Genomic DNA, 288,358 nt, shown 5'->3' with positions numbered 1-288,358 from the left:
TTTTGAGTCCTTCTTCACGCCGAAATGTTATTTCGAGAAGTTGGCGGACCAGGTTCGGCGGAAACAGCAACAAGGGAACTTTTCAAAGAGTATATGGTAAACCTTCATTCCCTAATAAAGCCACTAAGGAAATCCACAAAGAAGGTCACATGTATATAAGGCCATGGTGCAACGGCTAGCTTCATTTCTGAAAAGCTAGCGGAGAACCCGGGAATCGCCGGAGACCGAACACCAACGATTGGTAAAGATGGCCAATGGGAGCCACACGGAAACTCAAATGGTACTCTAGACGACTATAAGCTTTGGCAACAAGGAAAAAAATTTGAACATGTTGGTGTTGCCCGGCATGGGAGATAGCGCGGTGCTAGGATGGAATTTCCTCTCAGGATTTGGCACAACAATAACATGCGCAGGTCACCAAGTCACAATCCCGAGAAGGGAAAGATGAATCAGATGCCTGGAGGATAGGCTGTCGATTGTTATAACTGGATTCTCGGAGGAATGGGAGAGCGAGCGGGACAAAAGGTTCATCGAGGAGAAGCTAGTGGTGTTCACAAACCAGAAGGGTTGTTCAAATCTAACGCAGCACAGGATCACTATGAAGGACGACATCCCCATAAAACAAAAGTATTATCCGAAAAACCCCAAAATACAGGGGGAGATTGATCTCTTACATTGAACAAAGGTAGAAAAGCTCAGCAGCCTCGACCATAAAGGCGGCTAATGGCAAATCCCACTGGAGGAAGGAGCAAAAAGTTCACGGTCTTTACGGTACCAGGAAAAGGTCTGTACCAGTGGAAGGCGATGCCGTTTATATCCGGCCAGGATATGGCTCCGCACGCATTTGCATATCAGGATGACATCAACGTGTTCGGACGCACAAGGGAAGAGCGGCGAACTTGAAGGAAGTAGGTAAACTTAAGGATAAAAACGGACAAGTTCCATTTCTTCAGGGAAGAGCTATTGTACCTGGGCCACCGGATAACGAGTCAGGGAATTGGCATCCCGGAAAGGTTGCGGCGATTACTGAATTGAAGACTCCAACAAACGTGAAGAGAGTACGTCAGTTCATTGGGAAGGCGTCGTGTTTTCGGCGATTCGTCCCAGACCGTTAAACGATCTCCTACGATAAGGGACAAAGTGGAAATGGATGGCCAGACACGAAGAGCCGTTTGATAATCTAAAGTCGCGGTTAGCAGAGAATCCAGTGCTGGCATGCCCCGATTTCTCAAAGAAATTTGTGCTGCAAACAGACGCCAGCGACTACGGTGTGGGTGCAATTCTGACGAAGGACACTGATGAGGGCGAGAGAGTGGTCGCTTACGCCGAACGCTGAAAGGAGCACAGAAAAATTACTCGGCGACTGAGAAAGAGTGCCTAGCCCTTATATGGGCAATTCGGCAGATAAGGCCATACCTGGAGGGGTAACAGTTCGACGTGATCACGAACCATATGGCACTGAAATAGCTGAATAATATAGAGATGGATTGCGAGATGGATCTATGAGCTGCAACAATATGACTATGTTATCAGCTACAGGAAAGGTAAGCTTATAACGAACAGTTTTTGCTGATTGGTGCTCGCAAAAAATGCCGCGGCTAGCTCACAGAGTTTTGTGGATCGTTCCACCGAATTTATAGATTCGACATGATTGCCCGAGCCCAGAAATAACACAGGGAGTTTCGTTTCACAAATATCCCCTTTATTTTTATAATGGTTACAAAGGGTGAATCTCACCGGCTGCTCGGCTCAGCCGATCGACCGCTCGTCCTCCCGTCGTTCCCCGGTCACCGTTCCGGATTGGTACCAATACACACGCCCCCTCAAAACTTGCGGCCTTTAACTTCAGGTGATACGATGTGCGTAAGCCCCGGCGCCTCGATCAGGAGTCTCTTGACTTGACCGGGGTGTCCCTGTTTGGTTTCACTGTTGGGCTTGAGTTCCCGAGCTGGTCACCCCTCGCTTTAGAGGATCACACATAGCCGTAATGGTCAGGAATCGACACGGCGTGCGCCAGGCCGATCCGTCGCTATTGTTATGACACCAGGAATAAACCAACCCGACTCAATTTACCCTTGGGCTTCAGTTCCGCCGCGGATCCTTAATCCTTTTCCCACTTGCTCTTTGACTTCTCCTTGTGCGATGACTCGCGTACAGCTGCCGGACTTACTCACAGGGGATCCTTGAGCCACGGATCACAGATCCTTGTGCACTCGCTTTAAGTCCCGCACTTGAAACTATCGGACTTACCCACGGGGGTCCTTCAGCCTATACTCCTGAAGGGAGGGGGAAACTTTCTCGCTTGAATGTTAGACTTACCTACGGGGGTCTTTCACTCAACTCTTCCAGTATCCCTAGAAGACTCGGCTTTGATTCGCTCCAGTGGCTCTCCTTATTTAACGCCTGAGGCGCCCTTTAATCCTTTCCAATCTCGATTCCTGCCTTTAATCGTTCATTCCTCCGTTTTCGCCGTTAGTCCTTTCTCCGCTTCCCGTCGCATTTCCATTTGTCTTGACTGCCTTGTTTGCCCTCTCTGTAGGGTTTTCCTGCGGCGTGTATGATGAGGTAAATTGATGAAAAACTCTGAGGTCCTCGAGAAATTTTTTGAAACTCCTACTGGTGAACTGGACATCATTGTTTGTTACCATCACCGTTGGTACCCCGTATCTAGCGATAATCTTTTCACGAATTGCCTTCTGCAGCGTCTCAGTTGTGGCTTTCCGCATTGGAACCATCTCCGGCCATTTTGAAAACCGATCGATCATTACCAATAGCATGGTTTTCCCATGCTTGGACCTCGGCAAAGGTCGCACGAAATCCGCACATGCAGTCGCCCATGGCTCCTCTGGGATCTGTGTCAGCATTTTCCCTGCGGCCTGCATCTGACTTGGTTTGTATCGCTTCCTTCGCTTCCGGCTTTATGTGGAACATGTCGGTAAGCCAGGCCTGCCTCTTCTACGTACTCTGGACATTTTTGTGGGTTTTCCCGTTTTTTTCTTTTTTTGCCGAATTGCCCATATTAGGGATAGGCACTCTGTTGGGCCAAGCAGACACCAAAAAATTCATGTAAAACAATTATAGTATGCTTAGCTGCAGCTGTTGTTATCAGCATGTATTCGTCTCTGTTTTGTCTCCCAGTTTCGCATGCGCTTTATTGTTGTTTGTAGCGTATGCGCTTTGGGGAGCTTTGGTTGAGCTTCTGCGCATGCTCTTGGTTTTGCGGCACTTAATTTCAGCAATGTTTTGGATCGGCCGCGGAATTTGTTTTTGGGTTAAATTGAACCTCGTCTTGTTAATTCCGCCGCTATCAAAACGCTGATAGCTCAAACTTTGGTGACCCCGACGTGATCGCGACTGGTTTGATTTGTGATCATTAAAGTGCTTAAAGGAAACCTTGTAAAGGAAAATTTGTTGCTGTTGTTTCCATTACATTGCACCTTGCACGAAAACTTACATAATGGAGTTTGGAGACGTAGTTAGTGCCTCGGTTCCTGCAAACCGGGAAAGGACGCTGCGGAAAAGAGCAGAGGAGTCAGTGGAGAAGCGTTTGCGTGAGCGGTTCACTGCGCTTCAAGAAGAGTTGGAGGACCTTAATTTTAGCGAGATCGGGAGTGATCTGTATTGGAAATAGTGTTTATCCTTAAGTTTGCCGCCTTCAGTCTACGGAATATTTCCTTCAAATTCGTCAAATGCTCCTCCCTTGTGCGTCCGATCACGTTAATGTCATCCTGATATGTAAATGCGTGCGGAGTCATATCCGGGCATGTTGCCGAACGGCATCACCTTCCACTGGTACAGACCTTTCCCTGGTACCGTAAAGGCTGTGTACTTCCTGCTCCCCTCCTCCAGTGGAATTTGCCAATAGCCGTCTTTAAGGTCGAGGCTGCTGAAAAATTTTGCCTCCCTCAATTGTTTCAGGATGAAGTTTATCCGTGTCTACGCACGGATAAACTCCACATTCTCCATTGACCCGTCTCTTTCTTTACAATAACAATGGGTGAGCTGTAAGCGCTATTTAAAGGTGCGATACATCCCATTTCCAGCATTGATCTCCCTCTGTATTTTGGGGCATTTTGGATAATATCTTTGCTTTATTGGGATATCGTCCTTCATCGTGATCCTATGCTGCGTTACGTTCGAAAAACACTTCTGGTTTGTGAACGCCACTAGCTCCTCCTAGATGAACCTTTTGTCCCACTCGCTCTCCTCCGAGGATCCAGTTATAGCTATCGACAGCCTATCCTCCAGGCATCCGCTCCATCTTTCTCTTCTCTGGATCGTGACTTGGTGGCCTGCGCAGTTTATTGTTGTGCGAGGAAATCCAATCCTAGCACAGCGCTGTTTCCCATGCCTGGCAACACCAACATGTTCAAATTGTTTTTGTTGGGCTAAGCAGCCACCAGATAGGCTAATTAGAATATTGATAATTTGTTTATCTGCAGCGGCATTTAATCTTCTCTTTTGTCTCCCAGATTCGCATGCACTTTGTTGTCATTTTGTAGCGCATGCGCTTTTGGGAGCTTTGGAAGAGCTTCTGCGCCAAAGCGGTTCTTCTTCTGGTTGTAAACTATCGAATCTCGTCTTTAATTCGGTCGCTATCAAAACTCTAATCGCTCAACATTGGTGACCCCGACGTGATCACGCCCGAAGTTCAATCAGTTTAATTTCCCGAGAAACTGAAAAAACTGCGGTACGAAAAACTCATAAACAAAAAAAAATAACAAACATCTCTTGGTTTTCGATTTGATTCACACGCGCTGGAGATTTGCGGGATGGAGTCTGGATGTGGAACTATTGGATCTGCTGCCGCAAGCCGGGAAAGGATGCTGCGGAGAAGAGCAGAGGTGACCTGCCAGGAGATGGAGGCGCTGCATCATAAGGTGAAGGCTGCAGCGCGGAATGAGGATGGCACCATTGTGGCGCTGGAGTCAGTGGAGAAGCGTTTGCGTGAGCGGTTCACCGCGCTTCAAGAAGAGTTGGAGGAGCTTAACTTCAGCGAGATCGGGAGTGACCTTTATTGGAGATTCTCGCAGCTGGCGACTGATGTGCAGGTGGACATTCAGGTGGAGGTTGCCAAGCACTCCATGAGAATTGCTGCCCACTCCACACTTCTCGACGGTGCCGGTGTCTCACCCATGCCATACAAGCCAGCCCCATCCTTACCACCGTTGCCGATGCCAACATTTAGCGGCGGCTATGTTGACTGGCCGGATTTCTTTGCCCTTTTTAAGACGACGATTGACAGCCATCCTCACCTAACAAAAATGGAAAAGCTCCGGTGGCTCATTTCATGCCTGCGCGAGTCAGCCTTGGAGACAGTGAGAGCGCTGGAAATTACTGACGCGAACTACGATGTGGCTCTTGACCTTTTGCGCAATCGGTTTAGTAATCGGCGATTAATTTTCCAGTCTCACATCAACGAGATCCTGCAGCTTCGTGTGGTCGAGCCCACTGATCTGTTGCTACGTTGCGGGAGCTGTCGGATCGGTTCAATGGGCATATGCGTGCTCACATGAGTTCCGGATCAGCTGCCGAGATCCAAGGATGCTTGCTCATCCAGATTGTCCTACAGAAGTTGGATCCGGTCACAAAAGCCAAGTTTGGCCGGAAACAACGACAGCCTTCCGTCTTGGGAGTCCATGGCACGATTCTTGGAGCAAAGGTGCCGGACTCTTGAATGCGTCGACTTTTCTTTGGCTGCGTATCCACCAGCTAACCAAGTGGGCCGAGGGAGATCTACGAATAACCGATCGTCGTGCATGATTATCAACGCTCGTCCAGCTCTATGCGCCCTGTGTGGTGTTTTGGCGCACGCGCTTCCTACATGTCCCAGCTTCCTTGCCTTGCCACTTAGTCAACGGTACGACGAAGTGCGACGGCTGACCCGCTGCTTTGTATGTTTGGAGGATGGTCATTTTGCACGCGGATGTTCAGCTGCCCGATGTCCAAGTGCAATCGCCGACATCATGCTTTGTTGCACCATTGCGGGCAGCTGCCCAGCTCTAACAATTCCCCACCACTACGAGGTTTGGTTTCCGCCGCTGGTGTTGCCGTTGCTGCCCCACCTTCCCAGTCAATCAACACGATCTTGACGCAGGATCGCCCTACTGAAGTGCTTCTGCCAACCGCCAATATCCTCATCCGTGGTCGATCAGGTGCCTTTCTGCCTTGCAGAGTGTTATTGGACTCTGGTTCACAAGTTCACCTTATTTCATCGCGGCTGGCAAGTCAACTTCAGCTTCCTCGCACCAAAAGCTGTGTAGCGGTCGCCGGTCTCGGCGGCACTGAGTTAGCTACGGATGGATCTTCCGTTAATGTGTGTGTGAAGTCTCGACTAACCACATATTGTGCGAACCTAGAGGCGGTTATAGTGTCTCATATTGCGGACTGTCAGCCCAGCCTTAAAATTGATATTTCGAAATGGAAGATTCCTCACGGCGTAGCGCTGGCTGATCCCAACTTCCACAGACCGCAAGGTGTGGACCTGCTAATTGGAGCCAGCCTGTTCTTCAACCTATTGTCAGTTGGCCAAATCCAATTAGGTCACTGCCTCCCAGTTGTCCAAAATACACTATTTGGATGGGTGGTTTCTGGACGCAATGGACTATCGCGGGATGCTGGATTGCCCTATGCAGAAGGAGAAGAGGAGAAGAATAAACGTTCCGGACCCCCTGCACTCGTTAGGAGAACTCGACTCCCGCATTGGTCTATTGGGGGGAGCAATGCATGGTCAAGGGTTTGGAAGAAATTGGTGTGCCTTTTTCGCCCTGTGAGTTCTTAATCTTCTTAATGAAACTACGCAACCTGTGGAATATCCCTTAAAAGATGTGTCTGCTGCCCTTCCAAAATTGTTATTGAAGGCACGCCCTTCAATAGGGGGGAGGATGTTGGGCTAAGCAGCCACCAGATAGGCTAATTAGAATATTGATAATTTGTTTATCTGCAGCGGCATTTAATCTTCTCTTTTGTCTCCCAGATTCGCATGCACTTTGTTGTCATTTTGTAGCGCATGCGCTTTTGGGAGCTTTGGAAGAGCTTCTGCGCCAAAGCGGTTCTTCTTCTGGTTGTATTTTGGGAGTTGTTATTGACGGGCCGCTATTTGTTTTATTGTGCGGAATTAGCTTAATAAATTGAATATAAACTAACGAATCTCGTCTTTAATTCGGTCGCTATCAAAACTCTGATCGCTCAACAGTTTTCCTTGTCGCCAAAGCTTACCGTTGTCTGGAATACCATTTGCGTTTCTGTATGGCTTTTATTGGCCAACTTTACCAGTCTCCTTGTTGATGTTCGATCTCCGGCAATTTCCAGTTTCTCCGCTAGCTTTTTCGAAATTAAGCTAGCCGTTGCCCCGGTGTCTATCATGGCCTTAATTTCTGCTTCTCTGACCTTGACGACCGCCGACAACTGCTGAACGTCTCCTGATAATCCTCCAACCAGTTTTGAGAGACAGCACCTCGAGATCTTTGCCTTCCTCTTTACGGCTGAGATAGCTGCGATTTCCCGCTCTTTGGCAGCATTCTGTGCTCCTTACTCCTGTTGCGCCGCACATCCTGCTGAAAAAAATTCTGGAGTTCCTGCACCCCTTCCTTATGTGCATCCCTGGCCAGAAGTACCTTGCTACTATTTTTGCAATTGTTTTCCTTCCGCCTAGATGTCCCGCTGTCGGTCCGTTGTGGTTCTCCTTCAGCACCTGCTACCTTATATCCATCGGCACACACAGCATCCATGGCGGTACTTTTTCGCTTCCGGCTCTATGTGGAACATGTCGGTAAACCAGGTCTGCCTCTTCTGTGTACTTTGGACTCTTCTGCGGGTTTTCCCGTATTTTCCTTTTCAGTGCTATTATCCATATGCATTCAACATCTTCGCTTGCTGTGGCACTTCTTAACTCATCTGAACAAAGTCCGATGACCTGCATAATAACAATATAAACCGGAGGCCATGCGGGGCAAAGGGGGGGCAACCACTAAATCCCGTCAAGGGATATGCGTCGAGAAGTGGAGAAAGAACTAACGGCGAGAACGGAGGAACGAAGGATTAACGGCAGGAAGCGAGATTTGCAAGGATTAACGGGTGCCTCAGAGCTATATAAATAGGGCCACTGAAGCGAATCGAGGCGGAGCCTTCTAGGGAAGCTGGAAGTGTTGAGTTAAAAACTCCCTGTGGGTAATTCTAACATTCAAGCGGGAAAGTTTCCTTGGATAAATTAAAGGATAAATTAAAGGAGTATAGGCTCCTGTGGGTATGTTCTACAGTCTTAAGTACGAGATTTAGAGCGAGTGCGTAGGGATCTGCGATCCGTGGCTGAAGAACCCCCTGTGGGCAAGTCCGGCAGCTGTACGCGAGTCATCAAGCAAGGATAAGTCAAGGAGCAAGTGGGCAAAGGATCAAGCTAACACGGATTAGGTGTATATTAGCACCAACCCGGAACGGTGACCGGGTAACGACGGGAGGACGAGCGAACGGCGGGGCCGAGCAGCAGCACTCGGAGAGTCAGCGAGGATCCAGCGGAGGAGTCAACTCCGGTGAAATTCACCCTTACACCCATTGTAAACAAGATAGAAATAAAATGGGATATTGTTAAACGAAGCACCTGTGTTATTTCTGGGCGCGGGCAGTCACGGGAGCTTAGCAACGGTGACACCAACAACGAGAGTGGCAACGGGAGCAGCGACAGCGGCATGAGAGTTGCAGCACAGGCTGGAATTGGATGGATGTATACAAGATATTTGTTTACACTAGTTTTATTTCATTTATTGCACTCCGGCTCAAACCAAGCGCAAATTAATAGAGTCCGGAAAATATCTGTGATTGCCACTGGAAGCGTTGTTGTGCCGATTGTAAAACCTCATGGCGGTACAAGCTATTTTTTTCTATACTATGTAGTTATGGAAAGTGACGACAAAATTTGTCATGTATTCCAAATGCTATCGGTCAAGCATGATACGGCCAGCATCCAATTCTGAGTCGATTTATATCAAAGTCGGACATATATCCACCTGAATTGTGTGCAACTTTTCCTTAGCTTTGCTGAACGCTTAAGCTTCTTAAAGAAAGCTTCAACAATTGTCGCCCCTATACATATATGTCGTCCTGCTTTGAAGCTTTTTTCTGCTAGTCAAGTCGAATTTTAAGATCATATATTCCTGATAGTGAATATAATGATAAATGCGAAAAAGCTATTACCTGTTCACCGGAGGAATTGAAGCCGGAAGGAGAAGATGAAGAAGTTAATGAATTTATAAAAACATTTTAAAATCTGCAAAAAAAGCCTTTATTGGCACCTAGTGCCAAGACATACTACCCTATATTCACACTTAGTAATTTGATCCAATCAATATGCATTAGCATGTTGCAATATACAAACCCACTAACCTATTAGCAATAAGTATAAAACAATATCCAACCTAATAACCCAGCACTAGTTGACGGCGCCAGAAGCAGAAATTAGCATTATCAGCGGGAAGAATGACCGATTGACCGAAGCAAGCAAACCCAGCTAGCTAAGTCGAAATGCATGCACAAGCAATACATGTACATGTAAATCGAAAGCGTTACGGCTTGTGTTCAGGTTGTGATCCTATAGAAAAGGATCACATCGGGGCCACCAAATGTTCGTCCGTAGAGCGTTATGCGGCAACCACGTCAAACTTGAACTCGGGGGAGTAACGGTAGGTCCCGGAGTCATAGTCAAAGAACGTATAAAAGTTCTGACTAAATGTACCTGGAGTCTGCAAGGAACTGATCGGGTTGACTAGGCGCTTGCTGTGATCAGGCTGGAATTGATGTTATCATGAGGATACTTGTTTTGGGCTGATTCTCCTCAATTACAGATGGTACGCGGTTTCTACTTGTGGTCCGTTTCACGGGAGCAACACTCGAAGTAAGTTGGGGAATGCGGGCCCTACTTGTGGTCCGTTTCACGGGATATTGAATATTGTTATATAGAATAGAATATAAATATGATGACAAACAATGGCTGACGAAACAATCGCCCAACGGGCATACATAAAAGATATTTCAAACGCCATCCCAGAGTTCAATGGCCAAAATCTAAATCTTCAAAGATTTATCACAGCCTTGAATTTGGCAAATTTAACAAAAGGAACATTTTAACATATAGCGGTTGAAGTAATAAAAAAAAAATAGTAAGATCGACCCTAAATAAAGTACAAAATTAAACCACAATAAATAGAACTACTAGCGAAACGACTAGAAGCATCATATATCGATGAGGGATTTCTGCCTAACACGTTAAAAAATTCAGCAAATTTCTCAAAGTTTCTCTTCTCTTCAAAGTACATACAGTTTAGTACGGAGATGACAGACAATCCAAGTTCAATTCAATAAATCCGAAAAGGACAACCCTATCAGAATAATAACTTTAAAAGAAATTATTGCGGTAGAGGTTATGTAAGAGGTTCTTACAATAACAAATTCCACCAAAACAACGGGTACTACCAAAATAATGGTTATAACCAGAACTATAATAACCACACAAATAACTATAGAGTTCGCGGAAATTTTAGAGGTAATAACAGCGGTGGAAAAAAATGGCTCAACAACAACAGTAACACTAGTGGAAACAAAAATTTTCACGTTAGAACTGTTAAAGCTGACTCGGAAAACTAAAAGTTTCCCTTAAGAAAATGCCAAAAAAGACCAAATTTTATAACATAAATCTCAGTCTAAACAAGTTGGCACCTAGTTCCAAGACATACTACCCTATATTCACACTTAGTAATCGGATCTAATCAATATTCATCAGCATGTTGCAATAAGATATGATCAGACCCACAAACCTATTGGCACACCGATAATTAATTGGCGATAAGCATGAAACAATATTCAACCTAATAACCCAGAAATAGTAGATGACGCCAGAAGCGGAAATCAGTAGTATCAGCGGGAAGAATTACCAACTGACCGAAGCAAGCAAAACCTGCTAGCTAAGCCAAAATGCATGAACACGCAATGTGAGTCAGCAGACTCAGAGGTGGGTGACCCTGGCATTAACATTAGTTTTAGCACGTCCATAACATTGACCTTCCTTAGACTTAATTATGTATAATTTAGCATCTTATATAAGAGTCGTTCTTCTGAAATAAAGACAGTTGCGAGATCAGAGTCAATAGTCTCGTTACTCAGTGCTGAAACTACGGCACTTAAAATTGACCTACTTCATGCGATCCTGTGTAAAACGATTCACAAAGTAGGACTTTCCAAAAACTCCAGTGTAAACGGACCACAAGTAGAATCCACGGCATACCAGTCTACTTCAAGTGTTGCTCCCGTGAAACGGACCACAAGTAGACCCCGCATTACCCAACCTACGTCAAATGTTGCTCCCGTGAAACGGACCACAAGTAGACCCCGCATTACCCAACCTACGTCAAATGTTGCTCCCGTGAAACGGTCCACAAGTAGAACCCCCGTTACCCAACCTACTTCGAGTGTTGCTCCCGTGAACGGACCACAAGTAGGACCGGCCGATAAGGAATCAATCGAACCACCATACCATCTGTACTTGAGAAGAACCAGCCCAGGACTTTAAGTGTTCCACATCAACTCCAGCCTGATCACAGCAAGCACCTGGTCAACCCGATCAGTCCCTTGCAGAATCCAGGTACCTTTATTCAGAACCTTTATACGTTCTTTTGACTACGACTCCGACGTAGTGGCCGCATATCGGTGTACGGACGAACAGCCTTTATATGTCTATATACATATGTAAATAAATATGTTTTTATCCCCTTTTTCCAGCTACGAGAAGAAAAAAGGTTGCAATCGATTGCCCATCAATATTTTTTAATGCCAATGCCACAAATTTTTTTTTTTTTATTTTCTGAATATATTGTATAAATAAAATCGTTTGCCACCAATGGGCGTGTTTTAGAATTAAAAAAAAAATGTCCATCAGTATTTTTATATGCTCTCTTTCCGTTTTGAAATTATTTAAAGTTAAAACTTGAAATAAAAATTTTAGATATTGAAATTTTTGATCCTGAAATTAAAACAAGCCCATTTTTCACCATTGCCAATTTTTGGTTCAAGCAGCCGCCGGAAAGTCTGTCTGACAATAATTTATTGAAATATACATCTGTGACGTCACTTGGTTCTACTGTCATTATTATGCCTCTCCGCCCACTCTCGTTCTCTCTTTATATCTCTTTTCGCGTCGCCCGCTGTCGTGCATTCGATCGGCCACATGCGTTTGCCGCCAGGCGCTACCTTTGTCTCGCTCCCTCGCGGTATCTTGGTCGCTCCACAGCATCAAGCGTTGAGTCGCAGCGCTTGTTTAATTAAAACGGTTATTTCTTAGCGACGAACACCTGAGAGCAGACCTGGATTTTTGCCTTCCAGAGTCCATTGGAAGTACATCCGTGTCCAGTCTCCTCACTTTCCTCACTTTGGCGGCTCGTGGAAAGCTGCTGTTAAGACAGAAAAGTTTTATTTTTTGTTGGCTGTACTAAGAGCCGACGAGTTGCAGACGCTTGTCGCTCTGTTGCAGCAACGATCTAAATGGTGCGTAATAACTAAAGGCATATCTACATGAAATTGTGCATATCTACATGACTTGCTTTCTCGCGCTATCTTTCGGTCGGTTTTTCACTTCGTCGCTCGGTCTTCCACCCCTCAGACTATTATTTATAAACATCGCCCAAATCAGTGTATCAAATCTAATAAATCAACGCCCATATTTAAATCGAACTGAATTGGTATTTTACGTAAATGGGGCCTTTAATTACCACACCAGAAAGGGAAAACTGGCTCCAACTGTTTTGAGTCTATAGATGATCCCTCTTTTTCCAACGCACGTACGCCATCGCTTAGCTTTGGCTGGTTTAGCAGGCATATGTATGGCTGAGACCTTGTGTTTAGTCCGAAGACATAAATACTCTGACATAAATACTCTGAAAGAAATATCTGAAGCTGTACTATCTTTCCAATAGCAAGTCTTGTGATCTGGTTGAGTGCCTTTTGAGACTTTTCATACCTTGGTCAATAATATATCCGTCGAATCTCCAACGTCATATGGAATCCTCTATGCCACGCCATAGTACTATCATATAATTCTCTTAACCTCCGGAATCAACTCTTGGAGTAATCAAAGCATTCAAGTAAAATGATCCGACGACGCTTTCGTCACTTTAATACCGGATTCTTGCCAGTTTCAGTTTCACAAACTGACTGTACAAGACTGTACTAAAAATCCTTTACTTCTCTTTTAAAAAGAAAATTCATATTTGTAGCTTCCGAAAAAAGATGTGTTACTTAATAAGGATGACTGGAAAAAGTTACTGGAAGTACTGAAAGTATTAAATATTTAAAGATACCTTTGATTGAAAGATTTAATCCAATATACATATTTCCAATAGTGCACATAATCCTGTTTTAAATAATTTTGACAGTTTTTGTAAAAATTACATTCTCCCATTTATGTACGCAAATAAGTCAACGCAATAACATCTTAAAAACGAAAAAATTTATTCAATTTTATGACAACTTTAAGAAATATTGCCAATAAGTACGACAATTTACGACATTTTCTAGATATATAAATAATCCATTATTTATTTTATAACGGCTCTTAGTTGTGTTAAATATTTATAATTTTATATTTATATTTTACTTAAATCGTGGTGTCAGTACATTTGATAGTTCATTAAAAGCAGCTTGCCCTACAACTTGATTAACTTGCCCACGCATATTTTCCGGAATGTAGCGATTCGCACCCGTTTGTTGTGTAATTGTTCCTCCGATGACTCCTGAAATACGTCTTGTATGCAACGTTTTATTGATTTATTATTATCTTTTGTTTAAGAGCTTTATTAAAAAATCAACAAACATGAAAGGAAAGCTAACTTCAGGCGGTGCCGAAGTTGATATACCCTTGCAGTTAAGTAGCATCTTATATTGTTGTATATACCTATATCGGATCATATATAGTTGGCGGATCCTTGTGATAATTTCACCATCGAATCAATTTTCTAATAAAAATGTTAAAAACCACGCAAAGCATCTTTAAAAATAGTAATGTTGTGTCACTTCCGATCGTTGAGTTATATGGCAGCTATAGAATATAGTCGGCCGAAGAAATTTGTACATAAGAAGATTTGGCAAAATATAACATGTCTGGAAAGTCCCAACCCTCTAGCTTAAAAACATTAAAGTTATGGCATTTCCCATCAATCAGTTAGGATATAGTCGACTGATCTCGGCCGTTCCGACTTATATACTGCCTGCAAACAAAAGAAGGATGTGGGCAAAGTTTCAACTCGATAGCTTTAAAACTGAGAGACTAGTTTGCGTAGAAACAGACAGACAGACACACAGACAGACAGAAGGACATGCTCATATCGACTCAGGAGTTGATCCTGATTAAGAATATATATACTTTATAGGGTGGGAAATGTCTCCATTACTGCGTTACACACTTTTGACCAAAATTATAATACACTCTGAAAGGGTATAAAAATGAAAATAATATAATTGTAACTTTATTTATTTTATTTACAGCAAATATTAGATTAGATAGTTGCGATAGATAGTAAAACTGCACTCGTGGCGTCTGGCAACGCCAAAGTTACAGAATTAATCAATAGTTTAAGCCCGGGTTTTATGTCTCTGTTAAGTCAACCTGTAAACACGTGCCTAAGCTTTCTTTTATGCCTTGACACTCGTGGAAAGCGGAAGAAAATTGAGATTATGGATTTAAGAATGAATTTTAATTATGAATTGTACGATTATTTAATTCCTAGGAATTTTTAATGCTTGTCAACGGTTAGACCTTTCCGCTCAAAAACGCAAGCTTATAACCTTTCATCGCTACAAGCTCCATATGGTCCCTCTTGGAAATCACGTCTTACCTAATCACGTGTGTCTTACGGGATTCAGGCCTAATCACGTGTGTCCTTGATGAAAGATCTTGGGGTCCTATTTTATCATTAGTTGTCATTATCGACCACATTTCTATGACCGAATTGAATTTTAATTTCATTAAACAATGGCCTATTAAATTCAATGATTTAACTGATTTACAACTAATGATTTACAACTAAAACGCTTTAAATATCTTTGGGTTGACCTATACTCGAATACTGTTCGGAAAAAACGGTTTGTTTTATTTAAACAAAAAAAATAAAACTGGAACCCTAGCCACAGGCTTCAACTGTTAAATATACAAAAATTGCAGGATCGTAGAACCTATAATGGTGTAATTCTTCTTTATGTGTATGTTAGTACACGGTCTGGTTGACTTAAAATCCCATTTGGATCAATCACATTTTATAGTCATAAATGGTTCATCCCCTGTGGATACCGATTGTCAAATCTAATTACGTTACATAATCCATTTCGTAATCTATATAACATAATAAGTATAATAATAAAATCTTCAATTTTCAAATTTCTATTAGTGCGGATACCTAAATGTAATGAAGTCAGATTTACTTTGTTAATAAATAAAATAATAACAAAACAAGAAATTCAAGCTAACTTCGGGCGGAGCCGGTGTTGATATACCCTATCAGTAGTAAATGGGCATCTTATATTATTATATGTATATTGGATCGTATGTAGTAGACCAATCCCAATGAAAATTTCACTATCAAATCAATTTTCTAATAAAAATGTTGGAAACAGCCCCAAGCATCTTTAAAAACAACAAAGTTATGCCAATTCCGATCATTCAGTTATAGGACAGCTATAGAATATAGTCGGCCGATCCTTACGAAATTTGGATTATTTTTTTCAAAATGGAACCATGTCCCATCTTTTTAACTTGGAAAATCCCAAATTTATGCCAATTCCGATCGTTCTATGACAGCTATAAGTCTCTTTTCCGACGTGCGCGCAACAACACCTTCGTAAAGCCAAAGGCAAAGAAGCAGAGGAGCCCGCTTCCCGTGCTGTTCTGCCGACTTCTGCCGTCCTCTAATCTAAATAATTAATTTGCAAATTTATTTAAAATGATTCACGAATCCTAATAACAATTATAATGTCAGAGCCTTTTCGCGGCTGGATTGCTCTTCCATAAAATCCACAAGTCACAAGCCCCAAGCGCTATAGCCCCCAAGGAGATGCAAGTGTGTAATATGTTTCTGTTTCTGTTGCGACGCCAAATTGCATTTGCGGCCAGCACGCCGCCTCTCGATCCCTAGATCGTATCATACTATATATGTTCTATATCATCGTTTTCCAATTAATATATAACTTTCCTGCTTTGGTGGACAAATTTTGGTGGTCCACCCACTCTTCGACGCTAGCCAGCGTTCCTCCAATGATGCCAATCCCAATTATCCAAATATTCAAAGTAATTTTCGTGCTCTCAACAATTGTCGCCGTCACAGATTGTTGTTCGAGCCGGATCTTACTACTACGAGAGCATACGCTTAACATTGTGCAGCATCAGCACAATCACCTCCACGAGCACGCCCACGAGCTGCAGCAGCAGGAGATGGCCTACGCCAGCCAGTGGGAGCTGCAACAGCTCCAGGAGCAACAGCAGCTGGAGGCAGCAGCCCAGGAGGCTGCGTTAGAAGCCAACACAGATCTTGAGCTGTGCATAGATCCCATCAGTGCCCAGTCGGTGGAGACGTCCACCGAATCCAGTTTGGCTTCCGGGATACTTAGCTCCAGCACTGACTCCTGGTCCACCATTGACAGCAGCACACCCGTCACACCCCTGCAGTTGCACCTGCGCAAGCAGCGCTTTTTTGTTAGGTGTTAGATGCCTATAGAGATGAAGGATCTCTCTCTCCAATCCTGTACTTTGTTGTGGTAGTTCGTTTGTTGTAACATTTAGTTACGTTTAAAAATTAACCATTATGAAATATTAAGAACTTAGAACATAATCTTAGCGCTTACTCCAATTAACCAAGAAGAGTGGTTATTTTTTTAACACTTAGTTACTTGTACAATGTATAAACTTTTTTTTTCTAGTGCATTAAAAAAAAAATCTAGGAAAAAAAAAACGGGACTCGAAACAAAATAAGATGGAGTCGGCCGATCCCTAAGAAATTTTGTAGGTAAGATATTTCGGCCAAATATAACATGTGTGGAATGTGTGGCATTTCCGATCAATAAGTTATATGATAGCTACAAGATATAATCGACCGATCCCGGCCGTTTCGACTTATATACTGCAAATACTATATTTGCATTTTTGAACATTTTGCTTTTTTGTTTCTATGGTTGCATATTTTGTTGAAATAAACATTATATAAACCTATAAACAAAACACCTGAGGGTTTCAAATATTGAAATCAAAGAATCTTGGAAAATATTTTATTAAACAACGTACGGATTCCCTCCTGAGCGGGAGTATTTGAAAACAGTAAAATATTAAAAAAAGCTTGTGGATCTCTAAGGATCACAACTCGGGACCTAAGTGAGTGATTCTAACCTAAAAGAAAAGCCTCATGTGAGCTTCATAACAGGTTTGGGAATAACCTCCAATTCATAGTACCACGTGCTATGACGGAGTCATCGGCACTGAGAAAACAGTACCCGTAAATATCTCACCCGTAAGGATTAAAATACTAAGTTTGAGTTTGAGAATTCAATCGGCTTGGAGGCTTTCTGAATTCCACCATATATAAAAGGAGGTTGGCCGCCAGCCAACGGGTACTACAGGGGGACCAAAATGCGAGCCTTCACGTGCCGTAACTGTATACACCGCTGGTAGTGCGACTATACTATCCACGTGAGGGCGGATGGTAACAGATCCCGGTAAGGTCATGACTCTGTCGAAGATTCTGACGAATTTAATTCGGGCGGGGAGAAGAATACTCCCATCCTCAAATCACCCCAATTCAAGGTGGAACAGCATATGCCGAAGGTTAATATGCAAACTCTGGGAAACCAGCCGACCCCCCAGTTTTAACCAGGCTTATCATGATAAGCGAGCTATGTGCCGCCTACTCGTGGGTGCAAATGTGAATTCAACTAACAAACAAAACAAAAAGAGTGGATAACGGAACTCCTAAATAAAGTCCGGAAATGGGTATCCCATCCGTCAATCTCCAAAACAGAAAGAGGCCAAGTATATGCTAGGATGTTGAATTTTCCCACAGAGGGACAACATCCAGAGGCTGGTTACTCCGGTTTAGAGAGGGATGCCAAGGCTACGACCTTCAAAACGGGTCCCACTACGGGAAAGATAGGAGGAGAGCAGTCTTTATTTTAATTCGAGCGGACTCATCCAAGCCGGAATCGAACCCGGACCAGGACGCGATTATAAAATGGGTGAGAGAAAGTTTGCATGATTTTCAGCCGGCGAAAGCTGATGTCAGTTTGGATCCCAAGAAGCCGATCGGAGTCGACCTCTTGGCGCCTCTTCCAAGGAGGTCGACAGAAGGTGGAGCGCTTCAGCGAAGAAGAAAAAGGTGCAGACACAGACGGCCAATAGATAATTCGCCGAAGTAACGAAGGGCAGAACCATCATTGGGGTCATTGAGAACGGCTCCTAGGATGGCCTGATCCCCAAGGAGCTTTGGCGGAAGGTGGTGAATGAGCTGCATGCGAAGACGCAGGGTGGTACCAGGGTAGCATCAAGCTGATAGCGTGCCAAGATGCGAGGTCAATATGCCTCTATAAGCGCATGATGACGTCGCTGGGAGATGTATACCCAGGAGCCAGATTGGAGGCGGTAGACTGGAACAAGATCCCCAGCAAACCGAGGGCCCGCGTATGGCTAACAGAGAAGCCGGCGGACCCAAACAACAATTCTGGGCATGATGAGAATGTGCAAACCCACACTCCCTACCTCGGAGGAGAGTGACTTGGCAAGGGCTCTTGTCGGAATGGAGGCGAAATCATTGCTAAGCCGAAGCGGAGGTTACTGTGGTGGAAAATGTAAAGGATGCCTCTGACACTCCTGCAGATCAATCTCCACTCCAGTAGGGAGGCATCTGCTGCGGTCCTGCTCCACGTCGCTGAGAGTTGAGCTGATGTAGCCCTCATCCAGGAACCCTGAATCCATGGAGACAGGATTCTTGGTCTCTAACGAGGGCCCTGACAACCCACTTAGAATATGCTCGGCGTACATGGGCCACGACCAGTGTGGTCCATACCGCACATGATACTCATTCGGCGTGTGGAAGACAGCGAGAGGAGGAAAAGGCCTAATTATAGGGTGCGACGCCATCGCTCATCACCATAAGTGGATGTTAAGCTATTAATATTTTTTCATAGCGGCCAAATAAATAAACGATTTCCCTGTTCAGCTTTAATCAAATTTCAATGTTTTTATACGAGGATTCAATCTAACCAAACTCGCATCTGCTCAAATCAGTGCCAACAATACAAGTTCATCAAAGCTTAGCATTAGAAACTCAGAACAATGCATTTGTTTATCATTTCGTTGGCAAGAGGCGAGGCGGGAGAACGCACACAAATACAAGATGAGCTAGTGTACAGCAGCTCTATAAAAAAGCTCCCCAAAGCGCATGCGCTACAAATACCAGTAAAGCGCATTCGAACGGGGGAGAAATAAAAAAAAACATAACTGCTGATAAAACCGTCGCTGGTCTTTAGTTTTAGAATATATGAATTATTTTAAATAGCTTCGCCTTTGGCTGCTTGGCTCAACATCCTCCCCCTGTTGAAGGCTGGGTCTTCAACAGAATCCTTGAGAGGCAGCAGACACAACCTTGACACCGCACACTTAGGCGTTTCAACCGCTGTCTTAAGTATGGCTACACGGTTCACTCCGTCACGCCCAGGAACCAGCTGCAGTATCCTGACCACCTGGTATCGAGGACACCTCATTGAGGGTAGATTCTCATCCTTCACCAGGACTATGTCACCAACAGAAATTACAGAGCCAGGGGTGCGTCATTTGGAACGCTGCTGCAACCGCGTAAGATACTCCTCCTTCCAACGCGCCCAGAAAACTTGCTGCAAGAAGGAGACTCTCTGCCACCCATCCAGACGATTGAAGCTTAGGGCAGTAAGGTCCGGTTCGATGAACGTTGAGGGCGGCCCGTCATTTACAAAATGAGCCGGAGTTAGCACATCTAGGTCCGCAGGATTTTCTGAAATCGACACAAGGGGTCTAGAATTAATGATTCAGGCTATGCGGCACATCAAACTCCTCAATTCCTCGAAGCTAAGAAATGCGGGACCAACTGCCCGATATAGGTGGTGTTTCGCCGTTATTACTGCTGCTTCCCAAAGAGCGCCAAAATGGGGAGAGGAATAAGTCGCCACCCGAAAGACCCGACAGGCAAAAATCGTACAGAGAAGCCTTGTGATCCTGGCTGAGGAATCTTCACTTCAACTCCATCAGCTCATTCTTGGCACCCACAAAATTGGTGGCAATATCCATTGTATGCATTTGTTCAAAACCCTTGAAACGGTCTTCCTCCCCCCAATGAGCCCGTATTGAGAACCGATTTTCGCAATTAGTGCCCGGGGGCCAGAGTGCAAGTTCTTCTCATGAAAGTAAGTCACTATAGCCGACGTGACGGGATGGCCTCTGGAGAGAATGATCGGATGACGTCCAGCAAAATCCAGCGTAGAGTTCCGCAATCGCCCGTCAACACGAAGCAAACCAGCATCATCCACAAAAGGAGCAAGCGAGGCAAGTGGGCTTGAGGGCGGAAGCAATCAGCGCGATTTTAGTAAGCTTATCTCTTCCTTAAACTCGGTAAGCTGGACGACGCGCAACAGCAGATGGGTTCCTCCTTTGAGATCCTGGACAGAAATCCCTTCGTGACGGATGCGGCGACAAAATTTGTAAATGTAGGCGAACTCTCTCTGTAGGGCGGAAAACGTGTTGGCAAACTTTGAAAATACTGCTATATCCCTGGGAGGAGCCGTAGCCAACAAGGTCCTGGGGCGAAGTTTGATGCTTGCCTTTTGGGCTACAATAGCGATGGGCCAATCATCTTTGGAACCACGAAGAAATGGGGGGCCTTGGGACCAAAGCTGGGAGTTCAATAGCTTAGTGGGAAGTGAACCTCTTGACAGTAGATCGGCTGGGTTAAAAGCAGTAGGAACTACCCCATTTCATTGCCTTGGTGAGCTCCTGTATGGAAGAGACGCGACTAGAAAAAAATATGTTAAATCGGGCAGGTTCATCTTGAATCCTGGATAGGGAAATAAGGAGTCACACCAACAATAACAATCTCCTTTATATGTTCCAAGATCAGCAACTTCAGCCATCAGTCTTGCTAGTAACTCAGCACAAGATAGTTCTAGCTTCAGTATTTTCTGAGTTATAATGGGTGCCACTCGACTGTTTGAGCATAACAGCCGACAATCAGACCCTGACAACACATATACGCAAGCTCCATACGCATCCAAGCTAGCGTCGCAGAATCCTTGGACCTCCAACCTTTCTTGGCAGGGAATTACTAAACGAGAAAACTTAATTCGCTGAGTTTGGTCAAAAATGGAACAGAGTTGCAAGCACTCAGAGATAAGGGATTGAGCTATGCTTTCATCCCATAATTTCTCGGCACAGCTTCTGCAATAGGATCTTTGCCCTGGTGACGACAGGACCTACCAAGCCCATCGGGTCATAAAACCGAGCGACGGATGATAGTATAGATCACCTTGTTAGTTTGGCGATGGGCTGAAGAGCTTCAAAGGAAAATAGCAGTAGGTCAGCAGCAGGATCTCATGCTAATCCAAGCGTCTTTGTGAACGGACTGCCATCGTCCGTTCACGCCAAATTTTAAGTATGACTCTCTATCACCTTCAGGTACGCCTTCAAAAACCTCTGGGATGTTGGAGCACCATTTCCTTAATTGAAACTGACCCTTGTTCAACAGGCTCGATGTCTGAGCTATTATCTCAATCGCTTCAGTCTTCGTTGGGGCACCAGATATAAGGTCGTCCACATAAAAATAAAAATACTGGAGGACAACACGAGAGCCAACGGGAAAACCGGCACCTTCGCCCTTAGCCAGCTGGTGCATTGAGCGAACAGATAGAAAAGACGCTGGCATTGTGCCGTGTCATCCAACCGAAGCATTTTCACATCCTTATGAGGTTTCGTTCGCATCCGGTAGCGGTGACTGGCGACTTTTGTAAAATATACTAATGTGAGATGATGGCTTTGTCCGACGGCCACTTGCAATACACCGTGTTGTTGAAACGGTTATTTCTTAGCGACGAACACCTGAGGGCAGACCTGGATTTTTACCTTCCAGAGTCCATTGGAAGTACATCCGTGACCAGTCTCCTCACTTTCCTCACTTTGGCGGCTCGTGGAAAGCTGCTCTTAAGATAGAAAAGTTTTATTTTTTGTTGGCTGTACTAAGAGACGACGAGTTGCAGACGCTTGACGCTCTGTTGCAGCAACGATCTAAATGGTGCGTAATAACTAAAGGCATATCTACATGAAATTGTGCATATCTACATGACTTGCTTTCTCGCGCTATCTTTCGGTCGGTTTTTCACTTCGTCGCTCGGTCTTCCACCCCTCAGACTATTATTTATAAACATCGCCCAAATCAGTGTATCAAATCTAATAAATCAACGCCCATATTTAAATCGAACTGAATTGGTATTTTACGTAAATGGGGCCTTTAATTACCACACCAGAAAGGGAAAACTGGCTCCAACTGTTTTGAGTCTATAGATGATCCCTCTTTTTCCAACGCACGTACGCCATCGCTTAGCTTTGGCTGGTTTAGCAGGCATATGTATGGCTGAGACCTTGTGTTTAGTCCGAAGACATAAATACTCTGACATAAATACTCTGAAAGAAATATCTGAAGCTGTACTATCTTTCCAATAGCAAGTCTTGTGATCTGGTTGAGTGCCTTTTGAGACTTTTCATACCTTGGTCAATAATATATCCGTCGAATCTCCAACGTCATATGGAATCCTCTATGCCACGCCATAGTACTATCATATAATTCTCTTAACCTCCGGAATCAACTCTTGGAGTAATCAAAGCATTCAAGTAAAATGATCCGACGACGCTTTCGTCACTTTAATACCGGATTCTTGCCAGTTTCAGTTTCACAAACTGACTGTACAAGACTGTACTAAAAATCCTTTACTTCTCTTTTAATAAAAAAAAATTGTGTGCGTGGAGTCCCTACGCGCGAAAGAAGTGAAACTTCTTAGCGATATTCCAAAAAATGCAAATTATTTCGTATAAAAGAAAAATAGCGGGAGGGAAAGGATAAAAATAAGGTGGAGTGACCAACACTTTCTTCAATTCACATTTTATAAATTTATTATAAAGCAAAGTCCAAGTTCTGCTTTCTTTCGTGCTCGGTATTCACGATAATATTGTGCTCTGTTCCCTCCTCTTAAAACACCGGCTGCACTGTCTTTTTCCGCTGTAAAATCAATTCAAAATCAAACCATTAAAATTTTTGCCAATCCAATTGATATTAATTTCAAGATGATATGATCCACAAGGTGCATCTGTTATGGACAATTGAAATATTCAAGAGAAACGTACCACCACATAACCTGGAATCCGCTGTGTTATGCGTATTTTCACTGTCACTCATTTTATTGTTTGTTTGAATCACTATTCACTGTACTAATACTACAAGTAGTGCGTCAATATTATATAGAACACGAATTAATTATGGGAAACACTTTAATAACAAAATACGAGATAAGAATAAGAAAAAGAATTTTCGACACATAGGACGCGTGGCCGTGTTCGTGTTGAAAATTAAAATTTAACACGCGTGCGTGCGTTTTCGTGCCGACCTTCCAAAACACGACAAAACACGAAGCATTAAAAATTTTGTATTTTCTAGAAATTTCGAGAAAAAAAAAATTTTTTGTAATGTAAATATTATTTTTCGTGTTGGGCCGTGTTGGAAAAATTTTTGGCCGTGCGTGTGCGTGCGTGCTAAAAAAACTAAGCAGTCGTGTCGTGTTGGGCCGTGTCGAAAAATTCAGCCCATGCCCACCTCTACTCTCATTCACTCTCTCTCTCCCTCGCACTCTATCTTTCTCTTTTCCTCTTCTCCTTCCGAGTTGCGTTAAACGTTTAACGCAACATTTTCCGGCGTCGTATAAGAAGTTTCACTTCAAAAAGAAAATTCATATTTGTAGCTTCCGAAAAAAGATGTGTTACTTAATAAGGATGACTGGAAAAAGTTACTGGAAGTACTGAAAGTATTAAATATTTAAAGATACCTTTGATTGAAAGATTTAATCCAATATACATATTTCCAATAGTGCACATAATCCTGTTTTAAATAATTTTGACAGTTTTTGTAAAAATTACATTCTCCCATTTATGTACGCAAATAAGTCAACGCAATAACATCTTAAAAACGAAAAAATTTATTCAATTTTATGACAACTTTAAGAAATATTGCCAATAAGTACGACAATTTACGACATTTTCTAGATATATAAATAATCCATTATTTATTTTATAACGGCTCTTAGTTGTGTTAAATATTTATAATTTTATATTTATATTTTACTTAAATCGTGGTGTCAATACATTTGATAGTTCATTAAAAGCAGCTTGCCCTACAACTTGATTAACTTGCCCACGCATATTTTCCGGAATGTAGCGATTCGCACCCGTTTGTTGTGTAATTGTTCCTCCGATGACTCCTGAAATACGTCTTGTATGCAAAGTTTTATTGATTTATTATTATCTTTTGTTTAAGAGCTTTATTAAAAAATCAACAAACATGAAAGGAAAGCTTACTTCAGGCGGTGCCGAAGTTGATATACCCTTGCAGTTAAGTAGCATCTTATATTATTGTATATACCTATATCGGATCATATATAGTTGGCGGATCCTTATGATAATTTCACCATCGAATCAATTTTCTAATAAAAATGTTAAAAACCACGCAAAGCATCTTTAAAAATAGTAATGTTGTGTCACTTCCGATCGTTGAGTTATATGGCAGCTATAGAATATAGTCGGCCGAAGAAATTTGTACATAAGAAGATTTGGCCAAATATAACACGTCTGGAAAGTCCCAACCCTCTAGCTTAAAAAACATTAAAGTTATGGCATTTCCGATCAATCAGTTAGGATATAGTCGACTTATCTCGGCCGATAAGTCGGAACTTATATACTGCCTGCAAACAAAAGAAGGATGTGGGCAAAGTTTCAACTCGATAGCTTTAAAGATATGTTCATATCGACTCAGGAGTTGATCCTGATTAAGAATATATATACTTTATAGGGTGGGAAATGTCTCCATTACTGCGTTACACACTTTTGACCAAAATTATAATACACTCTGCAAGGGTATAAAAATGAAAATAATATAACTGTAACTTTATTTATTTTATTTACAGCAAATATTAGATATATAGTTGCGATAGATAGTAAAACTGCACCCGTGGTGTCTGGCAACGCCAAAGTTACAGAATTAATCAATAGTTTAAGCCCGGGTTTTATGTCTCTGTTAAGTCAACCTGTAAACACGTGCCTAAGCTTTCTTTTATGCCTTGACACTCGTGGGAAGCGGAAGAAATTTGAGATTATGGATTTAAGAATGAATTTTAATTATGAATTGTACGATTATTTAATTCCTAGGAATTTTTAATGCTTGTCAACGGTTAGACCTTTCCGCTCAAAAACGCAAGCTTATAACCTTTCATCGCTACAAGCTCCATATGGTCCCTCTTGGAAATCACGTCTTACCTAATCACGTGTGTCTTACGGGATTCAGGCCTAATCACGTGTGTCCTTGATGAAAGATCTTGGGGTCCTATTTTATCATTAGTTGTCATTATCGACCACATTTCTATGACCGAATTGAATTTTAATTTCATTAAACAATGGCCTATTAAATTCAATGATTTAACTGATTTACAACTAATGATTTACAACTAAAACGCTTTAAATATCTTTGGGTTGACCTATACTCGAATACTGTTCGGAAAAAACGGTTTGTTTTATTTAAAAAAAATAAAACTGGAACCCTAGCCACAGGCTTCAACTGTTAAATATACAAAAATTGCAGGATCGTAGAACCTATAATGGTGTAATTCTTCTTTATGTGTATGTTAGTACACGGTGTGGTTGACTTAAAATCCCATTTGGATCAATCACATTTTATAGTCATAAATGGTTCATCCCCTGTGGATACCGATTGTCAAATCTAATTACGTTACATAATCCATTTCGTAATCTATATAACATAATAAGTATAATAATAAAATCTTCAATTTTCAAATTTCTATTAGTGCGGATACCTAAATGTAATGAAGTCAGATTTACTTTGTTAATAAATAAAATAATAACAAAACAAGAAATTCAAGCTAACTTCGGGCGGAGCCGGTGTTGATATACCCTATCAGTAGTAAATGGGCATCTTATATTATTTACATATAATCGTCGTTGGATCGTATGTAGTAGACCAATCCCAATGAAAATTTCACTATCAAATCAATTTTCTAATAAAAATGTTGGAAACAGCCCCAAGCATCTTTAAAAACAACAAAGTTATGCCAATTCCGATCATTCAGTTATAGGACAGCTATAGAATATAGTCGGCCGATCCTTACGAAATTTGGATTATTTTTTTTCAAAATGGAACCATGTCCCATCTTTTTAACTTGGAAAATCCCAAATTTATGCCAATTCCGATCGTTCTATGACAGCTATAAGTCTCTTTTCCGACGTGCGCGCAACAACACCTTCGTAAAGCCAAAGGCAAAGAAGCAGAGGAGCCCGCTTCCCGTGCTGTTCTGCCGACTTCTGCCGTCCTCTAATCTAAATAATTAATTTGCAAATTTATTTAAAATGATTCACGAATCCTAATAACAATTATAATGTCAGAGCCTTTTCGCGGCTGGATTGCTCTTCCATAAAATCCACAAGTCACAAGCCCCAAGCGCTATAGCCCCCAAGGAGATGCAAGTGTGTAATATGTTTCTGTTTCTGTTGCGACGCCAAATTGCATTTGCGGCCAGCACGCCGCCTCTCGATCCCTAGATCGTATCATACTATATATGTTCTATATCATCGTTTTCCAATTAATATATAACTTTCCTGCTTTGGTGGACAAATTTTGGTGGTCCACCCACTCTTCGACGCTAGCCAGCGTTCCTCCAGCAGGAGATGGCCTACGCCAGCCAGTGGGAGCTGCAACAGCTCCAGGAGCAACAGCAGCTGGAGGCAGCAGCCCAGGAGGCTGCGTTAGAAGCCAACACAGATCTTGAGCTGTGCATAGATCCCATCAGTGCCCAGTCGGTGGAGAAGTCCACCGAATCCAGTTTGACTTCCGGGATACTTAGCTCCAGCACTGACTCCTGGTCCACCATTGACAGCAGCACACCCGTCACCTCGGAGATCACGACTACGCCATCCACCACAGTAACGCACACTGGAGAGCCGCCACCCGACCAGAGCTCACCCAGCACGTTCGCCGCAAGCCCAACCACTGTGCCCGCCGTAGACGAGGGCAAGAGGAAGAACGTCACCGAGGTCCAGCTACTGCCCTGTAGCGAGGAGTACAAGGCGAACTTCTGCCTGAACGGAGGACGTTGCTTCCACCATCCGATGGTCAACAGCAAGGTCCTGCACTCCTGCCTCTGCAAGGACGACTACGTGGGGGAGAGATGCGAGTACAAGAACTGGAATGATGGCTTCGACTACGTACCGCCGATTGAGAAGCGCAAGGTCCGGATGGCGCACATCGTCTTCTCCTTCCCCGTGCTCATCATGCTCTCGTCCCTCTATGCTCCGGAATGTGCCGGACTATCGCCAGAAACAGCAGCAGTTGCACCTGCGCAAGCAGCGCTTTTTTGTTAGGTGTTAGATGCCTATAAAGATGAAGGATCTCTCTCTCCAATCCTGTACTTTGTTTTGAAAACAATTTTTGGTTTCACTTTCGTATTTGGGGATTCATTATTTCTGTTTTTTTTTGTTGAAATTCTATGTTGACGAGGATGTTGTCAGGATGCCATGTTGTTGGCGCTTTAATTTATTGAATACATTTAGTTTCTCTTAGTAGGATTCTCTATTTAGTTGCAAAAGACGCACACGATTACTATTTTCGATTCTATTTTCTCTGTTTTTTGTTCGTTTCGCTTTGGAAGCTTTCGTTGGAGCTTTTTTTTGTTGTGGTAGTTCGTTTGTTGTAACATTTAGTTACGTTTAAAAATTAACCATTATGAAATATTAAGAACTTAGAACATAATCTTAGCGCTTACTCCAATTAACCAAGAAGAGTGGTTATTTTTTTAACACTTAGTTACTTGTGCAATGTATAAACTTTTTTTTTCTAGTGCATTAAAGAAAAAATCTAGAAAAAAAAAAAACGGGACTCGAAACAAAATAAGATGGAGTCGGCCGATCCCTAAGAAATTTTGTAGGTAAGATATTTCGGCCAAATATAGCATGTGTGGAATGTGTGGCATTTCCGATCAATAAGTTATATGATAGCTACAAGATATAATCGACCGATCCCGGCCGTTTCGACTTATATACTGCAAATACTATATTTGCATTTTTGAACATTTTGCTTTTTTGTTTCTATGGTTGCATATTTTGTTGAAATAAACATTATATAAACCTATAAACAAAACACCTGAGGGTTTCAAATATTAAAATCAAAGAATCTTGGAAAATATTTTATTAAACAACGTACGGATTCCCTCCTGAGCGGGAGTATTTGAAAACAGTAAAATATTAAAAAAAGCTTGTGGATCTCTAAGGATCACAACTCGGGACCTAAGTGAGTGATTCTAACCTAAAAGAAAAGCCTCATGTGAGCTTCATAACAGGTTTGGGAATAACCTCCAATTCATAGTACCACGTGCTATGACGGAGTCATCGGCACTGAGAAAACAGTACCCGTAAATATCTCACCCGTAAGGATTAAAAAACTAAGCTTGAGTTTGAGAATTCAATCGGCTTGGAGGCTTTCTGAATTCCACCATATATAAAAGGAGGTTGGCCGCCAGCCAACGGGTACTACAGGGGGACCAAAATGCGAGCCTTCACGTGCCGTAACTGTATACACCGCTGGTAGTGCGACTATACTATCCACGTGAGGGCGGATGGTAACAGATCCCGGTAAGGTCATGACTCTGTCGAAGATTCTGACGAATTTAATTCGGGCGGGGAGAAGAATACTCCCATCCTCAAATCACCCCAATTCAAGGTGGAACAGCATATGCCGAAGGTTAATATGCGAACTCTGGGAAACCAGCCGACCCCCCAGTTTTAACCAGGCTTATCATGATAAGCGAGCTATGTGCCGCCTACTCGTGGGTGCAAATGTGAATTCAACTAACAAACAAAACAAAAAGAGTGGATAACGGAACTCCTAAATAAAGTCCGGAAATGGGTATCCCATCCGTCAATCTCCAAAACAGAAAGAGGCCAAGTATATGCTAGGATGTTGAATTTTCCCACAGAGGGACAACATCCAGAGGCTGGTTACTCCGGTTTAGAGAGGGATGCCAAGGCTACGACCTTCAAAACGGGTCCCACTACGGGAAAGATAGGAGGAGAGCAGTCTTTATTTTAATTCGAGCGGACTCATCTAAGCCGGAATCGAACCCGGACCAGGACGCGATTATAAAATGGGTGAGAGAAAGTTTGCATGATTTTCAGCCGGCGAAAGCTGATGTCAGTTTGGATCCCAAGAAGCCGATCGGAGTCGACCTCTTGGCGCCTCTTCCAAGGAGGTCGACAGAAGGTGGAGCGCTTCAGCGAAGAAGAAAAAGGTGCAGACACAGACGGCCAATAGATAATTCGCCGAAGTAACGAAGGGCAGAACCATCATTGGGGTCATTGAGAACGGCTCCTAGGATGGCCTGATCCCCAAGGAGCTTTGGCGGAAGGTGGTGAATGAGCTGCATGCGAAGACGCAGGGTGGTACCAGGGTAGCATCAAGCTGATAGCGTGCCAAGATGCGAGGTCAATATGCCTCTATAAGCGCATGATGACGTCGCTGGGAGATGTATACCCAGGAGCCAGATTGGAGGCGGTAGACTGGAACAAGATCCCCAGCAAACCGAGGGCCCGCGTATGGCTAACAGAGAAGCCGGCGGACCCAAACAACAATTCTGGGCATGATGAGAATGTGCAAACCCACACTCCCTACCTCGGAGGAGAGTGACTTGGCAAGGGCTCTTGTCGGAATGGAGGCGAAATCATTGCTAAGCCGAAGCGGAGGTTACTGTGGTGGAAAATGTAAAGGATGCCTCTGACACTCCTGCAGATCAATCTCCACTCCAGTAGGGAGGCATCTGCTGCGGTCCTGCTCCACGTCGCTGAGAGTTGAGCTGATGTAGCCCTCATCCAGGAACCCTGAATCCATGGAGACAGGATTCTTGGTCTCTAACGAGGGCCCTGACAACCCACTTAGAATATGCTCGGCGTACATGGGCCACGACCAGTGTGGTCCATACCGCACATGATACTCATTCGGCGTGTGGAAGACAGCGAGAGGAGGAAAAGGCCTAATTATAGGGTGCGACGCCATCGCTCATCACCATAAGTGGATGTTAAGCTATTAATATTTTTTCATAGCGGCCAAATAAATAAACGATTTCCCTGTTCAGCTTTAATCAAATTTCAATGTTTTTATACGAGGATTCAATCTAACCAAACTCGCATCTGCTCAAATCAGTGCCAACAATACAAGTTCATCAAAGCTTAGCATTAGAAACTCAGAACAATGCATTTGTTTATCATTTCGTTGGCAAGAGGCGAGGCGGGAGAACGCACACAAATACAAGATGAGCTAGTGTACAGCAGCTCTATAAAAAAGCTCCCCAAAGCGCATGCGCTACAAATACCAGTAAAGCGCATTCGAACGGGGGATAAATAAAAAAAAACATAACTGCTGATAAAACCGTCGCTGGTCTTTAGTTTTAGAATATATGAATTATTTTAAATAGCTTCGCCTTTGGCTGCTTGGCTCAACATCCTCCCCCTGTTGAAGGCTGGGTCTTCAACAGAATCCTTGAGAGGCAGCAGACACAACCTTGACACCGCACACTTAGGCGTTTCAACCGCTGTCTTAAGTATGGCTACACGGTTCACTCCGTCAGGCCCAGGAACCAGCTGCAGTATCCTGACCACCTGGTATCGAGGACACCTCATTGGGGGTAGATTCTCATCCTTCACCAGGACTATGTCACCAACAGAAATTACAGAGCCAGGGGTGCGTCATTTGGAAAGCTGCTGCAACCGCGTAAGATACTCCTCCTTCCAACGCGCCCAGAAAACTTGCTGCAAGAAGGAGACTCTCTGCCACCCATCCAGACGATTGAAGCTTAGGGCAGTAAGGTCCGGTTCGATGAACGTTGAGGGCGGCCCGTCATTTACAAAATGAGCCGGAGTTAGCACATCTAGGTCCGCAGGATTTTCTGAAATCGACACAAGGGGTCTAGAATTAATGATTCAGGCTATGCGGCACATCAAACTCCTCAATTCCTCGAAGCTAAGAAATGCGGGACCAACTGCCCGATATAGGTGGTGTTTCGCCGTTATTACTGCTGCTTCCCAAAGAGCGCCAAAATGGGGAGAGGAATAAGTCGCCACCCGAAAGACCCGACAGGCAAAAATCGTACAGAGAAGCCTTGTGATCCTGGCTGAGGAATCTTCACTTCAACTCCATCAGCTCATTCTTGGCACCCACAAAATTGGTGGCAATATCCATTGTATGCATTTGTTCAAAACCCTTGAAACGGTCTTCCTCCCCCCAATGAGCCAGTATTGAGAACAGATTTTCGCAATTAGTGCCCGGGGGCCAGAGTGCAAGTTCTTCTCATGAAAGTAAGTCACTATAGCCGACGTGACGGGATGGCCTCTGGAGAGAATGATCGGATGACGTCCAGCAAAATCCAGAGTAGAGTTCCGCAATCGCCCGTCAACACGAAGCAAACCAGCATCATCCACAAAAGGAGCAAGCGAGGCAAGCGGGCTTGAGGGCGGAAGCAATCAGCGCGATTTTAGTAAGCTTATCTCTTCTTTAAACTCGGTAAGCTGGACGACGCGCAACAGCAGATGGGTTCCTCCTTTGAGATCCTGGACAGAAATCCCTTCGTGACGGATGCGGCGACAAAATTTGTTAATGTAGGCGAACTCTCTCTGTAGGGCGGAAAACGTGTTGGCAAACTTTGAAAATACGGCTATATCCCTGGGAGGAGCCGTAGCCAACAAGGTCCTGGGGCGAAGTTTGATGCTTGCCTTTTGGGCTACAATAGCGATGGGCCAATCATCTTTGGAACCACGAAGAAATGGGGGGCCTTGGGACCAAAGCTGGGAGTTCAATAGCTTAGTGGGAAGTGAACCTCTTGACAGTAGATCGGCTGGGTTAAAAGCAGTAGGTACTACCCCATTTCATTGCCTTGGTGAGCTCCTGTATGGAAGAGACGCGACTAGAAAAAAATACGTTAAATCGAGCAGGTTCATCTTGAATCCAGGATAGGGAAACGAGGAGTCACACCAACAATAACAATCTCCTTTATATGTTCCAAGATCAGCAACTTCAGCCATCAGTCTTGCTAGTAACTCAGCTCAAGATAGTTCTAGCTTCAGTATTTTCTGAGTTGTAATGGGTGCCACTCGACTGTTTGAGCATAACAGCTGACAATCAGACCCTGACAACACATATACGCAAGCTCCATACGCATCCAAGCTAGCGTCGCAGAATCCTTGGACCTCCAACCTTTCTTGGCAGGGAATGACTAAACGAGAAAACTTAATTCGCTGAGTTTGGTCAAAAATGGAACAGAATTGCAAGCACTCAGAAAGAAGGGATTGAGCTATGCTTTCATCCCATCATTTCTCGGCACAGCTTCTGCAATAGGATCTTTGCCCTGGTGACGACAGGACCTATCAAGCCCATCGGGTCATAAAACCGAGCGACGGATGATAGTATAGATCACCTTGTCAGTTTGGCGGTGGGCTGAAGAGCTTCAAAGGAAAATAGCAGTAGGTCAGCAGCAGGATTCCATGCTAATCCAAGCGTCTTTGTGAACGGACTGCCATCGTCCGTTCACGCCAAATTTTAAGTATGACTCTCTATCACCTTCAGGTACGCCTTCAAAAACCTCTGGGATGTTGGAGCACCATTTCCTTAATTGAAACTGACCCTTGTTCAACAGGCTCGATGTCTGAGCTTTATCTCAATCGCTTCAGTCTTCGTTGGGGCACCAGATATAAGGTCGTCTACATAAAAATAAAAATACTGGAGGACAACACGAGAGCCAACGGGAAAACCGGCACCTTCACCCTTAGCCAGCTGGTGCATTGAGCGGACAGATAGAAAAGACGCTGGCTTTGTGCCATAAGTCACGGTGTCGCACTTTAAAACCTTCACGTCTTCATGGATAGAATCTCTCCAGGGGATGCACTACAGCAAACTATCATCCGTAAAGACTCTTACGCAGCGGTACATCTTACAAATGTCTCCAGTCTCCGAAGCAAGGTATGAAAAAGCATAGGTTGAATCACAAAGCCGGTCATCAGGACATCATTGAGGGAATAACCAGAGGATGTAGCAGCTGAACCATCGAATACAACTCTCAGCTTAGTAGTGGAACTGTCTTCCTTCAGTGACGCAGTGATGGGGGAGGAAATACCTCGCAATTCCTGCGGCACCAGAGACATGTGACCCAGATCCAAGTATTCCTTGATGAAAGACGTATATTGGGTCCTTAAATTCGGATGACGATCCAGCTTGCGCTCAAGTGAATGGAACCGTCAAAGCCTGCGCGTAGTATTCCCCTAACAGCTCCACACTGTGCTTGATTGGAAGGTGAACTGAATAAGCACCTGATTCCAGACGGACGTGATGCATGACGAAGTGGTCCTCGCAATCCAGCTCCTCCTTAGTAGCCTGAACGATAGGTGCAGTGCAGGCATCCAATTCCAAGAATTGATGGAGAAGATAATCGAGGCGATCGTCAAAAGGAATTTGCGGAGTCAACAGGAATCATCTTACATGAGGCGGCTAAACGAGGTTTTCCTGGGGTGCCACCTCCACCTTTAAATTCTCCTGCAGCATAGTGAAGCGATCGCGCAGACGCTTCTCCATAGACTCGAGGGTCAGAATAGAATCGTCGGTCTGCATCGCTAGATTGACCTTCCGATGCAGGACCTCCTTTTCCTGGCATCTCACCTCTATGCGTCTCCGCAGCATCCTCTCACGGCTTGATTTGATGGTCACGCCAGAAATTCCCTAAATGGGCGATAAATAGTTTCAAACCCTTCAATTCTCTGGGTCCAAAAGGCATTTTACCGGCTAAACTATCAATGGCCGGAACTACCCTAAAGCAATGGATCAAGAAAATCTTGGATCAAGCACAGTACTGGCATTGTGGCAGAGGCGTGGCTGCGTACGAAGTTTGTTTTTATACCCAAAATATGGAAAGTTCCACTGCACTCCCAAGGACTATAGACTATAGGCTATAAGTCTCTCGTCCATCCTTCTAAAGACAATGGACAGGCTTCTAAGTCTCCATCTTCACCTGAACTTAAAACCCTATGGGAAGGGTCGAACTACAGAGAAAGCCCTACACGAAATTGTCATGATCGCCGAAAGAGCGCCCAGTAACAAGGAATATGCCCTAACTACTATTTTATACCTTTGCAGAGGGTATTATAATTTTGGTCAAAAGTTTGCAACGCAGTGAAGGAGACATCTCCGACCCTATAAAGAATATAAATTCTTGACAAGGATCACCTCCTGAGTCGCTATAAGTATGTCCGACTGTGTGTCGATTTCTACGCAACCTAGTCTCCCATTTTTTCGAGATCCGAGATATTTTAAGCGAGGAGTAGGAGAAAGATATCACGAGGAAGAGTGTTGCACAGATAAGGCGTTTAATATAAGCGATTTAAGATTGTTAGTAGAGCAAAGTGACAAGATGTGGTAGAGACCATTGTAGTCCAAACATAATACCCTGAACGGATCGTGTTGGGCATATGTCGAACTACAATGGCTGAGGAGTAGCGCACGAAAGTTTCTAGTCCTTCTTCTAGGAACGTTAAAATTAACGCGTGATAGTAAATGCTGGCTCTCTATATTTCCATAAATAAGATTATATAGAAACATGACACCCAGCATCGTTCTACGGTTTGTTAATGATGGTAAGTTGATTAGTAAAAGTCTACTACTATAATAGGGAAGGTAAAGATTTGCATCCCAATTAAGTCCCCTAAGAACGAAAGTCAGAAAGTTTTTTTGTACAGATTCTATGTGATCTTGGTGTACTCCGTATTGAGGATTCCTGACACACCAATGATGTATATTACGTTTTAGTTATGGACGGGTCATTAAATTCTAGTTAAGTAGCTCGAAATCCAGATAAGAAGATTAGTTGGGAATCCCAAAAGACTGAATTTACTTATAAGAAGCGAATGGTTAACACAGTCAAATGCTTTACTGAAATCAGTGTAAATGACGTCTGTTTGTAAGCCATTCGGGAACCCATCCGTGATAAAAGATGTTAGTTCCAATAAGTTGGTAGTGGTGGAGCGGCACTTCATGAAATCATGCTGGCACGAAGTTATTATTGAACTACATAGGTGTCGCAAATGTGGAGTGATAAGTGTTTCAAAAAGCTTAGGAATTGCTGACAATTTAGAGATGCCTCTATAATTTGCGGCGTCGGGTTTTTTCCCTTTTTAATGCAGCGGAATAATAAAAGATTCCTTCCACATAAGGGGAAAGATCGAAGTTTCCAGCGATAGATTAAAAAGTTTAACGAGCGAATACAAGGGCTTAACCTTCAGAAGATCCGACAACACATCACTTTGATCGATAGATGGGCGAAATATAAGATTGGCTGATTGAATATTATAAGTGTAAGGCTGAGCTAAGCTGCTGCTAGGTGAATACGTAGTTTAAAAAAACTGTGCAAAGAGATCGGCCATTGCCTGATCAGTGTGCGCATAAGAGTTCTCAAATGTAAGCAGTGGGGAAAAAGATGCATGTTTACGCTTAGTGTTTACAAAGTTATAAAACTGCTTCGGATCCTGAGTAAACTGAATCCTGCAGCGGCAAATATAACTCCTATAACATTCTGCGTTATGCACGGAGAAATTGGACCGAGCTACTAAGTATCTTGAATACCTTACTGTACAGCCAGATACTCTATTTTTATTTAAAACTCTACTCATACTGTTCCTTAAATTTATAAGGTGTCTTGTATACCAAGGCGGATTCGTTCAAAGTGTAATAAAATTTTTGTAATACGATGTTTATATCTTCGCATGCCAGTAAATCAGACCAATCAAATTCCGAAATTAACTTATTTAATTTCATAAAGTCAGCCTTACGAAAGAAACGAAGTTTCTGAGATTTAAGTGTAGACTTAAGGTCAAATAAGCTATTGATTTCGATTGAAACCTCAAGAGTGGGATGATATGGATCCTCAGGGATAGAAAGGGGCAAAGTTCTGGATAGAGTAAATCCATCAGGATCAGAAACAATAAGTCCGACAGCCGACCTAAAGAATTTCTAACGTGGTTAATTTGCCCGAGTGATATGTCGAACGCTATAACGAGTTAAGCTATAAAGATGGTGAATTCTCAACATTTGACCACATAAGTTCTGGTATATTAAAGTCACCCAGAGCTATCAGCTGGTCACCATCAGACAGACGATTGAAAACCAAACGTTTCCAACAGAAAATTGAATAATTGAAAAATAGAAAATTGTTTTGGTGGTGAAATTCTCATAAGGATAGGCCAACTACAAACAATAAACAACAAACAACAATAATAATATAAGCTGCTACCTAACTTCAAGGGTATATTAACTTCAGCTCCGCCCGAAGTCGCCAGGACAGTCGAGGCGACTCTTCTATTTGAGGATCGTCTATTTGAAGATACGTTAAGAGGGGCACCCTGAGGTGTACTCTCCCCCTACTCTGGAACGCAAACTTTTTGCGCCCTAATAACAGAGAAACTGGAAATACTCTCAGATTTGGCACATATGAACGGGCTTGGAGTTAAGCCGCCCAAGGCAGAGCTTGTTTTGTTTACTAGGAAGTATTCCTCTCTTTATTTCCTCTCTTTATCTCAAAGCGGACGAACGTGTTTTTTTGTGCGCACTGCGTTTTCATAAAATTTACATTTAGCTTTCCATAAACAACACAGGCCAACAGCAAAAAATCTCCACGCATAATTTTACCTGCTCCATAACCTTTAGGCGCCCCTCAACCAAAGTCCAGAACAAATATAGATTCTATCCCCCACAGTTTCCGCAGTACACCTAAGAGAAGAAATTTATAAAATTTTACCATATATTGAATTATGTAGGCCGTGTAATGGCGATGACCATCATTGTTTCCAGTACATATCATTTTTAAAATATATGCGTACCAACTAAAATTAAAAAATGCTATCTGGTGGTTACCATATCTTTGGAATACTCATCCAAAGTAGAAATCTCTGATTTTCTACATTAATTTTTGGTCTTCTATGATTTTTTCCCAAACATTTTTCTATGGAAGATTTTTATTTTCCTGTTGAAATCAGTAGATCATGCCATGTTTTAATTTTGGATTTAAGGAAAAACTCGAATTTTATTGAATTTAATATAGGTGGTTAAACAATATTTTCTTCAATTAAATTGGAGTTTTTAATCTCATATTTTCAAAAAGTCATGGCTATCTAAAACTGTTTCTTTGTTTAAAACGTATCTTTTGCAGATTCAGCTTGTTTAGTAAAGCTTCACAGAAGTTGTCTCTTAGGTGTACCGCGGAAACTGTGGGTGATAGAACCTATGTTTGTTCTGGACTTTGGTTCAGGGGCGCCTAAAGATTATGAAGCAGGTGGAATTATGCGTAGAGATTTTTTGCTGTTGGCCTGTGTTATCAACATTTTTCGACAACTGTGCAAAACACGGTACCAAATATTAAACACGGAATAATTTTTCGGGCTTTCAATTAAAACCCGACAGCCGTCTTAACCTAATTAAATCAACAGCTAATTTAATTATACCCTTGCAGAGGGTATTATAATTTTGGTCAAAAGTGTGCAACGCAGTGAAGGAGACATCTCCGACCCTATAAAGTATATATATTCTTGATCAGGATCACCTCCTGAGTCGATATGAGCATGTCCGTCTGTCCGTCTGTCCGTCGGTCCGTCTGTCCGTCTGTCCGTCTGTCTGTTTCTACGCAAACTAGTCTCTCAGTTTTAAAGCTATCGAGTTGAAACTTTGCACACACCCTTCTTTCCTTTGCAGGCAGTATATAAGTCGGAACGGCCGGGATCGGTCGACTATATCCTATAGCTGCCATATAACTGATTGATCGGAAATGCCATAACTTTGGTGTTTTTTAAGTTAGAAAGATGGGATTTGGTACAGATTCTATTTTGGGGAAGTTTCTACACATGTTATATTTGACCAAAATATCTTATGTACAAAATTTTGTAAGGATCGGCCGACTATATCCTATAGCTGTCATAGAACGATCGAAATTGGCATAACTTTGGTGTTTTTTAAGTTAGAAAGATGGGATTTGGTACAGATTCTATTTTGGGGAAAACAATCTGATATGCCAATTTTCATAAGGATCGGCCGACTATAAACGATCCGCTATATATCTAATAAAATAAGATGGGTGGCGCCACCTAGCGGACTGCGACTGAACTGCAAGGGTATATCAACTTCGGCTCCGCCCGAAGTTAGCTTTCCTTTCTTGTTTTTTTTTTAAAGAAACCTTTGTGGAGGGTTTTTTGAAGCGCTCGTCAGGCTGCGGAGCCCCAAAAAATTAAAACCAGCTAAATCATCCAGAAAATTTTGGATATACAATAAATTCTGTTTTTGTATATTATACTTATTTAAAATAGAATATTATTGAATTAGGTGAATGCAACACAAAAGCGAAATGAAGTTATACGTATGCGTGAATTCACTCGTATTTACAGTATGTTCGGGCGGAGCCGAAGTTAGCTCGTCGTTATAATTATTAATTAATTTCTTCGATATAATTATACCCTTGCAGAGGGAATTATAAGTTTGGTCAAAAGTGTGCAACGCAGTGAAGGAGACATCTCCGACCCTATAAAGTATATATATTCTTGATCAGGATCACCCCCTGAGTCGATATGAGCATGTCCGTCTGTCTGTCGGTTTCTACGCAAACTAGTCTCTCAGTTTTGGAGCTATTGAGTTGAAACTTTGCACACATCCTTTTTTTCTTGCAGATAGTGTATAAGTCGGAACGGCCGGGATCGGTCAACTATATCCTATAGCTGCCATATAACTGATTGATCGGAAATGTCATAACTTCGTTGTTTTTCAAGTTAGAAGAATGGGACTTTCTATGCATTCTAATTAACCAAACTTATACAATCTGCCAAATTTCGTAAGGATCGGCTGTCTATATCCTATAGCTACCATATAACTGATTGATCGGAAATGCCATAACTTGGTTGTTTTTCAAGTTAGAAGGATGGGAGTTTCAATGGGTTCCTCTTTGGGTAAAATAATTCGATATGCCAAATTTCATAAGGATCGGCCGACTATATGCGATCCGCTATGTATCTAATAATATAAAATGCGTGACGCCACCTAGCGGACTGCGACTCAACTGCAAGGGTATAAAAACTTCGGCTCCGCCCGAAGTTAGCTTTCCTTTCTTGTTTTTATTTTATTTTATTAGGTTTCAAAATCAAAATAAGAACATAATAGAAATCAAGAGTCGCATAACCAGATTAGGATAAGGAAAGCAATATTGGTCAAATTATTGCCGAATATTGCCACTTGACTACCCTTGGCTTCATTTCCCATTTCCGAAAGATTCTCTTACGATAGGTACAGAGTGCATTGGTGGGTTTTAAATTTGAAGCAGCAACACTCGCAGTTCCATTCGAATTTGAGGTTAGTAAGGAGCCTGTTGGTTTACTTTGTGACTGATGAAGATTTCAATTCAATTTGAAATCAAGTTGGAGGCAGGAAAAATGAATTTGTGGCATGATTTAGCTGGTTTTAATTTTTTGGGGCTCCGCAGCCTGACGAGCGCTTCAAAAAACCCTCCACAAAGGTTTCTTTAAAAAAAAAATTAAATTAGCTGTTGATTTAATTAGGTTAAGACGGCTGTCGGGTTTTAATTAAAAGCCCGAAAAATTATTCCGTGTTTAATATTTAGTACCGTGTTTTGCACAGTTGTCGAAGAATGTTGATAACACAGGCCAACAGCAACAAATCTCTACGCTTAATTTCACCTGCTCCATAACCTTTAAGCTCCCCTGAACCAAAGTCCAGAACAAACATAGGTTCTATCACTCACAGTTTCCGCGGTACACCTAAGAGAAGAAATTGATCAAATTTTACCATATATTGAATTATGTATGCCGTGTAATGGCGATGACCATCATTGTTTCCAGTACATATCATTTTTGAAATGTATGTGTACCAACAAAAATTAAAAAAAGGTATCTAGCAGTTACCATATCTTTGGAATACTCATCCAAAGTTGAAATCTCAGATTTTCTACATAAATTTTTGGTCTTCTATGATTTTTCCCCAAACATTTTTCTATGGAAGATTTTTATTTTCCTATTGAAATCAGTAGATCATACCATGTTTTAATTTTGGATTTAAGGAAAAACTCGAAATAATTTTATTGAATTTAATATAGGTGGTTAACCTATATATATATATACATACCTACCATACATATATATACATACCTATATACCTATAACAATATTTTTGTCAATTAAATTGGAGCTTTTAGTCTCATATTTTCAAAAAATCATGGCTATCTAAAACTGTTTCTTTGTTCAAAACGTATCTATTCCAAGTTTAGCTTGTTTAGTAAAGCTTTACAGAAGTTGTTGATTTCAATAAGAAAATAAAAATCTTCAATAGAAAAATGTTTGGAGAAAAATCATAGAAGACCAAAAATTCATGTAGAAAATCAGAGATTTCACCTTTGGATGAGTATTCCAAAGATATGGTAACTACCAGATACAATTTTTTTATTTTAGTTGGTACACATACATTTTAAAAATGATATGTTCTAGAAACAATGATGGTCATCGCCATTACACGGCCTACATAATTCAATATATGGTAAAATCTTATCAATTTCTTTTCTTAGGTGTACCGCGGAAACTGTGGGTGATAGAACCTATGTTTGTTCTGGACTTTGGTTCAGGGGCGTCTAAATGTTATGGAGCAGGTAAAATTATGCGTGGAGGAAAAAAAAGTTGGAAATTGTCGGCCAGTGCAATCGGTGTTTATTTCTATTCACATAAAAAAAATAAACAAATTGCAATTTAAAGATCCATATCGCTTCGCGTGTGCAGTGATATATTTGGAGGTAAAATAATAATTTTGTAAATTTTTCTTCCAAACATAGCCCTGCTCTGCTTCTTCATCTCTTACGGTGTTGCTTCTATTCTATTGCTCCTATTCTCGCTCAATAGAGATTCTTATCTCTATTCTTTGCATTTTACTAACTCGCACTAACTGCTCTCTTCAATCTCCCCCTTTCGTTTCCCTGGTACAGTGGTACAAGGATCATCAATATTACTAATAAATTAATTATTGAATTTAAATAATTTTTAACAAATTAATTATTATAAATTTTTTATAATTATGCAATTTAAATTGGTCTGTGCGTTAAGGTCTTGTAATAAGACAATCTCGTCTTACCAGCCTACCATCCACTGCTGGCTTTGTGAAAACGTTTTACACACTAAGTGTGCCGGGTTCACGGCCTCAGTTTCGGATGCAATCTCACGTAGGTCTGGTCTCCACTTTTGCTGTGGCGGTTGTCGTGCTGTTCAGGACGAAATGAGATTGTTCATGAGGCAGACTAAAAGCGGATTCAAGGAGTTGATTAGTGGTTTTCGTAAAATCAATGACCACCTCTATGCGCTCTATACACAGTTTAGTAGTCTTCAATTACTAAATGAGTCTCCAAAGCGTAAGAAATCCTCTTTTAGTGATGTGCTTGTGGTGAATAATCTTCAGCCTGCTCAGCCGACAATTATGCATCCGCTTATATCTCTGGCCACCCCAAGGGCCGGACCTGAGAAAAATTCGGCTTCCGAATATCTCAGAATTAATGAGCAATTGTCCGATATGTCCGCTGTGGCATCGCTTCAAGCGATCCCAGACCCAATAATTCAAACCCCCGTAACAGTCACCAAACAGGGTAATCAACCGTCCAGACCCCGGTGCGTACTGATGCCGCAGTATTAGTTACGGCAGCACCAAAACCCTTGCAGGTGATCCCACCATCGAAACACATTTTTGTTTCCCGGCTTGCCCCTGATACTTCTGAGATTGATAACTCGGCTTACATCAAAGCCAAAACAAAAGTCGACATAAAGGTGGTGGACATTACAAAATTTAAATATTCATACTCCAGGCACACGTCATCTTTCAAAATAAGTGTGCCTTGCAGATGTTCAAGACGATTTGTTCCGCCAGCTTTTGGCCAGAGAATATTTTCGTCCAAGAAGATCAGCCAAGTACGGTGAACAAAAATATAACCAAACCTGTGGGTGTAAAACTCCCACATGTTACGGCCACTGACCAACCGTCCACCTCATCTTCCTCAGTTTTAAAAAACTAATGTCTTCTCTAACACTTACCTATCAGAATACTAGAGGGTTACGTAGTAAACTTCCCAAACTGTATTCTTATAGTGCTTTCTTTGCATCTCAAAATACCAAGTGTTAAGCTTCCGATGCTTTTAGGGAACTGCAAACTCTAACTCAAAATGGTAGTGCAAAGTACACAGGCATCACGCTAGACAGGAAACTGGACTTCAATCTCAATAGAGCGAAGATAGGGCAAATAAAGCGGCAATTGCGCTCTATACCTGCCACAAGACAGTAGGCCTAAAATAGGAAATGTCCCCAAAGATAGTAAGATGGTTATACACGGCGATCATTAGACCAATTCAATTTTATGGAGTTTAAGTGTTGTCGCCTGTCCTGGATTACTCCTTATGCAGGGGAAGGTTTAGGAGGATGCAGCGTATGGCAGAGGTCTGCATCACAGGCAGTACTACGCCTATCGAAATTTTCATCAAGTGCACTTGAGCCTGCAAGGGAGTCTTTCGACCAGGCAGCCTTTAGGAAGTGGAGACTTCACCAGACCTGCAGAACTTCGCCGCAAATGATGCCGTTTGACCTGAAGATGGAGCGGGGAAAAATGAACTCAAAAGCGCCAGGAAGAAATATCGCCGTTTTCGATAATTGGTTATTTTAAATACCATCACATGCAAGCACAGTGACAAAAAAAATGTTTTTTACTCATTGTCTGTCGAATACATGTAAGTTTTTCCTACTGGCAACTTAACCCAGAATAAAAAAGACACACGTTTAAAAAATAATACAAAAGAAAAACCAAAAGCACATCAACAAAAATGTATATATTATAAATAAATATATTTTATGTAAAGGTCATGATAATAATCTTGATTTCCTAGTTCTCTCTTTTTTTGTGTGCCAATGTTTCTTTTAATAATATCTTCTTCTTTCTTTTTCGAACACTTTCACCCAGGCAGCGATGGCAACAGGGTTCGATAATGAAAACGAAATATCAGCTCTAATGATGAACAATCTCCTTATGGATGTCCCGAAAATGCAACGAGACGACTTCGATGCCATCCTGCAATGCAATCAAAAGTTCATGGGACAAAAGTTCACCTTTGGGTATTACCCCGAATACTTTCTCTTCCTCATTAAAGACATCTCATACCAAAGCAAATGACTGGCAGGAGCTGTCGTCGTCTCTCCGGATTACATAACTAAATAAATAAAAAAACCGCGCCATATATTAAAAACCAATTATTAAACTATATAAAATTATTCGATAGGCAATAATTCCATATTCAATTTTCTGTTAAATGTTAAAAAAAGGATGAGAAACAAAATGGCTTTCAAGGGTAATATCTTGAGCACCCCTTAAAGATCCCCATATTATAAAAGATACCCAGTACGGGCAAACTCACGTCGATGCGGAGGTTTTGAGTCCATCAACTCATTTATTTCAGGTGACAAAGATTGGACCCCCCCTTAAATGCCAAACGCGATGCGTTGTAGGTAAAGAAGACTCCGCAGCATCTCTTATCTTGGATGTGAGAAAGCTTACTCCGTCCTCAGCTCATACTGGTATTCAGCTCATACAGCTCTCCGAGGCACTTAAAATTATCCTCCCATTATTAAATGGGGTCACAAAAATGTAGCTACTAGTTTTTTGATAGCGGCCGAATTAAAGAATTCCAAGTACAATTTCAATTAAACATATTATGAATATTTGCATATTCCTTATTGCGTGTCGTATTTCAGAATACGTCAGAACTTCCTTCCTTTTTGTAGAAAGTTAGCCCAGTCCTTTTTTTTTAAGTGAATACACTCGTCATCGTAACTATAGCTGGGAAAATATGCACCACTATATTGAAGAATTGATCCACTGATGTCTTTAATGCCAGAAGTGAATCTAAAATGTAAGCAAAATCCAATTGAGACTCCATCGCTGCATTTTTTTAATGTTGTAAAGAGTGTGTACTTCCTATGCTAGTAGCTACGCATAAAATAACTTTAAAAAACATATTTGCTTCCGTGTTGTTGTTGTACAGTCACCAATGTTTCCTGTTTCCAATGGGGCTGTTTCCATCATTTTTATTGGGAAATTAATTTGATGGTCAAATTCTGAAAAGAATCGGCCAACTATATACGATCTGATATATATATAATTATATAAGCTACCTAACTGCAAGGATATATCAACTTCGGCTCCGCCTGAAGTTAGCTTTCCTATCTTGCTTTAATTAAAAGAGTTCCACTCGAAACAGCTAAATGAGCGACGAACAAATAAATAAGCGTATAGACTCACACGTCATGGAGTTGCCAAGATAAAACTCCTCCCCTAACTTGAAGAATTACTCACCAAAAATAGGCAGTGCTACAAGTTTCTGTCACTTCTGGCTATGACAAAAGACAACATGAAACAAAATTTCTCTAAAATCAGAAAGAAAAGTTTCTACATTTTTGCTCTGGTCGAGAATGGAAACTTCCAGTCGTTCCGCTTATTAAAAGGTATATTTCTTAGCAAGGAAGGTTGCACAAAAAATCTTAAGAATACTTAAAATATCCCGAACCTTGTCCATAGCTAAACAATGTTTACAAATGTTTACAATGAACAAATGTTTATACGTACAAACTTAAAAACCAGCAAGCAGCTGAAAAAACAAACAAAGTGGACTAGACAATCTGAAATATCTCCAGCACCGTAGAATAACAATAAAGAAAAGTTGTGCAATGTTATGATTTCCAGGAGTATGAACACACTAGGACTTTGTGGACATATCGAGCTATCTGCTTACTCTGTAGGCTCTAAACAAAGACACCAATATGAAAAAATGAGGGAGCAGGACGCACTTTACAAGTTGCATGTTTCTTTCATATAAGTGATTATACATTTTATCACACAGATTATCCAGAAGGCAAAGCCCAAGGCGGTTCAGAGAATGTATTAAACAATATTTTTCATTAAAGGAGTACATCAAACCATTTGCAGACTATAAAAATAAATCATCAATCTCAGTCTTGCAAACTGGCCTCGTAGATAAAAGCCTCGAACATCTCAAAGACATCAAAAAGACACTACCGATTCGTCTGTGCAATTCAGATAGACGACGAGGAGATCGAAGTCATAGCGAAAGGTAGAATTATTTAAGGATCCGAGCGGATTCTACAAATGAACTTCCATCATTGTAATACAGTCTGTATTAAAGTAATGCAGTAGCTGCACTGCTGCTCCATTAGGCTGAAACGGAACCGATATAGTCCTAGTCTAAAAAAAATGGTTAGCAAGAGGTATCGGTTCTTAGTCTAGGAGCAATAATTGGCAAGAGCGTTTCTGGGCTGGCGACCAAGGAATATAAACTGCTGGCAGTTAATTTAGAAGGTCAATCTAAAGTCTGCATTTCAGCTAAGAATCACCAAAGCATATTTCGGCTCCATACTTACAGTGACTCAGACAATGGGCAGCTACCTTAGTTTCTGCCGACTCCGGCCCAAGCACCAACATGACCTAATAAAAGCTTAAACCTCTAGATAACTAGATGGTTTAGATGGTAAAAAAAGGCACGCGAAAAATATAGCGCTCCTCATGAAACTCTTTCTGTTCGGACATAGAAAAAACAGCTCAAGCGGCAAGGCTTAAAATAATCCAATCACCCACGACCTTATCTTAGAATAGATGACACCCAATTCCCTGGATGCAACTCAGACACTAACGTCCCGCTAAACACAAGCGTCCTATCCACACATTTTCATATAAGAATTGACCAAAAAACCATGTACTGGGCTATATCCAGTTTAAAACCTTACTAAAAGATGGTCTAAACGCCTACCCAAAATTTTGTTCATATTGATGATATTCTTCAAAATAGACATACCACCAATACTTACTTCGATTTTTAAATATTTTTACTGTAGATAGTCAAGCATTCGTGAGCGTGCAAATCTTTCAATACCTTCCTGCCCATCCCTGAATACATATTTACATCATTTTAATGGAATTTTGTTTACGCAGTTAAAGTAATAGTTTTGCAAGTTTTTCTGAAATAACACAGGTCAACAGCAAAAAATCTTCACTCATAATATCATCTGCTCCATATCCTTTAGGGCCCCCTGAAACAAAATCCAAAACAGTTCCATCACCCACAGTTTCCGCGGAAAAGAAGTTGATAAAATTTTACCATATATTAAATTATGTAAGCTGTGTAATTACGTTGATCATCAAAAGCTGATAAAGCCATTGTTGTACAAACGAAGACTGAAATACAAAATCAGTTTCGGAAACAAATAGGTTTTGTGGTCGATATTCCTACGGTGGGTTCGGGAAACACCAATTATGTTTCACACCATACAAAATTAAATTTTTTAAACAACTAAACTTGGCGTCCCTGACCTCATAAGACGATTTAACGTTATTTTACGCACAATGGCATGTGATTACAGAGTTAACGTAAAAGCGTTTCGTCAATATGCTTGGGTAACCGCAGAATTATTTTTATGCCCTCACTCAAAAACCACACGTATGAATACTATTGAAGATTGATGCACGCATTATTATTGACATCAGACCCGTCAATATTATTATGAAAATCGACTTTACTCCAGTCAAAAAGCACATTGAACTCGATGAAGAGGTCAATATACTTTTAGAAAATATCATTGATAAAATTAACTCATAAGCTGAATAATATATATTTTATTTCGCAATATATATGTATATTATATATATATAGAAATATTTTGAAATGTCTTTTATAACTTTTTTTCGCTTACATTAAAACATTATTATTAAACAACTATTTTAAAATAATAGGTTGAGTTAAAATTTCCTGGTTTCATATATAAAATTACACAGGCCGACAATTTCCAACTTTTTTTCCTCCACGCATAATTTTACCTGCTTCATAACCTTTAGGCTCCCCTGAACCAAAGTCCAGAGCAAACATAGGTTCTATCACCCACAGTTTCCGCGGTACACCTAAGAGAAGAAATTGATCAAATTTTACCATATATTGAATTATGTATGCCGTGTAATGGCGATGACCATCATTGTTTCCAGAACATATCATTTTTGAAATGTATGTGTACCAACTAAAATTAAACAAGAAAGGAAAGCTAACTTCGGGCGGAGCCGAAGTTGATATACCCTTGCAGTTCAGTCGCAGTCCGCTAGGTGGCGCCACGCATCTTATATTATTAGACATATAGCGGATCGTATATAGTCGGCCGATCCTTATGAAAATTGGCAGATCAGATTGTTTTTCACAAAATAGAATCTGTACCAAATCTGTACCATCTTTCTAACTTAAAAAACACCAAAGTTATGCCAATTTCGATCGTTCTATGACACCTATAGGATATAGTCGGCCGATCCTTATGATCCTTTGTACATAAGATATTTTGGTCAAATATAACATGTGTGGAAAGTCCCAACTCTCTAACTTAAAAAACACCAAAGTTATGGCCTTTCCGATCAATCAGTTATATGGCAGCTATAGGATATAGTTGACCGATCCCGGCCGTTTCGACTTATACACTATCTGCAAGAAAAAAAAGGATGTGTGCAAAGTTTCAACTCGATAGCTCCAAAACTGAGAGACTAGTTTGCGTAGAAACCGACAGACAGACAGACAGACAGACAGACAGACGGACAGACGGACATGCTCATATCAACTCAGGAGGTGATCCTGATCAAGAATATATATACTTTATAGGGTCGGAGATGTCTCCTTCACTGCGTTGCACACTTTTGACCAAACTTATAATACCCTCTGCAAGGGTATAATTATATCGAAGAAATTAATTAATAATTATAACGACGAGCTAACTTCGGCTCCGCCCGAAGTTAGCTTTCCTTTCTTGTTATATATAATCTTCTGGATCCGCTCGACTTCAATTACTTGCCGCTACTTTTCATCTTTCCAAAATAGTTTGCGATTTTTAGAAACCCACCACACCAAGGTTTTAATGTATTAATTTGTTTTCAAAAAATGTAAACTAAGTTAAAATGTTATGAAACATTTTACAAATATTATAAATAAACTCCATTGTACTAATTTTACTTTCTGGGATTCCGAACCTCAGTGCTTTTGTTTAATAGGCCAACATGCAAGCCTTTCAGTGTGTCCCTCTCTAACGCTGGGGAATATCATGATTCGTTCATGATTTCTGGTACTGCAGGGAAGCCTTTCGGGCACACCCGTAAAGGTTACTAATACTTTCCCAGTTTCTTCTTTTTGACGTTTTCCGCAATGTGGTCAAGTCAACAACAATTTCATATATTTTTTTTCGACAAGCAAATGCAAATCCTGGTGACCCGTTCTTATGCATCAAAAGGCAATTTTTCTAAGGGTGCAAGAGAAAAAGAATATCTTTGCTTTGAATATATATTCGAGAGAACTCATTACTCGTAAAATTACTGATACTTTTAAAAAATAAAAATCTTTGGTTGTCAGTGAACGTTATTTAATAATCAGAAGTTTTTGTTACATGTCTACGTGTGACTTAATTTATTTTTGTTGTGTTGGTACCTGTACCAAAATACTATATCCATTATATAATATACTAAATCAATAGAGGAACATTATAATCAATTATAATAAAAACAAGAAAGGAAAGCTAACTTCGGGCGGAGCCGATCGTTCAGTTATATGGCGGCTATTGGATATAGTTGGCCGATCCCTATGAAATTTGGCAAATCAGATTCTTTTGCCCAATCTGGAATCTGTACCAAGTCCCATCTTTCTAACTTAAAAAACATTAAAGTTATGGCAATTCCAATGTTATGGCATTTCCGATCAATCAGTTATATGACAGTTATAGGATATAGTCGACCGATCCCGGCCGTTCCGACTTATATACTACCTGCAAGGAAAAAAGGATATGTGCAAAGTTTCAACTCGATAGCTCCAAAACTGAGAGACTAGTTTGCGTAGAAACCGACAGACAGACAGACGGACAGACGGACATGCTCATATCGACCCAGGAGGTGATCCTGATCAAGAATATATATACTTTATAGGGTCGAAGATGTCTCCTTCACTGCGTTGCACACTTTTGACCAAAATTATAATACCCTCTGCAGGGGTATAAAAAATTATATGTTTCGAGCTCGATTTGAACTCGTTTCACTCTAAACACCAGTGTCGAGAGCTCTACCACTCGGCTATCTCTTAAAGGGGTTTCCAGAGCTGGAACCCGCCTTTGGAACCCTTTTTTATCTATCAGATATCCTATCTATGTACTGTATAATCTTTGCTTATAGTTATTTTTTAAATTTTTTGAAAATAAAAAACCAAAATTACAATGGTCTTAGTTTTAGACTACTAAAACATGAGAAGCCGAATATTCTGACCCAAAAATGATAAGTAATGTGAACATTAAACTAATAAAACAAAAATAGCATCTCACTAAATCACACTAAGAATAGGTCATCGTCTCCATTTTTCAGTTGCCTACCTTTGGGCAAAATTTTATTTATCCTAGAATTAAATTTTCTGAAAAGAACTTTAAGAACTATTTAAAATTTACCAATAATAATTAATTATCAATAATTAATTAATGAGTAATTAATATTAAAATGAAATAAATCATACTATTTCTATACCAGAATACCCAATAAACTTTGATAAAAAAAGTGATTTTGGGAGAATAGGTGGCGAATTCCGACATGCGGAGCGCATCGGAATTCAAGCATCTCTTTTATTTGTTTCCAAACTTAAATAAGACATTTGTTCAGCCATAAAACATAATGTTTATGAATCATAGCTTTATTATTACAACGAATTAAATTTATATTGTGTTAAGTTCAGTTTTCGGAATTTGTTGTAAACCCATTTTAATGTTCATAATTTTGAAAATTTATTTTAAATATACATAATTTAAACGTAACAATTTTTAACTAGCTTCACCGATTGACAACTATAAATAAAAGAGTAAAGCTCACTTCGGGTAGAACCGAAGCCTACATACCCTTGCAATTGAATTTTTAAATTACATTTCCAAAACTGGCTAGAAATTCCGAAGAACTATAGGATGTAAGTGGCCAATAATAATGACAGTATTTAATAGGTTTTGCAGAAACATCTTATCTTCTATTTAAAAAAGTGAAACTTATAGACATATTGAATGGTGTTAAATATTAGTTGACCAATTTTAAAGAATTTCTATCTAAGCTGTTCATTGAATAACTCCCACATACAAACACTACCATTCGCCAAGAACAAAAAAAAATCGTGTTTGAAACCACGATGCGGAAAGCATTAAAACTGAATGATTAGTTTCAATAGAAATATACTGGAAATCGGCCACTTGGAAGGTCAACCTAATCAAGAATACTTTCAAGGATCGAAAATTTTACCTTCACTGCATCGCACAATTTTATACAAGGACTAAAATACACTATGCAAGGGTATGGAAATATTTTCCTCAGGTTTTCCCCTACGCACAGCTTTTAAATCTCTTTTAAAAATGTTTTCAAAACAAAAATGTTGCATCAAAGATTCATAAAATCCTCAATATAAATAAATAGCAATATTTTAAAATAAAATATATACTTACAATAACTATAATTCTGTTTAAGTACAATGGAATGTTCTGTGAATTACATATTTTCAAGCTGGCATATTTATATTTATATTTTATATGATAGAATAATCTTAATATAATATTCAACAACAACTCAAAAAGTAGTTTATAAACAAAATTTAATTTTCTTTTTAATTTAATTAGGTTTTAGTGAATCCACAAACCAACAAGCATTTGTCACGTATAATTATATATATGTGTAGATATATTCTTTTTGAGCATATTTTTCTTTTAGACAATATTATCTTTACATATAATTAACTCGTATGGGTTTTTATGGGTTACAATTAATGACGTGAATTTTCACAGGGTTATTTTCGTTTATTAATGAACATTAACGTGGCAGAATAATAGTATACTACAATTACACACAAACAATTTGTAACTTCTTGATTTGACATCGTGGTTATCTTTGTTGATTATGCCGGAATAATATCATTGTCGCCTTTATCGAAGAGAGATTTGTTGTTTAAATTGACAGCAAGTCATATTTAAAGGTGAATCGGCTATCGACGCATCTCGGTGGCTCACAAAAATTAACGACGTCTGGCAATGATGATATAGTTAGATATTTTTAAATATTGTTACGGGATTTTTTAATTATTTTACAGATGCATGGTGTATACATGAAAAAGATAGAAAAAGAAAATAATCGGCAAAATCAAATGAATTAATTTAGCTTACGCAATAATAACTTAAGGTAAGCAAATAAAAAAATGAAAATTAAAAAAATTCCTTATTTAATTTTGAAAATTTATCTATTCATTTTTGCATATAGGTTGTGCCAACGGTGGCTAAATTACCACCAGCTTGCGAGCCAGCCAGGTAGATATAACAGGGTATATTCATTTTTCCAAATGGTTTTAATGCTTTGAAAGAATCATCGCCGACCTTATACAGTAGGGGTAGGGTTTTGGGCATCGCTGCTATATATTATAAAAATTTATAAAAATAAACCATGTTCATCTGTCCGGCTGTCTGTCAGTTTCTATGAATTTTACTTTATACAGTTTATAAAAGCCACAACTATACAACTATATCAAAGAGCTGCCATAGAAACGATTGGGCCAACTTTCCTATTTTTCAAGATGTCATATGTCATAAATATAGATGTCATTTCATAAAATATGACATATATCATTATCATTATCATTATCATTATCATTATCATTATCATTATCATTATCATTATCATTATCATTATCATTATCATTATCATTATCATTATCATTATCATTATCATTATCATTATCATTATCATTATCATTATCATTATCATTATCATTATCATTATCATTATCATTATCATTATCATTATCATTATCATTATCATTATCATTATCATTATCATTATCATTATCATTATCATTATCATTATCATTATCATTATCATTATCATTATCATTATCATTATCATTATCATTATCATTATCATTATCATTATCATTATCATTATCATTATCATTATCATTATCATTATCATTATCATTATCATTATCATTATCATTATCATTATCATTATCATTATCATTATCATTATCATTATCATTATCATTATCATTATCATTATCATTATCATTATCATTATCATTATCATTATCATTATCATTATCATTATCATTATCATTATCATTATCATTATCATTATCATTATCATTATCATTATCATTATCATTATCATTATCATTATCATTATCATTATCATTATCATTATCATTATCATTATCATTATCATTATCATTATCATTATCATTATCATTATCATTATCATTATCATTATCATTATCAATATCATTATCATTAAACAAGAATGGAAAGCTAACTTCGGGCGGCGACGAATTTTATATGCCCTTGCAGTCAGGAAGCAGCTTATGTAATTATATATATATCAGATCGTATATAGTTGGCGTATCCATATGAAAATTGCACCATCAAATCAATTTTCTAATATCAATGTTGGAAACAGCCCCAAGCATCTTTAAAAATAGCAAGGTTATGCCATTTCCGATTGTTCATTTATATGGCAGCTATAGGATTTAGTCGGCCGATCCTTATGAAATTTGGCAGATGGATAAGATTGCCCGAAATGGATTCTGCACCAATTTTTTTAACATAGAAAACACCAAAGTTACGCCAATTCCGATCGTTCTATGACAGTTATAGGATATAGTCGGCCGATCCTCACATGTTATATTTGGCCAAAATATCTTATGTTCAAAAAGTCCCAAACAGTCTAACTTAAAAAACACCAAATTTATGGCATTTCCGATCAATCAGTTATATGGCAGCTATAGGATATAGTTGACCGATCCCGGCCGTTCCGACTTATATACTGCCTGCAAAGAAAAGAAGGGTGTGTGCAAAGTTTCAACTCGATAGCTTTAAAACTGAGAGACTAGTTTGCGTAGAAACAGACAGACGGACAGACGGACATGCTCATATCGACTCAGGAGGTGATCTTGATTAAGAATATATATACTTTACAGGGTCGGAGATGTCTTCTTCTCTGCGTTGCACACTTTTGACCAAAATTATAATACCCTCTGTAAGGAAATACAAAATTAAAACATCAAAAAAGAAGTCAATTTTGAGTTTTATGTAATAAAGTTAAAAAAATCTGCGAATTGGGACGGAATATTCGATTTAAAGAGGAAAATATCTTCATTGGTTTTGTTGGTACTTGTGCCAGCATCAAATATCAAACTGACAGAACTACTACATATTTAAAAAAAATTCAATAGTTTACGAGAAAAAAATTCGGGAAAAATTTATATTTTTTGGCGCTCCAACTGCGCATGCCCCCTTAAGATAAAAACTTATGACTTTCTTAAAAAATGCTTTGATAATGATATTCCCAAGGCGATCGAAAAACTATATCCGATATTTGCATATATATCCAATCAGAAATATATTTAATATAAACTACTACATATATGTTAGGATTTATCAACCTTAGCGCCGTAGTTAAATTTATTTTTGCAACGCAGTGAAGGAGACATCTCCGACCCTATAAAGTATATATATTCTTGATCAGGATCACCTCCTGAGTCGATATGAGCATGTCCGTCTGAACGTCTGTCCGTCTGTCTGTTTCTACGCAAACTAGTCTCTCAGTTATAAAGCTATCGAGTTGAAACTTTGCACACACCCTTCTTTCCTTTGCAGGCAGTATATAAGTCGGAACGGCCGGGATCGGTCGACTATATCCAATAACTGCCATAGAACTGATTGATCGGAAATGACATAACTTCGTTGTTTTTTAAGTTAGAAGGATGGGAGTTTTAATGGATTCCTATTCGGGCAAAATAATTTAATATGCAAAATTTCATAAGGATCGGCCGACTATATACGATCCGCTATATATCTAATAATATAAGATGCGTGGCGCCACCTAGCGGACTGCGACTCAACTGCAAGGGTATATAAACTTCGGCTCCGCCCGAAGTTAGCTTTCCTTTCTTGTTTTGCATTTTAAAACAGGGACTGCTCGAAAAAAATGTATATCTCACAGTTTCCATCAAAAAGCGAGAAATATACGATTCCTAAGAGACATTCTCTTTATGAATAAGCATAATTTTTTGGGGAGAACTAAAAATAGCTCATAAGAACGAAACCCAGGCAAGCCAAGAACACCCTTACTTTTATGAACCATTGTGGAGATATGGTCGGCAAATTTAAGTTTTAAGTCTAATAGAAGGCCAAGGTCCAGATGTACCACGGACTAAGCGGAAATATACATTAAAAAAAGAACTATGTGTTCTTCTACCTAAATATCTAGAAATCTAGTAAGGAGGTTTAAAGAATATCCCAAGATTCAGTTTACTGACCTGGATGTATTAAGTGATGATTCACTGTGTCAAATTATTTACCAAAGTCGGTGTAAATATCATTTGTTTGAAAGTGAGGCATAGTTAAATGATCGAACTACAAGGTATTGCAAATTAAGAGTAATTAGTTTTTTAAATACATAATTTTGAAATTTAGGGATACCCTATAGTTGCAGCATCGGATTTTTATGCTAAGGAATTACAAGAGATTTCTTTCACGTAAGAAAAGTTCTAAGTTTCCAGAGATAATTAAAGAGTTTAAGTATAAGTTTGCACAGAGCTTTGGCTTAATTAGCACACAGCGTGGTGAAAAAACGAGTTTGAACTTTTTAAAATCCGATAACAAACTAACTAAGTTCAGAAAATGATGAACTGAAAATACGAATAGCTGTTTGAATTATATACATACGTATGGCTGATTTTACATTTTTGAAAGTGAATAAGTTTGACAAAATTTTGCGAATTGATATCCAGATCAGAGATCGCAGATATGTTTTTAATCGTAAGCAAAGGAGGAAAAGAAACATGTTTATACTTATTTTTTAAAAGGGTTTAAAACTGCTTCGGATCTTGAGTAAACTGTGTCCAGCAGCGACGCATCTAACTCCTATAACATCCTGCGTTATGGACGGTGAAGTTTGACTACAGGTAGTTTTTTTTTGTGTTTATTTTTATGTTGATGAGGGGCCTTGTAAACCAGTATTTTAAGCGGACTTAAATTTCCACGGCACACGAGTTTAATGCATCGTCAAATTTATCTAAGGCTACATTATATTAGTGCATGACTGAAAATCGGACCAAAGTTAAATATTTGCATCAGACCTGTGATCGGCAGACAATACATTGAAATGTTTTCAATGCATTTGTAGTTGTAAAGAATAGCCGAAATTTGGCAGCGAGAATGACGTTTCGTTCGTTTATACTATGTGTGTGCGGTAGAGCGTGGGCAGAGAAACCCCTAGAATGGGACTTTGCCGACCGCAGTGGTCCAAGTAGATCCAACTGAGTCGATAGAAATTTAGTTGTTTCCACATAAGTTTTCCCAAAACCAAATAAGTCTTGACATATTTTTTGGTAAAAATTATTATTACATATTATTATTATTATTATAACAATCTTTACGATTGATGTCGGACGCAAAAAAAAATTGTTAATTCATTGGCTATATATTAGACATCTGCATGATTACATTCATAACATACGTCTAATAATTCGAATCGAATAGAATGGAGTGAGTGGAATGATGGAAATGAAATGACATTGTATGAATGTAAGCTTGGGTTCCTCTCGAAATTTGAGACGTCAAACGAAATGACAGAGAATGAACGAAACGAAAAGTGAAATTAGAACTATGTCAATGTCATGTATACCCGAATCCTTCGAGTTGTTTCTTATCATTCGGGCACATTTCTTTCTGAGAGCTGCAACAAATTTATCTACAAATTTTTAACTTAATCTAAAAAAAAAAAGAGCTGCAACAAAAAGACGGAAATATGGACAACCAATTTATAAAAGAAGCCGACGAGCCTATATGTATATATTTGTAGACCTAGTTTTTTAAAGTTTGGTTTTTAGGTTGTGTGTATTACATTAATCTGTGTAAATTAGTGTGTTATTAAATGCAAGATGGCTTTTGCTTTTCCGCCTCTGTAAGTTGTTTAGGAACTGTCGAAGAGGCCAGGTGTTTGAAAGACAGTTTCCCGCATTTTTTTTTGTTCTTGTTTTTGTTAGGTATTAACCTGTGTATTTGTGACCTGTCCATAAGAAATAACAAATGTCGATGTAAATAAGCTGTTACCACGTCCAACAACCGTATTCCGAAACATAAAATCAATATATTTCACCCACTTTGGCCCAATAAAAACGGAAATAGAAAAGTACAAAGCATTTGGATATGCTATTACCAGTGACATATGGACTGATAACTTCTTAAAAACAGCATATTTGTCGTGCACTGTCCATTACATAAAGGAGGGAGTTTTGGTCGATCGCCTTATGGCCAAGAAGTCAATGAAGGGCTCGCCCAGCACAGGTTTGTTAACCCTATCTTTATGTTACAAGTATAATTACAATTTTTTCTTATCAAAGTGCCAATATAAAAACAAACAAGAAAGGAAAGCTAACTTCGAGCGGAGCCGAAGTTTATATACCCTTGCAGTTCAGTCGCAGTCCGCTAGGTGGCGCCACGCATCTTATATTATTAGATATGTAGCGGATCGTATATAGTCGGCCGATCCTTATGAAATTTGGCATATTGAATTATTTTTCCCAAAATAGAATCTGTACCAAATCCCATCTTTCTAACTTAAAAAACACCAAAGTTATGCCAATTTCGATCGTTCTATGACAGCTATAGGATATAGTCAGCCGATCCTTATGAAATTTTGCACACAAGATATTTTGGTTAAATATAACATGTGTGGAAAGTCCCAACCCTCTAACTTAAAAAACACCGAAGTTATGGCATTTCCGATCAATCAGTTATATGGCAGCTATAGGATATAGTCGACCGATCCCGGCCGTTCCGACTTATATACTGCCTGCAAAGGAAAGAAGGGTGTGTGCAAAGTTTCAACCCGATAGCTTTAAAACTGAGAGACTAGTTTGCGTAGAAACGGACAGACGGACAGACGGACATGCTCATATCGACTCAGGAGGTGATCCTGATCAAAAATATATATACTTTATAGGGTCGGAGATGTCTCCTTCACTGCGTTGCACACTTTTGACCAAAATTATAATACCCTCTGCAAGGGTATAAAAATAGAGGCGATTTTGAAAGACTTTGGATGTGACCTTGAAGTAGACAAACCCGTAATTGTAACTGATCGTGGGTTGAACATGATTAAAGCCTTTTCGATAAAATTCACTGCATAAACCACTTGCTTAACAACGATGTTGAAAAAGCTATTAACGCTTGTCGGGTCAGGCAGCAGCCACGGCATAAATTAAATCAATATAAATGTAACATATATATATAAATGTAATAATTATAGTTTAGCATATAATCATTTTCTCATCGCTGTTGTTAGTCGCAAGCTGACTCTTCTCGGCCGCTCGGCTTTATTTTATCTTTGTCATTAAGTTAACGAGCATTCGCCCGTCCTATGCTAAAAGGCGGGCCCACTTGTACTCTCTATCTCAGTACATACGCATTCTAAATCGGAGCTTACTGGCACTCCATTTCATATGAGAATAAATAAACATTTTATAAAGTTTTAAAACAGATAATTCCCTTTTTTGTTATTTTGGAAAAAAGGGAAAAAGGTCATTGAAAAGGCTCAATGACCAAACATTGGTGACCGTGACGTGATCTAATTAATTATGAATTATAATTAATAAAATAATTCCACGAGCATAAAACAGTGCGAACATACCCGTTTCAGTTTTGGCGCGGTGTATTAACATACGTATGTGCATTTTTGAACTTAAACGGCACACAGTGCATCAGTAAAACAATTATTTTGTATTTATACATAAATCATTTAATAATATAAATAAATACAATACATACAATTGTTATCCGGTCCGCCAACATACATACATACATACGTTCCACTTGCAAGTGCATTCGACTCACACAAGCGTTCATATATACATACATTCCACAACTCAGTGTACGGTTCTGAGCGCACAGTGGGATAAATCGTGTTCGCTGCGCTCAAATACAATTAAATATAATAAAATAAACAAGAAGTATAATTTTGGCGATGAACTCCAGCGGCGCCATTACAGGAGAACCCACTCCATCTCGGAGTGCGATTTTAAAATGCAAGGCAAAGGGTATCCTCCAGGATTTGAAGAGGATCCAAGGCGCCCTGCAGCCAATATCAAAGGTGGAGGATGCTATGCTCCATGTGCGTCACGGCCAGTTGGTCGCCATGTACGAGGATTTTAAGGCCATCCACGGGGAGCTTGAAGAGTTAGACATTGCTGAAATAAGCAGCGACTTGCGATGGACAGTGTCTGAGCTTGTAGCTACGATGCATGCTGAAATCGAGCACGAACCGTCGTTGCGCTCTGCTCGAATTGCTGCCCATTCCACCCTTGCCAGCGGAGTTTTCAAGCCTTGCCTCCTCTTCCTCTTCCTACTTTCAGCGGAGGATATTCAAAGTGGGCTGAGTTTCATTCGGTCGTTTCGACGATCGTAGGCTGCAATCCTTATATAAGTAAGGTGGAAAAGTTTCAGAGGTTGCGATCTTGTCTTCGGGACTCCGCTTTAGAGGCAGTCCGTTCCTTGGAAATCCGAGAAGAATTATGATGTCGCAGTGCAGCTTTTGGAGAATCGATTTAATAATCGTCGGTTGATATTTCAGGCTCATATGAACGAGATTCTGGGCCTCAATCTATTGGAAGGTGACTCAGTGGCAGCGCTTCGAGGGCTATCCGATAAGTTCAATGCCCATATGCAAGCCTTAAAAAATTTGGGGACGACAGTTCAGATCGCCGGCTGCATCATTGTCCAGGTACTTCTTCAAAGGTTGGATCAAGCTTCTCAGGCCAAGTGGCAGGAAGGTCAAAATGCCTCGAACTCGGATCTCATCCCTACTTGGGAGTCGATGGCAGAGTTTTTGGAACAGCGTTGCAGGACTTTGGAGGCTATGGATGTGGCCTTGGCCGCTTACGCGCCGGGCACTTAGGTGGGAAGACGTAGAGTCGCAAATAACAGTAGAGCATCCTTTATTATTACTAATTCACCTGCCTCTGAGTCGCAAATAACAGTAGAGCATCCTTTATTATTACTAATTCACCTGCCTCTGATTGTATATTATGCGGTGGGTGGTCCCATGTAGGTTCTTCATGCCCTAGATTTTTGTCATTGCCCCCTGAGAGCCGCCTTGGCGAGGCTAGGCGACTAGGTCTATGTCAGAAATGTCTCCAAACTGGCCATCACCTGCGTGAGTGCCTCGCTGATAATTGTCGCAGTTGTGGGAGGAGGCATCACAGTCTGTTGCATTTTTTGGAGTTACAGTCTTCCAGCAGCCAGCCTTCTGCTGTGGCGTCTACATCAGTCGCAGCCGAGTGCGCCGAGCCAATAGGCGCTTTACCATCCACGGCTAATGCACTTTGCTCAAAGTTGCTCAGGGTCGCAGCGGTGAGATAGCCTTACGGCCACAGCGAACATTCTCATTCGGTATCGTAATGGGGTTTTTGTTCCACGCCGGGCTTTTTTGGATTCTGGATCGCAGGTGCACGTGATTACGCCCCGACTGGCTAGTCAGCTGCAGCTTCGTAGACGCAAATCGTTCGTGGCAGTGTCGGGCATTGGCGACACTGACTTCGCGACAGACGGATTCTCTGTTGATGTGCTCCTACGATCCTATTGCTCTGAATATTCGGCCTTTATCAACGCTGTAATCGCCACCAACTTCACGGACCTCCAGCCTAGTTTGAGCTTGGATGTCTCCAGCTGGAATATTCCGTCAAACCTCACATTGGCTGATCCCCAGTACTTTCGACCGCAGCGGATCGATCGGAGCCAGTCTATTCTATGATCTGCTGTGTGTTGGTCAAATCCAGCTCTCAGCTGGCCTACCGGTGCTGCAGAAAACCCGGCTTGGATGGGTTGTGTGTGGCGGTGGTTCACATCTGGAGAGAAAGTCGTTCGTAGCCACAACCCGCAAGGACGTTGTGAAAAGCCTTCTTCAGCAGCGCTGCAAATGGCGTGCGTCCGGCCCTGCCTTGGCGATTAACAATGTGGTGCTAGTCAAGGACGAGAACCTACCCCCCCATGAAGTGGCCGTTGGCTAGAATTCTGTATCTAGTCTCTGGTCGGGATGGAGTGCCTCGAGTGGCGGTGGTTAGAACCGCTTCTGGAACTACCAAGCGCGCAGTGACCAAGCTTTGCCTATTGCCCATTAAGGATGAAGTTGAAGGACAGGCCTCAACTGGGGGGAGTATGTCGGGTCAGGCAGCAGCCACGCCATAAATTAAATCAATATAAATGTAACATATATATATAAATGTAATAATTATAGTTTAGCATATAATCATTTTTTCATCGCTGTTGTTAGTCGCAAGCTGACTCTTCTCGGCCGCTCGGCTTTATTTTATCTTTGTCATTAAGTTAACGAGCTTTCGCCCGTCCAATGCTAAAAGGCGGGCCCACTTGTACTCTCTATCTCAGTGCATACGCATTCTAAATCGGAGCTTTCTGGCACTCCATTTCATATGCGAATAAATAAACATTTTATAAAGTTTTTAAACAGATAACACAGGCCAACAGCAAAAAATCTCCACGCATAATTTCACCTGCTCCATAACCTTTAAGCTCCCCTGAACCAAAGTCCAGAACAAACAGAGGCTCTATCACCCACAGTTTCCGCGGTATACCTAAGAGAAGAAATTGATCAAATTTTACCATATATTGAATTATGTAGGCCGTGTAATGGCGATGACCATCATAGTTTCCAGAACATATCATTTTTGGAATGTATGTGTACCAACTAAAATTTAAAAATGATCTCTAGCAGTTACCATATCTTTGGAATACTCATCCAAAGTTGAAATCTCAGATTTTCTACATCAATTTTTGGTCGTCTATGATTTTTCCCCAAACATTTTTCTATGGAAGATTTTTATTTTCTTATTGAAATCAGTAGATCATACCATGTTTAAATTTTGGATTTAAGGGAAAACTTGAAATAATTTTATTGAATTTATTATAGGTGGTTAAACAATATTTTCTTCAATTAAATTGGAGTTTTTAATCTCATATTTTCAAAAAGTCATGGCTATCTAAAACTTTTTCTTTGTTCAAAAAGTATCTATTGCAGGTTTAGCTTGTTTAGGAAAGCTTTACAGAAGTTGTAGATAGCCATGACTTTTTGAAAATATGAGATTAAAAACTCCAATTTAATTGAAGAAAATATTGTTTAACCACCTATAATAAATTCAATAAAATTACTTCGAATTTTCCCTTAAATCCAAAATTAAAACATGGTATGATCTACTGATTTCAATAAGAAAATAAAAATCTTTCATAGGAAAATGTTAGGGGAAAAATCATAGAAGACCAAAAAATAATGTAGAAAATCTGAGATTTGAACTTTGGATGAGTATTCCAAAGATATGGTAACTGCTAGATACCATTTTTATACCCTTGCAGAGGATATTATAATTTTGGTCAAAAGTGTGCAACGCAGTGAAGGAGACCTCTACGACCCTATAAAGTATATATATTCTTGATCAGGATCACCTCCTGAGTCGATATGAGCATGTACGTCTGTCCGTCTGTCCGTCTGTCCGTCGGTCCGTCTGTCCGTCTGTCTGTTTCTACGCAAACTAGTCTCTCAGTTTTAAAGCTATCGAGTTGAAACTTTGCACAAATCCTTCTTTCCTTTGCAGGCAGTATATAAGTCGAGTTGAAACTTTGCACACATCCTTCTTTCCTTTGCAGGCAGTATATAAGTCGGAACGGCCGGGATCGGTCGACTATATCCTATAGCTGCCATATAACTGATTGATCGGAAATGCCATAACTTTGGTGTTTTTTGGGGTTGGGACTTTCCACACATGTTATATTTGACCAAAATATCTTATGTACAAAATTTCATAAGGATCGGCCGACTATATCCTATAGCTGTCATACAACGATCGGAATTGGCATAACTTTGGTGTTTTTTAAGTTAGAAAGCTGGGACTTGGTACAGATTACTGTTTGGGCAGCATAATTCAATATGCCAAATTTCATAAGGATCGGCCGACTATATACGATCCGCTATATATCTAATAATTTAAAATGCGTGGCGCCACCTAGCGGACTGCGAACGAACTGCAAGGGTATATCAACTTCGGCTCCGCCCGAAGTTAGCTTTCCTTTCTTGTTTTTATTTCCTTTTATTTACATTTACAACTCGAATCATTCGAATGAAACGTCTCTGTTTTTAACGTTCTCAATTCACTCAATTCGTTTCCTTCTATCAAATGATTGTGCAAATGAGTAAGCGTAAGAAACCCAACCCTCTCACATCATGTTGGCTTTGCTCTCAAATTCATTCAAATCATTTTTAGCATTGTGCATTTGAATGTGTGTTTTTGCCACTCATGCAGATCTCTACTATATATAGATCTTTCTCGTGCATACTATGATGCTATGATGCTGGAACTCAATACATTGAAAACTTTTATGCATTTATACTGTGTGTCCGCCGGCCCCATGTATCCTATGAATGCTTGTACTTGTGAATGCATCCCATGCATCCCTTGAATGCTTGTACCTATTTGGGCTAAATTACACACATAGCAGATAACATTTCTTGCCGGCGGCAATATAATTGTTGATATTCTTAGAGAACAATCTATTGGCCATCAATCCGATACTCATACTACGTGCTAAAAATTTAGCTAAGCCTCAAACTAAGAAGCCGTTTTCATATGTGACGGATTTAAGAAATATGTGAGGTGGTTCCATAGAAGCGTTATGGTAATAATTTGCAAAGACAAGCGGTAATAATCTGCGATCAAGGGGGTTGATGAGGTCTATAAGTGTGGAAATCAAAAGATTACCAGGTACGACGTCCCCATTTTGACATTCATCTAGAAGCCGAACCAGATCCTCAGCTTGCTTCAAAGGTAAATCCACACCTTCCCCAAGTGAGAGGGAAAAGATTAAAGGTAGGTCGGTTCAAATAATCAAATAAGCTCCTTTAAATACTCTATTATTATTAGGAACATTAGAATCATTTGAAATATTGTCTCACAAAAAAGAGACGCGTATTTACAGCACCGCCAACACTGACTCTGTGTGTAGGAGGAGGAGTTTACTCCGTACAACTAGGCCTCAAAGCGTCCATCCGACTCATTGATCACTACAGTGTTTTCCAAGCTGAGATGATGGCCAACAAAGCAGCAGTCAAATATATTTCTGCTTTATGTTCTCCTTTTATTTTAATTTAGTGCGCACCATGTATGTTTGCAGCGTAATAATTAACGGATCGAAAAAATATATTATTTCAAGGAATCAGAACACGCTTCCTGTATTCTTATTCAAGAAATTAAATTACCAAATACAATTTTTGTATCCCAATTTTTGTATGTATTGTATAAATTTCTTAGAATACGAAAAAATAATGAATAACACAGTATAACAGTGATTTTGAACTTTGGTGACAGTTGGAATTGTTTATTGGGTCGAGTATATCACAAAACCATGTTTGAAATATTTGTAACACCCTCAAAATCTTGATTTATGGTTAAAAACCCGTTTTTCGGGACTTCTTTGCGCATAAAAATTCCTGAACGCGTTTTTTTCAACCGATTTCAAAATTTTCAATGTTTTTCAATAGTTAAATGTTGTAGCTTTTGAAAAAAAAATATATCTTCGATTTTGTTAAACAAAAAGGACAAAATTTTTACAAAATGAAGTTTTCGACTTTTATTCGTAATTTTCGGATTTTGACGCCAGTTTTTCGGTACAACATACAAAAATTCTGTCATCCATGCCACATATCAATGTTGTATACTCAAATATTTAAAAACCCTCTTCAAAAGTATTTAATTACACAGGCCGACAATTTCCAACTTTTTTTTTCCTCCACGCATAATTTGATTTTTAACCTGAACCAAAGTCCAGAACAAACATAGGTTCTATCACCCACAGTTTCCGCGTTACACCTAAGAGAAGAAATTGATCAAATTTTACCATATATTGAATTATGTAGGCCGTGTAATGAAGATGACCATCATTGTTTCTAGTACATATCATTTTTGAAATGTATGTGTACCAACTAAAATTAAACAAGAAAGGAAAGCTAACTTCGGGCGAAGCCGAAGTTTATATACCCTTGCTGTTGAGTCGCACTCCGCTAGCTGGCGCCACGCATCTTATATTATTAGATATATAGCGGATCGCATATAGTCGGCCGATCCTTATGAAATTTGGCATATCGAATTATTTTGCCCAAAGAGGAACCCATTGAAACTCCCATCCTTCTTCTTCATCCTTCCCACCCTTGCAGAGGGTATTATAATGTTGGTCAAAAGTGTGCAACGCAATGAAGTAGACATCTCCGACCCTATAAAGTATATATATTTTTGATCAGGATCACGTCCTGAGTCGATATAAGCATGTCCGTCTGTCCGTCTGACCGTCTGTCTGTTTCTACGCAAACTAGTCTCTCAATTTTAAAGCTATCAAGTTGAAACTTTGCACACATCCTTCTTTCCTTTGCAGGCAGTATATAAGTGGGAACGGCCGGGATCGGTCAACTATATCCTATAGCTGCCATATAACTGATTGATCGGAAATGCCATAACTTCGTTGTTTTTCAAGTAAGAAGGATGGGACTTTCTATGCATTCTAATTTGGGCATATTTATCCGATATGCCAAATTTCATAAGGATCGGCTGTCTATATCCTATAGCTACCATATAACTGATAGATCGGAAATGCCATAACTTGGTTGTTTTGCAAGTTAGAAGCATGGGTGTTTCAATGGATTCCTCTTTGGGCGATATAATTCAATATGCCAAATTTCATAAGGATCAGCCGATTATATACGATCTGCTATATATCTAATAATATAAGATGCGTGCCGCCACCTAGCAGACTGCGACTCAACTGCAAGGGTATATGAACTTCGGCTCCGCCCGAAGTTAGCTTTCCTTTCTTGTTTTTTTTAACGCAGTTTAATTAGAAATTGAACGCTCCATATGGATCAAACGAACTTTTTAAATGAAACTAAAGTTTCTGATTTAACAAAAAAATAGTGATTTTAGCAAAAACGCTGGCATGATTGTCGGTGCCTTTTAAATCACTCACAACAGGCATGTGTGGCACCCTTAAGGGGGCAGGATGGTTTCCGAAGCTGAAAAAGAACAGATTTTTGCGATTTTAGATCCGAGCATTACTTTTTGAGTTACGTTACGCAGTGCCTTGGAAAGAGTTATTTTGAACAAAACGCGTCTAAAGTTTTAAAAGCAATTGAAAGTATATAGTTAGAGAGTAACTAGATAACACAGTGTTACAAAAATGACAAAAGTGAATGAACTTTTGAAGTGACATAGTAGGAATTGTTCATTGGGTCGAGTATATCACAAAACCATTTTTGAAATATTTCTAACACCCTCAAAATCTTGATTTATGGTTAAAAAACCGTTTTTCGGGACTTGTTTGCGCTTAAAAATTCCTGAACGCGTTTTTTTCAACCGATTTCAAAATTTTTGGTGTTTTTTAATAGTGAAATGTTGTAGCTTTTGAAAAAAAAATTTATCTTCGATTTTGTTAAACAAAAAGAACAACATTTTTACACCTGAAACTGAAGTTTTCGGCTTTTGTTCGTGTTTTTCGGATTTTGATGCCTGTTTTTCGGTACAACTTACAAAAATTCTGTAATTTTTGCCACATATCAATGTTGTCTCATTAATTCTGAATAAAACGAGACAAATTTCATCAAAAAATTATGAAAATTAGTGAAGTTATAACGCTTTTCCCAAAAAAAGTCAACTCAACCTAGCGAGCGCTCCGGAGTAACAATGTGTATAAGAATAAGAGTATATTGCTTTCTTCTGACCAAAATTCTGTCATTTATGCCATATATTAATATTGTCTCATTAATACTGAATAAAACGTGACCAATTTCATTAAAAACTAATAAAAATTGTTGAAGTTATAACGCTTTTCCTAAAAAAAGTCAATAAAACCATGCGAGCACTATAAGAAGAAGAGCATATTCCTGTCATATACACACAGGTGTTCAAATCATCCTGCCCCCTTAAGTGAAATTGAGGCGAATATGAGGGGGGTGTTTTCTGTGCACCTCTGATGAATTAAAGCCAAATTCGGGCGCCTTGAAAACTTTGAGCTCGGAACCACCAATTGGTAAATTGTTCTAACTTTTAGTTTTCCCGACTTGTCATATGAATTTATTATTACTAAAGGAAGATATTAAAGTACAAGCAGACTCCCAGCTGCCGAGCCGAAGAAAACGAGCAAACAGTTAAGATACTTAACTAAGACATGCCAATGCCCAGTCTTATAGTATCTCAGTTAATGTGATCTGTGTGTCTACGTGATTTTAATTAGAAATAAACCCACTGAAGATGCATAACCCAAGCCGCTGGATGGGGAAACTGCCAGCACACGGTGATTTTTCAGGGATGGGAGGCTTCGACGTACCATAATGTTGTATGTAAGCTACGTAAACCTAGTTTCTTAAAGACTGTTATTACTACAAAAAATATATTATCTAATAGCTCGTTCTCATGAGAAAAAGCAAATACCACAAATAAACAACCTATGTATACTACTAAATGCTAGACATATTTTCATAGTCGTTGGTTTAATGCAGTGCCGGCCATACAGGGCGCAGGCAAAAAATTCTAGGAGTTGGAATATTTTCTGTCACTTTTGATGTTACTGGTTTTGTTGAATAATATTTCGTTGACAATGGGATAAATTTATACTTTATACATCTATTAAAACTAATAACAAAAACTAACTGTAATAATGTGAAGGAAAAATCTTTTTCGCTTAAAACGTCATTTACAGTGCACACGCTGAACGGAGAGGGCGTCTAACGCTCATTTCTCTCTTACATCAGTCGTTCGGCACTGTTCGGGTACTGTCTGCAAAAAAACGAGGGTGTTCGGCCCTAGAGTCTATGGCTGGCCAGCTCTGAAGCTGGTTTAATGTGAAAATGTAATACAAAAATTAAACCTAAATTTTATTTAAATATAATAACTGTGCAATAATATAAAATTATCACTTCCTTTGAAGTACAATTTTTAAGATACTTACGAAGGTAATATTGGTGGTGGCAACGCACCTACTGGGCGACTTCCAGGAAGAGGTGGGGCTCCACCTCCTGGACGATTCGGAATCGCTGGAGCTGGGCGACCTGTAGATGGAGGCAACGGGGGGTTTCGTCCTCCTATGTTGCTCTGAAACCATAATAATACTTATCAACTGAAATGATATGTAATATAAAGTATTACCGGTGTGGGTCCTGGTTTGCGTGGGGCCCCAGGACTTGGCGGAGACAGTCGTGAATTATCTAAGCCACTCGGTAGCCAATCATTTTTAACTGGAGGAGGCAAAGGCGAAGACACAGTTGCCATAGACACATCACCTTTATAAATTATGTGTTCATAATATAAAATAAATTGCAGTTTTTCGAATAGACATAATGTTATGAAATAAACATTTACCTATAATTTGTAAAGCATCTTTACAAGCACGATACATGCGTAACATTTCCTCCCTTCGTGTTGCCGACTCAGCTGACTCTTCCATCATTTGTGCCTTAAGATTATTAATATTTAATATCATTAATAATTTAATACGGTTGGATATATTTTTTTTAATAATAACCTGATCTCCAGATGCATATAGATGAGCAAGAAGTTCTCCATTGATGAAATCCTTTGCATTGTTAATGATAAGCATCATTATTGCTTTTGGAACCATGTCACGCGTAGTCTTTGTAACGATTTTCATATAAGAATCAACGAGATTGCGTATAGTCTCAACTTGACGTTCCAATTGTGGGTCTGATGAACTTTCCTCATTAGTCGACTGCGTTTATAAAAAATATGTATTTCAAAATTGGCTTTAAATATCCTCTACCCATTTTTAAAAACATAAATTTTAAATATGTGTTTGTGTGCGCTCAACATATTAAACTTTTAATTGATGAAACATGATATAAATGAAATTTTAATTATTTTATGAAAATTAATAAGAAAACCTGTTAAAATGTCTTCACTGTTTGGGTAAAAGAAATTCTTTAAAACTAAAATTTTGTAATAAGTTATTTAAGAAACAATAAGAATTGCAATGAACAATTTGATGTATCTTTCAAGAAAAAAAGGATGCGTTGAATCCCACGCGATTTCTGGACAACATCGCTTAGTCCCTAAATACTTAACATCTCTACTTATACTTAACGTCTTTGTTTTTCTTTATCCTTTATAAAACAATGTCTGAAAAAAGAAAAAATAATGGCGCCTTCTTTGATTGATTAAAATTTTATACAAAAAGAATTTTTATTCTATTACATGATACATTCTCGTTGATTCCGTCGGACAATTGAAAGTTTAAGTTGCTTCTTAACAAAATTGTTACCTCTCGTTGATGACCCTAGAATGCGTTCACCCACACGAGCACCACGTAGTAATAATAACTCCTCCGATTACACGTTCCACTTTAGTATTATTGAACATTTGGCTGGGATTCTAAGGCCCCTCCAAAGGCACCATTTGAACAAAACACCCCTCCTGCATACATCAGAGCTCTAAGTCTACCATCATTCCCATCATTCCCTCCATGCTTATCATTCATTCCTCTCACTTATTTTTTTCTCCCTCTCTTTTTATTTGTATTTCGCATGTCAGCGAAAGGAAACCTTGCATCGAACGAATTTACGAGCTGTAATTTGGTTGATTTCTCTTAAGATTCTAAGAAATACATCCAAGAAGATAGTATAGAAATTTCAGACTGATCAGTTAATCCGTACTCGAAAAATCGGAAACACCGACTGTAAAAACATCTTTTATGTCGGTATGTAAACATGGAATAACTTTGAGAAAAAAAACCGATTTCTATAAGCGATGTATTTTTATTCAGTTTGGTTCCTTGCAATTTTTTTGGGCTAGTTTTTGAAAACAATATCAGTCAAGTGCCCACCTTTATTAGAAATTACAAAATTACTCCTTTTTTCTGCGATTTCCGTTATAGCGTCGATTTAAGCACGAATGTTTGCCTTGAGCTCGTCAATGGTTTGAGGCTGGTTGGCGTAAACCTGGCTTTTCAAGTAACCACACAAAAAGAAGTCCTGTGCTGAAATCGACGCTATAACACCCGAGATGCTCGGAAAGGTAATGGCAAACGCAGAAAAAGGAGTCATGTATAACGTATAGCTCCTATGTATCCGAATACATCGGGTTTTCATTGGTATAATTCAAATTTCCGAAGAACAGATTGGAACGTAGATTCAAAAAAAAAAACATTTTTTATTTAAATTCTAACTGCATATAACCTCTTAGCTGACGTCCGACTTTGGGTGGCAGCTTTTTTCCGGAAATGCCTATCGGGCAGAAATATATGCTAAGAAAGAATTAAAATTTTTTTTATATTATTTAGTATTTCTCCTAATCTAAAAGTCTTTCTGTTACTCAAATTCCTTTTTAGATATTTATTTTTAATGTGTTTATGTTTTATAAAAACATCCGTTATATAAAACAAGAAAGGAAAGCTAACTTCGGGCGGAGTCGAAGTTGATATACCCTGGCAGTTAAGTCGCAGTCCGCTAGGTGGCGCCACGCATCTTATATTATTAGATATATAGCGGATCGTATATAGTTGGTCGATCCTTATAAAATTTGGCATTTCGAATTATTTTGCACAAAGAGGAATCCACTGAAACTCTCATCCTTCTAACATGAAAAGCAACTAAGTTATGGCATTTCCGATCAATCAGGCTATATGGCAGCTATAGGATATAGTCGACCGATCCCGACCGATTCGATTTATATACTGCCTGCAAAGGAAAGAAGGGTGTGTGCAAAGATTCAACTTGATAGCTTTAAAACTGAGAGACTAGTTTGCGAGTCTCTAAACTTCCTGATCCTGATCAAGAATATATATACTTTATAGGGTCGGAGATGTCTCCTTCACTGCGTGGCACACGTTAGACCAAAATTATAATACCCTCTGCAAGGGTACAACCAGAAATGAAAATTAGCATCGGGCGGAGCCGCAGTTTATATACCCTTGCAGTTAAGGTTGTTCCATTTCCGATCGTTCATTTATATGGCGGCTATAGGATATAGTTAGCCGATCCTTATGAAATTTGGCAGATCCGATTCGATTGCCCAAAATGGAATCCGTAGAAAGTCCCATCATTTTAGTTTAAAAAACAACAAAGGTATGCCTATTCTGATCGTTCAGTTATATAGCAGCTATAGGATATAGTTGGCCGATTCTTATGAAATTTGGCAGAACAGATTATTTCGTCCAAAATAGAATCTGTACCAAGTCCCATCTTTGGTGATCCTGATCAAGAATATATATACTTAATAGGGTCAGAGATGTCATATTTTGTTATATTACCAGGGTGTAATGACAGACCCGTGTATAATCTCCAAGAGAATAATGATCTTTAAGTCATTATAGTACTGCGTTAGGTTAAAGTGGTTTAGCCAAAGTCTGCTACAAAGCTTCAAGATGAAAACTTAAATCTAAAACAACATAATCCCCTAAAATGTCCTACCTTTAAATGGTAGACACATTACCAAGAGCGTACAGTTTTCTAACGGAACCCAAATTGCACGTCCCAAAATTAAAAGAACATTTTATGTTATGGAGGAGGTGATTATTATAGATGGTATACTTTTTAGAGGTCTGTTATGCATAAGTATCATGAAGATAATGATTCATTTTGCAGAGCGTAAAAAGTTACTGATAAGGATCCTTAAACAAGTCAATGATACAATAGGTACCCGACGGATAGTTCTGAGAAAAGTCTATTACAATTTAAGTCAAAAGTATGCCACGCAATAAAGGAGACATCTCCGACCTGAGTCGATATTATCAAGTCGGTTAGTATGTTTCTAAGAGAACTTGTCTCTCAGTTTTAAAGCTAACGACTTTTAATTTTGTACACATCCTTCTCTCCTTTGTACACAGTATATAAGTCAGTACGGCCGGGATCGGTATACTATATCCTATATCTGTCATATTGCCGATTGATTGTAAATGCCATAACTTTGTTGTTTATCAGTAAGAGGGATGAGACTTTTATTTTGGGCAACTAATTCGATCTACCAAATTATATAAGGATCAGTAGGCTATATCCTATGCCTGCCATATAACTGACACAACCTTGCTTTTTAAAAGACGCTTGGGGCTTTTTCCAACATATTTATTGGAAAATTTATTTGATAGTGAAATTCTCATAAGGATCTGCCAACTATGTATATTCAATCCCAACTTCAAGGGTTTATCAACCAGAGAACTGCAACGAGTATGATTGAGTATGATTTAATCACCTTTTGACAAAATCGGATCAAATCAAATCACATCATCAGTTATAACATTTCAAATCAATTCATGTAAAACACAACTTCAAATCAGTTGATGTGAGTTATATCGTATGGTTTGCTCGGTCAAACCAATCGTACAGTATGATTCACTGACTTTAATTGAAAATTTTTGATAAAGTAGGCTACGATCTAGGCATGTGATTTAAATCATTTAGGTATCCTCGAGTAAAAATATATGATTGAAAGTTTCAATTCGAATCCTGGGACTTGAAATAATGATGAACTGTACATTTTCAATTAATAACAGCTTGCAGCTTATATTATATTATAATACATATATCGGATCATATATAGTTGGCCGATCCTTATGAGAATTTCACCATCGAATCAATTTTCTAATAAAAATGTTGGAAACAGCCCCAAGCATCTTTAAAACTAGCAAGGTTTTGCCATTTCCGATCGTTCAGTTATATGGCAGCTATAGAATATAGTCGGCTGATCCTTATAAAGTCATATAGCACCCGTCATAGCCTCAAAAGACTCCTGTCGGGAGCCTCCCGAATCAAGACTCCCGAATCAATTGTTAAGCTCAGCAGGCTAATCAGAATCAGTCATATATGTTTAATTTTGCATAATTTTCGGGTATTGCTGCTTTGCTTCTAAAAAAATCAAAACCATAGCTTGCAAATAACTGTTAACCGATTCGAGCGGTCTCAAAATAAGTGTATGTCACTGAGACTTTGAGCAAAAAGTCTGAGAGCAACCGATTGAGTTGCTCGTAAACAAATTTTGCTCGCGCTCAGTCAAAGCACACTTTTTTCTGTATTCGTTTGGTCTGCTTATTCTAGGACCGTTTGCTTGCGTTCGACGATTCAAAAAGTCTTTTGTGCATGTATGTGTGTATGTGAAGTTTAGTGGGCTCAACTTGTCAATTTGCTTTGTAAATCTCTCGTGTAAACAGTGATTCATCAAATTTATTGAAAATGGGACGAGAACTTAATAAAAAAGTGCATCAATTTTTTATATTTAACAAAATGGACAACAAAGTTGTCCAAAGTTTAGTTGTTAAGCTTAACTCAAAATAAATGAATTTAAAAGGAAACTATTCATTTTTTAATTAAAATAATCAATATATTAGTTTAAAATTGGAAAATTTACGTTTAAAATTTTAATAAGTTTTTTCGTCAAATTTCATGTACCATGTACCACTGTGCAGCGAAACGAAAACAAATTATTGAAAAAACTTTTTGCGCTGACTTTTTCAGTCAATCGGTCTTTTACTGAGTCTCTCTGTGCGAGTGTCACTCAAATCTCTCATTGAGCGATGTTCGGTAGATGAGAGTTTCATGATTTGCTCATCGTAATTCGTTCAACAGAAACCCGAAACAAAACAAAACAAAGCCTGCTGCTCAGAGAGGAACCGAAACGGCATGATTTGTTTCGGTAGCTCTCGCAAACAGAGCGTAAGCAAAAAAACGGTTAACAGTTATTTGCAAGCTATGATCAAAACAAATCATTCCCAATTGATGCGATAGTGATTCAAAATTGTTCCAAATCATTGACACGAAGCGTATGGATCGCTCTGTTCACATGAATCAAATTTTAAAATCAATCAGTGTAACCTATCATTACTCGAGTATGAACAAAAAAAAGTGACTCGTGCAGTTCTCTGATATCAACTTCGCCTCCGCCCGAAGTTAGCTTTATTTCTGGTTTTTTAGAAAATTTATTAAATAGTGAAATTCTCATAAGATTCGGTCAACTATATTCGACCCAATATATATATATAAAACAAGAAAGAAAAGCTAACTTCGGGCGGAGCCGAAGTTGATATAGCCTTGTAGTTAAGGTTGTTCCATTTCCGATCGTTCATTTATATGGCGGCTATAGGATATAGTTAGCCGATCCTTATGAAATTTAACAGATCGGATTGTATTGCCCAAAATGGAACCCGTAAAAAGCCCCATCATTCTAGCTTAAAAAACACCAAAGTTATGCTAATTCCGATCGTTCAGTTATATGGCATCTATTGGATATAGTTGGCCGATCCCTATGAAATTTGGCAAATCGGATTAGTTTGCCCAAAATAGAATCTTTATCAAATCCCATCTTTCTAACTTAAAAAACACCAAAGGTATGCCAATTCCGAAATATGCCAAAATAACACTGTGTGGCCAGATTTTACGCACCACAAGATAACAATTTTTTGAAGCGACTCCGGCCGACTGCCGTCACGCGATAATTCATAATTATTTCTTAAAAAAAAAAACTCCTAGATACTCTTCAAATATAGCCATTTATCGTTTAAAAAAATTGAACAATTATATTCACTCAGAAATGAAAAAAAAATCGCAAAAATCTGTTTTTTTTTTCAGCCTTGGAAACCATCCTGTCCCCTTAAGGGTGCCACACATGCCTGTTGTGAGTGATTCCAAAGGCACCGACAATCATGCCAGCGTTTTTGATAAAATCAGTATTTTTTTTTCTAAGTCAGAAACTTCACTTTCATTAAAATGCGTTAAAAAAAATAATACGTTCCAAGAATAATGCATTCTTAATTGGTAAAATTTTCATTTTTTGAAATCACTAGTGATATAACTTGCCTTTTATACATTAGGTTAAATCACTTCAGATTTTTGAAGCTGATTTTTATTGGAAGTTGAAGTGGAAGTTTTAAAATAAATGTATTGAATAAAGATAAATAAATCAGAACGGCCGGGATCAGCCTATATATATAAGTGTTATATGGGAAAATTTCATGTGATGCAAGTTCAATTCTCACTACTTTGTTGAACAAAAAACTCGGTTTTTGGACATTTAGAAAAATTCAAAAATTTAGAATAACACAGGCCAACAGCAAAAAATCTCCACGCATAATTTCACCTGCTCCATAACCTTTAAGTTCCCCTGAACCAAAGTCCAGAACAAACATAGGTTCTATCACCCACAGTTTCCGCGGTACACATAAGAGAAGAAATTGATAAAATTTTACCATATATTGAATTATGTAGGCCGTGAAATGAAGAAGACCATCATTGTTTCTAGTATATATCATTTTTTAAATGTATGGTACCAACTAAAATTAAAAAATGGCCATGACTATTTGAAAATATGAGATTAAAAACTCCAATTTAATTGACGAAAATATTTTTTACCCACCTATAATAAATTAAATAAAATTATTTAGAGTTTTTCTTAAATCCAAAATTAAAACATGTTATGATCTACTGATTTCAATATGAAAATAAAAATCTTCCATAGGAAAATGTTTGGGGAAAAATCATAGAAGACCAAAAATTTATGTAGAAAATCTGAGATTTCAACTTTGGATGAGTATTCCAAAGATATGGTAACTGCTAGAGATCATTTTTTAATTTTAGTTGGTACACATACATTCCAAAAATGATATGTTCTGGAAACTATGATGGTCATCGCCATTACACGGCCTACATAATTCAAAATATGGTAAAATTTGATCAATTTCTTCTCTTAGGTGTACCGCGAAAACTGTGGGTGATAGAACCTATGTTTGTTCTGGACTTTGGTTCAGGGGAGCCTAAAGGTTATGGAGCATGTAAAATTATGCGTGGAGAAAAAAAAAGTTGGAAATTGTCGTCCTGTTTAATAAAAGCTGCTACCTAACTGCAAGGGTATATAAACTTCGGCTCCGCCTGAAGTTAGCTTTCTTTTCTTGTTAAATTTAAACTTTAAAAATTAATATAAATTAATTCAAATTTTTAAACATTGTTATAAAGTCTTACAACTCTATAAATTGTTTTCTCAAAAGTTTAAATTTTGAGTATAGTGACCATAGAAAAATTTCTTAACTACTGGATAATTAAATTTCTTAACGCATCAGTATATTTTATAAAACGTTAATAACGTTAATTATTTTATAAAACGTTAATAACGTTAATTACACGGTGCGACAGTGAAAAAACACTTGTGAAACGAGATAGTGTAGGTTGTTAATCTGGTCGAAGAGAACTCAAAAATATTTTTTTTATATTTTTGGAACCCTCCAATTTTTTTTTATTTAAAAAAAACCGTTTTTCGGGACTTTTTTGCGCTTAAAAATTCCTGAAAGCGTTTTTTTCAACCGATTTCAAAATTTTCGGTGTTTTTCAATAGTTAAATGTTGTAGCTTTTGAAAAAAAAATATATCTTCGATTTTGTTGAACAAAAAGGACAACATTTTTACACCTGAAACTAAAGTTTTCGACTTTTATTCGTGTTTTTCGGATTTTGATGCCAGTTTTTCGGCACAACTTACAAAAATTCGGCCATTTTTGATACATATCAATGTTGCCTCATTCATTCAGAATAAAACGAGACAAATTTCATCAAAAAATTATGAAAATTGGTGAAGTTATAACGCTTTTCCCAAAAAAAGTCAACTCAACCTAGCGGGCGCTTCGGAGGAACAATGTGTATAAAAATAAGAGTATATTGCTTTCTTCTGACAAAAAGTTTGTCATTTACGCCACATATTAATATTGTCTCAATAATACGGAATAGAACGAGACAAATTTCATTAAAAAATAATACAAATTGTTGAAGTTATAACGCTTTTCCCTAAAAAAGTCAATAAAACCATGGGAGCACTATAAGAAGAAGAGCATATTCCTGACTTATACACACAGGTACTCCGGAGCGCACGCAAGGTTGAATTGACTTTTTTTGGGAAAAGCGTTATAACTTCAACAATTTGTATTATTTTTTAATGAAATTTGTCTCGTTCTATTCCGTATTATTGAGACAATATTAATATGTGGCATAAATGACAAACTTTTTGTCAGAAGAAAGCAATATACTCTTATTTTTATACACATTGTTCCTCCGAAGCGCCCGCTAGGTTGAGTTGACTTTTTTTGGGAAAAGCGTTATAACTTCACCAATTTTCATAATTTTTTGATGAAATTTGTCTCGTTTTATTCTGAATGAATGAGGCAACATTGATATGTATCAAAAATGGCCGAATTTTTGTAAGTTGTGCCGAAAACTGGCATCAAAATCCGAAAAACACGAATAAAAGTCGAAAACTTTAGTTTCAGGTGTAAAAATTTTGTCCTTTTTGTTCAACAAAATCGAAGATATATTTTTTTTTCAAAAGCTACAACATTTAACTATTGAAAAACACCGAAAATTTTGAAATCGGTTGAAAAAAACGCGTTCAGGAATTTTTAAGCGCAAAAAAGTCCCGAAAAACGGTTTTTTTTTTAAATAAAAAAAAATTGGAGGGTTCCAAAAATATAAAAAAAATATTTTTGAGTTCTCTTCGACCAGATTAACAACCTACACTATCGCGTTTCCCAAGTGTATTTCGTTTTTTTTTTTTGTCGCACAGTGTTATTTTATAAAACGTTAATATTATTTTAATAACGTTATATCGGTTTTACAAACTGCTTTGTAAAGATTTAAGTTATTGCTAAAACTTACAACTCATATAACACTTTTTTTTATAAATGATCTGTTTCTATATTCACGTCTTAAAGACTTTAAAAGTACTCAACCGTTAAACCCAAATTTTGACACAACATATTGAGGTTTCAATTAGGTTAAAACGTTATCCAACGCAGATATATAGCGTTTGCAAATATATTACACATTTTGATCGCATTTTTCAATTCTCTAACCGCTGTAACTGTCAAAAAAATAGTTATTTACAAAATAAATGTCAAAGCAGCGGGGAAACTGGAGCAAGAAAAGGAGAAGATGTGGACAAGAAGGACGTGAAGAGGAAAAACTAAATAGTGAACAATATTACAGTATGTGTTAATGTGCACAAGTGATACAAAATTAAATGGATATCTAATTTATGGATATTATATATGCCAGTAAACACAAGGGGCTACTTAAAAACTTGACAGGATAGATATGTAGTATGTATGTATATCATATGTATTTGTTGTGAACTTTTCTTAAATTTTAAACATGAAGTAGAAACTATTTAAAATTGTAATGATCTATTTGGGAGCGCCACTTAGAACTATATATTTTAGTAAACATACTTTTTGCTAGAGACCAAATGGAAGTCGAATAACATATTCAATATATATTACGTATTTTGGGTAGATATTGTTGATTGGAGGAATAGAAGAAAAAAATCACATTTATTATTAAGCTAAGAAATTAAAATTATATAGCCGAAAATCCGACTTCAAATTACATAATTACAAAAAAAATATTTTTCGATATATTTTTATTTATTTGAAATAAAGTCATACATCGGTATTTATTCTTAAATGTATTTCAAACTCTAGTCAATTTATATGAGATTAAGTTAATTAAAGCAAAATTGAGAAAACTGTGAAAATTGTAATGTGATTTTTTCGGAAGTGCTCAAAACATGAAATCGCTTGTTCTTTACTGTCATTAAATTATTATTGTTATTACTGTGGACAGCTGTCCATACGGTGACGCCCCGCATGTCTTAGCTTGCGCAAGAAGACACTACACATAGCTGTCGAATTAAACCTTTTTTGTGGGCGTTCAATCGGAATAAGTGATATACCAAATAAAAGGTATTGGTTTAATTAGAGTCTTTTTATCCAAACATTTGCTAAAAAAAGTTTGGGTTTGGAGATATTTTGGTGAATAGGGTGAATTTTGAGATTGTGCGGACATTGGTTTCCCCAGACAAAATAATTTTCTTTAATCACATTCTACTACAATTTGCGCTTGGTCGATTTGTATCTCAATCATCAGACATCAGACATCAGAAGTTATTCAAGAAATTCCATTTTCTCTGCGTCTTGCCAAATGAAACCAAATGTCTAGTTTGTCCTTCTGTCTTATTTCTTTTCCTAAATTAAAAAAAAAAAAAATGCGATGTTCTTTACTAATAAATAAAAAACGTTTATTCTATAAATTTTTAAAATACCTAACATTTACGTTTAAAATTAATAAAAAACAAGAAAGGACAGCTAACTTCGGGCAGAGCCGAAGTTTATATACCCTTGCAGATGAGTCGTAGTCCGCTAGGTGGCGACACGCATCTTATATTATTAGATATATAGCGAATCGTATATAGTCGGCTGATTCTTATGAAATTTTGAATATCGAATTATTTTGCCCAAAGAGGAATCCATTGAAACTCTTATACTTCTAACTTGAAAAACAACGAAGTTATGGCATTTCCGATCAATCAGTTATATGGCAGCTATAGGATATACTTATCCGTTCCGACTTATATACTAGCTGCAAGAAAAAGAAAGATGTGTGCAAAGTTTCAACCGATAGCTTTAAAACTGAGAGACTAGTTTTCGTAAAAACCGACCGACCGACGGACATGCTCATATCGACTCAGGAGATGATCCTGATCAATAATATATATACTTTATAGGGTCGGAGATGTCTTCTTCACTGCGTTGCACACTTTTGACTAAAATCATATTACCCTCTGCAAGGGTATAAAAACAGCTTTGACAAAAATATTTCTAGACCCCTGATATTATTGACAAACTAAAGGTTAGCCAATCAGTTAAGGTACAAATGATAAAATATGTGAAGAAGAGCATGATGGAGTTTATGTCTTTTGTGAAAAACACCATGCAATACCGTATGCAAAATAAAATCATTCTAATTCAGATGGATCAGAGAGCACTGTGGAAATGGCGTTTTGATAAGAGACCACAAGCACCATTTCACCAAACAAACTACCACAAGCACATTGATGTCCAACATACTCGCCAGCAGAACAGCAACACCTTGCTTAACGTCTTGCTCTGGAATCAGTATTTGTTGCAGCAGCAGAAATTTCAACACCAAAGAGGACGCATGAGTCGTACAGCTTGTTTGGGAAAAGTGACGTCTGTCAAGGAAATTGTAGCCCGTAGTGAATTCGCGCCGCATATACGATCTTTTTCTAGCCCAATCCACCAAGAAATTAGTTTAGTTTACCGTAAAAAAACTGCTCTCTTCTCAACGTTACTTAAGCGCTCGACAGAGTATGGCTTGATGGCCAAATGCTTAAAATCAAAACGCAACTGCCAGAGTATACGCATAAATTTCATGAATCCTATCCAATACAAAAGGCCGTTTTCGGTGAGATGCAATGAAACAGCATCCGAGGACTACTCTTTAAAAGCTGAAGGTCCTCAAGGGTCTGGGTCCCACCCTCTTTGTTCTCTTCACAGCTGACATCCCTAAAAATTAGTTGGACGACACTGCCATTCTGAGGCTCTTAAAATGCCAGACTCCAGCAAAAAAGCAACTAAAGGATCACTGTGTTTTAGTCGAGAGGTGGATATTTCATTCTGAACAGACCACCTTGAACAACATTTAGGTCCATCAATTTAGCGAAATAACTAACCATTTAATCGATTTTGTGTTCCACAACTAGTCCAAACAAATTGTAAACGACCAAATTAAATAAAAATACCTTATTTGTCAAAATCGGATTTTTTTAAAAAAGTTATAGCAAATTCACATCCCGTAATAAAAGATTGCGCACCCTGTATGTACCTGGTTAGGCTTCTAACAAGACAGTGGGGAAATGCAAGTTGGAGCAACGTATGAAAACCTTAAACTGTATTCACATTTTTGTTCCCCGAAAGTAATTATCGGGAACGTTGGTTTTGCCAATTTTGCAGAGGTCCGAAAAAAGGCCTCTTGCGGTGAACAAGATGTCCTGGGTTGGATCATGTAAAATTCAAAAACCTTTAAATTAATTAATTAATTAAAGGAATAACAAAATTAATTCCTTTAATCGAAGGAATTAGCAAAAAAAATTTCTTGGTCATAAGATCTGGATCATAAAAATAAAAAAAACGGGTTTTAGTAAAAACAAAAAACTAGGTATTGAACGAAGGAAAAAAAAAGAAGAGAATAGGATTTTTGGTAAAAATTTCGATAAAAATGTCTAGAAATTTTTTTTAAATAGTTGTAATTAAAAAAAATCTCTTGGTTAACACCTTGTAAATGTTTCGAAATATCTCGAAGACCTGTTTAAAATTTCATTAAGATCAGTTGAGTAGTTCGCGAGAAATCTTGACAACCGACTTTGAAAATATAATTTTTAAAATATATATATATTTTAAAAACCACAACATAATTATTATTTTCGCTTAGAAAATAATGATTATGTTGTGATTTTTGAAATACAAATTAAAACAATCATTATTTACGATCCCTCGAAAATATAGTTTTGAGAAAAACGCGTTTAAAGGTTTGCGCTTTGCCTATACCTGACCTCGAGCGTCCACCTTTTTAAGGCTGTAACTGCGAAACTATTACGATGAACTTGAACATTTAGGACAATATTCTAGAGATGTTATAGAATTCAAAAAGACAAAAAAAATTTATTTGTTATTTTTTGAAACCGTGAGACCCATGTAACCCTTTAAGGCACTTGAAGGCATTCCATTCCACTCTAGTGTCGCAGATCTCTTAACGAGATGGCGGAGCAGTAAGACATTAACCTCATATGGGTATCCGGTCATAGGGATCACGAGAGAAATAGCGCCGCGGATGAACTAGCAAGGGCAGGGACCTTAGCTACTTGCAGGCTCTAATGAAGGCAGTTTTTCGACCTGGCAGCCGTTACGAAATGGAGGAATCTCCAAACCAGTAGAAACTCGCGTTTGATCTGGTTCACTCGCTGTGGGAAAAGATCGGCAAGACTCATCGCCCTTAACAGAACAAATTGTAGCATGGAGGTAAAGGCAATTACCGGGCACTGGATTATAGGCGCACTCGCAGCCCCACAACGACTACTGCAGGAGCTGCAGGAACAAGGAGGAGCACCTCTTATGCCACTGCCCGGCTCTTGGGCGTAGCAGACTAAAACACTTTGAATCCGCTAAATTGGCGGAGCTAAGCGATCTCACAGAGATCCCTCCGCGCGGCCTCGTCATTAGAAAAGCTTCATTAGAAAAGCTGTTGGGACAACGAGCCGCTTCAGAAAGGATAGACATACAAGCACTCCGGATAGACGGGAAGGGGTTGATACTTTGTTGAATCCTAAGCCGTAACATAAGGAGCCCTCGTGACTCAAGTGGATGTGGTGGTCTTCAGTCCATCACATCGCCGCCCTAACCTAACCTAACCTATATGGCAGCTGTGGAATATAGTTTAAAGCTTCGCTTAATTTAAAAACACCAATTAGCCTATTAAATTATTAACAAGGAATAAAACTATTGGTGCGACTTGAAACTACGATTAGAAAGTCCGATTTATGTGCCAAAAAATAAACGATATACTACCGTTTGCTAAAGAAAATTCGACATTCCATTGAGTAGATCAAGTATATTATGAATCAAACATAAAAGTTTCTAGTCCAATTTGTGAAACCCAAAAATACACTAATGTAATTGAATAAAATAATGAGAAATGAATAAGAACATGAAAAGGTTACCATTTTCGGGTAAAAAATATGGCTAATAAAGGACTATTAAACATATGATAAGATTATGTGACAAATAAAAAGATAGAAATAAAGAATTTACAAAAACAAAAACGGGAAAAATAATTTTTTAAAATTTATTTTTTTATTAATTATGTGTATTTAAAAAAAAAATGGTAATCCCTTTTGCATATGTTTGGAAGTTTAACAAAGGCAGAATAGATTTGTTCATATTATATTTTTTATTTCATTAAAAAATGTAATGCATTTATAATAAAATCAAGCGTGCAACCTTGTTACCCATTAAGAAAGGTGAAAGCCTATAAGGTTATTATCAAGGATAGAGGGTCAAAAAAATAATGTCGTATCCAAATTTTTTTTAAGAATGTGGTTGCATCAAACGCAGCTTTTGGACAAAAATAGTAAGATAATAGCAAGTTATAGTAACGATATAAACGTTACTCACTTAAAATGCATCCAAATAACTTTTAATCATTATTCTCATTTATTGCGTATCGCTGTCAACCCGTGTCCCAAATATTTTTTTGGCGGACGTAATGAGGTTCAGAAAATATAGTGATACAGACATTATATATGTACGTATATATTGTATATGCTTATGTTGACTTAGGATATGATCAAAGTCACGCATAATTTTTTTTTTCTAATGAGCCAAGTGGCTCACTTGGAAGAATTTCTATGCACGGGGGCCACCCATGCCGTTCTTTTACGCAAAAATATTAAAACCACACTCATTATACTCTCTGCTACAACTCCTCATACTATACATTATTTCGGTCTACAACACTTATTGAAACAAAACTTAAAGGGGGTGTCGTCAATAATTTGGCAGGACTGTTATATAAAGCGTTTTTTAATAGGTGCGCTTCAACTTTTTGGCGATAGGGACGGCGAACGACGCCATTTTTTTCCTTGTTCTCTTGACATATGTATGAAACTTCATTATATATATTTCATCATGGAACGCTACACACTTGAACAGCGATTGCAAAGTGTGCAAATTTTTTATAAAAAAAAATCTTTCTGTTGCTGCTACTTTCACCGAAAAACCTTCTTCAGCGATGAGGCTCACTTTTGGCTAAATGGATTTGTCAACAAGCAAAATATGCGTTACTGGGCAGAAGCAACCTATACGTGGTTCGTGAGGCACCGTTGCATCCCGGAAAATCACTGTTTGGTGCGGATTACATGCCGGCGGCATCATTGGGCCATATTTTTTCGTCGACGATAACGATCGATAACGATTTTTTTTTGCCGCAATTGGATGGACGTGGACGACATTTATTTTCAATAGGACGGGGCCACATGCCACACAGCACACGCTACAATCGCAATATTGAAAACTAAGTTCGATGAGCGTGTTATTTCGCGAAATGGACCGGTCGAGTGGCCGCCGCGCTCGTGTGATTTGACACCTCTAGACTATTTTCTTTGGGGTTAGGTGAAGTCATTGGTCTATGCCAATAAGCCGGCGACGTTGCAAGAGCTGAGCCAATATTGAACGCGAAATTGCTGGAATTTCGACCGATTTATTCGAAAAAGTGGTTGAAAATTGGGTTCAACGATTGTACTTCGTAAAACGTGCACGCGGTGGTCATGAGAAAGAAATCGAGTTTCATAATTAAATGTATATGTTCAATTTCGATAATAAAAAAAAAGTTAGTTGCAAGGTCAAACCATTTGTGTTTTATTCAAAGTTAAAGCGCTTCTATTGAAAAACCCTTTATAATTATATATAAGGGCGGCTTAATATGTATGTTTCGAAGACTATCTTTTTTCAGCGTTCATCAAAACCGGTATTAAAAAAAAACTTTCACTAAGAAAGTAGAGGTCTAAAATAAATATTCAGCCCCACCGAAAGCCTGAAGATTTAAATTGAAGTCCTTTTTTTTGGGTCTAGTTATTTTAAACAGTAACATATTAACGAGTATTTTGCGCAATTCATATTAATATTTATTAATTTTTTAAAATTTGTGACTTAATAAGGAATTACTCCGTCGCTGTGGCTCATTTAAAAAAGTACCCACTAAAAATATAAATTTCAATTCCATTGAAAATCCAACTGACAAGATACAGGAAGGCTTATATTGGAACCAAATATGAAGCAAAAATAAAAATGTTGTAATAACTTAGTTCATGGTAATAACCAAAAGCGATCATCTTTTCAGTATTCATTAAGCAAATTATGTATGTCTTATCTAGTCTATTTTAAATAATTTTTTTACTTTACTTTTTTGTTTTATAATTTTGGTCAAAAGTGTCCAACACTTCGACCTAATAAAGTATTAATAAAAATAAAATCCTGCGTCAATGGAAGTATTTTCGTTTGCTTGGACTTCTGCTCCTGAAAAAAAGCTGTTATTTGGCATTAAATATTGGCAGTACCCGGTATCTAGTACTATCTAGTACCCGGTACACTAGCCCATTGTGTCGAAGTCGGTTTGAAGTCAAAAGCCTAAACACTAAAGATATGCTTATAGCGACCTGGGACGTGATCCTATTAAACAATTTTACTTTTACTGCGTTGCACACTTTTGACTAAAATCAAAAATAAATCACGTATGTATAAAATATATATATGTGTATGTAGGTATATATATAACAACTCTGCAGGGGTATATAAACTACAATGTCTACATTTAAAAATGTTACGAATTTGTAATTATAAAAAAAATTATGTTATGTTAAAAGGATTGAGAAACAAACCTCTGGTCCTTCCTGGAAGAAAAAATATTTGTTAAAAAAAATTGTAACACATATTTTAAAATAGATTTTTTCTTAAAAAACAATTTTAATATATAAATAAAAATTTCAAAATACATTTTTATATAGCAAGAAAACGCGCGAGAAATATGTATTTGAAATCTTTTTTCACCTAATACGAAGGCATAACTTAGTAACAACAGGCGCCACAACATCATCTGAATGAGGTTTAAGCACAGCTAAAACGGTAGGAAAAAATCCAATAACGGGTCTGAACTGTTTTTATTTGATCACGATTCAAGAGAGGAAAGCTAACTTCGGGCGGATCCGAATTATAAAAAGTTATAAAGCCTGTTGTGGAAATAAAGCTGTGAACTTTGGAGCAATAGTTCAATATTCAGCAATTCAAAATAGAGCACAAGCAAAAGTTCAAAGGACTGTAGCGCAGCGCCCTCGTACATCCGCAACACTGATATCTACAAAGATCTTAATATTCCGTAAGTAAAAAACACAAAAAGTGTAACTACAAGGCAAATATACGCACATGAGCCTATTAATAGATACGGTTACCCAACTGAGACTTTCCAATAATAAAAAGACCATTTTAATCAATAATAATTATTCATAATTAATTATTATAATAAATATAAGTTAGACCAAACTTAGAGTCACCATTGATATGTTTTAAAAAAATATATACAGCTATTATTTATATCGAATAATGTAATACAAGAGAGGAATTAATTTTTGTTACAACTAAATCAGAAGCCTTTGGTCCGAAGAGTTTGTGAGGTGACTCCTAGGATGCCTAGCTTAGCGAATTGCCTTCTCAGTTGTGTTGTGTTGCCATTGTGCTTGTGTTGCCGCCTCCAAAAAGTAATTTTTTATACCCTTGCAGAGGGTATTATAATTTTGGTCAAAAATGTGCAACACAGTGAAGGAGACATCTCCGACCCTATAAAGTATATATATTCTTGATCAGGATGACCTCCTGAGTCGATATGAGCATGTCCGTCTGTCTGTCTGTCTGTCTGTCGGTTTCTACGCAAACTAGTCTCTCAGTTTTGGAGCTATCGAGTTAAAACTTTGCACACATCCTTTTTTTTCTTGCAGGTAGTATATAAGTCGGAACAGCCGGGATCGGTCGACTATATCCTATAGCTGCCATATAACTGATTGATCGGAAATGCCATAACTTTGGTGTTTTTTAAGTTGGGACTTTCCACACATGTTATATTTGATCAAAATATCTTATGTACAAAATTTCATAAGGATCGGCTGACTATATCCTATAGCTGTCATAGAACGATCGGAATTGGCATAACTTTAGTGTTTTTTAAGTTTGAAAGATGGGACTTGGTACAGATTACTCTTTGGGCAAAATAATTCAATATGCCAAATTTCATAAGGATCGGCCGACTATATACGATTTTCTATATATCTAATAATATAAAATGCGTGGCGCCACCTAGCGGAATGCGACTCAACTGCAAGGGTATATCAACTTCGGCTTCGCCCAAAGTTAGCTTTCCTTTCTTGTTTTTTATTAAAGCTTGGTTTTATTTATTGGATCTTCTCTTTATGAGTCTAACAATAAGGTTGCAAATCTTAAAATAATACATTATCTAACAGCTTTATTTTAACTGAATAGAGACTACATGGTCCTAATAATTAGGGCTGGATTGGAAGGTCGTTACGGCGAAGACGAGAACTTCTGAAAACTCGCGTGAGGGCTCTCGCGAGATGATTTAGATATACTGATAGCCTGTTGTAGTACTTTGTTGTGGTTTGGCTTCTCTGCCTCTCTTCTCTGTCGGGTGATATGTGAAGATCCCTGTGAATGTTTACATTCAGAACGTACCACGGTGCCCCGGTGATGGTTCTGAGACTTTTTGATTGAGTTCTTTGCATTATATCCACACTACTGTTACTGGCATTCCCCCACAACTGAGAGCCGTACATCCAAATAGGTTTCAAAAACGGTGTTGTATAGAAGTACCTTCTAGTCCAGGCTAAGGGGCGAGCGGCTATTGATAAGCCAGTGGAGGCTGCTGGCTTTGAGGTTTAAATGTGTTTCTTTTGGTTTCAATGTGGCTGCGCCAAGTAAGACGTTTATCGAGGTGTACGCCAAGATATTTTATTTCATTTTCTATCCGAACCACTGTGTTGTTAAGAGTAAGTGGAGGACAGTCTTGCCTGTTAAGTGTGAACGTTACATGTTTGAATTTTTGTTCGTTAACTTTGATTCGCCAGTCGGATAGCCATTTCTCCACTGCCATCAGGTGTTTAGCAAGTTGCGCCATTGCTTGCTTGGGGCATCTCGAGCGTCTTAGGATCGCTGTGTCATCAGCAAAAGTGGATGTGGTTAGTTGCATGCTCGTTGGGATGTCCGCGTTGTAGATAAAGTAGAATGCTGGTCCTAACACGCTGCCCTGAGGAACTCCGGCTCTGATGATGAATTCATTTCCTGTTGTATAGGAATTTCCTGTTGTATAGGTATGAAGAAGTTCGTGAGTGTTGGTTGGGAGCATTTCTTGCTTGAAGGGAGCATTGGTTTGGTTGGTTGGGAGCATTTCTTGAAGAGTTTTGATGGACACGTTAGTGAAATAATTGGTCTATATGGTGAAGCAATTGTGCGGTCTTTGCCAGGTTTTGGTATCATTATGATGATCGACTTTTTCCATCTCTCTGGGAAGTGTCCATGTCTCGTTATAGCATTGAAGAGTTGGCAAATAGCTCGAACTGCACAGAGAGGAAGTTCAATAATCATTTTTGGTGATATTAGTTCGCTTCCTGGACATTTTTTTGGTTTGAGTTGTTCATTTATGTTTTTGAGTAACTCATGTGATCTAAATACAATTTAGATATCTGATGTTGCTGGCAGGGAGATCCCATTTTATGCTGTATTGGGCTGTAATACATTTTGAAGATGTTCTGCTCTTTCTCCGTCGCTGTGCGCCCAGTTACCTGTGGACGTCCTAATTGGCATTGCAGATTCTAATGGTGCGCTGAGTGATGGGTGTGCTCTCCATAGTGGGAACTTGGAGCTCATTGGGGATAACTGCTCTATGTAATGCATTTGGGACCTTTCTTCTTCATGAAGCTGTTATATTTCAACGTTCGTGAATCTATGATTGTACGATGTTTTTTTGCGTTTGTGGAGTTGTTGACATGCGAGCTGCTACGACCAAGACGGATTCAAGAGTGTTTGTGGATAACTTAATATCAGCTTCATCATTCAAACGTGAATTCAACTCAATATTCGAACTTACATATTTTTTGTACTTAAGCCAGTTGGTCTTATTCGTTGTTAGTCTGAATGGTTTATCAACCGCAAATGGATGTAGATTTAGCTGAAGGAGTACAGGCAAGAGATCAGACGATAGATCTGATAAGGAGTTGGCATTTATCAGGTTGTGTGGAATGTTTTTTGTGACTGCAAAATCTATCAAGTTATCTGGCAGTTTTCTGGGATCTGTAGGCCAATATGTAGTTGTCTCAGATGACACACAGTCTAGCTTGTTGCTTGCTTTTATTATTGCATTGTACAACTGCCTTCCCTATGGAGTCACAAGTCGAGATCCCCAGTGCGTTTGCTTGGCATTAAAGCCTCCTGCTACTATAAATGAGCTTCTATAAATTGTTCGCTCAGAGAGTTGAAATAGTCCATGAATTGGGATTCGGATATTGTAAACTGAGGAGGACAGTATACGGCGGCAAGCTTTAAAGAACGGTGATCCATCTATACATCTATAGATGTAACTTGCATGTAGTTAGTGGCGAAACTATTGTGGAAGCAGTGCTATGCGATTTCTAACCAGAATCCCGGTGCCTCCGTGTGCTTTCCCGTCTGGATGATTCGTGTGATAGAAGAAGTAGTCTCGAATTTGGAAATTGTATTTATTTGTAAGATGAGTTTCTGCGAGTAGTAGCATTGGTTTGGCATAAGATCTTGCATTGTTGAAGATTACATATCATTGTTTCAGTTTTGTTCGTAGACTGTTCTCCTGGTTGATGAGGGGAAACTGATGATCGTGTCTTGGCGGGAGCGGTACTTTTCAGACCCATTTTTAGAGCAGTTGCAAAGCTTTCGGGTTTGTCGGTGAACTCATTATTAGCTGCAAATTTCACGACTGTAGGGGGGAAGACATCACGCATAGGTAGATTTCATATGTGTTATATGGGAGCGAGCAGTGGTCACTCTTTGGTGTGTGCGACTTTTCAGTTCCTTGTAGACTGGACAGCCCCTGTAGTTAGCCGTATGGTTACCTCCACAGTTTCCACACTTTTTGCTGCTGGGATCCTCTTTATTTTTTGGGCATTTGTGGGAGTCATAAAGGTCTCCACAAACAACGCATACTGGACGAAGCGTGCAGTAAGACCTTGTGTGGCCATATTCCTGTCAATTATTACACTGCACCGGCCAATTTCTTTTATGCGGCTCTTCTTTGGTTATTCTGCGGTGTCTTAGGAACTGGAGAGTAAAAATTGGATGCACTTCATTTTTTCCAGAGGCTTGGATTTGGTTTCGGGTTCAAGTTCTACCTTGAAAAGAGGTTGAGGCTTTCTTTCTTATTCAAAATGTTAATAACATTTTTTACATTAAAACCTCTCTTTTTCAATGCGCTGGTGGTGAACTTCAGCTGGTGTTACTTCCGGTTCAATACTTTTAAGAACTACTTGCTGGCCTTTACTGCTTTTTAATTGGTACGTGTAGATGTTTTTTTTGTTTTCGTTTAAATACTTCGACAAAATACTTCGACCCCTGCGATGTATTCAGGAGGTATATCATCGGATTAATCTGCCAAAATAGCAAATCGGTTTGCTTCTATGGGCTTCTCTGTTGTGGATTGTTTTGAGGTGCCGCGAGTTATTTAAGCAGAATTACCAAGTCTAGAGTTCTGCGGGCTGAGTTTACGTGGATATACCGATCCATACCAGTCCGTACGGCCGAACATTGTTTTAAAGAGAGCGCGCTGGTGTAAGGTACTGCATTATTTGCTTGCACAGCAGATTTCGTCATTGCAGTAGATGGTATTGCGCTAGCAGTCGATACTATTGTAGTTGTTGTAGAAGTAGCCGTTGCAGTTGCTAGTGACGTCACTGTACTGGTGACCGTGGCTAAGCAGGTTGGCATGAGGGAGGGGTATAAGGTTTTGTCCAACAAGTGCGCTGGAGAGCAAGAGCGCGCCCTGCCTAGCGATGTTGGATTGAGTTCATTACTCGGGCTTGGAGTTATTGATCGCGGTTGGGTAGTTTTTGTTGGGTTAGCGGTCGCGTTGTCTTGGGTTGACATGAATGAGTGCTATGCGTTGTTTCGTTGCAGAGAGAGCCGACGGTTGTCTTGCTGACGTTGGAGCACCCTATGAGTGTCGAATTCACTCATAGCTTAATGTTTTAGATTTTCTTATTGTTTATTTACACAAAAAATACGAAGTTCATCGCACTAAGCGTCTTTTCGCCCACTGTGTGTTGTTTCTTAGAGCTTGCACTGCTTTTATTAAAATTTGCGTTGACGATAAGAAGCAGGAAAAAAAACACGTCTGCAAAAACAAGTAGCCTCACACTTTTCCTTTCTCCTAAACTACAATTCCTACCCAACTCCCATCCCAAAACACCATGTCACACCGGGGCCGGACTGAGGTGCCCATGCCGAAAGTCAGCCTGGCTGGGGGCCCGGTATACAAACTCTGCCCAGTCTCAAACGGAGGGTTCAGGGTAGCTGGCGAACCTATTTTCTAAGGCGTCGTGGATCTCCGTCCGGGTGGACCGTCCTTTCTCCGCAACTCGTGGGACCAAAGTATGCACTCCAAGAGTTTGTATACTCCATACAAACAAAATCAAGAAGTCGGGATCTCCCAAAAAACCCACAGCTCTGGGAATGACGAGTGTGTCTGGCCAAAAATCGAAGACGGCACAGATGGCGAGAGAGGACGGGTTCTAGCCAAGCAAGCCCGCCACCATGGCGGCATCTCCCGGCGCAAGGGCCTTGAGGCCTCCTGCTGATGCGGGAATGGGCAGCGAACCGGAAGCGGCTGGCAAACTTGCAGAAAATAAGCATACATATGCCGAAAAGTGAACGAAAAGCAAGGCAGATTCTTCGCAGCCACGGTAGGTAGCTCAAGAAGGAAGGCAAAAAGGAAAACCAGCTCAGATGGGACTCCGTTCCCAATTGCCGGCTGGCCCGCCAACTCTGGCCAAAAATCTCAAACAAAATAACATCACAACTACTTAAGATAGAATCACAACGGCTGTAAGAGTCATCACGGGGCACTGGCTAGTAGGAACACACACTAGGCGAATGAATTCACTCCACAACAACTACTACCGCAGCTGCAGGGACGAAAAAGAGGAAGAAACTGTCGAGCATCTTCTATGCCATTGTCCAGCCCTGCAGTCTCTCAGACTTCAACCTCTGAGCGACAAGTTGCTCACCAACATCTCAATGATGTCAGAAATAGATCCTAATAGGATAGAAAGATTCACCAAAGCCTCAGGGTGGGGGAACTGTTAGACCATAAGTCCTTCTCCGCGAATAAACGGAATTTTATATCCGGCCCACGGTATCACAAGGGAACGAATGCGGTCTAAGTGTGGTGGTCGCTTTCTCAGGAACAGACCGCCAGCCGTCCTAACCCAACCTAAAAAAAAGTTCCGTTTTATTTTGTTTAACGCAAAAATCTTTAATCTTCCTTCTTTTTTCCATCTTTTAAGGATTAAAAAAAAAAACAATTTCAAGACTCCCAGACATATTTTTGACTTACCCGAAAATGGTAACCTTTTTAATTTCGTTTTCATTCCTCAAAACATATTCCCATGGCACTTATGCATGTTTCCACCAATTATAAAAGTCTAGTTCTTGGCTTCTAAAAATTGGACTAGAAACTTGCATGTTTCCTTTGGCTCATAATATTCTTAATCTATTCAATGGAATGACGAACTTTCTTGACAAAACTTTAGAAAATCATTTGCCAATATAGATTTGTCCTTCAATTTTATTCGATTCAAGGCGATATAATCCCCATTCACCTTCATTCCGAAAATTAGTAAGGCTTACAGGTGGTGTTACCAATATCTGCGCATTCCTAGTTTGCGATTTTATGGACTTTAAAGACTTAAATGTTTAGAAAAGAACAATGTGGGGGTTCAAACTTTGGATGTTTTTTGCGGCTATTGACAAGATTCCTGGTCAAGTGTTGTTTTCACGTACTTCCAATGAAATTAGAAAACACTTATAAATAATATTGCCCCTAATAAAAATAATATTTTTGTCACAGAGTAGTTATACATTGTCATTAAGGATAAAAACTACAAAGGATTGGTGTTGAAAAAAATGTCTTTAAATTAAAAAGTTTTAAAGAGTACCTACCTATTAAAATGATCATGTGGGTTAAACCAAATTGTCAGCTCTCTCAAACCATCTAACACGCTCTCTTAGCAAATTTGGAAACTACACCCATCTTAGAAGATAGACCTACCGCCCGGTAGCCAATGAGGATACACTTCAACGAAATGGGCCTATTAGTCTGCATCAAGTACATTTTAGGGATAATGATTTTATGACTTGTTGTAAGTCCATTACGAGAGAAGAGTCGACAAATACATAAAAGCAACGATTTTATGATAAAGCTTTAAACTTATGAACAGACTTTATCATAATATGTATATTTATAACAAATTTCTTTAAAAAGACAATGATATAACATTTTCTCTAACGTCAAGGGTCTATGAAACTATATTTAAATTTTTTCGAAATGAAAGTTCCATGGAAATTCCCATGACATTCCTGCGCCTCATTGCGCAGGTGTTTGGATTTTTGATAAAGAATAAAAGTATATATATACATTCTTAATCTGGAGTCGGAGTCGACATACATAAGTTTGTCTGCCCATCTGACGGTCTATATGTCTGTTTCACTCACACTTTTCTCTTAGCTATCAACTTCAAACTTTGCTCTCGTCCTTCTTCCCATTGCTCGCTGCATAGAACGCTGTATTGCACACCGTCAGAACGGCAACGGTCAATTATATAGTATAGCTCCCATATAACTGATTGATTGAAAAGGTCATAGCTTTGGTGTTCTTTAAGCAAGAAGGTTGGGACTTCCTATGAATTCTATTTTTAGCCAATTGATCTGATGCGACTGATTTATCGAAACTTATCATAACTTTACTGGTTTTTATGTTTAAAGGATGGGACTTTATACATGTTTTATTTTTACAAACAGATTAACAACCATTTCGGCTAACTATATCCTATAGCTTTCATATAACTAAACGATCAGCAATATTACAACTTTGGCATCTTGTAAAATGCTTTCAAAACTAGAAATTAAAAAAATATTCATATAATAAAACTTTTAAAGTAATTTAAAACAAGGAACATTTTTTTTTGTGCAAAGTTTAAATTTGATAGCATATATCGACTCAGGAGGTGATGTCTGAGATGTCACCTTTAATATTCACTGTGTTATACACTTTTGTACAAAAATGTAATACCCACTGCAAGGCTATAAAAAACAAACTTATGTATTAAGTGTTAGGGAAAGAAGGACATGCGTAAAGTTTGAAGTCTATAGCTTTAAATCTGAGAGACTAAAGCGCGTCGAAAAAGAAAGACCAATCTGCTTATATCAACTGAGGGATGACACTGATCAAGACCTTATATACTTTGTTGGGTCGAAGTTTTCTCCTTCACTACATGGATTTCTATAAAAACCAAACCAATACTTTCGGCAAAGATAAATTAAAAATTTTAAAAGTAAACAATATAAATGTATGACATCTAAGTAAAACTGAAACCTTAACCTAACAAAATTTATTTTTAAAATACTATTTTCTAATATTCTGACTTAATAGAATAAATTAATTTTCTATAAAACCGATATACGACCTCATTTCAAATTACACAGGCCGACAATTTCCAACTTTTTTTTTCCTCCACGCATAATTTAACCTGCTCCATAACCTTTAGGCTCCCCTGAACCAAAGTCCAGAACAAACATAGGTTCTATCACCCACAGCTTCCGCGGTACATCTAAGAGAAGAAATTGATCAAATTTTACCATATATTGAATTATGTAGGCCGTGTAATGGCGATGACCATCATTGTTTCTTGTACATATCATTTTTGAAATGAATGTGTACCAAATAAAATTAAACAAGAAAGGAAAGGTAACTTCGGGCGGAGCCGAAGTTGATATACCCTTGCAGTTCAGTCGCAGTCGGCTAGGTGGCGCCACGCATCTTATATTTATAAATATATAGCGGATCGTATATAGTCAGCCGATCCTTATAAAAATTGGCAGATCGGATTGTTTTTCACAAAATAGAATCTGTAACAAATCCCATCTTTCTAACCTAAAAAACACCAAAGTTATGCCAATTTCGATCGTTCTATGACAGCTATAGGATATAGTCGGCCGATCCTTATGATCCTTTGTACATAAGATATTTTGGTCAAATATAATATGTGTTAAAAGTCCCAACCCTCTAACTTAAAAAACACCAAAGTTATGGCATTTCCGATCAATCAGTTATATGGCAGCTATAGGATATAGTCGACCGATCCCAGCCGTTCCGACTTATATACTACCTGCAAAGGAAAGAAGGGTGTGTGCAAAGTTTCAACTAGATAGCTCCAAAACTGAGAGACTAGTTTGCGTAGAAACCGACAGACAGACAGACGGACATGCTCATATCAACTCAGGAGGTGATCCTGATCAAGAATATATATACTTTATAGGGTCGGAGATGTCTCCTTTACTGCGTTGCACACTTTTGACCAAAATTATAATACCCTCTGCAAGGGTATAAAAATGGTATCAAGCAGTTACCATATCTTTGGAATACTCATTCAAAGTTGAAATCTCAGATTTTCTACTAAATTTTTTCTCTTCTATGATTTTTCCCCAAACATTTTCCCATGGAACGGTTTTTTTTCTTATTGAAATCAGTAGATCATACCATGTTTTAATTTTGGATTTAAGGAAATAATCCGAAATATAATAAGCTCGAAATAATTTTATTGAATTTATTATAGGTGGTCAAACAATATTTTCTTCAATTAAATTGGAGTTTTTAATCTCATATTTTTTTTAATGTCATGGCTACCTAAAACCCCATTCCAAACTTTGACATAAAATATTAATATAGCTTAGTAGCCTTTATTAAAACGTTACTACTACAAAAAAGTGGCACGTGTTTTTAAGTGTGTAAACAGCCCAAGCTGTTTTTGCTATATTTGCGGACTATTTATTCTGAAGAAGGAGAGAAGACCCATTAACAAAAACATAATGATTTATATAGAGAAGCATTTAATGAAGAAATTTCCGATCAAGATAAAACATGGGTACCGCATTTTTGTTGCAATACATGCAGGATAGGATTGAGTAATCATCAAATTGCGTTTTTGCTGCCATTGCTGCCAACAAATCACCAAGAGGATTGTTACTTTTTTTTAACAAGGATTCTTGGGCACAATCAAAAGCCTAAAAAATATATAAAATATGCCAATGTGTATTCGCACGCAAGTCCAATAAAAAGATCTTCAGGGCAAAGTTCCAAAATCAAGTATGAATCCGATGGCGAAACGAGACTGGACGTGCAGAGGACGAAGATTTTAAATCATAATCCATGGCTCCGGAACTCATCGATCAAATGACCCTCAACGATTTAATAAGAGATCTAGATTTATCCAAGGAAAAATCCGAGCTGCTGACATCCCGATTGAAGCAATGGAATTTACTCAAGACGGATGTAAGAGTATCCACATTTCGTTCAAGACAATCAAGAGTAGACGAATTTTTTACAAAAGACGAGAGTGGCCTCATATATTGCAATGACATTTTGAGCCTTTTTAAATTTTTCGGTTACGATCTTGTAGGCGAGGAATGGAGGCTTTTTATAGATGCTTCCAAAAGCAGCTTAAAAGCGGTTCTGCTTCATAATGGTAATATGCTTCCATCAATTCCGTTAGCATATGGTCCTCATTTCAAAGAAACGTACTATATTGTTGAGTCGATACTGACACTGATCGACTATAAAAAATTTAAATGGACTATCTGTGCAGATCTTAAGGTTGTTGCTATTCTCATGGGTTTACAAGCTGGATACACCAAATATTGTTGCTTTCTTTGTGAATGGGATAGTCGCGCAAGACGGCAACATTATAATCAACGCGTATGGCCTTCAAGAACCATCTATATTCCTGGTGAAAAAAACATCAAATACGATCCCATAGTTGATGCAACATCAATTATACTGCCAGCGCTTCATTTTAAATTGGGCATAGTGAAAAATTTCATCAAATCCCTCAAAAAAGATGGTGACGCTGTAAAATATTTAATTACGAAATTTCCAAAAATAAGCACTGCCAAAATAAAGGAAGGAATTTTTATTGGTCTCGAAATTAAAAAACTTCAAAAAGATGAAGATTTTTTCAATGTTTATTCATCATTTTTCTTGACCATCTCTAAAGGGGGTCAAAATTTGTTTAAATAAATATATATTTATTAATTGAATAAAAATCATATCTTACTTGTCTTATAAAAAAAGGAAGATTTTCTTTTAGAGTTTTTTCGTCGGTACTCATTAAACGATTCTCTTACTAAATTCCAGCAATAGTCTGCCAACATTGAGGTACTCCATTTTCCCTGGTATCTTCTTTCCATGGTCGCTATATCCTGGTGAAATCTCTCATCCTGCTCATCGCTTACCGCTCCCATGTTATCCGGAAAGAAGTCCAGGTGGGAATCCAAAAAATTAATTTTTAGGGACATATTCACTCCTGTTTCTTTAAATGCTACAAGCATTTGCTGCACTTCAACTGCGTAATTTTCTGATCTTTTGTTGCCCAAAAAATTTCTTATAACATTGTTCATGCAGTTTCAGGCTAGCAACTCTTTGTTATTTAAAACATTGAAAAAATCTTGAAGTTTTTTAATTTCGAGACCAATAAAAATTCCTTCCTTTATTTTGGCTGTGATTATTTTTGGAAATTTCGTAATTAAATACTTTACAGCGTCACCATCTTTTTTGAGGGATTTGATGAAATTTTTCACTATGCCCAATTTAATATGAAACGCTGGCAGTATAATTGAAGTTGCATCAACTATGGGATCGTATTTGATGTTTTTTTCACCAGGAATATAGATGGTTCTTGAAGGCCAAACGCGTTGATTATAATGTTGCCGTCTTGCGCGACTATCCCATTCACAAAGAAAGCAACAATATTTGGTGTATCCAGCTTGTAAACCCATGAGAATAGCAACTACCTTAAGATCTGCACAGATAGTCCATTTAAATTTTTTATAGTCGATCAGTGTCAGTATCGACTCAACAATATAGTACGTTTCTTTGAAATGAGGACCATATGCTAACGGAATTGATGGAAGCATATTACCATTATGAAGCAGAACCGCTTTTAAGCTGCTTTTGGAAGCATCTATAAAAAGCCTCCATTCCACGCCTACAAGATCGTAACCGAAAAATTTAAAAAGGCTCAAAATGTCATTGCAATATATGAGGCCACTCTCGTCTTTTGTAAAAAATTCGTCTACTCTTGATTGTCTTGAACGAAATGTGGATACTCTTACATCCGTATTGAGTAAATTCCATTGCTTCAATCGGGATGTCAGCAGCTCGGATTTTTCCTTGGATAAATCTAGATCTCTTATTAAATCGGTGAGGGTCATTTGATCGATGAGTTCCGGAGCCATGGAGTATGATTTAAAATCTTCGCCCTCTGCACGTCCAGTCTCGTTTCGCCATTGGATTCATACTTGATTTTGGAACTTTGCACTGAAGATCTTTTTATTGGACTTGCGTGCGAATACACATTGGCATATTTTATATATTTTTTAGACTTTTGATTGTGCTCAAGAATCCTTGTTAAACAAAAGTAACAATCCTCTTGGTGATTTGTTGGCTGCCTCCATCTAAATGGTATCAAAAACGCAATTTGATGATTACTCAATCCTAACCATGTATTGCAACAAAAATGCGGTACCCATGTTTTATCTTGATCGGAAATTTCTTCATTAAATGCTTCTCTATATAAATCACTATGTTTTTGTTAATGGGTCTTCTCTCCTTCTTCAGAATAAATAGTCCGCAAATATAGCAAAAACAGCTTGGGCTGTTTACACACTTAAAAACACGTGCCACTTTTTTGTAGTAGTAACGTTTTAATAAAGGCTACTAAGCTATATTAATATTTTATGTCAAAGTTTGGAATGGGGTTTTAGGTAGCCATGACATTAAAAAAAATATGAGATTAAAAACTCCAATTTAATTGAGGAAAATATTGTTTGACCACCTATAATAAATTCAATAAAATTATTTCGAGCTTTTCCTTAAATCCAAAATTAAAACATGGTATGATCATCTAATTTCAATAAGAAAAAAAAACCTTCCATGGGAAAATGTTTGGGGAAAAATCATAGAAGAGGAAAAATTTATGTAGAAAATCGGAGATTTCAACTTTGAATGAGTATTCCAAAGATATGGTAACTGCTAGATACCATTTTTTAATTTTAGTTGGTACACATTCATTTCAAAAATGATATGTACAAGAAACAATGATGGTCATCGCCATTACACGGCCTACATAATTCAATATATGGTAAAATTTGATCAATTTCTTCTCTTAGGTGTACCGCGGAAACTGTGGGTGATAGAACCTTTGTTTGTTCTGGACTTTGGTTCAGGAAAGCCTAAAGGTTATGGAGCGGGTAAAATTATGCGTGGAGATTTTTTGCTGTTGGCCTGTGTTATTGCATCGTTAAATTGTGTCAGCTGATTAAAGTTTTCACAATCAGGATTTTCATCCTGATTAGTCACGGAGTACTAATAGTCATATAATATGACTATGAGAAATAACAATTTTGTTAAAAAAAAACTTACCTCGTCTCCATTTTCTTGGGTTTCCTGTTTTTCAGGGTAAACACCTGCGCGTAAGAATGAGGCTTTCCATGATTCAACATCTTCGACGGTCTCGCAAGAAAGCTCCAATTGTTTATAGTCCTAAAATATGTCATTTTGATTATTTTAGAAAGCAATGTAAATTTTATTTTAAAATTATTGTCATCAATTGGTAAACTTATTCGCCTTATATATTAAATATAATAGCAATAACGCTTAAAATAAGCTCATTGTATTCTTAAACAAGAAAGGAAAGCTAACTTCGGGCGGAGCCGAAGTTGATATACCCTTGCAGTTCAGTCGCAGTACGCTAGGTGGCGCCACGCATCTTATATTATTAAATATATAGCGGATCGTATATAGTCAGCCGATCCTTATAAAAATTGGCAGATCGGATTGTTTTTCACAAAATAGAATCTGTACCAAATCCCACCCAAATTTTTCTAACCTAAAAAACACCAAAGTTATGCCAATTTCGATCGTTCTATGACAGCTATAGGATATAGTCGGCCGATCCTTATGATCCTTTGTACATAAGATATTTTGGTCAAATATAATATGTGTGAAAAGTCCCAACCCTCTAACTTAAAAAACACCAAAGTTATGGCATTTCCGATCAACCAGTTATATGGCAGCTATAGGATATAGTCGACCGATCCCAGCCGTTCTGACTTATATACTGCCTGCAAAGGAAAGAAGGATGTGTGCAAAGTTTCAACTCGATAGCTCTAAAACTGAGAGACTAGTTTGCGTAGAAACAGACAGACGGACAGACGGTCATGCTCATATCGACTCAGGAGGTGATCCTGATCAAGAATATATATACTTTATAGGGTCGGAGATGTCTCCTTCACTGCGTTGCACACTTTTGACCAAAATTATAATACCCTCTGCAAGGGTATAAAAATATCTTTAATAAGGAAAAGATTTTGAAGTTCATCGGGTTTTCTCATTGCTGGCAAATAACAGTTAACCGTATCTAGTTGTTAAAAAAATAAGTCTCAATTATGAATTATTATGTTAAGCCAAGCAGCCAAAGGCGAAGCTATGTAATATAATTAATATTCTAAGTCTGAAAAGCAGCGGCGGGCTTATTAGCAGCTCTGTTTTTGTTTATTTCTCCCCCGTTCGCATGCGCTTTTCTGGTATTTGTGGCGCATGCGCTTTGGGGAGCTTTTTTTTGTAGAGCTGCTGCATACTAGCACATCTTGCATTTTTGTGCGTTTCCCCGCCACGCCTCTTGCCAGCGAAATGATAAACAAATGCATTGGCTGAGTTTCTATTGCTAAGCTTTGATGACTTGTATTTTTGGCACTAACTTGAGCGGCTGCGAGTTTGGTTAGATTAGGCCCTCGAAATAAAAGCATTGAACTTTGAATGAAAATAAATTGTGGAATCGTTTATTTATTTGGCCGCTATTAAAAAATATTAATAGCTCAACCTTTTAAACAAATTGTCATTAAAAAACCTTTACATTCGGTTTTTGAGTTAAAGGGTCTCACCCAGAGAAAAACCGATACATTTTTGTTTAAATTTGATCAGGTTATTTACTGACCCTTTGACTGAGAGTTTGAAAAATAAAAGTCTTTTTGATATTTGTCAATTTGATTTTCCACTTTGATTTGTCGTGTTGTTCTTCTTGCCTTTTGTGTTATTTTCAAAACTTCTTTTTCGTTTTAACTGGTATTTCTATTAAAAATGGGTCGTGAGCCAAGTAAAAATGTGCATCAGTTTTTTAAATTTGATGCGAACGATCAAAAATCAACTTGAAATGATTGCCCATCGAGTTTTGCTGGGTTTCATGCAACCAATCTTAGAAGACACTTAATGGCCGATTCTAAATGTTAGCCCTGTCGAAAAGGCTTCTTCAGCACGTCATTGTGTACTGAGTGAAAGGCGAAGTTCATCAGGTGCAGAAACATTAAACTCCCTTTTATGCATCAAGCTTAACGATTATTGAAATAAAAACTATTTTTATTTTTTTTTTTAAATCAAATTGGTGGGTTTGCGGTAGAACTTTATAAAAGGAATCCGTAAAACTAAATTCTGTTTTTATACCCTTGCAGAGGTTACTATAATTTTAGTCAAAAGTGTCCAACGCAGAGAAGGAGACATCTCTGACCCTAAAAGGTATATATATTCTTGATCAGGAGTCCTGAGTCGATATAAGCATCATAACGAAGATACATACACTACTTCCGAAGTAAACCGAATTGCACTCCGCGTTTTAAGAGAAAACTTACCTGAACCTACTAAAACAATGATATTCGCGAGAAATCCGCAGTCCTTAGATGATGCTTACAAAATCATTGAAGATGATAGACATCAAAGCTACACATTATACGGGCCGACTCGAAAGAATAATAAATACAATAAACCAAACTTTAGAACCAATTTAGTAACGATGACGATTAAAAATGTAAACGAATTTATAGTAACACAATTGATAGTAGGTGAAGCTAGCGGTGACCAACAAGATAATGCTACAAAAACTGAAAGTCGAAGATCTGAAGGTGCATTTAGTGCAAATAATAGAAAGCAGTGGTATCACAATCAGTCGAATTATAACACAACATCCAACTCTACTCGAATATCGACAAACAACAAAAATATGCAAGGTTCCGAGCAAAGCAGACGTACCTTTTTACCAATGGACCTTAGTCAGTCTAACGTAAATTTTCAGATAGAGGGACAAGACGATTACCATATATAAAAATTCTAGGTAAAACGAGAACACTACTGTTAAGAGAAGCCCCGTAAATAATCGTGTTACTCCAATGAGTTCCGTTTAAAAACTATTTTTATTTCATACACTTCTCTTACAAGAAAGATACATGAAAACCTTAAATCTATTTAAAACTACTTCTCAACGGACGGCACGCTGACATGCTATGTGACCCTTTCCTAAGTGCTTCAAGTGCACCACATAAATATTTGGTTAGACTGCAGGAGATCGTCCAAACCATGCTGTTAATCACTTATTCCCATGGGTCCGATCTCCTACATTCTATGTTGAAATTCTTATCGTGTTCAATGCTTGAACATTCTGCAAAGGGCCACAAAAAAGGTGTACATTTTAGATATTTTTAAATTCAATACATTGTTCTTTGATAACACTAGATAGCGGACTGTTTACTTTTGCTTTTATAAATTTCTTTTCTTCAGTATTAGAAAATTGATATTATTATAATTCGATAACAATATGTTGTTAGTTATATAATTCTATTTCATATTTTTAAATATTTTAACATTGCTTAACATTGCATATTATATTAGCTCCCATGTTCAACTTAATGTTTGAACATCCTGCAAGGGGCCACAAAAGTGCTTGACTTCAGTTTACATTTTTAAATTAATTATTATTTTTATTCGATTTTTTAGTGGACTGTAATATATATTTTTTTAATTTTTGTTTTTAGTGGACATCTTGAAAATTTTATTTATTCGATTTTTTAGTGGACTGTAATTTTTACTTATTTTGTTTCCTATTATTTTTAGATATATGTTGCCTTTTTTTTTTGAATGATTACTTAATTATATGTATAAAACCATTTCATTATACATTAAACATATAAAAAAAACATTTTTTTTAATCATTCGGCATTGGAGTTGGCAATGCTAAAGCCATCAATTGTCTCGACTTTAATTTTCTTAAATAGGATATAATCAGTAAAGTTATGATTATCATTTCCAAAATTAAAAGCTATAACCTGACACATGATGAAAGTCGATATTTTTCAATTCTAAATTTTTTGCTTTCAAATCTTCTATTTGTTTGCCCAGGTGAGCTATTTCTGCTGTATGATTCATAACATGAGGCTTTAGAGGGTCCCAAGCTATTCTCGGAATCTCTTTTCTCTCTTCTCGGAGAAATACTCCTATATAAGCCGAAGCTAATGCTTCTTGACTTTCCTAGAGGCCACCTCGCTGGATGGCAACTATCATCTTTTTTAGTAAATTTTTTAAAATTAGTTTTACCTATTTCTGTTTTTATGTCATTGCTATCCTCTTCTTCTACCTTCCAATATCGGTCCATTTGTTTGAGCACGATAATGGTTGCTACGATTGAATTACTACCCCTGGATTTCGTGCATCCTGACACTGTCCATCCAAAGATAGTTTTTTGCCCAAGAAGCATACCCTTTTTGGTTATCTCCGGCAGCAAAATTTGTGGATATAAATCCGCACCAATTACCAGGTCAATTCGACCAGGTTTGTCGAAATTGCGATCCGCTAAATAGAATCCTTTCCAATCCGACTTATTTATAAAAATTTTATTTGTGGGAAGATTTTTCATTAATTTTGGCAAAACAATTGCGTTTGTGCTCACTTCTTTTGAATATTTAGAATTATTCTTGATTGTCAATTTTAATTTGTGATTTGAAACACAGGCACCTGTTGCTGATACTCCACTTATTTCAGTGTGCGCTTTTATTTTTGGCAACTTAAGTTTTTGTGCCGCTTCTTCTGATATTAGAGTGCTTTGTGACCCATTGTCAATCAATGCTCTAAATTTCCTGAATTCACCATCTTGACCTTTAATCTGAACATACGCCGTGGCCAACAACAACATTCTCTTTTTTAAAATGTAACATGCTATGGTGTAATTTTTGACAATACGAGTAACTAGCTCGCTTGGACATTTTGAGTTTGAACTGTGCTTTAAACATCTGTAGCACCAATTAAATTTTTTAACCATATTCGTTTTTTCTTGAGGACTTAATGCTTTAAATTTATAGCAAAAAGTTAATTGATGCCCGGGCATTTTGCACATCGGGCATGCTTGGTTGTTTGTGTGACTATTTTGCATTATTTTTCTAGTTGGTAACTCATTTCCAACTGATTTTTTAAATTCTGGATATCATTTGAATTTTTTACTTGGCCCTCATATTGTTGCAGAGCCTCAATATTAAATTTCTTTATAATAATATGCGCAAAAATGCAATCTGTTTCTTCGGTCAGATTTGCGTTGAGGCGCATCATATAAATTGATTCATTTATAGAATCAGAAAAAGAAAACTGGGAACCTCAATTTTTGGTAGGGTAGGTAGTTCGTCCATTTTAGGATTACTACCTTTTACCTTTTCTAATCGACCCACTTCGATTTTATTATTCATGTATTTCCACATCTTCTCTAAGCTCTATTATTTTGGGCATATATTTGTTATTTAGGCCTTCAATATTTATTAAATCGGACACTGTTTCTACTCTGCTGAGAAATATTTTTAATTTTTTAATTCTTATCGGAAAGGTTTCAGATTTATAAAACTAAAAAGTTATAAAACTAAAAGACCAAACTTGCCGATGAATATAATTTCTGCTGTTGGTTTGGTGATTTTGTTGTCGCTGTTGATGCTGCTTCTTCTTTGGGTGTTGTCACTGTTGCTGGCTGATGTTGCTGTTGAAGTTGGTGTCGCTGCGGATGTTGCTTCTGCGTGGGTGACTTGTTTCAGCCGATATTGCTCCTGATGTTGCTCGGATGTTGCTTCTGCTTGGGGTGCTTATTGCTGCTTTAGCTGATGTTTCTGTTGATGTTGGTGTCGCTGCGGATGTTGCCTCTGCGTCAGTGTTGCTGCTGCTTATGCTGATGTTTTTTTTTTAATTTTTATTTTTGATGTTTTCCGATTTAATAATTTTTTTTATATATATATATTTTTTTTTTTTTTAAGGTTGTTTGTCCACAAACAAGTAATCACAATTATTTTTTCTTTTTAACTTTTCCGATGTAGACCTCAGATACGCCACCACACAAATTTAATTTTTTATATATTTTAATATATATTTTTTTATTATTCCGGTGTCATTCCGGAACAAACACGATAGAAGGAAACAAAATATTTATTTATTTTTGCTTTTCCTTTCTATTCAATTATGCTCATTGGCATTTATATTATTTTATTCTCTGTGTTCCTTACCTCTTGGGGGGAAACAACAGAGGACTACGATATTTAAACTGAGCTCTATTTTACTCAGATCGCAGCCTTATTTTTTAGCTACCCAGGGCTGAGAATTTTAATTTTTTCTACAGCCACATATAGGTGCCAGTTTTTAAACCTGAGTCTCTTACCACAGGGGGGAAAACGTCAGGGTGTCTCGATGGACCAAATGTAAAGAGGAGCCCCTTATATAAAGGTGTTACTCCAATGAGTTTTCAAATGAAACCTTATTAGTATAGGGGCTCCTCTTATCAAGTGATCCGGCTCGAAGGACCAAATGTTAAGAGGAGCCCCGTAAATAATCGTGTTACTCCAATGAGTTCCGTTTAAAACCTGTTTTTATTTCATACACTTCTCTAACAAGAAAGATACATGTAAACCTTAAATCTATTTAAAACTACTTATCAACGGACTGCACGCTGACATGCTATGTGACCCTTTCCTAAGTGCTTCAAGTGCACCACATAAATATTTGGTTAGACTGCAGGAGATCTTCTTTCAAACCATGCTGTTAATCACTTATTCCCATAGGTCCGATCTCCTACATTCTATGTTGAAATTCGAGGTCTAAAAAACTGCAGAATGTCAGGGTTACGACATAACCTCAAAAACTTGATAAAATTTTTATTTTCCGAGTTCTGGGCTCAGATCATGTTTACCATATGTTTTTGGAGTCACTAAATCCAAATCCGTCGTTCAAAAAAGGGAATATTTTAAAGGTTACGTTAACAACCTGACTTGCTGGAGTTTTTTAGACCTCGGATTCGGACTCAGCGACCCTGAAAACATATAATAAACATGGTCTGACCTACGGACTCGAATATAATTTTGTATGAGGTTTTTTGCGGTTATGTCAGACCCTGACGTGCTGGGGTTTTTTGTACCTCGGATTCGGATTCAGCGACCCCGAAAACATATAGTAAACATGGTCTGACCTCCAGATCCGAAAAAATATTATTTTTTGTGTGGCTGTGTTATTTACTAACGAAACTGACGATTTGGCAACCGTTCGCAGTGCAGATTCCAACGATCATAATTTTAAAAGTATTACTGAACAAGAAAGGAAAGCTAACTTCGGGCGGAGCCGAAGTTTATATACCATTGCATTTAAAGCGCAGTCCGCTAGGTGGCGCCACGCATCTTATATTATTAGATACATAGCGGATCGTATATAGTTGGCCGATCCTTATGAAATTTGGCATATCGAATTATTTTGCCAAAAGAGGAATCCATTGAAACTCCCATCCTTCTAACTTGAAAAACAACGAAGTTATAGCGAGTTCCGATCAATCATATAGTTATATGGCAGCTATAGGATATAGTTGGCCGATCCTTATGAAATTCGACAAATCAGATTGTTTTTCCAAAATAGAGTCTGTACCAAATCCCATCTTTCTAACTTAAAAAACACCAAAGTTATGCCAATTTCGATCGATCCCGGCCGTTCTGACTTATGTACTGCCTGCAAAGGAAAGAAGGATGTGTGCAAAGTTTCAACTCGATAGCCTTAAAACTGAGAGACTAGTTTGCGTAGAAACAGACAGACAGACAGACAGACAGACAGACGGACAGACGGACATGCTCATATCGACTCAGGAGGTGATCCTGATCAAGAATATATATACTTTATAGGATCGGAGATGTCTCCTGCACTGCGTTGCATACTTTTGACCAAAATTATAATACCCTCTGCAAGGGTATAAAAATGTCTAAATGTCTTTAAAATAAAAACAAGAAAGGAAAGCTAACTTCGGGCGGAGCCGAAGTTGTTATACCCTTGCAGTTCAGTCGCAGTCCGCTAGGTGGCGCCACCCGTCTTATTTTATTAGAGATATAGCGGATCGTTTATAGTCGGCCGATCCTTATGAAAATTGGCAGATCAGATTGGTTTCCCCAAAATAGAATCTGTACCAAATCCCATCTTTCTAACTTAAAAAACACCAAAGTTATGCCAATTTCGATCGTTCTATGACAGCTATAGGATATAGTCGACCGATCCTTACGAAATTTTTTACATAAGATATTTTGGTCAAATATAACATGTGTGGAAAGTCCCAACCCTCCATAACACCAAAGTTATGGCATTTCCGATCAATCAGTTATATGGCAGCTATAGGATATAGTCGACCGATCCCGGCCGTTCCGACTTATATACTGCCTGCAAAGGAAAGAAGGATGTGTGCAAAGTTTCAACTCGATAGCTCTAAAACTGAGAGACTAGTTTGCGTAGAAACAGACAGACGGACAGACGGACATGCTCATATCGACTCAGGAGGTGATCCTGATCAAGAATATATATACTTTATAGGGTCGGAGATGTCTCCTTCACTGCGTTGCACACTTTTGACCAAAATTATAATACCCTCTGCAAGGGTATAAAAATTATTGAGGCAGAAAGTGATTCAAGTACATTCAAAATTTTGCATAAAAAAAAATAAGACACATATTTAAAACAGCAGAAATCCGGAATGCATTCGAAAAACGCGAGTACTGTACCGCAATATTTCTAGATGTCTCTCAAGCATTTGATAGAGTCTGGCTAGAAAGTCTAATGTACAAGATCAAGACAATGCTCCCTTGTAATACCCACAAGCTTCTAGAGTCTTACCTTTACGACAGAAAATTTTCTGTGAGGTGCACCACTGATATATCTGACGAATTCACTGTTGGAGCTGGAGTTCCTCAAGGAAGTGTACTCGGACCAACATTATATGTTCTCTACACAGCAGAAATCCCGACAAGCAGACGACTAACAACATCTACGTTTGCTGATGATACAGCTATTCTTAGCCGCTCAAAATGCCCGATGCAAGCAACTGCGCAGCTAGCTCTTCATCTGGTGGATGTTGAAAAATGGCTATCAGACTGGCGAATTAAAGTAAACGAACAAAAATGCAAGCACGTTACGTTCACCTTGAATAGGCAAAACTGCCCGCCCCTTACGCTAAACAACACCCTACTCCCGCAAGCAAACGAGGTAACATATCTAGGAGTACACCTCGATAGAAGACTCACATGGCGTCGGCACATAGAAGCTAAAAGAACCCACCTAAAGCTAAAAGCCAGCAGCCTTCATTGGCTTATCAACGCTCGGTCTCCCCTTTGCCTTGAATATAAAGTCCTGCTGTATAACTCGGTACTTTAACCTATATGGATGTACGGCTCCCAGTTATGGGGGAATGCCAGCAATAGCAATATTGACATAGTCCAGCGAGCTCAGTCGAAGATCTTGAGAACAATCACCGGGGCACCTTGGTACGTTCGCAACGAAAACATACATCGCGACTTAAACATTCTTCCAGTCAAAGATGTGATCGCAGAACAGAAGGAAAAGTACTTTAGCAAGCTATTGTCGCACCCTAACCACCTGGCGAGAGGTCTAACAAGGTTGAGTAACCAATCACGACTTCGTCGGAATGACCTACCCACCCAGCGACCGTCTTGAGGAACGTGCAACCAGAATGCAGTCTTAGTCTACTGTTAGTTAAATGTTAATGTTAAGATTTGAAAACTTATTGTTAGTCTCAAAATTAAGAGAAGATCCAATAAATAATAGCAAAGTTTAATTAAAAAAAAAAAAAAACATTTTTAAAACAAGTAGCGATGAGGAAAATATGCTAAAGTTTATGCAAGAAAAGTTGCCTGAAAAAGGCCTAGTTGCTGTATTCTCAGAAAACCTATGTTTATTTGTAAAATTTCAAGAAATTTATAGACAGTTTTTCTCAAATAATAGAAATTTAAGAATTCTCAAGTCGTGTATACTATTAGAAGATATAAATGATAAAGAAAAAATTCTAAAGATAATTGAAAACGAACACTTAAAAAATAATCATAGAGGTATTCACGAAATAGTTGTATCTATAAGAGAAAAATTTTTTTTTTTTTTTATTAAACTTTGCTTTTATTTATTGGATCTTCTCTTAATTTTGAGACTAACAATAAGTTTTCAAATCTTAACATTAACATTTAACTAACAGTAGACTAAGACTGCATTCTGGTTGCACGTTCCTCAAGACGGTCGCTGGGTGGGTAGGTCATTCCGACGAAGTCGTGATTGGTTACTCAACCTTGTTAGACCTCTCGCCAGGTGGTTAGGGTGCGACAATAGCTTGCTAAAGTACTTTTCCTTCTGTTCTGCGATCACATCTTTGACTGGAAGAATGTTTAAGTCGCGATGTATGTTTTCGTTGCGAACGTACCAAGGTGCCCCGGTGATTGTTCTCAAGATCTTCGACTGAGCTCGCTGGACTATGTCAATATTGCTATTGCTGGCATTCCCCCATAACTGGGAGCCGTACATCCATATAGGTTAAAGTACCGAGTTATACAGCAGGACTTTATATTCAAGGCAAAGGGGAGACCGAGCGTTGATAAGCCAATGAAGGCTGCTGGCTTTTAGCTTTAGGTGGGTTCTTTTAGCTTCTATGTGCCGACGCCATGTGAGTCTTCTATCGAGGTGTACTCCTAGATATGTTACCTCGTTTGCTTGCGGGAGTAGGGTGTTGTTTAGCGTAAGGGGCGGGCAGTTTTGCCTATTCAAGGTGAACGTAACGTGCTTGCATTTTTGTTCGTTTACTTTAATTCGCCAGTCTGATAGCCATTTTTCAACATCCACCAGATGAAGAGCTAGCTGCGCAGTTGCTTGCATCGGGCATTTTGAGCGGCTAAGAATAGCTGTATCATCAGCAAACGTAGATGTTGTTAATCGTGTGCTTGTCGGGATGTCTGCTGTGTAGAGAACATATAATGTTGGTCCGAGTACGCTTCCTTGAGGAACTCCAGCTCCAACAGTGAATTCGTCAGATATATCAGTGTTGCACCTCACAGCAAATTTTCTGTCGTAGAGGTAAGACTCTAAAAGCTTGTGGGTATTACAAGGGAGCATTGTCTTGATTTTGTACATTAGACCTTCTAGCCAGACTCTATCAAATGCTTGAGAGACATCTAGAAATATTGCGGTACAGTACTCGCGTTTTTCGAATGCATTCCGAATTTCTGCTGTTATCCGGTTGACCTGCTCAATTGTACCGTGCTTTTCACGAAACCCAAACTGATGTGACGGGATTCCTTCCTGGATCCTTAGGTATGTGTTTATTCGAGTCAGAATGCATTTCTCAAAGAGTTTAGATAAGCATGAAAGTAGGCTTATAGGTCTATACGACGTGGGAATTGTGTGGTCTTTTCCCGGCTTTGCTATCATTATTATAATTGACTTTTTCCATCTCGCTGGAAAGTGGCCAAGTTTTGCGATGGCATTGAAGAGCTGGGTGATAGTGCAGACGGCGCAATATGGAAGCTCAATGATCATTTTGGGAGTTATGAGGTCGCAGCCTGGTGATTTTTTCGGATATAGTTGGTTTTTGATGATATTAGCGATTTCGTTTGGGCGAAACTCGATTGGTTCATGTTGAAGCTGAGGCTCATATGGTAAAGTCGGCAGAGTAAAGGCACTAGTGGCCGGATTTGGTTGGAAGATATTTTTGAGGTGATTGGCAAACGTGCTGGCTCTGTCTGCATCGCTGCGCGCCCAGCCGCCTGTGGGATTTCTAATAGGCATCACTGTTTCTTTCGGTGAGCTTAGAGTTGGGTGAGCTCTCCATAGTGAGTGTTTTGTACTAGAAGTTGACAATTGCTCTATATAGCGGCGGTGGACATAAGCTTCTTCTTGCTGTAGGGCTTTAGTAAGTTGACGTGAGGCATGTCTAAAGCTTTGCTTAGTAGATGGCGATCTGTGGAATTGCCACTCGCGACGTGAACGCCGCTTTTCGAGGACGAGCTGTTCGATTTGTAGATTTGTCTTTTTATTACTTTGTGTATTTATAGTTTGCGATGTTGAGGCTCGAGCTGCAGAGACGAGTACAGACTCAAGTGAATTAACAAAGCTGTCTACGTTGGCTTCATCGTGGAGATGAGGACTTAGCTCAATGTGTGAGCTGATATATTTTCTGTACTTAACCCAATTGGTTTTCTGTGAGGTCAATTTTAATGGTTGTTCCAATGTTCCTGGATGTCGCAGTAGAATGAACAGGACAGGCGAGTGATCAGATGAAAGATCCGATAGGCAATTGGCGCTTATCAGATTTTTAGGGATGTTTTTGGTAATCGCAAAGTCTATTAAATCTGGTAGTTTCCTTGGGTCTGCCGGCCAGTATGTTGGTGTGCCAGAAGAAACATAGTCGAGCTTGTTCTTGGCTTTGATAATTGCATTATAGAGCTGCTTCCCTTTTGGAGTCACGAGACGGGATCCCCAGTGTGTGTGCTTGGCATTGTAGTCTCCTGCTGCTATGAAGTGGTCTCCAAGTGTGTTGAAAAACTGCATAAACTCATCTTCAGCTATATTGAAGCGAGGGGGGCAGTATACGGCGGCTAGTGTAAGTTGGTTGCCAGTATTTAGTTGTATATTTATAGATGTGGCCTGTAGGTAGTTTTTAGCAAATTTGTTTTGATAATGGTGCTTTATGCGGCTTCTGATTAGAATTCCAGTCCCACCATGTGCTTTACCATCTGGATGATTTGTTCCGTAGAATGAATATCCTCGTAGATGAAAATTGTATTTGTTTGTGAGGTGTGTTTCCGAAAGCAGCATTACATCGATGTGATTGTCGAGTAGGAATTGAGCTAACTCAAGTTTATGTTGCGAAACGCCGTTAGCGTTCCACGTAGATATCCGTAGGAAAGCCATTATTTGGATTGTTGTGAAACCAGCATTTGAATCAATAGATTTTGGTTTCGCATTAAATCTTGCATAGTTGTGCGCATAAACGACATAAATTCCGTCAGGCTTTGTTGTAGGCTGCATATCATAGCTTCAAAGTTGCTTTTTGGCTGCTCTGTTGGTTGATGTTGCTGAGCCGTGTTCGGTTCTTGATATGCTGATTGCAGAAATGAGCTTCTTGAGGCAGGTGTCGCCGGTCCTGATTTTAAGGCGCTTGCGTATGTCACATTTTTGTCAACGTTAATGGGTCCTAGTGAGGATCTGGCTGCAGTCGAGAAGAAGACTTCAGGGTTTGATCTGGACGCCGTGAACTGTCCATTTTGGGTGCGGGCAGCTATTCCTTTCTGGTGGATGCGACTTTTCAGCTCCTTATAGACTGGGCATCCTCTATAATTAGCAGTGTGATTGCCACCGCAGTTGCCGCACTTTTTCGAGTTGCTGTCATCTTTGCTCGCTGGGCAGTGTGCGGAGTCATGAAGTTCTCCGCAAACTACACACACCGGGCGCAGTTTACAGTATGACCTTGTATGGCCATATTCCTGGCAGTTCGCACATTGTACCGGGCCATTGCGTTTGTGCGGTTCCTCAACTGTAATTCTGCGGTGCAGCAGGTACTGAAGATTGTATATTGGGTGCACTTCGTATTTCTTCAGGAGCTTGGTTTCTGGTTCAAGCTCAACCTTAAAGAGTGGCTGCGGCTTTCTATCCCTGTTAAGGATATTAAAGACTGTCTTGGCGCTAAAACCCTTCTCATGTAGCGCCTTTTTTATCTCTGCAGGCGTTACTTCGGGCTCTATGCCCTTAAGTACGACTTGCAGGCCCTTGCTGCTTTTTAGCTGGTACGTGTAAAAGTTCTTTTTATTCTCGGTAAGATATTTTGATAATACTCTATAGTTATCTTCAGACTTCATTTGAACTTTTGTTTCTTGAATGTTGCCCTTTACAAGGGGTATTATGTGGAAGTTATCCTTACCAATAAGCTCAATAATTTTGTTGACAAGAACATTGGAACTTTTTTCGCGTATATAGATAGGCGGAGGTTTTGGCTTCCTTTTCCCAACTTCAGTGGATTCGACCGCCTCAACCTCATCGGCGTCTGCCAAGATTTTAAATCGGTTTGAGTTAATGGGCGTTTCTTTTGCTACTAGGCTAGCATTGCCACGGGTTATTTTGCGTTTGGAATTCAGGGGGCTCAGCTTCCTTTTGATTTGGATGTAGCGATCCATGCCAGTCTGCACAGCCGGCTTAATATAGTCATTGTTTTTGTTTTTGTTTTGGTTTTCGGGCAGCGCGGACGTATTACTATTTGCGCTGCTAGCTGATGACGTCGTTAAACGCGCTGTCGATACAGTTGCGGTTGTTGTTGTTGTTACTGTTGACGTTGTCAAAGAAATTGAGGTGCTAGTTACTGCACTCTTTGGCTGCAGAGACATCGATGGTATCGAGGGGGAGCAGGAACGCGCTCTCTCGCTCTCTACGTTTAAGAATTCGGTCAAGTTGGGGGTAATTGACCGAGCTTGATCGGAGCTTGCATGGTTTTCGGTTGCTTTAAAAGAGAAGTACGCGTTGTTTCTTTGTACTGAGAGCCGTCTCTCGTCTAGCTCACGTTGACGTTGTGTGCGAACGTCGTTTGAACTCATTGCAGTCGAGGTTGATTTAGTTTGAGTTTTAAGTGTTGTGTTTTATATTAATTAATTAATTAATTAATCAATATAAACATTAGCGATTTCATCGCAAAAAGCGTCTTTTCGCGTTATTGTAGATTTCTTAGAGCAGTCACTGCACTTTTATGATTTTATTGAATTTTTTTTTCTCGGAGCACAATAAAAAACACGTCTGCATGCGACGACTGCAATCGAAGATCGAGAAAAATAGAGAAAAATACTACTACCCAAATATGCAAAATGTTATATAAAGTTATATTAATAATTGTAAAATATGTAACTTAGCTAAATACCATCGGCAACCTATAAAATATAATTTAAATATAACAGAAACGCCAGAAAAATTTAACGATATAATACATATAGACATTTGGTACCCTAAAAGAAATATAATATATCTCACGTCAATTTACAAAATGTCTAAATATGCGACAGCTCAATATATTAAAGATAGATCCTGGATCTCTTTGCTTAACGCGATACAATTAAGAATTGTCATGAAGATATTGTAAAATTGTCTGAAAAATTATTGAAAAATAAGCAGATTCAAAATGCGAATCAAAATAATGTAAATGAGCCAAACTTCGCAAATGTATACGTTAAGAATAACCAAGTAGGAAAATCCAATCCAATTTATAAAGAAATAAGTAACCATAATCAAGCTGGTAACTACATGGTATCTAATGAAAACACACCAAAAAAAAATTTATTAAGATCAGGTAAAAAGAAGATATAAATACCAAATTAAAAATTATACGCATTGAGAACTTTTTTTGTACACACCTATTCAATATTTAATCCACTGAAAATTTCAACAGTATTGTCGAAACTTGTGCTGGGGGAGTCATGTACACCCACACATACCCTAACTTTAAGTTCATTATGTATGTACAGTATGTACACGGCAGCTAAGCTTCCACAAAAATCTTGAAGCCTAGCTTATGCTAAGATTAGTAATTAAGCAGATTTCCATCTAACTATTTATATAATAATATAAGCTGCTTCTTAACTGCAAGGGTATATAAACTACGGCTTCGGCCGAAGTTAGCTTTCCTTTCTTGTTATTTAATCAATATGGTGTCATATGACTATCAAATCATTTGTTAAAGCTCACCAAACGTAAATATTTCAAATCAAAGGGGTTTCGCTCTGAGAGAGAGCAACCATACTTTGTTTTTTTCGGGTTAGTTTTGTATTAAAAACAGTTTTGTAATCAACAGTATTACAAATAATTAAATAAAGTATGGTTTTTATTGAAATTGATATTCCATTCATTACATTCAATTATTCATTAGTTTATTCTTTCTATACATTATAGTCATCCATTCTTTCTATTAATTATATTCATTCATTCACTCAATCATTAATTCATTCGTTCTATGCATTTTATTTATGTATTCACTTATTTATTCATTTGATTCTACTCATAATATCGACGCATTTCCGCAAAATGGATTATTTCCATTTTTATCAAAATTGATAGTTACATAAATGTCAAATAGATCTAAAAAAATATTCTAGAACAACTAGAACTTTCGCTAAAATTAAATAATCAATTGATTTTTGTCATTACTTTTCTAAAAATCCTTGCAACTTGCAATCCTTCTAATGGAAAGTTTGATTTGTAGTCACACGATACTTCAGCGAAAATCTGTCGATATGTTCGCCTATCACATACAACTGAATATTTTAAAAATTCCCTACGTTTTTCTCCATCCTAGTAAGCTTTATAGACTCAAATTAAGGATTGTAGATTTGAATTCAAATTGGCGTCAGTTACAAGCGTTATTCTGCACGTTTTTGAATAAATAACTTTTTTTTTGCCTATTTTAAAAGAGAAGCCTTGAATGCTATAATCGCATTACTGTTCCTCCCAATAAAAACAAAGTAGCAAAAAAGCTCTTCACCTTGGGCTTCTTGAGTGGTGTTACCCCTCAATTCATCCGAAACACAATTACAGAACAAAGTGTGTCACGGTCGTTCTTTATTCTTTATTCATTATTTCTTTTGCATCTTTTCTCAACGTGCCGAGGTAGGGGGGTTTTCATTAAAAAATTGATTTGAGATTCTTAGTGCTTTATGCTTTTATGTGCGTTTTTAATCAATTTTCGCCATAAAGGCTCAATGAACAAGAAATATAAGGTCCTTGAAGGTTCTTAAATGACAAACGATTCTGGAACTGGTTCGAACTTCAAACCTGATAGGGTATAACAATATCTGTGTCAGTATATGACCATTGTGGGGTTTATTCAAGTGAAGCTCGCAGCTCAATTGCATTGTTTGTATCCTGGAGGGTGGCGGCGTCAATCGCCGAGGCAGATCATCCGCTCCTACAGCACCACGGCAGCGCGAAATCCACGGAAAGTGCGCATTAAAAGCATAACCGATGCCGGCGTTTCTGCATGTCTCAGCAGCCGCGACCCGGCTCCACGGAGCACAAATGCCACGGAGGAGTGTTAATTAAAAACACAACGCACACGCCGCAGAATGTGCCACTTATGCGGCGCCACGGAGGGCGGGGGTGCAGGCGCCCTGGCTTTTGGCTGCTGGAGTGGGTCCTTGCAAGGACACGTCTCTGGGTGCAGGTAACGCAAGATAACGATAATGGGCACGGTAATGTTGCCACCCACAAAGTAACCAACTAGCAGAAAAACTCTCGCAACGAATGAATGCACATTGTTAGCTGTATTTACTTAAGCCTGCGAAAGGAGCCAAAATTCAAGGGGTCACGGGCCAGGAGTAAGGGCCTGAAACCCAATCAAAATGCAGACAACTGTCGGCACGCCCTTGGAAAAGGGGAGAACGCTGGTAATTAGATAATGGATGCAGATGGATTTCAGGAACTCGTTTTTGGGGAGAGAAGAACCTGCTACTCCGATATTGTTGCCCGGAATTATGCAACAAATATTGGGAGCAGAGGCGGGGTCTGAGGGCTACTCTCGTCAGGCCACGTTCTTAATTTCATTTATCGCGCTGGTCGCGGTGACGAGTTAATTGCCTTATCTTTCAAGTCCCTGGGCTTCCCGGTCCCTGCTCAGCGGCCTTCGGGTCGATGGGCGGCCGTGGCGCCCCCTTCCGCGGCACCAAATTTAATTATCAAACTAAATTAATCGAAAGTTGACTTATCATAACGGTGAGCAGGAGGAAGCGGCGAGAAAACAGTAAATATTGATAGCTCATAAATAAGGCAAGCTTCCCTCCCGGCTGCCGCCCAAAAGGAACGTCCTCCGATAGGAACCGCTCCCGGCCCCAGGATCCTGCCGGGCGCCGGCGACCGGCAGGTAATAATGTCTCGTGCAATGCAGTCAGTCTTTGCCGAAAGATAATCCGCCCGAGAGACACTCCAGCAGGACACTCTGCCATTTATTGTCCTGTAGAAATTAAATTAAAGAACCTAATCGGTGGTCGAAGTCATCGAGGCCTGGCCCGCACTCGCCCGGATGCGGCACGGAGCTCCCCGCCCCGTCAAGTTCTCGCCTTCTGTGCGTTCGGCGGAAATACTTCCCGGCACAGCAGATCAGGGACGCCACCAAGCAACATAAATAAGACTATCCGCCAACGTCTATCTGCAATACGAAGGGAATGATGGGGCGTTTAGGAAGCTCATACCCTCAAGAGTATACCGACACAATTTGTTTACCGAAAGACATGAACTTTTCAGGGACCAGCAACGGGTACACCAGGGCGGCCCAATCTCTTTGGAATTTTTGGTGTCCTCCCGAGTTAGTCCCCATATTCCTCAACAAAGTAATTTTATGGGCTTGGCACTTCACTCATACGGATGATACTCTCTTGGAAGCGCCTGTCCGCAGTATTTAATGAAATTATTTCGACTTTAGGCCAATTATTTAGCGATTCAGTCCAGCGAGTGCAACTTTGATTTCGAGTATCTCCATTTCCGATCCCATTGTGCGCCAATTTCCTTTTGCATTTTCCACCGAGGGCAGCGGAAGCGCTTCGGAAAAGTTGCTTTAATTGCTAAATCCGCCTGTCAACTGCTGCCTCACCTCGGTTCGGCAATAAAGGAGCCCGATAAGCCTCTCCCACGTTCACACCCAGCCGACCTCCAAAATCCAGCCACCACCAGCCTCCAAGGCCGCCTCTTCACTCAATCAGACTCCTGGAAGCGGAGAGAGGCCATTCCGGGAGCGTCTTGGCGTAGGATGGGTGGATGGGGAGATGGATGGAGCCCTGAATGGTGGGTGACTGGCCGTAGACCTACGTACATACTTACCCTCTCAACAGTTATTACTAATAACAGCTAACAGTTATTTGCAAGCTCAAGATTTTCTCTATGAACGCTCATAAACGATAACAGATAAATATATCTAATTTTCGCGGAAAATACTAGATGATACAGAAATTGAGAATCATTTTGCTTTGTTAAAAATTTAAAATTTCATCAAATACGATAAAGATATACTTAAATAAGTGGCAATTATTGTAATATTATAACTCAATAACCGGCTCACCTGACCAGAGCATAGGTTTTAGGCTTTATTCTGACTATTTAGGAGATTTTTTATGTGAAGTTTGCAACGCTCAACCCGATATTCAGTTATTACGTTTATTTTCAATGAATTCACTGTTGAATTTTCTGTCAAATTGAAAGTTTTATTCAGCCGTCAGTGTTTTATAACGTTTACACTATAAACTGAAAAACTTTACAGGCTTTATTTCAAATAAGTTAAATATATTAAGTTAATAAGTTAAATATAATACTAAAAGCCAGACAAGCAAATATAAGTCGTCAATTGCGCAATACAAACGTTGTGACTTTAATGTCACGATCAAAAAGATCTTTTGACCCTGTACCTGTGACTCTTGTACGGCGATCACAAATACTTAATCAGTTCGACTAAATCTGAAAGATTGAAATGACGAAACACGAAGTGATGGAATTTGAATGCGCCAATAAGTCATCCTTTCGAATGCATTCGAATCCCAGAAAGCAAGAAACAATGCACTAAGCAGAAAAAAGGAAAATAGAATACTTTGGTGTCTTTTAAGCTAGAATGATGGGACTTTCAATGGATTCCATTTTGGGCAATCTTATTTCCGAATTTTTTTTTTGCATTTTCTTGAAGTATATACATTTAGAAATGTGTCCACAAAATTTTGAAATGATCCGGTAAAAATACACTGAGCTACACATGTTGAAAGGGAAGGGCCTCCGGTAAGTGTAATGGTGAGTTGAAACTTTAAACACGTTTTTCTCAAAACTACGTTTTTGAAGTCGGTGACCACTCTTACTCGAAAACTAGTGACCCGATTGTCTTGAAATTTTGCATGCTCTTTTATTGCATAATAATCTAGTACTTAATTGAAGGATTGATTTTTTTATGCAAAACTTTCTTTTTACAGCTGAAAAACTACCGCTTTTTTTAACGAAAAACGATTTTTCAACTTTGAAAGGTCGCCATTTTGTCAAATATTTTTATACCCTTGCAGAGGGTATTATAATTTTGGTCAAAAGTGTGCAACGCAGTGAAGGAGACATCTCCGACCCTATAAAGTATATATATTCTTGATCAGGATCACCTCCTGAGTCGATATGAGCATGACCGTCTGTCTGTCTGTCGGTTTCTACGCAAACTAGTCTCTCAGTTTTGGAGCTATCGAGTTGAAACTTTGCACACACCCTTCTTTCCTTTGCAGGTAGTATATACGGAACGGCCGGGATCGGTCGACTATATCCTATAGCTGCCATATAACTGATTGATCGGAAATGCCATAACTTTGGTCTTTTTTAAGTTAGAAAGATGGGACTTGGTACAGATTACTGTTTGGGCAAAATAATTCAATATGCCAAATTTCATAAGGATCGGTCGACTATATACGCTCTGCTATATATATAATAATATACGATGCGTGGCGCCACCTAGCGGACTGCGACTGAACTGCAAGGGTATATCAACTTCGGCTCCGCCCGAAGTTAGCTTTCCTTTCTTGTTTTTTTTTAATATCCTTCGATTAAGTACTAGATAAACTAAACCTAAATATTTTCTACTTTTTTTTTCAAATTTAAGTTAAAATAATGTACTTTCACATAAAAAAACGACATTTCAAAAAAATTCAATAGTTTACGAGAAAAAAATTCGGAAAAAATGTCTATTTTTTGCCCCTCCAACTGCGCATGCCCCCTTAACTTCGGCTCCGCTCGAAGTTAGCTTTCCTTTCTTGTTTTATTTAAGATAACACTGTGTGGCCAGCTTTTAAGCACCACATGATAACAATTTTTTCAAGCGACTCCGGCCGACTGCCGTCACGCGATAATTCATAATTATTTCTTAACAAAAAAAATCCTAGATACTCTTCAAATATAGCCATTTATCGTTTAAGAAATTGAATAATTATATTCACTCAGATATGAAAAAAAAAATCGCAAAAATCTATTTTTTTTTTAAGCCTCGGAAACCATCCTGCCTCCTTAAGGGTGCCACACATGCCTGTTGTGAGTGATTCCAAAGGCACCAACAATCATGCCAGCGTTTTTGCTAAAATCTGTATTTTTTTTGCTAAATCAGAAACTTCGCTTTCATTTAAAAAGTTCGTTTGATCCATATGAAGCGTTCAATTTCTAATTAAACTGCGTTAACAAAATAATACGTTCCAAGAATAATGCATTCTTAATTGGAAAAATTTTCATTTTTTGAAATCACTAGTGAAATTACTTGCCTTTTATACATTAGGTTAGGTTAAAAAAATCCTAGATACTCTTCAAATATAGCCATTTATCGTTTAAGAAATTGAATAATTATATTCACTCAGATATGAAAAAAAAAAATCGCAAAAATCTATTTTTTTTTTAAGCCTCGGAAACCATCCTGCCTCCTTAAGGGTGCCACACATGCCTGTTGTGAGTGATTCCAAAGGCACCAACAATCATGCCAGCGTTTTTGCTAAAATCTGTATTTTTTTTGCTAAATCAGAAACTTCGCTTTCATTTAAAAAGTTCGTTTGATCCATATGAAGCGTTCAATTTCTAATTAAACTGCGTTAACAAAATAATACGTTCCAAGAATAATGCATTCTTAATTGGAAAAATTTTCATTTTTTGAAATCACTAGTGAAATTACTTGCCTTTTATACATTAGGTTAAATCACTTCAGATTTTTGAAGCTGATTTTAATTGGAAGTTGAAGTGGAAGTTTTAAAATAAATGTATTAAATAAAGATACGTAAATCATAACGGCCTGGATCAGACTATATATATAAGTGATATATGGGAAAATTCCTTGTGACGCCGCACGTTCAATTTTCACTACTTTGTTGAACAAAAAACTCGGTTTTTGGACATTTAGAAAAATTCAAAAATATAGAATAACACAGGCCAACAGCAAAAAATCTCCACGAACAATTTCATCTGCTCCATATCCTTTAAGTTCCCCTGAACCAAAGTCCAGAACAAACATAGGTTCTATCACCCACAGTTTCCGCGGTACACCTAAGAGAAGAAATTGATAAAATTTTATCATATATTGAATTATGTAGGCCGTGAAATGAAGATGACCATCACTGTTTCTAGTACATATCATTTTTGAAATGTATATGTACCAACTAAAATTAAACAAGAAAGGAAAGCTAACTTCGGGCGGAGCCGAAGTTGATATACCCTCGCAGTTCAGTCGCAGTCCGCTAGGTGGCGCCACGCATCTTATATGTATTATTAAATATATAGCGGATCGTATATAGTCGGCCGATCCATATTTTGCCCAAAGAGTAATCTGTACCAAGTCCCATCTTTCTAACTTAAAATACACCAAAGTTATATATAGTATACCGAGTTATATATAGTCGACCGATTCCGGCCGGTGTTTTTTAAGTTAGAGGGTTGGAACTCCACACATGTTATATTTAAGCAAAATATCTTATGTACAAAATTTCATAAGAATCAGCCGACTATATCCTATAGCTGTCATAGAACGATCGGAATTGCATTACTTTGGTTTTTTTTTAAGTTAGAAAGATGGGACCGAAATAATCTTAAGATTATTTGACCGAAATAATCTTGTTATATTCCCATCTCCAAAAATGGGATGGGACAAAATAATCTTATTTGCCAAATTTAATAGGGATCGGCCAACTATATCAAATAGCCACCATATAACTGAACGATCGGAAATGGCACAACTGCAAGGGTATATCAACTTAACCTCCGCCCGAAGTTAGCTTTCTTTTCTTGTTTAATTTTAGTTGGTACACATACATTTCAAAAATTATATGAACTAGAAACAGTGATGGTCATCGCCATTACACGGCCTACATAATTCAATATATGGTAAAATTTTATCAATTTCTTCTCTTAGGTGTACCGCGGAAACTGTGGGTGATGGAACTCATGTTTGTTATGGACTGTGGTGGTTCAGGGGAATTTTGCTGTTGGCCTGTGTTATTGATTGTTTTAACCTAGTACTCTGTTCCTCAGATCCCGATTTACCAAAATCTTTGTTATGGCGTTTTTTGTGTTGTGTACCTTTTACTCATAGTGTACAAGAAATTATTGTATTCGTGTGAATGTATTTTTTTCGCGCGATTCCCACTGCATACGTACAAAGTTTGGTAGAGACCATTGTAGTCCGAATATAATACCCTGAACGAATCGTGTTGGGTATATGTCGAACTAAAATGGCTGAAGAGTAGAGGACGAAAGTTTCTAGTCCTTCTACTAGAAACGTTAAAATTAAAGCGTGTTAGTAACATGATCTGACTGTCTACATTACCATAAATAAGATTATATAGAAACATGAAACTCAAAATCGTTCTACGGTTTGTTAATGATGGTAAGTTGATTAGTAAAAGTCTACTATGATAAGAGGGGAGGTGAAGATTTGCATCCCAATTAAGTCTCCTAAGGGCGAAAGTCAGGGAGCTTTTTGTAAAGATTCCATGTGATCTAGGTGAACTCCGTATTAAGGACTCAAGACACACGATCCATACTCAAGTAACGTGTATCAAGTATGTGTATAAAGTTTTTGTTCTGTGCGGGTCATTAAATTCTTTTGACCATCTTTTAATAAAACCAAGCACACCCATAGCAATATTAACCATGGTAGATATATGGTCGGTAAATTAAAGTTTCAAATCTAATAGGACACCCAGATCGTTAACCTGAGTTAATTGTTCTAGGGCGTTCCCATAGAGAAAGTACATAGCCTGGTGAGGACTAGATTAATTAAAATGACATGAGTTTACATATCGATCCATTAAGCTTTCGATTATTTGCTAAACACAAATTTTGAAATTTATCCAAATCGGATTCAAGTCTAGATTGGGCGCTAGTGAATTTATACTGAAGACAAGGATTAACGTCAGCAGCGTACATAAGAACAAGTGAATCAAGGCAAGTCAAGGCAAGGGGCCAGTCGTTAATAAACAGTGTAAAAAGTAAGGGTCCAAGATGGCTTCCTTGGGGCACCCCAGAACAGCCGAGTCAATATAGCCATGTCCGTCTGTGTGTGTATCCGTCTGTCTGGATATATGGATCTCAAAGACTATATTAGTTTTTATACCCTTGCAGAGGGTATAATAATTTTGGTCAAAAGTGTGCCACGCAGTGAAGGAGACATCTCCGACCCTATAAAGTATTTATATTCTTGATCTCTGAGTCGATATAAGCATGTCCGTTTGTCCGTCTTTCTGCCGGTTTCTACGCAAACTAGTCTCTCAGTTTTAAAGCTATCGAGTTGAAACTTTGCACACATCCTTCTTTTCCTTGCAGATAAGACGGAGCGGCCAGGATCGGCGACTATATCCTATACCTGTCATATAACTCATTCATCGTAAATGCAATAACTTTAGTGTTTTTAAAGTTAAAGGGTTGGGACTTTCCACACATGGATCGGCCGACTATACCCTATAGCTGCCATATAACGGAAGGATCGGAATTGGCATAATTTTGTTTTTTTTTAAGCTAGAAAGATGTGACTTGTTACAGATTCCATATTGGTAAAATAATCCAGTTTGCCAAAATTTATAAAGATTGGCCAACTATGTCCTACAGCTGCCATATAACTGAACGATCGGAATTAGCATAACTTTGGTGTTTTTTAAGCTAGAATGATGGGCTTTCTACGGATTCCATTTTGGGCAATATAATCCGATCAGCTAAATTTTATAAGGATCGGCCGACTATATCCTATAGGCGCCATATATCTGAACGGTCAGAAATGGAATAATCTTAACTGCACGGGTATATCAACTTCGGCTCCGCTCGAAGTTAGTTTTCCTTTCTTGCTTTAGACTATATTAGTTCAAAATTAATTCCGACCCCATAAAGTGCTCACCGCCCAAATACTTTTGATCAGCATCAACAGCCGAGTCGATATAGCCTGAATCTCAAAGACAATAAGAGATAGAGCTACGATTTTTTAAAATTTCGTCTGCGCTCCTACCACTTGCACAAATGGCATATTTCTGTAGCGCAAGTTGAGGAAAGTATTTTGAAAAAATGTGAAATGGTATTTATATCTGCAAAATATTTTAGCCAAATCAGCCTAAATTTTGAGGAGTTATACGCAATTTTATTCGGATTCCCATACTGGATTTCTGTAATTTTGAACGCGTGGATCACAGAGACCACATGAGATAGCTCTTTCAGATTTAGCACATAGACTCTATGGTACCCAGGCAAATTTAGTTTCCACTTTCGTCAGCGTAGCCGCTAAAATTAGCCTCAGCTTTAGTGAAAGAATACAAGTAAGCTGAGGCTAATTGTGGCGGCTACGCTGACAGATGTTTTTGTGGGTCTTATAACATTCGAACTTGGGAGTGCAATATCGGTCGATTGCGTATCTCTGGTCGGCTCTGATCTCTTCTCATTTGCCGGTGCATTAGCGCGGTATGCACTCTCCCCCGACCTTATCTCGCCCGGTCGTACTTCTCATATGCGATATAATATTTTACCATTTGCCCACTCAAGCTTTGATAATGCCTTGGCCGCCAAGTACACGGCTTGCATAAAACTAGACGCGTAAGTTTCTATTCTGGAAACTAAGATACCTATCCTATACCAAAATCCTGGTACCCCATTAGTTGTCTTTCGTTGTTTTCTTTGAATTTGTATTTATACCTAGAGCATTTGAAAGATAAAAGCTTCGGACTTTCTTTTAAATTCAAGTTATAAAAAATTGTTTGATTATGAAATAGGATTGCAATAGTATAACATAGGCTCCACCGAAAATTAGCTTTCCTTGTTTGTTTTTCATACAACTCTGTAATATTAAGATAAAGAGACTAACCTTGTAAACATTACGTCCATCGGGGCTAAACAAAGCAAATGTTACTCGCCTAGACATTGACATAAAACCTTGTTCAATGTCGCGCAGTTTTAAACCGTCCAAGGGCAGCATAAATTTTTTTTCTTTTTCATCCTCGTCCTTATACCAAGAAATACTTTCCGATGTTAAAACAAACCAATAGGGACGAGATCCACCTGAAAAAAATTGTATAAATTAACACAGTGGGTCTTAAAAAAAAACAAGAAAGGAAAGCTAACTTCGGGCGGAGCCGAAGTTGATATACCCTTGCAGTTCAGTCGCAGTCCGCTAGGTGGCGCCACGCATCTTATATTATTAGATATATAGCGGATCGTATATAGTCGGCCGATCCTTATGAAATTTGACATATCGAATTATTTTTCCCAAAATAGAATCTGTACCAAATCCCATCTTTCTAACTTAAAAAACACCAAAGTTATGCCAATTTCGATCGTTCTATGACAGCTATAGGATATAGTCGGCCGATCCTTATGAAATTTTGCACACAAGATATTTTGGTCAAATATAACATGTGTGGAAAGTCCCAACCCTCTAACTTAAAAAACACCAAAGTTATGGCATTTCCGATCAATCAGTTATATGGCAGCTATAGGATATAGTCGACCGATCCCGGCCGTTCCGACTTATATACTGCCTGCAAAGGAAAGAAGGGTGTGTGCAAAGTTTCAACTCGATAGCTTTAAAACTGAGAGACTAGTTTGCGTAGAAACGGACAGACGGACAGACGGACAAACGGACATGCTCATATCGACTCAGGAGGTGATCCTGATCAAGAATATATATACTTTATAGGGTCGGAGATGTCTCCTTTACTGCGTTGCACACTTTTGACCAAAATTATAATACCCTCTGCAAGGGTATAAAAAAACAGTGGGTCTTATAAATACAAATTCTTAATTAAAAAGTATATATTTAAAATAAATTCATAACTGCCGCTTACAAGAACAAAGCTTTCAAAATAAAGTATAACCAAAATAAATAATAAAATTAATTTAATATGTATTAAGGTGTAACGATCACGGTTTCAAAAAATATAAAAATGAGGAAAATAAGAAAGAGCCGCTCCGTCGGCACGTAGGGAGATAATGAAACCCAGCCATGTTTGTTAAGTTTTCTTTCGTTGAAACCCAATGCTACTGATTTCTGAAAATCGGATTCGTATGTGATCTTATCGATTTGTAGACGAATTCTTTTCTTAATGCGGTGTGGAATGGCGATGGGTATCAACGATACGATCTTTAATTTTGTAGATATGCAACTGCGCCATAAGCGTATGCGTAATATGACGGAAAGTGACAACCAGTTTAAGAACCTGATTAAGAAGTTGATAATTGTTAATCATCCATGGGCATAAATATTCTTGATTGCTGATACAACTGACATTGCCTCTGAATCTTCATTTTAGGAATCGATGAGATCGCCCATATAGTGTGCCTTGGAAATGGACTGTATTGCTCGGAGGTTTGTGTTTTTAAATGCTTCCACATTTTTGTCGCGTACATAATGAACGACATAAGGTGATCCGTCATTTAATATATTCCGTCTGATTAAAACCACCGTTGATTAAAACTACCACCTAAAAGAGCACAGCTAAAGCGGTAGGAAATATCAAAAAACGGGCCTGAACTGTTTTTATTTGATCACGATTCAACTCTACAGCATGACAGTGCGCCATATATAGGGTGGGGAAACAGGGAGCAGAAATGGCGAACAAACCCAGACACTAGCTCGAAGGTTTCAAGTAACTAATCTCACTAAATGGCTGATAATACGGGAATTTAATTGAAAAAAATACACTCCAATCGGGAACACGGTTAGATCGGGAGATGGAACAACCTTAACTGCAAGGGTATATAAACTGCGGCTCCGCCCGATGTTAATTTTCCTTTCTTGTTATACCCTTGCAGAGGGTATTATAATTTTGGTCAAAAGTGTGCAACGCAGTGAAGGAGACATCTCCGACCCTATAAAGTAGATATATTCTTGATCAGAATCACCTCCTGATATCGACTATATCCTATAGCAGTCATACAACGATGGGAATTGGCATAACTTTGGTGTTTTTTAAGTTAAAGAGATGGGACTTGATCAGGTTCCATTTTGGGAAAATTAACTCCAATCAAACAAATTTCAAAAGGATCGGCCGACTATATCCTATAGCGGGTATATAACTGAACGCCATTTCCGAGGCACAACCTTGCTAGTTTTAAAGGTGATTGGGGCTCTTTCCAACATTTTTATTAGAAAATTGATTCGATGGTAAAATTCTCAAAAGGATCGGCCATCTATATACGATACGATATATATATAATATAAGCTTCTGCTTAACTGCAAGGGTTTATCAACTTCTGCTCCGCCCGAAGTAAGCTTTTCTTTCTTGTTTCCTGACAATTTGTTCAAATGGTCCATAATTAAGTTTTTTTTCAAGTAGAAACTGTTAACTGTTATTTACAAGCTCTGCTTTATAGGGTCGGAGATGTCTTCTTCATTGCATATATAACAAGAAAGGAAAGCTAACTTCGGGCGGAGCCGAAGTTTATATACACTTGCAGTTGAGTCGCAGTCCGCTAGGTGGCGCCACGCATCTTATATTGTTAGATATATAGCGGATCGTATATAGTCGGCCGATAAAATTTGGCATATCGAATTATTTAACCCAAAGAGGAATCCACTGAAGCTCACATCCCTCTAATTTGAAAAAGAACGAAGTTATGGCATTTCCGATCAATCAGTTATATGGTAGCTATAGGATATAGACAGCCAATCCTTACGAAATTTGGCAGATTGTATAAATATTCCCAAATTAGAAAGCAAAGAAAGTCCCATCCTTCTAACTTGAAAAACAACGAAGTTATGGCATTTCCGATCAATCAGTTATATGGCAGCTATAGGATATAGTCGACCGATCCCAGCCGTTCCGACTTATATACTGCCAGCAAACAAAAGAAGGATGTGTGCAAAGTTTTAACACGATAGCTCTACAACTGAAAGACTAGTTTGCGTAGAAACGGACAGACGGACATGCTCATATCGATTCAGGAGGTGATCCTGATCAAGGATCTTTTGACCAAAATCAATATACCATCTGCAAGGGTATAAAAACGCAAAAAAAAAACTTTTCCGATACTTTTTGCATCAGGACAATGCGCCAGCGTACACTACTGAAAAAACAAGTGACTTTATTACGATGTCAGGCATAGAAGAAATTTGACCAGCACCTTATTCCCCTTACCTTATTAATTGCAAAACTCCAAAGAGCCGATTTTGAAGACAGTTTTCAAGGTGGATTTACGTTGAGATTATGATTAAAGATAAAAAATTAAAAAAAAAAACATGGCAATTTTTTTCTACTCTATTACTTTTTTTAGTCCCTTCGTATATGGGAAAATTTGATAATTTTCTTCTTCTTCTAGGTGTACCGCGGAAACTATGGGTGATGAAACCTATGTATCTTTGTTTTGGACTTTGCTTCAGTGGAGCCTAAAGGTAATGGAGCAGTCGAAATTTTTCATGAAGGAAATTGAAAAGTGTCGGCGTGTGTCGTTCTTCAGTTGCATTCCACATTATACTCTTTATAGAAACTTGGTTAAAGCTGCAGATTTTTAGCTCCGAAGTTTACCAAGTAAGTACACCACTTTTAGACTCTACGAAGGGGAGGATTGAGCTCTACGAAGGGGAGGATGAGAGTTAATTTCTGTATCCTCCAAATTTGCTTCTGAAGAGATCAATCACAAGGCATAGAATGGTTCCATTGAATTTCGTTGACGTCAATGGGTGTCCTTGATTTTATTAAAAGATGATCAAAAGAATTAAATGACCCGTACATAACAAAACCTTAATATACATCATTGGTCCGTCCGATTCTTGAGTATAGATCGTGTGTCTGGAGTCATCAATAAGGAGTACACCGAGATCACAAAGAATCTGTAAAAAAATCTTCCATCCGCCATTAAAGGCCTTAATTGGGATGAAAAACTTCACTTTCCTTCCTACTATAGTTGACTTTTATTAATTAACTTTCCTTCACTAACAAACCGTAATTTTATCAATGGTAATGTATACAGCCAGCATCTACCTAAGATTTCTGCATGAATGTACACATTTGTAGCATAACAGATCTGTACAGTAGTGTAGTGTTCTTAAAAATACTGCACTCATTCTTTACTTTACAGTATATCTACTCTATAGGTCACAATAAGAAAGCACAACGTTTTCAGTGTACTCACTTCGAGTTTGAACAGTATATGATTGTACTTTTTTAGAATGAGTAATACATTTGCTTTTTTTTTAACACTGTACAGCTTGTATATCAATTGTAAACAACTGTGGAGATGTATTTGAGGTATCAGAGTTGCTGGATCTGCTTAATCGCTGCAAATAGCTTGTTAAATATTTTCAAAAATTGAAGAACGAGTTAAGGGGGCATGCGCAGTTGAAGTGCCAAAAAATAGAAATTTTTCCCGAATATTTTTCGCATAAACTATTGAATTTTTTTGAAATATCGCTTTATTATGTGAAAGTACATTATTTTAACTTAAATTTGAAAAACAAAAAAGTAGAAAATATTGAGCAGTTTCAAAGCTATGCCCCGTCGAAGTGACGTCCGTCTGAAAAACACGGGTCGCGGTGACCAAGACTGTGGAAATCTGGATGGTTTGAAATCAAAAAATGAAAAGGATTTACATTTATTGAAAGTTTATCTAGTACTTAATCGATGGATATTAAAAAAAAATATATTCGACAAAATGGCGACCTATCAAAGTTGAACAATCGTTTTTCGTAAAAAAAAGCGGTAGTTCTTTAGCTGCAAAAAAAAAGTTTTGCATAAAAAAATCAATCCTTCGATTAAGTACTAAATTATTATGTATTAAAAAAGCATGCTAAATTTCAAGACAATCGGGTCACTAGTTTTCGAGTAAGAGTGGTCACCGACTTCAAAAACGTAGTTTTGAGAAAAACGTGTTTAAAGTTTCAATTCACTATTAGATAAACCGGACGCCTCTACCTTTAAACATGTGTATCTCAATGAATTTTCACCGGATCATTTTAAAATTTTGTGAACACATTTCTAAATATATACACCTTAAGAAAATGCAAAAAAAAAAATTCGATTTTTTGAAAATTACAAGTGCGCATGCCCCCTTAACATGCCCCTCTCTACAGCCACAGCAGACCCGGCAACTGCAAGACTAGCGCCGATGGGACAACAACAAAGATCGCCAACGCAAGAACTCTGACTAACACACACTACTCTCGTTCACTCATACATATACCCGTACATACTTCTTTATAATAAAGATCATTCTTATTTTGTACTCCAAGCAACACAGTCACTTTATTTGTAAGCCTTCCTTTTAGCATTTAAAAAAAAACGATAATCTCATACGAGATTTCCTCTACTCTCTGGGTCACGAAACTGTAACTTTGATGATTGTACTGTATTTAACTTCTTGAAATCGGTTGAGTTAAATATATTTATTTATTTATTCGCCACTGAACTTATTTTTACATGGCTACCATACAATCTTACTTACACACTACTCAAAAACTGTCTAACCAGTAAGCGACTTAAAGCGTGTTTTTCTGAGCCTCACTTTTTTCGGAGGCTGGGCGGTAACGAATTAAACTAAGATAATGCTCAATCTATGGGCTCATTTAAAAAATAATTGGCCCTACGACAGGCAAGCCGAAAGGGAGCAAACGTACGAAGATCCCTCGGTGGCAAATTAAAGATGATAAATACCAATAATAGGGCAATCAATGTTGTTAGAGAGAATATTATTGAAAAATATCCATGCTGCCACAGTGCGTCGATCCTCCATTGTACAGATATGAAGGAGAAGGCACCGACTATAGTAAGAGGGTAGAGGATCCATATACCTTAAAGGGAGAAGTGAAAATTTTCAAAATATCTTCTGCAGCCGCTCAACTCTGCTGGAAAATTTTAATTTTTTGCCAAGATCAAAAACCTCCTCTTTTAGTTGCAAGTTGTGGTTGCTGATTGCATAGGCAGTCATATCAAGCGCCTTTTTACTGTAGCGAATTAAATGACATTCCAATACATTTTGAGGAAGAAGATTGAGGGTGCACCAAGAGGAGACTCGACACAAATCCGCCTGCAGCAGATAGCTATCTCTAATACAACTAATGGCTTTATAGAATTTGAGGTCATCAGCGTACAACAGGAAGTTAGAATAAAAATGCAAGATGAGATGTCGTTAATGAATATGATGAATAAGAGCGGTCCCAAAGAGCTACCTTGCGGAAGGCCAGATGAGGCAATAAAGGGACTAGAGGTGGCATCTCCAATGGGAACAAGGCATGGCACTTCGGCTCCAGGTTTGAGGCAAAGTATTTAGCAAAAAATTTTGAGATGCCGTTATCAGAGTTAGCTGCAAAACCACCATAACACATGTAAGAAGTAATGTCAGGATGTTTTTTTCCCATTCACAAACCGCCAAAACGCTTTAGGGTTGGATCTGAGGCTAGCTTCGACATCGGAAATAGGTTATAGAGAAATTTATTGAGGAATTCAAATTCTGGCTTCTATTGTCGGTATATCTCATCAGCTCTTTGCTCCCCTGTCTTTAAAAATTGCTTATAAGTTTTTTCTTTAAGTTTTTTAGACCCTCTGTGTGTCAGGGAGCTTGTACAACTTTCGAACCCTAACAGAGACATTATTGTCAATGATATTGAACAGAGCAATTAAAAACTTAGTATAACACTCATCAATCGAGCTATCCGAAAAAAAGGGAAAGCCAATCAAAACATGCAATAGCGGCATTAATAAGTGAAAGGTTAGACTCATTTAAGTGATAATAAGAAATAGGTGAAAGGGAACGCAAAAAAATATAAAATTCAATAAGTTTCCGGCCTAACAAGAAAAAACACGGCTATACGGCTATACACTCAGTCCAGCGCTTCTCCAACCTTTCTATGCCATTTTTGTAGAAAGATGAACTTTTACCTTCAAAATAGGTCTCAGTATCGACAATCACATCCTCATTTGATCGATATCTCTTGCCTTGGAGGTGCTTTTTGAGATCTGAAAAAGGCCAGTAGTCACTGGGGGCCATATCTGGAGAAAAGGGTGGATGCGGCAGAAGTTCGAACCTCAATTCACTCAATTTCACCATTGTTGCCATAGACTAGTGGCACGGTGCATTATCCTGATGAAACAGTAGTTTCTTCTTTGCCATATGTGGACGTTTTTCCTTGATAACGCGCTCCAGTCGATCCAGCAGTTTTATATAATATTCGCTGTTTATTGTTTTACCCTCTTCCAAGTAGTCTATAAATAAAATCTCATGTGCATCCCAAAATACAGAAGCCATAACCTTACCCGCGGATATTTGTGTTTTGGGACGCTTCGGACGGCTTTCACCGGCAACCACCCACTCAGAAGACTGACGACTGGATTCTGGAGTACACATCCTGGGTGTGGGAGGCAAGATTCCAGGGTCGAGCTCCTCTTCTACGGTCGGTATCCCTAAGGAAGGCCCCGGTCCGGCGACTGCTGTCTCCTTGCAGCGGAAAGGCTCCTACAAGGATAGGAGGAAGCCTTCATTCTGATGAGGGGAGACCCATCGGCGGAATCCAACCCCGATCAGGCTGAGATAATAAAGTGGGCGAAGGAAATCCTGCCTGACTTTCAGCCAGCAAAAGCGGGAGTGAGACTGGATCCGAAGAAGCCGACAGGAGTAGGCGACTCTGCCAAGGATAGCGCACAAAGTGCGAAGAGGCAGAGGTCGACTGATGGTGGAGCGCCCCTAGCGAAGAAGAAGAAGGTGCAGACGCAACAGAGTAACAGATCCTTCGCCGAGGTTACTAAGGGTAGGACCATCATTGGGGTTGTTGACGACGTCTACAAATATGGCCTGATCCCCAAGGAGCTTTGGCGGAGGGTGGTGAATGAGCTGCAAGGGCGCTTCATGGAGGTGATGCTCAAGAGCGGAGGACCTCCACCGGACTGCGAAAACGCGCCAGGGTACGCGCAGGTGGTACCAGGGTAGCATCAAGGTGATAGCGTGCCAAGATGCGAGGTCTACAAGCGCATGATTGCGTCGCTTGGAGAGGTTTACCCAGGAGGCAGGGGACTGGGACAAGATCCCCAGCAAAACCGAGGGCCCGTGTATGGCTGACAGAGAAGCCGGCGGAACCTGCTACCATACTGGCCATGCTCAAGATGTGCAATCCCACACTCCCTACGGCGGACTGGAGAGTCGCCAAAGTGGAGGAAGCAGTGGGACTAAGAAGGCAGGTTGTCCTCACTTTAAATGAGGAGACTGCGAGGATCCTGGAGGGTGCTGGTAGCCGTATTAAGTACGGGTTCGAGCACGTTGCGACGAGGATCTACAAGTCGGATGCGAAGAGTAAGCCAGGAGGCATCGACTTGGAGATAGACGCACAAGAGTTAGACTTGGGGGAACCGACCGAAGAGGTCCGCCTAGAAGGAATGTCAGATGTGGAGGAGGACATTCTGGAAGGGTACACCTCGGAGGAGAGTGACTTGGCAAGGGATCTTGGAGGCGTCGGTATGGAGGAGGACTCACTGCTAGGCTCCGACACCGAGGCTGAGGTCACTGTGGTGGAAAATCTAAAGGATGTCCTTTACATTCCTGCAGATAAACCTCCATCACAGAAAGGTGGCATCCGCCGCCCTCCTGCTCCATCTCGCAGAGAGTGGAGCTGACGTTGCCCTCATCCAAGAACCCTGGATTCATGGAGACTCGCAAAAAAGAGTTTGGGAGCGTCGGATTTCAGGCTGGGCCAAGCCGATGTAACAGGTAAAAAGCGAGCATGCATACTCGCAAAAAAGAGCCTTAATATTTTCTTCCTACCAAATTTCAGCAATGAAGATCATGTAGCCCATCGAAAGAAGGCCCAGGCGGCCATCTAAGAATATGCTCGGCGTATATGGGTCATGACCACATGACCACCGCACTTGCTACTCAAGCGGCTTGTGGAAGACAGCGATAGGAAGAAAATCAACCTACTAATAGGATGCGATGCCAACGCTCATAACAGTCAGTGGGGAAGCACTGACACAAATGAGAGGGGTGAGTCAATCTTCGATTTTATCCTCAGCTCTAAACTTCTAGTGGGTAACAGAGGTTCAGAACCCACCTTCGTCGTCAAGAACAGAAGAGAGTTTCTTGACATTACATTATTCTCGCACTCCCTGGGTGATGCAATCACCAGCTGGAGAGTCCTAGATAAACACTCCTTTTCAGACCACCGCTACATTGAGATAGCCGTACATTTTTAAAACTTCACCAAGCAAGCAGTTCGAAATCCTAGGAAACTGGGAGCTCTATAAAAAGATACTAGATAGACCCTTAGGTGAACCACCTTCACAGTTTATCGACTTACGAGCGGCTCAACGCCATGGTAGATAAGCTTACTGCGACGAGCGCAAAAGCATACCACAGGACCTGCCCCAAGAAAAGAATAGGTAGCAGCAGAACGAAGAAGCCTCCATGGTGGACCTCGTCGTTAGCCCCCTTCAAAAAAGGGCCTTTAACCACGCGCACCGTACCAACACAGACGAGGCGTGGGAGGCCTATAAAGCTGAACTCAGGCGGTATAACAAGGAATTGCGAAAGGCAAAGAAGGTTGCCTGGGTCAATTTCTGCACCAAAATCCAGGAGACATCAGAGCCGGCCGGCTAAGAAAGATTCTCTCTACTACAGCCCCCATCGTAGGTTATATTAAGAACACGGATGGGCGGTGGACAACCTCAAACCAGGAATCCCTGGAGACCCTTATCAACGCACACTTTCCGGGTTGCTCAACGGAAGGAACAACCCAGGTGATGCGTAGCCAGGGCCACCAGGGCTCACTCAACTACCTACTTAGTGACAGAAATCTTAAATGGGCAATATATAGTTTTAAACCCTTCAAATCTCCGGGCCCAGACGGTATTATACCGGCCCAGTTATCAAGGGCCGGTTTTAACCTAAGGAAATGGATCAAGAAAATCTTCAGTACAGTCTTCACTACTGGTATGGTACCAAAGGCGTGGCTGTGCACGAAGGTTGTATTCATACCCAAGGCGGGTATGAACCATCCCACTGCACCCCTAAGGACTTCAGACCTATAAGTCTATCATCCTTCCTCCTTAAGACTATGAAAAGACTCTTGAGTCTCCATCTCCAACTAACCATTAACCCAAGGGACATCTCATGCTCTCAGCATGCTTACAAAAGGGGCCGATCAACAGAAACAGCCCTGCACGAAATCACTATGATCGCAGAGCGAGCGATCAACTTTAAGGAATACGCACTTGTTGCTTTTCTAGACATAGAAGGGGCCTTCAACAACATCTTTCCGTGCTCAATCATTGATGCACTGACGGGACATGGAATAGACGACCGATCAGTTGACCTAATACGGCAGATCCTGGTCAACAGGAGTGTCGAGGCTACTCTTGGAGGTTCGACTATTCGAAGATACGTCAAGAGGGGCACCCCGCAAGGAGGTGTACTCTCACCACTACTCTGGAAGGTGGCGGTTAATAGCCTACTACGATCCTTAGAGGGTGGCGGCTGTAAGATCATTGCGTACGCGGACGATGTTGCTATTGCCTTCGTAGGGAAATACCCACAAACGCTATGCGACCTAATGACAGGTAAGCTCGAAGTTCTGTCGGCCTAGTCGCAAAGAAACGGGCTGGGAGTCAATCCGTCCAAGACAGAGCTCGTGCTGTTTACCAGGAAGTACAAAATACCAAATCTAAGGCTTCCGAAACTTCTAGGGGAATCACTAGTTCTTAGCGATAGTGCGGAGTACCTAGGCATCACTCTAGACAGGAAACTGGACTGGAAGCTGAACACCGCAGATAGGACTAAGAAAGCGGCAATAGCACTCTATACCTGCCGCAAGGCGGTAGGCCTGAAATGGGGAATGTCCCCCAAGATAGTCAGATGGTTATACACAGCGATCATCAGACCAATCTTATTCTATGGAGTTGTGGTCTGGTGGCTAGCCCTTGACAACTCCTTATGCAGGGAGAGGTTCAGGAAGACGCAGCGTATGGCGGAAGTCTGTATAACAGGCAGTCTACGCACTACGCCTAACGACGCCCTTGACCTACTACCAGTAGAACTGATGGGGGTAAAGATAGCCACACTGGCGGCAATAAGACTGCGAGAGGCAAATCTATGGAGCAAGAATAGTTTTGGTCATACCAGACTGAACCTACATCACTTCATGCCTGAAGGGGGCACGGACTACTGCGTGCCCATCGACCAACCCACCAATAATTACAGAATCATCATCCCCTCGAGGGAGGAATGGGACGCCCGGACACCGGACCGGAGGGCTCCATTCATATCACTTTTGTGAACATTTGAGCGTAAAGGAGTCCTTCAGACTCCCTGACCACTGCAGTGTTTTCCAGGCTGAAGTAGTAGCCATTAGGGAAGCACTGGAATCCCCAGCACTAAGGGGCAATCGAGGTACAATATGCATCTTCTCAGATAGTCAGGCAGCGCTCAAGGCACTTGATGGATTCTCGTCCAACTCCAGGACAGTCAAAGATTGTCGCAGATCTCTCAACGAGATGGCTGAACAGCATGACATCTACCTCATTTGGGTTCCCGGTCACAGGGATCACGAGGGAAACTGCGCTGCAGATGAACTATCTAGGGCAGGGACTACCAATCCTCTCCAACCGGAGAAAGAACTTGTAGGCATTCCCTTGGCTACTTGCAGGCTAAAGTGCGGGGAGTTTTTTGACCTGGCAGCCAATAGGAAATGGAGTCTCCAGACCTGTAGAACTTCGCGTCTGATCTGGCTGACACGCTCTCAGAAAAGATCGGCGAGACTTATTTTTTCTCACCAGACAGGACTGCAGCCTAGCGATTGCGGCAATTACTGGGCACTGGCTGATAGCACAAGGAGCCCTAGCGGCTCAAGTGGAAGCGGGGGGTCTTCTATGTCCCCCTAGCATCACCGCCCTAACCTAACCTAACCTAGCAATCGCGGCACCCACTTTGAGCCGAGCTTTCTCATATCCAAATGTTCATGTAATATCGTAAACACACTGCCTTCCGATATCTTTGAGGCATCAGCTATCTCCTTAAATTTCAAGTTGCGATCGGCCAATACCATTTTTCCGATTTTTGCCACATTTTCTGGCGTAAGTGCTGTTTTTGTGCGACCACTGCGTTCAGCGTTTTCGGTGTCCACACGACCACGTTTAAATTCATTGTACCAATGGTTGATGGTTGATTTTCCCGGAGAAGAATCTGGGTAATGTTCATCAAGCCAAGTTTTTGCTTCTACTGTATTTTTTCCGATCAAAAAAACAGTGCTTAATCAGGACACGAAACTCCTTTTTTTTCATATTGTGAAAAAATTCAAAGGTTGTAACACTTAAAAATTTGTAACTTAAAAGCACGTGGTCAAAGAGTTGTAGAATTTTTACACAGAGCTTATGATAACCGACACTTTCGATAAAAAAAATATCTATATTTGCTTACTGCTGCTCCTTATATTTCACTTTATTTTCACCTCCTTCTGGGCCTACAAGATCTACTATGTCTACGGCTTCATGTTGCTGGTGTTCACCATTCTGACAGTGGTCACTGTCTGTGTGACCATTGTGTGCAATAACTTCCTGCTGAATGCCGAGGACTACCGATGGCAGTGGACGAGTTTCATGGCGGCAGGCTCCACCTCCATTTACGTTTATGCATACTCATTCTACTACTTTTTCTTTAAGACCAAAATGTTTGGTCTCTTCCAAACGGCCTTCTACTTTTTGCTACATGGCTTTATTCAGCGGCGCCTTGGGCATCATCTGCGGCACCGTAGGCTATGTGGGCTCGAATCTCTTCGTGCGCAAAATCTATTCCAATGTGAAAATAGACTAAGAGTCCTGTGACTTTATGCACCCCGCTCCCTGTCCCAGATCTGTATATCATCCAAAACGATTTACACTTGTATTTATTGAGTAGCGTTTTAGTTCTGTGCGTGTTTTATATTTTTGGCTCCAGTTGGGCGTTCTCCTTTTTTTGATTTCCCTATCCGTACCTCTCACTTCTCAAGTCGGTGTGAAAATGAATGCCAGTCCAATGTATACGCACTAAAGATAATATATTCAGTTAATCGAATGTATACGCAAGGCGCAAGTATTGCTAAGATAGTGCTTTCCGGAATTGTAAGACAATGATAATGACAAAGCTTATTAGATTCTGTAATTGTTAGTAAACAAAAAGGATGGTAGAATATGTACTTGTAAATTGGAAGCTCAATTCTGTGTGCATTTATTTTCGGGTAATTGCATAACTTTACTTATTAAAAATATATATTAACACTTATTGTTTTATTTAACTCGATGGGTAAAGTCAATCTCATCTTAACGTTTACCTAGCATTTAGATATTCCACACCATAGTTTTAAATTCAAAAATTAAACTTGCTAGTTGACTGAAAATTCCGAAGATCACTTACTTAAACTAGAGCATCTGTGCTTCTGCATTCGTGTACATAAGTATAATTATTTGATTTATTTGCCTAGAAAACTTATCAATCTATGCAATTGCAATAAAATGTGACTTGAACTTGTTTGCGCCAATTAATTTTATGTACGATGCAAGAAATGTGCTGATTAGCCATAGTCGATAATCTAATAAAAAAAAAATTAATAAATATGTCGGGCCGGAAACTAATTGAGCGATGCGATATCAACAGTGGCTTATGGTGCATATCACACGGACTTAGTGGTACATTGCATATTTCTACTTTACTATTTACGACATTGTTTAATAATATAAGATCCAGAATATTCAATTTATCATTGAAAATATTGTTTACTTGGGAGAAACCCATACTAAAAATATCATCCAAGACCTCGATTTCATGGGATTCATGGGGTTTATGGGGTTCATGGGATTAGCGAACATTGTTGGGTAACATGCCAAGGGACTTCGGGTCCCGAGACCAAACAATAGAGCTCAGGTTTAAGTCGCCAGCTACGATCAGAGCGCTCGGGCCCTCCATTCTAGCATAGACACTGGCGATGTTTTCCATATGCGCATGATAGGTACTGAATGCGGTATTTGGTGGGATATACGATGCAATGATGGTGAAAGGGCCCTGAATGCCCTGGATTGAAGCGGCTAGTTTATCCAGTAGAGAATCGCCACCCAGAAGGCTAACCAACGTTGCCTGCAGGGATCGGCGGATAGCGATGATCACACCACCTCCCCGTTCTACATTGGGTGCTGGATGCATCACGGTCTTTCCAAAATACTTCCAAAAACAAGTTTGGCTCAAAGAACTCTGAGGACCTAGAGTTAGAAACAATTTCTCCATTCGCCAAAAACTGAGCGCGAGCGGTCAGTCTCCCAGTGGACAGCCTATCGACAAAAAAGAAGAAGATAAACTAAGAAGGGCTCCCAAAATCGCGATTTCGAACCATTTTTTGTTGATGGCGATCCAGAAGCGAAGCGCCACGCATCTTATATTATTAGATATATAGCGGATCGTATATAGTCGGCCGATCCTTATGAAATTTGGCATATCAAATTATTTTGCCAAAAGAGGAATCCATTGAAACTCCCATGCTTCTAACTTAAAAAACAACGAAGTTATAGCATTTCCGATCAATCAGTTATATGACAGCTATAGGATATAGTTGGCCGATCCTTATGAAATTCGACAAATCAGATTGTTTTTCCCAAAATAGAATCTGTACCAAATCCCATCTTTCTAACTTAAAAAACAACAAAGTTATGCCAATTTCGATCGTTCTATGACACCTATAGGATATAGTCGGCCGATCCTTATGAAATTTTGTACACAAGATATTTTGGTCAAATATAACATGTGTAGAATGTCTCAACCCTCCAACTTAAAAAACACCAAAGTTATGGCATTTCCGATCAATCAGTTATATGGCAGCTATAGGATATAGTCGACCGATCCCGGCCGTTCCGACTTATATACTGCCTGCAAAGGAAAGAAGGGTGTGTGCAAAGTTTCAACTCGATAGCTCTAAAACTGAGAGACTAGTTTGCGTAGAAACAGACAGACGGACAGACGGACAGACGGACCGACGGACAGACGGACATGCTCATATCGACTCAGGAGGTGATCCTGATCAAGAATATATATACTTTATAGGGTCGGAGATGTCTCCTTCACTGCGTTGCACACTTTTGACCAAAATTATAATACCCTCTGCAAGGGTATAACAACCCATCTTGGAATCAGCTGTTGTTGTTGGATCAAATAATGCAATGATAGAAGCAGAATATAAGAGGAAGTGAAATAAACGTCACCAGTTGCCATAAATGCAAGCCCCAATCTTTGTTGGTGGCCGCGCAAAGAGAGAATATGAACCCAATAAAAGAAGAGGAAGAGTGAAGAGAAAGAAATAACGGCTCCAACGGCGCCGTTTACTGGGGGTTTTTTGACGTTCCATGATTTGATGGAGGGAGTCTCGCAGGGAGATCAATAACCTAAGTAGGCTCTTTATGAAGAAAACGAGTAACTTTTACCGACATGGGCCAAAAATCATCATTGAAGATAGCGGGGAAATGTTTCTAAATTGATATCAGCACCTTTTTTAACCAGTCTAGCACAGACTAAATCACTAGGGTCCAGATGAAACTTATCAGCGACAAATTTGCACAGTGCTTCCGGTTGGGTAGCCGTTGAAAATTTACCAATGTGCAGGTATTTTAAGGTGGGAAGAACTTGGAGCTGAGCACAGCTTGGTGCATGTCCAACATACTGCTTGTTAGGGTGGTTGGTCCTTTTTTTTTTGGGACAGGCACATTTGACGCAGTGGGAGCCTGGGTCAGTGAAGTATTTTTATTTCTAGCACTAGTAGAATTAGTAGGGGGTGCCGCAACCTCTAAAGTAGCCATGAGTCCAGACAAGTCTCAAGAGCATGATCCAATTTAGTCTTAAGGCTCAAGTAAAGGGATTCCAGATCCAGAACCTTATGATTAAACTAATCAATATTTGAGTGAGAGTCGTTCCCAATGACTATCACATTGCCACAGTTAGTTTGGAATGTTTATTAGAAGTTTTACAGCCTCAGAGGGCAAATCAACACAGGCTGTATGGTAGGCGCGGCGGCAATCGATGAGCACCGAACGGCCTCACCACTGCATTCAGTACAAATGAGCGGCGATATAAGCAGAAAATACAACGTCCGAACGCAAAGAAAGCTAGATGAGGATTAATTTCTTTCTATGTACCTTCCTTTTCTATGTACTCTGGCTGTGCATTTTCAGCGTCCTGGTTGGGTGCGGGTTTTTCGGCTCACATGTTTTCCTTGGAGATGAAATTTTTGCTGCTGTGACAAGTACTGATTCCAAAACCATGGTGGGGCTGTCAATGTTCCTACGAGGCTAGCATGTGGATATTGTATTCCTCATGAATTTTAGCCAGTTTGTTGTGTGGGACGTCAACCTTTGGGGGGGTTGACTATTACGGGGCTATGATAAAGCGTTATTTGTATATTGGAGTGGTTAAATAAGAGATCCCGGGGGGATCTAGTTATTAGGTTGCGTGGAATGTGTTTGGTCACACCAAGAGATTTCAAAAGTCTATGAATTGTGCTTCCGAGATTGTAAAACGAAGCGGAGAGTAAACTGCTGCAATAGTCGTGTTGCCGCTGCGAGACTAAAGAGTCATCGATTCTGCGTGCAGGTAGTGTGTTGCAAGACTGTTGTGAAAATGGTGCTTGATGCAATCTTTTATTAAAATCTCTATCTTTCCTCCGCAGTTTTAACATTTTTTGTTACTTGTTCACAGCGCAGACTGATCGAATTTTGCTGTATCCTCTGCTGTTGACAATTTCGCTTTTTTCCCTACAAATCTGGCTTTTTACAAAGGCGATTTAGCTTGAAAAATTTTAAAACGCCGTGCAGCGGGAATTCTGGCTTTTTATTTTTGATAAATGATTTTTTTGCGTATGATCGTTACATTAAGTATATTTTTAAGATTACCTTTCAAAATTCCTAAATATACCAAACATCTGACTCTGGTCACTTTTAATAGATCTAGCGAGCAACACGTCAGCTTAAAAGAATCGTTAAAAAAATTTTAAGAATGCCAAAAGACTATAAACAGAAAGTTCGAGATGCGTGGCTCAAAAGCGAAGAGTTCAAGGCTTGGGCTCGTAGAGACGACACCGACGAAAGGCGAGGTGCAGTTACTGCAAATGCGCAATTACCGCGAAACTTTCCGATTTGCGCGCCCTTGCGTGACAAAAAAACACAAAAGTGCTTCAGGCGGATTTTAACAATCCAACAAATTAGATTTTGTGACTTTGCCAATCAAAACATGTTCCATCATTGCGGGAAGTGGGGAATTTTTACTTATGGTTGATGCCAAATTTCATAAGGATCGGCCAACTATATACGATCCGCTATATATCTAATAATATAAGATGCGTGGCGCCACCTAGCGGAAAGCGACTGAACTGCAAGGGTATATCAACTTCGGCTCCGCCCGAAGTTAGCTTTACTTTCTTGTTTTTATTTTTTTTTATTTTATGGTTTTTCACGTCCAAAACTCCTTTTTTTTTGTAAGAAAAAGTTGGCAACACTGGCAGGATTAGAGCATACAATGTGACATTTAAAATTAGCATCATGCTTAGTGAAAGCTTCACTGTCTAGAAAAACATTGCTTCGAGAAGAACTCCTCGCGGGCGATGAATTTTTGTTTTAGAACTGAATGTATGCATTTCCAATTGGGGATTCTCCAACGGGGGGTCTTCATTAAAGAGTGTGTATTTCATCTATTTTTTCATTTGACCCATTCACATTCTTGGACAGCCTTGTTCAATAATTTTTGCTTTCGTATCGGAATACGAAATATATCTTATATATATATATAATATATCTTTTAAAGATACAATTGGTCTCAAACTTGAAGAAATGTATTATCTTGGTATTGCACCACATACCCTGCAGGTTTTCGGTTTGTTTATCAGTGGCTTTATCCAGTCGTTCTTATGTATGTTGATGGCAGGGCCGTTGAGAGGGGGGGTCAGCCGGGTAATTTCCCGGGGCTCGCAATGGACAGGGGCCCGGCAGCGGGGTCTAATGACCGGGGGGTCATCGGGACGAAAACGGAAAAGGGCCCGTGACGAATCCATGCCCCGGGGCCCGACATGGCTTCTCGACGGCCCTGGTTGATGGTGCACTTATAACTGCATCTTAATTAGATACACATGATCTTGTGAAATCATGTCGTACTCAAGTTGATGCCGACTACGGTCTACGGTCTAGATCTGGTGCTCTTGGGAGTCCAAGTTTGAACTGTCTTTAAACTTTTCATGGCATCTGTCGACGATTCCACCAGGTCGTTTTTCTTATTATCTTCGCTCTTATAATTTCACCAACCACGAGGTTGCAAAATCCGCTTTCCTTGATCGGCCGAAAATTTTATTCTCTTCATTCTATTCCCCTCCTAAAGAAACCATAGGATGAGTTCCCGCCCGATCGTCTTATTGGAGCTTCCTTCTGTAGATGATTTCCTCTTCTATATATCAGAAAATTGCAAAAATCTTAAAGCCAAAAAATTTTAATTGAATTATTTAAATTAAATTAAAATGGTATTAGATTGATCTGTAACGTCCATGCAGACACTTTTTCTTAATAAAAAATTTTTGAAACCGACATTCACTGTGTTTATTTCACTGTTTGCGTTCACCGAGTTAAGAGAACCAACAATAATTGCAACACTCCAACAGAGCACTTCAATTAAAACGGTAATTTCCATCTCCAAAAAACAATTGCAGTGCCTCTTAGACTCTGAAGGCCTGATATTGTCCACGCCATATAAAAATACCGGATAAAAAAAATACACTGATACAGACTGAGCTTGATCGTTATATGAAAGTAAAAAAATATTAGGCATAAAACGGATTCGCTATTAATGACATCCTCAATGATTTTGAGCAGCAAAAGACTACACGGTGTCATTAATGGAACTAAACCAACAGTCCCCATGAATGAAGTTATTGAGGGACTAAACAAAAAGGTTTTCACATTTAAACAACACATTTCACATTGGTTATGAACATAATGAGTAGAAACAAAATACCTCAACTATTTTTCAAGGTGAAACAGGTACAGGGCAGCCTAGCCAGTAGTAAACATGAACAAAATCCTATCTATAAACTGCATATATCCGGTGTAATCCGCAAGTTGCACTAAATGTAGCTCTGAACCCAGTCGTTCACTGAAAATCACCATATACACTATCAACCACGACACTAGAAGTTTTCAGCGATCAGTTGATCGTCCACCATCATTAGGGTGCCCCAGCTCCACTTCGACCTCTCGGAACGCAGTTCCACAGTCCAAGATCATTGCGATGAAGGCACAGATCCGCCCAATCGGACAGCACTGGTCGACCAACACGCGGATGTTTAAAAGTTTCACGGTACACCTGTACACCTGTAAGGCCTGTAAGATTGAATAAAGTGTGGGACCATTTTTACTACAGCGGTTTCTGGAACGCCTCCTAGAAATGCCCGGAATGGATGCCGTTAAGTCACATGGATCCTCCGACATAGGGAAAAGTGGTCTGAAATTTAGGCCCGCTTCAATTTTGGCGGGGACGGTCAACAGCTCACACTTCCCCCATATAGGGAGCACCCGGAGAGTTAAAGTGTCAGGAAAAGCTGTACAGGCAGGTCTAAAGAGGCTTCAACGAATGTTTTACCTTTGTCAATGAACATCGTGAGGCAACCACGGCGCGCGATAAAGAAGGAAAAAGCGTCAAGGAATTTTTCACTATATGTATTCTTAATATAGTTTGTCAGTTTTGTCAGGGAATAGATCCGATATAGTTTAAGCGAAGAGTAGGAGAAAGATATCACGAGGAAGAGTGTTGCACAGATAAGGCAGTTAATATAAGCGATTTAAGATTGTTAGTGGAGCAAAGTGACACGATGTGGTAGAGACCATTGTAGTCCGAACATAATACCCTGAACGGATCGTGTTGGGCATATGTCGAACTAAAATATAAAGTAAGAGAGTTTTTTTGTACAGATTCTATGCGATATTGGTGTAGTCCGTATTAAAGACTCCAGACACACGATCCATACTCAAGAATCGGACGGACCATTAAATTCTTTTGACCATCTTTTGATAAAACCAAGCACACCAATAGCTTTATTAACCATGGTAAAATTGACGAATTTGAGAGCGTTGATATCAGCATCTTTTTTAACCAGTCTAGCACAGACTAAATCACTGGGGTCTAGGTGAAACTTATCAGCGACAAATTTGCACAGTGCCTCCGGTGGGGTAGCCGTTGCAAATTTACCAATGTGCAGGTATTTGTAGGTGGGAAGAACTATGTGCCAAGCACAGCTGGGTGCATGACCAACAATGCGCTTGTTAGGGTTGTTTCGCTTCTGCTTTGGGACAGCCACATTTGACGCAGTGGGGGCCTGGGCCAGTGTAGTCTTTTTATTTTCAGCACTAGTAGAATGAGTATGAGGTGCGGCAACCTTTGACCCCTCTGAAGTAGCCATGAGTCCAGACGAACTTACAAGAGCATGATCCAATTGCGTCTTAAAGCTCAAGTAAAGGGATTTCAGATCCAAAGTTCACTAGAAGTTTTATAGCAACACAGGCGGTATGGTAGGCACGGCGGCAAATCGATGAGCACCGAACGGTCTCAGACCCACGTAACAGAAGCTTCACCACTGCACTCAGTACAAACGAGCGGCAACATTTGCAGAAAATATACTGTAGTCCCAAATATACTGTACAGAAAAAAATTCCACCCACTTCTAGAATAAGTAATTCCTTTGCCGTTTTGGATACATTCATGCAGAAGTCTAATCTACCAGCCATTGTTCCTAGAAGACGGACTAGATTAGATTTCGTTCTCTACTCCTTAGCCATTGTAGTTAGCCATCGACATATGCTAAACACGATCCCTTTAGGTTGTTATATTTTAAATACAATAAGCTGGAGATTATAATCTTAAATCTTATATTCTTAACGCTTTATCTGAGCAAAATTATTTGTCGTAATATATTTTACTCTATTCCACTCCACTATCCTACATCCTACTCTACTTTATCTCGAAGCTATCCGCGCAATTCAAGCCGTAGCATTCGCGAAATCGGTATTGATGAGATGGAATTTTGTTGTTGGCCGAGAGGAATAGATTTATTCTGGTCATCAACCATTTCTTGCAGAGTTTGGATAGGCATCATAGAAGACTTATGGGTCAGTAAAACGATAGCAATATGTGGTTTTGGGCTGGCTTCGGTTTTATTATAATAGTCGACCTTATCTATCCATGAAATATGTCCAAGTTTAGTGAGTTAAGGGGGGAGCCTGCTTTAGAGACTTCAAAAACGCGTTTTTTTTGTCCAAATCTCTTCATAAACTATCCAAGAATATGTCCCTAAAATTTCACAACAAAATTCGGAATATTTTCGGAGATACAAAAGAAGTAGTGAACAAGCGTCGATCAGATATCCGGTGAACGAAAACTTTGACTCGCAATTTCTCGGATTTCTATTTGATGGTTTTTTTAAATTTGCGGACAAGATAAGAAATAAAAAAAAACGTTTTTTCCAAACAATTCAAAATGCGTTGTATTCGGGATTAAAATTTCTTCTAGGTGAAGAGAATACCGTAAGAAAGTTAATATTAACAATATTTTTTAACCATCTAAAGTGAATTTAAAAAAAAAAAAAACAAGAAAGGAAAGCTAACTTCGGGCGGAGCCGAAGTTTACATACCCTTGGAGTTGAGTCGTAGTCAGCTAGGTGGCGCCACGCATCTTATATTATTAGATATAAAGCAAATCGTATATAGTTGGCCGATCCTTTTAAAATTTGGCATATCGAATTATTTTGCCCAAAGACAAACAAGAAAGGAAAGCTAACTTCGGGCGGAGCCAAAGTTGATATACGAAGTTGAGTTATGCCATTTCCGATCAATCAGTTATATGGCAGCTATAGGATATAGTCGGCCGATCCTTATGAAATTCAACAAATTTTCCAAAAATAGAATCTGTACCAAATCCCATCTTTCTAACTTAAAAAACACCAAAGTTATGCCAATTTCGATCGTTCTATGACAGCTATAGGATATAGTCGGCCCATCCTTATGAAATTTTGTACATAAGATATTTTGGTCAAATGTGGAAAGTCCCAACCCTCTAACTTAAAAAATACCAAAGTTATGGCATTTCCGATCAATCAGTTATATGGCAGCTATAGGATATAGTCGACCGATCCCGTTCCGACTTATATACTGCCTGTAAAGGAAAGAAGGGTGTGTGCAAAGATTCAACTCGATAGCTTTAAAACTGAGAGACTAGTTTGCGTAGAAACAGACAGACGGACAGACGGACATGCTCATATCGACTCAGGAGGTGATCCTGATCAAGAATATATATACTTTATAGGGTCGGAGATGTCTCCTTCACTGCGTTGCACACTTTTGGCAAAATATAATACCCTCTGCACTACCGGCCGACTATATCCTATAGCTGACATAGATCGATCGGAATTGGCATAACTCAACTTCGTATATCAACTTCGGCTCCGCCCGAAGTTAGCTTTCCTTTCTTGTTTTTATACCCTTGCAGAGGGTATTATAATTTTGGTCAAAAGTGTGCAACGCAGTGAAGGAGACATCTCCGACCCTATAAAGTATATATATTCTTGATCAGGATCACCTCCTGAGTTGATATGAGCATGTCCGTCTGTCCGTCTGTCTGTCTGTCTGTTTCTACGCAAACTAGTCTCTCAGTTTTAAAGCTATCGAGTTGAAACTTTGCACACACCCTTCTTTCCTTTGCAGGCAGTATATAAGTCGGAACTATATCCTATAGTATATGCTATATATCCTATAGCTGCCATATAACTGATTGATCGGAAATGCCATAACTTTGGTGTTTTTTAAGTTAGAGGGTTGGGACTTTCCACACATGTTATGTTTGACCAAAATATCTTATGTACAAAATTTCATAAGGATCGGCCGACTATATCCTATAGGTGTCATAGAACGATCGAAATTGGCATAACTTTGGTGTTTTTTAAGTTAGAAAGATGGGATTTGGTACAGATTTTATTTTGTGAAAAACAATCTGATCTGCTAATTTTCATAAGGATTGGCCGACTATATACGATCCGCTATATATCTAATCATATAAGATGCGTGGCGCCACTTAGCGGACTGCGACTGAACTGCAAGGGTATATCAACTTCGGCTCCGCCCGAAGTTAGCTTTCCTTTCTTGTTTTTTCACTTTTTGTTGAATTTTCTTGGTTCACCTAGGAATTACACTATTGAAAATTAAAAATTTATCTAGTTTTTATGTTTCAGATGAAAATTGCAACCAGCATCTTACCCGCCACACAGAAAGTGCACGCTGGAGGCGCCTCCGTAGATTTCGTAAAAAATTAAGAATATATTATGGATGATGTTAAAAAAATTTGAGAAGACTCTTGGAAATATGAGAATAAACCCTAAAAGTTTCATTTTAATCAGACATTTCTCTTCTTCCCAAAAAAAATTCTAGAAAATATAGATTTTTTTACAACTCTAAAGCACATATTTTGTGGTATTTGGTCACATACAGTGGATTTCTTTAGATTCAGTTGGTTTTTGATAATATGTGAAATTTCGTTTTGAGATGATGGAATTAGGTTGAAACACTTTTTGAAGATTTTCAAAAAATGTGCTGTCTCTATCTTCGACGTTACGGGCCTAGCTGCTTGTGGTATTGGTAGGGGACAGGGACGGACTGTTTTGTTTGAAGATCTGATCTTACCAGAATTTCTATCTCGCCATAAGCTTTGCCGTCGAGATGATTTATTTCGTAGAATGTAGAGCCTCTGGGAACTAAATTATATTTGTTTGTGAGGTGCGTTTCTGAGAGGAGCATTACGTCGAAGTGATAGGAATGAGATAACTCGAGTTTATGTTGTATTAGAATTCCAGTTGAAAATTTTTAGGGGGGACACTAATTATTTTGATTTCTGAGAAACCAGAATTTATACCAAAAGATTCTGGTTACGCAATGAGTATCGTATAGTTATCCGCATGAATGATATAAAATCCGTGAGACTTTTGTGCAAGGTAAATGGCATGTTTTGAAAACTGTTTTGTTTCGGCTCAAGTTGAAAGTCTAGCTTGCTTATTTTGAAGAACTGGGTTCAAGGTTTCTGGTACTTTTTAGTTCTTTGATAAAAGGGCTGCCTCTGTTATTGCTGATGGAGCATCCTTTGGACTGTACGTTAGAATGTACATATATATTCACAGGTGATGCAGACAACTTGTAAAGTGCTATAATTTCTTGTGTCTTGTGTATCAGTGGCCTCATGTTTTTTGAAAAGAATATAGAACTGGTGAACAAACGATTTTTTGGTAATTAAATATCTTAAATAAAAATACTGGAATGGTGTTCTGATTTCTTGAAATAATCTTCGTTTTAGGTCCGTTTATTATTAAGCTGCAGAAAGCGCTCTGAAACTTCTGACTCTCGTTTATTTTCACCCTGTAGGAGTAGGAACGAACTGGGTCGTCCAATTACATCCTATAGCCGCCATATAACTGCTTGATTGCCATAACTTCGGTGATTTATAAGCTATAAGGTTGGGAGCTTCTAAGTATAATATTATATTTTTGGGCAACCAAACTTATGCCACACTGTGATTCTATTTATTTCGACTCAGGAGGTGATACTGATAAAAAATATGTACACTTTTTTGGGTCTGAAATGTTTCTCTTTCACTGCGTTGCACACTTTTGACCAAAATTATAATACCCTCTGTAAGAATGTACAAATTTTCGTTAAAGCCAGTAACCCGTTAATGAATGAAAGAAGAAACATGATTTGTTACTTTGTCGATTCGCAGCAGATGCTCATTATTGTGTGAGCTAAGCGTCCTCCTATAACTGATGCCTGCAGCTTCATACACGGAACCTTTGGGGGTTTTAAAGGTGCCCTTTTGGATTTCGCTATCACCAAATAAACGTCCACTTTGGCATCCGTACTCGTTGCTTTGGCAATCTAGAGTTTGGCATCCCAAACTATCCGTATCTCTGCCGCCTTATTTGGACATGTAAGACGCTTCAGTGCGTTACTGCGGATATTTGCGGACTTCTCTCGGCAGGTGCGCTGTATATATATTTTTAATGCTAAAATATCTTTGGCTGGATATGGCTTATGTGGTATGATCTTTTCAAGCTTGAAGTGTTTCTTAATATTCCGTAATTCCGTTGTATCTTAATATTTTTAATGCTAACTTATCTTCGGCTGAGTATAGTTTATGCGGTATGATCTTTTTAAGGTTGAAGTGTTTCTTGATAAAGAGAGCTTCACCTCTCGCCAATCGCAGTCAGTAGTGAATGAATATGAACCGTTATGGGTTCGCTGATCCTTGGGTACTCCATTCTAATCTGCAGTTTGGTTTGTACTTTGTTTTTTTGCGGAACCTTTAAGGGATTGCGTCGGCGGGACAGAATAGGACTGTAGCGGTAAATCTCTATATACTTGAATGCTGTATATCTCATTCATCTCTCGATCATGCTAAGTTAACAGTGGGTGCACTGTTAACTCTTTTCCGTAGATTTCGGTCACAATGTTGCCGTTATGCAACTTAATTGGAATGCACCTTGACAAGTCTGGGTTATTAAGATGCGCCTTCACATCGCACACTTCCACTTCCATTCATTGCCGCGTAGAAATTAACGCTTCCAATCTTTCTTTGCCACCTTGTTAGGTGCTAATCATCGCACCTTTGATCTGTCGAAAAAAATCAGGGACAGTGTTAAAAAGAAGAAGTTTATATTTACCCAGGTCGGTGGCCTTTCCTCTTAGTGTCTTTCAACATGCTGCATTTCTTCACGTTGCTATATACGGCTGCTGTGGTGCTATGTATAAACGTGCTGATGATTAACGGAAGCTCCTCGAGTATGACTTGCTGGGCCGCTACTTGAATGCTCTTTAGTGCATCTGTAGGTTGAAGAAATTTAGTTTCCAGTATGTCAATGAAGTTCATCTGCATTCGAATTTTGTATTTTTCTTTTATGACCCTTGCTTCCGACGCCCTTTCCACCTCCAACCGAAGTTGATTCATGGGCAAGCCAGGATTTCCGCTACAGTCAATATCGACTGCTTTATCGACTTCTTGGTGCAGAATAATGGGAATCGATTTTCAAATCGTTTAAGGTATTTCGGGAATGAATAGAAAATTATTCCGACTGCTACCGCTTTTATCGTGGAGTTCCCGAGCAGGCATTGCGTCTGCACGAGTTTAAGATAATCGTTGTAACCATATTCTTTGCAAACTGCAGTGGATTATTTTATAGCTACAGCCCACGAGGCAGTTTTTGTAACTCCAGTCAATGCTCCCAATGCCGTCTTCGACGACGACCCACCCGAAATGGTAGCAATATCCACAAACGAAAATCACAAATTCGACACACCTCTATGTCTATGCTCTGCTTTGACCTGCGTACGTGCTTTGACGCGATTGTATACGTGTGTATTTCTTGCGATCTGCGTGTATTGCTAGCGACGTGACGGTGTTTTACTACATTTTATTTTACTACGCACTTTAATTTGCTTGCTGACTCTTCTTGTTTCTAGGGACGAGACACCTTTTGCTCTGTTTTATCCCTTAACGTGCTAATCGACGTGCTCACTCAACCTAGCGCTTTGCTGATTTCAACGAAATGATTTTTTCTCAGCCTTGGTTTAGAAGTTTTAAAAAGTCAATGTGAATGTTTTCTTTTTATCCAAATACATTTACAGAATACATTTTAACGTTGAATCTTGTCCGATCGGATCGCTAGGTGATGATCGCTTAAATGCGTCGTTTTTTATCCCTCTCAAGACTGACTCTTATTTGTCATGGCGGTGACTTATAACTATTATATACACTGCTAAAACAATAAGTACACGCTCATAAGATTTCTTCTATGTCACGTAAATCTTTTTTTATTACCTCAACGAACCAATTCCAATTTCATTTAGTTTTCTGGCATAATGTTGATTATAAAAATACTTATCATAAGAATATTTCATAAAATTTATAGAATTTATTATCGATTAAACCTAAAAAACATAAAAAAGGGTGGGTCAAAAAAATAAGTACAGCAATTCTTCAAAGCCTCTAACTTAAAAATAAAAAACATTTTCTCAATTTTTTTCGTTTTATAGTATTCTTATGCTAATACCCAGTATATCCCCGACTTTTTTTTTAAAACTTTTGTTATCCGTTTCGGCATGCTGGGCATTTAATTTATGGCACATCTCCAAAGGACTTTCGTACCTTGTCTTTGCTGCAATTCTTCATTATTTTGAAATGTGTTTGTGCCAATCCGACGATTAAGCTCTCTCCATAGGTTTTCTATTGGGTTTAAGTCTGCAGTTTGACTTGGCCACTTCATAATGTCCACCTTGTTTTCGGTGAACTAAGCCTTGACCAGCTTTGATGTGTGTTTTGGGTCGTTGTTCTGTAGAAAGACCCATCTCAAGGGCATGTCTTCCTCAGCATTATGTCAGACAATATATTTTTATACCCAAATCGGGTCATAGTATCGGAAATCCGATGAATCGGGACAACACCATGCCAAGAAAAACAGTCCCAAATCATAATGTTTTCGCTTCCGTGTTTAACGGTCTATTTCGAGTACTGGGCGTCGAATTCTTTGCCTTTGGGTCGACGAAACAAGTCGTACATTCTTTCTGTAGTCGTTACCGAATAGATTTATTTTTGTTTCGTCGCTCCATAGGACATTATTCCACTTTTTGGAACCCTCTGGTCCAGATCATGCCAAATGATTTTGGGCTAACTGTTTCCTTATCTTTAAATTATTCCCTCGAAGGAGAGGAACTTTTCTGGCTATGCGTCCTTGTAAGCCAGCATTAGTAAGTCTACGACGAACTGATCTAGACGATATTTCATGGTCAATATGAGCAGCAATGGATGAGCAGCAAAGACATAGGATTCGGGTGTCGGTCGTTTGACAGGATTTCTTCTTCCGAACTCGAGTTTCGAATTGAACCTTGAATTTTAGGGCATTCTGGACCAAACATAATGACTGCCCAAGTCTTTTAGCGATTTCCCGAAGATTTTATCCTTCCTTTTGCAGAATTAAAGCAATTTTTCTTTTTTCTGTAGTACAACTCTTTTTTTTGCCCAACTATAGAACTTTTTTTTCCTGGGATATACTTAAATATGCTAGGAAATAATAAAAACCAACATATCTTAACTCAAATCTAGCTTTAATCGTTTAAAATTTATCAAATACACAGGTGTACTTATTATTTTGACCAGACCAAAATCGCCCACCCAGCAGAAAATTAAGCTTAGTATTGAATACACGAGGTGCCCATATTTCATTCTTGTTTTAGAAATTACATTTAGATGTAACATTTTAACTTATCAATATAAAAAAATTGACGGGTGTGCATTGCATAAAAATCGAGTTATATCGAAACAAATAAACACTATATCTGTGTACTTATTATTTTGGCCAGTGGTGTATATATATATTTTTTTTTTGGTAGGATCCTTAGTTCTAAAATAAAATGTCCTTGTTTTTTCATATAATTTTGTAACATCAACACAATGAATTACGCTATATAAATCTGAGCTATGAATACAAAACATCGGCATTATAAAATACATATTTCAAAGAAACTTTTACTTTACATCACTTTTTATTAAAAAATTAATAACACAGCCACACAAAAAATAATATTTTTTCGGATCTGGAGGTCAGACCATGTTTACTATATGTTTTCGGGGTCGCTGAATCCGAATCCGAGGTCCAAAAAACCCCAGCACGTCAGGGTTCTGACATAACCTCAAAAAACCTCATACAAAATTATATTCGAGTCCGTGGGTCAGACCACGTTTATTATATTTTTTTAGGGTCGCTGAATCCGCATCCGAGGTCTAAAAAATTCCAGAATGTCAGGGTTACGACATAACCTCAAAAACTTGATAAAATTTTTATTTTCCGAGTTCTGGGCTCAGATCATGTTTACCATATGTTTTTGGAGTCACTGAATCCGAATCCGTCGTCTGACCCACGGACTCGAATATAATTTTGTATGAGGTTTTTTGAGGTTATGTCAGAACCCTGACGTTCTGGGGTTTTTTGTACCTCGGATTCGGATTCAGCGACCCCGAAAACATGTAGTAAACATGGTCTGACCTCCAGACCCGAAAAAATATTTTTTTTTGTGTGGCTGTGTTATCGAATTGAATCGAACATATTTAAATGACGAATATATAATATTAAAGTTATAGTTCAATTGATTGAGAACAATTGAGAACCATAGTACCGAAGAAATATACCATATAGAAATTATTTGGGAGTAAACATTAAACAAATTCAACTATTACCTACAAATGAACCAATTATTGTAGAATAAAATATATTATATATTAGGTAAGATAATTTATATTGTTGAATTTTTTCATACCTTTCATAATTCCCAGATTTTGAATAACCATGTGACCCTTTCGTATAACTTGGTTGCCAAGCTGACGAGTTCCAGTTTTATTTGCATTTTCTGATTTATTTTGAGCGCTATAAAAAGAAATTTTTTAATAACACATATTACAAAAAAAAAATTGACACAAATGTATTAAATGAGTTTAAAGTATGAGGGTATCAGTGTTTAAGGTTCATTGAGTCTCCATTTAATAATAATATATTCGAAGAATATTCTTTTGTAAATTTTGCAAAGACTGAAAAAATGAACAAGTTACAGGAAATCTCCGCAGGCGTCTAATATTTGTTACTTATTTAATTAATTAATCAATTGTTAATTTTTTAATTTTTTTTTCAATAGCACTTACAAACCAAAACCACGACATCGCCTCAAAAGTGTCGACGCATAATTTTACCGGCTTCATAACCTTTAGGCTCGTAAACTAAAGTCTAGAACAAACACATGTACTAGAACAAACACCACCCTTAGTTTCTGGGCTTTGGTTCTGAGAAGACTAAAAGTATGCGTCTATAAAAATAAAAATTGGCTTTTGGTGGTCTGTGTCATTGCCAAAAAAAAAAAAAATTAAAAAATAGAAACCGACCTCAACATACAAAAATATTTAATAAGTTAGGACTGTGTAAAATGTGAAGACTAGAACAGTAGATTTTCTCGAATGACACTTTTCAGGATAGCACTTTAATGTTTCAAAAGTATTGGTAACCAATCTAGACCGACGGACGTTCAAATACTTTAGACCATTTTTCAATGTTGCCCCGGGTCATTGCAATATTTACTATGTATGTATTATTTATTAAATTTGTATGTATTATTTATTTAATGTTTATTTTTTATTAACTACTACTTATACATACTTGGCAAAACCAATAAAATCCTCATGATTTGTATTCATGTAAGCCAACTCAAAATCAATAAGCAAAAGAATTTGCTCTTTGCAACTATGTTCCCTTTGGCGCACATGAGTTGTAATTATTCTTTCAGTTTCTTCACGCAAACGGGGATATCGGCTCATCTGTTAACACAAATAAATGAAATTCATAAGACATTTTTTGTATAAACTTCTATATTACCTTAGCCGTGCACATACGAACAACTACAGACAGTTCCTGAACAACTAGGTCAACGCATTTAATAACGGGTTCCTTCAATAGGGCTATCTGTCGTTTTACAATTGCTTCAAAAGCCATATCAGGCGTAAAAAGACCGACACGAATACCATGAATATTGCGAATTGCAAAAGAGATCTCTCTACGCAATTCTTTCTCATCGCACGCCATTTTAACTATTTCAAATCGTAGACTGAAAATGTAAATCAAAGTTGTATTCTAGTTTCCAATACTTAGTGAAACTTACCGTTCATGAAAGATCCGATTAATCTTGGCACCACCTGAGAGCTCATTGGTATTGACCAATGCAGAGCCGCTTCCCTCAATAGTTCTTTCAAAGTCAGACTGCAATTGCTGAATCATTCTACAGAAACACATTTTGATTATCAGGTGACTTCATAATACAGCTTTAACAAGTACCACTGAGAGATTTCATTTTAAATTTAAATGATAACAGATATTTATTTAAAAAGTAGTTTTATCGGGCAACTTCAGATGTCAGATAAAATCATTTCGCAACAAGAAAGGAAAGCTAACTTCGGCCGGGGCCGAAGTTTATATACCCTTGCAGTTGAGTCGTAGTCCGCTAGGTGGCGACACGCATCTTATATTATTAGATATAAAGCAGATCGTATATAGTCGGCCGATCCTTATGAAATTTGATATATCGAATTATTTTTCCAAAAGAGGAATCCATTGAAGCTCCCATACTTAAAACAACGTAAAACAACGAAGTTATGGCATTTCCTAGGGTATAAAAAGGGGTTGATATATATATGAAATTTAACAAATTCTCAAAATCGGCTGGAAATGTATTTGAAAAAAATTAAGAATAAACAAGAAAGGAAAGCAAACTTCAGGCAGAGACGAAATTAATATACTCTTGTATTTAAGTTTATTATTTTTAATTAAATCTTTGATTAAATTAAAATTTTTATTATTATTATCTTACAAAACTTAAAATTACCGTTCCGGTTATTACTTTCATATTTAACAAAACGACAGCTCTTATTAAAGTGAAATGAAAAGAGAGAAGAGTATTATGCATGGTATGTTCAAAAGTAAACAAGACTTTTTGAATCTAGCGCCCATTGGTGGCACCATCTATATGTCGACTGATGCATTTGAATCTACTATCTTTTTCTGTCAGAATTTCATTAAATTTTTTAAGACAGTATGGCAGAAAATTGTGTGCACGGCTTGTTCCGCAAAAATTGACTGAGGGCCGAAAATTGCTCTGAATCAAACATTCAAAGGATATAATTTAACAGGTCTATAAGGAAAAAAACTTCCTTTACAATATTGTGACTGACGCCTTCTTATCGATCCATGCTTGTGACCAATTATTTAACCATAAATCATTTATTTTTCTAACTTTTCAGGAAAATGCATCGTTATAAAAGGAAAACGTTATGCAGACGTAGAGCCCATTCAAAAGTCCGCCATATTGGCGGCCCTACCAACCAACGAACTAAAATACTCGTTCGACATGATTTTGGACCGTGCAAAAAGCTGTATTGTCGCAGAAGGAGACTACTTTGAATAAAATAAATTGATTGTTTATTTTGAGACGCACAAAGTAAAGTCGGTACTATCGACCTTAGCAATCCTTTATTATATATATTCTGACCAAACGTAAAATGTGTCTTTTATATATGTTTTAAAATGATCTCATTTAAGTGATATGAAAAATTGAAATCTTTTTCATGTTCATGTTGTATTTTATTTGATAGTTTTAGGGGATACTTTGATATCCTATATTCCAGTAATAAAGTGGGATATCCATTACTTTATTTTTTGCTCAATATCTGTTGATTGATCGCCAATTGCCACTTTAATAAGACTTAGTAAATCTATACATGTTAAATTAAGAACATGAAGAAAGCCAATTATCTCAACTTATCCGATCTACAAAATGTCACCTATAGTTTTAGCTGCCATATAACCAACCAATCGGAAATTAAACAAATTTGGCGTTTAAGGGGGCATGCGCACTTGTAACTTTCAAAAAATCTAATTTTTTTGGCTTTTTCTTAAAGTTGGATCTTATTGGAAGTTCTTATTGGATCTTCTCTTTATGAGTCTAACAATAAGGTTGCAAATCTTAAAATAATACGTTAACTAACAGTTTAATTTAACTGGATAGAGCCTACATGGTCCTAATAATTAAAGCTGGATTAGGACCATGAGGTCTAGGACCACAGCTACAAATTCGCGTGAGGGCTCTCGCGAGATGATTTGGATGTACTGATAGCCTGTTGTAGTACGTTGTTGTAATTTTTGCTATCTCTTCTCTGACGAGTGGTATGTCAAGGTCCCTGTGAATGTTTGCATTCCGAACGTACCACGGTGCCCCGGTGATGGTTCTGAGAATTTTTGACTGTGTTCTTTGCATTATGTCCACACTGCTGTTACTGGCATTCCGCCGTGAAAATTCATTGAGATACACATGTATAAAAGGAGGGACGTCCGGTTTATGTAATAGTGAGTTGCAACTTTAAACACGTTTTTCTCAAAACTACGTTTTTGAAATCGGTGACCACTCTTACTCGAAAACTAGTGACCCGATTGTCTTTAAATTTAGCATGCTTTTTTAATACATAATAATCTAGTACTTAATCGAAAGATTGATTTTTTTATTTAAAATTTTTTTTTTACAGCTGAAAAACTACCGCTTTTTTTAACGAAAAACGATTGTTCAACTTTGATAGGTCGCCATTTTGTCAAATATTTTTTTTTTTTAATATCCATCGATTAAGTACTAGATAAACTTTCAATAAATGTAAATCCGTTCCATTTTTTGATTTCAAACCTTCCAGATTTCCACAGTCTTGGTCACCGCGACCCGTGTTTTTTAGACGGACCTCACTTCGACGGGGCATAACTTTGAAACTGCTCAATATTTTCTACTTTTTTTTTCAAATTTAAGTTAGAATGATATACTTTCACATATTAAAGCGATATGTATTTAAAAAAAAATTCAATAGTTTACGAGAAAAAAATTCGGGAAAAATTTCTATTTTTTGGCGCTCCAACTGCGCATGCCCCCTTAAGATAAAAACTTGACTTTCTTAAAAAATGCTTTGATAATGATATTCCCAAGGCGATCGAAAAACTATATCCGATATTTGCATATATAACCAATCAGAAATATATTTAATATAAACTACTACATATATGTTAGGATTTATCAACCTTAGCGCCGTAGTTAAATTTATTTTTGCAACGCAGTGAAGGAGACATCTCCGACCCTATAAAGTATATATATTCCTGATCAGGGTCACCTCCTGAGTCGAGATATGCATGTCCTTATGTCCTTTTCTACGCAAACTAGTCTCTCAGTTTTAGAGCTATCGAGTTAAAACTTTGCACACATCCTTCTTTTGCAGGCAGTATATAAGTCGGAACGGCCGGGTTCGGTTGACAATATTCTATAGCTGCATATAACTGATTGGTCGGAAATGCGATAACTTTGGTGTTTTTTAAGCTAGAATGATGGGACATTTTGGGCAATCTAATCTGTTCTGCTAAATTTCATAACGATCATAACGTTTCATGAACGATCGGAAATGCAAGGGTATATTAACTTCGGCTCTGCCCGAAGTTAGCTTTCCTTTCTTGTCTTGTTTAATTTAAGTTGGTACGTATGCACGTAAAAAATGTTATGAACTAAAAAAAAAGTATGGTGTACACAATTACACTAGCTTTATAATATGTAAATAGTAACAACATATAGTTATATTCAATAAATGCATTCTATTGGGTAGAAAGAATTTATCAGAGGGTGATCTGAATCTGAGGGTGATGGAATCTATGTTTTGCTTGTTTTGATTTTTGGTTCATTGGAGCCTAAACGTTATCGAGCATGTCGAAATTAAGAGTGATGATTGTTAGCTGTGGGACATTATTATTTTTAGTTTTGTAAAAATGATTTCGTACCTATGAAAATCACAAAAATTAAAAAATATTTATTATCTTAATAGCAGAAGCTTGTGAGGTTTTGTAGTTTCACCCGCTATAAAAATATATACATACGTAAATGGGTTCCCACGGCTAAACATTAGACCCATGTGATAATGAAAGGAAAAAACAATTGATTTATTTTTTTGCAACGTTATTTCTTTACTTCATGCGTCTTTTTTCGCATCAATTCTCTTACTCTTACTCTTTCTCTTTTACATCGGTCGTTTGAATTTAAGTGCAAAGATAGAGAAATATTGTCTACTATCTTTGCGCGTTATGGCTTCATGGTTATCTCCTTTTAATTTTTTAAGACAATAATGCCATAAATAATTAAATGAAAATAATATTTAATGATTTATAATAATACTAAATATAAAAATTTTTAAATGTCATTTGAGGTTTGCTTTTGTATATATATTTCATAAACAAGGTATTTTGCAAATATGCTTTAAATAATGTTAAATGTGTATGGTGATATGATTACATGAAATTATTTAAAATGCTCACTTTAAAATTAAAAAAAAAACCTGTTCTCGTCCATTAACATCTACAATTTATCTACAATTAGACATCTACTAATTTATCTACACTTATAGTGATTTTCACCCTTAATACTCAATAATCAATAATCTAGCCTGTTTCTGTTTTGCGAATTTGGTACATTTTTATACCCTTGCAGAGGGTATTATAATTTTGGTCAAAAGTGTGCAACGCAGTGAAGGAGACATCTCCGACCCTATAAAGTATATATATTCTTGATCAGGATCACCTCCTGAGTCGATATGAGCATGTTCGTCTGTCCGTCTGTTTCTACGCAAACTAGTCTCTCAGTTTTAAAGCTATCGAGTTGAAACTTTGCACACACCCTTCTTTGCAGGCAGTATATAAGTCGGAACGGCCGGGATCGGTCGACTATATCCTATAGCTGCCATATAACTGATTGATCGGAAATGCCATAACTTTGGTGTTTTTTAAGTTGGAGGGTTGAGACTTTCCACACATATTATATTTGACCAAAATATCTTGTGTACAAAATTTCATAAGGATCGGCCGACTATATCCTATAGGTGTCATAGAACGATCGAAATTGGCATAACTTTGTTGTTTTTTAAGTTAGAAAGATGGGATTTGGTACAGATTCTATTTTGGGAAAACCAATCTTGTCGAATTTCATAAGGATCGGCCAACTATATCCTATAGCTGTCATATAACTGATTGATCGGAAATGCTATAACTTCGTTGTTTTTCAAGTTAGAAGCATGGGAGTTTCAATGGATTCCTCTTTTGGCAAAATAATTCGATATGCCAAATTTCATAAGGATCGGCCGACTATATACGATCCGCTATATATCTAATAATATAAGATGCGTGGCGCCACCTAGCGGAATGCGACTCAACTGCAAGGGTATATCAACTTCGGCTCCGCCCGAAGTTAGCTTTCCTTTCTTGTTTTTGGTCCTTTCTCATAAAATAAACATATTTGAAAAGTCGTTTGTATTATATTGATTTAAATAAACTAATTTTAATCGATCCTTACGAAAATTTCACTATAAAATCAATTTTCTAATTAAAATGTTTAAACAGACTCTTTCCGATCGTTAATTTACATGGCACCTATAGGAAATAAACGGACGATACTTATAAAAATCGGATTACGTTGCCCCAAATGGAATCCGTAAAAGGTCCATACATCTAGTTAAAAAAAAACAAAGCTATGCCCATTCTGATCCTTCAATTATAGGACATTATATGTTTTATGACCCTCTGCAAGGGTATAAAAATTAATTTAAAAAAAAAAACATCAAACCTGTGTTTACCACAGGTTTGAAGATATCTTTTTCTATTTGATATTTATTAGAAACTTTTATCATTTAGATTTATTCTAAAAATAAAAAAATAATAAATCAAAAATAATAAAAAATGAGTAATTATTATTTTTTGGAATTAAAATATAAATGTCAAAAATACAAAATATTTATTATATTTTTTTGTATGCCTATACTTACTGAAGCATAGCTTTTGTCTTAATACTGGCATCCCCTGGCTGAAAGTGCTTAAACTCTTCTACCTCCTTTTCCAAGGTCAACATTTGCTTCTGCAATTTATCGCGCAATCCGGGTAGTGTATCTCGAATATGATTAGTCAATTGTTGGTTCAGGACTCTTTGCAAGTAAGGAGTACCAAGGCGATCGGCCATGTGACGATATGATGGATGACTTAGAAAAAATTTTCGTTCAGCGGCCAATGCCTGATGAATGTCTTTGCGTCCCTCAATATCCTTTTGTGATCGATTTACAACACCAATATATCCGCGCCGTAAAGGTAGCAACTTGTTCTCTAGAATATCTCGAGCATCAGTACCTTCGTCCATGAGATCCAGTTTTGTAATAACTCCGATGGTACGCACTCCTTGAGGATCCACCTCTTTCGCTAGTTTCAACGCATCTGAATTAGCTAAATCCGTATTTGCTGGTGTAACGGCAAGTATTAAACATGTCTCTTTTCGAATAAACTGAAAAATCATTTGCTTTATTTGTTGCTCAATATCTGCAGGTTGATCACCAATTGCCACTTTAGTAAGGCCTGGTAAATCTATTAAGGTTAAATTAAGAACATGAGGGGAGTAAACGCGCAAATTTATCGGAATGTTGGATATGCCTTTATTACTACCAGTCACGCGATCCGTTTCATCCTCTATTTCCTTTCGAATCTCATCAAAGCTGGAAAACTTTTTACCCTTGCAATGCAAAAATTCTCCGTATTCTGATCATAAAGATTAATCAATATAAAATGAAACCATTTGAAAACAGTTTAAAGCTAACTTACCAGTCACTCCATTAATCAATTGCAAAATGAGTGGTCTACGGGTGACAATACCAGAACCGCGTGGCAAGAAATCTCTGCGAAGATGAACACATAATTCAATATTACAATATATTAATTATTAATAGATGCAGAAATCAATGAATACTTCTAAGAGTAACAGATTATTATCTATTTTTTGTATTCAAGGATCCCTTAAGGGGGCATGCGCAGTTAGAGTGCCAAAAAATAGATATTTTTTCCGAATTTTTTTCTCGTATACTATTGAATTTTTTTGAAATATCGCTTTATTATGTGAAAGTATATCATTTTAACTTAAATTTGGAAAAAAAAGTAGAAAATATTGACCATTTTCAAAGTTATGCCTCGTCGAAGTGAGGTCCGTCTGAAAAAAACGGGTCGCGGTGACCAAGACTGTGGAAATCTGGATGGTTTGAAATCAAAAAATTGAACGGATTTACATTTATTGAAAGTTTATCTAGTACTTAATCGATGCATATTAAAAAAAAATATTCGACAAAATGGCGACCTATCAAAGTTGAACAATCGTTTTTCGTTAAAAAAAGCGGTAGTTTTTCAGCTGCAAAAAAAAAAGTTTTGCATAAAAAAATCAATCCTTCGATTAAGTACTAAATTATTATGTATTAAAAAAGCATGCTAAATTTCAAGACAATCGGGTCACTAGTTTTCGAGTAAGAGACTTCAAAAACGTAGTTTTGAGAACAACGTGTTTAAAGTTTCAATTCACTATTAGATAAACCGGACGTCCCTACCTTGAAACATGTGTATCTTAATGAATTTTCAACGGATCATTTCAAAATTTTGTGAACACATTTCTAAATATATGCACTTTAAGAAAATGCAAAAAAAAAAATTCGATTTTTTGAAATTAACAAGTGCGCATGCCGCCTTAAACCTGCAGTTGCGCGGTAAAAATAATACGTTTTTTAAAGTTATACAAAGAGAACATACACTATTGAACATTATTATTTATCAACTTTGTTAAAATTACACATTAACATTATATTTTTATTGATGACTATTCATTGCTTTATAGAGTAATTTGGCATCAAAACTTTAAAAAATTAACTTCGGGTGTAGCACATGTTTATATACCCTTGTAATTAAGTAGCAATTTGTAATCTCTATATATATAAAAATGATTTGCTGTTCGTTAGTCTCGCTAAAACTCGAGAACGGCTGAACGGATTTATATTATCTTGGTCTTGAATTATTCGTGTAGATCTAGGGTACGTTTAAAAGGTGAGAAAAATTCGAATAATTCCCGGGAACATCCTCAAACAGTATTTTTCTATTTCCCATACAAACGTTTTCTAAATAAAATGGAGACTACAATAACACAGGCCGACAATTTCCAACTTTTTTTTTCCTCCACGCATAATTTTACCTAATTTACCGCATAATTTAACTCGGAATAATTTTATTGAATTTAATATAGGTGGTTCAACAATATTTTCTTAAATTAAATTGGAGTTTTTAATCTCATATTTTCAAAAAGTCATGGCTATCTAAAACTGTTTCTATATTCAAAACGTATCTATTGCAGGTTCAGCTTGTTTAGTAAACCTTTACAGAAGTTGTAGATAGCCATGACTTTTTGAAAATATGAGATTAAAAACTCCAATTTAATTTAAGAAAATATTGTTGAACCATTAAATTCAATAAAATTATTCCGAGTTTTTCCTTAAATCCAAAATTAAAACATGGTATGATCTACTGATTTCAATAAGAAAATAAAAATCTTCCATAGAAAAATGTTTGGGGAAAAATCATAGAAGAGCAAAAATTAACGTAGAAAATCTGAGATTTCAACTTTGGATGAGTATTCCAAAGATATGGTAACTGCTAGATACCATTTTTTAATTTTAGTTGGTACACATACATTTCAAAAATGATATGTACTGGAAACAATAATGGTCGTAGCCATTTCACGGCCTACATAATTCAATATATGGTAAAATCTGATCAATTTCTTCTCTTAGGTGTACCGCGGAAACGGTGGGTGATAGAACCTATGTTTGTTCTGGACTTTGGTTCAGGGGAGCCTAAAGATTATGGAGCAGGTAAAATTATGCGTGGAGATTTTTTGCTGTTGGCCTGTGTAATAGGCGCCGGTATGTGATACATTGTTTGACAGCTACTCATTGTTCTCTGCTCAGTAAATTTTATGTGACAAACCGATATTGTGTTCACTGAAAAATTATGAAAAAAATTGGAAAAAATTTTAATTTGAAACCATCAAATCAATCACGTGCATTGTGGAAATTATTAAACCGCACTGATGACCAGAGACAGACAGATCAAGAAAATAGTCGTATTGCTATGTCAGAATTACAGTTCTTAATTGAGTGACAATGTAGGAGATAGGCTTAGAATGCAACGAGTTCGTGCACATCAAACACATCAACAGCAAGCTAGACATAATGAAATTAAGCGAATCCACAGACGCAGTGCTCCTGTGATTCTTGAACGAGCTGCATTCCACTATGATCCGGCAATTGATTGGAAATGAAAACAATTTTTAAATATTGTAAGGCGTTAAAGTACACTGGTGAATCTACTGGATCATGTTGTGCTGAAGGCAAGGTAAAATTGCCACAATTGGTCCCACCACCAGATCCTTTACGTTCTTTAGTTTCTGGGATTAAAAATGATTCTAAGCATTTATTGACCAACATTCAGAAATATAACAACTGTTTCCAGATGACATCATTTGGTGCTACACATATTAGACAAGACAATTTCATGCCCACTTTTAAGGTATTATATAAAAATATTCAAGTTTGTACTAAAATATATATATATCGGAAATAATTAAACAAAATATAGTTTATGAGAAAGCTTTAAATTAACAGACTGTATTTTAATAGTGTGTGTCTGTGAATATCAAATTTAAATCTTATAAATAACCAGTATTTTAGGAAAACTCTGTTTTGTAAGTAAGCAACATGATGTATCGAAAATAATCATAAAACTTCATGTTTTATTCAATAAATGAAGTTGAATAAAATAAGAGGGTACTCTTTAATTTTTGGGATTGAAAATGATTATTAATTATCTATTGCTATTCAATGCAGTTCATATTAAATTTTAATCACTCAATGTTGTCAAATCAATTTCGGTGTGTTTCTAACGACAAAGGGTCAATTTTAAATTTTTTACCGCTCCACAAAGTTCAATTCCAATCAAATTATTCTTCGCGTGCGCTTTGTGGGATCTAATGTCGCGTTTCGAAATTAAACAAAAGTGAATCGCGATCTCGAAAAAATTTCAGAGTCACAAATTGTAATAAGTCATTAGTAGTACTGTTTTTTAATACTGTTAATTAATTTATTTGGTCAGCTCCGCGAAACTTAATTTTAGGTATCTTCAGTTCTTACTGTATCAGATAATTTTTTTAAGTTTGAAAAATTTTAAATTTTGTCACAAAAGAAGTTTCTGAACGCAACAAAAAAAAAAAACAACAGCTGGCAGAGTACGATGTCCGCCGGGTTAGCTAGTAGAAAATATATAAGGATATAAAATGTCGGGCACCATGGAGAAGAGAACAATTAGGGGCATTACAAAGCATTAAATCTGGTAAAGTGGATTGAAAGAAAAGATCTTCCGTAGCAACAAAAAAGGACCGGAGAATGATGACAGATTGGAAAGTAGCAGTCTATGAAGGACGCTTCAAGGAGAATGGAATGGGCCCGGGGAATTTGTCCGTGAAACTGTAGAGATTCCAAAGACACTCGTACAGCAAGGTGAGACTGAGGTAGGAAGTACGAAGTACGAAGAGTCCGCGCAGGTGGAAAATTGGAGTCAAAGAGAGAGGAGAAAAAAAAGGGAAAGCGTCAGCGAGATTAAGAAAAAAAAACCCAGAGTAAGAGTCGGGTTCGGTAAGACCTTGCCACAAAGCGGAAAACGGATCGGCCTGGCCTTCACAATTCCCGAACGCGATAAACAGGGGTGAACCAGCAAAAGCAAGCAGTGGCCGGCTCCTGAACTCGAATCGACGGAAGAAGCCGTAAAAAGTTAACACACGGGTACAGTCAAGAGACTCCTGCTCCAGAGCCGCCCAGGCGTATGCACAGTGGTTTCCTGGTGTGAAGAAGGCGCGACGTCAAGTCTCAGCGTTAAGTCGACAGATTCCTTCTGGCGTAGGCCTGAGGAGCAAGCGACCAGAAGGTCAAGGAAGAACATGATAACCAAGCAATGAAAGCGTTCCACGAGGATGCTGAGGTAGCTAAGGAAGCGGAAAAGTTTGTGCTCTTTTAAAAAGCTATTATTGGAATTAGAAAGCTTTCAATATTATTTCTGGGCTCGCAAGTCTTTAAATTCGGTGGAACTTACCTAAAAATGCTGAGCTCGAAAATAAATTTGAATAAAATAATTTTGAAATTGCATCTGTAAAAATTGTGAAAATATGACTAGACAGCAATGTAAAGAACCACTAACCATACAACATATAGACTTCTCATTTCATACAACGAAAATGGACGCAAAAATTTCTTGCGACAGGCCCCCGGAGGCCCCAGAGAGATTCTTACTCTCATTCTTACGCTCAAATAACTCTGAACGTTTTTGGTTGTTCAGTCGTTGAGAGGCGCATCATCAAGAAGGTTGCTCCGCGGTTAAACTGATCTTTATATGTATGCGTGCTCACGCATTCACATACACGGTTTCATGTGTGTGGGTTCGACTTCGTTTTGAAGCCAGCTAAAATTTTTGATTTTTGTAACTTTTCAGGCATGCTACCCTAAGAAAGTATTCATTATTATTTAACTATGAAAAAATTGTATTACATATTAATATTTCATACTTTTTATACATATAATATTTGGGAATACGATTAGATGGCAGCTGTAAAATGCTTCACATACATACACAGCTGGCCAAAATAATAAGTACACAGATATAGTGTTTATTTGTTTCGATATAACTCGATTTTTATGCAATGCACACCCGCCAATTTTTTTATATTGATAAGTTAAGCTTAATTTTCTGCAGGGTGGGCGATTTTGGTCTGGTCAAAATAATAAGTACACCTGTGTATTTGATAAATTTTAAAGGATTAAAGCAAAGTAAAGTATATCCCAGGGAAAAAAAGTTCTATAGTTGGGCAAAAAAAAGAGTTGTACTACAGAAAAAAGAAAAATTGCTTTAATTCTGCAAAAGGAAGGATAAAATCTTCGGGAAATCGCTAAAAGACTTGGGCAGTCATTATGTTTGGTCCGGAATGCCCTAAAATTCAAGGTTCAATTCGAAACTCGAGGTCGGAAGAAGAAATCCTGTCAAACGACCGACAGCCGAATCCTAAGTTTGTGCTGCTCATCCATTGTTGCTCATATTGACCATGAAATATCGTCTAGATCAGTTCGTCGTAGACTTACTAATGCTGGCTTACAAGGACGCATAGCCAGAAAAGTTACTCTCCTTCGAGGGAATAATTTAAAGATGAGGAAACAGTTAGCCCAAAATCATTTGGCATGATCTGGAACAGAGGGTTCCAAAAAGTGGAATAATGTCCTATGGAGCGACGAAACAAAAATAAATCTATTTGGTAACGACTCCAGAAAGAATGTACGACTTGTTTCGTCGACCCAAAGGCAAAGAATTCGCGCCCAGTACTCGAAATAGACCGTTAAACACGGAAGCGAAAACATTATGATTTGGGACTGTTTTTCTTGGCATGGAGTCGTCCCGGATCATCGGATTACCTATACAATGACCCGATTTGGGTATAAAAATATATTGTCTGCCATAATGCTGAGGAAGACATGCCCTTGAGATGGGTCTTTCTACAGGACAACGACCCAAAACACACATCAAAGCTGGTCAAGGCTTAGTTCACCGAAAACAAGGTGGACATTATGAAGTGGCCAAGTCAAACTGCAGACTTAAACCCAATAGAAAACCTATGGGGAGAGCTTAATCGTCGGATTGGCACAAACACATTTCAAAATAATGAAGAATTGCAGCAAAGACAAGGTACGAAAGTCCTTTGGAGACGTGCCGTAAATTAAATGCCCAGCATGCCGAAACGGATAACAAAAGTTTAAAAAAAAAGGCGGGGATATACTGGGTATTAGCATAAGAATACTATAAAACGAAAAAAATTGAGAAAATGTTTTTTATTTTTAAGTTAGAGGCTTTGAAGAATTGCTGTACTTATTTTTTTGACCAACCCTTTTTTATGTTTTTTAGGTTTAATCGACAATAAATTCTACAGATTTCGTGAAATATTCTTATGTTTAGTATTTTTATAATCAACATTATGCCAGAAAAATAAAAGAAATTAAAATTGGTTCGTTACAGTAATAAAAAAAGATTTACGTGACATAGAAGAAATCTTATGAGCCTGTACTTATTATTTTGGCCAGCAGTGTACATGTACGAAATTACGTATTTATATATTTACAAACAATTAAAAATCATTGTACTAAGATAGGAACAGGGTATCTTTCAGTCGGTTTTACTTAAAACCCAACATCACTGTTCTTATTTTCAAACGGATGGTACTTGCATACCCTACTGATGCCCACAGAACAAAAAATCAGCTGTTTTTGTTTATTCTCACTCCACAAAACTTATCCATCAGAAGGGTATGGAACACCATCCGTATGGAACACAAAAACTTAAAAGCAATCGACTGAAATATACCATGTTTCTACCTTAATATATAGATTTTAATGCATTCGTTGACATATGTATATATATATATGAAAAACATTTTACAGCTACAGTAATTTCGTAAATATATATGTAAAGCATTTTACAGCTCCCATCTAATCGTATTCCCAAATATTATATGTATAAAAAGTATGAAATATTAATATGTAATACAATTTTTTCATAGTTAAATAATAATGAATACTCCCATTTTCTTAGGGTAGCATGCCCGAAAAGTTACAAAAATTTAAAAATTTTAGCTGGCTTCAAAACGAAGTCTAACGCACCCACATGAAACCGTGTATGTGAATGCGTGAGCACGCATACATATAAACATCAGTTTAACAGCGGAGCAACCTTCTTGATGATGCGCCTCTCAGCGACTGAACAACCAAAAACGTTCAGAGTTATTTGAGCGTAAGAATGAGAGTAAGAATCTCTCTGGGGCCTCCGGGGGCCTGTCGCAAGAAATTTTTGCGTCCATTTTCGTTGTATGAAATGAGAAGTCTATATCTTGTTTGATTAGTGATAGAACATAGTCAGCTGATCCTTATGAAAATATCACGGATTGTATTCATGAGTTTTATTTTAAAAATAAAATAATTATAATCATTATCTAAGATTTTTTCGCTCATAATTATCACTCAATTTATGATTCCGGGCTAAGTATTAAACTTTTTTGACATATGAGTGTATGTCTTCATAGACCAAGTATATAGGTCCAAATTAACACAATGATTTTTCCGCGATCACTCCTCCAAACCATTAAAAATTAGAAAAAACAGAAAATCTAGCAATCATTTTAAACAAAAAAAGTGCGTAAGCTCGCAATTAAAGATTACACGCAAAGCATAAAATCCTCAGAGGTTTTGGATAAATCACGCAAAGTAATCAAAATATTACGGACACCGACATACAGGTCATACTTCTTTTCTTCTCCCATATAAGTCAAATTATAATTATTTGACTCCATTTTTTCAATAGGTATATAGTAGAAAATAAATCTCTCCCACAACCAGTGCTCGATGTGTCCACACGTTTGTTTTCAACATACCAAATGTTAAGAAAACTTAACATTTGAGGTCTTTATCGATAGATACCTCAAATCCTCAAATTTACCGAAAAAACATAAAAATAACAAATCCATTTGATGATCCATTTGTTTTTGGATGTGCAAACAAGGTTGCCAGTGTCGTTTTGATGAGGATTCGTTCATTCTGATACCGTGACTTAAGTCGCTGCCAGGTGGAGATTAAATTCTTGGCCTCTCCAACCACATGGTTCTCCAAATACTGGAATTTTACCGCATCGCTATACTCTTGATTGTGGACCAATTCCGTGAAGATGTCGCAGAACCGGGACCACTTCAGATAATCCCCGTCAAATTTTGAAATGTCGACTGGTGGTATTACAAATGGAGATGCTATCGCGGATTTTTAAGTTGATGCTGAAGTTGATTGTTCGTACAACCTATTCTGCTCGTAAAACCTGAAATCTTTCATCGGTATGTCCACCATTTTTTAAGGTAGGTTCCAGATCGATGAGATCCTGGTATCCCGTGACAATTTCCCTCCATAGCTCCTTCATGTGTTGTCTGATGTGTGTGGACAATTCTCGTCCTTCGGTGCGGTTGCACAGAAAGCCGTCCATATCGTCTGACCGTCCTTCATGTCTTCGTTTTAATGATGTTAATTGGGGGTCCTCTTCCTCGTTTCATCGTGATTGTGCCTTTGGCTCAAGATTTTTTCCTGTTTCTCCTGATGGGATTCCATCGGAATATATGGCTTTGCATTTTTTTACAAGTAGCGCTTTAGCCTTTGTGAAATACTCATTTTACGGACTTAGTGCCAGCTCATGGAGCTTGGCATCATTCTTTTTAAACTGGGTCCATGCGTGAGTGAGTTGTTTGAGTCTCTCCTCGAAGTATTCTTCCTTGAGCTTTCGCTCTGCGGAGTCCTTAGTGAAGTTTCTTATTAGCCTTTGAATGGCTATGTTGCTTTCAATTTGCTCATCAATGACCATTTGGGTTACGGAGTCTGATTCTGATCCCATGGTTTGAAAGATGAACTGCCGTGAGGCTTGTGTTCAGGGTGCGATCCTATAGAATAGGATCACGTCACCAAATGTTAGTCCGTAGAGCAATATGCGGCCACTACGTCGAACTTGAACTCGCATCAATAACGGTAGGTCTCGGAGTCGTAGTCAAAGAATGTATAAAGTCTGACTAAATTTACCTGAATTCTGCTCGAGTTGACCAGGTCCTTGCTGTGATCAGGCTGGAGATGATGTGGGGTACGGTCCTGGGCTGGTTTTCCTCAAGTACAGATGGTGGTTCGGCTGATTCCTTATCGGCCGGACCTACTTGTGGTCCGTTTCACGGGAGCAACACTCGAAGTAGATTGGATACCGCGGGTTCTACTTGTGGTCCGTTTCACGGGAGCAACACTCGAAAGAGGGTTTGATGATGAAAGTTCTACTGGTGGTCCGTTTACACTGGAGCCACGCGAAGTAGATAGCTTTTTTTAGAGAGTCCTAACTTGTGAACCGTTTTACACAGGATCACTCGAAGTAGATTAATTTTAAGTGCCGTAGTTCAAACACTGAGTAACGAGACGATTCACTCTGATTTCGCAACTATCTTTATTTCAGAAGAACAGTTCTTATATAAGATGCTAAATCATACATCATTAAATCTAAGAAAGGTCAATGTTATGGACGTGCTAAAACTAATGTTAATGCCAGGGTCACCCACCTCTGAGTCTGCTGACTCAGATTGTTTGTTCATGTACTGCTTGTACATGCATTTCGGCTTAGCTAGCTGGTTTTTGCTTGCTTCGGTCAGTCGGTCATTCTTCCCGCTGATAATGCTGATTTCTGCTTCTTGCGTCGTGGGATATTGTTTTTGCTTATTGCTAATAGGTTAATGGGTTTGTATGTTGCGACATGCTGATGCATATTGATTGGATCAAATTACGAAGTGTGAATATATATAAACATTGAAAATTGTCGGCCTGTTATTAATAATTTTTTATTTTTTTCGCTCAGATAATGATTATTTTTGATTTTTTCGCTTAGAAAATAATGATTATTTTGGGCTTTAAAAAATAACAATTATAACAATAATCATTATTTACATTCCCTAAAAAATATTCAAAACGGATTTAATGACCAGAAAAAGAAAAAAGTTTACTTATTAAAAAAGATGTGACTGAAAAAAACAATTGTTGCTTTTCTAATTGCCTTGGCTTCAGAACACAGCGTGGTTCTCCATCGGGGCCTGGCTTTAACCTTCAGAAGATCCGAAAATAAACCACTTTACATCAGGTAACTATCGGAAATAAGATTAGAATTCGAATGAATTACTGTACTGTAAGTGAATCTTTATGACTGGTACATAAATACATATGTAGTTCTGGTATTGTATGTAGGTCATTGAAAGAATACGATTAAAATAAGGATAATAAGTTAGAAATTTTTAATGTTTTAGTTAAGGGGGCAGGATGGTTTGCGAGGCTGAAAAAACAATTTTTTTCAGAAATTTTTTATATAATAGAACATTATCTCAGGAATATCCTGTGCAAGTTTCATGTCGATCGGACTAACGCTCGCTGAGATACCGATTTTCTAGTTTCTATCTCTCCATATACTTTTAATTGCTTTTAAAACTTTAGACGAGATTTTCTCAAAACAACTTTTTCAAGTCGGTGCGTAACGTAACTCAAAAAGTAATGCTCGGATCTAAATAAAATTTTTCACACATCTTTAATACAATAAATACTTGCGAATGAACAAACCCTTTTTTTTTTTTTTTTTAATTTTTTTTACCATTTTTACCATAATGGGATAATTTTTATGTAAAAATGGTACCTCTGACTTTACAACCGCGCCAAAAATTCAAAATTGCATATTTTTCAAAATGGTTCATCCGCACAAGAATCTAATATTTTAAGTAAATCAATTCAATTTTTTTATTTCCGATAACACTGTAAGTCCAGACTTTATGCACCACAAGATAATAATTTTTTGAAGCGACTCCGGCCGACTGCCCGTCACGGGATAAATAATAATTATTTCTTAACAAAAAAATTTGTCTATACTCTCCAAATATAGCCATATATCGTGTAAAAAAATTCTATTCTATTCACTCAGAAATGAAAAAAAAAATCGCAAAAATCTGCCTTTTTTCAGTCTCTGAGTCTCTGAAACCATCCTGCCCCCTTAAAACTAATTAAACTCTCGAAAAGTACAATAATATACTGTCTCACTAGAAGTGAATACACTGAAAATGTTGTGCTTTCTTATTGCGGTCTATAGAATATACTGTACAGTAAAAAATGAGTGCAGTATTTTTAAGGGGTTACGTGGGTTTGCGGGGCCAAAAAATTTACTATTTAAAAACAATTTTTTTTTATATAAAGTATAAAAAATTTTATTTGAACTTTTAAGTTTCTTAAATATACTTATTTAGAGAAGAATTTGGAAAATTTTCAGAAAAAAATTTTCATTTAAGAAAATTTTCAGAAAAATTTTCATGTACGAAAATTTTCAGAAAAAAAAAAACAGTCAGCCATTGAGACTTCATTTTCCCATGACCCCTTGGAAAAAATGTGCTTTCGCATTGACAGCACAATTCCTGACAGAATCATCTGAAATGAAAAAACTAAATATTTTCCTTTAGTACTTTAGGTCTGTACTTTAGGTCTGTACTAAAGGAAAATATTTAGTTTATTCTAGAAACTAAAGAAAGGAAACTAGAAACTAAACAAGGAAAAAAACAAGAAAGGAAAGCTAACTTCGGGCGGAGCCGAAGTTGATATACCCTTGCAGTTGTGCCATTTCCGATCGTTCAGTTATATGGCAGCTATAGGATATAGTCGGCCAATCTGTATGAAATTTGGTTTTTAAATCAAAATTGATTTGAAAATTTCTTGGCGCTAGAAATTTCCAATTAGCTCCTGCGGCACTCGGTAACGAAAATGTCTCCGCCCAGAACATAGAAAGTACATGCCCAGCAGTACTGAAATTCCTGGCCCCGACTTTTCCGGCCCGAATGTCAAACTTCGTTCGAAAAACAATATCAATTCAATAAGGTTTGTTCTTCGAACGTCAAAACAAAGTAGGCGAAGTAATTCTGCCGGCCCTCTGTTGCTGCTAGAGTTCAAAATTACGCATATTCGATATTAGTTATTAATCACTAATATATTCTTGGCATTCTAAATATATTGCGCGGAAAACTTTGACCCCATGGTTCAATGGTTAAGGTATCTGCCTGTTAATCGTAAGGTCGGGGGTTCGATTCCAAGCGACAAAATCTTTATTATGAGTTGATTTTTATTTACTTTAATTTTTTTTTTCATATCGCAGTCTCAAAATAAACGGTTATATTCAATATTTTTGTTTTAAATGGGGATTCTTAATAATTAAGATTGTTTTAAACATGCAAATTTGTAGAGGTGTATTATAGTCTGTCACAAAGTACGCGCGGTTCCTTGATAGCTTAGAGGCTTGCATGTCGGTCCAGTATACAAAAGTACTAAGGTTCGAACCCCAGGGCGAGTAATTATTAAATATAGTTTGCAATATTATTAATATAATGTTACTTAACATATTCATTTCGTTTACAACATAAATTAACAGCAATTTTTAAGGAATACATAAAAAATAATGATTATCAAATTAGAAGATTGTAAGGGGAAATTTTTTTTTTTAATTTTTGGGTCATGAATGCGACCTGATTTAGCCACGATTTTCAGCGCAAATCATGCTTTCATTTCGGGCCTGATGCCTCTCTGAAAATCAGGTCTGAATCAGGGGCGATTTCGAGACAATTTTCACGCAGGAATCCAGATTCGAAATCCGGGCGGATTTTGGGCTGATTTATGCCTGTAATCGAATTCCGGACCGAGAGGACATTTTTAAAAATTTCAGTACAAAATTCCGGCCGCTTGTTCTAGATTTCCGGGTGGATTCTGAGGTGATGCGGGGGGATCACGGGTGAATCCGGGGTGATTCGTGGGAGATCGGTACTGCTGGGTGTATTCTTAATACGATTACCTCATGAGACAATAAAGGCATATTCGTTTGTGTTTTAACGGTTCAAAGCTTTCAAATCCAAAGTCCTTCTTTCCCTTGAACACAGTATATGAGTCGGAATGGCTTAGTCTATCAGTCGACTATATGCTATGGTTGCCAAGTGATTGTTCGGAATCCCATAAATTTTTTTTTTTAAAAGAGAAGCTCAGAATTTTTTTTAAACAAAATATGTAATGAAACTTTTGTAATGACTTTGTAACTTTTGAATAACGCCAACCATATTTGCAATATTTGTATACATACACAGCTGGCCAAAATAATAAGTACACGCTCATAAGATTTCTTCTATGTCACGTAAATCTTTTTTGATAACCGTAACTAACCAATTTTAATTTCTTTTAGTTTTCTGGCATAATGTTGATTATAAAAATACTTAACATAAGAATATTTCACGAAATCTGTAGAATTTATTGTCGATTAAACCTAAAAAAACATAAAAAAGGGTTGGTCAAAAAAATAAGTACAGCAATTCTTCAAAGCCTGTAACTTAAAAATAAAAAACATTTTCTCAATTTTTTCCTTTTTATAGTAATCTTATGCTAATACCCAGTATATCCCCCCATATTTTGTATAACTTTTGTTATCCGTTTCGGCATTCTGGGCATTTAATTTACGGCACGTCTCCAAACAACTCTCGTACCTTGTCTTTGCTGCAATTCTTCTATATTTTGAAATGTGTTTGTGCCAATCCGACGATTAAGCTCTCCCCATAGGTTTTCTATTGGGTTTAAGTCTGCAGTTTGACTTGGCCACTTCATAATGTCCACCTTGTTTTCGGTGAACTAAGCCTTGACTAGCTTTGATGTGTGTTTTGGGTCGTTGTCCTGTAGAAAGACCCATCTCAAGGGCATGTCTTCCTCAGCATTATGTCAGACAATATATTTTTATACCCAAATCGGATCATAGTATCGGTAATCCGATGAATCGGGACGACTTCATGCCGAGAAAAACAGTCCCAAATCATAATGTTTCCGCTTCCGTGTTTAACGGTCTATTTCGAGTACCGGGCGTCGAATTCTTTGCCTTTGGGTCGACGAAACAAGTCGTACATTCTTTCTGGAGTCGTTACCAAATAGATTTATTTTTGTTTCGTCGCTCCATAGGACATTATTCCACTTTTTGGAACCCTCTGTTCCAGATCATGCCAAATGATTTTGGGCTAACTGTTTCCTCATCTTTAAATTATTCCCTCGAAAGAGAGTAACTTTTCTGGCTATGCGTCCTTGTAAGCCAGCATTAGTAAGTCTTCGACGAACTGATCTAGATTATATTTCATGGTCAATATGAGCAGCAATGGATGAGCAGTAAAAACTTAGGATTCGGGTGTCGGTCGTTTGACAGGATTTCTTTTCCGACCTCGAGTTTCAAATTTAACCTTGAATTTTAGGGCATTCTGGACCAAACATAATGACTGCCCAAGTCTTTTAGCGATTTCGCGATTTCCTTCCTTTTGCAGAATTAAAGCAATTTTTCTTTTTTCTGTAGTACAAATCTTTTTTTTGCCCAACTAGAGAATTTTTTTTTTCTGGGATACACTTAAATATGCTAGGAAATAATAAAAACCAACATATCTTAACTCGAATCTAGCTTTAATCCTTTAAAATTTATCAAATGCACAGGTGTACTTATTATTTTGACCAGACCAAAATCGCCCACCCAGCAGAAAATTAAGCTTAGTATTGAATACACGAGGTTCCCATATTTCATTCTTGTTTTAGAAATTGTGTAACATTGTAACTTATCAATATGTAACATATACTTATCAATAAAAATCGAGTTATATCGAAACAAAAAAACACTATATCTGTGTACTTATTATTTTGGCCAGCTGTGTATATGTATCATATAATAAAAACTGTCACCTACACCTGTCACCTGTAAATGTAATGGAATATCAACAACTTTCCTTGCTCTTTGTGAGCTACCGAAATTATTGGTTATAAATTTCTAATTCATTATGAATAAATTAATTTTTATTTCTATCTTAAATACATGTAGTATATTTAAAAATGTCCTTTCTTAGTTTAGTAAAATAAAATTGTCAGCAAGTTCCTAGAAAATGGGGAAATTTAGTAGTGAAGAAATGCCGGCGCATGCGAAATTGAACGATGGACATTCAAGGACATTATGTAACCACAATTTTTTTATTTTATCTGGATACGCACATTATTGCCTCTAAACCCAGATACTCCAACACTTATTTTTTATGTTTTTAATGTGTTTAAACTAAACTTTTCTGTTAATATTGTTTACAACCTAATTGTTGTTCGGCCAAAGCAAATTAAAGTATTTTTGCTAAAATTATTTTGAACCACTTTCAAAATTACAAAAAATAAAGAATTTACGAATAATTGATGCATAAATTGGAGAACAATATATTGATTTTTATTGGGCGTAAGTTTCTGTGTTAATCATTTTAAAAACAGAGAGAGGTACTGTAACAGAGAATGAGAGTACGCGCAGGTTGATAGATACAAATGAGAGTTATGCCACAAGTATGAAAGGGGTTTTCATAGAAAATATTGCGATACTTTACTTTAATAATTTTTGTAGTCCCAAAACTTTCAAAAAGAAAAAAAATAGGTAAATTTACTAAAAAAATAATGTAGAAATATTTTTTTGCATTTCAATAAAACTTCACCCTTCAAAATGACACGATACTTGTGCAATTATACATACAAAATAAATGGAATCTTGTTTGGACTCTTAAAACAATTATTTTTCGAAAAACAATTTATTTTTCTGTTTTCATCATAAAAAGAGTCATTGCGTTTACTCACTTTCCAACAAAATTTTCCAAAACTGAACTTTTTCCAGCCGATTGACCACCAACAACAGCGATCTGTGGCAAATCCAATTGCATATGAACACCAAGCGATGTAAACGCATCTTGCAACTTGTTAACAATATTTATTAAGTTGTCCATGGTGCTAAATATGTATTTTTTGAAAACCAGAATTGATTTGAGAGTTTCTCGTCGGTAGAAATTTCCAATTAGCTCCTGTGGCACTGCGCAACGGAAATGTCGCCGCCTACCCCTTTTGTATGTAGAGGATTATAGACTGGATTTTTATACGTATTTTTTTTCTCCAAATACTTTTTCTGTATACAAGTTGACAATTATATACCAGTCAGTTTATATAATAATGAACCAAACCAGAGCTTCTATATAAGCTACTTTTTTAATATAAACCGCACGTAAACGTTAGTTTTTTTGTGCTGCGTTTTTTTTTTAATGAAACTCAAAGAATTCACTCGAGCGGGATATATGAGGGTTGAAACTCTAGGTGACAACAGCAACCGCACATATGTGTGTATACTATGGAATAGATCACAAAAAAAAATTAATACTGCATATGTAAAAACGAATCTTCAAAACGAAATCATTGATTTTTTGCACAAACATTTAAAAACAAGGAGTGGATACGACTGGAATATGTATTTCAGTCTTTGTATGTAAACTGACTGTCCACCAATAGTTTTCTTTTGACTAAACATAGGGAAGAGTCATACCCAAGTCGACAAAAAATTATCGAAATATAAAATTTATCGAATTAAAAAGCGCCACCTATTTAAAAATCCATTAGGGTTGCATTTGAGTCAGCTGATTGTCTGTCAATTTGACAACAGGAAGTGACAATATATCGACAGACGAAATTAAGTTTCTTTTCTTTCAACAACTCGTACAAGGAAGTTGTTCATTTTGTGTATTTCGCGTTTCGTGTCAAAAACTAAAGACTTAAAGTAAGTAAAATTTGGTTACAGTTTAAGATTATCTATTCGTTTTTATAATATTATAAATGTTACTTGGTGTGCTTTCTTATGATTTATTTGGATTGCTAGAATAAAACATACATAAGGGTAAAAAAGGTTGATCAATGCTTCAGCCAAACCATACGGTTATAAGCTTTGCCTATTTTGCCTAAATAAATTGTAATTTTTATATCGTTATTTTTTTACTGGAATATTAAATTATATAGGATAAACTTCAAATTTTGTTTGCTTTTTCGAATTATCTAAATCTTTTGAACTTGTTTTTCATAGCATGCGTTACGTGGCTGCATATTTGTTGGCGGTTCTTGGAGGAAAGGATAGTCCCGCCATCGCTGACCTGGAGAAAATTCTTAGTTCTGTTGGTGTTGAAGTCGATTCGGAACGTTTGACGAAAGTCATCAAAGAGCTCAGCGGTAAAAGTATTGAAGAATTGGTTAAGGAGGGGCGTGAGAAGCTTTCTACTATGCCCGTTGGTAGTGCTGCAGTTGCCTCTCCGGCTCCTGGTGCTACTGCTCCTACAGGTTCCGGCGACAAAAAGGAATCTAAGAAGGAGGAAAAGAAAGAGGAATCTGAGTCTGAGGACGACGACATGGGTTTCGCTCTCTTTGAATAAGCAAAAAAAATTGTTTAAAATTGTGTATATTGAGTGAAACAGTTATGATTCGTCCAAATTATTCCAAGATTTAATAAAGAGGTGTGTATAATTTAACATCAATATCAGATACCAAAAAATCATGTGATGAACTAACTAAACCATCTTTCGACTGAAAAAGTGATGCTAAAAAGTTGTTACTGAGATTGAATAACACATTCATACATTTTTTTTTATTAAAAATGAAATTTATGAGTTTACTACTTTTCATTTCAGCGTACGCTAAAAAGAACATCTCTCCGAATTAAATTGAATCAATGGGTAAACCAATATCCTTGGAATATACGTATGCAGTGTTTTACTTAATGTACTACATAATTTTGCAATAAAACTTTAAAGAGCTATCCTATTTTATTTGTGTACACTGGCAGGGTAATATATTTATGATCAGACTTTTCTCAGGCAAGTTTGGTTTTTAATTTTCTGTATGTATGCACATAATTTTTTACATACATATAAATATATTATGGTCAAAAGTGGGACAAGTGGAAACATCTCCGACCCTGTATATTCTTCATCAGGATCATCTAAGTCGATCTATTTCAGTGTTGACGACTTTAAACTTTTCGCATATTCTTTCCTTTGCTCGCAGTATACATACATATATAGCTGGAAAAACTCAATAATACAATTAATGTTCAAATAATCACCGTGCTAATTATTTTACGTTTTTAGAAATGTAGGCCATAAAATCTAAACATAAAAAGGTAGCCCACCATCTATTGGCAAAAACACCTCCGCAAAAAGGCATCATTGTCCTGGTCAATGATTCAGATGGTAGTTGAGTAGAGTCATGAGCAAGTATAGTCGGTTAATGACTTAGTAGCGATAGTAGTAGTAGTAGAAAAGTAGCGATTTTCCTTAGCGTGGATACCCATGGAATTTTCTTTTGTATGATTTCTGATTTCCGTATCGAGAACAGGTGGGCTTTTGACATTTTTAGGAGATTATAATTTTACTTAATCAAAAAATAATGATTAAAGCACTTCAATCGTGGAAATAAGGATAACAAAAGTAAGGAAAGCAAGCTTTGGATCAGAAGTTTATATACCTTTGCAGTGAGGTAGCAATTTATATATTAAAAAAAAGTCCCAACCTTGAATTTAAAAAAAAAGCTAAGCTGTGTTATTTCCGATCTATATAAAGTAACTAAAAGCGAATCCCAAGAAAGTCCCATCCTAACTTCAAAAACACAAATGTTATGGCATTTCCTATCAAAATACATTTTACAGTAAAATCTTTTCTTTATCGGTAAGTACTCTGAATAATTAGCAAACTAAAGAATGGCATTGAAATTTAAGATTAAGTTTATTTGGATTGTGAGACATATATTTTAAACAATACATATATGCATAAAGCACACGCAAAGTTTAAATAGCCACCGTACATTATTTTACCTTAGAGAAACTCTGTTAAATGACAAATTTGGGGTAAATTCATTTTTTATCTAGCTTTTTGTCCATTTTGTGATCATTTAATACATATTTTGTATAAATTCATAAATTTGTATAAAGAGAAAATTTTATAATATATAATAAAAATTTGTTTATTTTTAGTTTGTATAACATACAATACAGGGTTTATCTAAAACTAAACCAAGAAAGGAAAGCTAACTTCGGGCGGAGCCGAAGTTGATATACCCTTGCAGTTGTGCCAATTCCGATCATTCAGTTATATGGCAGCTATATGATATATTCGGCCGATCCTTATGAAATTTGGCAAATCAAATTATTTTGTCCAAAATAGAATCCGTCCGTACGAAGTCCCATCTTTCTAACTTAAAAAACATCAAAGTTATGCCAATTCCGATCGATCTATGACAGCTTATGAAATTTTGTAGACAAGATATTTTGGCCAAATATAACATGTGTGGAAAGTCTCAACCCACAAACTTAAAAAACACCAAAGTTATAGCATTTCCGATCAATCAGTTATATGGCAGCTATAGGATATAGTCGGCCGATCCCGGCCGTTCCGACTTATATACTACCTGCAAGGAAAAAACGGATGTGTGCAAAGTTTTAACTCGATAGCTCCAAAACTGAGAGACTAGTTTGCGTAGAAACCGACAGACAGACAGACTGACGGACAGACGGACTGACGGACAGACAGACAGACGGGCAGACGGACATGCTCATATCGACTCAGGAGGTGATCCTGATCAAGAATATAAATACTTTATAGGGTCGGAGATGTCTCCTTCACTGCGTTGCACACTTTTGACCAAAATTATAATACCCTCTACAAGGGTATAATTAGCCCATTATTGCCCGTAAAAATGGTTAAAAAAAAATTAAAAAAAAGAAACTAAAAAATCGGTATCTCAGCAAGTTTTAGTCCGATCAACATGAAACTTTTACAGGATATTCCTGAGATAATGTTATATTATATACAAATTTCTGAAAAAAAAAATTTTATTGAAGTCTCAAACCATCCTGCCCCCTTAATTGTTTTGGCGTTGCTACAAATGATATATTTACATATGCGACTTAGTAGGGTTGACGACCGAATTAGAATAATGTCGCGGGAGCGCGGCTCAACGCTTGAGGCTGCGGAGCGACCGAAAAATCCCGCGAGAGAGCGAGACAAACGCTAGCGCATGACTGCAGATGCAGGTGGCCGATCGAATGCACGAGAGCGGGCGACGCGAATAGAGACATAGATAAAGAAAACATAAATAAATTCAATAAAATATTGCCGGCCAAACTTTCCGGCGGCTGCTTGACCCGACATACTCCCCCCGTTGGAAGATCATGAACAGCATCATGAAGGGGCAGCAGGCACAATTTGTTGACTGCCCGCCTTGTAGCTCCGGACACCGTCCTCAGCAGCGCATCCGACCGGCTCCGTCTGAGGCTGGACGAGCAACTCTGACTGCTCAGCTGCCAGGACCTTACCATCGACAGGGCCTCCGCCTCCACAAAAAATCCAACCGAGCCGAGTTTTTTGGATGGAGAGCAAACCAGGAGACATGAATTTGCCCCACACAAAGCAGCTCGTAAAATAATCCAGCCCCAAATAGCAAATCAACTGGCTGATGCTGGTGAAAATGAGGATCAGCTAGCTCTACGTTGGCGGGAATTTTCCAAGAGGTGACGTCAAATGCAAAATTGGGCTGAAGGTCAGTTATGTTGGAGGCTACGATCGCGGTTAATTGCGCAGAGTAGTCAGAGTATTGGGATTGCAAGCTGACTTGCACAGAAAACCCATCTGTAGAGAACCCTGCGCCTCCTACACCGGATATAGTCACCGGAGTCCTTATCTTCCGCAGCTGCAGCTGGTCCGACAGCCTTGAAGTGACTAGATGCACCTGCGAGCCAGAATCGAGCAGCGCTTGGCAGGGCAGTAGATCTCCGGAGCGCTTCCTAACCAGAATATTGGCAGTGGTTAGCTACACCACATCACCAAACCGATCCTTAGCGACGAGAGAATTGACGGCGGCGGACGCTGAACCAGAAACAGCGTCGCTAGATGCAGAAACCTCGGGAGAGGGGTGTTGGCCTTGAGCTGGCGAATTGCCACCAAAATGCAGCAGACTATGATGTCTGCGTCCCCACGCACGGCAGCTTGACGCATTGCATTGCCGAGATAGGTGCCCAGATCCAAGGCACTTTCGGCATAAATCCAATCGCCTAACTTCGCCTAAACGATCCTCAGGCGACAAGCTTAAAAACCTTGGGCAGGAGTTTATCACGCGAGAGTGGCCATCACAGATCATGCATGCGGAAGAGTTTGTGAGTTACCTGGATGAAAGGGTCTACGTCGTCCTACCGCAAAGTTTGGTGCATGTGATGTCGTCGGCACATCCATGCTCTCCAAAGTCCGGCATCTTTGTTCAAGAAAACTGGTGATGGACTCCCACGTTGGAATGGAATCCAAGGCATCCGAGTCAGCTTGCATTTCCTTCCACTTAGACTGCGTGGCATCATCAACCTTCTGCAACAGCAATTGGATTATGATGCAGCTAGCAATCTGCTTCGTTGTGCCCATGCTGGACCGGGCTCGCATATGCGAATTAAATTTATCCGAAAGCTCGCGAAGCCTCGTCGCCGATGCAGCTTCTACGGCCCTCAGATTCATTATCTCATTAACATGAGCTTGAAAAATAAGCTTGCGATTACTAAACCTTTCGTCTAGAAGCTCCAATGCGACTTCATAATTTTTGTCCGTGAGCTCCAACGATCAAACAATCTCCAAGGCAGATTCACGAAGGCAGGACCGCAACTATTGAAGCGGTTCCAAACTTCCTCCCTTTATCTCAAAGCGGACGGACGTGTTTTTTTTGTGCGCACTGCGTTTTCATAAAATTTGCTTATTAGCTTCCCATAAACAATCGGTGTTTATTTCTATTCACATAAAAAAATAAAAATAAACAAATTGCAATTCAAAGATCCTTATCGCTTCGCGTGTGCAGTGATATATTTGGAGGTAAAATAATAATGTTATTAACTTTTCTTCCAAATATAGCCCTGCTCTGCTTCTTCATCTCTTACGGTGTTGCTTCTATTCTATTGCTCCTATTTCTCGCTCAATAGAGATTCTTATCTCTATTCTTTGCATTTTACTAACTCACACAAACCGCTCTTTTTAATCTCCCCTTTATACAGTGGTCCAAGGTTCCTCAATAATAAAAACAAATAATATTAATAATTAATTTTTTAATTTTTAATAATTATGGAATTTTAACTTGTATGTGCGTTGATGTCTTGTAATAAGACAATCTCCTACTCTCAGCCTACCATCCACTGCTGGCTTTGTGAAAACGTTTTGCACGCTAAGTGTGCCGGGTTCACGGCCTCAGTTTCGGATGAAATCTCACGTACGTCTGGTCTCCACTTTTGCTGTGACGGTTGTCGTGCTGTTCAGGACGAAATGAGATCGTTCATGAGGCAGACTAAAAGCGGATTCAAGGAGTTGATCAGTGGTACATTATTTTACCTTAGAGAAACTCTGTTAAATGACAAATTTGGGGTAAATTCATTTTTTATCTAGCTTTTTGTCCAGTTTGTGGTCATTTAATACATATTTTGTATAAATTCATAAATTTGTATAATGAGAAAATTTTATAATATATAATAAAAATTTGTTTATTTTTAGTTTGTATAACATACAATACAGTGTTTATCTAAAACTAAAACAAGGAAGGAAATTCAATAAAATATTGCCGGTCAAACTTTCCGGCGGCTGCTTGACCCGACATACTCCCCCCGTTGGAAGATAAGCTTTCAACAGCATCATGAAGGGGCAGCAGGCACAATTTGTTGACTGCCCGCCTTGTAGCTCCGGACACCGTCCTCAGCAGCGCACCCGACCGGCTCCGTTTGAGGCTGGACGAGCAACTCTGACTGCTCAGCTGCCAGGACCTTACCATCGACAGGGCCTCCGCCACCACAAACAATCCAACCGAGCCGAGTTTTTTGGATGGAGGGCAAACCAGAAGACATGAATTTGCCCCACATAAAGCAGCTCGTAAAATAATCCAGCCCCAAATAGCAAATCAACTGGCTAAGGCTGGTGAAAATGAGGATCAGCTAGCTCTACGTTGGCGGGAATTTTCCAAGAGGTGACGTCAAATGCAAAATTGGGCTGAAGGTCAGTTATGTTGGAGGCTACGATCGCGGTTAATTGCGCAGAGTAGTCAGAGTATTGGGATTGCAAGCTGACTTGCACAGAAAACCCATCTGTAGAGAACCCTGCGCCTCTTATACCGGATATAGTCACCGGAGTCCTTATCTTTCGCAGCTGCAGCTGGTCCGACAGCCTTGAAGTGACTAGATGGGCAGTAGCAGGGCAGTAGATCTCCGGAGCGCTTCCTAACCAGAATATTGGCAGTGGTTAGCTACACCACATCACCAAACCGATCCTTAGCGACGAGAGAATTGACGGCGGCGGACGCTGAACCAGAAACAGCGTCGCTAGATGCAGAAACCTCTGGAGAGGGGTGTTGGCCTTGAGCTGGCGAATTGCCACCAAAATGCAGCAGACTATGATGTCTGCGTCCACACGCACGGCAGCTTGACGCATTGCATTGCCGAGATAGGTGCCCAGATCCAAGGCACTTTCGGCATAAATCCAATCGCCTAACTTCGCCTAAACGATCCTCAGGCGACAAGCTTAAAAACCTTGGGCAGGAGTTTATCACGCGAGAGTGGCCATCACAGATCATGCATGCGGAAGAGTTTGTGATCACAAATGCAGAGTTACCTGGATGAAAGGGTCTACGTCGTCCTACCGCAAAGTTTGGTGCATGTGATGTCGTCGGCACATCCATGCTCTCCAAAGTCCGGCATCTTTGTTCAAGAAAACTGGTGATGGACTCCCACGTTGGAATGGAATCCAAGGCATCCGAGTCAGCTTGCATTTCCTTCCACTTAGACTGCGTGGCATCATCAACCTTCTGCAACAGCAATTGGATTATGATGCAGCTAGCAATCTGCTTCGTTGTGCCCATGCTGGACCGGGCTCGCATATGCGAATTAAATTTATCCGAAAGCTCGCGAAGCCTCGTCGCCGATGCAGCTTCTACGGCCCTCAGATTCATTATCTCATTAACATGAGCTTGAAAAATAAGCTTGCGATTACTAAACCTTTCGTTTAGAAGCTCCAATGCGACTTCATAATTTTTGTCCGTGAGCTCCAACGATCAAACACTCTCCAAGGCAGATTCACGAAGGCAGGACCGCAACTATTGAAGCGGTTCCAAACTTCCTCCCTTTATCTCAAAGCGGACGGACGTGTTTTTTTTGTGCGCACTGCGTTTTCATAAAATTTGCTTATTAGCTTCCCATAAACAATCGGTGTTTATTTCTATTCACATAAAAAAATAAAAATAAACAAATTGCAATTCAAAGATCCTTATCGCTTCGCGTGTGCAGTGATATATTTGGAGGTAAAATAATAATGTTATTAACTTTTCTTCCAAATATAGCCCTGCTCTGCTTCTTCATCTCTTACGGTGTTGCTTCTATTCTATTGCTCCTATTTCTCGCTCAATAGAGATTCTTATCTCTATTCTTTGCATTTTACTAACTCACACAAACCGCTCTTTTTAATCTCCCCTTTATACAGTGGTCCAAGGTTCCTCAATAATAAAAACAAATAATATTAATAATTAATTTTTTAATTTTTAATAATTATGGAATTTTAACTTGTATGTGCGTTGATGTCTTGTAATAAGACAATCTCCTACTCTCAGCCTACCATCCACTGCTGGCTTTGTGAAAACGTTTTGCACGCTAAGTGTGCCGGGTTCACGGCCTCAGTTTCGGATGAAATCTCACGTACGTCTGGTCTCCACTTTTGCTGTGACGGTTGTCGTGCTGTTCAGGACGAAATGAGATCGTTCATGAGGCAGACTAAAAGCGGATTCAAGGAGTTGATCAGTGGTACATTATTTTACCTTAGAGAAACTCTGTTAAATGACAAATTTGGGGTAAATTCATTTTTTATCTAGCTTTTTGTCCAGTTTGTGGTCATTTAATACATATTTTGTATAAATTCATAAATTTGTATAATGAGAAAATTTTATAATATATAATAAAAATTTGTTTATTTTTAGTTTGTATAACATACAATACAGTGTTTATCTAAAACTAAAACAAGGAAGGAAATTCAATAAAATATTGCCGGTCAAACTTTCCGGCGGCTGCTTGACCCGACATACTCCCCCCGTTGGAAGATAAGCTTTCAACAGCATCATGAAGGGGCAGCAGGCACAATTTGTTGACTGCCCGCCTTGTAGCTCCGGACACCGTCCTCAGCAGCGCACCCGACCGGCTCCGTTTGAGGCTGGACGAGCAACTCTGACTGCTCAGCTGCCAGGACCTTACCATCGACAGGGCCTCCGCCACCACAAACAATCCAACCGAGCCGAGTTTTTTGGATGGAGGGCAAACCAGAAGACATGAATTTGCCACACATAAAGCAGCTCGTAAAATAATCCAGCCCCAAATAGCAAATCAACTGGCTAAGGCTGGTGAAAATGAGGATCAGCTAGCTCTACGTTGGCGGGAATTTTCCAAGAGGTGACGTCAAATGCAAAATTGGGCTGAAGGTCAGTTATGTTGGAGGCTACGATCGCGGTTAATTGCGCAGAGTAGTCAGAGTATTGGGATTGCAAGCTGACTTGCACAGAAAACCCATCTGTAGAGAACCCTGCGCCTCTTATACCGGATATAGTCACCGGAGTCCTTATCTTTCGCAGCTGCAGCTGGTCCGACAGCCTTGAAGTGACTAGATGGGCAGTAGCAGGGCAGTAGATCTCCGGAGCGCTTCCTAACCAGAATATTGGCAGTGGTTAGCTACACCACATCACCAAACCGATCCTTAGCGACGAGAGAATTGACGGCGGCGGACGCTGAACCAGAAACAGCGTCGCTAGATGCAGAAACCTCGGGAGAGGGGTGTTGGCCTTGAGCTGGCGAATTGCCACCAAAATGCAGCAGACTATGATGTCTGCGTCCACACGCACGGCAGCTTGACGCATTGCATTGCCGAGATAGGTGCCCAGATCCAAGGCACTTTCGGCATAAATCCAATCGCCTAACTTCGCCTAAACGATCCTCAGGCGACAAGCTTAAAAACCTTGGGCAGGAGTTTATCACGCGAGAGTGGCCATCACAGATCATGCATGCGGAAGAGTTTGTGATCACAAATGCAGAGTTACCTGGATGAAAGGGTCTACGTCGTCCTACCGCAAAGTTTGGTGCATGTGATGTCGTCGGCACATCCATGCTCTCCAAAGTCCGGCATCTTTGTTCAAGAAAACTGGTGATGGACTCCCACGTTGGAATGGAATCCAAGGCATCCGAGTCAGCTTGCATTTCCTTCCACTTAGACTGCGTGGCATCATCAACCTTCTGCAACAGCAATTGGATTATGATGCAGCTAGCAATCTGCTTCGTTGTGCCCATGCTGGACCGGGCTCGCATATGCGAATTAAATTTATCCGAAAGCTCGCGAAGCCTCGTCGCCGATGCAGCTTCTACGGCCCTCAGATTCATTATCTCATTAACATGAGCTTGAAAAATAAGCTTGCGATTACTAAACCTTTCGTTTAGAAGCTCCAATGCGACTTCATAATTTTTGTCCGTGAGCTCCAACGATCAAACACTCTCCAAGGCAGATTCACGAAGGCAGGACCGCAACTATTGAAGCGGTTCCAAACTTCCTCCCTTTATCTCAAAGCGGACGGACGTGTTTTTTTTGTGCGCACTGCGTTTTCATAAAATTTGCTTATTAGCTTCCCATAAACAATCGGTGTTTATTTCTATTCACATAAAAAAATAAAAATAAACAAATTGCAATTCAAAGATCCTTATCGCTTCGCGTGTGCAGTGATATATTTGGAGGTAAAATAATAATGTTATTAACTTTTCTTCCAAATATAGCCCTGCTCTGCTTCTTCATCTCTTACGGTGTTGCTTCTATTCTATTGCTCCTATTTCTCGCTCAATAGAGATTCTTATCTCTATTCTTTGCATTTTACTAACTCACACAAACCGCTCTTTTTAATCTCCCCTTTATACAGTGGTCCAAGGTTCCTCAATAATAAAAACAAATAATATTAATAATTAATTTTTTAATTTTTAATAATTATGGAATTTTAACTTGTATGTGCGTTGATGTCTTGTAATAAGACAATCTCCTACTCTCAGCCTACCATCCACTGCTGGCTTTGTGAAAACGTTTTGCACGCTAAGTGTGCCGGGTTCACGGCCTCAGTTTCGGATGAAATCTCACGTACGTCTGGTCTCCACTTTTGCTGTGACGGTTGTCGTGCTGTTCAGGACGAAATGAGATCGTTCATGAGGCAGACTAAAAGCGGATTCAAGGAGTTGATCAGTGGTACATTATTTTACCTTAGAGAAACTCTGTTAAATGACAAATTTGGGGTAAATTCATTTTTTATCTAGCTTTTTGTCCAGTTTGTGGTCATTTAATACATATTTTGTATAAATTCATAAATTTGTATAATGAGAAAATTTTATAATATATAATAAAAATTTGTTTATTTTTAGTTTGTATAACATACAATACAGTGTTTATCTAAAACTAAAACAAGGAAGGAAATTCAATAAAATATTGCCGGTCAAACTTTCCGGCGGCTGCTTGACCCGACATACTCCCCCCGTTGGAAGATAAGCTTTCAACAGCATCATGAAGGGGCAGCAGGCACAATTTGTTGACTGCCCGCCTTGTAGCTCCGGACACCGTCCTCAGCAGCGCACCCGACCGGCTCCGTTTGAGGCTGGACGAGCAACTCTGACTGCTCAGCTGCCAGGACCTTACCATCGACAGGGCCTCCGCCACCACAAACAATCCAACCGAGCCGAGTTTTTTGGATGGAGGGCAAACCAGAAGACATGAATTTGCCACACATAAAGCAGCTCGTAAAATAATCCAGCCCCAAATAGCAAATCAACTGGCTAAGGCTGGTGAAAATGAGGATCAGCTAGCTCTACGTTGGCGGGAATTTTCCAAGAGGTGACGTCAAATGCAAAATTGGGCTGAAGGTCAGTTATGTTGGAGGCTACGATCGCGGTTAATTGCGCAGAGTAGTCAGAGTATTGGGATTGCAAGCTGACTTGCACAGAAAACCCATCTGTAGAGAACCCTGCGCCTCTTATACCGGATATAGTCACCGGAGTCCTTATCTTTCGCAGCTGCAGCTGGTCCGACAGCCTTGAAGTGACTAGATGGGCAGTAGCAGGGCAGTAGATCTCCGGAGCGCTTCCTAACCAGAATATTGGCAGTGGTTAGCTACACCACATCACCAAACCGATCCTTAGCGACGAGAGAATTGACGGCGGCGGACGCTGAACCAGAAACAGCGTCGCTAGATGCAGAAACCTCGGGAGAGGGGTGTTGTCCTTGAGCTGGCGAATTGCCACCAAAATGCAGCAGACTATGATGTCTGCGTCCACACGCACGGCAGCTTGACGCATTGCATTGCCGAGATAGGTGCCCAGATCCAAGGCACTTTCGGCATAAATCCAATCGCCTAACTTCGCCTAAACGATCCTCAGGCGACAAGCTTAAAAACCTTGGGCAGGAGTTTATCACGCGAGAGTGGCCATCACAGATCATGCATGCGGAAGAGTTTGTGATCACAAATGCAGAGTTACCTGGATGAAAGGGTCTACGTCGTCCTACCGCAAAGTTTGGTGCATGTGATGTCGTCGGCACATCCATGCTCTCCAAAGTCCGGCATCTTTGTTCAAGAAAACTGGTGATGGACTCCCACGTTGGAATGGAATCCAAGGCATCCGAGTCAGCTTGCATTTCCTTCCACTTAGACTGCGTGGCATCATCAACCTTCTGCAACAGCAATTGGATTATGATGCAGCTAGCAATCTGCTTCGTTGTGCCCATGCTGGACCGGGCTCGCATATGCGAATTAAATTTATCCGAAAGCTCGCGAAGCCTCGTCGCCGATGCAGCTTCTACGGCCCTCAGATTCATTATCTCATTAACATGAGCTTGAAAAATAAGCTTGCGATTACTAAACCTTTCGTTTAGAAGCTCCAATGCGACTTCATAATTTTTGTCCGTGAGCTCCAACGATCAAACACTCTCCAAGGCAGATTCACGAAGGCAGGACCGCAACTATTGAAGCGGTTCCAAACTTCCTCCCTTTATCTCAAAGCGGACGGACGTGTTTTTTTTGTGCGCACTGCGTTTTCATAAAATTTGCTTATTAGCTTCCCATAAACAATCGGTGTTTATTTCTATTCACATAAAAAAATAAAAATAAACAAATTGCAATTCAAAGATCCTTATCGCTTCGCGTGTGCAGTGATATATTTGGAGGTAAAATAATAATGTTATTAACTTTTCTTCCAAATATAGCCCTGCTCTGCTTCTTCATCTCTTACGGTGTTGCTTCTATTCTATTGCTCCTATTTCTCGCTCAATAGAGATTCTTATCTCTATTCTTTGCATTTTACTAACTCACACAAACCGCTCTTTTTAATCTCCCTTTTATACAGTGGTCCAAGGTTCCTCAATAATAAAAACAAATAATATTAATAATTAATTTTTTAATTTTTAATAATTATGGAATTTTAACTTGTATGTGCGTTGATGTCTTGTAATAAGACAATCTCCTACTCTCAGCCTACCATCCACTGCTGGCTTTGTGAAAACGTTTTGCACGCTAAGTGTGCCGGGTTCACGGCCTCAGTTTCGGATGAAATCTCACGTACTCACGTCTGGTCTCCACTTTTGCTGTGACGGTTGTCGTGCTGTTCAGGACGAAATGAGATCGTTCATGAGGCAGACTAAAAGCGGATTCAAGGAGTTGATCAGTGGTACATTATTTTACCTTAGAGAAACTCTGTTAAATGACAAATTTGGGGTAAATTCATTTTTTATCTAGCTTTTTGTCCAGTTTGTGATCATTTAATACATATTTTGTATAAATTCATAAATTTGTATAATGAGAAAATTTTATAATATATAATAAAAATTTGTTTATTATTAGTTTGTATAACATACAATACAGTGTTTATCTAAAACTAAAACAAGAAAGGAAATTCAATAAAATATTGCCGGTCAAACTTTCCGGCGGCTGCTTGACCCGACATACTCCCCCCGTTGGAAGATAAGCTTTCAACAGCATCATGAAGGGGCAGCAGGCACAATTTGTTGACTGCCCGCCTTGTAGCTCCGGACACCGTCCTCAGCAGCGCACCCGACCGGCTCCGTTTGAGGCTGGACGAGCAACTCTGACTGCTCAGCTGCCAGGACCTTACCATCGACAGGGCCTCCGCCTCCACAAAAAATCCAACCGAGCCGAGTTTTTTGGATGGAGGGCAAACCAGGAGACATGAATTTGCCCCACACAAAGCAGCTCGTAAAATAATCCAGCCCCAAATAGCAAATCAACTGGCTGATGCTGGTGAAAATGAGGATCAGCTAGCTCTACGTTGGCGGGAATTTTCCAAGAGGTGACGTCAAATGCAAAATTGGGCTGAAGGTCAGTTGTGTTGGAGGCTACGATCGCGGTTAATTGCGCAGAGTAGTCAGAGTATTGGGATTGCAAGCTGACTTGCACAGAAAACCCATCTGTAGAGAACCCTGCGCCTCCTATACCGGATATAGTCACCGGAGTCCTTATCTTTCGCAGCTGCAGCTGGTCCGACAGCCTTGAAGTGACTAGATGCACCTGCGAGCCAGAATCGAGCAGCGCTTGGCAGGGCAGTAGATCTCCGGAGCGCTTCCTAACCAGAATATTGGCAGTGGTTAGCTACACCACATCACCAAACCGAACCTTAGCGACGAGAGAATTGACGGCGGCGGACGCTGAACCAGAAACAGCGTCGCTAGATGCAGAAACCTCGGGAGAGGGGTGTTGGCCTTGAGCTGGCGAATTGCCACCAAAATGCAGCAGACTATGATGTCTGCGTCCACACGCACGGCAGCTTGACGCATTGCATTGCCGAGATAGGTGCCCAGATCCAAGGCACTTTCGGCATAAATCCAATCGCCTAACTTCGCCTAAACGATCCTCAGGCGACAAGCTTAAAAACCTTGGGCAGGAGTTTATCACGCGAGAATGGCCATCACAGATCATGCATGCGGAAGAGTTTGTGATCACAAATGCAGAGTTACCTGGATGAAAGGGTCTACGTCGTCCTACCGCAAAGTTTGGTGCATGTGATGTCGTCGGCACATCCATGCTCTCCAAAGTCCGGCATCTTTGTTCAAGAAAACTGGTGATGGACTCCCACGTTGGAATGGAATCCAAGGCATCCGAGTCAGCTTGCATTTCCTTCCACTTAGACTGCGTGGCATCATCAACCTTCTGCAACAGCAATTGGATTATGATGCAGCTAGCAATCTGCTTCGTTGTGCCCATGCTGGACCGGGCTCGCATATGCGAATTAAATTTATCCGAAAGCTCGCGAAGCCTCGTCGCCGATGCAGCTTCTACGGCCCTCAGATTCATTATCTCATTAACATGAGCTTGAAAAATAAGCTTGCGATTACTAAACCTTTCGTTTAGAAGCTCCAATGCGACTTCATAATTTTTGTCCGTGAGCTCCAACGATCAAACACTCTCCAAGGCAGATTCACGAAGGCAGGACCGCAACTATTGAAGCGGTTCCAAACTTCCTCTCTTTATCTCAAAGCGGACGGACGTGTTTTTTTTGTGCGCACTGCGTTTTCATAAAATTTGCTTATTAGCTTCCCATAAACAATCGGTGTTTATTTCTATTCACATAAAAAAATAAAAATAAACAAATTGCAATTCAAAGATCCTTATCGCTTCGCGTGTGCAGTGATATATTTGGAGGTAAAATAATAATGTTATTAACTTTTCTTCCAAATATAGCCCTGCTCTGCTTCTTCATCTCTTACGGTGTTGCTTCTATTCTATTGCTCCTATTTCTCGCTCAACGTACGTCTGGTCTCCACTTTTGCTGTGACGGTTGTCGTGCTGTTCAGGACGAAATGAGATCGTTCATGAGGCAGACTAAAAGCGGATTCAAGGAGTTGATCAGTGGTATTCGTAAAATCAATGACCAACTCTGTGCGCTCGATACACAGTTTAGTAGTCTTAAACTACTAAATGAGTCTCCAAAGCGAAAAAAATCCTCTTTTAGTGATGTACTTGTGGTGAATAATCTTCAGTCTGCTCAGCCAACAACTATGCAGCCGCTTATATCTCTGGCCACCCCAAGGGCCGGACCTGAGAAAAATTCGGCTTCCGAATATCTCAGAATTAATGAGCAATTGTCCGATATGTGCTCTGTGGCATCGCTTCAAGTGATCCCAGACCCAATAATTCAAACACCCGTAACAGTCACCAAACAGGGTAATCAACCGTCCGGACCCCCGGTACGTACTGATGCCGCAGTATTAGTTACTGCAGCCCCAAAACCGTTGCAGGTGATTCCACCATCGAAACAATTTTTTGTTTCTCGACTTGCCCCTGATACTTCTGAGATTGACTCGGCTTAAATCAAAGCCAAAACAAAAGCCGACATAAAGGGGGCGGACATTACAAAATTTAAATATTCATACACCAGGCACACGTCATCTTTCAAAATACGTGTGCGCAGATGTTCAAGACGATATGTTCCGCCAGCCAGACCAAGAACATCAGCCAAGTACGGTGAAAAAAAAAGATAACCAAACCTGTGGGTGTAAAACTCCCACATGTTACGGCCACTGACCTACCTTTCACCTAATCTTCCTCAGTTTCAAAAAACTAATGTCTTCACTAACACTTACCTATCAGAATACTAGAGGGTTACATAGTAAACTTCCCAAACTGTATTCTGATAGTTCTTTCTTTGCATCTCACATTATTTTATTTACAGAAACTTGGTTAAAGCCGGAGATCTTACGCCCCTAAGTTTTTCCTAATAGGTACATCACTTTTAGATGTGATAGAACTCTGCGAAGGGGAGGAAGATTGTTAATTTCTGTAGACTCCAAATTCGCTTCTGAAGAGGTAAAATCACAAGAGTTTGGTGACATTGAATTTCTTTGCATCAAAATCACTTTGTCCGATCAATCTTTGTAAGTCACCTGTTCGTACATACCACCTTCGCCTGAACCGCCAACATACTGGCAACATTTGTCCGCTATTCGTTGGGGGAACAAGCTAGTCAGCACGGCAGCGTCGGAAGGGCCAGCGCTGCTGTGTTTAGAAAAACGGAAAGGGAGAAATGCGTCGAGCACAGACGGCATGCGGGGGCAGCAGCGGGGGCAAGAAGAACTCGCACGGCGTCGCGCACTAAAGAAGGAGGAGGAGGAATCACCGTGGAACGTAACGGTCTCGGCCGGGCCTCCGCGGCCGCGCTCGAAGGTCATAGGAAACAGCGGGGACGGCGGGGAACGAAGCGGCCGGCGACTGCGCAGCTGTGTTTACAAAATGCACAAAACACAGAAGTGCATGTCCAGGGGGGGATCGCGGGGTATCGGGACGAAGTCCGATGACCGGCACAAAAACAATGCGGATCGGAGGCCCAAGGTGATCGGGGGTGGGAAAATAAAGAAACCCCGCCGATAGAAAGACGGCGGGATTGGAGAAAGCTAACGGATAAAGTAAATGAGCAGAGGATTAACGGCAGGAAGTAGATTTGCAAGGATTAACGGGCGCCTCTGGCACTATATAAGGAGGGCCCCTGGAGCAAATCGAGACCGAGTCTTCTAGGGAAGCTGGAAGAGTGTAGTGAAATACCCCCCGTGGGTAAGTCTGACATTCAAGCGGGAAAGTTGCCTTAGAGGAATTAGGAGTACAGGTTGAAGGACCCCCCGTGGGTAAGTCCGACAGTCTTAAGTGCGGGCTTTTAAGCGAGTGAGCAAGGATATTCGATCAATAGCTCAAGTACCCCCTGTGGGTAAGTCCGGCGGCGGTACGCGAAACAAGCAAGGAGTAAGGGGAAAGGATCAAGGATCAGCGGCAAACTGAGGCACAAGGGTAAACGAGTCGGGTGGAGTTAATCCCGGACACAACAGGTATACTGGTGTAGTAGCGGCAACGACGGATCAGCCTGGCGTACGCCTTGCCTGCTCCTGATCGTTCGATCCAGGTGTGATCCTGTAACGCGGGGGATAGCCAGCTCGGGAACTCAAGCCCAACAGTAAAACCACGCAGGGATACCCCGGGAAAGTCAAGAGAATCCTGATCCAGGCGCTGGAGCGTATGCACAGCGTATCACCTGGAGTCAAAGGAGACGCGACGCCCAAACCTCTGGCCTACCATAGATCCTGCGGGGCGTAGGCACGCAGGTGTTTGGAGGCGAGTGGCGAACGCGACCGGGGGCGTGTCCTGTGCGGTAGGTAGGCCCTTCGTGCCCTGATCCGGTCGCAAAGCATCGAGGAGCATATCCTGCCCGGCGTATGCCGGGGAGGTGAGCCACTCGGCCTGTTAACACGGATTAGGTGCCGGCCACGGCGAAAGGGCAAGTGCAGCGAGCCGGAGTTTCCGGAGGTCCACGGCACCCATAAAGGAGGAGCAGCAACAACAGAGGCGACGACGAGGGAGCGACGGCGACAACAAGGAAGCAGCAGCATCGACGAGGGAGCATCAGCGTCAGAGGAGCAGCGACGACGAAGGAGCGGCGGCGACGAACAAGCAGCGGAAGCGGAAGATCAGCGCAGAAGACGGCAGCAACAACACAGGCCCCGCAACCAGAGTCCGTGAGTCCGAACGAAGGGAACCGTGAGCCGTTTCGGTGCCAGGCACCAAGACCACACGACCTGCCGGGCGCAAGCTTTGGGAGGGCGTGTGTATTGGCACCAACCCGGAGCGGGGATCGGGGATCGTCGGGAGGGCGAGCGGTCGGTCGGCTGAGCCAAACAGCCGGTGAGATTCTCTTATTCGTTGTAAAGTAAAGACAATAAAGGGGATTTGATTGAAACGAAGCATTCCGTGTTATTTCTGGGCTCGGGCAATCACGTCGAATCTATAAATTCGGTGGAACGTACCCTCAACCTCTGTGAGCTAGTCGCGGCATTTGTTGCGAACAAAATATAGCAAAAACAGTTCGTTACACCTGGCGCCCAAACTTCGTGATTGCTTTAGAGTCTAGGAGTAACACAGCTTCAAGATGGGGAGGAAAAATTGGATCTACGCTCTTCGCAAAGAGGAGTTGTGCGAAGTATGCAGAGAGCTCGGTCTCGCAGCGGATGGAACCGTGGATCATGAGGGCACTGGTGGCAAGGTGGGTCGATGAAATAAAGGACGATGAAGTGATGGTGGTCGCGCGGGGATTCGAGGAAGAGTTCGCGCAGAGGACCACGCCGAGGCAGAGAGCGGTGAGTGAATCGGAAAAGCTCATTCAAAGTCTGGCAGTGCCAGAAATGAAGAGCATGAGGAGCATGGAGCCACAAGTGCGGAAGCCAGTCCCGGTACAGGTGCACTATGCGAAAGTGGCGAGACAAGTCCGAGAGTGGTCGTTCCGATTCGACGGAACAGGGGATCCTCTTGAGTTCGTGGACCGAGTGGTATGGTCTGCCAAAACATACGGGATGGATATAAACACAATCCCGCGAGCGATGCCCGAGCGATGCTCCAGGGCGGAGCGCAACAATGGTTCCTAATGAACGACGAGGAGTGGCCCACATGGAAGGAGTTCAGAAGGAGCTTCGAGGCCTTTTTCCTGCCAAAAGGATACTTCGAGAAACTGGCAGACCAGGTAAAGCAGCGGAAACAACAACGAGGAGAGCCGTTTAAAGAGTACATGGTGGACCTTCAGGCGCTAATGAAGCCTTTAGGAAAGTCCACAAAAGAGGTCATTGATAGGCTAGTGAAAAACTGCATGCCGCGCATGAAAATGTTCATGAGACCATACGCATGTGCATCACTCGAGGAGGTCATGGGTCTAGCCGAGGAGTTCGAGGAGCTGGCTTTGGAAAAGGAGGTCTTCAATAGACAAACCTCAGCGGTAGACAGAAGATGGCCAAAAGAGGAACCGCACCGGAGCAGCAGAGCCATCCAGGACAGGGGTGGGAGCTGAGATGGCAGCCTGAGGAGCATCGCCAAATGCCACAGCAACAGCAGCCGAGCCAGCAATGGACAGGCCCAAGGCAACAGCAGCCGAATCAACGATGAACAGCAAACCAAAGCCAAAGGCAGCCGAACATTCAGTGGGACGCGACGCCTGGACAGGGACATGTAGAAAACCCAGCACAGGCGTGCAACAGATGCGGAGGCATGGGCCATTGGGCCAGCGGGTGCAGGAACCCCAGAATTTTGTTCTGCAGGATGTGCGGCGCAGTGGGGGTGAGAAGCACGGAATGCTGCCAAAGAGTGGGAAACGTGCAGCGATCCCAGCCATAGAGAGGAAGGCGGAGATCGCGAGGTGCTGCCTCTCAGAGATAGTTGGAGGATTAACCGGAGACGATCAGCAATTGGCGGCGGTCATCAAGGTCGGAGGAGCAGAAGTGAGGGCCATGGTGGACACCGGGGCAACGGCTAGCTTCATTTCAGAAAAGCTAGCAGAGGACCCGGGAATCGCCGGAGAACGGAAAGCGACAAGGAGACTAGTAAAGTTGGCCAACGGGAGCCACATAGAAACTCAAATGGTACTCCTAACAACTGTAAGCTTTGGCAACAAGAAAAAGGATTTGAATATGATAGTGTTGCCAGGCATGGGTGCTTGGATGGGATTTCCTCGCAGAATTCGGCACAACAATCAACTGCGCAGGCCACCAAGTCACGATTCCGAGAAGAGAAAGATGGAGCGGATGCCTGGAGGATAGGCTGTCCATAGCCATAGCGGGACCCTCGGAGGAATGGGAGCGCGAGCGGGACAAAAGGTTCATCGAAGAAGAGCTGGCGGAGTTCAGGAATCAGAAGGGTTGTTCAAACATAACCCAGCATAAAATCACGATGAAGGACGACATCCCAATTAAACAAAGATATTACCCAAAGAACCCCAAAATACAGGGGGAAATCAATGAAAAGGTGAAAGAACTGCTGGAGAAGGGATGCATCGAACCTTCAAACAGCGCCTACAGCTCACCCATTGTCATGGTGAAGAAAAAGACGGGCCAGTGGAGGATGTGCGTAGAGTTTCGGCAGATAAACGCAAAGTCAGTGAAGGATGCGTACCCGATGCCAAGAATAAACATCATTTTGGAGCAATTGAGGGAGGCAAAATTTTTCAGCAGCCTCGACCTGAAGGACGGCTATTGGCAAATCCGACTTGAGGAAGAGAGCCGGAAATACACGGCCTTTACTGTACCAGGGAAAGGCCTGTACCAGTGGAAGGTGATGCTGTTCGGACTACACTCGGCTTCGGCAACTTTTCAAAGGGCTTTAGACCAGGTCATAGGCCCGGACATGGCTCCCCACGCATTCGCGTACCAACCAGGACGATATAATAGTGATCGGGCGCACGAGGGAGGACCACATGGCAAATTTAAGGGAAGTTTTCCGAAGACTGAAGGCGGCAAGCTTAAGGATAAACACAGATAAGTGCCACTTCTTCAGGGAAGAGCTGTTGTACCTGGGCCATCGGATAACGAGTCAAGGAATTGGTATGGATCCGGGAAAAGTTGCAGCGATCACGGAATTGGAACCACCGACAAACGTGAAAGCAGTACGGCAGTTCATAGGGATGGCGTCGTGGTATCGACGTCGAGACAACAAGAAGCGTTCGAGAAGTTAAAGTCACGTTTAGCAGAGGACCCGGTGCTGGCATGCCCAGACTTCACGAAGAAGTTTGTACTGCAAACGGACGCCAGCGATTACGGCGTAGGCGCTGATGAGGGCGGATGAGGGCGAGCGAGTGGTCGCTTACGCCAGCCGAACGCTAATAGGCGCGGAGAAGAACTACTCGGCAACAGAGAAAGAGTGTCTAGCAATAATCTGGGCAATTCGGCAAATGAGGCCATACCTGGAGGGATACCAGTTCGACGTGATAACGGATCACATGGCGCTGAAGTGGTTAAACAACATAGAGAGCCCACTGGGAAGGATCGCGAGATGGGTCTTCGAGTTGCAGCAATACGATTACGTAATCAGCTACAGGAAAGGCAAGCTGAACGTAGTCGCGGATGCACTTTCCCGCCAGCCGATTGTGGAGAAGCTGAGGAGTGCCACATCAATCGAAGACACGGAATGCATTTGGATAGGCTCACTGAAAAAGAAGATGCAGGAAAACCCACAGAAATATCCGGAATACGTTGAGGAGGCAAGCCTAATTTACCGACATTTTCCACATAGAGCCGGGAGAGAGGAAGTAGCATCATGGAAGCTGTGTGGGCCGATGGACATGAGGCAACAGGTGCTGAAGGAGAACCACGACGCACCGACAGCGGGACATCTAGGCGGAAGGAAAACAATCGCGAAAGTAGCAGCAAGGTACTTCTGGCCAAGGATGCAAAGGGATGTATGGAATTATGTCAGGAAGTGCGAGACATGCATGCGATATAAACCAAGCCAGATGCAGGCCGCAGGGAAAATGTTGACACAGGTCCCAGAGGAGCCGTGGGCGACGGTATGTGCGGACTTCGTAGGCATGGAAGCATGGAAACACCATGCTATTAGTGATGATCGATCGGTCTTCAAAATGGACAGAAATGGTCCCAATGAGGAAAGCCACAACGGACACCCTGCAGAAGGCAGTCCGCGAAAGGATCAACGCTAGATACCGGGTGACAAAGGTGATGGTGACAGACAATGGTGTCCAGTTCACCAGTAGGAGCTTCAAAAAATTTCTCGAGGAGCTTGAAGTTCGTCATCAGTTTACCGCACCATACACGCCGCAGGAAAACCCTACAGAAAGGGCAAACAGGACGGTGAAGTCAATGATCGGCCAGTTTGCAGGCAATGACCAAAGGACATGGGATGAATACATGCCAGAATTAATGCTGGCGGTGAACTCGAGCGTGTCAGACTCCACGGGATACTCACCATGCTTCATCACTCAAGGCAGAGAGCCAAAAATGCCGAAAGCGATATTCGACAAAGGGGCATTGGGCACCAGAGAGGAGCACAAGCCACCCCCTCAGAAAATGCAGCAAAGTTACAGGAAGTGTTCGAGCTGGTGCGAAGAAACATGGAGCGCGCGGCGCAGGAGCAAGCTCGGCACTACAAACTGAGGAGGCGGGAGTGGAGCCCGAAGATCGGCGACACGGTGTGGGCAAAGGAGCACCAGTTGTCAAAAGCAATCGAAGGTTTTGCGGCGAAGTTAGCGCGGGCACAAGGAAGGAAAAGAGGGCCCACCTGAGTGAGCTGAAAGCCCAAGCACAGGAGTCGGTTCAGACATAAACCACAGAAATATAAAAATGAAAATAAATATATAATAGAAGAAAAAATAAACAAAAAAAAAATAAAAAAAAAACAAGAAAGGAAAGCTAACTTAGGGCGGAGCCGAAGTTGATATACCCTTGCAGTTGTGCCATTTCTGATCGTTCAGTTATATGGCGGCTATTGGATATAGTTGGCCGATCCCTATGAAATTTGGCAAATCGGATTATTTTGCTAGGCTTTGACTCTAAAAATTTATGTCTTTTCTATGTTTAATAAATACGATAACATTATAATGACAGAGTAAAATACCCTGTTTTAACTCCAAGCCGACCCAAGAGCCGCTGTAGGCTCTTCAATAAAAAGAGGCCTGATGCAGGATAGCGTAGGAAACATACTGGCCATGGTAGGGTGGGCTAAATACACCCCATTTTCATATAGGGGTGTGTAGCGTGGGATTACTATTTTTTTTTTTCTTGACTGTCTGAATTGAATTGATTGAATTGGTTTTTTAAGCTATTTCTTGTCCGGCCGAAATTGGCTCGTTTTGCACGCAAATAAAAGTGATAATTTGGCCATATAATTTGGCCGCAAATAAAATTGGCCAAAAGACATGTCAAATATTAAAACTTATTAAAATCATATAAAAAAAACCTCTTGACGGCCCCAATTTCTGATATCAGTTTTAGTGACGAAAATATGCTATATAGGTGTACAAAATTGCATATAAAAAATATTCTTGTTCGGCACGTGCAAGAAAAACAAAAAAAAATGCAGTCACGCGCCGAACAAGAATATTTTTATATGCAATTTTGTACACCTTTATAGCATATTTTCGCTATTGGATATAGTTGGCCGATCCCTATGAAATTCGGCAAATCAGATTATTTTGCCCAAAATGGAATCTGTACCAAGCCCCATCTTTCTAACTTAAAAACAGCAAAGTTATGCCAATTCCGATCGTTCAGTTATATGGCAGCTATATGATATATTCGGCCGATCCTTATGAAATTTGGCAAATCAAATTACTTTGTCCAAAACAGAATCCGTACCAAGTCCCATCTTTCTAACTTTTGAAATTTTGAACCCTCCAACTTAAAAAACACCAATGTTATGGCATTTCCGATCAATCAGTTTTATGACAGCTATAGGATATAGTCGACCGATCCCGGCCGTTCCGACTTATATACTACCTGCAAGGAAAAAAGGATGAGTTTCAAGTTTCAACTCGATAGTCCAAAACTGAGAGACTAGTTGAAAAGGAAAAAATGAAATAAGGAAAAACAAGTAAGGAAAGCTTACTTCGGGCGGAGCCGAAGTTTATATACCCTTGTTGTTGAAGCGCAGTCCGCTAGGTGGCGCCACGCATCTTATATTATTAGATACATAGCGGATCGTATATAGTTGGCCGATCCTTATGAAATTTGGCATATCGAATTATTTTGCCAAAAGAGGAATCCATTGAAACTCCCATCCTTCTAACTTCAAAAACAACGAAGTTATAGCGAGTTCTGATCAATCAGTTATATGGCAGCATAGGATATAGTCGGCGGATCCTTATGAAATTCGATAAATCAGATTGTTTTTCCCAAAATAGAATCTGTACCAAATCCCATCTTTCTAAATTAAAAAACACCAAAGTTATACCAATTTCGATCGTTCTATGACAGCTATAGGATATAGTCGGCCGATCCTTATGAAATTTTGTACATAAGATATTTTGGTCAAATATAACATGTGTGGAGTCCCAACCCTCTAACTTAAAAAACACCAAAGTTATGGCCGATCAATCAGTTGTATGGCAGCTATAGGATATAGTCGACCGATCCCGGCCGTTCCGACTTACCTACTGCCTGCAAAGGAAAGAAGGATGTGTGCAAAGTTTCAACTCGATAGCTTTAAAAGTGAGAGACTAGTTTGCGTAGAAGCGGACAGACGGACATGCTCATATCGACTCAGGAGGTGATCCTGATCAAGAATATATATACTTTATAGGGTTGGAGATGTCTCCTTCACTGCGTTGCACATTTTTGACCAAAATTATAATACCCTCTACAAGGGTATAATTAGCCCATTATTGCCCGTAAAAATGGTTAAAAAAAAATTAAAAAAAAGAAACTAAAAAATCGGTATCTCAGCAAGTTTTAGTCCGATCAACATGAAACTTTTACAGAATATTCCTGAAATAATGTTATATTATATAAAAAATTTCTGAAAAAAAAATTTTTTTGAAGTCTCAAACCATCCTGCCCCCTTAATTGTTTTGGCGTTTCTACAAATGATATATTTACATATGCGACTTAGTAGGGTTGACGACCGAATTAGAATAATGTCGCGGGAGCGCGGCTAAACGCTTGATGCTGCGGAGCGACCGATCACCAATTAGCAAATCAACTGGCTGAGGCTGGTGAAAATGAGGATCAGCTAGCTCTACGTTGGCGGGAATTTTCCAAGAGGTGACGTCAAATGCAAAATTGGGCTGAAGGTCAGTTGTGTTGGAGGCTACGATCGCGGTTAATTGCGCAGAGTAGTCAGAGTATTGGGATTGCAAGCTGACTTGCACAGAAAACCCATCTGTAGAGAACCCTGCGCCTCCTATACCGGATATAGTCACCGGAGTCCTTATCTTTCGCAGCTGCAGCTGGTCCGACAGCCTTGAAGTGACTAGATGCACCTGCGAGCCAGAATCGAGCAGCGCTTGGCAAGGCAGTAGATCTCCGGAGCGCTTCTTATCCAGAATATTGGCAGTGGTTAGCTACACCACATCACCAAACCGATCCTTAGCGACGAGAGAATTGACGGCGGCGGACGCTGAACCAGAAACAGCGTCGCTAGATGCAGAAACCTCGGGAGAGGGGTGTTGGCCTTGAGCTGGCGAATTGCCACCAAAATGCAGCAGACTAGCAGAGCAGAGTTTGGTGCATGTGATGTCGTCGGCACATCCATGCTCTCCAAAGTCCGGCATCTTTGTTCAAGAAAACTGGTGATGGACTCCCACGTTGGAATAGAATCCAAGGCATCCGAGTCAGCTTGCATTTCCTTCCACTTAGACTGCGTGGCATCATCAACCTTCTGCAACAGCAATTGGATTATGATGCAGCTAGCAATCTGCTTCGTTGTGTCCATGCTGGACCGGGCTCGCATATGCGAATTAAATTTATCCGAAAGCTCGCGAAGCCTCGTCGACGATGCAGCTTCTACGGCCCTCAGATGCATTATCTCATAAACATGAGCTTGAAAAATAAGCCTTCGATTACTAAACCTTTCGTTTAGAAGCTCCAATGCGACTTCAAACACTCTCCAAGGCAGATTCACGAAGGCAGGACCGCAACTATTGAAGCGGTTCCAAACTTCCTCTCTTTATCTCAAAGCGGACGGACGTGTTTTTTTTGTGCGCACTGCGTTTTCATAAAATTTGCTTATTAGCTTCCCATAAACAATCGGTGTTTATTTCTATTCACATAAAAAAATAAAAATAAGCAAATTGCAATTCAAAGATCCTTATCGCTTCGCGTGTGCAGTGATATATTTGGAGGTAAAATAATAATGTTATTAACTTTTCTTCCAAATATAGCCCTGCTATGCTTCTTCATCTCTTACGGTGTTGCTTCTATTCTATTGCTCCTATTTCTCGCTCAATAGAGATTCTAATCTCTATTCTTTGCATTTTACTAACTCACACAAACCGCTCTTTTTAATCTCCCCTTTATACAGTGGTCCAAGGTTCCTCAATAATAAAAACAAATAATATTAATAATTAATTTTTTAATTTTTAATAATTATGGAATTTTAACTTGTATGTGCGTTGATGTCTTGTAATAAGACAATCTCCTACTCTCAGCCTACCATCCACTGCTGGCTTTGTGAAAACGTTTTGCACGCTAAGTGTGCCGGGTTCACTGCCTCAGTTTTGGATGAAATCTCACGTACGTCTGGTCTCCACTTTTGCTGTGACGGTTGTCGTGCTGTTCAGGACGAAATAAGATCGTTCATGAGGCAGACTAAAAGCGGATTCAAGGAGTTGATCAGTGGTTTTCGTAAAATCAATACACAGTTTAGTAGTCTTAAACTACTAAATGAGTCTCCAAAGCGAAAAAAATCCTCTTTTAGTGATGTGCTTGTGGTGAATAATCTTCAGTCTGCTCAGCCAACAACTATGCAGCCGCTTATATCTCTGGCCACCCCAAGGGCCGGACCTAAGAAAAATTCGGCTCTGTGGCATCGCTTCAAGTGATCCCAGACCCAATAATTCGAACACCCGTATCAGTCACCAAACAAGGTAATCAACCGTCCGGACCCCCGGTACGTACTGATGCCGCAGTATTAGTTCCGGCAGCCTCAAAACCGTTGCAGGTGATTCCACCATCGAAACAATTTTTTGTTTCTCGACTTGCCCCTGATACTTTTGAGATTGATATCTCGGCTTACATCAAAGCCAAAACAAAAGCCGACATAAAGGGGGCGGACATTACAAAATTTAAATATTCATACACCAGGCACACGTCATCTTTCAAAATACGTGTGCGCAGATGTTCAAGACGATTTGTTCCGCCAGCCAGACCAAGAACATCAGCCAAGTACGGTGAAAAAAAAGATAACCAAACCTGTGGGTGTAAAACTCCCACATGTTCCGGCCACTGACCTACCTTTCACCTAATCTTCCTCAGTTTCAAAAAACTAATGTCTTCACTAACACTTACCTATCAGAATACTAGAGGGTTACATAGTAAACTTCCCAAACTTTATTCTGATAGTTCTTTCTTTGCATCTCACATTATTTTATTTACAGAAACTTGGTTAAAGCCGGAGATCTTAAGCCCCGAAGTTTTTCCTAGTAGGTACATCACTTTTAGATGTGATAGAACTCTGCGAAGGGGAGGAAGATTGTTAATTTCTGTAGACTCCAAATTTGCTTCTGAAGAGGTAAAATCACAAGAGTTTGGTGACATTGAATTTCTTTGCATGAAAATCACTTTGTCCGATCAATCTTTGTAAGTCACCTGTTCGTACATACCACCTTCGCCTGAACCGCCAACATACTGGCAACATTTGTCCGCTATTCGTTTGGTTTTCGATCGTCTGTCTGATGGTGACCATCTGGTAGCCCTGGGTGACTTTAATATCCCAGAACATATATGGTCAAATGTTGAAAATTCACCGTCTTTACAGCTTAACTCCCACCACGACTTCCCTGTGGACATGTTTGACATGTCACTCGGGCAAATTAACCACGTTAGAAATTCTTTAGGTCGACTGCTGGACTTATGTTTCGTTTCTGATCCTGATGGAATTACTCTTTCCAGAACTTTGCCCCTTTCTGACCCTGAGGATCCATATCATCCCACTCTTGAGCTTTCAATTAAAAACAACTCCTTAATTGACCTTAAGTCTACACTTAAATCTCATAAAGTTCGTTTCCTTCGTATGTCTGACTTTATGAAATTAAATAAGTTAATTTCGGAATTTGATTGGTGTGATTTACTGGCATGCGATGATATAAACATAGCATTACAAAAATTTTATTTCACTTTAAACTCATTTTTTGACGCTTGTGTGCCGTGGAAATATCTGTCCGCTTCAACGAATCCGCCTTGGTATACAAGTCATCTTATAAATTAAAAGAACAGTCCGAGTAGACTTTTAAATAAACATAGAGTATCTGGCTGTACAGTTAGCTATTCAAGATACTTAGTAGCTCGGTCCAATTTCACCGTATATAACGCAGAATGTTATAGGAGTTATATTCGCCGCTGCAGGATTCAGTTTACTCAGGATCCGAAGCAGTTTTATAACTTTGTAAACACTAAGAGTAAACATGTATCTTTTCCCGCACTGCTTACGTTTGAGAACTCTTATGCGAACAATGATCAGGCAATGGCCGATCTCTTTGCACAGTTTGCACAGCACTTATAATATCCAATCAGCCAACCTTATATTTTGCCCATCTTTCGATCAAATTGATGTGTTACCGGATCTTCTTAAGGTTAAGCCCGGGTATTCGCCAGGCCCCGATGGAGTTTTAGGCTGTGTCCTGAAGAACTGCGCCGACGCACTGTGTAAACCGCGCCTCAAACTCTTTAATCTATTGTTGGAGACTGTGATGTTTGCCCTTTTATGTAAGGAGTCTTACATTATTCCGCTGCATAAAAAAGGAAAAAAATCAGACGCCGCAAATTATACAGGCACCTCTAATTTTTCAGCCAATCCAAAGCATTTTGAAAAACTTATCACTCCACATTTGCAACACCTATGTAGTTCCATAATATCTCCGTGCCAGGATGGCTTCATGAACCAGGATGGCTTCCAACTTATTGGAGCTGACATCTTTTGTCACGGATGGGTTCCTGAATGGCTTACAAACAGACTTCATTTTCACTGACTTCAGTAAAGCATTTGACCCAATTAACCATTCGGTTCTTATAAGTAAACTCAGTCTTCTTGGATTCCCAACTGATATCCTTATCTGGATTTCGAGCTACGATTCTGCCAGAAAAAGACCGTCGAAGTCCTCCGCGGCAAGGCGCCGCTTCCTCTGCGTTGAGCTCACCCTGACGTGCCCTCTCCTCTTTCTTCGTGCCAAAATGCCGTAAAAAACGTATCGTGGTACTAATTTCGCAATATGGTCCGTGATCATGTCGAATTGATACCCCTCCAGGTAGGGTCTCATTGGCCGAATTGCCCATATTATGGCTAAGCACCCCTTCTCAGTAGCCGTTTTTGCCCATTTGTTCTTTCCTAGGTTGCCCATTGCTGATACGGCTGTTGTTGTCTGGGGGCTTGACGCGGCTTCACAGAGGTTGTGGATCGTTCCACCGAATTTATATATTCGACGTGATTGCCCGAGCCCAGAACTAACACCGATAGCTTCTTTTATAATTATGCCTACTTTATTCTAGGTATTGGTTTGTTTACAAATTTAAGTGTTACAATCGTGAGTCTCACGGGAGTTGACTCCTCCGACGGATCCTCGCTGTTCCTCCGGTCGCTTCTGCTCGGCTCTGCGGTCGAACGCTTGTCCTCCCGTTGTTTCCCGGTCATTGTTCCGGGTTGGTGCCAATTGACCCTCCCACCTTTCAGGTGGATACGAACAAAGTTACGAGAAGCTTGTAGACATCTGCACCGTAGGATCACCATCTGGTATAATAAGGGCACCCGGTGAGTCAATTCCATTTTTTTTTATTTTGGGGCAGAATGTTTGCTGATGAAGGAGAGCGTCGCCGATAAATTCAAAGGAAAAAGAATAAATGTTATAATATAAAAAACAAGAAAGGAAAGCTAACTTCGGGCGGAGCCGATGTTTATATACCCTTGCAGTTGAGTCGCAGTCCGCTAGGTGGCGCCACGCATCTTATATTATTAGATATATAGCGGATCGTATATAGTTGGCCGATCCTTATGAAATTCGACAAATCAGATTGTTTTTCCCAAAATAGAATCTTTACCAAATCCCATCTTTCTAACTTAAAAAACACCAAAGTTATGCCAATTTCGAACGTTCTATGACAGCTATAGGATATAGTCGGCCGATCCTTATGCAATTTTGAACATAAGATATTTTGGTCAAATATAACATGTGTGGAGTCCCAACCAAGTCCCAACCCTCTAACTTAAAAAACACCAAAGTTATGGCCGATCAATCAGTTGTATGGCAGCTATAGGATATAGTCGACCGATCCCGGCCGTTCCGACTTACCTACTGCCTGCAAAGGAAAGAAGGATGTGTGCAAAGTTTCAACTCGATAGCTTTAAAAGTGAGAGACTAGTTTGCGTAGAAGCGGACAGACGGACATGCTCATATCGACTCAGGAGGTGATCCTGATCAAGAATATATATACTTTATAGGGTCGGAGATGTCTCCTTCACTGCGTTGCACATTTTTGACCAAAATTATAATACCCTCTACAAGGGTATAATTAGCCCATTATTGCCCGTAAACATGGTTAAAAAAAAATAAAAAAAAAAAGAAACTAAAAAATCGGTATCTCAGCAAGTTTTAGTCCGATCAACATGAAACTTTTACAAAATATTCCTGAAATAATGTTATATTATATAAAAAATTTCTGAAAAAAAAAATTTTTTTGAAGTCTCAAACCATCCTGCCCCCTTAATTGTTTTGGCGTTTCTACAAATGATATATTTACATATGCGACTTAGTAGGGTTGACGACCGAATTAGAATAATGTCGCGGGAGCGCGGCTAAACGCTTGATGCTGCGGAGCGACCGATCACCAATTAGCAAATCAACTGGCTGAGGCTGGTGAAAATGAGGATCAGCTAGCTCTACGTTGGCGGGAATTTTCCAAGAGGTGACGTCCAATGCAAAATTGGGCTGAAGGTCAGTTATGTTGGAGGCTACGGTCGCGGTTAATTGCGCAGAGTAGTCTGAGCATTGGGATTGCAAGCTGACTTCCACAGAAAACCCATCTGTAGAGAACCCTGCGCCTCCTATACCGGATATAGTCACCGGAGTCCTTATCTTCCGCAGCTGCAGCTGGTCCGCCAGCCTTGAAGTGACTAGATGCACCTGCGAGCCAGAATCGAGCAGCGCTTGGCAAGGCAGTAGATCTCTGGAGCGCTTCTTAACCAGAATATTGGCAGTGGTTAGCTACACCACATCACCAAACCGATCCTTAGCGACGAGAGAATTGACGGCGGCGGACGCTGAACCAGAAACAGCGTCGCTAGATGCAGAAACCTCGGGAGAGGGGTGTTGGCCTTGAGCTGGCGAATTGCCACCAAAATGCAGCAGACTAGCAGAGCAGAGTTTGGTGCATGTGATGTCGTCGGCACATCCATGCTCTCCAAAGTCCGGCATCTTTGTTCAAGAAAACTGGTGATGGACTCCCACGTTGGAATAGAATCCAAGGCATCCGAGTCAGCTTGCATTTCCTTCCACTTAGACTGCGTGGCATCATCAACCTTCTGCAACAGCAATTGGATTATGATGCAGCTAGCAATCTGCTTCGTTGTGTCCATGCTGGACCGGGCTCGCATATGCGAATTAAATTTATCCGAAAGCTCGCGAAGCCTCGTCGACGATGCAGCTTCTACGGCCCTCAGATTCATTATCTCATTAACATGAGCTTGAAAAATAAGCCTTCGATTACTAAACCTTTCGTTTAGAAGCTCCAATGCGACTTCATAATTTTTGTCCGTGAGCTCCAACGATCAAACACTCTCCAAGGCAGATTCACGAAGGCAGGACCGCAACTATTGAAGCGGTTCCAAACTTCCTATCTTTATCTCAAAGCGGACGGACGTGTTTTTTTTGTGCGCACTGCGTTTTCATAAAATATGCTTATTAGCTTCCCATAAACAATCGGTGTTTATTTCTATTCACATAAAAAAATAAAAATAAACAAATTGCAATTCAAAGATCCTTATCGCTTCGCGTGTGCAGTGATATATTTGGAGGTAAAATAATAATGTTATTAACTTTTCTTCCAAATATAGCCCTGCTATGGTTCTTCATCTCTTACGGTGTTGCTTCTATTCTATTGCTCCTATTTCTCGCTCAATAGAGATTCTAATCTCTATTCTTTGCATTTTACTAACTCACACAAACCGCTCTTTTTAATCTCCCCTTTATACAGTGGTCCAAGGTTCCTCAATAATAAAAACAAATAAAATTAATAATTAATTTTTTAATTTTTAATAATTATGGAATTTTAACTTGTATGTGCGTTGATGTCTTGTAATGAGACAATCTCCTACTCTCAGCCTACCATCCACTGCTGGCTTTGTGAAAACGTTATGCACGCTAAGTGAGCCGGGTTCACTGCCTCAGTTTTGGATGAAATCTCACGTACGTCTGGTCTCCACTTTTGCTGTGACGGTTGTCGTGCTGTTCAGGACGAAATGAGATCGTTCATGAGGCAGACTAAAAGCGGATTCAAGGAGTTGATCAGTGGTTTTCGTAAAATCAATGACCAACTCTGTGCGCTCGATACACAATTTAGTAGTCTTAAACTACTAAATGAGTCTCCAAAGCGAAAAAAATCCTCTTTTAGTGATGTGCTTGTGGTGAATAATCTTCAGTCTGCTCAGCCAACAACTATGCAGCCGCTTATATCTCTGGCCACCCCAAGGGCCGGACCTAAGAAAAATTCGGCTTCCGAATATCTCAGAATTAATGAGCAATTGTCCGATATGTGCTCTGTGGCATCGCTTCAAGTGATCCCAGACCCAATAATTCAAACACCCGTAACAGTCACCAAACAAGGTAATCAACCGTCCGGACCCCCGGTACGTACTGATGCCGCAGTATTAGTTCCGGCAGCCTCAAAACCGTTGCAGGTGATTCCACCATCGAAACCATTTTTTGTTTCTCGACTTGCCCCTGATACTTTTGAGATTGATATCTCGGCTTACATCAAAGCCAAAACAAAAGCCGACATAAAGGGGGCGGACATTACAAAATTTAAATATTCATACACCAGGCACACGTCATCTTTCAAAATACGTGTGCGCAGATGTTCAAGACGATTTGTTCCGCCAGCCAGACCAAGAACATCAGCCAAGTACGGTGAAAAAAAAGATAACCAAACCTGTGGGTGTAAAACTCCCACATGTTCCGGCCACTGACCTACCTTTCACCTAATCTTCCTCAGTTTCAAAAAACTAATGTCTTCACTAACACTTACCTATCAGAATACTAGAGGGTTACATAGTAAACTTCCCAAACTGTATTCTGATAGTTCTTTCTTTGCATCTCACATTATTTTATTTACAGAAACTTGGTCTTAAGCCCCGAAGTTTTTCCTAGTAGGTACATCACTTTTAGATGTGATAGAACTCTGCGAAGGGGAGGAAGATTGTTAATTTCTGTAGACTCCAAATTCGCTTCTGAAGAGGTAAAATCACAAGAGTTTGGTGACATTGAATTTCTTTGCATGAAAATCACTTTGTCCGATCAATCTTTGTAAGTCACCTGTTCGTACATACCACCTTCGCCTGAACCGCCAACATACTGGCAACATTTGTCCGCTATTCGTTTGGTTTTTGATCGTCTGTCTGATGGTGACCATCTGGTAGCTCTGGGTGACTTTAATATCCCAGAACATATATGGTCAAATGTTGAAAATTCACCGTCTTTACAGCTTAACTCCCACCACGACTTCCCTGTGGACATGTTTGACATGTCACTCGGGCAAATTAACCACGTTAGAAATTCTTTAGGTCGACTGCTGGACTTATGTTTCGTTTCTGATCCTGATGGAATTACTCTTTCCAGAACTTTGCCCCTTTCTGACCCTGAGGATCCATATCATCCCACTCTTGAGCTTTCAATTAAAAACAACTCCTTAATTGACCTTAAGTCTACACTTAAATCTCATAAAGTTCGTTTCCTTCGTATGTCTGACTTTATAAAATTAAATAAGTTAATTTCGGAATTTGATTGGTGTGATTTACTGGCATGCGATGATATAAACATAGCATTACAAAAATTTTATTTCACTTTAAACTCATTTTTTGACGCTTGTGTGCCGTGGAAATATCTGTCCGCTTCAACGAATCCGCCTTGGTATACAAGTCATCTTATAAATTTAAAGAACAGTCCGAGTAGACTTTTAAATAAACATAGAGTATCTGGCTGTACAGTTAGCTATTCAAGATACTTAGTAGCTCGGTCCAATTTCACCGTATATAACGCAGAATGTTATAGGAGTTATATTCGCCGCTGCAGGATTCAGTTTACTCAGGATCCGAAGCAGTTTTATAACTTTGTAAACACTAAGAGTAAACATGTATCTTTTCCCGCACTGCTTACGTTTGAGAACTCTTATGCGAACAATGATCAGGCAATGGCCGATCTCTTTGCACAGTTTTTTCAAACTACGTATTCACCTAGCAACAGTTCAGCTCAGCCTTACACTTATAATATCCAATCAGCCAACCTTATATTTTGCCCATCTTTCGATCAAATTGATGTGTTACCGGATCTTCTTAAGGTTAAGCCCGGGTATTCGCCAGGCCCCGATGGAGTTTTAGGCTGTGTCCTGAAGAACTGCGCTGACGCACTGTGTAAACCGCGCCTCAAACTCTTTAATCTATTGTTGGAGACTGTGATGTTTGCCCTTTTATGTAAGGAGTCTTACATTATTCCGCTGCATAAAAAAGGAAAAAAATCAGACGCCGCAAATTATACAGGCACCTCTAATTTTTCAGCCAATCCAAAGCATTTTGAAAAACTTATCACTCCACATTTGCAACACCTATGTAGTTCCATAATATCTCCGTGCCAGGATGGCTTCATGAACCAGGATGGCTTCCAACTTATTGGAGCTGACATCTTTTGTCACGGATGGGTTCCTGAATGGCTTACAAACAGACTTCATTTTCACTGACTTCAGTAAAGCATTTGACCCTATTAACCATTCGGTTCTTATAAGTAAACTCAGTCTTCTTGGATTCCCAACTGATATCCTTATCTGGATTTCGAGCTACGATTCTGCCAGAAAAAGACCGTCGAAGTCCTCCGCGGCAAGGCGCCGCTTCCTCTGCGTTGAGCTCACCCTGACGTGCCCTCTCCTCTTTCTTCGTGCCAAAATGCCGTAAAAAACGTATCGTGGTACTAATTTCGCAATATGGTCCGTGATCATGTCGAATTGATACCCCTCCAGGTAGGGTCTCATTGGCCGAATTGCCCATATTATGGCTAAGCACCCCTTCTCAGTAGCCGTTTTTGCCCATTTGTTCTTTCCTAGGTTGCCCATTGCTGATACGGCTGTTGTTGTCTGGGGGCTTGACGCGGCTTCACAGAGGTTGTGGATCGTTCCACCGAATTTATATATTCGACGTGATTGCCCGAGCCCAGAACTAACACCGATAGCTTCTTTTATAATTATGCCTACTTTATTCTAGGTATTGGTTTGTTTACAAATTTAAGTGTTACAATCGTGAGTCTCACGGGAGTTGACTCCTCCGACGGATCCTCGCTGTTCCTCCGGTCACTTCTGCTTCACAGAAGTTGTGGATCGTTCCACCGAATTTATATATTCGACGTGATTGCCCGAACCCAGAAATAACACCGATAGCTTCTTTTATAATTATGCCTATTTTATTGTAGGTATTGGTTTGTTTACAAATTTAAGGGTTACAGTCGTGAGTCTCACCGGAGTTGGCTCCTGCAACGGATCCTCGCTGTTCCTCCGGTCGCTTCTGCTCGGCTCTGCGGTCGAACGCTTGTCCTCCCGTTGTTTCCCGGTCATTGTTCCGGGTTGGTGCCAATTGACCCTCCCACCTTTCAGGTGGAAACGAACAAAGTTACGAGAAGCTTGTAGACATCTGCACCGTAGGACCACCATCTGGTATAATAAGGGCACCCGGTGAGTCAATTCCATTTTTTTTTATTTTGGGGCAGAATGTTTGCTGATGAAGGAGAGCGTCGCCGATAAATTCAAAGGAAAAAGAATAAATGTTATAATATAAAAAACAAGAAAGGAAAGCTAACTTCGGGCGGAGCCGATGTTTATATACCCTTGCAGTTGAGTCGCAGTCCGCTAGGTGGCGCCACGCATCTTATATTATTAGATATATAGCGGATCGTATATAGTTGGCCGATCCTTATGAAATTCGACAAATCAGATTGTTTTTCCCAAAATAGAATCTTTACCAAATCCCATCTTTCTAACTTAAAAAACACCAAAGTTATGCCAATTTCGAACGTTCTATGACAGCTATAGGATATAGTCGGCCGATCCTTATGCAATTTTGAACATAAGATATTTTGGTCAAATATAACATGTGTGGAGTCCCAACCAAGTCCCAACCCTCTAACTTAAAAAACACCAAAGTTATGGCCGATCAATCAGTTGTATGGCAGCTATAGGATATAGTCGACCGATCCCGGCCGTTCCGACTTACCTACTGCCTGCAAAGGAAAGAAGGATGTGTGCAAAGTTTCAACTCGATAGCTTTAAAAGTGAGAGACTAGTTTGCGTAGAAGCGGACAGACGGACATGCTCATATCGACTCAGGAGGTGATCCTGATCAAGAATATATATACTTTATAGGGTCGGAGATGTCTCCTTCACTGCGTTGCACATTTTTGACCAAAATTATAATACCCTCTACAAGGGTATAATTAGCCCATTATTGCCCGTAAAAATGGTTAAAAAAAAATAAAAAAAAAAGAAACTAAAAAATCGGTATCTCAGCAAGTTTTAGTCCGATCAACATGAAACTTTTACAAAATATTCCTGAAATAATGTTATATTATATAAAAAATTTCTGAAAAAAAAAATTTTTTTGAAGTCTCAAACCATCCTGCCCCCTTAATTGTTTTGGCGTTTCTACAAATGATATATTTACATATGCGACTTAGTAGGGAACTCTGCGAAGGGGAGGAAGATTGTTAATTTCTGTAGACTCCAAATTCGCTTCTGAAGAGGTAAAATCACAAGAGTTTGGTGACATTGAATTTCTTTGCATGAAAATCACTTTGTCCGATCAATCTTTGTAAGTCACCTGTTCGTACATACCACCTTCGCCTGAACCGCCAACATACTGGCAACATTTGTCCGCTATTCGTTTGGTTTTTGATCGTCTGTCTGATGGTGACCATCTGGTAGCTCTGGGTGACTTTAATATCCCAGAACATATATGGTCAAATGTTGAAAATTCACCGTCTTTACAGCTTAACTCCCACCACGACTTCCCTGTGAACATGTTTGACATGTCACTCGGGCAAATTAACCACGTTAGAAATTCTTTAGGTCGACTGCTGGACTTATGTTTCGTTTCTGATCCTGATGGAATTACTCTTTCCAGAACTTTGCCCCTTTCTGACCCTGAGGATCCATATCATCCCACTCTTGAGCTTTCAATTAAAAACAACTCCTTAATTGACCTTAAGTCTACACTTAAATCTCATAAAGTTCGTTTCCTTCGTATGTCTGACTTTATGAAATTAAATAAGTTAATTTCGGAATTTGATTGGTGTGATTTACTGGCATGCGATGATATAAACATAGCATTACAAAAATTTTATTTCACTTTAAACTCATTTTTTGACGCTTGTGTGCCGTGGAAATATCTGTCCGCTTCAACGAATCCGCCTTGGTATACAAGTCATCTTATAAATTTAAAGAACAGTCCGAGTAGACTTTTAAATAAACATAGAGTATCTGGCTGTACAGTTAGCTATTCAAGATACTTAGTAGCTCGGTCCAATTTCACCGTATATAACGCAGAATGTTATAGGAGTTATATTCGCCGCTGCAGGATTCAGTTTACTCAGGATCCGAAGCAGTTTTATAACTTTGTAAACACTAAGAGTAAACATGTATCTTTTCCCGCACTGCTTACGTTTGGGAACTCTTATGCGAACAATGATCAGGCAATGGCCGATCTCTTTGCACAGTTTTTTCAAACTACGTATTCACCTAGCAACAGTTCAGCTCAGCCTTACACTTATAATATCCAATCAGCCAACCTTATATTTTGCCCATCTTTCGATCAAATTGATGTGTTACCGGATCTTCTTAAGGTTAAGCCCGGGTATTCGCCAGGCCCCGATGGAGTTTTAGGCTGTGTCCTGAAGAACTGCGCCGACGCACTGTGTAAACCGCGCCTCAAACTCTTTAATCTATTGTTGGAGACTGTGATGTTTGCCCTTTTATGTAAGGAGTCTTACATTATTCCGCTGCATAAAAAAGGAAAAAAATCAGACGCCGCAAATTATACAGGCACCTCTAATTTTTCAGCCAATCCAAAGCATTTTGAAAAACTTATCACTCCACATTTGCAACACCTATGTAGTTCCATAATATCTCCGTGCCAGGATGGCTTCATGAACCAGGATGGCTTCCAACTTATTGGAGCTGACATCTTTTGTCACGGATGGGTTCCTGAATGGCTTACAAACAGACTTCATTTTCACTGACTTCAGTAAAGCATTTGACCCTATTAACCATTCGGTTCTTATAAGTAAACTCAGTCTTCTTGGATTCCCAACTGATATCCTTATCTGGATTTCGAGCTACGATTCTGCCAGAAAAAGACCGTCGAAGTCCTCCGCGGCAAGGCGCCGCTTCCTCTGCGTTGAGCTCACCCTGACGTGCCCTCTCCTCTTTCTTCGTGCCAAAATGCCGTAAAAAACGTATCGTGGTACTAATTTCGCAATATGGTCCGTGATCATGTCGAATTGATACCCCTCCAGGTAGGGTCTCATTGGCCGAATTGCCCATATTATGGCTAAGCACCCCTTCTCAGTAGCCGTTTTTGCCCATTTGTTCTTTCCTAGGTTGCCCATTGCTGATACGGCTGTTGTTGTCTGGGGGCTTGACGCGGCTTCACAGAGGTTGTGGATCGTTCCACCGAATTTATATATTCGACGTGATTGCCCGAGCCCAGAACTAACACCGATAGCTTCTTTTATAATTATGCCTACTTTATTCTAGGTATTGGTTTGTTTACAAATTTAAGTGTTACAATCGTGAGTCTCACGGGAGTTGACTCCTCCGACGGATCCTCGCTGTTCCTCCGGTCACTTCTGCTTCACAGAAGTTGTGGATCGTTTCACCGAATTTATATATTCGACGTGATTGCCCGAACCCAGAAATAACACCGATAGCTTCTTTTATAATTATGCCTATTTTATTGTAGGTATTGGTTTGTTTACAAATTTAAGGGTTACAGTCGTGAGTCTCACCGGAGTTGGCTCCTCCAACGGATCCTCGCTGTTCCTCCGGTCGCTTCTGCTCGGCTCTGCGGTCGAACGCTTGTCCTCCCGTTGTTTCCCGGTCATTGTTCCGGGTTGGTGCCAATTGACCCTCCCACCTTTCAGGTGGAAACGAACAAAGTTACGAGAAGCTTGTAGACATCTGCACCGTAGGAACACCATCTGGTATAATAAGGGCACCCGGTGAGTCAATTCCATTTTTTTTTATTTTGGGGCAGAATGTTTGCTGATGAAGGAGAGCGTCGCCGATAAATTCAAAGGAAAAAGAATAAATGTTATAATATAAAAAACAAGAAAGGAAAGCTAACTTCGGGCGGAGCCGATGTTTATATACCCTTGCAGTTGAGTCGCAGTCCGCTAGGTGGCGCCACGCATCTTATATTATTAGATATATAGCGGATCGTATATAGTTGGCCGATCCTTATGAAATTCGACAAATCAGATTGTTTTTCCCAAAATAGAATCTTTACCAAATCCCATCTTTCTAACTTAAAAAACACCAAAGTTATGCCAATTTCGAACGTTCTATGACAGCTATAGGATATAGACGGCCGATCCTTATGCAATTTTGAACATAAGATATTTTGGTCAAATATAACATGTGTGGAGTCCCAACCAAGTCCCAACCCTCTAACTTAAAAAACCAAAGTTATGGCCGATCAATCAGTTGTATGGCAGCTATAGGATATAGTCGACCGATCCCGGCCGTTCCGACTTACCTACTGCCTGCAAAGGAAAGAAGGATGTGTGCAAAGTTTCAACTCGATAGCTTTAAAAGTGAGAGACTAGTTTGCGTAGAAGCGGACAGACGGACATGCTCATATCGACTCAGGAGGTGATCCTGATCAAGAATATATATACTTTATAGGGTCGGAGATGTCTCCTTCACTGCGTTGCACATTTTTGACCAAAATTATAATACCCTCTACAAGGGTATAATTAGCCCATTATTGCCCGTAAAAATGGTTAAAAAAAAAAATAAAAAAAAAAAGAAACTAAAAAATCGGTATCTCAGCAAGTTTTAGTCCGATCAACATGAAACTTTTACAAAATATTCCTGAAATAATGTTATATTATATAAAAAATTTCTGAAAAAAAAAATTTTTTTGAAGTCTCAAACCATCCTGCCCCCTTAATTGTTTTGGCGTTTCTACAAATGATATATTTACATATGCGACTTAGTAGGGTTGACGACCGAATTAGAATAATGTCGCGGGAGCGCGGCTAAACGCTTGATGCTGCGGAGCGACCGATCACCAATTAGCAAATCAACTGGCTGAGGCTGGTGAAAATGAGGATCAGCTAGCTCTACGTTGGCGGGAATTTTCCAAGAGGTGACGTCCAATGCAAAATTGGGCTGAAGGTCAGTTATGTTGGAGGCTACGGTCGCGGTTAATTGCGCAGAGTAGTCTGAGCATTGGGATTGCAAGCTGACTTCCACAGAAAACCCATCTGTAGAGAACCCTGCGCCTCCTATACCGGATATAGTCACCGGAGTCCTTATCTTCCGCAGCTGCAGCTGGTCCGCCAGCCTTGAAGTGACTAGATGCACCTGCGAGCCAGAATCGAGCAGCGCTTGGCAAGGCAGTAGATCTCTGGAGCGCTTCTTAACCAGAATATTGGCAGTGGTTAGCTACACCACATCACCCAACCGATCCTTAGCGACGAGAGAATTGACGGCGGCGGACGCTGAACCAGAAACAGCGTCGCTAGATGCAGAAACCTCGGGAGAGGGGTGTTGGCCTTGAGCTGGCGAATTGCCACCAAAATGCAGCAGACTAGCAGAGCAGAGTTTGGTGCATGTGATGTCGTCGGCACATCCATGCTCTCCAAAGTCCGGCATCTTTGTTCAAGAAAACTGGTGATGGACTCCCACGTTGGAATAGAATCCAAGGCATCCGAGTCAGCTTGCATTTCCTTCCACTTAGACTGCGTGGCATCATCAACCTTCTGCAACAACAATTGGATTATGATGCAGCTAGCAATCTGCTTCGTTGTGTCCATGCTGGACCGGGCTCGCATATGCGAATTAAATTTATCCGAAAGCTCGCGAAGCCTCGTCGACGATGCAGCTTCTACGGCCCTCAGATTCATTATCTCATTAACATGAGCTTGAAAAATAAGCCTTCGATTACTAAACCTTTCGTTTAGAAGCTCCAATGCGACTTCATAATTTTTGTCCGTGAGCTCCAACGATCAAACACTCTCCAAGGCAGATTCACGAAGGCAGGACCGCAACTATTGAAGCGGTTCCAAACTTCCTATCTTTATCTCAAAGCGGACGGACGTGTTTTTTTTGTGCGCACTGCGTTTTCATAAAATATGCTTATTAGCTTCCCATAAACAATCGGTGTTTATTTCTATTCACATAAAAAAATAAAAATAAACAAATTGCAATTCAAAGATCCTTATCGCTTCGCGTGTGCAGTGATATATTTGGAGGTAAAATAATAATGTTATTAACTTTTCTTCCAAATATAGCCCTGCTCTGCTTCTTCATCTCTTACGGTGTTGCTTCTATTCTATTGCTCCTATTTCTCGCTCAATAGAGATTCTAATCTCTATTCTTTGCATTTTACTAACTCACACAAACCGCTCTTTTTAATCTCCCCTTTATACAGTGGTCCAAGGTTCCTCAATAATAAAAACAAATAAAATTAATAATTAATTTTTTAATTTTTAATAATTATGGAATTTTAACTTGTATGTGCGTTGATGTCTTGTAATGAGACAATCTCCTACTCTCAGCCTACCATCCACTGCTGGCTTTGTGAAAACGTTATGCACGCTAAGTGAGCCGGGTTCACTGCCTCAGTTTTGGATGAAATCTCACGTACGTCTGGTCTCCACTTTTGCTGTGACGGTTGTCGTGCTGTTCAGGACGAAATGAGATCGTTCATGAGGCAGACTAAAAGCGGATTCAAGGAGTTGATCAGTGGTTTTCGTAAAATCAATGACCAACTCTGTGCGCTCGATACACAATTTAGTAGTCTTAAACTACTAAATGAGTCTCCAAAGCGAAAAAAATCCTCTTTTAGTGATGTGCTTGTGGTGAATAATCTTCAGTCTGCTCAGCCAACAACTATGCAGCCGCTTATATCTCTGGCCACCCCAAGGGCCGGACCTAAGAAAAATTCGGCTTCCGAATATCTCAGAATTAATGAGCAATTGTCCGATATGTGCTCTGTGGCATCGCTTCAAGTGATCCCAGACCCAATAATTCAAACACCCGTAACAGTCACCAAACAAGGTAATCAACCGTCCGGACCCCCGGTACGTACTGATGCCGCAGTATTAGTTCCGGCAGCCTCAAAACCGTTGCAGGTGATTCCACCATCGAAACCATTTTTTGTTTCTCGACTTGCCCCTGATACTTTTGAGATTGATATCTCGGCTTACATCAAAGCCAAAACAAAAGCCGACATAAAGGGGGCGGACATTACAAAATTTAAATATTCATACACCAGGCACACGTCATCTTTCAAAATACGTGTGCGCAGATGTTCAAGACGATTTGTTCCGCCAGCCAGACCAAGAACATCAGCCAAGTACGGTGAAAAAAAAGATAACCAAACCTGTGGGTGTAAAACTCCCACATGTTCCGGCCACTGACCTACCTTTCACCTAATCTTCCTCAGTTTCAAAAAACTAATGTCTTCACTAACACTTACCTATCAGAATACTAGAGGGTTACATAGTAAACTTCCCAAACTGTATTCTGATAGTTCTTTCTTTGCATCTCACATTATTTTATTTACAGAAACTTGGTCTTAAGCCCCGAAGTTTTTCCTAGTAGGTACATCACTTTTAGATGTGATAGAACTCTGCGAAAGGGAGGAAGATTGTTAATTTCTGTAGACTCCAAATTCGCTTCTAAAGAGGTAAAATCACAAGAGTTTGGTGACATTGAATTTCTTTGCATGAAAATCACTTTGTCCGATCAATCTTTGTAAGTCACCTGTTCGTACATACCACCTTCGCCTGAACCGCCAACATACTGGCAACATTTGTCCGCTATTCGTTTGGTTTTTGATCGTCTGTCTGATGGTGACCATCTGGTAGCTCTGGGTGACTTTAATATCCCAGAACATATATGGTCAAATGTTGAAAATTCACCGTCTTTACAGCTTAACTCCCACCACGACTTCCCTGTGAACATGTTTGACATGTCACTCGGGCAAATTAACCACGTTAGAAATTCTTTAGGTCGACTGCTGGACTTATGTTTCGTTTCTGATCCTGATGGAATTACTCTTTCCAGAACTTTGCCCCTTTCTGACCCTGAGGATCCATATCATCCCACTCTTGAGCTTTCAATTAAAAACAACTCCTTAATTGACCTTAAGTCTACACTTAAATCTCATAAAGTTCGTTTCCTTCGTATGTCTGACTTTATGAAATTAAATAAGTTAATTTCGGAATTTGATTGGTGTGATTTACTGGCATGCGATGATATAAACATAGCATTACAAAAATTTTATTTCACTTTAAACTCATTTTTTGACGCTTGTGTGCCGTGGAAATATCTGTCCGCTTCAACGAATCCGCCTTGGTATACAAGTCATCTTATAAATTTAAAGAACAGTCCGAGTAGACTTTTAAATAAACATAGAGTATCTGGCTGTACAGTTAGCTATTCAAGATACTTAGTAGCTCGGTCCAATTTCACCGTATATAACGCAGAATGTTATAGGAGTTATATTCGCCGCTGCAGGATTCAGTTTACTCAGGATCCGAAGCAGTTTTATAACTTTGTAAACACTAAGAGTAAACATGTATCTTTTCCCGCACTGCTTACGTTTGGGAACTCTTATGCGAACAATGATCAGGCAATGGCCGATCTCTTTGCACAGTTTTTTCAAACTACGTATTCACCTAGCAACAGTTCAGCTCAGCCTTACACTTATAATATCCAATCAGCCAACCTTATATTTTGCCCATCTTTCGATCAAATTGATGTGTTACCGGATCTTCTTAAGGTTAAGCCCGGGTATTCGCCAGGCCCCGATGGAGTTTTAGGCTGTGTCCTGAAGAACTGCGCCGACGCACTGTGTAAACCGCGCCTCAAACTCTTTAATCTATTGTTGGAGACTGTGATGTTTGCCCTTTTATGTAAGGAGTCTTACATTATTCCGCTGCATAAAAAAGGAAAAAAATCAGACGCCGCAAATTATACAGGCACCTCTAATTTTTCAGCCAATCCAAAGCATTTTGAAAAACTTATCACTCCACATTTGCAACACCTATGTAGTTCCATAATATCTCCGTGCCAGGATGGCTTCATGAACCAGGATGGCTTCCAACTTATTGGAGCTGACATCTTTTGTCACGGATGGGTTCCTGAATGGCTTACAAACAGACTTCATTTTCACTGACTTCAGTAAAGCATTTGACCCTATTAACCATTCGGTTCGGTAAACTCAGTCTTCTTGGATTCCCAACTGATATCCTTATCTGGATTTCGAGCTACGATTCTGCCAGAAAAAGACCGTCGAAGTCCTCCGCGGCAAGGCGCCGCTTCCTCTGCGTTGAGCTCACCCTGACGTGCCCTCTCCTCTTTCTTCGTGCCAAAATGCCGTAAAAAACGTATCGTGGTACTAATTTCGCAATATGGTCCGTGATCATGTCGAATTGATACCCCTCCAGGTAGGGTCTCATTGGCCGAATTGCCCATATTATGGCTAAGCACCCCTTCTCAGTAGCCGTTTTTGCCCATTTGTTCTTTCCTAGGTTGCCCATTGCTGATACGGCTGTTGTTGTCTGGGGGCTTGACGCGGCTTCACAGAGGTTGTGGATCGTTCCACCGAATTTATATATTCGACGTGATTGCCCGAGCCCAGAACTAACACCGATAGCTTCTTTTATAATTATGCCTACTTTATTCTAGGTATTGGTTTGTTTACAAATTTAAGGGTTACAATCGTGAGTCTCACGGGAGTTGACTCCTCCAACGGATCCTCGCTGTTCCTCCGGTCGCTTCTGCTTCACAGAAGTTGTGGATCGTTCCACCGAATTTATATATTCGACGTGATTGCCCGAACCCAGAAATAACACCGATAGCTTCTTTTATAATTATGCCTATTTTATTGTAGGTATTGGTTTGTTTACAAATTTAAGGGTTACAATCGTGAGTCTCACCGGAGTTGGCTCCTCCAACGGATCCTCGCTGTTCCTCCGGTCGCTTCTGCTCGGCTCTGCGGTCGAACGCTTGTCCTCCCGTTGTTTCCCGGTCATTGTTCTGGGTTGGTGCCAATTGACCCTCCCACCTTTCAGGTGGAAACGAACAAAGTTACGAGAAGCTTGTAGACATCTGCACCGTAGGACCACCATCTGGTATAATAAGGGTACCCGGTGAGTCAATTCCATTTTTTTTTTATTTTGGGGCAGGATGTTTGCTGATGAAGCAGAGCGTCGCCGATAAATTCAAAGGAAAAAGAATAAATGTTATTGTTACGAGGCGTACGATGTAGCCACGAAGTAACGGGCCAATTTGAATTTGTCGGTGTTGTATAATTTAATTTGAATGCAGTCATGCCCAACACTAAATAGGAAAATAGTGTAAGAAAAGTTTCAAATGCCATTAGTAAATGTGAAGAGCGGCAAACCACAAGTGTAAGCAAGAAAAGCTTCTATTTTATAATTTTCTACATTTATAATTTTTAAATTTAAATAAAGATTTCAGCGTTTCGTTCATAAAAGTCGGCTTGATTTACGTGGAAGGCTTGATTTACTTGATTTCAACATTCTGAAATACTTTGCCATCCGGAAAAGCACGCTGCAAGAGTGCACGGCTTCTGGAAAGCATTCCTTTACCAAGGGTGTGAAAGGAGTGAGGACGTAGTATACAGGACTATCTGAATCAAGATCTGTTGACGCATTACCAGCCAGTGAAGAGTGGCGTCAAATTTCTGAAATGGATGATGAAATTAGAAACGAGTCTGGCGATTTAAATATTGGATTTGAAGACGGTTCATGGAGAAGCTCTGGGTGTAGTCTCACTGGACCATTCGCAGGATTCGACAATGGAACATTGTCAGGACAAACAGTGACAAACTCAGGTCAGTTCGTGTCGCTTGAAGGTACAAGCACGCCAATAAGCACGAACCCAACAAATCACGTTGTGTCTCAACCACATGGTAAAATAGCTACACAGATGTTCGAGCATCACACGAACACGGGTATAGCTCGAAATGTTCATTGGGTAACAGCTCCTAATATGCAGGAAAGAACTGCGCGAAGTCCAATCCCGACCAGGGTTATCGGTCAAAGTATCGATGCAGTGCAAGCAGCACCAACAATGCAACACAAACAGTTCCAATGTGGAATACGGCTGGATACATGGAAAATGATGTTGTACACACTGCACCACCCAAGGGCGCGGCTGTATGCATATCGTATAGTGCTGCGCAGACGGCGCCACCTCAGAATGCCGCTATATGGATGGAAAACAACGCAACCAAATTTGGATTCCAAGGAAATTCAGCAGGATTTGTACCGTCAGCTGCTAGAATAGGTCTTACACCGAATGTCAATCCCAACACGGCGGGTTCAAACCCTTACAGTGCAGCATTTAATACTGGTGGAATAGGCGGTCACATGCCGCCGTTTTCGAATACATAGTTCGTTCATGCAGGGTCATGTACTACAATGTTGACGCCAGCCCAAGTAGCGGCGCGACAAGTCATATCGCGAGAATTACCCGTATTTACTGGAAAGCCGGAAGAGTGGCTGCTTTTTATAAGTAACTACGAACAATCGACGGAAAGATGTGGATTTAGCAATGAAGAAAATCTTATCAGACTTCAAAAGTGCCTTAAAGGAGCTGCTCTCGAAGCGGTACGAGGAAAACTCATGGTTCCAGCCATGGTACCATATGCGATCGGTACTCTAAGAATGTTGTATGGACGTTCAGAAATCGTACATGCTAGCTTACAACGTAAGCTGAAAGATGAGCCAGCAATCAAACCAAACAACCTGGAGTCTGTAATACGACTAGTACTCGCTGTGCAGAATTATTGTGCCACAATGCTTTCAGTGGGGCTACAGGAGTACCTAAACGACTCTACCCTATTAAGTGAACTTGTTGCTAAGCTGTCCAGTGATCTAAAGCTGGATTGGGGCAGACATCGTTTAGCAGCAGGTGGGGGCAATCTAGTTACCTTCGACAATTGGCTCTTTGGCGTAGCAATGTGTGCTACAATGGTGACGCCGTACGATTACCAAACAACGGAAAAAGATAAAGGAAGCAGACATATTAAGGAGCGCTTGCTAGTGCACAATATAGCGGAAGGCTCGAGCAAGGACAAGCAGAAAATTGAAGATCCAACAAAATCATTGTGCCCGGTATGTGACGGCGAGCACGATCTGTCTGAATGTGAAGGATTTTTGAGTATGACAATCAGGACTAGACTTGAAGTCATTAAGGCTAAACGACTATGTTTCTGCTGTTTTGGAAACCATACTGCTCGAAACTGCAGAGTGAAGAAGCCGTGTAATTTTGATGGATGTAAATTAATGCACAATGAGCTTCTGCACTTCTGCCCTACGATAAAGCTCGACGTCGATTCGGAGGAACTCAAAAAGGAAGAAACAAAAGAGTCGGCACTGTTCTTTCATGGCAGATCGACAAAACGGGTACTGTTCCGTTATATACCCATAACCTTGTATAGTAAAACTAAAAGAGTGAATATTTTTGCTCTCCTGGACGAAGGATCCTCCTGTACTCTGATGGAGCGACAATTAGCTGATGAGTTAGGCTTGGACGGACCTGAAGAGCAGCTCTGTTTGAAATGGACCGGTGATTTGACACAGACTGAAACCAAATCAAAGGTTGTCTGTACCAGTGTTTCCTCCGGTGATCACCCGCACTTAAGGTATGTGCTAAAAGGTGTGCGCACTGTGGGCAATCTGGACCTGCCAGTGCAAAGTATAGACGACCAAATGCTCAACAACCATCAACACCTTAAATCGGTTCCTGTGTCAACGTATATAGGTGTCAAAGCTCAAATGATCATTGGACTGGACCATATAAAGATTTGCGTACCACTAGAGGTTCGAGAAGCCGAAAATGATGAACTTGTTGCTGTGCGATGCAAACTGGGATGGTCTGTCTATGGGCGATATGGACTGGACGAGATCATTCCTCCACGAGTACTGCATATTTGCCAGTGTTCAGGTGGTACTCGAACCCTTGATGAAGCTGTAAAGGCGTACTTTTCGTTGGACTCAATCGGCGTAAGCGTTCCTCTAAAACCACTGAGATCCAAGGAAGACGAGCGGTCGCTGAAAATTATGAACGACACTACAAAATACATTGCCAATGAACGTCGTTGGGAGACCGGTCTGCTGTTGAGATATGAGAATGTAAACTTGCCTGATTCTTACCCTATGGCTCTTAAACGTCTTAAGTGTCTCGAATCAAAAATGATCAAGGACCCAGATCTAAGCAATTTCCTGATCGAAACCATGCAAAAATACGCTGAAAAGGGTTACATTCGAAAACTACAAAGGGGTGAGTTAGCCACTAGCCGATGTTCTTGGTACATTCCTGTATTCGTAGTAACTAACCCCAACAAGAAAAAGAAACGTCTAGTCTGGGACGCGGCTGCACAAGTGAATGGACTATCGCTGAATGATACCCTCATGAAAGGACCGGATTTGTTGGTGTCCCTGCCAGGAGTACTGTTGCGATTCAGAGAACGCCCTGTCGCTGTAACAGGAGATATTCGAGAGATGTTTCACCAAATTAAAGTTCGTGCCTCCGACCAGTCCGTACAGAAGTTCTTATGGCGAAATGGAGAGAACGATCGCCCTCCGGATACCTTTGTAATGCAAGTGATGACCTTTGGCGCTTCCTGTTCCCCATCCCTGGCCAATTTTATACTGAAGAAAAATGCAGAGCAATTCGGTGACAATTGTCCAGATGCTATAAGGACAATTTGTCAGAATACGTTTGTCGACGATTGGCTGGAGTCGGTGGATACTGACGATGAAATGATTCAACTGGCTAACAATGTCAAGATGATCCACGCGAAAGGCGGATTTGAAATGAGAAATTGGTTATCAAATTCCAAGAGCGTCCTTCAATCTCTCAACAGTTCCCCAGCAGCGTCCCCGAAATACCTGGGTTCAGAACAAGAACTTCAGGAGAAAGTTCTGGGCATGTGGTGGCTTCCCGAGTCAGACATGCTAACATTCGTAATTCGACCTGAGTTGCTGCAGAAGTCCGTAACCAGCACCCACACGAAGCTTAGGGTACTGAGTATAGTAATGTCAATTTTCGACCCCCTCGGACTACTCGGATTCTTTAACATTCGTGCCAAAATAATTCTTCAGAACATTTGGAGATCCGGTGTGAGCTGGGATGACACAATTAAAGATTCGGATGAGAATGACTGGCGGGCTTGGCAATCGTCGTTGTCCAAGCTGAGTAATTTGCGTATCCCACGATACATGTATGGCTCAAAGGCTGCTGAAAATGTCCAACTGCACATATTTGTTGACGCGAGCTTGGATGCCTATGCTGCTGTAGCATACTTGCGGGTTGAACGCGGCGGCGAAATCAGATGCTCCCTTGTCGCGTCGAAGAACAGAGTCGCCCCTTTGAAACCCATATCGGTGCCAAGAATGGAATTGATGGCAGCCATTTTGGGTTTGCGACTTTCAAAGTTTCTGGAGGCAGAGCTATCAATCAGGATTGAAAGGCGGATCTTTTGGACAGACGCTCAAGATGTTTTATTTTGGATAAAGTCGGACGTTCGTAAGTTTCCTCAGTTCGTGGCCGTACGAGTCGGAGAAATCCTAGAAGGATCGGAGGTTATCGATTGGCGCTGGATACCTTCGGAGCTTAATGTGGCGGACGAAGGAACCAAATGGACAAAAAACTGTGAGATGACCAGCTCGATAAGGTGGTTTACTGGCCCCGAATTCTTATCGCAGAATGAGTCAAGATGGCCGTCACAAATCGGAACCCCTGTGAGCTCCGATGATACACTGCTTTATCACGCCGATATGGTGCGGACGGACCCGTCACCTATTGCCTCTATTATGCCAAATCCGTTACGCTTCAGTAGGCTGGAACGTCTACGCGGAGCCCAAAGGCGAGTGCTGGATTTCATACGATATATTCAAGTTCGACAGCCTGGACCTGAATTGTAAAGAATACTCGAACTAAAACGAAATGTTGAGATGGACACGGTTTTCATACGAGCTTGCCAAGAGGAAACGTTTATAGATGAAATTCGCTGCTTAAAGAAAGATGGTCGTGTCTCAAACCGGAAAAGCAGCATATTCAAATGTTCGCCGTATCTTGACGAGTCAGGAGTGATTCGGATGAAAGGTCGAATTGAAGCTATCGACAATGTAGAAGTAGACGTGAAGCGACCGATTTTACTTCCACGTCATCACCAAGTAACGTATCTAATAGTCGAATATTATCATCGCAAGTTTCACCATCTGCATGGAGAAATAGTCGTAAACGAAGTTAGGCAACGTTTTTGGATACCAGGCCTGAGAGCACTCGTCAAGGAAACTGTAAAAAAATGTGTAAGTTGTTCCATCCGACGAGCACAACCACTGCCACCGGAAATGGGATATCTACCAAAGGAACGTATATCACCATATACCCTGCCCTTCACGTACACCGGAGTCGATTACTTCGGACCAATAGAAATCGCTGTTGGAAGACGACGAGAGAAAAGATGGGGAGTATTATTCACGTGTATGACAGTTCGTGCAGTACATTTGGAATTGGTCCCTTCTCTGTCTACGGATTCATTTCTACTGGCTCTGAAACTATTTACTGCGCGGCGAGGGGTACCTATTAAAATGCTATCAGATAATGGAACAAATTTTCGCGGCGCTAGCAGAGTATTGGCAAAGGAGATCGAGCACATATCGACTTTGGATGTGGAAAGTAAGTATCCGCAAATGACCTTTGCATTTATTCCACCTGGATCACCCCACATGGGCGGCGCTTGGGAACGCATGGTGCGTTCAACTAAGTCAATCTTGTCGGAGATTCTGTCTAAAGTCGTTCTGAGAGAGGAAGTACTACGCGGGGCATTTGCGGATGTTGAAAACACGTTGAACTCAAGACCGTTGACATATATTCCCTTGGAATCTGAAAACTCCGAAGCCTTGACGCCGAATCATTTCTTAGTTGGAAACTCAAGCGGTTTGCGTGAACGTGGAATGATGGAAGTCACTGGACATGGATTAGCAAAGCAGTTTCGAATCGCAGGGCAATTGGCGGATCGCTTCTGGAAAAGATGGATTCGAGAATATCTACCCACGTTAACAAGAAGGACGAAATGGTTTCATCCGAACCCAACTCCGCTTGCAGAAGGTGACCTAGTTTTGGTCGTGGATGAGACGAGCAAGCGGAACACTGGGCCAAAAGGAGTCATTATGTATGTTAATTGTGCTAAGGATGGCCAAGTTCGGAGTGCTGTAGTACGTACTCCTGATGGACTCGTTACTCGACCTGCAGTAAAGTTGGCCAAATTGGACATCGTGAGAGATGGTAATTCTCGGCGTGGACACTCAGAAGAATTACGAGGTGGGGAATGTTACGAGGCGTACGATGTAGCCACGAAGTAACAGGCCAATTTGAATTTGTCGGTGTTGTATAATTTAATTTGAATGCAGTCATGCCCAACACTAAATAGGAAAATAGTGTAAGAAAAGTTTCACAAGTGTAAGCAAGAAAAGCTTCTATTTTATAATTTTCTACATTTATAATTTTTAAATTTAAATAAAGATTTCAGCGTTTCGTTCATAAAAGTCGGCTTGATTTACGTGGAAGGCTCTAGGGACCTGGGAGTGTCCCAACAGTTATAATATAAAAAACAAGAAAGGAAAGCTAACTTCGAGCGGAGCCGATGTTTATATACCCTCGCAGTTGAGTCGCAATCCGCTAGGTGGCGCCACGCATCTTATATTATCAGATATATAGCGGATCGTATATAGTTGGCCGATCCTTATGAAATTTGGCAAATCGAATTATTTTGCCAAAAGAGGAATCCATTGAAACTCCCATCCTTCTAACTTGAAAAACAACGAAGTTATAGCATTTCCGATCAATCAGTTATATGACAGCTATAGGATATAGTCGGCCGATCCTTATGAAATTCGACAAATCAGATTGTTTTTCCCAAAATAGAATCTGTACCCATCTTTCTAATTTAAAAAACACCAAAGTTATGCCCATTTCGATCGTTCTATGACAGCTATAGGATATAGTCGGCCGAACCTTATAAAATTTTGTACATAAGATATTTTGGTCAAAAAGTCCCAACCCTCTAACTTAAAAAACACCAAAGTTATGGCATTTCCGATCAATCAGTTATATGGCAGCTATAGGATATAGTCGACCGATCCCGGCCATACCGACTTATATACTGCCTGCAAAGGAATGAAGGATGTGTGCAAAGTTTCAACTCGATAGCTCTAAAACTGAGAGACTAGTTTGCGTAGAAACAGACAGACGGACAGACGGACATGCTCATATCGACTCAGGAGGTGATCCTGATCAAGAATATATATACTTTATAGGGTCGGAGATGTCTCCTTCACTGCGTTGCACACTTTTGACCAAAATTATAATACCCTCTGCAAGGGTATAAAAACATGTAATCTTAGACAATTATTTGCAATGTTGGTCGGTCATGAAATTTTTCGGGCTTCGGCGTAACTATCGATGCAGATAAATTTTAAATTTTCAAAACAAACAGCGTAGATGTAGCGACTTTTATAGATTAGGAAAATTCTGTCAATTCTGATACTGGTTTAAATGATTGTGATAATTTGGATTTAACAAAAATCTTAAAATACTACTCTGATTGGTTTATCAGCGGGAAACCAAATACTCTAGTCTAGACAAGGTGGTTAAGTCAATAGATCCACGAAAGACAGTTCAACGACGTCCCTATAGACTTGGTCCCCTAGACGAGGTAGAAAAAAAACTTGAGCTTTGTAAAATTGATGAATTGTTGAAAGAAAATATAATTCGCGTAAGTTGTTTACCCTTATACATCCCTATGATGTTAGTGAAAGAGAAAAATGTAACTGATCGCCTTTGTGTGGACTATAGGATGTTGAATGATAATACTGATGCTAATAGGTATGCGCTACATCTGATCACAGAACAGATTGCGTGGCGCAAAGTATTTCTCGTGCTTAGATATGGCTAGTGGTTTTTTCAAAGTTCAAGTAAATGAAGATTCAATTGAGCGAACCGCGTTTGTAACGCCAGTGTACGAGTTTTTGACCATGCCTTTTGGCTTGAAAAATTACGTAAAGTAAAAGCACGTAAAGTAAAAATATTGTGGGATGTACCGCCACCACAATCTGTGTCCCAATTAAGATAAATCATAAGACTGGTGTCATACTTCAGACAGTTTGTTTAAAAATTCTCGCAGACGCTTAAGCCTCACTTCGAAGAAAACGTAGATTTTGTTTGGCGTCAGGAAGATAAGCAAATTCGAATTAAAATTATAACCGTTTTAATGCAGGCTAAAGTGTTGTCTATATTCGACCCGCAATAAGCAATAGAATTGCAATGATGAAAAACTTGTTAAAGGCATTACACAAAATGAAAAAAAAACGCATTATAGAAAATACACAGAATGCAAAAAATAAAAGAAAAAATAAACGAAAAACTATATTAATATTAAATCTTATGATGTAAGTATCAGGCTGAATAATGTAATTGGTATTAGAGATTTTAAAATTTTTATTTTTATATTATGTATTATATATTATATTATATATAGTATATATTTATATGAAACCTGATGAAGATAATAGAGTCGATAGTTATTTAAGAAATTTATACTTTTTAAGCCTTTGTTAAATGAATAAAATGAAGATTGACTTATGGCAAATTAAGTCATGTGATATTGGCAAAATAAGAGGAGAATAAACGATAACACGATCTAAATGTATCGTGAAATATTACATAATATAAAATAGGGGAGTGTCCGGGTATAAAACGGGTTTTGTTTATGATTCTGCTTGAATATGTTACTTCTCACTGTTTCAGCCGAATTCGACGATATACCAAGGTAATTATGATACGGGAAGGTAATTATGATACGCAACTAGATATTGAGGAAAAATCAATTTTTGAAAATGATTTGAAAACTATTTTTGTACTTTGGTCGCTTGTGAATTCCAAAGATTTTATTCAAACTGCACATATTATATATCCCCGTAAACATCACTTCAATACCTTTCGATCAATATCCTTTTTTGTTTGTAAAACTTTTTCACAAACATGAGATTTTACTAAAAAAAAATCTGAAAAAGCACCACAAAACACGATTTTTAAAAAGATCTCTAAAAAAGTTCTTAGGAAAAATAAACGGATGCAATTTTCGTGTTTTCCGACCCTAAATTACTATAAAACAACCATCAGTTTCAAGGTTCACTCGATTACCCCTAAATTTGTAAACTTGTGTAATATCGACAATCAAAACAATCAACTGCTACATCAACTTGACCTCCGCCCGAAATTAGCTTTCCTTTCTTGTTATACCCTTGCAGAGGGTATTATAATTTTGGTCAAAAGTGTGCAAAGCAGTGAAGGAGACATCTCCGACCCTATAAAGTATATATATTCTTGATCAGGATCACCTCCTGAGTCGATATAAGCATGTCCGTCTGTCTGTTTCTACGCAAACTAGTCTCTCAGTTTTAGAGCTATCGAGTTGAAACTTTGCACACATCCTTCTTTTCTTTGCAGGCAGTATATAAGTCGGAACGGCCGGGATCGGTCGACTATATCCTATAGCTGCCATATAACTGATTGATCGGAAATGCCATAACTTTGGTGTTTTTTAAGTTAGAGTTGGAGAGAGTTAAGTTTTTTAAGTTAAGTTGGGACTTTTTGACCAAAATATCTTATGTACAAAATTGTATAAGGATCGGCCGACTATATCCTATACCTGTCATAGAACGATCGAAATGGGCATAACTTTGGTGTTTTTTAAATTAGAAAGATGGGTACAGATTTGGTACAGATTCTATTTTGGGAAAAACAATCTGATTTGTCGAATTTCATAAGGATCGGCCGACTATATCCTATAGCTGTCATATAACTGATTGATCGGAAATGCTATAACTTCGTTGTTTTTCAAGTTAGAAGGATGGGAGTTTCAATGGATTCCTCTTTTGGCAAAATAATTCGATTTGCCAAATTTCATAAGGATCGGCCAACTATATACGATCCGCTATGTATCTAATAATATAAGATGCGTGGCGCCACCTAGCGGACTGCGACTCAACTGCAAGGGTATATAAACATCGGCTCCGCCCGAAGTTAGCTTTCCTTTCTTGTTTTTATTTGATCTAATTAGAGAATCTAAATCAATTTTGGTCGGTTATCATTTAATTCTTAAATGTTAGATGTACATATATAGATAATAAAATGTAGTATATAATATATTATATAAATTTACAAAATTCTTTAAAGAAGTATATTTAAAATAAGAAGACACAAATTTTCAGAATACTCTTATAACTCGTATTTTTATTGGGCTTTCGTTTATTATATATGCATAGTGAATTATTAATTATATACAATACATATTCAAATAAAAGTTATAAATCTTTCACATTTGCAAAAACTGTTCATTCAAAATATAGTTACACTTGTGTTTTTCAAATTTCAGAGAACGTGGCAAACAAGAAAAATTTTTAAGACACGCATATGCTTGCTCTTCCATAAACAGCTGATCTTTGGTTTTTCCACAAGCTACTTGAGCCCATTTCGGATCAATGATGTTGTCACTTGATAGGCCCCGAGGCTTATAGTATGGTCTGTTTTCTTTTCTGCCTTCATCGAACGGTAAATCTTGCTCACTACATAGGGGGTCTTTCATAATGTTGCTTGGAGATGTTAGAATCTTACTTGGAGTTTCTGCTTCAAAGGGTTGTATTTTTTTGCCGTATACCACATTGGAAATTTGGTTGGTAGTCCAAGTTGAAAGTAAAGACTTCCTTGCACGCGTAAGATGTGGAGACCGTGATCTTAGGTTTTTTTCTACATTGAGCAATACATTGTGCTTTGTGTTTTGATTAATATTGTTGTTTTTTTGTGAAGTTTTTGAATGGTTTAGTTGTTCTTCTTCATTGATAATTTCAGCAAGATCTTCCACTAGACTTGACGGACTAGACGGTTCATACCGTCGACCGTGTCGTTTTTTGCCTATAGCTGCAAGCGCATTCTTAAATGGCGTTGGGGTTCTTGGTCCAAGTGTTCCTATGATTATAAAATGGATATGTTTTAATCTGATGAGAAAAAATAGTTAACATCGAGCGGACCCGAAGCTTATATACACCATCAGTTATACGTTCGTTAATTTATATTGGATGTAGCCGATCGATCTCCTTATAGGAATTGATGGACTCTTTCAAGAAGCTCTAAAATCAAAAACACGATATGTTTGATATTTTCTATCTCTAAGCAAATTTGATTGTCGAAGGTTAAGATTGAAAAACCAGTTTTCACAGAAACAGACAAACGAACAGAAACCACCACATTGAAGAGGGAGGATGAATTTGAAAATCAGCTTCAAAACTCTGACACATTTTGCCTTCTAGTGATTTACAAAAATGCACATTTTACCAATTAAGTCCATGCAATTTTTTATTTTTTTTAAACGCAGTTTTATTTTAAAGCGAACACTCCTAGATCAATGGAATATAACATAAAGTGAAGTGAATTTTTATTACTGATTTTAGAACAAACGGCAATATTATCGGTGTATTTGAAATCAAAGCAGGAGGGGTTTTTTTTTAGGTCTAAAGTGAAATTGAAGCGAAATTTAAGTGGAAGAACACTTCCGAAAACATTCAGTAGCACCCTTTTTATTTAATTTTTACAAATAACGAAACTTATAGCGTATCAAACGCGCTATAATTGGTGCTAAGATTGATTTTGCTTACAATATATTCACAAAAAAATGTTGTTATGTGTATTTGATATTTGTACGAGATACGGATTGGAGCCACTTTAACGAAGTAACTACGTACATTCATTATAATTTTATGTGTTAATTGTTCCTAATAATATTCTTACACTGCAACGCACTGAAGAAAACATGTGCGACTCTATACACACATGATTATGTTAATACATAATTTAATATTATATGTACATACGCTCACCCTACTGAAACTTTTAAATAATAAAAAGGCCATTTAATTTATAATATTAAAGATAAAATTTGGCCTTATTATAGGGTACTATTTGTTAAAAAAAAATATACAATTATACCCTTGCAGAGGGTATTATAATTTTGGTCAAAAGTGTGCAACGCAGTGAAAGAGACATCTCTGACCCTATAAAGTATATATATTCTTGATCAGGATCACCTCCTGAGTCGATATGAGCATGTCCGTTTGTCCGTCTGTCCGTTTCTACGCAAACTAGTCTCTCACTTTTAAAGCTATCGAGTTGAAACTTTGCACACATCCTTCTTTTCTTTGCAGGCAGTAGGTAAGTCGGAACGGCCGGGATCGGTCGACTATATCCTATAGCTGCCATATAACTGATTGATCGGAAATGCCATAACTTTGGTGTTTTTTAGGTTAGAGGGTTGGGACTTTCCACACATGTTATATTTGACCAAAATATCTTGTGTACAAAATTTCATAAGGATCGGCCGACTATATCCTCTAGCTGTCATAGAACGATCGAAATTGGCATAACTTTGGTGTTTTTTAAGTTAGAAAGATGGGATTTGGTACAGATTCTATTTTGGGAAAAACAATCTGATTTGTCGAATTTAATAAGGATCGGCCGACTATATCCTATAGCTGCCATATAACTGATTGATCGGAAATGCTATAACTTCGGCGTTTTTCAAGTTAGAATGATGGGACTTTCTGTGCATTCTAATTTGGGCCAACTTACATAATCTGCAAAATTTCATAAGGATCGGCCGTCTATTCTATAGCTGTCATATAACTGATTGATCGGAAATGCTTTAACTTTGTTGTTTTTCAAGTTATAAGGATGGGAGTTTCAATGGATTCCTCTTTTGGCAAAATAATTCGATTTGCCAAATTTCATAAGGATCGGCCAACTATATACGATCCGCTATATATCTAATAATATAAGATGCGTGGCGCCACCTAGCGGACTGCGACTGAACTGCAAGGGTATATTAACTTCGGCTCCGCCCGAAGTTAGCTTTCCTTTCTTGTTTTTATTCATATTAAATAATTTAATAAAAGACAGGATATTAATTAGTATTATATGCATTACACATTACTAATGACATTATCCTATAGCCTTAATAATAAGTTCACTTTATTTGTTTCTACGAAAACAATTTAAAACTTTTTTCAATAATTTTTATACCCTTGCAGAGGGTATTATAAGTATAAATCGGAATGGCCGTATAGATCGCAGGCAGTATATACAAGGGGCGTTCCAAAGTAAACAGGACTTTACAAAAAAAGAAGGAACAAATATTTTTTTCGGCAAAATCAATTCCTTTTATTCAACATAGTCTCCTTCTGCTTTAATACAGCTTTTTGCACGGTCCAAAATCATGTCGAACGAGTGGTTTAGCTCGTTGCCCGGTATGGCCGCCAGTATGCCGGTTCAAGCCTTTTGAATGACCTCTACGTCTACATAACGCTTTCTTTTCATCGGCAAATGCAAATGCATCGGCAATGCGAAAAGGTAGAAGTCGCGCGGTGCCATATCAGGTGAATACGGGGAGTGGTTGATGCTTAAAATGTGATTTTTGGTCAAAGACGGCGCATTATCGTGCAACAAACACGTCAAATACGGCGCACCAAACGCTTCAAAACTCCAAGGTAGAATACCGCATTAACGTTTTGGCCGGGTGGAACAAATTCTATATTGAAAACACCACGTTTCGTCACCAGTCACAATCTTGTAAAGGAAGTTCGGGTCTTTTTTTTCCTCTTAAATCGAATGTTGAATTCTGAGGAATTTTTGGACGTCAGTCAATTTTTGCGGTAAAAACCGTGCACACACCTTTTGTAAGCCCAAATGTTCGGTCAAAATGCGATAAACCGATGTTTTGGAGATTTTCAATTCTATTTTCATTAATTTCAATGATAATTTCGGGTGATTTTTTATGAATTCACGAATTCGTCACGACCACTTCGAAAACTTTGAAACCACTGCTACGGGATAGGCAATCATCGCCATAAACTTGTTTCATCAATTGAAACGTTTCGGTAAAAGTTTTACCAATTTTAAAACAAAATTTAATGTTGGCTCTTTGTTCAAAGCTCATTTTCGTACCGATGACAAAAACTTTCTGACACTTAAAACGCAATAACCTCACTTCCAATAGATGAAATGTCATGCAATTTTTAATGGAAGTCGATAACGGATACAAGATTCTAACGCACCAGTTGACATATAGATGCCGCCTCTAGAGGGCGCTAGATTCAAAAAGTCCGGTTTACTTTGAAACGCACCTTGTATGGAAGTCGGAACGGCCGGGATCGGCCCTGACTATATTTTATAGCTGGCACAATCGGAAATGCTATATGAAGTTCTTTGGACTGCTTCCAACATTTTTATTAAAAAAATTGATTTGACGGTGAAATTCTCATAAGGATCGGCCAAATATATACGATCCGATAAATACACTACTGGCCAAAATAATAAGTACACAGATATAGTGTTTATTTATTTCGATATAACTCCATTTTCATGCAATGCACACCCGTCAATTTTTTTATATTGATAAGTTATAATGTTACACAATTTCTAAAACAAGAATGAAATATGGTTTTATTTTCTTCTGAGTGGGCGATTTTGGTCTGGCCAAAATAATAAGTGTATATACCTGTGTATTAGATAAATTTTAAAGGATTAAAGCTAGATTCGGGTTAAGATATGTTGGTTTTTATTATTTGCTAGTATATTTAAAATTCTATAGTTGGGCAAAAAAAAGTATTGTACTACAAAAAAAAGAAAAATTGCTTTAATTTTGCAAAAGGAAGGATAAAGTCTTCGGGAAATCGCTAAAAGACTTAAGAAGTCAAGGTTCAAATCGAAACTCGAGGTCGGAAGAAGATATCCTGTCAAACGACGGACACCCGACTCCTAAGTCTTGCAAAGAAGGATCCCTTAATGTCTCCCAAGTCCATTGCTGCTCATATTGACCATGAAATATAGTCTAGATCAGTTCGTCGTAGAGTTACTAATGCTGGCTTACAAGAACGCATAGCCAGAAAAGTTCCTCTCCTTCGAGGGAATGATTTAAAAATGAGGAAACAGTTAGCCCAAAATCATTTGGCATGATCTGGACCAGAGGGTTCCAAAAAGTGGAATAATGTCCTATGGAGCGACGAAACAAAAACAAATCTTTTTGGTAACGACTCCAGAAACAATGTACGACGACCCAAAGGCAAAGAGTTCGACGCCCGGTACTCGAAATAGACCGTTAAACACGGAAGCGAAGACATTATGATTTGGGGGTGTTTTTCTAGGCACGGAGTTGGCCCAATTCATCGGATTACCGATACTATGACCCGATTTGGGTATAAAAATATATTGTCTAACATAATGCTGCCATATGCTGAGGAAGACATGCCCTTGAGATGGGTCTTTCTACAGGACAACGACCCAAAACACACATCAAAGCTGGACAAGGCTTGGTTCACCGAAAACAAGGTGGACATTATGTGGCCAAGTCAAACTGCAGACTTAAACCCTATAGAAAACCTATGGGGAGAGCTTTAACGTCGAATTGGCACAAACACATTTCAAAATAATGAAGAATTGCTGCAATTCGAAGAGAAGACAAGGTACGAGAGTCCTTTGGAGACGTGCAGTAAATTAAATGCCCAGCATGCCGAAACGGAAAACAAAAGTTATAGAAATTAAAGGGGATATACTCGGTATTAGCATACGATTAATAAAAAAAAAAAAAGAGGATTGAGAAAATGTTTTTTTTTTTTTTTAAATTAGAGGCTTTGTAGAATTTCTGTACTTATTTTTTTACCAACCCTTTTTTATGTTTTTTAGGTTTAATCGACAATAAATTCTATAAATTTTATGAAATATTCTTTTGGTAACTATTTTTATAATCAACATTAAGCCAAAAAAGTAAAAGAAATTAGAATTGGTTCGTTACGGTACTAAAAAAAGATTTACGAGACGTAGAAGAAATCTTATGGGCGTTTACTTATTATTTTGGCCAGTAGTGTACATAAAAATGTAAGCTTCTACCTAACTGTAAGAGTAACTTCGGCTCCGCCTGTTGTTAGCTTTACTTTTTTTTTGTTTTAATTAAACTTTTTAATTGTCCGTTTATTATTATGTGTATGCACCATCATTTTTAATATTTCTATTATTAACATAAATTTATGAACTGTGTAATAGGCTTTAATTACAACAAGTTCAAGACACCCGACATTATTCGAAAATGGAAACATTTTTAATTTCTTTTTTACACCTCCACACAAGTTATCTATGGCATTTTTGTGATTCTAACACTAATTAAAGTCTATTTGTGGGTCCTCAAAAATTGAAATACAAACTTTTTTGTTTCCTTTGGCTCATCATATTCTTGAACTAGTTTATGAAATCTAAAAGACAATAAGGCTTTGTTGATATATTTAGTGATAAAGCCAATAAATCACCATTATAAACATAATTTCCTTTATATTTAAAAGAAACTGGCACAATACATACTGGCACATACATTTTCAGCAATCTAAATATAATGCCTCAAAAATTCAGTAAAATATCTGATATACGGTGAGATTCCTAAGTCACATTTTTGTCACAGAGTAGCTTACTGTACATTGACATTAAAATGGACCAAAACAAAAAAGTATATTAAACGCTTGGTTTTGATAAAAACTACTTCAAATTAACGAGTTTTAAATAGTTCCTATTAATATGATCATGTACCATGTATGTGTGGATTTTTGATCAGTATCACCTCCTGAGTCAATATAAGCATGACCATCTGTCTGACTTCCCCCTTTTCTTAAAGCATCCTTCATTCCTTTCCACGTAGTATACAAGCCGGAAAGTCCAAGATCGGGCGGCTATATTCAATAGCTACCATATAACTGATTGATCAGAAATAACTTTACATAACGTATATATTTTTATATAAGAAGGAAGGGACTTTCAGTGATTTATTTATATTCAACTGAGCCGATCCACAACGTGTTATAGGATCGGCCATCCCAAATTGAATGCCGTATAAAATTTGAAGCATGTATTTTCTTAGATATGCTATTTTTTCATTTGGTAGATGAAATACTCTTAGTTTCGTACCCTTAGCTTTCTGGAACCTATGTACTTGGGTTATGATCATGGTTCAGTAGAGCAAAGGTTATGGAAAAGTTGGAATGGTTCGTTGAGCAAAAATAAGTTATATTTTGTCGGCCCGTCATATTTTGAGCTCTTATATATGTATTTTAATATACTTACCCTTAAGAGGCGATTGAATGGAAGGGCTCCCCAATTCTTTCTTGACCTCTTTACCACATCCATTATAAATCTTAATTACTGGAGTGCTAGCACAAATATTCATATCTTCAAAAGTTGTCAGACATGGGGATTTAAGAAAATGGCTAGGGGAGAACGGTAATAACTTTATTGGTGTATTATCATTTTTGCAGTTCACACCCAATGTATGAAGTTCTGGTCCAGGAATGTTTATCCGGGAACGTTTTAGTATGTTGGGAGTATGGCGGGGAAGTGGCAGTTTTCCTCGATTAGCGCTCGACAGAATCCTACTATGTGGTTCAGTTAGGCCAGATTTTTGTTTAATGAAATTTAATAAGGTCTTACTATCTTCAGATTTTAAATTTGATTTATTGTCAGATAAATCTTCAGCATTTTTTTTCTGCTGAAAATGAGATTGTACTTTACTGATGCCACCAGATTTGATTAAAGTAATAAGATGGGTTCTTGAACTCCTTAAGTCATTTTCTGAGGAATTATTAGACCTACGGTCCGCATCATATTTTCGACGCATTGTTGAGTTCCAATGATTTTTTATAGCATTATCCGTACGTCCCGGCAGCAATTTTGCTATTTTTGCCCATTGATTTCCAAGTTGAGTGTGAGCTTGATAGATAATTTGGTCCTCCTTCTCAGTCCATGCTGATTTTTTAATATTCGGATTCAGATGGTTGTGCCATCTTTCACGACATTGTTTTCCAATACGCCCATTAAGATATCTCGCTATCAAGGTCCATTTTTTGGGTCCAAAGCTTCGTACAAGTTCAATAACTTTTTCGTCTTCGTCACGAGTCCATGGACCTTTTATAAGCTCCGGATTTAAAACTTTGGCCCAACGCTGCTGTACCTGTTGTTCGAGTCTATCTTTAAAGTTTGGTGCTATAATCTCCCAATTTTCTCCATGCTCCTCAACTAAAGATTTAAGTAAGACATCTTCCGACTTTGACCACCGTTTGCCAAACCCATAATTAGAATTACATGATCCAGCATTAGTACTTTTTAAATCTTTCTTTGTTATAAACTGATCTGAAGCATTTGTGTTCGAGGATTTTGTATGTTCTATAGAGTATTGAAGAGGTTCGGAATAATTTTCAATGTTTATTGAAACCATTTCAGATAATTCACTGGTAGCTTGAGATTCTGAAACCATTTCTTGCGATCCCAGATTAATATTCTTGAAGTACTCGGATTCCTCAGAGTTATTAGAATTTCGATCACACTCTAGAAGGTCCAAATTTTCATTTCTTATATCCATATTTTGGTTTAATTAGTTTTTCCTATGGGTGTACAAAAGTGAAAAATGTCTGGGTTTCTCTAAGCTGATCGTACATAAAAATGAACGTCACGCCAATATAGGCACTTATAAAAATGTATAGTGCCAGAACTTTCGCAATTCTGGAAATGAGTGTAATGTGCGTATATATCACTAAAGGAATTACTTTTGACTTGAAATTTACACGTCAAACACTGGATCAGTTCACCACTATAGAGTCGATCTACGCGAAATAATGGATAGGACGCATCACTTTCAGTATAATCAAGATATTCTTTTATGTTGCTAACATTAACTAGGTTACTCATTGGGTCTTTTTCATGAATATTTGACACTTGTTTCATCGACATCCTCATCAAGCTTCATGAACATTTTTAAACTATTTTCATTTTCTAACTGTTCAATAATAATTTCTGGCGTCGATAATTAATTTATTATCGAAAATATTTTATATGTACATATGTAAATTGATTAAGATTATTTTGATCGTTTTTGGACCAGGGGAAAAGAATCATTTTTTTTATAACAAGATTGTTTCATAATAATATAAATTTTATTTCTATTTAACACATGAAAAGAACTATTAAAATTAGATATGCACCGATTCAAGTTTTTGAATATAAATTTTCATATACCAAAACTACTTTGAAAATTTCTACATCCGTAACAACACATTATATTGAGTGAACATAACGCAAGAAAATTCATAAGAAAATATATCATTCAAATTCAAAAGAATTATAATCTCTTTAAAATATTATATATAATACAAAATACATTAATTTATCAGACAGACTAAAATGTGCGACCAATTAAAATAGGGACACTCAATGTTTCCTTATGGCTCAGTCGATTGTCCGTTTGTTCGCAGCGAGCTAAAACATAGATTTCTTATAATAAAATAATTTAATAAAATATTGTATTTTTGGGATATAATTAAAGATTAAAATTCAAATCCATTTTTTTTTGCCAAATAACACAGACAGTTTCCAATTTTTTTTTCTCCACGCAACATTTTACCGGCTCCCTAACCTTTAGGCTCCCATGAATCAAAGTCCAGGTTCCCTCACCCACAAATAGTGTACCATATATTGAATTATGAGGCTGTGTAATTGCGTTCGAAGTTTCAAAGAATAAGACTGGCATCTGGCAGTTACCATATCTTTGGAATTTTAATCCCAAAATGTATGCATTTATTTTTATGCTTCTATGATTTTTTCTATGCAAATACAAGAAAACTCAGTGAAAAAGCAAAAGAAGTGGTGTGCTCTAGAAATCGCGAAAGGACGCTTCTGGACACACATAAGTCTCGAGCTTATAGTGTCCAATAACTAACACAAAATCAAAATTTATTAAATTCAAAAATTGAAATGCCATCACGACAAATTAAACCAACAGCTTGTGCACATTCATTTAAAGAAATAAGAGCGGCCCCTCTGCCTGCACTACCTAACATAAACAACAAAAACATGAACGAAAGTAAGCTCTCTGTCCCAGAAACAGAGCGTAGACGATCTTCCAATGCCAATTTCTCATTCGTCGCAAACAAAGAGCGTGCAAGATCATGCTCTCCCGCTATCCCAGGTACAAGCAGTGCAGTAACCTGGAGTGCGCAGTGCACCTCACCAGCACTATCACCCTCTGGTCTATCAACTCCGTTATATTTGGCTACAACGAGCACTACTACATCGATTACCACATCGTGTACATCAACCACAACAGCAACATCGGTAGCTGTCTCTCAGCCCCCCGGGGCAACAATCCAAACTGGCATTGACCGATATATCCAAGTAAAACGAAAGCTCAGTCCTCAGCCGAAAAAAACTGCTAACGCTGCAAAAGCAATGAAAGTCAACAATCAAGACGGCAAGACAGATTTTCTATATTAAGCGAAGACAGTAATAAGAAGAGAATACGGAAGTTCCCAAAGCCAAGCAAAAGCCCCCACCCATTTACATACGTAATCAAAACTGCAGCGATATGGTAAACTGTTTTGCTAAGCTAATTGGAAATAAAAATTTTCATATAATGCCACTGACCAAGGGCAATATACGGGAGACCAAGCTCCAAGTCTACACGGAGGAAAATCATTGCTTAGCCACGAAATACCTATACGACAACCAGACAAAATATTACACCTACCAATTGAAGAGCAGCAAAGGCCTTCAAGTGGTCATAAAGGGTATTGAATCGTCGGTACCAATAAATGAAATCATCGAAGCCCTTTCAAGCGCAGGTTTTAAAGTTAAGGGAGCCATTAATATCATCAACAGACAAAAAGTCCCCCAGCCTATGTTCAAAGTTGAGCTGCAACCTGAAACGAAAACAACTCCTAAAAATATGATTCATCCCATATACAAACTACAGTATCTTCTGCATAGAAGAATCACGGTAGAGGAACCTCATAAGCGCAACCAACCTCTATAATGTTCAAACTGCCAAGAATATGGACACTCAAAGTCGTACTGCACCTTGCGTGCAGTCTGTGTGGCTTGTGGCGGCCTCCATAACACTGCCTTCTGTACCTTAAATAAAACCGACCATAACTCTAAAAAATGTGGCAACTGCGGTGGAAATCAAACTGCCAATTACAAGGGATGCCCAGTTTATAAAGAGCTTAAAAATCGTATGAATACCAAAAGAAACCCTTACAACAACGTCCGTTTGCCACTCACACTAACCACCAAACCACCACGGCATTTTTGACTACACCTGGAGTTTCTTTCGCTAGCGCTTTACGATGGCCAGGACTACTAAATAGTGTAGGTTCAGCACCACTGGAACCTGAAACTATAGGATATCCACCTCCGCCTACGGGTACTACGAGGGAAAGAGTAGGCCAAGAATCTGCAACCCCCGAAATAAAGGGTATCGAAGGAATGTTGTCCACACTTATAAGTCTAATGGTCACAATGCAAAATAATATGCAGGAGCTCATGCGAAACCAAAATCGACTAATGGAGATTTTAGTCAAACAAAAATCAAATTAGATGGCTTATTTGAGAATCTGTCTATGGAATGCTAACGGCATTTTAAAACGCAAAAATGAACTTAAGACATTTCTTGATGATAATAATATCGCTCCTCATTAATAATAATTATGCTCCTCTCTGAAACTCATCTAACGAACAAAAACAACTTCTATCTGACGAGATATATATTTTATGCAACAAATCATCCAGATGGGAAGACTCATGGAGGAACTGGGATCCTCATAAAGCAGCGCATAAAGCACCATTCCCTCCAACGAGTTGCTACAAATTCCTTGCAGTCAACTTCAATACGAATTCAGACCGTGGGAGGTCATCTAAACCTAGCTGCAATATACTGCCCACCACGTTTCTGCATATCTGATATGGAGTTTATGCAATTCTTTGATACACTAGGCGATTGCTTTATAGCAGGCGGCGACTACAATGCCAAGTACCCTCACTGGGGTTCTCGCTTAACCAAACCAAAGGGTAGACAACTATACAACGCTTTGATACAGCCCGGAAATAAACTAGACTTTCTTACACCGGGAAAGCCTACATACTGGCCAGCGGACCCACGGAAGAAGCCAGACCTAATTGACTTTGCGATCACTAGAAAAATTCCACGAAGCATCATTCGACCCGAACCTTTGGATGACCTATCGTCTGACCATTCAGTTGTCCTTCTTCACCTATTTCAACATGCCGAATTTCAAAATAATCAAATTTATCTCACATCAAAAAGGACAAATTGGCTTAGGTACAAAAAGTACATAAGCTTTCACATAAACATAAGACCGTCAACTAACTAGCAAGAACATTCAAGATGCAGTCAACCACCTGGAATACATGATGACCTCAGCAGCAAAGCTCTCGACTCCTGCGACCACAGAAAAACCTCCACACTCCGCCACAAATTCCTATATAGAAAATCTAGTCCGGGAAAATCGGCAGCTCCGCCGTGAATGGCAGGCACACAGATCCCCTTCTTCAAAGGAAAGGCTAAAAACAGTGACACGAAGGCTCACAAAGGTCCTACAGAGCAGAGAAGAACTTGCTCAAAAATCATACATAGAACAGCTTTCCCCAAAAAGTACCAGGTGTCCTCTATGGAAAGCCCATCCTAACTTAAAGACGCCCATAGAAGCAGATATGCCCCTTCGAAAACCAGATGAATCTTGGCCGCGCAGCGATAAAGAAAAAGCAAGCGTCTTCGCTAGTCACCTTTGTAAAGTTTTTACTCCAAATCAAGCAGCCTCTCCTTTCATTCTTCCAGAGCTACCAATTCCAGATCCAATTCCAGCTATAGAATTTCAAACAACTGAAATCACTAAGGTCATCAAAGAGCACCTCAAGCCAAATAAGTCTCCAGGGTATGACCTCATTGCGCCGAAAATGATTATGGAGCTCCCTGCGTGCGCTATCAATTATATAAAAATTCTATTTAACTCTATTACAAAGCTTGGCCACTTCCCCCAACAATGGAAAAAATCCATTATAATAATGATACTGAAACCAAGGAAAGACAAAGCTTTGGCCTCTTCATATAGACCAATAAGTCTACTTTCATGCTTATCAAAGCTTTTTGAGAAACTTCTACTGCTCCGTATCACGCCTCATATGACTTCGAATAATATAATCCCTAAACATCAATTTGTCTTCTGAGAAAAGCATGGCACCATAGAGCAGGTGAACCGTATCACATCTGATATTCGAACCGCCTATGAGCAGCGAAAATACTGTTCTGCTATATTTCTGGACATATCCCAGGCATTTGACCGAGTCTGGCTGCAAGGACTTATGTATAAAATAAAACTATTACTCCCACAAAACTGTCATGAGCTGCTCAAAACATACCTGCTTAATCGAGTGGTCACTGTAAAAAAAAAAACTTTACAACAGAAGAGTTCGAAATTAAGGCGGGCGTACCCCAAGGAAGCGTCCTCGGCCCCACCCTATATCTTCTATATATAGCAGATATCCCAACAGACCAGCGTCTAACAATGTCAACATTTGCCGATTATACAGCCATACTAAAAAGATCTAAATGCCCGCTGGAGGCATCCAGAAGCCTCTCCTCTTACCTTGCATCAATAGAAAAGTGGATGGCGGGCTGGCGTATAAAGATAAACGGTGAAAAATCTAAACACATTACCTTTACTCTCAAGAGACAAAACTGCCCCGCTCCAACTCTAAACAATACCATAGTCCCCTCTGTGAATGAGGTCACATATCTCGGCGTCCACCTGCACAGGCGTCTTACGTGGAAAAAACATATTGAAGCGAAACGGGACCAATTAAGACATAAATCCAGAGGACTACACTGGCTTATCAATCCTCGTTCCCCACTTCGACTGGAATATAAAGTACTACTCTACAATTCAGTCATAAAGCCTATCTGGAAGTATGGCTCCGAACTTTGGGGCAATGCAAGCAGTAGCAATATAGACGTTATCCAAAGAGCACAATCTAAAGTGCTCAGAACCATCACAGGAGCTCCATGGCATATTCGCAATGAAGATATCCATAGAGACCTAGGTATACCTCTCGTCAAAGTCGAAATTTCTCAACTCCAGGAAAAATACAAAAGGAAACTCTCCACGCACCAAAATTCTCTAGCCAGATCGCTAAACCAAGTGAATCAACAATCCCGATTAAGAAGAAATGACCTTCCAGCCCGTTGACATCGGAGGCCTCATAGTATAGATGTTTACAAAGATAAACTAATTATGTATTAGATTAAGATTTTTAAAATTGTTGTTAGTCTCTTAATAAGAGAAGATCCAACAAATAAAAGATAAAAGAATGAAAAAAAAAAGATTTTTTCCCAAAAATTTTCCTATGTATGATTTTTTTTTTGGCTATCTACAAAATCTGTAAAACTTTACTGAACATGCAACAGATTTGTTTTGAACATGGAAACAGTTCTAGATAGCCATGTCATTGGATATATGAGATTAAAATCTCATATTTAATTGAAAAAAAACATTGTTTAACTAACTATAATAAATTCAATAAAATAAGTTCCAGTTTTCCTTTTATTTTCGAATTGAAACATGGCATTATCTTCTGAAGAAGCTCTAAAATATAGTTAGAAAATCGAAGATTTCATCTTTGGATGAGTATTCCAAAGATATGGTAACTGCTAGATACCATTTTTTAATTTTACTTGGTACACATATATTTCAAAAATGATATGTACTAGAAACAATGATGGTCATCGCCATTACCCGGCCGACATAATTCAATATATGGTAAAATATATTAAATTGCTTCTCTTAGATGTACCGCGGAAACTGTGGGCGATAGAACTTGTGAAACAATGATGGTCATCGTCATTACCCGGCCTACATAATTCAATATATGGTAAAATTTATTAAATTGCTTCTCTCAGATGTACCGCGGAAACTGTGGGCGATAGAACTTATGTTTGTTCTGGACTTTAGTTCAGGGTAGCTTAAAGATTATGGAGCTTATTAGAAAGATTATTAGAACAAAAATTTAACCGGTAGGCTTTTCACATCAAATCTTAAGTGCACGTCCTTCCTTATGTCAAAGTCTTTCAGAGCCTTTACAAATGGGCTTTCTTCCGACCCCTCTAGGATGTTTTCCTTCCCATCCGACATCTCTACAGGGAGCTGCCCTTCAGAAGACTCCTCCACGTCCGCCGAGTGTACGTCTGTCTTTAGCTCCAGAGCTGAGAATCTATTGTATTTAATTCGGTAACCGTTACCCTCTAGCAGCTTCACGGTATCGTCGCTTGGAAATTTTACCATCACAGTGGCATATTGGCCTCTTTCAGAAAGGAATCCACGCCAGCATCCACTGCGGAGACATGACCGTACAGGGACCTGTTTCTACCCGCCATTACGTAGAGAAAATAGTTGAACTATCAGAGTACACAACTCGACCCACGATTACTCGCATGTTGGTTCACCTGTAGTATCGTTGTCTGATGGAAGAAGGATAGTTATATTCCAACCCACTAGACGAATTCATCACCAGATAGAATGTTTCTTATAAAACCCCATAGCTATTTGAAGTTATTTATCATTTTTGACAACATTGCACCAGAAAAAACCAGAAATGAACTTTTAGAACTCCTGAAATAAAGGGCAACATCAGCTTTGGTTTTAAAGAAAATTTTGAGGATTTCTGACTTAGGAAGGTCCTCCCAAAAACTTTCCACTAACGTAGATTACATTAAAAACATCGACGATTTATGGACCACCTCGAGTCGACAATCTTTAAAAGTTAATGATGACGCACTGAGACGCTCAGAGTCGGATATCAGCGAATTTAATAGCCCGGAGAAAGTAACACATTTCAGGAGGTCACCTCGTGTGGCGTGCTCAAGAAACCGATTTGTTTTTATACCCTTGCAGAGGGTTTTATAATTTTGGTCAAAAGTGTGCAACGCAGTGAAGGAGATATCTCCGACCCTATAAAGTATATATATTCTTGATCAGGATCACCTCCTGAGTCGATATGAGCATGTCCGTCTGTCCGTCTGTCCGTTTCTACGCAAACTAGTCTCTCAGTTTTAAAGCTATCAAGTTGAAACTTTTCACACATCCCTTTTTTCCTTTGCAGGCAGTATATAAGTCGGAACGGCCGGGATCGGTCGACTATATCCTATAGCTGCCATATAACTGATTGATCGAAAATGCCATAACTTCGTTGTTTTTTAACAACTTGTTAAAGTAGTTTTAAATAAAATTAATTCTTACTAATTTATATAAAACAAGAAAAGAAAGCCAACTTCGGGCGGAGCCGAAGTTGATATACCCTTGCAGTTCAGTCGCAGTCCGCTAGGTGGCGCCACGCATCTTATATTATATTATATATATTATTAGATATATAGCGTAACGTATATAGTCGGCCGATATCGGCCGTCGGTTTATGAAATTTGGGAAATCAGATTATTTTGTCCAAAATAGAATATGTACCAAGTCCCATCTTTCTAACTTAAAAAACACCAAAGTTATGCCAATTCCGATCGTTGTATGACAGCTATAGGATATAGTCGGCCGATCCCGGCCGTTCCGACTTATATACAACCAAATGAAGGATGTATTGAAAGTTTCAACTCGATTGCTTTAAAACTGAAACACTAGTTTGCGTAGAAACAGACAGACAGACGGACATGCTTATATCGACTCTGGAGGTGATCCTGATCAAGAATATGTACACTTTGTAGGGTCGGAGATGTTTGCTTCACTGCGTTGCACACCTTTGATCAACATTATAATACCCTCTGCGAGGGTATAAAAAAACCTGCACTCGATTCGAAGTTATAATTCACTTTACTTTTTTTTTCTCTAAGCTAAAGCCTAGCTTATATATTGCGGCCAGCGGGACAAATTAGCACAAGAGCGAATATAAGGTTTTCTTACGCTCCCACTTCGCTCCTATACTAACTGATTCTCTTAATTCCGACTAATATAAAAAACTCCAAACTCAAACAAAATTCAATTTATAATAATCATTTCGCAGTCCTCCATCTCAATAGAAGCAAGAGTACCGTGGCGAGGGATGATGCGGCCACTGTACCAAAAGTGGACATCGGAGAGATGTAACCGGAGGGTGCGACGATATTCGTCCATAAACTCCAGTAAGCTAGAGTCCCGATCATGTGCGACCCATTTCGGACCATTTGATCCATTTCGGCCCATTTGATCCTCTTCTATTTTATCTATTTTATTCAGTACCTCAATGGGGGGGAGAATGCATCTAGTGCCAATACCTATTACAGCATGTTACAATACACAATAATCAGACCCACAAACTTATTGGCAGACCTAGTAATAATTTGCAATAAGCATGAAACAGTATTCAATTTAATAAACCAGCACTACTAGACGGCGCCAGAAGCAGAAATCAGCAGTACTAGCGGGAAGAATGACCGACTGACCGAAGCAAGCAAAGCCAACTAGCTGAGCCGAAATGCATGAACAAGCAATCAGAGTCAGCACACTCAGGTGACATTGGCTGGTGACATTGGCATTAACATTGGGGGAATACGTCCATAACATTAACCTTCCCTACACTTAGTTTATGTATATTTTAGCATCTTATATAAGAATTGTTCTTCTGAAATAAAGACATTTGCGAATATAGAGTAGATCGGTTCGTTACTCAGTGTCAAGGTACGGCACTTAAAACCAACCTACTTCGAATGATCCTATGTAAAACGGACCACAAGTAGGACTCTCTTAAAGCTGTCTACTTCGCGTGGCTCCAGTGTAAACGGACCATAAGTAGAACTTTCATTATCTTCATTATCTAATCTACTTCGAGTGTTGCTCCCGTGAACCGGACCGCAAGTTGAACCCGCGGTACCCAACCTACTTCGAGTGTTGCTCCCGTGAAACGGACCTCAAGTAGAACTCGCGTTACCCAACCTACTTCGAGTGTTGCTCCCGTGAAACGGACCACAAGTAGGATCGGCCGATAAGGAATCAGCCGAAACCCCGTACCATCTGTACTTGAGGAGAACCAACCCAAGACTTCAAGTATCTCACATCAACTCCAGCCTGATCACAGCAAGCGCCTGGTCAACCGAGCGGTCCCTTGCAGAATCCAGGTACATTAAGTCAGAACTTTTATACGTTCTTTGACTACGACTCCGGGACCTATCGTTATGCCCGCGAGTTTAAGTTCGACGTTGAGTGCGCAATTGAGCAATGAAAGACATGTAGGGTGTCCTACCCAAATTTTGACTGTATTAATAGGGTCACAAAAATCAAAACCACATACTCGGGTAAGGGTAAATCTTCCATGATTTGAGCCATCAGATGAGGCTTTCATTTAAAGCAGCGTGATTTCTTATGTATGAGACGCAGAAGTGCTCGTGGGCCCACATGAACCACTCTGAACAAATTGAGAGCGATTTGTTAAAAATACTGGAAACTTGGCTTCGTACGATTTACGAGCCGAAACAACGAAAGGGTAACCTAAAATTGAACTTAGATTTTGTAGACGTGGGCTAATAATCAGGCTTTTTCGGATCTTTAAAATTTCTTCTTGACACTTGCGGTCTTGAACTCTCTCTCGACAATTTACTTAAAGGCTTCATTTATTCGAAAGGTACACTATCAGAATTTTCGAGTAATCTTTTACGTTTCGTTTACTTATAAAACGGAACATATAAACGAACCCTTGCAGCAGTTGTATGTGAGAGAAAAATCCTTATGTCACCTCCAATAAATATAAGGTAGAGACCATTGCGGTTTATCCGACCGCGTTCTTTTTTGTTTTAATCTATAGAAGTTCTGGTGACAGATCAAACCGGGGACTCGTTGGCCACTTATCTTTCGGTTCCTCTAAAACCGATGGACCAGTAAACCAGAAGGATTCAATTGTCTTCTTCACGTATCCACCTTTTATCTGCCACACTATATCTGCCAGATTCTCTTTAGTTGGTCCATGCCGCTACGTGCTATCATCTGATTACTTTTTAATCAACTTTATTTGTGACAACAACGATGGATGCGAATGAATCCAATGAAGAGTAACTTCTGAATCCGACCAATATACACTTCGTTTGAGCGTTACTTAGAAAAGAGCCTTGATCTTACGGCAAAGATCTGCGAAAAGTGAGTGACTCATATCTTAATTCGGGGGAGGGTCATTGTCTCGAGCTACTTTAGACTTTTCGGTCAATAAACTTTAATACCTTCTGAAGATTTGCAACAAATAGACGCAGGCCAATAATTGTCGGGCCAATATGTGTTTACCATTTTGGTTCGAACGCTTACGATCGACATCACTAATATAACCATTTCTAAGAATGACACATGAAAAACTTGTGACGAAGAAGGGTCATTATTCGTTAGCGCTGGTAAAGGATTTTCGTTTGGTGGTGGTAACGCTAGGTTATTTCAGTCACAGTTAATCGATGCAGGAGTAATATAAATAAATGAATAATCATTGGTTTTGCAGTTTACGTGTGATCTCCTATGGATAATAATGATCCATAAATCGATAATTTACCCTGAATTTTGGCAATGTCAAAGTGGGAATTCGAGCAGGAGTAGGGCTGCAGAAAATGCAATAGCTGGACTGAAGTCTTCATCTGTATGGGTGGCATAAAATATATCGTTTTTTACGATATAACTCTTGCCTAGGTCGTAGTGGCCAATTCTTTCAACTCAGCTCCATATTTATCCTCTCCATCTAATTGCTCAATGTTGTTATACCCTTGCAGAGGGTATTATAATTTTGGTCAAAAGTGTGCAACGCAGTGAAGGAGACATCTCCGACCCTATAAAGTATATATATTCTTGATCAGGATCACCTCCTGAGTCGATATGAGCATGTCCGTCTGTCCGTCTGTCCGTCTGTCTGTTTCTACGCAAACTAGTCTCTCAGTTTTAAAGCTATCGAGTTGAAACTTTGCACACACCCTTCTTTCCTTTGCAGGCTGTATATAAGTCGGAACGGCCGGGATCGGTCGACTATATCCTATAGCTGCCATATAACTGATTGATCGGAAATGCCATAACTTTGGTGTTTTTTAAGTTAGAGGGTTGGGAGTTTCTACACATGTTATATTTGACCAAAATATCTTATGTACAAAATTTCATAAGGATCGGCCGACTATATCCTATAGCTGTCATAGAACGATCGAAATTGGCATAACTTTGGTGTTTTTTAAGTTAGAAAGATGGGATTTGGTACAGATTCTATTTTGGGGAAAACAATCTGATCTGCCAATTTTCATAAGGATCGGCCGACTATAAACGATCCGCCATATATCTAATAAAATAAGATGGGTGGCGCCACCTAGCGGACTGCGACTGAACTGCAAGGGTATATCAACTTCGGCTCCGCCCGAAGTTAGCTTTCCTTTCTTGTTTTTATCTCATTTGCCTTAGAATTGGTCGCATTTAAAACCTGAAGCCTGCACTCTACCTCGGTCTTTGCTTTTTGCTTTTTACTCTACCATTTAATTTTTTTCTTAAATCATTAAGGTTCGTGGAATTAAATTTCTGTGCCGTACTATTACCATTTTGTACCAATTACCAATACCAGGAAACCACCAATTTTAAAATTTTAATGTGATTTGTTTTTAATAAATTAACTCATCAAGAAACTGAAAGGAAATTTCTCATATACGCTAGTTTAACACTAAATAAAGCAACCTACGAGTTTTTACTTTGCAACCTACGAGTTTTGAATTATCTGAATTATATATTATTCCAACATAACATAATCCCTCAAAGTAACAACAACAGTTTAGGATGAAGTCCTGGATGAAGTGATGTCTTAGAGATATGTTTTATGCGCGGATGAAATCCGAAACCTTTTACTAATCGCTGCGCGCAATGGTTGTCGTTAAAGATTTTGACTGTCTTGAAGGTGATTCCGATTGAGTTTAGAAGCGCCCTCAGATAAATTGCTTCCCTGGGTGTTTCAGAAATCGCATAATAGACTATGTGATAGAACCATGGTCCGCTACTTGTGGGTTCCCTGCTGGTATAAACGTGTGTCCAGAATTTGATCGTCTATTAATAAGGTTTGCGCCCCAGTCCACGTCAATTATGCTTGTTTACTTGAATCGCTTGTTTACTTGAATAGAATGCCTCGAATCTTTGTTCCGCTCAGATACCGATGGACTCGATTAGCTGCCTTTCTGTGCTCTCTATGGTATTTCGTTTTGAATTGAATCAAAAAACTGACTGCGTATGCTAAGTTCGGTCAGATTAGATTTCGATATGGATCCCTATTTGCTTCGGTTTTCTCTGAATGATTCGTCGGTTTGAATGGGCATTTGAATTTCATTGGTGTCGTTGATGGACGACACCATTGCATCCTGTCATGCCAAATGTATTCAAAATGTGGTCGATGACGTTTTTTTTACCCTTGTAGAGGGTATTATAATTTTGGTTAAAAGTGTGCAACGCAGTGAAGGAGACATCTCCGATCCTACAAAGTATATATATTCTTGATCAGGATCACCTCTTGAGTCGATATAAGCCTGTCCGTCTGTCTGTCTGTCCGTCTGTCTGTCGATTTCTACGCAAACTAGTCTCTCAGTTTTGGAGCTATCGAGATGAAACTTTGCACACATCCTTTTTTTCCTTGCAGGTAGTATATAAGTCGGAACGGCCGGGATCGGCCGAAGTTAACTTTCCTTTCATGTTTGTAATATAAAAACTCTTTGGCTTTTCAGGTATTTCATAAACTGGTCTGATGACTTTCATCTCAAAAGAGTCTTAGGTGATAAATTGTTTGTTGAAGCCATTCCAAATGATTTGATGCTATCAATAAATCTTTAACGTAAATTGCGATTAATGAAATTATTTTTTTTGTCGCTTAACGATGAAGCATGGTTTCTGTTTCGTAGGTTCCAATTAAGGTTTTTGAAGTTCCTTTGTTAGTTTACTGTACCAAAGCAACCCTGACTGTTTTAGTCCATGTAGTGCCTTTCTTATGAGGCATACTGACTTTTTCAGATTCCTTTCCAATTTACATAATTATCTCGCATGTTATGAAACCTGCTTCATTGTCATATATGAAACCGATAAGATTGACGTCCTTTTCTGCACTCGCAGTGCAAATTTCATTAAGTCTTCAGGGAAATCTATACTGTTTCTTCCATAAAAACATCCATTTGGTGGATCAGCATTTCATATGTCGACAAACGCCGCCATTGAGGTCGCACCTCTGGAAAGAAGGACTTCAAATAATCCTCCCCAAACCGTTATGCGCATCCGTTGTCTATGAGACGTACCATTTTTGTTTCGATAGCCGTACTAGCATTTTTAGTTTTAAATACTAGTTGGTGACCAATTAAATTCTTAGCTAACTAGAATATCTAACGAGACCTTTACGTTTATGACCCCGATTTTCTTTTGTTTTTTGACTGCATTAAAGAAATCATAGATATTTTGTGTGGTCCTAGGACATACGCGACAGTTCTATACTTTTCAGTAATCCTGCGTTACGTACCAGACCTTTTGACTGAAATGGCTCTTGTAGTTTTTTCGAACTGGGTTTGAAGGAGCCTCCGTCCAACAGTGACAGTTCCAATGAGCAAGCCGAGAGAGCTATATCCGCTCGCGCCTTTTTATCCTGCTGCTTCCTCTCGTCGGCTTCTCTGTTTCTTCTCCGCCACAGATTGTTTTACTCTAAAACGACTCGCAATTGTCTTCTATCGACTTTTTTTTTTTTACTGAAATTCCTGCTGTTCTGCGTTTGGATTCTTTAATGCTACTGCCACTTTCCTTTTTTCAGTCGATGCCGGTGCAGGGTATGGGGATGCGACGATAAATGATGATTTATCCTAAATATGAAGAGAATGATCCTTTTTTCACAATTTTTTTTGTATGATTTGTATGATGTTAAATGAGATTATTTTATCGCTTTGTAACAAACTAATTGATGGCTGGTATAAATACTGTTCGCACCTAGTGCCAAGACCTACTACCCTATATGCACACTTAGTAATTTGATCCAATCAATATGCATCAGCATGTTGCAATATACAAACCCACTAACCTATTAGCAATAAACATAAACAATATCCAACCTAATAACCCAGCACTAGTAGACGGCGCCAGAAGCAGAAATCAGCATTATCAGCAGAAGAACAGTAGGACCGGCCGATAAGAAATCAGCCGAACCACCATACCACCGGTACTTGAGAATAACCAGCCCAGGACTTCAAGCACCCCACATCAACCCCAGCCTGATCACAGCAGCCTGGTCAACCCGAGCAGTTCCTTGCAGAATCCAGGAAAATTTAGTCAGACTATTAACGGTCTTTGACTACGACTCCGGGACCTACCGCTACTCCCGCGAGTTCAAGTTTGACGTAGTTGCCGCATAACGCTCTACGGACGAACACATACAAAGGATTTAACTAATTTTTTCTTATCCAAACATAAGTCAAGCTTATCTATTGCGGCGAAGCGGGGCGAATTCGCACAAGAGCGAATATAAGCTTTTCTTACGCTCCCGCTCTTCCGTATACCACCGTACAATTCAAATACTTCTAAACTTTAAAATCAAACTTCAAACAAAACTCCAAAATCAAACAAAATTCAATTGAAAATATATATTTACAAAGATGATAAAGTGATTTTCAAAAATTCTAAGTAGTTCTATAGACAGTAGCTAGAGGGTGGAGATGTTCATACGCTGCGTGTGCAGTCATTAAACTTAAAAAGTGATTTTCTTTAAACAATGATTTACAAACTTTCCTCCATCGTATCTCAAAAACGGATTGAATTGAAATTTGGTAATTTTATCTCTTCAGAAGCGAAATTGAAGTCAATAGATTTAAAGACCTGGAAAAACTTCGGACATCCGACTTTATCCAGGTTTCGGTAAACACAATGACATGGGATGCAAAAGAAATACTATCAGAATAGAGTCTGGGAAGCTTACTCGTAAGCACCTACGATTTTGATAGGTAAGATTGAAAGATTTTGTTATTTTTTTGAAGAATCAAATTGGACATATGTTGGGAGCTTAAATACATCAGGCTAAATTTTTTTTCTTGACCGTACTCTATTGATGCTCTTGTGCGAATATGTCCTGTGGTCAGAAGGCGAACATAAGGTCGCAAACATTTTCGTTTGTTGAACAAAAGGAAATAAAATACTTGCATTTAAATGAAGTTGGTTAATGAAGCCAAGTTCCAGACCATGAGCAGCGATGGTGGAACAGAAGTACGGTGGCAGCAAGTGAGTAGAAGCCAGAGATGGAGAAGATGGAACTGAGAACCAAAGCAGAAGCAGCTATAGAATAAGTTGAAATAACCAAGGCAGTGAAAGAAATAGCTATGAAGGCAAAGGATGCTAAAGCAAGAGCAAATGTAGAAATAGCATCGAGGCGCTCCTTTAAAGGCAAAGAAACTGTGAACAAGAAGGTCAAGAGCTGAAGTAACCAAAACGTGAGCAGTGAAAAAAATTGAACTAACCAAAAGTTTTACAACATTAAATCAACGTATCTTTTTTCGTGTCGTGAAAAATTCAACCAATAAAAACTAACGAAGCCCGAGTTATAAAAATTCAAATTTCTCGAAAAATTTAACTTAACTTTTAAGCATTAAGAGTGTGCCCAATTATAAAGATTATAAACAAATTATTTATTATTATATTATATTATATATTATTAAGTTATAAACACTTAACGAAAGTGCACCCTTAGTGGACCGTAACTTAAACAAACTGACTGTCGCGGAACGGATAAGCTAATCGGATAGAGTATCGATTGCCAGTCAGTTTGAATTACGCGCCACTAGGGTGCACTTTCGTTAACTAGCCACACTGTTTACGGTCAGAAGTTATGTTAAGTTTGGCGCCACGGTTACTCCGATCGGCGATCCCATAAGAGAAGGTAGAAGATACTGCGGTATGTAAAAGAAAATAGGTTGAGGTTAAATCTAAGTTTATATTTTCAAAAGAATAAAACGCTCATATAGTTGCTCAGTACGAGTCCAGAGTGTTAGAGGCAATCCCTGGGATCTAGATCGGCGTCATTTCTTTTATTCGCACTTAGAGTTGGAACTCTAACGGCAACTGGAAACGCACGTACATAGCTAAACGCGCGACATGCCGACTACACATTCGCCCAGACGGAGCCCCAGGCTTAATCAATCTGAGGCTACCGCAGCTACAACCACATCTGCAGCATCCGGCACACCAGCCGGCTTGGTGAATGCAGACGGTGGACGACAGCGGCCAAGGACTCCAAAACAAGGCAGTGGGGTAAAACGCACACTAGAACTACCCAGGCAGAAGCGCCAGGACAAGGGAATGATGACACATGAGGGTTGCCTCATGTGTAAAGGGCAACACGCCATCAAGGATTGCAAGGAGTTCAATAATGCCCCTGCCAGGATGCGGATGGAGTTAGTCAAGAAGCATCGGATCTGTTTCGCGTGCCTGGAAACCGGACACATGGCGCGGTTCTGCAAGAGGAGCCGCGAATGCAACGTCTACGGATGCCAGAGGAAGCATCACTACTTGCTGCATGACGAAGCCGATAGCCCCAGACAGTCACAACAGACCGATGGTGGCCATAGGAGGGAGCTACGGAGCAGCCACAGACGGGAACTGCACGAGGCCATCAGTCTACGTAAGGGGATGCCGCAGTCAACAGATCCAACAGCGAGCAACATTTCCATGGGCCCTGCAACAAGCCTGAGAAGCGCCGGACGTATGGACAATGAAAACCAATGCGGCCAGGAGGTGCCACATCGAAACCTTAGCTGTGTCGATTCGGATGGAGGAGACCTGCTGTTCCGGGTTCTGCCCGTGACGCTGTACGGGGAGAAACAACAGGTGGACACGTACGCTCTGCTCGACGAGGGATCGTCTGTGACGCTCATAGATGACGAACTCGTTCGAAGCCTACACCTAAAGGGCGTGAATCGACAACTAAACGTACAGTGGTTTGGCGGTCCCCCAGAGAACCAACGAGGATGGTTAGTCTGCAGATCAACGGAGCAGGCAAACCGAAGCGACACGGTTTAGGGAACGTGTACGCAGTGAGCAACCTAAGTCTACCGAGCCTACGTCGGGAAGATGTCAAGACGGTAAGGGCGAGCTCACGCCTACCAGTGAAGCCGTACAGCAACGCAGCGCCAAGAATCCTTATTGGACTGGATCACGCGCACCTAGGAAAACCTCTGCAGACCAGAAGCTTCGATACTGGAGGACCATACGTAGTAGTATATGGACCAGTGAGGCGTCAAGCGAGCCCACTGTTGGAGAGATCGTGCCTTCTAGCCGTTACTCAGGATGACGCTCTGGAGAAGATAGTCAGCGATTATTTCGAAGAAGAGAACTTTGGAGTGAGGCCAGCGCCACCGGTCACAGCCAGCGACGATGAACGGGCACTGGGCATCTTGGAGAGGACGACTAAACGGATCGGCCAACGATACCAGACTGTGCTGCTTTGGAAGGATGACGAGATGAGACTGCCAGACAGTTACAACATGGCACTACAACGAGAGCAGCAGGAGGCCACCTACGGCAGCAGTGGCAAGTTGTGGTACCTGCCGCACTTCGGGGTCGAGAACCCAAACAAACCTGGGAAGATCCGCGTAGTCTTCGATGCAGCAGCCAAAGTGAACGGCGTATCTCTAAACTCAGCACTACTGAAAGGCCCCCAGAACTACAAGTCACTCCCGGCCGTCCTTTTCCATTTTAGGGAAGGAGTCGTGGGAGTCTGTGCGGACATCAAGGAGATGTTCCACCAGGTATTGATACAGCCACAAGATAGATGCGCACAGAGATTCTTGTGGAGACATGGAGACGACCAAAGGAACCCGGAGATCTACGAGATGACAGTGATGACGTTCGAAGCAGCTTGTTCGCCATGCTCAGGGCAACACGTGAAGACCGTAAATGCTACAAGGCACAAGGCACACTGATCCCCGGGCGGTCCTGGCCATTAACGAGTACCACTACGTGGATGACTACGTAGACAGCTTCGCAGACGAGGATGAAGCTATTGCCGTCTCAAAACGAGTAAGAGAGATACATGCAAGTGCCGGTTTTGACCTGTGTCGGTTTTCCTCCAGCTCGGCGAAATTGGTCAGAGCCTTAAATCCGCTAGGCACCAACGAGAACGTCGAGTGGACCGAATACGAGCAGAAAGTATTGGGCATGTATTGGCATCCGGCCACAGATGACTTTAGATTCAGCGTCAAGTACCATCGGGTCCATCCATCAGCGTGATGACCGGGGAACGCGTCCCTACCAAGAGGGAGTTCCTCAGCTTAGTGATGTCCACGTTTGACCCGATTGGGTTCCTGAGCTGTTACATGGTAACCGGCAAGCTACTTATGCGAGAGATTTGGCGGAAAGGAGTCACATGGGACGAGCCGTTGCCAGGCGAGCTAGCCACGACGTTCGAGAGCTGGCGGCAAGAGATGAGCTACGTGAGAGAGTTCCGATGTCACGTTACTACTTTGGTACTGGGCGAGTACGAGCACTTCAGCTGCACGTTTTCGTGGACTCCAGCCAGACGGCGTTCGCTGCGACGGCGTATATTCCAAGACGAAATGTGCTCCGATGAGGACAATGTCAGTCCCGACATTGGAACTACAGGCGGCCGTGTTGGGAACACGACTGATGAACGATGTGAAACGGGAACACAGCGTGGAAATAAGCAAATACGTTCTTTGGACGGATTCCAAAATAGTGCTGCACTGGATAAGCAGCGCTCACCGACGGTATAAGCAATTTGTAGTAGTAGTATCCCAATGGAGATGGCTACCAACTGCCGAAAACGTGGCCGACGATGCAACCAGGCCGCAACGCCATGTGGACCTCAGTCAAGGGTCACGATGGCTACGCGGGCCGACGGTCCTACGGGAACCGGAAGAGAATTGGCCGAAGAGTTCCCCGAGCAGTAGTGGCTACACCAGAGCCACCCACGAGGAAGAGATGCCATGCGTGTTTGCGTTAATGACTACAAACGGATCCGTTATATCTTTCAAGAGATTCTCGAACAACAACCGGCTGGTAAGGACCACGGCTTGGGTCCTTAGATTCGTCCGACGATGTCGCGGCCAGGATAGCGACAGCGAGAAGTATGGACTCACGGCTAACGAATGCGCCAACGCGGAGCGCATATTGATCCGGCAAGCGCAAAGTGAAGCGTTCTCTGGAGAGGAGAGGGACAGGACAGGAAAGATTCCGAAAGAAGGCAGCCAACTGCGAGGGCTCTTCCCGTATTTCGACGACTACGGAGTCATGCGTGCAAGGGGAAGAAGCGACGCCGCTGCATGTGTGCCATATAGCGCCCGGCGCCCTATAATACTATCCCATCGACACACGCTGGCGGCGATGGTAGTACACCTCTATCATGAGAAGATGGAGCATCAGAACCAGGATGCGACCATAGGCGAGATACGGAAGAACTTCTGGATAACGAGCTTTCGAAGGTTGCTACGAAAGGTGGTGACTGACTACCGCATTTGCAAGTTGCGGAAGGTCCAACCGATGCAGCCAATAATGGGTCCCTTGCCAGAGGACCGACTGGAATGGATGGCCATTCAAGTACACGGGCCTGGATTATTTTGGACCGTTGCACGAGACAGTTGGACGTCGCGTCGAGAAAAGGTGGGTCACACTGTTCACCTGTTTAACCACGAGAGCCATCCACTTGGAGATGGCCCATGATTTATCTACAGATTCCTGCGTCATCGCCATGAGGAACTTCATGAGCCGGCGAGGACCGGTGGTGAAGATGGGAAGCGACAATGGGAAAAACTTCGTTGGAGCTCATCGAGAAGCCAGAAGATTCAACGAGGTTTTCGAGCCAGAAAGGATCCAGGGCAGGGAGCTGGCTCCCATGGAACACGTTCTGGATCGAACCTGTTGATCGAGGCGGAGAACATAGTTAATTCCCGCCCACTAACGCATCTGCCAGTCACAGTGGACCAGGAGGCTCCACTGACTCCCAACGACTTGCTAAAGGGAGTACCCAATCTGCCGGACCTACCGGAAGACAATGGACAGCCGTTGGAGAGGTGCGCCACGAAAAAGCAGTGGCGTCTGGCCAGGATGATGAGAGACCGCTTCTGGAAGCGATGGGTGCATTAGTATCTGCCTACCCTTGTGCGCAGGGAGAAATGGTGCGAGCATGTCGAGCACCTGCGCCAAAGTGACCTAGTGTTCATCTGCGATCCTGCCATACCACGTCGGGAATAGAAACGAGGCATCGTGGAGGAGGTGTTCACTGGAGTAGATCACTGGAGTACCCAGACGAGCGGCGGTACGGACTGACGATCGAGCCAAGATGATTCGTCCCGCTTCGAAGTTAGCTGTCCTGGATGTGGTGAATGCGGCTGCTTCACGGGGGTGGGGATGTCGCGGAACGGATAAGCTAATCGGATAGAGTATCGATTGTCAGTCAGTTTGAATTTCGCGCCACTAGGGTGCGCTTTCGTTAAGTGTGATTCGTACTATGTTTGTAACTGACCACACTGTTTACGGTCAGAAGGTAAGTTAAGTTTGGCGCCACGATTACTCCAATCGGCGATCCCATAAGAGAAGGAAGAAGATACTGCGGTATGTAGAAGAAATTAGGTTGAGGTTAAATCTAAGTTTGTTTTTTTTCAACAGAATAAAACGCTCATATAGTTGCTCAGTACGAGTCCAGAGTGTTAGGGCACTAACCATACAACATATAGACTTCTCATTTCATACAACGAAAATGGACGCAAAAATTTCTTGCGACAGGCTCCCGGAGGCCCCAGAGAGAATCATACTCTCATTCTTACGCTCATTTTTACGCTCATAATCTCATTTAACTTTTTTCGGTTGTTCAGTCGCAGAGAGGCGCATCATCAAGAAGGTTCTTCCGCGGTTTAACCGATCTTTATATGTATGCGTGCTCACACATTCACATACACGGTTTCATGTGTGCGTTGGATTTCGTTTTGAAACCAGCTAAAATTTTTGATTTTTGTAACTTTACAGGCATGCTACCCTAAGAAAATTGGGGTATACATTATACGCTAATGATGAAAAAAATATGTTTTATATATTAATATTTCAATCTATATTTTGTATTTGTTATGGAATACGATTAAGTGGTAGCTGTAAAATGTTTTTCACATATATATATGCATATGTCAACGAATGCATTAAAATTTATATATTAAGGTAGAAACAGGGTATATTTCAGTCGATTGCTTTTAAGTTGTTGTAGTTCTGCCAGCGGATGGTGTTCCATACCCTTCTGATGGATGACTTTTGTGCAGTGAGAATAAACAAAAACAGCTGATTTTTTGTTTCCGTGGGCATCAGTAGGGTATGCAAGAACCATCCGTTCGAAAATAACAACAGTGAAATTTGGGTTTTAAATAAAAGCGACTGAAAGATACCCTGTTCCTATCTAAGTACAATGATTTTTAATTGTTCGTAAATATATACATACGTAATATATATGTGAAGCATTTTACTGCTGCCATCTAATCGTATTCCTAAATATGTATAAAAAGTATGATATATAAAAATATATAAAATAAAATATAATACAATTTTTTCATAGGTATATAATAATGATAACTCCCATTTTCTTAGGGTAGCATGCCTGTTAAGTTACAAAAATCAAAAATTTTAGCTGGTTTCAAAACGAAATCCAACGCACACATGAAACCGTGTATGTGAATGTGTGAGCACGCATACATATAAAGATCGGTTAAACCGCGGAAGAACCTTCTTGATGATGCGCCTCTCTGCGACTGAACAACCAAAAAAGTTAAATGAGGTTATGAGCGTAAAAATGAGCGTAAGAATGAGAGTATGATTCTCTCTGGGGCCTCCGGGGGCCTGTCGCAAGAAATTTTTGCGTCCATTTTCGTTGTATGAAATGAGAAGTCTATATGTTGTATGGTTAGTGGTTAGGGGCAATCCCTGGGATCTAGATCGGCGTCATTTACAATCGATAATTTAGCAGGCTAACCTATCCGTCCGTGACACTACTCATAAATAGAACTTAAAAATTAAACAATTTCTAAAACAAATACATCCTCCTCCGCAAAAAAAAAAATGTGTTCAATTCTTAAATAAGTTAAATTGATGTAAATAACATTCGGTATATTTTTATAATATAGTTGTGGTCACACTATTACTTTTAACCAGTGTATTTTTAAAGATTTATCCCAAACATTGATTTTCATCGAAAAAGAAAAAAAAATTTCATTGTTTAACATAATTATTTTCAATTTAAAATGGCGTTAAAAGTTTTGGTGGGTCAAAGTAAGTATTCTGCGGTTTAATATTAAACTACTACTAAAAACAATTACAGCAATGTAAATATACCCAGCTGAAAAAATTGATTTTTTCAGACTTAACATACCAATAATTAACTGAATTTTACATACAATTGATATAGATTACACCTTGATTTTAATTTAGATAGTGGCTTACAAAAAGTCGGCATAAAATTTAATAAAAAAAACTGTTAATTGATTAATCATAGTATGATTAATCATAACAAAAAATGATGTTTTAAACAAATGTGTACATATTTTTGTGTATGTCAGTAATTGATATGACTCAGATAAAAGAAAACATCAGACAGTTTAGAAAAAAGTTAAATTGACCAATAATATATGAATGTCACAAAATAAAAATACAGCTTAAATATCTTTAAATTCTAAGGAACCCTTTTATTTCCTAAGAGCCTCTGCTTACATATGTATGTTTGTATGTACCTTCATGTATATATTGGTTTGTACATACATACATACGTATGTATGTATACATATCGACTCATTTTCGCCAATGTATCGTATGTGTTTTTTTTAGCAAATATGACTAAAAGTTTCGTTAAGATTAAACATTCAATTCAATATTAGTTGTGCCACTTCTGTTTAAAGAAATTCTGTCCGTTCAGTTTAAAGGCTACAGTGTTAACTTTTTCTGAGTCCTGAAAAACTTGTCTGCTGGCAGGTCAACTTTGAAAAATTGTTGGCTTTATCTTATAGCTTTATTATAGATAACAAAAATACTGCAAGCCAATATGGGAACTCCTCTAAAAATCGGCTGAATTAGCTGAAATTTCCAGATTTAAATAAACTATAACTGAACGATCGGAAATGGCACAACCTTAACTGCATGGGCATAACAACTTCGGCTACGCCCGGAGTTAGCTTTCCTTTCTTGTTTGAAATACAGACGACATGGTAACATATCGACTCTCCTGTTGATGCTGATCAAGAATATCAAGAAAATATTTAAAATATTTAAACCACAGAATGACAACATGTGAGCAAAAAAATGTTCTTTTATATAATGTAGTAACTGTTGTAAGTTGTGTGTTTGAGTATACTTTTAAAATCAACATTTTCTGTGCTGCTGGATATTAGGAGTAGTATTTGTTTTCCATTGCAAATGTGCAAACTCTCACGCCTCTTTCGCCAAAACAATGGGGAATAAAATAAATTAAAAATAAATCAATTATTATATTTAAACATAAAATTTCAATTGGATTCTTAAAACCTAAAAATGATTTATTTTTAAATTAATACTCATTACATTCCAATCTTTTATAGAATTGATAAATTTTTGCATATTATGCCAGAAAACGCACGCAACACGAGGCTGATTTTCCTCAAGACATCCAAAAATTCTACTACTGCCAGAACTAAAAATATTTTTTAATAAACAATGTTTTGTTCATCATTATAAAATAAATAAAATATTAATAACAAAATAAAAACAGCAATAAACTTACCATTTCACAATAATAATCCAATGCGACCACCTGTGTGACCGTTGCGTATTAGGTTAATTTGACGCACATACAGTTGCGTAAAAATACTTATATACTGCCTTCCGATACCTTATATTCCTTATATACTGCAAGCAAAAGAAAAATGTGTGAAAAGTTCCACCTTGATAGTGTTCGTCCGTAGAGCGTTGTGCGGCCACTACGTCGAATTTGAACTCGCGGGCATAACGGTAGGTCCCGGAGTCGTAGTCAACGAACGTATAAAGGTTCTGACTAAATGTACCTGGATTCTGAAAAGGACTGATCGGGTTGACCCGGCGCTTGCTGTGATCAGGCTGGAGTTTATGTGGGGTACTTGAAGTCCTGGGCTGGTTCTCCTCAAGTACAGATGGTATGGTGGTTCGGCTGATTCCTTATCGGCCGGTCCTATTTGTGGTCCGTTTCACGGGAGCAACACTCGAAATAGGTTGGGTACCGCGGGTTCTACTTGTGGTCCGTTTCGCAGGAGCACCACTCGAAGTAGATTAGATGATGAAGCTCTACTTGTGGTCCGTTTACACTGGAGCCACGCGAAGTAGATACCTGTTAAGAGAGTCCTAACTTGTAAACCGTTTTACACAGGATCACTCTAAGTAGGTTAATTTTAAGTGCCCGTACCTTGACACTGAGCAACGAACCGATCTACTCTGTATTCGCAACTGTCTTTATTTCAGAAGAACAATTCTTATATAAGATGCTAAATTATACATAATCAAATATAAGGAAGGTCAATGTTATGGACGTGCTAAAAAGAAGGTTAATGCCATGGTCACCCACCTCTGAGTCTGCTGACTCAGCTTGCTTGTTCATGCATCATGCGCCAAACTGAGAGACTAATTTGCGTAGAAATAGACAGGCAGACGGAGATGCTCATATCGACTCAGGAGGTGATCCTGATCAAGAATATATTTATATACTTTATAGTGTCGGAGATGTCTCCTTCACTGCGTTGCACACTTGTAGCTGAAATTATAATACCCCTGCAGTGCTATTAAACTGAAAAAAAAAAACGTTCAAATGGGTCCTGGAAATGGGTCAAATGGTCCACTGCAGTGATAAAAAGCTTGATCTCATCAAAAAGTTGATAAAAGATAGAAAATCCTTGTGAGAAGTGGTTGACTTGTTTGATGTTCAAATAAGATAATAAGAAACGCCACAACCTACAACAAAAATAAGGAAACACGTGGCAGAAAGCGTTCTATGACCCCTCTAGAGGTCAAAAGGTTGGTGCGGCACAGCAGAAGGGAACCTATCAAGCCTGCTATAGACCTGAAACAGGACTAGAATATTCCGGCAACGGATTAAACAAGCCGCACATATCTCAGACAACATAATCAGAAATCATGCAGTCCAAGAAAAGTCCCACTTTTAAATGCAAGACATATTGATAACCGTATCAAGTTTGCTAAGGAGCGTAAAAATTGGACCCCCAGCAATGGAGAAATATTTTATAGTCCGATGAGAGCAAGGTTGTCATATATAGTGGATATATTTTTTTTTCAAAAGCTACAACATTTAACTATTGAAAAACACCGAAAATTTTGAAATCGGTTGAAAAAACGCGTTCAGGAATTTTAAAGCGCAAAAAAGTCCCGAAAAACGTTTTTTTAACCATAAATCAAGATTTTGAGGGTGTTACAAATATTTCAAATATGGTTTTGTGATATACTCGACCCAATAAACAATTCCTACTATGTCACATCAAAAGTTCAGAATCACTGTTACACTGTGTAATTAACCATAGAGGATGCAGTGTCGTGGAATGGGCCTGATAAAAACTATTATGGATCAAACCATGATCAACTCGCAGAAGATGAAATGCCTCTTTTTTGGGTCTTCCAGCAGGATAATGACCCAAAACATACCAGCAAAAAGGCAAAGGAGTGGATTTCCAAATATTCGGTGAGCGTTTTTGAGTGGCCTGCGCAGTCGCCGGATCTAAATCCAATAGAGAATCTTTGGTCAAACGTTAAGAAGGCAGTTGCTATATTGCCAACGAATATATATTGCCTTTGGAGTGTTATCAATCAATCCTGAACTAATATACCCAAAAAACGCTTCCAGGATTTATTCAATGCCAAGACGCTGTGCTGCTGTTTTAGCCAAAAAGGATGCGCTACCAAATATTAAACACGCATAAAGACAGATTTTTAATGTATCCATATTGATTACTAATGAATCTCGTACATTTTAGTCATTATTATCATTTAAAATCCATTCTTATTTTCTTAAGGGTCTTCGGTTTTGAAAAACGTTAAAAACGTTTCTTGAAGATAAAAATCATGGTGATTATGGTGACTATTGGAAAATTTTTTTGGTGGCGGTGCTATTTTGTTTGGTAGCAGCGAGTTATTTTTTCTAAAAACCCAATTTAAAAACACAAGTTTTTTATTAAAATAATATTTGTGCATAAAAAATTGAGCAATGTTTAACAGTTAGTACTTTATTAAAATTATTATCACAGCAGACGGTAGTCAGCTAGGTGGCGACACGCATGCCCTAGTGAATTAAACATTTTCTGTGTGCGTTCAATCTGATTGAGTGATCTGAATAAGAGTATACCAAATGAAAGGTATTGTTTGCATTAGATGGATTTTATGGAAACATTTGCTAAAAGTACTTTGGCTTGGGAGAAATTTTCGTAAATGTAAAACGCTTTTGATTTAATAAATTGGAGATAGGGGAAACATTGGTGTCTCCGAAAAATTTGTATTTTTGAATACACAGATTCTGCTCGAAAATACGCGTCGATTGGTACCTCCATCATCTCATTCTGAAGTTTCTTTCAACAGATTCTACGAATTCGAATTCGACGAATTCATTCAGAAGATTTGTTTAAACTACTTAAGGATACCTTAAAATTAAAAAGACTCTTAAACTTCAAAAACTGGTAACTTTACAACCAATGCACTAATCTTGAAAAGCTATACGTTGAAAATAAGGTTTTTTAAATATCTTGTTCACTTTTTTTAACGCCAAACACTCGTACTGGGGATCACGTCTAGTGACTCACAGAGGAAGGCAATTGTACAATGCAATTATTAATGAGAGAAATAAACTGGACTATGTTTCCCCTGGAAGTCCCACATACTGGCCAACCGACCCACGCAAGCTCCCAGACCTTATTGATTTTGCGGTGACAAAAAACATACCTTGCAATCTGATAAGTGCCAAGGCAGTCCCGAACTTATCATCAGACCACTCGCCTGTGCTTTTAACGTTTCTTCAAAGCCCAGAAATAACTGAACACCCCCTCAGCCTGACATCGCCAAGAACGAAATGGCTTAAGTACAAAAAGTACGTGAGTGCTCACATAGAACTCGCCCCGGAGTTTAAAATGGAATCGGACATCGATTACACTACGAGCGCCCTGGAAGAAGTACTGGTTACGGCAGCCAAAATCTCTACTCCTCAAGGGAAGGAAGTAGACCGAAACAAATGCCACAAATCTATTTAGCAAATTGAACAGCTCGTGCGAGAAAAGAGGCGCACGCGTCGTGATTGGCAAATCAGCAGATCACCAGCTTCAAAGCAACGCCTTAAGGAAGCAACACGATCACTCGACCAGACTCTTCAACAACAGGAAGAAAATCCAGCTCACAGCTGAGGTACATCCAGAATCTTTCACCAACAAGCACAAAGTATCCTCTTTGGAGGGCCTACCCAAATCTCAGCCCCCCAATCGAAACGACCACCCCGATAAGAAACTCTTCGGGATGCTGGGCTCGCAGCGGCGAAGACCGAGCTGAAACATTCGCTACACATTTCGAAAATGTCTTCCAGCCAAACCCTACCTCAAATTCATTCCTTCTGCCAGTCATTCAGCCAGAGGCTACCCCTCAGTCAATTGCACCTTCATTCCGGCCGAACGAAATCGAAAAAGTCATAAGAGAGCTAAAACCAAAAAAGGCTCCCGGTGGTGCTTTACTGACGCCAAAGATGCTGATCGAACCTATTTTTTTCGACGTATCTCAAGCTTTCGACCGAGTTTGGCTTAATGGACCCATGCACAAAATTAAAACGTATTTGCCAACATGTGGGTGTATGTTGCTACGGGAATCATACTTCTACAACAGGGTATTCTCCCTGAGATGCAACGCAGCTACTTCGGGCGACAACATCATCGAAGCTGGAGTTCCACAAGGAAGCGCACTCGGCCCGTGTGTATATGTTTTGTATACTGCGGATATTCCTACGAACGCACAACTAACAACGTCAACATTCGCCGACGATACCGCTATCCTTAGTCGCTTCAGATGCCCAACGCAATCAACAAACCAATTGGCTAATAATCTAATAGTAGTGGAAAGGTGGCTGTCCGACTGGCGCATTAAAATAAGCGAACAAAAGTGTAAACCTGTACCGTTTACTCTTAATAGACAAACATGCCCTCCACTTTCACTAAACGGTATGCAGATGCCTCAAGCTAACGATGTAACGTACCTTGGCGTCCACCTTGATAGACGACTAACATGGCGTAAGCACATCGAATGCAAGAAGGAGCACCTAAAACTGAAAGCCAGCAGCCTCCACTGGATCATAAAGTCACGATCGCCACTGTGCCTGGACTACAAGCTACTACTCTACAATTCAGTCCTAGCTGTGGGGGAACGCGAGCAGCAGCAACATTGACATCATACAGCGCGCACAATCAAAAATCTTGAGAACTATCACTGGGGCACCTTGGTATGTTCGCAACGAAAACATCCACCGGGATCTGGGCATCTTCGCAGTGAAAGACGAAATTCAGAAGCAAAAAGAGTCCTACAAAGAAAAACTGTCTTCGCACCCAAGGATTGACTCGGGTTTCTAGCACATCCCGCCTGCGACGCTACGACCTTCCAACCCAGCAATCGGTTTTTAGGGCCGTCTAACTCTGTATCAGTCAACATGACTGTTAGTTAAGTTAAAAATATAAGATTTGATACACCTCGTGTTAGTCTCCAAAAGAGAAGATTCAAGAAATAAAAACGACGGAAAAAAAAAAACAAAATCGTGGCTACCAATTCTTTGGTGCCTCTTGCCCGGTGTGATGGCGTGTTGTCGTCCAAATGAATTGCTTTGTGTTGCCTTATTGCGTATACTTGGCGTTTTTGGAGCAGGGAATCTTTCAATTCTTCCAATTGTTGCTGGTAGCGTTCGCCATCAACGGTTTCACCCGGTTTTGGGAGCTCATACCAAACGGTTCTGGCCTGATCCCAGAAAACGCACAGCATGGCTTTGCGGCCGAAATGGTTTGGCCGAGATTAGGATTGGGCCGGCTGGCGTTGGCTAACATAGGATTTTTTTCGTTTGGGGTTTTGAAAATAGATCCACTTTTCATCCCCAGTGACAATGCAATGCAAAAACGACTTCCTTTTATACCGTTCCAAGATAATTGCAACGATGTCCGCGAATCGTGGTTATATATGTTTGATCACATAAAAATCATCACCACATGCAACTTAATCAGCTTAACCTTAATTGCATCAATCTTAGGACTCGTGTTCTCTCGTTTCCTTTAGCAATTTTGCGTTGTCTCTTTCGCCTTTGTGTAGGACTCCAACACTTGAGAAGCGTCCCACCATGGTGAAAAAATAAAGCTGCAAATTGTTTGGGGCATTTTTTTTTTGAGTGCGGTAGCGGCAAAGGGCAAGGGGCCATCCACAAGTGAAAAAAAAAATATTTTAAAAATTATTTGGAAGTATTTTTTCCGAGTGCGGTCGCGGCCAGTGGACAGAAGGAAAATCCAAAGAAAATCTTACTAAAATAAAATACATTAAATTCATTTTTTCTATTTATTTTTTTCTCTTCTAAATAGTGAGCTACGAATAGCTACGAATAGCTCTATTAGAAGAGAGACAATGGAAACACGCAGTCGTTGCAGTGAACGAAATTTGAAAACAATAAAGAAAACCTAACTTCGGGCGGAGCCGAAGTTTATACACCCTTGCAGTTATGCAGCAGGTTATATTATTATATATACATATATCGGATCCTATGTAGTTGACCGAACCTAATACAAGTTTCCTTTGACCTTATTGGTCTTGGAGGAAGACGGATCAAAGATACAGTTTGCAGTTTCCTTTTATTGCATCTCATGTATAATAACTTATTTTTAAAGTGCGCAAAGCTATGCAGGAGACATCACCGACCCTATAAAGTATATATATATATATAAAGTATATATAAGTATAACTTTTTATATTTATTAATTTTGGTTCGTTGTTATAAATCAGTGTCTTTGTTATCGTTCAGTATCTGCTGCATGATAAAAAAAAATTTAAATTTTTAATACATTAATTTTTACTAATCATTTTTTAGAGATAATGAACGAGGTTGTGAAGTATAAACCAATAGCGCCAAAAAAACAAGGCTCTACGTCAACTCCTAAAACGGGACCTGGTGGAATAGAATGGCGAGTTCTGGTGGTAGATAAGCTTGGTATGCGCATGGTCTCTGCTTGCACTAAAATGCATGAGATAAGTGCTGAAGGAATAACATGTATGTTTTTGTTTAATTTTTTTTTGAATGTTACTGTACATTTTTATTTTAGTGGTAGAAGATATCAACAAAAAACGTGAGCCGTTACCGACTATGGATGCCATTTATCTGATAACGCCCTCCGATGAGAGTGTACGTGCTTTAATACGCGATTTTGAAAACCCAGCGCGCCCTATGTATCGCTATGCGCACGTTTTCTTCACAGAGGGTATGATTGCGGTCACTAAATAACTAAAAATTGTTTTTCTGTATCTAAATTAAATTTTTTTTATTAAGCTAAAATTTCACATATATTATTTCTGGAATTCCAGTTTGTCTGGAATTTAATTTAGACAATACATTGTTTACAGTTTTTAAACTTAAAAAAAAAAATTTTGTAAAATTGATTATTATTCGTCGCAATTCGAATTCGCAATTTTATCGACTTCTTAGTTTTCAATTTCGGTTGTTGTTAAATGTTTAATTTTTTATGGATGACGTTCAAAAGTTAATTTCTCATATATTTTTTAAAAGACAATAGATTTGAAGTAAAAAAACATATACTTAACTGGTAAAGTCTGGTATTTTTATACCCTTGCAACGTGTGCAACGCAGTGAAGGAGACATCTCCGACCCTATGAAGTATATATATTCTTAATCAGTATCACCTCCTGAGTGGATATGAGCAGGTCCGTCTGTCTGTCTGTTTGTCTGTCTGTTTCTACGCAAACTAGTCTCTAAATTTCAAAGCTATAGAGTTTTAACTTTCCAAATATCCTTTGCTAGCAGGCAGTAAATAAGTTGGAACGGCCGGGATCGGTCGACTATATCCTATACCTGCCATATAATTGAACAATCGGAATTAGCATAACTTTCATGTTTTTTAAGCTAGAATGATGGGACTTTCTACGGATTCCATTTTGGGCAATTTAATCCAATCTGTCAAAGGTCCGATCTGTTCATAAGGATCGGCCGACTATATTCTATAGCTGCCATCTAACTGAACGATCGGAAATGGCATAACCTTGCCATTTTTAAAGACGTTTGGGGTGGTTTTAAACAATTTCGTTAGAAAATGGATTCGATGGTGAAATCCTCACACAGATCGGCCAACTATATACGATCCGATATATATATAATAATTATATATTAGATGTAAGGTGCTACCTAACGGCAAGGGTATATCAACTTCGGCTCCGTCCGAAGTTAGCTTTCCTTTCTTGTTTCTTTATACCCTTGCAGAGGGTATTATAATTTTGGTCAAAAGTGTGCAACGCAGTGAAGGAGACATCTCCGACCCTATAAAGTATATATATTCTTGGTCAGGATCACCTCACCAGCAAACTAGTCTCTCAGTTTTGGAGTCGAGTTGAAACTTTGCACACATCCTTTTTTCCTTGCAGGTAGTATATAAGTCGGAACGGCCGGGATCGGTCGACTATATCCTATAGCTGTCATATAACTGATTGATCGGAAATGCCATAACATTGGTGTTTTTTAAGTTTGAGGGTTGAGACTTTCCACACATGTTATATTTTGGCCAAAATATCTTGTCTACAAAATTTCATAAGGATCGGCTGACTATATCCTATAGCTGTCATAAATCGATCGGAATTGGCATAACTTTGATTTTTTTTTAAGTTAGAAAGATGGGACTTGGTACGGATTCTATTTTGGACAAAATAATTTGATTTGCCAAATTTCATAAGGATCGGCCGAATATATCATATAGCTGCCATATAACTGAACGATCGGAATTGGCATAACTTTGCTGTTTTTTAAGTTAGAAAGATGGGACTTGGTACAGGTTCCATTTTGGGCAAAATAATCTGATTTGCCAAATTTCATAGGGCCAACTATATCCAATAGCCGCCATATAACTGAAAGATCAGAAATGGCACAACTGCAAGGGTATATCAACTTCGGCTCCGCCCGAAGTTAGCTTTCCTTTCTTGTTTTGTTTTGAGAAACTGGCTTTATTGTATGATAGTAATTTAATTTACTTATAATGCACATATATATGAGTAATATATCACTTATTTTTAAAAGGTTTATAAGGTAAGTGTAAACCTATAATATATATAAAAATAAAGTATGTATGTTATAACTATATTACACAACACATATTAGACAATAAAATAAAGCACAAAACACAAAAGGCAAGGGTTTAACTGATGCAAAATTAAAATGATTCGGTTAACGAGATTTAAACTGATTTTGAGTAAACTCACAGCGAATATTTCAAATAATAATTTATGAATTGCTAGCCATTTTCAATCTAATGTAATGACGTTTTGTTTTCGCACGTGAAACCCATGTAACATCTCTCACTTATAGAAATTTTATATTAAATTACCTATGTATACACCTATTAAATTACCTATGTATTATTTCATGTCTAAGACATGTCTAAGACATGAAATAATGGTCTAAGTTATAAATTAATCAAAAAAGGAAAGCTAAATTGCATTAAGTTTAAATATAAAATTTGTATATCATTGTAGTTTTTTGTGTTTAGTTTTCAAAATCCAAAGAACAAAAGCTTAAGAACAAAAAATTATGGAAATTGAGATATTCGATTATTGTTTAGAAAAAGGAAAATTATTCTAGCAAGATGTCGATGTGAAGAAGGTACCAGAGAACCGAACTCACGCAATGAGTTCATCCGAAAAACACTGGGTATTTTAGGCACCCTATTGACTTTCGTGCATAGAGTTTTGGGTAAGAATAATTACCATGCAACAAAGTTCGGGTGTCTGTAAAGGTCCATCATTTCTGGTATTTGCCATTTTTTACTTGGTAAAATTTGTGAGTTTGATCGTAGGCACCTATAAAAAAAGGATGAGTGGAAAGAAAGGCACAAAACAATGGTCATAAAACGATTGTAGGCCAGGGTGCTGTTGTGGGTATGCCGCAAGTTATGGGTAAACTGAAATTGGTGGCCAGCCCATGTACACGTAAGTTTATGTTGAACACAAAGATTCAGAGACAACTACAAATACACATTTAAAAACAATTTTAATTGCAATTTATTTTTACCAATGAACAAAGAATGAATAAAAAAATATTTGAGTGAAAGCCCATTGCCTTGTCAACTGTATGTAGTAGTTATAAATTTTCTCTGTTATTAGGTTTCTAACTACCAAAAAACCTCAACTAGATAGCTACTCAAGTTTTTTTAATAGAAATATAAATTCTAATCCTATTTTTGAAAAATTTTTTTTTTTAATTTTGCAATTACAATTTTTGCAGGGTATACGTTTTCAGACATCCATTTCTTTTTTCACCTTGGTTTACATTTTTGTACACGTAAATCTTCTAAAACATATAATATATTTATGTATTTTTTAAGGTCTCCGCTTGTTTTGCCAGCTTATGCTATTGTATTATATTTATTATACCCTTTTAGGGTATACACAATACAACATAAAATCCAAAATTTTAGCTGGCTTCAGAACGAAGTTAAACGCACACACATAAAACCATGTTTGTAAATTATGAGCGTACAAATTAGCGTAAGAATGAAAGTAAGATTCTCTCTGGGGCCTGTCGCAAGAAATTTTTGCGTCCATTTTCGTTGTATGAAATGAGAAGTCTATATGTTGTATGGTTAGTGGTGCAACGCAGTGAAGGAAACATCTCCGACCGTATAAAATATATATTATTGATCAGAATCACCTACTGTTCGATATACGAATGTTTCTACTTAAAATAGTTATCCTATCTGACATAAATAATCTTATTTTTAACTGCAAGGCTACATAAACTTCGGCTCCGCTCTTTCCTTTCTTGTTTTATTTAACTTTGTCAGTAAAATTATAATAATAGTAATTTTTGAAGGTCTAGTCTCGGCTGTCTTGAGTTTAGGAGGACATTTTTATAAAAATGAATACATAAAATAATTGTTAAAAATTGAATTTATATGCAACATGTATAAATTAGCTTAAATTTAGCTTTCCTTTCTTAAGGGGGCAGGATGGTTTCAGAGGCTGAAAAAAACAGATTTTTGCGATTTTTTTTTTCATTTCTGAGTGAATATAATTATTCAATTTTTTTCTACGATACATCGCTATATTTGGAGAGTATCTAGGAATTTTTTTGTTAAGAAATAATTATTATTTATCCCGTGACGGGCAGTCGGCCGGAGTCGCTTCAAAAAATTATTATCTTGCGGTGCGTCTGGCCTTACAGTGTTATCGGAAACAAAAAAAATGAATTGATTTACTTAAAATATTAGTTTCTTGTGCGGATGAACGAAACCATTTTGAAAAATACGCGATTTTGAATTTTTAGCGCGGTTGTAAAGTCGGAGGTACCATTTTTACATAAAAATTAGCCCATTATTGCCGTAAAAATGGTAAAAAAAAATTTAAAAAAAAAAGCGTTCGTTCATCCGCAAGTATTTATGATGTGTTAAAAATTTTATTTAGATCCGAGCATTACTTTTTGAGTTACGTTACGCACCGACTTGAAAAAGTTGTTTTGAGAAAAACGCGTCTAAAGTTTTAAAAACATTTCAAAGTATACGGATAGAAACTAGAAAATCGGTATCTCAGCAAGTTTTAGTCCGGTCAACATGAAACTTTTACAGGATATTCCTGAGATAATGTTCTATTATATAAAAAATTTCAGAAAAAAAAATTTTTTGAAGTCTCAAACCATCCTGCCCCCTTAAATTTTGTTCAAAAATTTGTTACGTATCAATCTTAAAACGAATTTTTTAAATTTAATTTTTAGATGAATTTATTTCAGGTTTCAGTACTATTTAATCGATTCTTTTTCAGGAGCGAAAGAATATTTGAAATGTACACAAACTCGACTGATTGCCAAATAATCAGTTCATGTATTAAAGATATTAGAATAAGCATTTATAAACAAAATTTACTTTAAAATCTGTTGTAAATATATTATATTATATTAAACATAATTGTATTGATACATAAAATTTCAATGTGCGTATAATTATAGTTTGCCCAGAGGAATTATTTAACGATTTGTGTAAATCGTGCGCTGCAAGAAAGATCAAAACTCTAAAGGAGATAAATATCGCATTTCTTCCTTATGAATGCCAGGTGCGACTCTAGTAACATAATTTTATCTAATAAAGTGAGATCAATTGAACCATTAATATAGGAAGCATATTAAATATATGAAGTACATTAAGGGGGCAGGATGGTTTCAGAGGCTGAAAAATAGCAGTTTTTTGCGATTTTTTTTTGTTATGTCTGAGTAAATATATCAATTCAATTTTTTTACACAATTAATGGCTATATTTGGAGAGTGTCTAGGAATTTTTATTTTTAAGAAATAATTATAATTTATCCCGTAACGGGCAGTCGGCCGGAGTCGCTTCCAAAAATTGGTCTCTTGCGGTGCGTAAAGTCTGGCCTTACAGTGTTATCGGAAATACAAAAATTGAATTGATTTACTTAAAATATTAGTTTCTTGTGCGGATGAACGAAACCATTTTGAAAAATATGCGATTTTGAATTTTTGGCGCGGTTGTAAAGTCGGAGGAACCATTTTTACATAAAAATCCGCCCATTATTGCCCGTAAAAATGGTGAAAAAAATTAAAAAAAAAAAAAGCATTCGTTCATCCGCAAGTATTTATTGTATTAAAGATGTGTGCAAAATTTTATTTAGATCCGAGCATTACTTTTTGAGTTACGTTACGCACCGACTTGAAAAAGTTGTTTTGAGAAAAACGCGTCTAAAGTTTTAAAAGCAATGGAAAGTATATGGAGAGAAAGAAACTAGAAAATCGGTATCTCAGCAAGTGTTAGTCCGATCGACATGAAACTTTCACAGGATATTCCTAAGATAATGTTCTATTATATAAAAAATTTCTGAAAAAAAAATTTTTTTGAAGTCTCAAACCATCCTGCCCCCTTAAATATACGAAGTATATTTAATATATATAAAATTTGAAATTTAATGATTTTTAGCTGTCTTATTAACTACATATGTACATATATGCAGTAAAATATACTTATTGTGCATCGCATACTTATTATCATCATTGGCCAAAGCCTTGACTGATAAACAATAGTTGTATATTTTCGCACTTATTTTTATTAATGCTGCAGTAAAAAAAAAGGGGAAATTGGATTTTTTTGTTCTACATTTACGCTTGAAAGGTTTTTAAAAAGTTTTAATTGACTTATTAACCATGACCGGGGTTATTATGGAGGGTGAAGGAATAGTGTCCGTTTTATTTTGTCGTTTGAATTGTGATGTCACACATATTTTCAATTTAAACTTTTTTTCGCGCATTTTTTAGTTTTTTTTGTATTATTTTGTGCCCACACAAAAAAAAAAAAAAAATTTACTATATGACTTGCTTTTTAAGGAAGACTTCTTCCTTAATCTTAACGACCCTTAAACCGACAGCTTACCGACAGTGTAAACGACTATAAACGCAGAGGCAGTATATATTTATATATATATATATATATACACACAACACACTTCCACTCAAATTTAACTTTAATTGCAATTAAGAAGATAAAAATCTGTCCAGTATTTTTCCTAATATCAGTAATGAAATTTCATTATGTGAAAAGTTCCATTGACAAGGACTTTCAACATGCGACTAAACTGCCTTAAGGGGGCAGGTTGGTTTCCGAGGCTAAAAAAAAAACAGATTTTTGTGATTTAAAAAAAAATTTATTTTTTTTATTTTTTAATATAATTATTTAATTTTTTTTACACAATACATGGCTATATTTGGAGAGTATCTAGCAATTTTTTTTGTTTTATTGTATTATTTATCCCGTGACGGGCAGTCGGCTGGAGTCGCTTCAAAAAATTGTTATGTTGCGGTGCGTAAAGTCTGGCCTTACAGTGTTATCGGAAATAAAAAAATTGAATTAATTTATTCAAAATATTAGTTTCTTGTGCGTGCGTTCATCCGTATTTATTGTATAAAACATGTGTGAAAAATTTTATTTAGATCCGAGCATTACTTTTTGAGTTACGTTACGCACCGACTTGAAATAGTTGTTTTGAAAAAAACGCGTCTAAAGTTTTAAAAGCAATTGAAAGTATATGGATAGAAAGTAAATAGAAAATCGGTATCTGAGCGAGTTTTAGTCCGATCGAAAATTTCACAGGATATTCCAGAGATAATGTTCTATTATATAACAAATTAAAAAAAAAAATTTTTTTGAAGTCTCAGACCATCCTGCCCCCTTCCCTGCCCATCACATTTGCTCAAATCCCTGCTTGACCTCTGCAAGGGTATATCGGCTCCGCCCGAAGATAACATTTCTTTTCCTCCTATTTACTTTTTTATCATTTCCCATTATTATATTCCTATGATTCTTTCCCCATGAAAATTACTTATTTGAGGATTATGGTTAACATCAACTGATGGACCTTAAGATTATATTGCCTTCAACGACCTAAATAGATAAAAAAAAACAATGCCAAAAAATTCTTGAACAACTATAACATTAACATGGCAATTTGATTTTCTATAAATATTGTTATTAAAATTTAATTTTTATAGCCAAAAAAAATTACACATATTTTAAAGAAACTGAACTTATTATTTTAATAAATCATTTAATAAACCTCTGCTATATTTTTGCCACAGTACTCCAAGTATATGCATATTTAAGTTTATCTTACATTATAAACGAATGGCTGTTGCGGAGAGCTGCATGAATAACTGCAAGACTATAATGGCATTGACTCCGTAAAAAGATAACTTTTCTTTTTATATTTATTAATTTATTTTTACAAAATTTATTAAACAGATTTGAACAAAATCTTACACTTCGATATTTATAGACAGTCGATTTATTAAAATTTTTTTTTTAATTTTCACATAAGCTAATTCATGTTATTATTATGGACTGTTATAGTTTTTACTTAGACAGATTTATGTATAACTGTTACGTGGAAAATAGAAAAAAATGTACGTTGTACATTCTTCATTTAAAAATACAACAAAACTGTTTGACTTTTAAAACATCTCCTCAAGTTTTGCTTCATTTTTTTTGTGGTGTTCAATTTAACATCAGTTTCTCAATATGGAGTTAACATTATGTAGTTAGGTAACCCCATGTAACCCCTTAATCAATATAAATAAAAGTTACACAAGAACCACATATATCTACTAATTTTGGTTAATATAATTACGACCTTAACTTTACATTGAGAAACTGGGCCATAATGTATAACAATTATACACAAAAGCAAATCGAACTATAACTTAATATTTAAATGAATAATTAATGATTTAAATTAATAAATAAGTTTATAATAAATTTGTAATTCTTGATTTTAACTAATCGGAAGTTTTTTTATGACTTCCTTTTTAATAAATATTTTTTACATTTAATTATAATTATAAAAAATGAAACGCACAAAAAAAGTGTATTGTTGAAACATATTTATGGGTGTAAAAAGGTCTCAAATGTTCGAACCAATCCATGGTTAATATGTGTAGTCTTATCTATTAAATTTTTTTAATCTATAGAACCAAAAAAATAATATTTATGTATACAAACATACATAAATAAAATATTATATATACATATATATACTTTATTTGTTTTGATAATATTGGATATTAAAGGTTCCGCAATGGCCTTTTGGCCCATCCCCCCCAAGCCAAAACACTAGGGGGATCTTGTGATTTTTAAGAATACTTTTTACGATTCTCTGTAAATAAATACATTTTTTAAATAAAAAGAAAAAAAAATAAACTCTCCATCGTTATTTGGTAATGTATACACAGATATTGTGTTTAAAATTTAAAAAAAATATGGTTCGATAGTTGGAAGGAACGATTGCTACCACCGACCTTAAAAACATGAGATGTGGAAAATTGAAGCTTTAAATAAACAAATCCCTAAAACTTGTATACAAATAGTTGCAATTTATCAAGTTTTCAATTTTGACCTGATTCATTGCTATTTTCGCTTAAAGAGTCAATTTGTCAAAAATTCCGCACTTCCTTCACTATTTAATGTGTTAAAAACTTAAAAAAAAATTTCCCGAATAATTTATTTCAATAAAGTCAAAGATGATACTTTAATAAACTGAAATATATTTATTAAAAAGCTCAATAACTTTAAAATTTGTAATTACTGATTAATTTAAGGTGAAGAAATTATAAATTTCATTCTGATTTTACATAATATTGCCCCTTTAAAAAAACATCTTTCTAACAACTTCTAAACAGAAAAATTAAAATTTTATAATGTGAACTTTTTTTATGTATGTAAAAAAGTAACACTTTCATCAAAAAAGACTTGCAAATTAACAAAAATTAATAAAAAAAGTACTGAAGTCTCATATGAAAGTAAACTATTAAAGTATAAAAAATATTTTCTTTAAAACGATTGATCAACTTTGATAAGAATTTGATTCTGATTATAAAAAAATACAGTAGAAGCAAAAATCAAAAAGCGACTAATATTAAACAGCACACACAGCCATATGAGTAATTCTCTAATGTCGAACACGACATTCGCACGCATTTCAACTAAAAAACAAGAAAGGAAAGCTAAATTTGGGCGGAGCCGAAGTTGATATACCCTTGCAGTTCAGTCGCAGCCCGCTAGGTGGCGCCACGCATCTTATATTATTAGATATTTAGCGAATCGTATATAGTTCATCGATCCTTATGAAATTTGGCATATCGAATTATTTTGCCAAAAGAGGAATCCATTGAAACTCCCATCCTTCTTACTTAAAAAACAACGAAGTTATAGCTTTTCCGATCAATCAGTTATATGGCAGCTATAGGATATTGTCGGCCGATGAAATTCGACAAATCAGATTGTTTTTCCCAAAATAGAATCTGTACCAAATCCCATCTTTCTAACTTAAAAAACACCAATGTTATGCCAATTTCGATCGTTCTATGACAGCTATAAGATACAGTCGGACGATCCTTATGAAATTTGGCATATGGAATTATTTTGCCCAAAGAGTAATCTGTACCAAGTCCCATCTTTCTAACTTAAAAAACACCAAAGTTATGCCAATTCCGATCGTTCTATGACAGCTATGGGATATAGTCGGCTGATCCTTATGAAATTTTGTACATACGATATTTTGGCCAATTATAACATATGTGGAAAAAATTTGCTAAAACCGTTTTTATACCCTTGCAGAGGGTATTATAATTTTTGTCAAAAGTGTGCAACGCAGTGAACGAGACATCTCCGACCCTATGAAGTATATATATTCTTGATCAGGATCACCTCCTGAGTCGATATGAGCATGTCCGTAGTCCGTCTGTCCTTCTGTCTGTCTGTCTGTCCGTCTGTCTGTTTCTACGCAAACTAGTCTCTCAGTTTTAGAGCTATCGAGTTGAAACTTTGCACACATTCTTCTTTCCTTTGCAGGCAGTATATAAGTCGGAACGGCCGGGATCGGTCGACTATATCCTATAGCTGCCATATAACTGATTGATCGGAAATGCCATAACTTTGGTGTTTTTTAAGTTAGAGGGTTGGGACTTTCCACACATGTTATATTTGACCAAAATATCTTACGTACAAAATTTCGTAAGGATCGGCCGACTATATGCTATAGCTGTCATAGAACGATCTAAATTGGCATAACTTTGGTGTTTTTTAAGTTAGAAAGATGGGATTTGGTACAGATTCTATTTTGGGGAAACCAATCTGATCTGCCAATTTTCATAAGGATCGACCGACTATAAACGATCCGATATATATATAATAAAGAAAGCTGCTACTTAATGGCAAGGGTATATCAACTTCGGCTTCGCCCGAAGTTCGCTTTCCTTTCTCGTCTTTTTCGTTGAATTTTATAGACATAAACAAATTTTGTTAAAAAACTTACGAACATATGAGAAATTTAAGTTTTTTTTGTTCATTTGTATTTTCTTTAGGGTTTATTTTTGAAAAACGTATAAAACGTTGTGCTAAAGCTAAAAATATGATTATTTTTTTAATTTTCTTGGAGGAGTGATCGCGCAAAAATCATAGTGTTAATTTGGACCAATATATTTGTTCTATGGAGATATGCACTCATATGTTCAAAAAATTTAATACATAGCCCCAAATTATAAATTAAGTGATATTTTTGAGCGAAAAAGTAAAAATCACAAACAATGATTATTTTTGGTTTTTAATTTATTCTCTCAAAGAATAATGATTATTTGTGATTTTATTTCTTCGCGGTGGTTTTTAAAATAAAAATTATAACAATAATTATTATTTACGGTCCCTGTTTTTAAGTAAATTTTAAATATTATTAAATTAGTTAAATATTAATTATTTTTAAAAATTTTTAAAATAATGGCTAATGAAAGATTGCTTACACTATGCGTGTAATGCGCTGCAGCAGATTTTTACGTCCTGTGTTTTGAAAAATGAGAGTTTGCCCACTACTGATGTAAATGTATAAAACTTGTATGGTAATGTGAAAGTTATGGAAATAATATATTAATGTAATTTAATACATGCTATTATTTGCAATTGCTATTATCTTCAAAAACTGGTATACACAATAAATTATCTCCGTTAGGGGTGTGCACGAATAGATCCCCACAAAAGTGAACGTGTGCTGGTGAGAGCATCGACGTAATATACTGAACAAGTCTCAGAGTGCGTTGCAAATGATATTAATTATATATGTTAAAAACCTATATTATAAAAACATCAAAAAAAATCTTGTAAAAAGTAACTAAAAAATATTTTAACTAAAATGTTATTCCTCATATTTGGAAAATTGCTAAATCCATTTTATAAAAAAGAATTCCTAGAAGATATAAACAAATTTGATCGTTTTTTCTTTTCAAATATTATTAGCTCGTTAGTTTTGTAAATGCAAATACGGCTTATGGAGCTGTGTGAGCTCGGCACATGCGTAAGCTTTGCTGGCACACCCGCACTTAGTTCTTTCTCAGTTTTTTTTTTTTCTGTGTTTGTCCACAGTCTGACCAAGCCAACTTTTTTTTTTGTTTGACAGCCAATCCAATGCAAGTGGCCTATTACTACCCATCAGTACCACTCGGCCTGGAAAAGGCCTAAATTCACGGAATATAATTCATATATATAATAATAATATAAAAAAAATAATAAATAAATAATAAAATACAAAATTTTAAAAACTAACAGTAAAAATAGAATTTATGAAATGTAATTTTCCTGTAAAAACAACTCATTTCTTTTTTATTTTCTCAATCATTTTCTCTTTTACTAAATTCTGAGTAATATTCGATAATTAGGTAATTATACGAGTAAAATATATAGAAATCTATATTCCATTGAAATTGGAAATACATTTATAAATGGATTTAAAGAATTAAAAACTATTTACTTAAAACATACAGTTCATATAAAAAAAGAGATCTCTAATCTCTATAGATCAGTATAGCTAAAGATATGTGTATAGCTAAACATAAATACATATCGTGGCTGGGTTAATTTGAAATGAGAATAAAATGGTTAAATATGTGAGACTTTATTATTTAAAAAAAAAAAAAAATTGTCGAAATTGTCGATTGTTTTAAAAAACAATGTCTTGATATAAGGCAATTACGGCATTTAAGCATTAGTGAAACTGCGATTTCAAAATTCATTGTACTTTCGGCTTCATTTGTGTGTACAGGAAACTCTCCCTTCATAGCATCTAGATCAAATGCGGACACCTATAAGGATATAGGTATAGTTAAGAATTTCCAAGGTGTTTAAAGTTTTGAGTAACAAGGGTGCTAGACTAGAATGCGTTTTTGAATTAATTTTTTTTTGCTGGTTACAAAATATTGGAATTAAAATTAAAAAGAAAAAGGTTTTGACACGGGGAAATCTATGCAACACTTTAAGTGTTCTTTTTGAGGATACTCATTAGGCCATGAATAGAGCTATAAGTACCATTGGTACAAGCGTGTGTTTACGATCTTGGCTAAGGTCCATAAAATTACTTAATATAAGGTTTATTTTTTTTTTTTATTAAATATACTTAAGTTTCTTATTTTTACTTAATTCCTATTTAAATTATTATATTTCTAAATTTAAATATTATTATATTATATTAAATATAAAAAAAAACTAACAAATTAACTAAGCCAAATTGACATTCCCTGAATATATTCATTTTCCTGAAGTGTATCCCAAATTTATCCAAATTAAGTTTTCTCCTATTAATAAAAGAGGATGTATTTTACATATGTATATAAAAATCAATTTTATGCCAACAAAGAGAGGCAAAGAGACCTAGTATGATTAGCATTACAATTTTTTTCCAATCTAATGAATTTAAAAGGGTTCATACTACACTTAACTATGATTATAACTATTGATAATATAATAAATTATTTAGGTCTACTCGTTGGATTCTCCGGACACATTCCAATGCTTATATTCACCAGCATTTGCTTCTATACGTGGGAAACATATTGAACGCATTGCCGAACAAATTGCAACTTTATGTGCTACTTTGGGTGAATACCCCAATGTACGCTATCGTAGTGACTGGGACCGAAACATAGATTTAGCTGCATCAGTGCAGCAAAAGTTGGACGCCTATAAAGCGGATGAACCAACGATGGGTGAAGGCCCAGAGAAAGCTCGGTCACAATTACTAATTTTGGACCGTGGTTTTGATTGCGTTTCACCGCTCCTCCATGAGTTAACTCTGCAAGCTATGGCTTATGATTTACTTCCAATTGTCAATGATGTTTACCGTTATACACCAGGACCTAACCAGCCAGACAAAGAGGTGTTGTTGGATGAAAACGATGATTTGTGGGTTGAGTTACGCCACGAACACATTGCAGTCGTTTCCACACAGGTTACTCAAAATTTGAAAAAATTTACTGATTCAAAGCGGATGAGCTCGAGTATGTCAATATTCGTAAAAAAAACTAGTATTTAACATATAAATTGTAACTTTTTCGATTTATTTTCCTCAGCTGATAAGTCATCAATGCGAGATTTATCCCAAATGATAAAAAAGATGCCACAGTATCAGAAAGAGCTATCTAAGTATTCTACTCACTTACATTTGGCAGAGGACTGCATGAAGTCATACCAAAATTATGTCGATAAACTCTGTCGCGTCGAGCAAGATTTAGCTATGGGCACTGATGCTGAAGGGGAGAAGATTAAAGATCATATGCGAAATATTGTTCCCATTTTGTTAGATGCGGTAAGGCTGACCTACATTTTTTGTTACATCGTATGTATATAGCATTTTTATATAGAATGTGTCCAACTACGACAAAGTTCGTATCATTGCTCTTTATGTGATGATTAAAAATGGAATTTCGGAGGAAAACTTAACAAAACTTTTTACACACGCTCAATTGTCTGCTAAAGATCAGGATATGGTCAGAAATCTGAGTTATTTGGGAATAAATGTGATTGCTGATGTAAGAAAAACATTTTTTTTTATAAAGAAAAACCACTTAAATTTATTTCTTTCAGTCACGAAAAAAGTTGTACTCAGTTCCACGAAAGGAACGTATAACGGAAAGTACCTATCAGATGTCTCGTTGGACACCAGTAATAAAAGACATTATGGAGGATTGCATAGAAGATAAGCTAGATTTGCGTCATTTTCCTTTTCTTGAAGGCCGAGCACAAAATACGAATTACCATGCTCCAACGAGTGCCCGATACGGACACTGGCATAAAGACAAGGGTCAGACACAAGTAAAAAATGTTCCAAGACTTATCGTATTTGTTGTTGGCGGTGTAAGTATGTCAGAAATGAGATGTGCTTACGAAGTAACCAATTCGGTTCGAAATTGGGAAGTATTGGTAGGCTCTTCACACGTATTATCTCCTGAAATCTTTCTAAGTGATTTGGGAAGTCTTTCAAAGGAAGATTAAATAGTTCTAATAATCGTTGGAAAAATGTTACCCTGTTTATTATGGTTAAAAATTGTACGCTATATTATTCTTCAAAAAATATCAAAATATGTATACTCCTATTCAAGTCAAATATGCATTTTAAACTAAAACCTCGTTGGCGTGTTGAATGCCAATATTCATAACTTTTACCTATAGATTAATTTACTTAATGCTTTGTTATTTTTAATAAAATAAAAATAAAAATACTGGCTAATTAATTTAAGATTCTTTTTCTGCTTATTTTAGGTTACTTTGTATAATTGTTCTTTGAGAATAGTTTTCTCTGATTTGGTCCTTTACGTATTAGTGAGTGAATAGCTTATTTATTAATTTATTTCGCCATTGGACTTATTCTAACATAGCTACTATACAATCTAACTTACGTACTACTCAAAAATGACTAACCAGTAAGCTCCTTAAAGCATGCTTTTCTGAGCCCCACTTATTTTGGAGGCTTGGCTGTAACGAATTAAACTAAGATAATGCTCAATCTATGGGCTCATTTAAAAAATAATTGGCCCTACGATATGCAAGCCGAAAAGGAGTAAACCCTCGTGGGCACATTAAAGTTGATAAGCCCCAATAACATAGGGCAATAAGAGAAAACTTTATTTACAAATATCAATGCTACCACAGTGCGTCGATCATCGAGTGTACAGATATGGAGGAG

General features: G+C 39.0%; 7 protein-coding genes, 2 long non-coding RNA genes and 1 other non-coding gene across 16 annotated transcripts; 6 read left to right on the top strand and 4 right to left on the bottom strand.

Moving 5' to 3' along the window:
- The first annotated feature begins 15,967 nt into the window (after positions 1-15,967).
- Positions 15,968-28,137, top strand: LOC6504196 (protein gurken). Its single transcript, XM_032455975.2, has 2 exons — positions 15,968-16,723; positions 27,014-28,137. Exons 1-2 carry the CDS (start codon positions 16,184-16,186, stop codon positions 27,725-27,727), a joined length of 1,254 nt encoding a protein of 417 aa, XP_032311866.2. The 5' UTR covers positions 15,968-16,183; the 3' UTR covers positions 27,728-28,137.
- Positions 28,138-50,085: 21,948 nt separating this feature from the next.
- LOC6503215 (dynamin) lies at positions 50,086-178,105 on the bottom strand. Of its 5 annotated transcripts, XM_044716686.1 has the most exons (16): positions 177,355-178,102; positions 161,810-161,883; positions 160,990-161,746; positions 155,268-155,384; positions 154,985-155,213; positions 154,769-154,926; positions 153,882-153,988; positions 124,388-124,581; positions 98,815-98,934; positions 84,914-84,925; positions 77,853-77,858; positions 68,171-68,374; positions 68,008-68,101; positions 67,795-67,928; positions 67,598-67,740; positions 50,086-51,577 (listed from the first exon to the last, which is right to left on the bottom strand). In XM_044716686.1, the coding sequence occupies exons 1-16, from the start codon at positions 177,498-177,500 to the stop codon at positions 51,568-51,570; spliced, it is 2,505 nt and encodes an 834-aa protein (XP_044572621.1). In that variant the 5' UTR covers positions 177,501-178,102; the 3' UTR covers positions 50,086-51,567. The 5 variants fall into 5 exon arrangements, with proteins under 5 accessions (XP_044572621.1, XP_044572622.1, XP_044572623.1 ...); XM_044716687.1 differs by lacking the exons at positions 77,853-77,858; positions 84,914-84,925; XM_044716688.1 differs by lacking the exons at positions 67,598-67,740; positions 67,795-67,928; positions 68,008-68,101; positions 68,171-68,374; positions 77,853-77,858 and having other exon boundaries at positions 177,355-178,105.
- A 53-nt stretch (positions 178,106-178,158) lies between these two features.
- On the top strand, positions 178,159-179,349 carry LOC6502889 (60S acidic ribosomal protein P2). 2 transcript variants are annotated; one of them, XR_001408557.2, is made up of 3 exons: positions 178,160-178,318; positions 178,619-179,042; positions 179,217-179,349. XR_001408557.2 is itself a non-coding variant. In XM_001963620.4 (2 exons), exon 2 carries the CDS (start codon positions 178,620-178,622, stop codon positions 178,959-178,961), a length of 342 nt encoding a protein of 113 aa, XP_001963656.1. In that variant the 5' UTR covers positions 178,159-178,318; position 178,619; the 3' UTR covers positions 178,962-179,047. The 2 variants fall into 2 exon arrangements, 1 of the variants encoding a protein (XP_001963656.1); XM_001963620.4 differs by lacking the exon at positions 179,217-179,349 and having other exon boundaries at positions 178,159-178,318; positions 178,619-179,047.
- Positions 179,080-179,152, top strand: LOC116656425. Its single transcript, XR_004311385.1, has one exon. It is a non-coding gene; the product is annotated as a small nucleolar RNA Me28S-Am982 (small nucleolar RNA).
- On the bottom strand, positions 179,303-179,860 carry LOC123257492. The gene is made up of 2 exons (XR_006507567.1): positions 179,668-179,860; positions 179,303-179,609 (listed from the first exon to the last, which is right to left on the bottom strand). It is a non-coding gene; the product is annotated as an uncharacterized LOC123257492 (long non-coding RNA).
- A 45,186-nt stretch (positions 179,861-225,046) lies between these two features.
- LOC123257550 lies at positions 225,047-228,556 on the top strand. Its single transcript, XM_044717132.1, has one exon. The coding sequence runs from the start codon at positions 225,047-225,049 to the stop codon at positions 228,554-228,556; it is 3,510 nt and encodes a 1,169-aa protein (XP_044573067.1).
- A 5,345-nt stretch (positions 228,557-233,901) lies between these two features.
- Positions 233,902-242,595, bottom strand: LOC6502717 (myb protein). The gene is made up of 2 exons (XM_001963619.4): positions 240,849-242,595; positions 233,902-234,662 (listed from the first exon to the last, which is right to left on the bottom strand). Exons 1-2 carry the CDS (start codon positions 242,137-242,139, stop codon positions 234,013-234,015), a joined length of 1,941 nt encoding a protein of 646 aa, XP_001963655.1. The 5' UTR covers positions 242,140-242,595; the 3' UTR covers positions 233,902-234,012.
- Positions 242,596-260,826: 18,231 nt separating this feature from the next.
- LOC123257549 lies at positions 260,827-262,699 on the top strand. Its single transcript, XM_044717131.1, has 4 exons — positions 260,827-261,232; positions 261,294-262,054; positions 262,125-262,216; positions 262,288-262,699. Exons 1-4 carry the CDS (start codon positions 260,827-260,829, stop codon positions 262,697-262,699), a joined length of 1,671 nt encoding a protein of 556 aa, XP_044573066.1.
- Positions 262,700-264,695: 1,996 nt separating this feature from the next.
- LOC6502890 (protein ROP) lies at positions 264,696-287,906 on the top strand. Of its 2 annotated transcripts, XM_001963618.4 has the most exons (8): positions 264,696-264,862; positions 272,682-272,861; positions 272,914-273,069; positions 277,809-277,912; positions 286,154-286,673; positions 286,746-286,981; positions 287,037-287,204; positions 287,260-287,906. In XM_001963618.4, the coding sequence occupies exons 1-8, from the start codon at positions 264,835-264,837 to the stop codon at positions 287,665-287,667; spliced, it is 1,800 nt and encodes a 599-aa protein (XP_001963654.1). In that variant the 5' UTR covers positions 264,696-264,834; the 3' UTR covers positions 287,668-287,906. The 2 variants fall into 2 exon arrangements, with proteins under 2 accessions (XP_001963654.1, XP_014761239.1); XM_014905753.3 differs by lacking the exons at positions 277,809-277,912; positions 286,746-286,981; positions 287,037-287,204; positions 287,260-287,906 and having other exon boundaries at positions 264,698-264,862; positions 286,154-286,371.
- Positions 266,101-266,563, bottom strand: LOC116656394. Its single transcript, XR_004311364.2, has 2 exons — positions 266,343-266,563; positions 266,101-266,252 (listed from the first exon to the last, which is right to left on the bottom strand). It is a non-coding gene; the product is annotated as an uncharacterized LOC116656394 (long non-coding RNA).
- Positions 287,907-288,358: the final 452 nt, after the last annotated feature.

Source organism: Drosophila ananassae, chromosome XL (genome assembly GCF_017639315.1).
Source record: "Drosophila ananassae strain 14024-0371.13 chromosome XL, ASM1763931v2, whole genome shotgun sequence".
Taxonomy (NCBI): Eukaryota; Metazoa; Arthropoda; class Insecta; order Diptera; family Drosophilidae; genus Drosophila; species Drosophila ananassae.
Note: the sequence above shows the minus strand (reverse complement) of the source record. Positions and strands in the feature narration are given on the sequence as shown.

Coding starts and splice junctions, on each gene's coding strand:
- LOC123257549 (XM_044717131.1), top strand. CDS start 260,827: ATGACCGGGGAACGCGTCCCTACCAAGAGGGAGTTCCTCAGCTTAGTG. Junction 261,233..261,293: donor GAACACGACTGATGAACGAT/GTGAAACGGGAA, acceptor ATTCCAAAATAG/TGCTGCACTGGATAAGCAGC. Junction 262,217..262,287: donor GGACGTCGCGTCGAGAAAAG/GTGGGTCACACT, acceptor ATTTATCTACAG/ATTCCTGCGTCATCGCCATG.
- LOC123257550 (XM_044717132.1), top strand. CDS start 225,047: ATGTTGACGCCAGCCCAAGTAGCGGCGCGACAAGTCATATCGCGAGAA.
- LOC6502889 (XM_001963620.4), top strand. CDS start 178,620: ATGCGTTACGTGGCTGCATATTTGTTGGCGGTTCTTGGAGGAAAGGAT.
- LOC6502890 (XM_001963618.4), top strand. CDS start 264,835: ATGGCGTTAAAAGTTTTGGTGGGTCAAA. Junction 264,863..272,681: donor AAAAGTTTTGGTGGGTCAAA/GTAAGTATTCTG, acceptor ATCATTTTTTAG/AGATAATGAACGAGGTTGTG. Junction 287,205..287,259: donor GAATAAATGTGATTGCTGAT/GTAAGAAAAACA, acceptor TATTTCTTTCAG/TCACGAAAAAAGTTGTACTC.
- LOC6502717 (XM_001963619.4), bottom strand. CDS start 242,139: ATGGATATAAGAAATGAAAATTTGGACCTTCTAGAGTGTGATCGAAAT. Junction 234,663..240,848: donor CATTCAATCGCCTCTTAAGG/GTAAGTATATTA, acceptor TTATAATCATAG/GAACACTTGGACCAAGAACC.
- LOC6504196 (XM_032455975.2), top strand. CDS start 16,184: ATGTTCTATATCATCGTTTTCCAATTAATATATAACTTTCCTGCTTTG. Junction 16,724..27,013: donor TGCGCAAGCAGCGCTTTTTT/GTTAGGTGTTAG, acceptor CTTCGACGCTAG/CCAGCGTTCCTCCAGCAGGA.
- LOC6503215 (XM_044716686.1), bottom strand. CDS start 177,500: ATGGACAACTTAATAAATATTGTTAACAAGTTGCAAGATGCGTTTACA. Junction 155,385..160,989: donor AAGACAAAAGCTATGCTTCA/GTAAGTATAGGC, acceptor GTGTTTCTGTAG/AATGATTCAGCAATTGCAGT. Junction 153,989..154,768: donor GATTTTATTGGTTTTGCCAA/GTATGTATAAGT, acceptor TTCTTTTTATAG/CGCTCAAAATAAATCAGAAA.